Source organism: Bombus flavifrons, chromosome 6 (genome assembly GCF_040668555.2).
Source record: "Bombus flavifrons isolate JBK064 chromosome 6, iyBomFlav1_principal, whole genome shotgun sequence".
Lineage (NCBI taxonomy): Eukaryota > Metazoa > Arthropoda > Insecta > Hymenoptera > Apidae > Bombus > Bombus flavifrons.
Window position 1 is genome coordinate 218,746 of NC_138447.1, and position 243,793 is coordinate 462,538.

At 34.9% G+C, this 243,793-nt stretch overlaps 8 protein-coding genes and 4 long non-coding RNA genes across 31 annotated transcripts; 5 read left to right on the forward strand and 7 right to left on the reverse strand.

The window, feature by feature from the left end:
• Positions 1-81,160: 81,160 nt before the first annotated feature.
• On the reverse strand, positions 81,161-85,137 carry Etf-QO (electron transfer flavoprotein-ubiquinone oxidoreductase). The gene is made up of 8 exons (XM_069115959.1): positions 84,795-85,137; positions 83,747-83,854; positions 83,277-83,625; positions 82,897-83,203; positions 82,578-82,819; positions 82,108-82,502; positions 81,804-82,025; positions 81,161-81,408 (listed from the first exon to the last, which is right to left on the reverse strand). Exons 1-8 carry the CDS (start codon positions 84,826-84,828, stop codon positions 81,245-81,247), a joined length of 1,821 nt encoding a protein of 606 aa, XP_068972060.1. The 5' UTR covers positions 84,829-85,137; the 3' UTR covers positions 81,161-81,244.
• A 1,099-nt stretch (positions 85,138-86,236) lies between these two features.
• Positions 86,237-108,783, reverse strand: Nf1 (neurofibromin 1). 4 transcript variants are annotated; one of them, XM_069115958.1, is made up of 26 exons: positions 108,558-108,780; positions 107,896-108,110; positions 105,063-105,387; positions 104,750-104,968; positions 103,899-104,586; positions 103,352-103,622; positions 102,883-103,260; positions 102,610-102,796; positions 102,130-102,171; positions 101,903-101,976; positions 100,776-101,647; positions 100,072-100,373; positions 99,389-99,950; positions 98,739-99,287; positions 98,441-98,635; positions 96,093-98,181; positions 95,536-95,676; positions 95,203-95,461; positions 95,018-95,133; positions 93,953-94,069; positions 93,216-93,302; positions 92,586-92,788; positions 91,473-91,659; positions 90,862-91,124; positions 89,464-89,634; positions 86,237-89,301 (listed from the first exon to the last, which is right to left on the reverse strand). In XM_069115958.1, the coding sequence occupies exons 3-25, from the start codon at positions 105,349-105,351 to the stop codon at positions 89,547-89,549; spliced, it is 8,178 nt and encodes a 2,725-aa protein (XP_068972059.1). In that variant the 5' UTR covers positions 105,352-105,387; positions 107,896-108,110; positions 108,558-108,780; the 3' UTR covers positions 86,237-89,301; positions 89,464-89,546. The 4 variants fall into 4 exon arrangements, with proteins under 4 accessions (XP_068972059.1, XP_068972056.1, XP_068972055.1 ...); XM_069115955.1 differs by lacking the exon at positions 107,896-108,110 and having other exon boundaries at positions 93,216-93,275; positions 108,558-108,782; XM_069115954.1 differs by lacking the exon at positions 107,896-108,110 and having other exon boundaries at positions 108,558-108,782.
• A 2,155-nt stretch (positions 108,784-110,938) lies between these two features.
• Positions 110,939-190,914, reverse strand: Ipk1 (Inositol phosphate kinase 1). Of its 12 annotated transcripts, none has more exons than XM_069116044.1 (10): positions 190,630-190,914; positions 154,412-154,483; positions 129,543-129,660; positions 125,996-126,203; positions 116,743-116,947; positions 114,009-114,208; positions 113,208-113,630; positions 112,923-113,126; positions 112,244-112,599; positions 110,939-112,072 (listed from the first exon to the last, which is right to left on the reverse strand). In XM_069116044.1, the coding sequence occupies exons 4-10, from the start codon at positions 126,185-126,187 to the stop codon at positions 111,853-111,855; spliced, it is 1,800 nt and encodes a 599-aa protein (XP_068972145.1). In that variant the 5' UTR covers positions 126,188-126,203; positions 129,543-129,660; positions 154,412-154,483; positions 190,630-190,914; the 3' UTR covers positions 110,939-111,852. The 12 variants fall into 12 exon arrangements, with proteins under 12 accessions (XP_068972145.1, XP_068972150.1, XP_068972148.1 ...); XM_069116049.1 differs by lacking the exon at positions 125,996-126,203 and adding an exon at positions 130,563-130,688 and having other exon boundaries at positions 129,543-129,657; XM_069116047.1 differs by lacking the exon at positions 125,996-126,203 and adding an exon at positions 130,563-130,688.
• Positions 124,465-126,254, forward strand: LOC138181305 (uncharacterized). Its single transcript, XR_011173487.1, has 2 exons — positions 124,465-125,723; positions 125,812-126,254. It is a non-coding gene; the product is annotated as an uncharacterized LOC138181305 (long non-coding RNA).
• On the reverse strand, positions 143,028-148,795 carry LOC138181298 (protein BTG2). Its single transcript, XM_069116038.1, has one exon. It carries the CDS (start codon positions 148,007-148,009, stop codon positions 147,491-147,493), a length of 519 nt encoding a protein of 172 aa, XP_068972139.1. The 5' UTR covers positions 148,010-148,795; the 3' UTR covers positions 143,028-147,490.
• LOC138181303 (uncharacterized) lies at positions 175,706-185,069 on the reverse strand. 2 transcript variants are annotated; one of them, XR_011173484.1, is made up of 6 exons: positions 184,623-184,637; positions 178,235-178,480; positions 177,328-177,643; positions 176,939-177,250; positions 176,571-176,741; positions 175,706-176,440 (listed from the first exon to the last, which is right to left on the reverse strand). It is a non-coding gene; the product is annotated as an uncharacterized LOC138181303 (long non-coding RNA). The 2 variants fall into 2 exon arrangements; XR_011173485.1 differs by lacking the exon at positions 178,235-178,480 and having other exon boundaries at positions 175,709-176,440; positions 184,623-185,069.
• LOC138181304 (uncharacterized) lies at positions 185,602-189,643 on the forward strand. The gene is made up of 4 exons (XR_011173486.1): positions 185,602-185,728; positions 185,803-186,851; positions 188,265-188,852; positions 189,085-189,643. It is a non-coding gene; the product is annotated as an uncharacterized LOC138181304 (long non-coding RNA).
• Positions 190,915-192,075: 1,161 nt separating the features above from the next.
• Positions 192,076-196,671, forward strand: Sas-6 (Spindle assembly abnormal 6). Its single transcript, XM_069115612.1, has 4 exons — positions 192,076-192,448; positions 192,558-193,084; positions 193,161-193,909; positions 194,140-196,671. Exons 1-4 carry the CDS (start codon positions 192,257-192,259, stop codon positions 194,688-194,690), a joined length of 2,019 nt encoding a protein of 672 aa, XP_068971713.1. The 5' UTR covers positions 192,076-192,256; the 3' UTR covers positions 194,691-196,671.
• Positions 196,672-197,278: 607 nt separating this feature from the next.
• Plekhm1 (Pleckstrin homology and RUN domain containing M1) lies at positions 197,279-200,136 on the reverse strand. The gene is made up of 2 exons (XM_069115611.1): positions 197,578-200,136; positions 197,279-197,487 (listed from the first exon to the last, which is right to left on the reverse strand). The coding sequence occupies exons 1-2, from the start codon at positions 199,528-199,530 to the stop codon at positions 197,323-197,325; spliced, it is 2,118 nt and encodes a 705-aa protein (XP_068971712.1). The 5' UTR covers positions 199,531-200,136; the 3' UTR covers positions 197,279-197,322.
• A 1,681-nt stretch (positions 200,137-201,817) lies between these two features.
• Positions 201,818-225,996, forward strand: LOC138181066 (serine/threonine-protein kinase PLK1). Of its 4 annotated transcripts, XM_069115607.1 has the most exons (9): positions 201,818-202,357; positions 202,834-203,691; positions 213,254-213,358; positions 214,064-214,180; positions 216,333-216,547; positions 217,650-218,073; positions 218,710-219,143; positions 219,430-219,563; positions 220,354-225,996. In XM_069115607.1, exons 2-9 carry the CDS (start codon positions 202,891-202,893, stop codon positions 220,695-220,697), a joined length of 2,574 nt encoding a protein of 857 aa, XP_068971708.1. In that variant the 5' UTR covers positions 201,818-202,357; positions 202,834-202,890; the 3' UTR covers positions 220,698-225,996. The 4 variants fall into 4 exon arrangements, with proteins under 4 accessions (XP_068971708.1, XP_068971707.1, XP_068971709.1 ...); XM_069115606.1 differs by lacking the exon at positions 201,818-202,357 and having other exon boundaries at positions 202,822-203,691; XM_069115608.1 differs by lacking the exon at positions 201,818-202,357 and having other exon boundaries at positions 202,822-203,691; positions 219,433-219,563.
• Positions 225,997-226,219: 223 nt separating this feature from the next.
• On the reverse strand, positions 226,220-243,588 carry LOC138181064 (fibrillin-2). Of its 2 annotated transcripts, XM_069115604.1 has the most exons (21): positions 243,258-243,588; positions 239,962-240,267; positions 239,269-239,529; positions 238,528-238,675; positions 238,052-238,266; positions 237,432-237,584; positions 234,418-234,570; positions 234,143-234,280; positions 233,871-234,055; positions 233,525-233,589; positions 233,331-233,420; positions 233,055-233,227; positions 232,532-232,848; positions 231,698-232,278; positions 231,251-231,345; positions 230,013-230,350; positions 229,036-229,502; positions 228,573-228,897; positions 228,020-228,272; positions 227,571-227,700; positions 226,220-226,893 (listed from the first exon to the last, which is right to left on the reverse strand). In XM_069115604.1, the coding sequence occupies exons 1-21, from the start codon at positions 243,337-243,339 to the stop codon at positions 226,488-226,490; spliced, it is 4,881 nt and encodes a 1,626-aa protein (XP_068971705.1). In that variant the 5' UTR covers positions 243,340-243,588; the 3' UTR covers positions 226,220-226,487. The 2 variants fall into 2 exon arrangements, with proteins under 2 accessions (XP_068971705.1, XP_068971706.1); XM_069115605.1 differs by lacking the exon at positions 233,871-234,055 and having other exon boundaries at positions 233,331-233,589; positions 243,258-243,587.
• LOC138181070 (uncharacterized) lies at positions 227,589-228,586 on the forward strand. Its single transcript, XR_011173435.1, has 3 exons — positions 227,589-227,710; positions 227,777-227,958; positions 228,502-228,586. It is a non-coding gene; the product is annotated as an uncharacterized LOC138181070 (long non-coding RNA).
• Positions 243,589-243,793: the final 205 nt, after the last annotated feature.

Consider the following 243,793-nt stretch of genomic DNA (forward strand, 5'->3'; position numbering starts at 1 on the left):
GCAAATCTCGATGATTTCGTCGATTTTGACCAAAACTGACCGTCATTTCCTTCCCGCTTGAGATATTTCAACGTTTAAGCGCTCTTTTTACTCCATTTAACGTGCAGAATGTAGTGCATGCCAGTTTCAACGTCTAAACAAGCGGAACAGCTCGCAAATCTCGATGATTTCGTCGATTTTGACCAAAATTAACCGTCATTTCCTTCCCGCTTGAGATATTTCGACGTTTAAGCGCTCTTTTTAGTCCATTTAACGTGCAGAATGTAATGAATGCCAGTTTCAACATCTGAACAAGCGGAACAGCTCGCAAATCTCGATGATTTCGTCGATTTTGACCAAAATTGACCGTCATTTCCTTCCCGCTTGAGATATTTCGACGTTTAAGCGCACTTTTTACGCCATTTAACGTGCAGAATGTAACGCATGCCAGATTCAACGTTTAAACAAGCGGAACAGCTCGCAAATCTCGATGATTTCGTCGATTTTGACCAAAATTGACCGTCATTTCCTTCCCGCTTGAGATATTTCGACGTTTAAGCGCTCTTTTTACTCCATTTAAAGTGCAGAATGCAATGCACGCCAGTTTCAGCTTCGAAACAAGCGGAACAGCTCGCAAATCTCGATGATTTCGTCGATTATGACCAAAACTGACCGTCATTTCCTTCCCGCTTGAGATATTTCGACGTTTAAGCGCTCTTTTTACTCCATTTAACGTGCAGAATGTAGTGCATGCCAGTTTCAACGTCTAAACAAGCGGAACAGCTCGCAAATCTCGATGATTTCGTCGATTTTGACGAGAACTAACAGTCATTTCCTTCCCGTTTGAGATATTTCGACGTTTAAGCGCTCTTTTTACTCCATTTAACGTGCAGAATGTAACGCATGCCAGTTTCAACGTTTAAACAAGCGGAACAGCTCGCAAATCTCGATGATTTCGTCGATTTTGACCAAAATTGACCGTCATTTCCTTCCCGCTTGAGATATTTCGACGTTTAAGCGCTCTTTTTACTCCATTTAACGTGCAGAATGTAATGAATGCCAGTTTCAACGTCTGAACAAGCGGAACAGCTCGCAAATCTCGATGATTTCGTCGATTTTGACCAAAATTGACCGTCATTTCCTTCCCGCTTGAGATATTTCGACGTTTAAGCGCTCTTTTTACGCCATCTAACGTGCAGAATGTAACGCATGCCAGTTTCAACGTTTAAACAAGCGGAACAGCTCGCAAATCTCGATGATTTCGTCGATTTTGACCAAAATTGACCGTCATTTCTTTCCCGCTTGAGATATTTCGACGTTTAAGCGCTCTTTTTACTCCATTTAACGTGCAGAATGTAGTGCATGCCAGTTTCAACGTCTAAACAAGCGGAACAGCTCGCAAATCTCGATGATTTCGTCGATTTTGACGAGAACTAACAGTCATTTCCTTCCCGTTTGAGATATTTCGACGTTTAAGCGCTCTTTTTACTCCATTTAACGTGCAGAATGTAACGCATGCCAGTTTCAACGTTTAAACAAGCGGAACAGCTCGCAAATCTCGATGATTTCGTCGATTTTGACGAGAACTAACAGTCATTTCCTTCCCGTTTGAGATATTTCGACGTTTAAGCGCTCTTTTTACTCCATTTAACGTGCAGAATGTAACGCATGCCAGTTTCAACGTTTAAACAAGCGGAACAGCTCGCAAATCTCGATGATTTCGTCGATTTTGACCAAAATTGACCGTCATTTCCTTCCCGCTTGAGATATTTCGACGTTTAAGCGCTCTTTTTACTCCATTTAACGTGCAGAATGTAATGCACGCCAGTTTCAGCTTCGAAACAAGCGGGACAGCTCGCAAATCTCAATGATTTCGTCGATTTTGACCAAAACTGACCGTCATTTCCTTCCCGTTTGAGATATTTCGACGTTTAAGCGCTCTTTTTACTCCATTTAACGTGCAGAATGTAATGCATGCCAGTTTCAAAGTCTAAACAAGCGGAACAGCTCGCAAATCTCGATGATTTCGTCGATTTTGACGAAAACTAACCGTCATTTCCTTCCCGTTTCAGATATTTCGACGTTTAAGCGCACTTTTCACTCCATTTAACGTGCAGAATGTAATGCATGCCAGTTTCAACGTCTAAACAAGCGGAACAGCTCGCAAATCTCGATGTTTTCTTTTTATTTTGACCAAAACTGACCGTCATTTCCTTCCCGTTTGAGATATTTCGACGTTTAAGCGCTCTTTATACTCCAGTTAACGTGCAGAATGTAATGCATGCCAGTTTCAACGTCTAAACCAGCGGAACAGCTCGCAAATCTCGATGATTTCGTCGATTTTGACCAAAACTGACCGTCATTTCCTTCCCTTTTGAGATATTTCGACGTTTAAGGGCTCTTTTTACGCCATTTAACGTGCAGAATGCAATGCACAACCGTTTAACTGTCGAAACAAGCGGAACAGCTCGCAAATCTCGATGATTTCGTCGATTTTGATGAAAACTGACCGTCATTTCCTTCCCGTTTGAGATTTTTCGACGATTAAGCGCTCTTTTTACTCCATTTAACGTGCAGAATGTAATACACGCCAGTTTCAGCTTCGAAACAAGCGGAGCAGCTCGCAAATCTCGATGATTTCGTCGATTTTGACCAAAACTGACCGTCATTTCCTTCCCGCTTGAGATATTTCGACGTTTAAGCGCTCTTTTTACTCCATTTAACGTGCAGAATGTAGTGCATGCCAGTTTCAACGTCTAAACAAGCGGGACAGCTCGCAAATCTCAATGATTTCGTCGATTTTGACCAAAACTGACCGTCATTTCCTTCCCGTTTGAGATATTTCGACGTTTAAGCGCTCTTTTTACTCCATTTAACGTGCAGAATGTAATGCATGCCAGTTTCAAAGTCTAAACAAGCGGAACAGCTCGCAAATCTCGATGATTTCGTCGATTTTGACGAAAACTAACCGTCATTTCCTTCCCGTTTCAGATATTTCGACGTTTAAGCGCACTTTTCACTCCATTTAACGTGCAGAATGTAATGCATGCCAGTTTCAACGTCTAAACAAGCGGAACAGCTCGCAAATCTCGATGTTTTCTTTTTATTTTGACCAAAACTGACCGTCATTTCCTTCCCGTTTGAGATATTTCGACGTTTAAGCGCTCTTTATACTCCAGTTAACGTGCAGAATGTAATGCATGCCAGTTTCAACGTCTAAACCAGCGGAACAGCTCGCAAATCTCGATGATTTCGTCGATTTTGACCAAAACTGACCGTCATTTCCTTCCCTTTTGAGATATTTCGACGTTTAAGGGCTCTTTTTACGCCATTTAACGTGCAGAATGCAATGCACAACCGTTTAACTGTCGAAACAAGCGGAACAGCTCGCAAATCTCGATGATTTCGTCGATTTTGATGAAAACTGACCGTCATTTCCTTCCCGTTTGAGATTTTTCGACGATTAAGCGCTCTTTTTACTCCATTTAACGTGCAGAATGTAATACACGCCAGTTTCAGCTTCGAAACAAGCGGAGCAGCTCGCAAATCTCGATGATTTCGTCGATTTTGACCAAAACTGACCGTCATTTCCTTCCCGCTTGAGATATTTCGACGTTTAAGCGCTCTTTTTACTCCATTTAACGTGCAGAATGTAGTGCATGCCAGTTTCAACGTCTAAACAAGCGGAACAGCTCGCAAATCTCGATGATTTCGTCGATTTTGACCAAAATTAACCGTCATTTCCTTCCCTTTTGAGATATTTCGACGTTTAAGGGCTCTTTTTACGCCATTTAACGTGCAGAATGCAATGCACAACCGTTTAACTGTCGAAACAAGCGGAACAGCTCGCAAATCTCGATGATTTCGTCGATTTTGATGAAAACTGACCGTCATTTCCTTCCCGTTTGAGATTTTTCGACGATTAAGCGCTCTTTTTACTCCATTTAACGTGCAGAATGTAATACACGCCAGTTTCAGCTTCGAAACAAGCGGAGCAGCTCGCAAATCTCGATGATTTCGTCGATTTTGACCAAAACTGACCGTCATTTCCTTCCCGCTTGAGATATTTCAACGTTTAAGCGCTCTTTTTACTCCATTTAACGTGCAGAATGTAGTGCATGCCAGTTTCAACGTCTAAACAGGCGGAACAGCTCGCAAATCTCGATGATTTCGTCGATTTTGACCAAAATTAACCGTCATTTCCTTCCCGCTTGAGATATTTCGACGTTTAAGCGCTCTTTTTACTCCATTTAACGTGCAGAATGTAGTGCATGCCAGTTTCAACGTCTAAACAAGCGGAACAGCTCGCAAATCTCGATGATTTCGTCGATTTTGACGAGAACTAACAGTCATTTCCTTCCCGTTTGAGATATTTCGACGTTTAAGCGCTCTTTTTACTCCATTTAACGTGCAGAATGTAACGCATGCCAGTTTCAACGTTTAAACAAGCGGAACAGCTCGCAAATCTCGATGATTTCGTCGATTTTGACCAAAATTGACCGTCATTTCCTTCCCGCTTGAGATATTTCGACGTTTAAGCGCTCTTTTTACTCCATTTAACGTGCAGAATGTAATGAATGCCAGTTTCAACGTCTGAACAAGCGGAACAGCTCGCAAATCTCGATGATTTCGTCGATTTTGACCAAAATTGACCGTCATTTCCTTCCCGCTTGAGATATTTCGACGTTTAAGCGCTCTTTTTACGCCATTTAACGTGCAGAATGTAACGCATGCCAGTTTCAACGTTTAAACAAGCGGAACAGCTCGCAAATCTCGATGATTTCGTCGATTTTGACCAAAATTGACCGTCATTTCTTTCCCGCTTGAGATATTTCGACGTTTAAGCGCTCTTTTTACTCCATTTAACGTGCAGAATGTAGTGCATGCCAGTTTCAACGTCTAAACAAGCGGAACAGCTCGCAAATCTCGATGATTTCGTCGATTTTGACGAGAACTAACAGTCATTTCCTTCCCGTTTGAGATATTTCGACGTTTAAGCGCTCTTTTTACTCCATTTAACGTGCAGAATGTAACGCATGCCAGTTTCAACGTTTAAACAAGCGGAACAGCTCGCAAATCTCGATGATTTCGTCGATTTTGACGAGAACTAACAGTCATTTCCTTCCCGTTTGAGATATTTCGACGTTTAAGCGCTCTTTTTACTCCATTTAACGTGCAGAATGTAACGCATGCCAGTTTCAACGTTTAAACAAGCGGAACAGCTCGCAAATCTCGATGATTTCGTCGATTTTGACCAAAATTGACCGTCATTTCCTTCCCGCTTGAGATATTTCGACGTTTAAGCGCTCTTTTTACTCCATTTAACGTGCAGAATGTAATGCACGCCAGTTTCAGCTTCGAAACAAGCGGGACAGCTCGCAAATCTCAATGATTTCGTCGATTTTGACCAAAACTGACCGTCATTTCCTTCCCGTTTGAGATATTTCGACGTTTAAGCGCTCTTTTTACTCCATTTAACGTGCAGAATGTAATGCATGCCAGTTTCAAAGTCTAAACAAGCGGAACAGCTCGCAAATCTCGATGATTTCGTCGATTTTGACGAAAACTAACCGTCATTTCCTTCCCGTTTCAGATATTTCGACGTTTAAGCGCACTTTTCACTCCATTTAACGTGCAGAATGTAATGCATGCCAGTTTCAACGTCTAAACAAGCGGAACAGCTCGCAAATCTCGATGTTTTCTTTTTATTTTGACCAAAACTGACCGTCATTTCCTTCCCGTTTGAGATATTTCGACGTTTAAGCGCTCTTTATACTCCAGTTAACGTGCAGAATGTAATGCATGCCAGTTTCAACGTCTAAACCAGCGGAACAGCTCGCAAATCTCGATGATTTCGTCGATTTTGACCAAAACTGACCGTCATTTCCTTCCCTTTTGAGATATTTCGACGTTTAAGGGCTCTTTTTACGCCATTTAACGTGCAGAATGCAATGCACAACCGTTTAACTGTCGAAACAAGCGGAACAGCTCGCAAATCTCGATGATTTCGTCGATTTTGATGAAAACTGACCGTCATTTCCTTCCCGTTTGAGATTTTTCGACGATTAAGCGCTCTTTTTACTCCATTTAACGTGCAGAATGTAATACACGCCAGTTTCAGCTTCGAAACAAGCGGAGCAGCTCGCAAATCTCGATGATTTCGTCGATTTTGACCAAAACTGACCGTCATTTCCTTCCCGCTTGAGATATTTCAACGTTTAAGCGCTCTTTTTACTCCATTTAACGTGCAGAATGTAGTGCATGCCAGTTTCAACGTCTAAACAGGCGGAACAGCTCGCAAATCTCGATGATTTCGTCGATTTTGACCAAAATTAACCGTCATTTCCTTCCCGCTTGAGATATTTCGACGTTTAAGCGCTCTTTTTACTCCATTTAACGTGCAGAATGTAATGAATGCCAGTTTCAACATCTGAACAAGCGGAACAGCTCGCAAATCTCGATGATTTCGTCGATTTTGACCAAAATTGACCGTCATTTCCTTCCCGCTTGAGATATTTCGACGTTTAAGCGCTCTTTTTACGCCATTTAACGTGCAGAATGTAACGCATGCCAGTTTCAACGTTTAAACAAGCGGAACAGCTCGCAAATCTCGATGATTTCGTCGATTTTGACCAAAATTGACCGTCATTTCCTTCCCGCTTGAGATATTTCGACGTTTAAGCGCTCTTTTTACTCCATTTAAAGTGCAGAATGCAATGCACGCCAGTTTCAGCTTCGAAACAAGCGGAACAGCTCGCAAATCTCGATGATTTCGTCGATTATGACCAAAACTGACCGTCATTTCCTTCCCGCTTGAGATATTTCGACGTTTAAGCGCTCTTTTTACTCCATTTAACGTGCAGAATGTAGTGCATGCCAGTTTCAACGTCTAAACAAGCGGAACAGCTCGCAAATCTCGATGATTTCGTCGATTTTGACGAGAACTAACAGTCATTTCCTTCCCGTTTGAGATATTTCGACGTTTAAGCGCTCTTTTTACTCCATTTAACGTGCAGAATGCAATGCACGCCAGTTTCAATGTCTAAACAAGCGGAACAGCTCGCAAATCTCGATGATTTCGTCGATTATGGCCAAAACTGACCGTCATTTCCTTCCCGTTTGAGATATTTCGACGTTTAAGCGCTCTTTTTACTCCATTTAACGTGCAGAATGTAACGCATGCCAGTTTCAACGTTTAAACAAGCGGAACAGCTCGCAAATCTCGATGATTTCGTCGATTTTGACCAAAATTGACCGTCATTTCCTTCCCGCTTGAGATATTTCGACGTTTAAGCGCTCTTTTTACACCATTTAACGTGCAGAATGTAATGAATGCCAGTTTCAACGTCTGAACAAGCGGAACAGCTCGCAAATCTCGATGATTTCGTCGATTTTGACCAAAATTGACCGTCATTTCCTTCCCGCTTGAGATATTTCGACGTTTAAGCGCTCTTTTTACGCCATTTAACGTGCAGAATGTAACGCATGCCAGTTTCAACGTTTAAACAAGCGTAAGAGCTCGCAAATCTCGATGATTTCGTCGATTTTGACCAAAATTGACCGTCATTTCTTTCCCGCTTGAGATATTTCGACGTTTAAGCGCTCTTTTTACTCCATTTAACGTGCAGAACGCAATGCACGCCAGTTTCAGCTTCGAAACAAGCGGAACAGCTCGCAAATCTCGATGATTTTGTCGATATTGACCAAAACTGACCGTCATTTCCTTCCCGTTTGAGATATTTCGACGTTTAAGCGCTCTTTTTACTCCATTTAACGTGCAGAATGTAATGCACGCCAGTTTCAGCTTCGACACAAGCGGAACAGCTCGCAAATCTCGATGATTTCGTCGATTATGACCAAAACTGACCGTCATTTCCTTCCCGTTTGAGATATTTCGACGTTTAAGCGCTCTTTTTACTCCATTTAACGTGCAGAATGTAGTGCATGCCAGTGTCACGTCCCGTGCTCCGCACGTGCCGTAACGAAAATACAAAGCTACTATACGGAAATCAGCGCGAGTAAAATTTGAATAGACCAAGGAACACACGCTACTGCAAAACAAAATAAAAGATTAACGAATAAGGGCGACTATAGACTAACAATAGGGATGAATATATACGAAACACAAAATATGTAGAATAAAATCAACCAATAAATAAATATATGCACATAACACTAAATAAATCTACCAATAACCGACACGATATTTAAAAACCTATGGTTCAATAAATCAACCAATAAATAAAATATAGGTATATAACATCAAATAAACCTACCAATATCCTATGAATTTGATAACTTGGCAAAGGATAAACCACGATTCGAAAAACTAACCGATAACTATCAGTATAAAATAAAGTCAATTAATAAACTGGACTAGATACGAACCGATCATATAAAACAAGAATAAGTAGGATTATATATGACAAATTCGCAAAGGAGCAACAAGAAGATATACTACAATCAATCAACGAAGACGGAATATGTGAAATACAAAAGAAGAATTTAAATCAGTAAATAAAAATTAATTAATGAATTAAACGAGTGGCGAACCAAACGAGTAAATCAAGAAATAAGAATGACTACAGAAGGGAAATAATTGAAACAGCGGGAATACATTTTTTTTTAATTAACAAAACAAATGATCAAAACAACTAACATCGCAGCAACTTGGAGTATTATACACAAATATATACATATATGTTAAACACATAACAATTTAGTAAATATTAGAAATAAAACTTTCAATACTATGTAACAAATCCAAAATTATCAAATTTCAAATATATATGCATATACGAAATCAAATGATTAACAGTCTAATAAACACCTAACCTAAAATACACAATACTACACTATTAAAAAAAAAAAAAAAAAACTTATATAAAAATCACATTGACGGAAATATGTATATGTGTGCGCATTCTATACTATTAAATCAAATTAACGATCTGGTAAACATAAAATACATAATCAAAACTCGTGCTCATTCTAGTAAAGAACTACATATGAAAACTATACTACGAAACATGCATGTCTATATATATATATATAAAACCTAGATTTTAAACCAAGCTATTAATAATCTAATATAAAAGATATAGAACATACACATAGTACTATTGAAACTAACCAACTAACTACTTGTTAGCAAATCCAGCGATTAAAAATAATTAACACCGCCTCGACTGGGAGAATTGCGTACAGCATAAATATGTAAACCATATCAAACACAAATGTAAAAAAAAAAAATATATATATATATATATATTATAAAAGAAATACAAAATAAAATGTATAACTACACTATCAAACACAAATGTAAAAAAAAAAAAAATATATATATATATATATATTATAAAAGAAATACAAAATAAAATATATAACTACACTATCAAACACAAATGTAAAAAAATATATATATATATATATTATAAAAGAAATACAAAATAAAATATATAAAAGTATACACACGTACTTAACAAACATAAAAAGAAATAAATTATGAAACAAGTATATAAACATATATATATATGTATATATATATATATTTAACATACAACCAAAATAAAAGAAAACCGAAATTGTTAAACGGCGAAACTACAAATACAGAGCAACTATACTAAATCGAAATCAGGACAAGGAGCTCCAGGATAAAGCTCGCTAAACTTACACATACACCAATAACGTACGACAGGGGAAATTCCCCTTTCTCCAGAAGCATGATGGCGAAGATGTGCCTCCAGAACTACTTCAGGGATTTCATCAGGAAAACGCACCTTCGCGCAACGGTCAGTATCAACAACTTCAAATAGAGGAAAATCCCACTCGAGTATGACGGTTTCCGCATCAAAGAAGCTTTCGTCAACAACAGCAGAATTGTCAGAACTCGATTCCAAGGAATCAGCACTGATGTCACGCAACTCCTCCAACAACTTTGGTTCTCGTACTTGGTCACAATACCTCATACGTTTGCTGGGTCCTCCCGAATCACTCATGGATTCTTCGCTATCCCTCTTCCTCTTCCGCTAGAATAATACAAATAGAGCTTAATGGAACAAAACGGGATAAATTAAGCGGACTAAAAACAAGACAAAATACGCACTCGAGAAGCCTGCATAAGAACCTCTGATAAAATTGCCTCCGCAACCATCGTCCAAACGTCAAAGTCCAAATCACCGAAATCTACGTTTATGAAAATAGCAAAAATCGAAAATCAAATTAAATCCCAAAAGCAACCATAACATGGAAATATTCATCAAAACCAAACTTACCCAAGATAAACCAAAAGAAATCCTTGCTGCGGGAGAGTGGCGGATCGCGCGTGTTGCCGGGGCAAGTGTCGATATAATAATGAGACTCTAGCCACCGGCCCTTCTACGCGCCGAAGAACAAAAATTATTCCCACAGTACTAACATAAAGATTCTCAAGAAAAAGACTAGACCAGCATGGAAGGCTCCAAGCCTCCTAGACGCTACCTCAGCAGAAAATAGAACCGATGGGAACTAAGTCGAAATACGGATTTTTGCATTCTCTCACGTACCCGCGATGGGAATCTGGAAGTTAAAAGACAAGATAACGAAGCAAAGGAGACATCAACGATTACAGAATTTGCATTCTCTCACGTACGAGTTCAGGAACCCCAAAACTGCAGCATCCCGATTCCCACGGAAGCGAACCACCAGTTGACCGCCACCCCGTGGGGGATGTTATTATAAATAAGCGCAGGAACATAGAAGATTTTCAATATATTGTCGTCATTCGCGCATTGCACCTCGACGGTCTCTTATTAATTGCTCAGTTTAAGTCACAAATTAAGTTAGAAATCTTTCTAAGTGTTCATTTCATTGGCGAGATTTAAAAAAAAAAACATCCTCATAAATAAATATATTTATACCCGCGACGTTTATCCGAATAAATAAGCCGCAAGCTTATTTAGAGTGTATTTCTAATCAAAAATAAATAAACTACAGTTCTAATAATAATTATACCTGAGTCGAATAACTAAACCAAATAAAAAAAAAAAAAATTTCACCGACGACTATTACGAGCCGATGGCCCCTGACGGAACAAGGTAAGAGTCTCAATTTTTATAAAATTTTCTTCTTCTCTAGTAACTTCGCCACATCCAGGAACCGAATCCGATTTACTTATCATCAATTAATACATTCAATTTCGTTTCAATTTTGAGAATAAACGAAGGGTCATTCGCTGCGTAGGCTTGTGAAAACGGTGTCTTCAATTACTGAAACACTCATTGATCTTCGCATTCCTCCTCCCACTGTTGGCAAAACATTGCCCGTCTTTGGGCAAGGCTTGCGAAATCACACGAGTTTTACGCAGAGAAGACTATCAAATTAGATCTAATTGACCGATATCTTCATTCTTGCCATCGTTGTATACAATTATAAAATAGAATAATTCCCTTCTGAATCTTAACCAAAGGATCATTCGCTGTGTTGGGTTGTGGATAACGGTGTTTCGACTATCGAACCATCTATTGATCTTCGCATTCCTCCTCCCACTGCTGGCAAAATACTGCCCATCTTTGGGCAAGGTTTGCGAAATCACACGAACCCCACACAGAGAGGATCATTGAAATCACTTTCTCGTAAACACTCAATTCGGAAGGCAAGAAGATCGAAACGGTAAAAAAAAAAATCACTCTAACAAATGAACTAAGGTCCAGTTCAATGATAGATTCATTGGCGAAATTAAGAGAGGAGGAGAAGGAAACGTAAAGATAAAATTTGCATCAAACGAAGAAAATTCGAAATCTTAACCAATCCATTAACGCGAACACTCTTGTTTTACCGTCCCTAAAACGCTATATATATATATATATATATATATATATATATATATACATATATATAACAACTTGAATAATTCCATATTCAAATTTAAATAAATTCTATACAACGAAATTGAACCGAACTCTCAAATAATTCCTACATACAGATATATACATACACATATATATATATGTCGGGGTGGGATTGGAATTTTGGGCGCGTGACAATTCTTCACGTGAGTTATCCATTGTTTAACACAACTAAGATTATATTTTCACTTATACACAAGTCTGTTACAAAGATTAACAAATAATAAGTCTAGAGAATAATAAACTTAACAAATAATGAAGTTAGCGAAAAATATATTGAACGAATAATAAACTAAACAAATAATAAAGTTAGTGGATAATAAGTTGAACGGTTAGTAAGTCTAACAGATAATAAAGCTAATGAGTAATACGTTTAACGGATAGTAAGTTCAATGAATAATATGGTTTACAAACAATAAGTTAATAATCGTTATAAACAATAATTTGAGTTCAAACGAATCCACGATCAACGGGATGACTCCTTACTAAGCGCAGACTGATCTTAAGCGCAGAAACACGACGTGTCACTCTCTAAAGCAGCCACAAGACGAATGCCAGTCTCGTGGAGATTTTTCTCCCCGTACGATTGCATTTTGTTTTCTATGCCCGTTTGGAAGCATCGAGAAGGTTCCAAACGCCGTTGCTAGGCACACTCGTTGGAAGCATCGAGAAAGTTCCAAACGCCGTTGCTAGGCAGTTTCTGCCTGGAGTTTTGATTACTAATACAATGTATGTCCCATTGCATCGGCACCTCCGAGGCAACGTCACACGTGGCTAGGCCCGCTCTCGAGGTCGCATGCCGCCACAACCACATTTCTCGGAGAACACATACAACCACTCCAGACCTCCGTTAGATAAAACATCCATCCCGTGACCGTGGCTACGTTCGGCGACCAATTGTCGCCTCGAACCCAATCTTGATATCACAAATCTCTAACAATTACAGCTATGATAAAATCCAGGCTAGACTACTAGAAGATGTTCCCAAAATTTCCAAGGAACGGCTTCGGCTTTCCTTTCATCTCCGACACGGCCATTCTGACTGTCACACGTCCTCGTGTGTAGCTAAAATACAGAGTTTTTTTTTTTAACATTAGACTCGTTGTAACTAATATTATCTACCATTCAGTTAAATGTTCCAAATAAGTCAAGGGTCCAGTTTGACAGCAAGATTCCGTTCGAAGGTTTAACAAACAAAGAAATGAAAGAGAACTCAAATTGGTAGTGTCATAGTTTGTATTTCGAAGTGCTAGTTGCATTCTGTGAGTCACCAGTCAGACCGCAACGACACGACAGATCATTTTCGATTCCGTACACGGGTGAATCTCAGATTGTTGGATCGTGTTACCACATTGGGCGTACTACGAAAGCGCAGAACATCTCACTGGACATATTACAAAAGCGCAGAACATCTCACTGGACGTATTACGAACGCGCAGAGCACCACACTGGGTGTATTACTAAAGCGCAGAGGGTCACAGTGGACGTATTACGAACGCGCAGAGAGTCACAGTGGACGTATTACGAACGCGCAGAGCATCTCACTGGACGTATTACGAACGCGCACAGCACCACACTGGGTGTATTACTAAGGCGCAGAGGGTCACAGTGGACGTATTACGAACGCGCAGAGCATCTCACTGGACGTATTACGAACGCGCACAGCACCACACTGGGTGTATTACTAAGGCGCAGAGGGTCACAGTGGACGCATTACGAACGCGCAGAGCACCACACTGGGTGTACGACCACGACGTGGTATTAATGATCCTCTGAGGTCCGTGCACTCGCATCGTTATTATCACCGTCGCTGTCATCGTCGCAGACGTCCAACTCATCAGGAACGCAACTATTTGGCATTTTTCTTAGTTTGTCATGTCTGTCCTTGTATGTCCGTTTACCGTCTAAGGTCTTTAATGTATATCGGTCCCCTTCCAAAATCTCTGCTATCACGAATGGACCCCTGAATTTCGGGTCCAACTTCGTTTGGTTCCTTTCCTCATTTTTTCGTAACACAAAGTCACCAAGGTTAAACCTAACTATCTTGGCTTTCGTTTTGTCGAACCTGTCTTTATCATAGCTAGCGCAAGTCTCCATGTTCCGTATCGCCTGTTGTCTTACACTGGAGATGTCTACTTCCTTTTCCTCGACACTATCAGACAACGTTAAACCGTAGGGCCTTGCTGCCTTGCCAATTAATAACTCCAGAGGACTTGACTTAGTTACACGATTGGTGGTGCAATTCAAGGCTAACTGTATCTCGCCAATCGCGTCTTGCCACGTTCGCCCGGTCGTTTCTACCGTCGAAAACATATTTTTTAGGGTGCTCATAGTACGCTCTACCTGTCCATTGGCCCTACTAGCACCGGTTGCTATTAAGTGGAGTTTAATGTGCCTATCTTGACAGAAACTTTGGAAATCTTTACCCGCAAAGCATCTCCCCTGGTCCGCTATTACCCGGCAGGGGTTACCGAATAAAAATATAGCGGACTTAAGCGCTTTAATGGTATTTAGGGAGTCTATCTTACGGGTATGGTGCAAATATACGAACTTGGTGAAGGCGTCGACCAGCACAACGACATATTCCTTCGAGTCGCTTTTACCACTTAGTTTTCCCGTGATATCCATGTGAACCGTGTGCCAAGGTATGCTGGTCTTAGGTATGGGATGTAGTTCGGCTTGTGTTTTGCCTGAACTAGCCTTTGAAACTCGACAAGCATGACAGTTCTCGACGAATTTGCGAACGTATTTCGCCATTCCCTCGAACCAATAACACTCGTACAGTTTCTCGAGCGTTTTATCCCATCCTAAGTGCATAATTGACTGGTGCACATGGTTGATCACGGACCACCTAAAGCCTCTTGGGACAATGGGCAAGCAGAGAGTTCTGCCTCTCCTTTGTATCTTACGATACAGGGTGCCGGATCGTAATTCGTACGTGTTCGCAACGTCGTCCGCAAGCTCGTCGTTCCGCAACTTATCGACGATTTCCATAATTTGAGGATCGCGACGTTGCTCCGCCAAGAGCCAATCTTCGGAAATTTCGGCCAGATTGATTTCTTTTTCGGCAATTTTGACGATCGTACGGTGATCCGAGTCTACGGGGTTCCGCGAAAAAAAATCGACGTGAGCCATTCGTCTGCCTTCCCGATACATAATGTCAAAGGTAAAAGTTTGTAGGTAAGCCCACCACCTGTAAATCCTGTCATTCAAATGCGCCTTATTGCTGGATGCCTTCAAGGAATTGCAATCAGTAACGACAAGGAATTCTCGCCCGTGTAGATAGTGGCGAAAATGCTTGACGGCGTTTACGACTGCTAACGTTTCTAATTCGTAGGAATGATATCTAGATTCCGTTGGGCTAGTCTTTTTGCTGTAATACTCTACTACTCTATTTTTACCTTCGACCTTCTGCATTAGGATAGCCCCGTAGCCTTCTGAACTAGCGTCGGTGTGTAGCTCTATTGGGTAATTGGGATCAAATATCATTAGCACCGGTTCATCGGTCAGAATAGAAATTATTTTTTGCCTTATCTTTTCATGTTTATCCGTCCAATTTATGTTCTTGTTACCGGAAGTGAGTGCATACAAAGGTTTCATTACTTGTGAGAATTTTGGAACGAATTTTCGAAAATAAGAAGCTAGACCGATGAACTGCCGAAGCTGTGTAACGGTCGTCGGTGCGGGTAAAGAGCTTAAGGCGTGTATTTTTCCCGGGTTGGGGCGAACTTCTCCGTTACAAATTACATAACCCAAATAGAGTACCGAGGTCGTTAGAAAAGAACATTTTGCAAAGTTAAAAGAGAATCCGGCTTTTACAAGGGTATCTAATACGATGTCCAATCGTTCTAGGGCTTGATCTACCGAGTCAGCGATAATTAAGACGTCATCCAGGTAAACTATGACGTATGAATAAGCAAGGTCGCCTAAGGCTTTGAAAATGGCTCTTTGGAAAACGGCTGGTGCATTTTTCAACCCAAACGGCATCGTTACATATTCGTACTGACCGTCGGGGGTGACGAACGCTGTATATTCAGTGGAGTTAGGGTGAATAGGGATCTGATGAAATCCACTGGCCATGTCCAAGCTAATAAAGTATCTCGCACTCTGCAATCTCACGATTTGATCAGCAATAAGGGGTAAGGGATACCGATCCGCGACCGTGTTTTTATTTAGCGCCCGGAAATCTACACACAATCTGTCCGATCCGTCCTTCTTCTTCACGAGTAACATGGGGCTCGCGAACGGCGAATTACTAGGTTTTACAATTTTTGCCCTAATCAGTTCACTTATCCGCTCGCGCACTATTCTCCGCTCTTCCCCGCTAAGTCTGTAAGGACTTCTCTGTACGGTGACATTAGGGTCAATCAACCGAATTTCTAACTGGCCCGTACTCACACGCGTCCGCGGGAAACCCGTAATAAATGACTCTTTGAATTTTTCAAGGACAGAGATCAATCGATCTTTGTCGTTACCAACTACATCAGTGTTGATCTCGTTAATGTTGACCGCATCTTCCACGACTTTGCTACAGGCGTTAACCATTTTTGTCTTGCAAATATCGACGCTATTTCGTGTAATATTCACGTCAAAACCTTGGCTCAAAATTTCACGACCAATCATGATACCATATTTTAAGTAGCTATCAGCAAGGACATGAAAAGTTATCTCCAGTGTAAAACCGTTAATACATACAGTGGACAAGATCTGAAGTGTACTGTTAACACAAGTATTTCCTATACCTCGCATTACTACTACATCAGTCGTTCGTTTGCCGGAAAATTTCGAAGATATAGATTCTTTAATTAACGAGCATTCAGCTCCGGAATCGAAACAAAATGGGTACGACTCACCCAGATGACTTAAACTACCAGCTGGAGACTCCACCATGCAGGAGTCGACTCGTCGTTCGTTCTTGGAGCCGGTTTTCTTGTGCTGCAGTAGCGGACAATCAGGTGCGATATGGCCCTCCGCCTTACACTTGAAGCAAACCACCTGGGGCGATGTTGCCGGTCGTCTTCCTTCCGGGCGTTGTGTATTTCCTCGCTGCTCTTTCTGCATCCTACTGCGGCACTCCGCTATTCTGTGTCCGTGTTTACCACAGTAGAGGCACTTCACGTGGTGGGCCGACGGCTTGTGTCTTTTGGCTTCAGGGCCCGTGGAGGTGTCGCTCGTCGCAAATACGGGCCTTTTCGCGAAAGCAGTAGCTCTCATTTCGTCTAAAAATTGGTCCTTGGTCTTGATATCCTTCATAGCTGCTATCTCTTCGATGCGCTGATCCCGTGAGCTCAGGTGATAAAGAACGACAGCGTTGATTACTTCAGCCATAGTGGCATTTTGCCACTTCGTCTCCAGGAGGGAACGGAGACGGATGGCGTACGCAGCCATGTTTTCGTCCTCTTGTGGTGGTTCCCTGAGTGTCTTCATTAGCGTCGAGGTTGCCGTATCTTTGCTACCAAAACGTGTAATGAAAAGTTCCCTAAACGTTGGCCAGGTAAGCCCTTCGCCGGTCACTATCTGCGTGAGCCAATGCGCTGCACGACCCTCTAGAGCACTATTTAAAACAGAAACTAATGCACTGTCTTGCAGAGGATTACCCTTCATAAGCAGGTCCACAGTCGAGCACCATGCGGCTGGATCGGCGCCCGCGATCGCGGGGTTAAAACGTGGTAGCACGATGTTTTTAGGTTCCGCACTTGACTTCGGCGCCAGCGTCTGAATTAACTCGCGCATGATGGCCATATGTTCTTGTATTGTCATAGTCGGCACTGATCCCACTTCTGATGTCGGGGAGGGATTGGAATTTTGGGCGCGTGACAATTCTTCACGTGAGTTATCCATTGTTTAACACAACTAAGATTATATTTTCACTTATACACAAGTCTGTTACAAAGATTAACAAATAATAAGTCTAGAGAATAATAAACTTAACAAATAATGAAGTTAGCGAAAAATATATTGAACGAATAATAAACTAAACAAATAATAAAGTTAGTGGATAATAAGTTGAACGGTTAGTAAGTCTAACAGATAATAAAGCTAATGAGTAATACGTTTAACGGATAGTAAGTTCAATGAATAATATGGTTTACAAACAATAAGTTAATAATCGTTATAAACAATAATTTGAGTTCAAACGAATCCACGATCAACGGGATGACTCCTTACTAAGCGCAGACTGATCTTAAGCGCAGAAACACGACGTGTCACTCTCTAAAGCAGCCACAAGACGAATGCCAGTCTCGTGGAGATTTTTCTCCCCGTACGATTGCATTTTGTTTTCTATGCCCGTTTGGAAGCATCGAGAAGGTTCCAAACGCCGTTGCTAGGCACACTCGTTGGAAGCATCGAGAAAGTTCCAAACGCCGTTGCTAGGCAGTTTCTGCCTGGAGTTTTGATTACTAATACAATGTATGTCCCATTGCATCGGCACCTCCGAGGCAACGTCACACGTGGCTAGGCCCGCTCTCGAGGTCGCATGCCGCCACAACCACATTTCTCGGAGAACACATACAACCACTCCAGACCTCCGTTAGATAAAACATCCATCCCGTGACCGTGGCTACGTTCGGCGACCAATTGTCGCCTCGAACCCAATCTTGATATCACAAATCTCTAACAATTACAGCTATGATAAAATCCAGGCTAGACTACTAGAAGATGTTCCCAAAATTTCCAAGGAACGGCTTCGGCTTTCCTTTCATCTCCGACATATATATATATATATATATATATATAATTTTAAATAATTCTATACTGAAGTTTAGATAAATTCCGTGCGAACAAATCGAATACTTATTTTTATCCAACTTTAATCCTCTCCCGTGCGAGTATCCCTGCACATAGCAGGTTAGCCGAAAAACGTGGAAATTATTTTATCAGTAGCCTAACACTAGTCAACGCTATCCATAAGTAATTAATTTATCAATAGAATTATTTCGAAAATAAGTACAAGGAAATTTTTCTATTCGAAACAGTCCTCAGACTGTTTCTGGTGGCAGCAACTACCGTGTGAGAAATATTTCTTATACAGCCAATTAAATTTAAATCTTTCCCTTCAGATTAAATTAAAATCAAAAGTTTGAATTGACTTTAAACGAGTACGTAACAATAAACTTTCAACTTAGAAATAGATTTTAATCGAAAACCTTGATTCAATATCTTAAATATAATTATATCGTGTAAATTTTCCCCTCCTGACGAAACTCAACTAAATCGAACTAAATTAAATTAAATTAAATTAAACAAAACAAAATAAATTAAAACAAACACAAAAAAACTAATTAAAATTAAAACAATAAAAAAAAAAAAAATCTTGCGAATTCAACGGTTTAAAATCAATTCAAACAAACAGGAACGTAACACCAGTTTCAACGTCTAAACAAGCGGAACAGCTCGCAAATCTCGATGATTTCGTCGATTTTGACGAGAACTAACAGTCATTTCCTTCCCGTTTGAGATATTTCGACGTTTAAGCGCTCTTTTTACTCCATTTAACGTGCAGAATGTAACGCATGCCAGTTTCAACGTCTAAACCAGCGGAACAGCTCGCAAATCTCGATGATTTCGTCGATTTTGACCAAAACTGACCGTCATTTCTTTCCCGTTTGAGATATTTCGACGTTTAAGCGCTCTTTGTACTCCATTTAACGTGCAGAATGCAATGGACGCCAGTTTCACCTTCGGAACAAGCGGCACAGCTCGCAAATTTCGTTGATTTCGTCGATTTGGATGAAAACTGACAGTCATATCCTTCCCGTTTGAAATTTTTCGACGTTTTAGCGCTCTTTTTACTCCTTTTTACTTGCAGAATGCAATACACGCCAGTTTGAGCGTCGGAACAAGCGGAACAGCTCGAAAATCTCGATGATTTCGTCGATTTTGATGAAAACTGACCGTCATTTCCTTCCCTTTTGAGATATTTCGACGTTTAAGGGCTCTTTTTACGCCATTTAACGTGCAGAATGCAATGCACAACCGTTTAACTGTCGAAACAAGCGGAACAGCTCGCAAATCTCGATGATTTCGTCGATTTTGATGAAAACTGACCGTCATTTCCTTCCCGTTTGAGATTTTTCGACGTTTAAGCGCTCTTTTTACTCCATTTAACGTGCAGAATGTAATACACGCCAGTTTCAGCTTCGAAACAAGCGGAGCAGCTCGCAAATCTCGATGATTTCGTCGATTTTGACCAAAACTGACCGTCATTTCCTTCCCGCTTGAGATATTTCAACGTTTAAGCGCTCTTTTTACTCCATTTAACGTGCAGAATGTAGTGCATGCCAGTTTCAACGTCTAAACAGGCGGAACAGCTCGCAAATCTCGATGATTTCGTCGATTTTGACCAAAATTAACCGTCATTTCCTTCCCGCTTGAGATATTTCGACGTTTAAGCGCTCTTTTTACTCCATTTAACGTGCAGAATGTAATGAATGCCAGTTTCAACATCTGAACAAGCGGAACAGCTCGCAAATCTCGATGATTTCGTCGATTTTGACCAAAATTGACCGTCATTTCCTTCCCGCTTGAGATATTTCGACGTTTAAGCGCTCTTTTTACGCCATTTAACGTGCAGAATGTAACGCATGCCAGTTTCAACGTTTAAACAAGCGGAACAGCTCGCAAATCTCGATGATTTCGTCGATTTTGACCAAATTGACCGTCATTTCCTTCCCGCTTGAGATATTTCGACGTTTAAGCGCTCTTTTTACTCCATTTAAAGTGCAGAATGCAATGCACGCCAGTTTCAGCTTCGAAACAAGCGGAACAGCTCGCAAATCTCGATGATTTCGTCGATTATGACCAAAACTGACCGTCATTTCCTTCCCGCTTGAGATATTTCGACGTTTAAGCGCTCTTTTTACTCCATTTAACGTGCAGAATGTAGTGCATGCCAGTTTCAACGTCTAAACAAGCGGAACAGCTCGCAAATCTCGATGATTTCGTCGATTTTGACGAGAACTAACAGTCATTTCCTTCCCGTTTGAGATATTTCGACGTTTAAGCGCTCTTTTTACTCCATTTAACGTGCAGAATGCAATGCACGCCAGTTTCAGCTTCGACACAAGCGGAACAGCTCGCAAATCTCGATGATTTCGTCGATTATGACCAAAACTGACCGTCATTTCCTTCCCGTTTGAGATATTTCGACGTTTAAGCGCTCTTTTTACTCCATTTAACGTGCAGAATGTAATGAATGCCAGTTTCAACGTCTGAACAAGCGGAACAGCTCGCAAATCTCGATGATTTCGTCGATTTTGACCAAAATTGACCGTCATTTCCTTCCCGCTTGAGATATTTCGACGTTTAAGCGCTCTTTTTACGCCATTTAACGTGCAGAATGTAACGCATGCCAGTTTCAACGTTTAAACAAGCGGAAGAGCTCGCAAATCTCGATGATTTCGTCGATTTTGACCAAAATTGACCGTCATTTCTTTCCCGCTTGAGATATTTCGACTGTAATATCGTAAAATAGCTTCGATTCGAAATCGGCTGAAACTAGAAAAAACACCGTGTACGTTGTCCTTTGTGGTTTGTTTATATCTAAGAGCGCCTATGCGACTAAAGTGACCTAGTTCTTACAGAGGTATGCGGAAAAACGATAAACAGCGTTAGAACAAAAAAGGACGGTTTCGGGTTCAAGGAGCAATGACCGAGAGGTCAGAGTGTGCAAGTCGAAAAGCGAGTGTGTTGCTAAGATCAGAGTTGATCGAGACGTCGAAGAGTAGAGTCGAGAGAGTTGATCGAGACGTCGAAGAGTAGAGTTGAGAGTTGATCGAGACGTCGAAGAGTAGAGTCGAGAGAGTTGATCGAGACGTCGAAGAGTAGAGTCGAGAGCTAACCGAGTCGTCGAAGAGTAGAGTCGTGAGAGTTGAGCTGTTAGTGTTGTAGAGTTGTTAGAGTTGCTAGAGAGAGAGAGAGAGAGAGAGAGTATTACCAAATAGCTGTCGAGTTATTTGATACAAATACGAGCGTTGAATTTAGTTTTCCTGTTAATCAAACATCGTTTTCTGTCTAATTAATATCTGTAATTTCAATCCATTATTAATAAATTATAATAAATCGGACAAAACTACATCTTCAATACATTCCGATATTACAATTTGGGGGCTCGTCCGGGATTGAATAAGACAGAGAACGACACGATTTAACGGAGCTATTTGTGTGGGAGTAGAAAAAGAATAGAGAAAAATGGCAAACGTTGAGGTTGAACAGAGCGTGCAAGCCTGGTCGATCTACTCCTAAGGATTAGAAGCTGTATACAAGGACGGTCTTGAAGATGAAAGTGATGAAGACGACTTCCTCTGTGATGAAGAAGAAGAAGAAGAAGATGATGACAATGAAGATGACGAACAGGGCGAAGAAGAAGAGTCGTCTCCTGCTCGGGGTAAGAAGCGGAAACATGAAGATGTGGGAGACTCAGGAAACTAGAATTGTAAAGAGCAGGTTTCTGATTCTGTTGAATGAGTGTAAAATTCATATAAATAATAACAATAATTGAGCCGCCGAGTGAACATCTGGGAATCAACCTAATTGACCGACCAATGACAGACTACAGTTAGTGGTGTGAATTTATCAGTAAATCATTGACTGACGAATTGTCTGTGGAACAACAAACGATTACCATTATGGAGAAGAGGAATGTGAATGAAAATGAAAGAGGATAGTGATGAAAATACGAGCAGCGACGATGAACACATCTGAGGGCAGATGTGATTGTCAGGAAAGGCCGATTGTAATATCGTAAAATAGCTTCGATTCGAAATCGGCTGAAACTAGAAAAAACACCGTGTACGTTGTCCTTTGTGGTTTGTTTATATCTAAGAGCGCCTATGCGACTAAAGTGACCTAGTTCTTACAGAGGTATGCGGAAAAACGATAAACAGCGTTAGAACAAAAAAGGACGGTTTCGGGTTCAAGGAGCAATGACCGAGAGGTCAGAGTGTGCAAGTCGAAAAGCGAGTGTGTTGCTAAGATCAGAGTTGATCGAGACGTCGAAGAGTAGAGTCGAGAGAGTTGATCGAGACGTCGAAGAGTAGAGTTGAGAGTTGATCGAGACGTCGAAGAGTAGAGTCGAGAGAGTTGATCGAGACGTCGAAGAGTAGAGTCGAGAGCTAACCGAGTCGTCGAAGAGTAGAGTCGTGAGAGTTGAGCTGTTAGTGTTGTAGAGTTGTTAGAGTTGCTAGAGAGAGAGAGAGAGAGAGAGAGTATTACCAAATAGCTGTCGAGTTATTTGATACAAATACGAGCGTTGAATTTAGTTTTCCTGTTAATCAAACATCGTTTTCTGTCTAATTAATATCTGTAATTTCAATCCATTATTAATAAATTATAATAAATCGGACAAAACTACATCTTCAATACATTCCGATATTACACGACGTTTAAGCGCTCTTTTTACTCCATTTAACGTGCAGAACGCAATGCACGCCAGTTTCAGCTTCGAAACAAGCGGAACAGCTCGCAAATCTCGATGATTTCGTCGATATTGACCAAAACTGACCGTCATTTCCTTCCCGTTTGAGATATTTCGACGTTTAAGCGCTCTTTTTACTCCATTTAACGTGCAGAATGTAATGCACGCCAGTTTCAGCTTCGACACAAGCGGAACAGCTCGCAAATCTCGATGATTTCGTCGATTATGACCAAAACTGACCGTCATTTCCTTCCCGTTTGAGATATTTCGACGTTTAAGCGCTCTTTTTACTCCATTTAACGTGCAGAATGTAACGCATGCCAGTTTCAACGTTTAAACAAGCGGAACAGCTCGCAAATCTCGATGATTTCGTCGATTTTGACCAAAATTGACCGTCATTTCCTTCCCGTTTGAGATATTTCGACGTTTAAGCGCTCTTTTTACTCCATTTAACGTGCAGAATGTAATGAATGCCAGTTTCAACGTCTGAACAAGCAGAACAGCTCGCAAATCTCGATGATTTCGTCGATTTTGACCAAAATTGACCGTCATTTCCTTCCCGCTTGAGATATTTCGACGTTTAAGCGCTCTTTTTACGCCATTTAACGTGCAGAATGTAACGCATGCCAGTTTCAACGTCTGAACAAGCGGAACAGCTCGCAAATCTCGATGATTTCGTCGATTTTGACGAGAACTAACAGTCATTTCCTTCCCGTTTGAGATATTTCGACGTTTAAGCGCTCTTTTTACTCCATTTAACGTGCAGAATGTAGTGCATGCCAGTTTCAACGTCTAAACAAGCGGAAGAGCTCGCAAATCTCGATGATTTCGTCGATTTTGACGAGAACTAACAGTCATTTCCTTCCCGTTTGAGATATTTCGACGTTTAAGCGCTCTTTTTACTCCATTTAACGTGCAGAATGCAATGCACGCCAGTTTCAGCTTCGACACAAGCGGAACAGGTCGCAAATCTCGATGATTTCGTCGATTATGACCAAAACTGACCGTCATTTCCTTCCCGTTTGAAATATTTCGACGTTTAAGCGCTCTTTTTACTCCATTTAACGTGCAGAATGTAATGAATGCCAGTTTCAACGTCTGAACAAGCGGAACAGCTCGCAAATCTCGATGATTTCGTCGATTTTGACCAAAATTGACCGTCATTTCCTTCCCGCTTGAGATATTTCGACGTTTAAGCGCTCTTTTTACGCCATTTAACGTGCAGAATGTAACGCATGCCAGTTTCAACGTTTAAACAAGCGGAACAGCTCGCAAATCTCGATGATTTCGTCGATTTTGACCAAAATTGACCGTCATTTCCTTCCCGCTTGAGATATTTCGACGTTTAAGCGCTCTTTTTACACCATTTAACGTGCAGAATGTAATGAATGCCAGTTTCAACGTCTGAACAAGCGGAACAGCTCGCAAATCTCGATGATTTCGTCGATTTTGACCAAAATTGACCGTCATTTCCTTCCCGCTTGAGATATTTCGACGTTTAAGCGCTCTTTTTACTCCATTTAACGTGCAGAATGTAGTGCATGCCAGTTTCAACGTCTAAACTAGCGGAACAGCTCGCAAATCTCGATGATTTCGTCGATTTTGACGAGAACTAACAGTCATTTCCTTCCCGTTTGAGATATTTCGACGTTCAAGCGCTCTTTTTACTCCATTTAACGTGCAGAATGCAATGCACGCCAGTTTCAGCTTCGACACAAGCGGAACAGGTCGCAAATCTCGATGATTTCGTCGATTTTGACCAAAATTGACCGTCATTTCCTTCCCGCTTGAGATATTTCGACGTTTAAGCGCTCTTTTTACTCCATTTAACGTGCAGAACGCAATGCACGCCACTTTCAGCTTCGAAACAAGCGGAACAGCTCGCAAATCTCGATGATTTCGTCGATTTTGACCAAAACTGACCGTCATTTCCATCCCGCTTGAGATATTTCGACGTTTAAGCGCTCTTTTTACTCCATTTAACGTGCAGAATGCAATGCACGCCAGTTTCAGCTTCGAAACAAGCGGAACAGCTCGCAAATCTCGATGATTTCGTCGATTATGACCAAAACTGACCGTCATTTCCTTCCCGTTTGAGATATTTCGACGTTTAAGCGCTCTTTTTACTCCATTTAACATGCAGAATGCAATGCACGGCAGTTTCAACGTCTAAACAAGCGGAACAGCTCGCAAATCTCGATGATTTCGTCGTTTTTGACGAGAACTAACCGTCATTTCCTTCCCGTTTGAGATATTTCGACGTTTATGCGCTCTTTTTACTCCATTTAACGTGCAGAATGCAATGCACGCCAGTTTCAGCGTCTGAACAAGCGGAACATCTCGCAAATCTCGATGATTTCGTCGATATTGACCAAAACTGACCGTCATTTCCTTCCCGTTTGAGATAATTCGACGTTTAAGCGCTCTTTTTACTCCACTTAACGTGCAGAATGTAATGCATGCCAGTTTCAACGTTTAAACAAGCGGAACAGCTCGCAAATCTCGATGATTTCGTCGATCTTGACCAAAATTGACCGTCATTTCTTTCCCGCTTGAGATATATCGACGTTTAAGCGCGCTTTTTACTCCATTTAACGTGCCGAATACAATGCACGGCAGTTTCAACGTCTAAACAAGCGGAACAGCTCGCAAATCTCGATGATTTCGTCGTTTTTGACGAGAACTAACCGTCATTTCCTTCCCGTTTGAGATATTTCGACGTTTATGCGCTCTTTTTACTCCATTTAACGTGCAGAATGCAATGCACGCCACTTTCAGCTTCGAAACAAGCGGAACAGCTCGCAAATCTCGATGATTTCGTCGATTTTGACCAAAACTGACCGTCATTTCCTTCCCGCTTGAGATATTTCGACGTTTAAGCGCTCTTTTTACTCCATTTAACGTGCAGAATGCAATGCACGCCAGTTTCAGCTTCGAAACAAGCGGAACAGCTCGCAAATCTCGATGATTTCGTCGATTATGACCAAAACTGACCGTCATTTCCTTCCCGTTTGAGATAATTCGACGTTTAAGCGCTCTTTTTACTCCACTTAACGTGCAGAATGTAATGCATGCCAGTTTCAACGTTTAAACAAGCGGAACAGCTCGCAAATCTCGATGATTTCGTCGATCTTGACCAAAATTGACCGTCATTTCTTTCCCGCTTGAGATATATCGACGTTTAAGCGCGCTTTTTACTCCATTTAACGTGCCGAATACAATGCACGGCAGTTTCAACGTCTAAACAAGCGGAACAGCTCGCAAATCTCGATGATTTCGTCGTTTTTGACGAGAACTAACCGTCATTTCCTTCCCGTTTGAGATATTTCGACGTTTATGCGCTCTTTTTACTCCATTTAACGTGCAGAATGCAATGCACGCCAGTTTCAGCGTCTGAACAAGCGGAACATCTCGCAAATCTCGATGATTTCGTCGATATTGACCAAAACTGACCGTCATTTCCTTCCCGTTTGAGATATTTCGACGTTTAAGCGCTCTTTTTACTCCATTTAACGTGCAGAATGCAATGCACGCCAGTTTCAGCGTCTAAACAAGCGGAACAGCTCGCAAATCTCGATGATTTCGTCGATTATGACCAAAACTGACCTTCATTTCCTTCCCGCTTGAGATATTTCGACGTTTAAGCGCTCTTTTTACTCCATTTAACGTGCAGAACGCAATGCACGCCACTTTCAGCTTCGAAACAAGCGGAACAGCTCGCAAATCTCGATGATTTCGTCGATTTTGACCAAAACTGACCGTCATTTCCTTCCCGCTTGAGATATTTCGACGTTTAAGCGCTCTTTTTACTCCATTTAACGTGCAGAATGCAATGCACGCCAGTTTCAGCTTCGAAACAAGCGGAACAGCTCGCAAATCTCGATGATTTCGTCGATTATGACCAAAACTGACCGTCATTTCCTTCCCGTTTGAGATAATTCGACGTTTAAGCGCTCTTTTTACTCCACTTAACGTGCAGAATGTAATGCATGCCAGTTTCAACGTTTAAACAAGCGGAACAGCTCGCAAATCTCGATGATTTCGTCGATCTTGACCAAAATTGACCGTCATTTCTTTCCCGCTTGAGATATATCGACGTTTAAGCGCGCTTTTTACTCCATTTAACGTGCAGAATACAATGCACGCCAGTTTCAACGTCTAAACAAGCGGAACAGCTCGCAAATCTCGATGATTTCGTCGATTATGACCAAAACTGACAGTCATTTCCTTCCCGTTTGAGATATTTCGACGTTTAAGCGCTCTTTTTACTCCATTTAACGTGCAGAATGTAACGCATGCCAGTTTCAACGTTTAAACAAGCGGAACAGCTCGCAAATCTCGATGATTTCGTCGATTTTGACCAAAATTGACCGTCATTTCCTTCCCGCTTGAGATATTTCGACGTTTAAGCGCTCTTTTTACACCATTTAACGTGCAGAATGTAATGAATGCCAGTTTCAACGTCTGAACAAGCGGAACAGCTCGCAAATCTCGATGATTTCGTCGATTTTGACCAAAATTGACCGTCATTTCCTTCCCGCTTGAGATATTTCGACGTTTAAGCGCTCTTTTTACGCCATTTAACGTGCAGAATGTAACGCATGCCAGTTTCAACGTTTAAACAAGCGGAACAGCTCGCAAATCTCGATGATTTCGTCGATTTTGACCAAAATTGACCGTCATTTCTTTCCCGCTTGAGATATTTCGACGTTTAAGCGCTCTTTTTACTCCATTTAACGTGCAGAATGTAATGCATGCCAGTTTCAACGTCTGAACAAGCGGAACAGCTCGCAAATCTCGATGATTTCGTCGATTTTGACGAGAACTAACAGTCATTTCCTTCCCGTTTGAGATATTTCGACGTTTAAGCGCTCTTTTTACTCCATTTAACGTGCAGAATGTAGTGCATGCCAGTTTCAACGTCTAAACTAGCGGAACAGCTCGCAAATCTCGATGATTTCGTCGATTTTGACGAGAACTAACAGTCATTTCCTTCCCGTTTGAGATATTTCGACGTTCAAGCGCTCTTTTTACTCCATTTAACGTGCAGAATGCAATGCACGCCAGTTTCAGCTTCGACACAAGCGGAACAGGTCGCAAATCTCGATGATTTCGTCGATTTTGACCAAAATTGACCGTCATTTCCTTCCCGCCTCAGATATTTCGACGTTTAAGCGCTCTTTTTACGCCATTTAACGTGCAGAATGTAACGCATGCCAGTTTCGACGTTTAAACAAGCGGAACAGCTCGCAAATCTCGATGATTTCGTCGATTTTGACCAAAATTGACCGTCATTTCCTTCCCGCTTGAGATATTTCGACGTTTAAGCGCTCTTTTTACTCCATTTAACGTGCAGAACGCAATGCACGCCACTTTCAGCTTCGAAACAAGCGGAACAGCTCGCAAATCTCGATGATTTCGTCGATTTTGACCAAAACTGACCGTCATTTCCTTCCCGCTTGAGATATTTCGACGTTTAAGCGCTCTTTTTACGCCATTTAACGTGCAGAATGTAGTGCATGCCAGTTTCAACGTCTAAACTAGCGGAACAGCTCGCAAATCTCGATGATTTCGTCGATTTTGACGAGAACTAACAGTCATTTCCTTCCCGTTTGAGATATTTCGACGTTCAAGCGCTCTTTTTACTCCATTTAACGTGCAGAATGCAATGCACGCCAGTTTCAGCTTCGAAACAAGCGGAACAGCTCGCAAATCTCGATGATTTCGTCGTTTTTGACGGGAACTAACCGTCATTTCCTTCCCGTTTGAGATATTTCGACGTTTATGCGCTCTTTTTACTCCATTTAACGTGCAGAATGCAATGCACGCCAGTTTCAGCGTCTGAACAAGCGGAACATCTCGCAAATCTCGATGATTTCGTCGTTATTGACCAAAACTGACCGTCATTTCCTTCCCGTTTGAGATATTTCGACGTTTAAGCGCTCTTTTTACTCCATTTAACGTGCAGAATGCAATGCACGCCAGTTTCAGCGTCTAAACAAGCGGAACAGCTCGCAAATCTTGATGATTTCGTCGATTATGACCAAAACTGACCTTCATTTCCTTCCCGCTTGAGATATTTCGACGTTTAAGCGCTCTTTTTAATCCATTTAACGTGCAGAACGCAATGCACGCCACTTTCAGCTTCGAAACAAGCGGAACAGCTCGCAAATCTCGATGATTTCGTCGATTTTGACCAAAACTGACCGTCATTTCCTTCCCGCTTGAGATATTTCGACGTTTAAGCGCTCTTTTTACTCCATTTAACGTGCAGAATGCAATGCGCGCCAGTTTCAGCTTCGAAACAAGCGGAACAGCTCGCAAATCTCGATGATTTCGTCGATTATGACCAAAACTGACCGTCATTTCCTTCCCGTTTGAGATAATTCGACGTTTAAGCGCTCTTTTTACTCCATTTAACGTGCAGAATGCAATGCACGCCAGTTTCAGCTTCGAAACAAGCGGAACAGCTCGCAAATCTCGATGATTTCGTCGATTTTGACCAAAATTGACCGTCATTTCCTTCCCGCTTGAGATATTTCGACGTTTAAGCGCTCTTTTTACGCCATTTAACGTGCAGAATGTAACGCATGCCAGTTTCAACGTTTAAACAAGCGGAACAGCTCGCAAATCCCGATGATTTCGTCGATTTTGACCAAAATTGACCGTCATTTCTTTCCCCCTTGAGATATTTCGACGTTTAAGCGCTCTTTTTACGCCATTTAACGTGCAGAATGTAACGCATGCCAGTTTCAACGTCTGAACAAGCGGAACAGCTCGCAAATCTCGATGATTTCGTCGATTTTGACGAGAACTAACAGTCATTTCCTTCCCGTTTGAGATATTTCGACGTTTAAGCGCTCTTTTTACTCCATTTAACGTGCAGAATGTAGTGCATGCCAGTTTCAACGTCTAAACTAGCGGAACAGCTCGCAAATCTCGATGATTTCGTCGATTTTGACGAGAACTAACAGTCATTTCCTTCCCGTTTGAGATATTTCGACGTTTAAGCGCTCTTTTTACTCCATTTAACGTGCAGAATGCAATGCACGCCAGTTTCAGCTTCGACACAAGCGGAACAGGTCGCAAATCTCTCTGATTTCGTCGATTTTGACCAAAATTGACCGTCATTTCCTTCCCGCTTGAGATATTTCGACGTTTAAGCGCTCTTTTTACTCCATTTAACGTGCAGAATGCAATGCACGCCAGTTTCAACGTCTAAACAAGCGGAACAGCTCGCAAATCTCGATGATTTCGTCGTTTTTGACGAGAACTAACCGTCATTTCCTTCCCGTTTGAGATATTTCGACGTTTATGCGCTCTTTTTACTCCATTTAACGTGCAGAATGCAATGCACGCCAGTTTCAGCGTCTGAACAAGCGGAACAGCTCGCAAATCTCGATGATTTCGTCGATTTTGACGAGAACTAACAGTCATTTCCTTCCCGTTTGAGATATTTCGACGTTTAAGCGCTCTTTTTACTCCATTTAACGTGCAGAATGTAGTGCATGCCAGTTTCAACGTCTAAACTAGCGGAACAGCTCGCAAATCTCGATGATTTCGTCGATTTTGACGAGAACTAACAGTCATTTCCTTCCCGTTTGAGATATTTCGACGTTCAAGCGCTCTTTTTACTCCATTTAACGTGCAGAATGCAATGCACGCCAGTTTCAGCTTCGACACAAGCGGAACAGGTCGCAAATCTCGATGATTTCGTCGATTTTGACCAAAATTGACCGTCATTTCCTTCCCGCCTCAGATATTTCGACGTTTAAGCGCTCTTTTTACGCCATTTAACGTGCAGAATGTAACGCATGCCAGTTTCGACGTTTAAACAAGCGGAACAGCTCGCAAATCTCGATGATTTCGTCGATTTTGACCAAAATTGACCGTCATTTCCTTCCCGCTTGAGATATTTCGACGTTTAAGCGCTCTTTTTACTCCATTTAACGTGCAGAACGCAATGCACGCCACTTTCAGCTTCGAAACAAGCGGAACAGCTCGCAAATCTCGATGATTTCGTCGATTTTGACCAAAACTGACCGTCATTTCCTTCCCGCTTGAGATATTTCGACGTTTAAGCGCTCTTTTTACTCCATTTAACGTGCAGAATGTAACGCATGCCAGTTTCGACGTTTAAACAAGCGGAACAGCTCGCAAATCTCGATGATTTCGTCGATTTTGACCAAAATTGACCGTCATTTCCTTCCCGCTTGAGATATTTCGACGTTTAAGCGCTCTTTTTACTCCATTTAACGTGCAGAACGCAATGCACGCCACTTTCAGCTTCGAAACAAGCGGAACAGCTCTCAAATCTCGATGATTTCGTCGATTTTGACCAAAACTGACCGTCATTTCCTTCCCGCTTGAGATATTTCGACGTTTAAGCGCTCTTTTTACTCCATTTAACGTGCAGAATGCAATGCACGCCAGTTTCAGCTTCGAAACAAGCGGAACAGATCGCAAATCTCGATGATTTCGTCGATTTTGACCAAAACTGACCGTCATTTCCTACCCGTTTGAGATATTTCGACGTTTAAGCGCTCTTTTTACTCCATTTAACGTGCAGAATGCAATGCACGGCAGTTTCAACGTCTAAACAAGCGGAACAGCTCGCAAATCTCGATGATTTCGTCGTTTTTGACGAGAACTAACCGTCATTTCCTTCCCGTTTGAGATATTTCGACGTTTATGCGCTCTTTTTACTCCATTTAACGTGCAGAATGCAATGCACGCCAGTTTCAGCGTCTGAACAAGCGGAACATCTCGCAAATCTCGATGATTTCGTCGTTATTGACCAAAACTGACCGTCATTTCCTTCCCGTTTGAGATATTTCGACGTTTAAGCGCTCTTTTTACTCCATTTAACGTGCAGAATGCAATGCACGCCAGTTTCAGCGTCTAAACAAGCGGGACAGCTCGCAAATCTTGATGATTTCGTCGATTATGACCAAAACTGACCTTCATTTCCTTCCCGCTTGAGATATTTCGACGTTTAAGCGCTCTTTTTAATCCATTTAACGTGCAGAACGCAATGCACGCCACTTTCAGCTTCGAAACAAGCGGAACAGCTCGCAAATCTCGATGATTTCGTCGATTTTGACCAAAACTGACCGTCATTTCCTTCCCGCTTGAGATATTTCGACGTTTAAGCGCTCTTTTTACTCCATTTAACGTGCAGAATGCAATGCACGCCAGTTTCAGCTTCGAAACAAGCGGAACAGCTCGCAAATCTCGATGATTTCGTCGATTATGACCAAAACTGACCGTCATTTCCTTCCCGTTTGAGATAATTCGACGTTTAAGCGCTCTTTTTACTCCACTTAACGTGCAGAATGTAATGCATGCCAGTTTCAACGTTTAAACAAGCGGAACAGCTCGCAAATCTCGATGATTTCGTCGATCTTGACCAAAATTGACCGTCATTTCTTTCCCGCTTGAGATATATCGACGTTTAAGCGCTCTTTTTACTCCATTTAACGTGCAGAACGCAATGCACGCCACTTTCAGCTTCGAAACAAGCGGAACAGCTCGCAAATCTCGATGATTTCGTCGATTTTGACCAAAACTGACCGTCATTTCCTTCCCGCTTGAGATATTTCGACGTTTAAGCGCTCTTTTTACTCCATTTAACGTGCAGAATGCAATGCACGCCAGTTTCAGCTTCGAAACAAGCGGAACAGCTCGCAAATCTCGATGATTTCGTCGATTATGACCAAAACTGACCGTCATTTCCTTCCCGTTTGAGATAATTCGACGTTTAAGCGCTCTTTTTACTCCACTTAACGTGCAGAATGTAATGCATGTCAGTTTCAACGTTTAAACAAGCGGAACAGCTCGCAAATCTCGATGATTTCGTCGATCTTGTCCAAAATTGACCGTCATTTCTTTCCCGCTTGAGATATATCGACGTTTAAGCGCGCTTTTTACTCCATTTAACGTGCAGAATACAATGCACGCCAGTTTCAACGTCTAAACAAGCGGAACAGCTCGCAAATCTCGATGATTTCGTCGATTATGACCAAAACTGACCGTCATTTCCTTCCCGTTTGAGATATTTCGACGTTTAAGCGCTCTTTTTACTCCACTTAACGTGCAGAATGTAATGCATGTCAGTTTCAACGTTTAAACAAGCGGAACAGCTCGCAAATCTCGATGATTTCGTCGATTTTGACCAAAATTAACCGTCATTTCCTTCCCGCTTGAGATATTTCGACGTTTAAGCGCTCTTTTTACTCCATTTAACGTGCAGAATGCAATGCACGCCAGTTTCAGCTTCGACACAAGCGGAACAGGTCGCAAATCTCGATGATTTCGTCGATTATGACGAAAACTGACCGTCATTTCCTTCCCGTTTGAGATATTTCGACGTTTAAGCGCTCCTTTTACGCCATTTAACGTGCAGAATGTAACGCATGCCAGTTTCAACGTTTAAACAAGCGGAACAGCTCGCAAATCTCGATGATTTCGTCGATTTTGACCAAAACTGACCGTCATTTCCTTCCCGCTTGAGATATTTCAACGTTTAAGCGCTCTTTTTACTCCATTTAACGTGCAGAATGTAGTGCATGCCAGTTTCAATGTCTAAACAAGCGGAACAGCTCGCAAATCTCGATGATTTCGTCGATTTTGACCAAAATTAACCGTCATTTCCTTCCCGCTTGAGATATATCGACGTTCAAGCGCTCTTTTTACTCCATTTAACGTGCAGAATGCAATGCACGCCAGTTTCAGTTTCGAAACAAGCGGAACAGATCGCAAATCTCGATGATTTCGTCGATTTTGACCAAAACTGACGGTCATTTCCTACCCGTTTGAGATATTTCGACGTTTAAGCGCTCTTTTTACTCCATTTAACGTGCAGAATGCAATGCATGCCAGTTTCAACGTTTAAACAAGCGGAACAGCTCGCAAATCTCGATGATTTCGTCGATTATGACCAAAACTGACCGTCATTTCCTTCCCGCTTGAGATATTTCGACGTTTAAGCGCTCTTTTTACTCCATTTAACGTGCAGAATGTAGTGCATGCCAGTTTCAACGTCTAAACAAGCGGAACAGCTCGCAAATCTCGATGATTTCGTCGATTTTGACGAGAACTAACAGTCATTTCCTTCCCGTTTGAGATATTTCGACGTTTAAGCGCTCTTTTTACTCCATTTAACGTGCAGAATGCAATGCACGCCAGTTTCAGCTTCGACACAAGCGGAACAGCTCGCAAATCTCGATGATTTCGTCGATTATGACCAAAACTGACCGTCACTTCCTTCCCGTTTGAGATATTTCGACGTTTAAGCGCTCTTTTTACTCCATTTAACGTGCAGAATGTAACGCATGCCAGTTTCAACGTTTAAACAAGCGGAACAGCTCGCAAATCTCGATGATTTCGTCGATTTTGACCAAAATTGACCGTCATTTCCTTCCCGCTTGAGATATTTCGACGTTTAAGCGCTCTTTTTACGCCATTTAACGTGCAGAATGTAACGCATGCCAGTTTCAACGTTTAAACAAGCGGAACAGCTCGCAAATCTCGATGATTTCGTCGATTTTGACCAAAATTGACCATCATTTCTTTCCCGCTTGAGATATTTCGACGTTTAAGCGCTCTTTTTACTCCATTTAACGTGCAGAATGTAGTGCATGCCAGTTTCAACGTCTAAACTAGCGGAACAGCTCGCAAATCTCGATGATTTCGTCGATTTTGACGAGAACTAACAGTCATTTCCTTCCCGTTTGAGATATTTCGACGTTTAAGCGCTCTTTTTACTCCATTTAACGTGCAGAATGCAATGCACGCCAGTTTCAGCTTCGACACAAGCGGAACAGCTCGCAAATCTCGATGATTTCGTCGATTTTGACCAAAATTGACCGTCATTTCCTTCCCGCTTGAGATATTTCGACGTTTAAGCGCTCTTTTTACACCATTTAACGTGCAGAATGTAATGAATGCCAGTTTCAACATCTGAACAAGCGGAACAGCTCGCAAATCTCGATGATTTCGTCGATTTTGACCAAAATTGACCGTCATTTCCTTCCCGCTTGAGATATTTCGACGTTTAAGCGCTCTTTTTACGCCATTTAACGTGCAGAATGTAACGCATGCCAGTTTCAACGTTTAAACAAGCGGAACAGCTCGCAAATCCCGATGATTTCGTCGATTTTGACCAAAATTGACCGTCATTTCTTTCCCGCTTGAGATATTTCGACGTTTAAGCGCTCTTTTTACTCCATTTAACGTGCAGAATGTAATGCATGCCAGTTTCAACGTCTGAACAAGCGGAACAGCTCGCAAATCTCGATGATTTCGTCGATTTTGACGAGAACTAACAGTCATTTCCTTCCCGTTTGAGATATTTCGACGTTTAAGCGCTCTTTTTACTCCATTTAACGTGCAGAATGTAGTGCATGCCAGTTTCAACGTCTAAACTAGCGGAACAGCTCGCAAATCTCGATGATTTCGTCGATTTTGACGAGAACTAACAGTCATTTCCTTCCCGTTTGAGATATTTCGACGTTTAAGCGCTCTTTTTACTCCATTTAACGTGCAGAATGTAGTGCATGCCAGTTTCAACGTCTAAACTAGCGGAACAGCTCGCAAATCTCGATGATTTCGTCGATTTTGACGAGAACTAACAGTCATTTCCTTCCCGTTTGAGATATTTCGACGTTTAAGCGCTCTTTTTACTCCATTTAACGTGCAGAATGCAATGCACGCCAGTTTCAGCTTCGACACAAGCGGAACAGGTCGCAAATCTCTCTGATTTCGTCGATTTTGACCAAAATTGACCGTCATTTCCTTCCCGCTTGAGATATTTCGACGTTTAAGCGCTCTTTTTACTCCATTTAACGTGCAGAATGCAATGCACGCCAGTTTCAACGTCTAAACAAGCGGAACAGCTCGCAAATCTCGATGATTTCGTCGTTTTTGACGAGAACTAACCGTCATTTCCTTCCCGTTTGAGATATTTCGACGTTTATGCGCTCTTTTTACTCCATTTAACGTGCAGAATGCAATGCACGCCAGTTTCAGCGTCTGAACAAGCGGAACATCTCGCAAATCTCGATGATTCCGTCGAACTTGACCAAAATTGACCGTCATTTCTTTCCCGCTTGAGATATATCGACGTTTAAGCGCTCTTTTTACTCCATTTAACGTGCAGAATGCAATGCACGGCAGTTTCAACGTCTAAACAAGCGGAACAGCTCGCAAATCTCGATGATTTCGTCGTTTTTGACGAGAACTAACCGTCATTTCCTTCCCGTTTGAGATATTTCGACGTTTATGCGCTCTTTTTACTCCATTTAACGTGCAGAATGCAATGCACGCCAGTTTCAGCGTCTGAACAAGCGGAACATCTCGCAAATCTCGATGATTTCGTCGATATTGACCAAAACTGACCGTCATTTCCTTCCCGTTTGAGATATTTCGACGTTTAAGCGCTCTTTTTACTCCATTTAACGTGCAGAATGCAATGCACGCCAGTTTCAGCGTCTAAACAAGCGGAACAGCTCGCAAATCTCGATGATTTCGTCGATTATGACCAAAACTGACCGTCATTTCCTTCCCGTTTGAGATATTTCGACGTTTAAGCGCTCTTTTTACTCCATTTAACGTGCAGAATGCAATGCACGCCAGTTTCAACGTCTAAACACGCGGAACAGCTCGCAAATCTCGATGATTTCGTCGTTTTTGACGAGAACTAACCGTCATTTCCTTCCCGTTTGAGATATTTCGACGTTTATGCGCTCTTTTTACTCCATTTAACGTGCAGAATGCAATGCACGCCAGTTTCAGCTTCGACACAAGCGGAACAGGTCGCAAATCTCGACGATTTCGTCGATTATGACGAAAACTGACCGTCATTTCCTTCCCGTTTGAGATATTTCGACGTTTAAGCGCTCTTTTTACTCCATTTAACGTGCAGAATATAACGCATGCCAGTTTCAACGTTTAAACAAGCGGAACAGCTCGCAAATCTCGATGATTTCGTCGATTTTGAACAAAATTAACCGTCATTTCCTTCCCGCTTGAGATATTTCGACGTTTAAGCGCTCTTTTTACTCCATTTAACGTGCAGAATGTAATGAATGCCAGTTTCAACGTCTGAACAAGCGGAACAGCTCGCAAATCTCGATGATTTCGTCGATTTTGACCAAAATTGACCGTCATTTCCTTCCCGCTTGAGATATTTCGACGTTTAAGCGCTCTTTTTACTCCATTTAACGTGCAGAACGCAATGCACGCCACTTTCAGCTTCGAAACAAGCGGAACAGCTCGCAAATCTCGATGATTTCGTCGATTTTGACCAAAACTGACCGTCATTTCCTTCCCGCTTGAGATATTTCGACGTTTAAGCGCTCTTTTTACTCCATTTAACGTGCAGAATGCAATGCACGCCAGTTTCAGCTTCGAAACAAGCGGAACAGCTCGCAAATCTCGATGATTTCGTCGATTTTGACCAAAACTGACCGTCATTTCCTTCCCGCTTGAGATATTTCGACGTTTAAGCGCTCTTTTTACTCCATTTAACGTGCAGAATGCAATGCACGCCAGTTTCAGCTTCGACACAAGCGGAACAGCTCGCAAATCTCGATGATTTCGTCGATTATGACCAAAACTGACCGTCATTTCCGTCCCGTTTGAGATATTTCGACGTTTAAGCGCTCTTTTTACTCCATTTAACGTGCAGAATGTAACGCATGCCAGTTTCAACGTTTAAACAAGCGGAACAGCTCGCAAATCTCGATGATTTCGTCGATTTTGACCAAAATTGACCGTCATTTCCTTCCCGCTTGAGATATTTCGACGTTTAAGCGCTCTTTTTACTCCATTTAACGTGCAGAATGTAATGAATGCCAGTTTCAACGTCTGAACAAGCGGAACAGCTCGCAAATCTCGATGATCTCGTCGATTTTGACGAGAACTAACAGTCATTTCCTTCCCGTTTGAGATATTTCGACGTTTAAGCGCTCTTTTTACTCCATTTAACGTGCAGAATATAACGCATGCCAGTTTCAACGTTTAAACAAGCGGAACAGCTCGCAAATCTCGATGACTTCGTCGATTTTGACCAAAATTAACCGTCATTTCCTTCCCGTTTGAGATATTTCGACGTTTATGCGCTCTTTTTACTCCATTTAACGTGCAGAATGCAATGCACGCCAGTTTCAGCGTCTGAACAAGCGGAACATCTCGCAAATCTCGATGATTTCGTCGATATTGACCAAAACTGACCGTCATTTCCTTCCCGTTTGAGATATTTCGACGTTTAAGCGCTCTTTTTACTCCATTTAACGTGCAGAATGCAATGCACGCCAGTTTCAGCGTCTAAACAAGCGGAACAGCTCGCAAATCTCGATGATTTCGTCGATTATGACCAAAACTGACCGTCATTTCCTTCCCGCTTGAGATATTTCGACGTTTAAGCGCTCTTTTTACTCCATTTAACGTGCAGAACGCAATGCACGCCACTTTCAGCTTCGAAACAAGCGGAACAGCTCGCAAATCTCGATGATTTCGTCGATTTTGACCAAAACTGACCGTCATTTCCTACCCGTTTGAGATATTTCGACGTTTAAGCGCTCTTTTTACGCCATTTAACGTGCAGAATGTAACGCACGCCAGTTTCAACGTCTAAACACGCGGAACAGCTCGCAAATCTCGATGATTTCGTCGTTTTTGACGAGAACTAACCGTCATTTCCTTCCCGTTTGAGATATTTCGACGTTTATGCGCTCTTTTTACTCCATTTAACGTGCAGAATGCAATGCACGCCAGTTTCAGCTTCGACACAAGCGGAACAGGTCGCAAATCTCGACGATTTCGTCGATTATGACGAAAACTGACCGTCATTTCCTTCCCGTTTGAGATATTTCGACGTTTAAGCGCTCTTTTTACTCCATTTAACGTGCAGAATATAACGCATGCCAGTTTCAACGTTTAAACAAGCGGAACAGCTCGCAAATCTCGATGATTTCGTCGATTTTGAACAAAATTAACCGTCATTTCCTTCCCGCTTGAGATATTTCGACGTTTAAGCGCTCTTTTTACTCCATTTAACGTGCAGAATGTAATGAATGCCAGTTTCAGCTTCGAAACAAGCGGAACAGCTCGCAAATCTCGATGATTTCGTCGATTTTGACCAAAACTGACCGTCATTTCCTTCCCGCTTGAGATATTTCGACGTTTAAGCGCTCTTTTTACTCCATTTAACGTGCAGAATGCAATGCACGCCAGTTTCAACGTTTAAACAAGCGGAACAGCTCGCAAATCTCGATGATTTCGTCGATTTTGACCAAAATTGACCGTCATTTCCTTCCCGCTTGAGATATTTCGACGTTTAAGCGCTCTTTTTACTCCATTTAACGTGCAGAATGTAATGAATGCCAGTTTCAACGTCTGAACAAGCGGAACAGCTCGCAAATCTCGATGATCTCGTCGATTTTGACGAGAACTAACAGTCATTTCCTTCCCGTTTGAGATATTTCGACGTTTAAGCGCTCTTTTTACTCCATTTAACGTGCAGAATGTAATGAATGCCAGTTTCAACGTCTGAACAAGCGGAACAGCTCGCAAATGTCGATGATTTCGTCGATTTTGACCAAAACTGACCGTCATTTCCTTCCCGTTTGAGATAATTCGACGTTTAAGCGCTCTTTTTACTCCACTTAACGTGCAGAATGTAATGCATGCCTGTTTCAACGTTTAAACAAGCGGAACAGCTCGCAAATCTCGATGATTTCGTCGAACTTGACCAAAATTGACCGTCATTTCTTTCCCGCTTGAGATATTTCGACGTTTAAGCGCTCTTTTTACTCCATTTAACGTGCAGAATGCAATGCACGCCAGTTTCAACGTCTAAACAAGCGGAACAGCTCGCAAATCTCGATGATTTCGTCGTTTTTGACGAGAACTAACCGTCATTTCCTTCCCGTTTGAGATATTTCGACGTTTAAGCGCTCTTTTTACTCCATTTAACGTGCAGAATATAACGCATGCCAGTTTCAACGTTTAAACAAGCGGAACAGCTCGCAAATCTCGATGATTTCGTCGATTTTGAACAAAATTAACCGTCATTTCCTTCCCGCTTGAGATATTTCGACGTTTAAGCGCTCTTTTTACTCCATTTAACGTGCAGAATGTAATGAATGCCAGTTTCAACGTCTGAACAAGCGGAACAGCTCGCAAATCTCGATGATTTCGTCGATTTTGACCAAAATTGACCGTCATTTCCTTCCCGCTTGAGATATTTCGACGTTTAAGCGCTCTTTTTACTCCATTTAACGTGCAGAACGCAATGCACGCCACTTTCAGCTTCGAAACAAGCGGAACAGCTCGCAAATCTCGATGATTTCGTCGATTTTGACCAAAATTGACCGTCATTTCCTTCCCGCTTGAGATATTTCGACGTTTAAGCGCTCTTTTTACTCCATTTAACGTGCAGAATGTAATGAATGCCAGTTTCAACGTCTGAACAAGCGGAACAGCTCGCAAATCTCGATGATCTCGTCGATTTTGACGAGAACTAACAGTCATTTCCTTCCCGTTTGAGATATTTCGACGTTTAAGCGCTCTTTTTACTCCATTTAACGTGCAGAATATAACGCATGCCAGTTTCAACGTTTAAACAAGCGGAACAGCTCGCAAATCTCGATGACTTCGTCGATTTTGACCAAAATTAACCGTCATTTGCTTCCCGCTTGAGATATTGCGACGTTTAAGCGCTCTTTTTACTCCATTTAACGTGCAGAATGTAATGAATGCCAGTTTCAACGTCTGAACAAGCGGAACAGCTCGCAAATGTCGATGATTTCGTCGATTTTGACCAAAACTGACCGTCATTTCCTTCCCGTTTGAGATAATTCGACGTTTAAGCGCTCTTTTTACTCCACTTAACGTGCAGAATGTAATGCATGCCTGTTTCAACGTTTAAACAAGCGGAACAGCTCGCAAATCTCGATGATTTCGTCGAACTTGACCAAAATTGACCGTCATTTCTTTCCCGCTTGAGATATTTCGACGTTTAAGCGCTCTTTTTACTCCATTTAACGTGCAGAATGCAATGCACGCCAGTTTCAACGTCTAAACAAGCGGAACAGCTCGCAAATCTCGATGATTTCGTCGTTTTCGACGAGAACTAACCGTCATTTCCTTCCCGTTTGAGATATTTCGACGTTTAAGCGCTCTTTTTACTCCATTTAACGTGCAGAATATAACGCATGCCAGTTTCAACGTTTAAACAAGCGGAACAGCTCGCAAATCTCGATGATTTCGTCGATTTTGAACAAAATTAACCGTCATTTCCTTCCCGCTTGAGATATTTCGACGTTTAAGCGCTCTTTTTACTCCATTTAACGTGCAGAATGTAATGAATGCCAGTTTCAACGTCTGAACAAGCGGAACAGCTCGCAAATCTCGATGATTTCGTCGATTTTGACCAAAATTGACCGTCATTTCCTTCCCGCTTGAGATATTTCGACGTTTAAGCGCTCTTTTTACTCCATTTAACGTGCAGAACGCAATGCACGCCACTTTCAGCTTCGAAACAAGCGGAACAGCTCGCAAATCTCGATGATTTCGTCGATTTTGACCAAAACTGACCGTCATTTCCTTCCCGCTTGAGATATTTCGACGTTTAAGCGCTCTTTTTACTCCATTTAACGTGCAGAATGCAATGCACGCCAGTTTCAGCTTCGAAACAAGCGGAACAGCTCGCAAATCTCGATGATTTCGTCGATTTTGACCAAAACTGACCGTCATTTCCTTCCCGCTTGAGATATTTCGACGTTTAAGCGCTCTTTTTACTCCATTTAACGTGCAGAATGCAATGCACGCCAGTTTCAGCTTCGACACAAGCGGAACAGCTCGCAAATCTCGATGATTTCGTCGATTATGACCAAAACTGACCGTCATTTCCGTCCCGTTTGAGATATTTCGACGTTTAAGCGCTCTTTTTACTCCATTTAACGTGCAGAATGTAACGCATGCCAGTTTCAACGTTTAAACAAGCGGAACAGCTCGCAAATCTCGATGATTTCGTCGATTTTGACCAAAATTGACCGTCATTTCCTTCCCGCTTGAGATATTTCGACGTTTAAGCGCTCTTTTTACTCCATTTAACGTGCAGAATGTAATGAATGCCAGTTTCAACGTCTGAACAAGCGGAACAGCTCGCAAATCTCGATGATCTCGTCGATTTTGACGAGAACTAACAGTCATTTCCTTCCCGTTTGAGATATTTCGACGTTTAAGCGCTCTTTTTACTCCATTTAACGTGCAGAATATAACGCATGCCAGTTTCAACGTTTAAACAAGCGGAACAGCTCGCAAATCTCGATGACTTCGTCGATTTTGACCAAAATTAACCGTCATTTCCTTCCCGTTTGAGATATTTCGACGTTTATGCGCTCTTTTTACTCCATTTAACGTGCAGAATGCAATGCACGCCAGTTTCAGCGTCTGAACAAGCGGAACATCTCGCAAATCTCGATGATTTCGTCGATATTGACCAAAACTGACCGTCATTTCCTTCCCGTTTGAGATATTTCGACGTTTAAGCGCTCTTTTTACTCCATTTAACGTGCAGAATGCAATGCACGCCAGTTTCAGCGTCTAAACAAGCGGAACAGCTCGCAAATCTCGATGATTTCGTCGATTATGACCAAAACTGACCGTCATTTCCTTCCCGCTTGAGATATTTCGACGTTTAAGCGCTCTTTTTACTCCATTTAACGTGCAGAACGCAATGCACGCCACTTTCAGCTTCGAAACAAGCGGAACAGCTCGCAAATCTCGATGATTTCGTCGATTTTGACCAAAACTGACCGTCATTTCCTACCCGTTTGAGATATTTCGACGTTTAAGCGCTCTTTTTACGCCATTTAACGTGCAGAATGTAACGCACGCCAGTTTCAACGTCTAAACACGCGGAACAGCTCGCAAATCTCGATGATTTCGTCGTTTTTGACGAGAACTAACCGTCATTTCCTTCCCGTTTGAGATATTTCGACGTTTATGCGCTCTTTTTACTCCATTTAACGTGCAGAATGCAATGCACGCCAGTTTCAGCTTCGACACAAGCGGAACAGGTCGCAAATCTCGACGATTTCGTCGATTATGACGAAAACTGACCGTCATTTCCTTCCCGTTTGAGATATTTCGACGTTTAAGCGCTCTTTTTACTCCATTTAACGTGCAGAATATAACGCATGCCAGTTTCAACGTTTAAACAAGCGGAACAGCTCGCAAATCTCGATGATTTCGTCGATTTTGAACAAAATTAACCGTCATTTCCTTCCCGCTTGAGATATTTCGACGTTTAAGCGCTCTTTTTACTCCATTTAACGTGCAGAATGTAATGAATGCCAGTTTCAGCTTCGAAACAAGCGGAACAGCTCGCAAATCTCGATGATTTCGTCGATTTTGACCAAAACTGACCGTCATTTCCTTCCCGCTTGAGATATTTCGACGTTTAAGCGCTCTTTTTACTCCATTTAACGTGCAGAATGCAATGCACGCCAGTTTCAGCTTCGACACAAGCGGAACAGCTCGCAAATCTCGATGATTTCGTCGATTATGACCAAAACTGACCGTCATTTCCGTCCCGTTTGAGATATTTCGACGTTTAAGCGCTCTTTTTACTCCATTTAACGTGCAGAATGTAACGCATGCCAGTTTCAACGTTTAAACAAGCGGAACAGCTCGCAAATCTCGATGATTTCGTCGATTTTGACCAAAATTGACCGTCATTTCCTTCCCGCTTGAGATATTTCGACGTTTAAGCGCTCTTTTTACTCCATTTAACGTGCAGAATGTAATGAATGCCAGTTTCAACGTCTGAACAAGCGGAACAGCTCGCAAATCTCGATGATCTCGTCGATTTTGACGAGAACTAACAGTCATTTCCTTCCCGTTTGAGATATTTCGACGTTTAAGCGCTCTTTTTACTCCATTTAACGTGCAGAATATAACGCATGCCAGTTTCAACGTTTAAACAAGCGGAACAGCTCGCAAATCTCGATGACTTCGTCGATTTTGACCAAAATTAACCGTCATTTCCTTCCCGTTTGAGATATTTCGACGTTTATGCGCTCTTTTTACTCCATTTAACGTGCAGAATGCAATGCACGCCAGTTTCAGCGTCTGAACAAGCGGAACATCTCGCAAATCTCGATGATTTCGTCGATATTGACCAAAACTGACCGTCATTTCCTTCCCGTTTGAGATATTTCGACGTTTAAGCGCTCTTTTTACTCCATTTAACGTGCAGAATGCAATGCACGCCAGTTTCAGCGTCTAAACAAGCGGAACAGCTCGCAAATCTCGATGATTTCGTCGATTATGACCAAAACTGACCGTCATTTCCTTCCCGCTTGAGATATTTCGACGTTTAAGCGCTCTTTTTACTCCATTTAACGTGCAGAACGCAATGCACGCCACTTTCAGCTTCGAAACAAGCGGAACAGCTCGCAAATCTCGATGATTTCGTCGATTTTGACCAAAACTGACCGTCATTTCCTACCCGTTTGAGATATTTCGACGTTTAAGCGCTCTTTTTACGCCATTTAACGTGCAGAATGTAACGCACGCCAGTTTCAACGTCTAAACACGCGGAACAGCTCGCAAATCTCGATGATTTCGTCGTTTTTGACGAGAACTAACAGTCATTTCCTTCCCGTTTGAGATATTTCGACGTTTATGCGCTCTTTTTACTCCATTTAACGTGCAGAATGCAATGCACGCCAGTTTCAGCTTCGACACAAGCGGAACAGGTCGCAAATCTCGACGATTTCGTCGATTATGACGAAAACTGACCGTCATTTCCTTCCCGTTTGAGATATTTCGACGTTTAAGCGCTCTTTTTACTCCATTTAACGTGCAGAATATAACGCATGCCAGTTTCAACGTTTAAACAAGCGGAACAGCTCGCAAATCTCGATGATTTCGTCGATTTTGAACAAAATTAACCGTCATTTCCTTCCCGCTTGAGATATTTCGACGTTTAAGCGCTCTTTTTACTCCATTTAACGTGCAGAATGTAATGAATGCCAGTTTCAGCTTCGAAACAAGCGGAACAGCTCGCAAATCTCGATGATTTCGTCGATTTTGACCAAAACTGACCGTCATTTCCTTCCCGCTTGAGATATTTCGACGTTTAAGCGCTCTTTTTACTCCATTTAACGTGCAGAATGCAATGCACGCCAGTTTCAACGTTTAAACAAGCGGAACAGCTCTCAAATCTCGATGATTTCGTCGATTTTGACCAAAATTGACCGTCATTTCCTTCCCGCTTGAGATATTTCGACGTTTAAGCGCTCTTTTTACTCCATTTAACGTGCAGAATGTAATGAATGCCAGTTTCAACGTCTGAACAAGCGGAACAGCTCGCAAATCTCGATGATCTCGTCGATTTTGACGAGAACTAACAGTCATTTCCTTCCCGTTTGAGATATTTCGACGTTTAAGCGCTCTTTTTACTCCATTTAACGTGCAGAATATAACGCATGCCAGTTTCAACGTTTAAACAAGCGGAACAGCTCGCAAATCTCGATGACTTCGTCGATTTTGACCAAAATTAACCGTCATTTGCTTCCCGCTTGAGATATTGCGACGTTTAAGCGCTCTTTTTACTCCATTTAACGTGCAGAATGTAATGAATGCCAGTTTCAACGTCTGAACAAGCGGAACAGCTCGCAAATGTCGATGATTTCGTCGATTTTGACCAAAACTGACCGTCATTTCCTTCCCGTTTGAGATAATTCGACGTTTAAGCGCTCTTTTTACTCCACTTAACGTGCAGAATGTAATGCATGCCTGTTTCAACGTTTAAACAAGCGGAACAGCTCGCAAATCTCGATGATTTCGTCGAACTTGACCAAAATTGACCGTCATTTCTTTCCCGCTTGAGATATTTCGACGTTTAAGCGCTCTTTTTACTCCATTTAACGTGCAGAATGCAATGCACGCCAGTTTCAACGTCTAAACAAGCGGAACAGCTCGCAAATCTCGATGATTTCGTCGTTTTTGACGAGAACTAACCGTCATTTCCTTCCCGTTTGAGATATTTCGAAGTTTATGCGCTCTTTTTACTCCATTTAACGTGCAGAATGCAATCACGCCAGTTTCAGCGTCTGAACAAGCGGAACATCTCGCAAATCTCGATGATTTCGTCGATATTGACCAAAACTGACCGTCATTTCCTTCCCGTTTGAGATATTTCGACGTTTAAGCGCTCTTTTTACTCCATTTAACGTGCAGAATGCAATGCACGCCAGTTTCAACGTCTAAACAAGTGGAACAGCTCGCAAATCTCGATGATTTCGTCGATTTTGACGAGAACTAACAGTCATTTCCTTCCCGTTTGAGATATTTCGACGTTTAAGCGCTCTTTTTACTCCATTTAACGTGCAGAATGCAATGCACGCCAGTTTCAGCTTCGACACAAGCGGAACAGGTCGCAAATCTCGATGATTTCGTCGATTATGACGAAAACTGACCGTCATTTCCTTCCCGTTTGAGATATTTCGACGTTTAAGCGCTCTTTTTACTCCATTTAACGTGCAGAATATAACGCATGCCAGTTTCAACGTTTAAACAAGCGGAACAGCTCGCAAATCTCGATGATTTCGTCGATTTTGACCAAAATTGACCGTCATTTCCTTCCCGCTTGAGATATTTCGACGTTTAAGCGCTCTTTTTACGCCATTTAACGTGCAGAATGTAACGCATGCCAGTTTCAACGTTTAAACAAGCGGAACAGCTCGCAAATCTCGATGATTTCGTCGATTTTGACCAAAATTGACCGTCATTTCCTTCCCGCTTGAGATATTTCGACGTTTAAGCGCTCTTTTTACTCCATTTAACGTGCAGAATGTAATGAATGCCAGTTTCAACGTCTGAACAAGCGGAACAGCTCGCAAATCTCGATGATTTCGTCGATTTTGACGAGAACTAACAGTCATTTCCTTCCCGTTTGAGATATTTCGACGTTTAAGCGCTCTTTTTACTCCATTTAACGTGCAGAATGTAACGCATGCCAGTTTCAACGTTTAAACAAGCGGAACAGCTCGCAAATCTCGATGATTTCGTCGATTTTGACCAAAATTGACCGTCATTTCCTTCCCGCTTGAGATATTTCGACGTTTAAGCGCTCTTTTTACTCCATTTAACGTGCAGAATGTAATGAATGCCAGTTTCAACGTCTGAACAAGCGGAACAGCTCGCAAATCTCGATGATTTCGTCGATTTTGACGAGAACTAACAGTCATTTCCTTCCCGTTTGAGATATTTCGACGTTTAAGCGCTCTTTTTACTCCATTTAACGTGCAGAATATAACGCATGCCAGTTTCAACGTTTAAACAAGCGGAACAGCTCGCAAATCTCGATGATTTCGTCGATTTTGAACAAAATTAACCGTCATTTCCTTCCCGCTTGAGATATTTCGACGTTTAAGCGCTCTTTTTACTCCATTTAACGTGCAGAATGTAATGAATGCCAGTTTCAGCTTCGAAACAAGCGGAACAGCTCGCAAATCTCGATGATTTCGTCGATTTTGACCAAAACTGACCGTCATTTCCTTCCCGCTTGAGATATTTCGACGTTTAAGCGCTCTTTTTACTCCATTTAACGTGCAGAATGCAATGCACGCCAGTTTCAACGTTTAAACAAGCGGAACAGCTCGCAAATCTCGATGATTTCGTCGATTTTGACCAAAATTGACCGTCATTTCCTTCCCGCTTGAGATATTTCGACGTTTAAGCGCTCTTTTTACTCCATTTAACGTGCAGAATGTAATGAATGCCAGTTTCAACGTCTGAACAAGCGGAACAGCTCGCAAATCTCGATGATCTCGTCGATTTTGACGAGAACTAACAGTCATTTCCTTCCCGTTTGAGATATTTCGACGTTTAAGCGCTCTTTTTACTCCATTTAACGTGCAGAATATAACGCATGCCAGTTTCAACGTTTAAACAAGCGGAACAGCTCGCAAATCTCGATGACTTCGTCGATTTTGACCAAAATTAACCGTCATTTGCTTCCCGCTTGAGATATTGCGACGTTTAAGCGCTCTTTTTACTCCATTTAACGTGCAGAATGTAATGAATGCCAGTTTCAACGTCTGAACAAGCGGAACAGCTCGCAAATGTCGATGATTTCGTCGATTTTGACCAAAACTGACCGTCATTTCCTTCCCGTTTGAGATAATTCGACGTTTAAGCGCTCTTTTTACTCCACTTAACGTGCAGAATGTAATGCATGCCTGTTTCAACGTTTAAACAAGCGGAACAGCTCGCAAATCTCGATGATTTCGTCGAACTTGACCAAAATTGACCGTCATTTCTTTCCCGCTTGAGATATTTCGACGTTTAAGCGCTCTTTTTACTCCATTTAACGTGCAGAATGCAATGCACGCCAGTTTCAACGTCTAAACAAGCGGAACAGCTCGCAAATCTCGATGATTTCGTCGTTTTTGACGAGAACTAACCGTCATTTCCTTCCCGTTTGAGATATTTCGACGTTTATGCGCTCTTTTTACTCCATTTAACGTGCAGAATGCAATGCACGCCAGTTTCAGCGTCTGAACAAGCGGAACATCTCGCAAATCTCGATGATTTCGTCGATATTGACCAAAACTGACCGTCATTTCCTTCCCGTTTGAGATATTTCGACGTTTAAGCGCTCTTTTTACTCCATTTAACGTGCAGAATGCAATGCACGCCAGTTTCAACGTCTAAACAAGTGGAACAGCTCGCAAATCTCGATGATTTCGTCGATTTTGACGAGAACTAACAGTCATTTCCTTCCCGTTTGAGATATTTCGACGTTTAAGCGCTCTTTTTACTCCATTTAACGTGCAGAATGCAATGCACGCCAGTTTCAGCTTCGACACAAGCGGAACAGGTCGCAAATCTCGATGATTTCGTCGATTATGACGAAAACTGACCGTCATTTCCTTCCCGTTTGAGATATTTCGACGTTTAAGCGCTCTTTTTACTCCATTTAACGTGCAGAATATAACGCATGCCAGTTTCAACGTTTAAACAAGCGGAACAGCTCGCAAATCTCGATGATTTCGTCGATTTTGACCAAAATTGACCGTCATTTCCTTCCCGCTTGAGATATTTCGACGTTTAAGCGCTCTTTTTACGCCATTTAACGTGCAGAATGTAACGCATGCCAGTTTCAACGTTTAAACAAGCGGAACAGCTCGCAAATCTCGATGATTTCGTCGATTTTGACCAAAATTGACCGTCATTTCCTTCCCGCTTGAGATATTTCGACGTTTAAGCGCTCTTTTTACTCCATTTAACGTGCAGAATGTAATGAATGCCAGTTTCAACGTCTGAACAAGCGGAACAGCTCGCAAATCTCGATGATTTCGTCGATTTTGACGAGAACTAACAGTCATTTCCTTCCCGTTTGAGATATTTCGACGTTTAAGCGCTCTTTTTACTCCATTTAACGTGCAGAATATAACGCATGCCAGTTTCAACGTTTAAACAAGCGGAACAGCTCGCAAATCTCGATGATTTCGTCGATTTTGAACAAAATTAACCGTCATTTCCTTCCCGCTTGAGATATTTCGACGTTTAAGCGCTCTTTTTACTCCATTTAACGTGCAGAATGTAATGAATGCCAGTTTCAACGTCTGAACAAGCGGAACAGCTCGCAAATCTCGATGATTTCGTCGATTTTGACCAAAATTGACCGTCATTTCCTTCCCGCTTGAGATATTTCGACGTTTAAGCGCTCTTTTTACTCCATTTAACGTGCAGAACGCAATGCACGCCACTTTCAGCTTCGAAACAAGCGGAACAGCTCGCAAATCTCGATGATTTCGTCGATTTTGACCAAAACTGACCGTCATTTCCTTCCCGCTTGAGATATTTCGACGTTTAAGCGCTCTTTTTACTCCATTTAACGTGCAGAATGCAATGCACGCCAGTTTCAGCTTCGAAACAAGCGGAACAGCTCGCAAATCTCGATGATTTCGTCGATTTTGACCAAAACTGACCGTCATTTCCTTCCCGCTTGAGATATTTCGACGTTTAAGCGCTCTTTTTACTCCATTTAACGTGCAGAATGCAATGCACGCCAGTTTCAGCTTCGACACAAGCGGAACAGCTCGCAAATCTCGATGATTTCGTCGATTATGACCAAAACTGACCGTCATTTCCGTCCCGTTTGAGATATTTCGACGTTTAAGCGCTCTTTTTACTCCATTTAACGTGCAGAATGTAACGCATGCCAGTTTCAACGTTTAAACAAGCGGAACATCTCGCAAATCTCGATGATTTCGTCGATATTGACCAAAACTGACCGCCATTTCCTTCCCGCTTGAGATATTTCGACGTTTAAGCGCTCTTTTTACTCCATTTAACGTGCAGAATGTAATGAATGCCAGTTTCAACGTCTGAACAAGCGGAACAGCTCGCAAATCTCGATGATCTCGTCGATTTTGACGAGAACTAACAGTCATTTCCTTCCCGTTTGAGATATTTCGACGTTTAAGCGCTCTTTTTACTCCATTTAACGTGCAGAATGCAATGCACGCCAGTTTCAGCTTCGACACAAGCGGAACAGGTCGCAAATCTCGATGATTTCGTCGATTATGACGAAAACTGACCGTCATTTCCTTCCCGTTTGAGATATTTCGACGTTTAAGCGCTCTTTTTACTCCATTTAACGTGCAGAATATAACGCATGCCAGTTTCAACGTTTAAACAAGCGGAACAGCTCGCAAATCTCGATGATTTCGTCGATTTTGACCAAAATTGACCGTCATTTCCTTCCCGCTTGAGATATTTCGACGTTTAAGCGCTCTTTTTACGCCATTTAACGTGCAGAATGTAACGCATGCCAGTTTCAACGTTTAAACAAGCGGAACAGCTCGCAAATCTCGATGATTTCGTCGATTTTGACCAAAATTGACCGTCATTTCCTTCCCGCTTGAGATATTTCGACGTTTAAGCGCTCTTTTTACTCCATTTAACGTGCAGAATGTAATGAATGCCAGTTTCAACGTCTGAACAAGCGGAACAGCTCGCAAATCTCGATGATTTCGTCGATTTTGACGAGAACTAACAGTCATTTCCTTCCCGTTTGAGATATTTCGACGTTTAAGCGCTCTTTTTACTCCATTTAACGTGCAGAATGTAACGCATGCCAGTTTCAACGTTTAAACAAGCGGAACAGCTCGCAAATCTCGATGATTTCGTCGATTTTGACCAAAATTGACCGTCATTTCCTTCCCGCTTGAGATATTTCGACGTTTAAGCGCTCTTTTTACTCCATTTAACGTGCAGAATGTAATGAATGCCAGTTTCAACGTCTGAACAAGCGGAACAGCTCGCAAATCTCGATGATTTCGTCGATTTTGACGAGAACTAACAGTCATTTCCTTCCCGTTTGAGATATTTCGACGTTTAAGCGCTCTTTTTACTCCATTTAACGTGCAGAATATAACGCATGCCAGTTTCAACGTTTAAACAAGCGGAACAGCTCGCAAATCTCGATGATTTCGTCGATTTTGAACAAAATTAACCGTCATTTCCTTCCCGCTTGAGATATTTCGACGTTTAAGCGCTCTTTTTACTCCATTTAACGTGCAGAATGTAATGAATGCCAGTTTCAGCTTCGAAACAAGCGGAACAGCTCGCAAATCTCGATGATTTCGTCGATTTTGACCAAAACTGACCGTCATTTCCTTCCCGCTTGAGATATTTCGACGTTTAAGCGCTCTTTTTACTCCATTTAACGTGCAGAATGCAATGCACGCCAGTTTCAACGTTTAAACAAGCGGAACAGCTCGCAAATCTCGATGATTTCGTCGATTTTGACCAAAATTGACCGTCATTTCCTTCCCGCTTGAGATATTTCGACGTTTAAGCGCTCTTTTTACTCCATTTAACGTGCAGAATGTAATGAATGCCAGTTTCAACGTTTAAACAAGCGGAACAGCTCGCAAATCTCGATGACTTCGTCGATTTTGACCAAAATTAACCGTCATTTGCTTCCCGCTTGAGATATTGCGACGTTTAAGCGCTCTTTTTACTCCATTTAACGTGCAGAATGTAATGAATGCCAGTTTCAACGTCTGAACAAGCGGAACAGCTCGCAAATGTCGATGATTTCGTCGATTTTGACCAAAACTGACCGTCATTTCCTTCCCGTTTGAGATAATTCGACGTTTAAGCGCTCTTTTTACTCCACTTAACGTGCAGAATGTAATGCATGCCTGTTTCAACGTTTAAACAAGCGGAACAGCTCGCAAATCTCGATGATTTCGTCGAACTTGACCAAAATTGACCGTCATTTCTTTCCCGCTTGAGATATTTCGACGTTTAAGCGCTCTTTTTACTCCATTTAACGTGCAGAATGCAATGCACGCCAGTTTCAACGTCTAAACAAGCGGAACAGCTCGCAAATCTCGATGATTTCGTCGTTTTTGACGAGAACTAACCGTCATTTCCTTCCCGTTTGAGATATTTCGACGTTTATGCGCTCTTTTTACTCCATTTAACGTGCAGAATGCAATGCACGCCAGTTTCAGCGTCTGAACAAGCGGAACATCTCGCAAATCTCGATGATTTCGTCGATATTGACCAAAACTGACCGTCATTTCCTTCCCGTTTGAGATATTTCGACGTTTAAGCGCTCTTTTTACTCCATTTAACGTGCAGAATGCAATGCACGCCAGTTTCAACGTCTAAACAAGTGGAACAGCTCGCAAATCTCGATGATTTCGTCGTTTTTGACCAAAATTGACCGTCATTTCCTTCCCGCTTGAGATATTTCGACGTTTAAGCGCTCTTTTTACGCCATTTAACGTGCAGAATGTAACGCACGCCAGTTTCAACGTTTAAACAAGCGGAACAGCTCGCAAATCTCGATGATTTCGTCGATATTGACCAAAACTGACCGTCATTTCCTTCCCGTTTGAGATATTTCGACGTTTAAGCGCTCTTTTTACTCCATTTAACGTGCAGAATGCAATGCACGCCAGTTTCAGCTTCGACACAAGCGGAACAGGTCGCAAATCTCGATGATTTCGTCGATTATGACGAAAACTGACCGTCATTTCCTTCCCGTTTGAGATATTTCGACGTTTAAGCGCTCTTGTTACTCCATTTAACGTGCAGAATATAACGCATGCCAGTTTCAACGTTTAAACAAGCGGAACAGCTCGCAAATCTCGATGATTTCGTCGATTTTGACCAAAATTGACCGTCATTTCCTTCCCGCTTGAGATATTTCGACGTTTAAGCGCTCTTTTTACGCCATTTAACGTGCAGAATGTAACGCATGCCAGTTTCAACGTTTAAACAAGCGGAACAGCTCGCAACTCTCGATGATTTCGTCGATTTTGACCAAAATTGACCGTCATTTCCTTCCCGCTTGAGATATTTCGACGTTTAAGCGCTCTTTTTACTCCATTTAACGTGCAGAATGTAATGAATGCCAGTTTCAACGTCTGAACAAGCGGAACAGCTCGCAAATCTCGATGATTTCGTCGATTTTGACGAGAACTAACAGTCATTTCCTTCCCGTTTGAGATATTTCGACGTTTAAGCGCTCTTTTTACTCCATTTAACGTGCAGAATATAACGCATGCCAGTTTCAACGTTTAAACAAGCGGAACAGCTCGCAAATCTCGATGATTTCGTCGATTTTGAACAAAATTAACCGTCATTTCCTTCCCGCTTGAGATATTTCGACGTTTAAGCGCTCTTTTTACTCCATTTAACGTGCAGAATGTAATGAATGCCAGTTTCAACGTCTGAACAAGCGGAACAGCTCGCAAATCTCGATGATTTCGTCGATTTTGACCAAAATTGACCGTCATTTCCTTCCCGCTTGAGATATTTCGACGTTTAAGCGCTCTTTTTACTCCATTTAACGTGCAGAACGCAATGCACGCCACTTTCAGCTTCGAAACAAGCGGAACAGCTCGCAAATCTCGATGATTTCGTCGATTTTGACCAAAACTGACCGTCATTTCCTTCCCGCTTGAGATATTTCGACGTTTAAGCGCTCTTTTTACTCCATTTAACGTGCAGAATGCAATGCACGCCAGTTTCAGCTTCGAAACAAGCGGAACAGCTCGCAAATCTCGATGATTTCGTCGATTTTGACCAAAACTGACCGTCATTTCCTTCCCGCTTGAGATATTTCGACGTTTAAGCGCTCTTTTTACTCCATTTAACGTGCAGAATGCAATGCACGCCAGTTTCAGCTTCGACACAAGCGGAACAGCTCGCAAATCTCGATGATTTCGTCGATTATGACCAAAACTGACCGTCATTTCCGTCCCGTTTGAGATATTTCGACGTTTAAGCGCTCTTTTTACTCCATTTAACGTGCAGAATGTAACGCATGCCAGTTTCAACGTTTAAACAAGCGGAACATCTCGCAAATCTCGATGATTTCGTCGATATTGACCAAAACTGACCGTCATTTCCTTCCCGCTTGAGATATTTCGACGTTTAAGCGCTCTTTTTACTCCATTTAACGTGCAGAATGTAATGAATGCCAGTTTCAACGTCTGAACAAGCGGAACAGCTCGCAAATCTCGATGATCTCGTCGATTTTGACGAGAACTAACAGTCATTTCCTTCCCGTTTGAGATATTTCGACGTTTAAGCGCTCTTTTTACTCCATTTAACGTGCAGAATGCAATGCACGCCAGTTTCAGCTTCGACACAAGCGGAACAGGTCGCAAATCTCGATGATTTCGTCGATTATGACGAAAACTGACCGTCATTTCCTTCCCGTTTGAGATATTTCGACGTTTAAGCGCTCTTTTTACTCCATTTAACGTGCAGAATATAACGCATGCCAGTTTCAACGTTTAAACAAGCGGAACAGCTCGCAAATCTCGATGATTTCGTCGATTTTGACCAAAATTGACCGTCATTTCCTTCCCGCTTGAGATATTTCGACGTTTAAGCGCTCTTTTTACGCCATTTAACGTGCAGAATGTAACGCATGCCAGTTTCAACGTTTAAACAAGCGGAACAGCTCGCAAATCTCGATGATTTCGTCGATTTTGACCAAAATTGACCGTCATTTCCTTCCCGCTTGAGATATTTCGACGTTTAAGCGCTCTTTTTACTCCATTTAACGTGCAGAATGTAATGAATGCCAGTTTCAACGTCTGAACAAGCGGAACAGCTCGCAAATCTCGATGATTTCGTCGATTTTGACGAGAACTTACAGTCATTTCCTTCCCGTTTGAGATATTTCGACGTTTAAGCGCTCTTTTTACTCCATTTAACGTGCAGAATGTAACGCATGCCAGTTTCAACGTTTAAACAAGCGGAACAGCTCGCAAATCTCGATGATTTCGTCGATTTTGACCAAAATTGACCGTCATTTCCTTCCCGCTTGAGATATTTCGACGTTTAAGCGCTCTTTTTACTCCATTTAACGTGCAGAATGTAATGAATGCCAGTTTCAACGTCTGAACAAGCGGAACAGCTCGCAAATCTCGATGATTTCGTCGATTTTGACGAGAACTAACAGTCATTTCCTTCCCGTTTGAGATATTTCGACGTTTAAGCGCTCTTTTTACTCCATTTAACGTGCAGAATATAACGCATGCCAGTTTCAACGTTTAAACAAGCGGAACAGCTCGCAAATCTCGATGATTTCGTCGATTTTGAACAAAATTAACCGTCATTTCCTTCCCGCTTGAGATATTTCGACGTTTAAGCGCTCTTTTTACTCCATTTAACGTGCAGAATGTAATGAATGCCAGTTTCAGCTTCGAAACAAGCGGAACAGCTCGCAAATCTCGATGATTTCGTCGATTTTGACCAAAACTGACCGTCATTTCCTTCCCGCTTGAGATATTTCGACGTTTAAGCGCTCTTTTTACTCCATTTAACGTGCAGAATGCAATGCACGCCAGTTTCAACGTTTAAACAAGCGGAACAGCTCGCAAATCTCGATGATTTCGTCGATTTTGACCAAAATTGACCGTCATTTCCTTCCCGCTTGAGATATTTCGACGTTTAAGCGCTCTTTTTACTCCATTTAACGTGCAGAATGTAATGAATGCCAGTTTCAACGTTTAAACAAGCGGAACAGCTCGCAAATCTCGATGACTTCGTCGATTTTGACCAAAATTAACCGTCATTTGCTTCCCGCTTGAGATATTGCGACGTTTAAGCGCTCTTTTTACTCCATTTAACGTGCAGAATGTAATGAATGCCAGTTTCAACGTCTGAACAAGCGGAACAGCTCGCAAATGTCGATGATTTCGTCGATTTTGACCAAAACTGACCGTCATTTCCTTCCCGTTTGAGATAATTCGACGTTTAAGCGCTCTTTTTACTCCACTTAACGTGCAGAATGTAATGCATGCCTGTTTCAACGTTTAAACAAGCGGAACAGCTCGCAAATCTCGATGATTTCGTCGAACTTGACCAAAATTGACCGTCATTTCTTTCCCGCTTGAGATATTTCGACGTTTAAGCGCTCTTTTTACTCCATTTAACGTGCAGAATGCAATGCACGCCAGTTTCAACGTCTAAACAAGCGGAACAGCTCGCAAATCTCGATGATTTCGTCGTTTTTGACGAGAACTAACCGTCATTTCCTTCCCGTTTGAGATATTTCGACGTTTATGCGCTCTTTTTACTCCATTTAACGTGCAGAATGCAATGCACGCCAGTTTCAACGTCTGAACAAGCGGAACAGCTCGCAAATCTCGATGATTTCGTCGATTTTGACGAGAACTTACAGTCATTTCCTTCCCGTTTGAGATATTTCGACGTTTAAGCGCTCTTTTTACTCCATTTAACGTGCAGAATGTAACGCATGCCAGTTTCAACGTTTAAACAAGCGGAACAGCTCGCAAATCTCGATGATTTCGTCGATTTTGACCAAAATTGACCGTCATTTCCTTCCCGCTTGAGATATTTCGACGTTTAAGCGCTCTTTTTACTCCATTTAACGTGCAGAATGTAATGAATGCCAGTTTCAACGTCTGAACAAGCGGAACAGCTCGCAAATCTCGATGCTTTCGTCGATTTTGACGAGAACTAACAGTCATTTCCTTCCCGTTTGAGATATTTCGACGTTTAAGCGCTCTTTTTACTCCATTTAACGTGCAGAATATAACGCATGCCAGTTTCAACGTTTAAACAAGCGGAACAGCTCGCAAATCTCGATGATTTCGTCGATTTTGAACAAAATTAACCGTCATTTCCTTCCCGCTTGAGATATTTCGACGTTTAAGCGCTCTTTTTACTCCATTTAACGTGCAGAATGTAATGAATGCCAGTTTCAGCTTCGAAACAAGCGGAACAGCTCGCAAATCTCGATGATTTCGTCGATTTTGACCAAAACTGACCGTCATTTCCTTCCCGCTTGAGATATTTCGACGTTTAAGCGCTCTTTTTACTCCATTTAACGTGCAGAATGCAATGCACGCCAGTTTCAACGTTTAAACAAGCGGAACAGCTCGCAAATCTCGATGATTTCGTCGATTTTGACCAAAATTGACCGTCATTTCCTTCCCGCTTGAGATATTTCGACGTTTAAGCGCTCTTTTTACTCCATTTAACGTGCAGAATGTAATGAATGCCAGTTTCAACGTTTAAACAAGCGGAACAGCTCGCAAATCTCGATGACTTCGTCGATTTTGACCAAAATTAACCGTCATTTGCTTCCCGCTTGAGATATTGCGACGTTTAAGCGCTCTTTTTACTCCATTTAACGTGCAGAATGTAATGAATGCCAGTTTCAACGTCTGAACAAGCGGAACAGCTCGCAAATGTCGATGATTTCGTCGATTTTGACCAAAACTGACCGTCATTTCCTTCCCGTTTGAGATAATTCGACGTTTAAGCGCTCTTTTTACTCCACTTAACGTGCAGAATGTAATGCATGCCTGTTTCAACGTTTAAACAAGCGGAACAGCTCGCAAATCTCGATGATTTCGTCGAACTTGACCAAAATTGACCGTCATTTCTTTCCCGCTTGAGATATTTCGACGTTTAAGCGCTCTTTTTACTCCATTTAACGTGCAGAATGCAATGCACGCCAGTTTCAACGTCTAAACAAGCGGAACAGCTCGCAAATCTCGATGATTTCGTCGTTTTTGACGAGAACTAACCGTCATTTCCTTCCCGTTTGAGATATTTCGACGTTTATGCGCTCTTTTTACTCCATTTAACGTGCAGAATGCAATGCACGCCAGTTTCAGCGTCTGAACAAGCGGAACATCTCGCAAATCTCGATGATTTCGTCGATATTGACCAAAACTGACCGTCATTTCCTTCCCGTTTGAGATATTTCGACGTTTAAGCGCTCTTTTTACTCCATTTAACGTGCAGAATGCAATGCACGCCAGTTTCAACGTCTAAACAAGTGGAACAGCTCGCAAATCTCGATGATTTCGTCGATTTTGACGAGAACTAACAGTCATTTCCTTCCCGTTTGAGATATTTCGACGTTTAAGCGCTCTTTTTACTCCATTTAACGTGCAGAATGCAATGCACGCCAGTTTCAGCTTCGACACAAGCGGAACAGGTCGCAAATCTCGATGATTTCGTCGATTATGACGAAAACTGACCGTCATTTCCTTCCCGTTTGAGATATTTCGACGTTTAAGCGCTCTTTTTACTCCATTTAACGTGCAGAATATAACGCATGCCAGTTTCAACGTTTAAACAAGCGGAACAGCTCGCAAATCTCGATGATTTCGTCGATTTTGACCAAAATTGACCGTCATTTCCTTCCCGCTTGAGATATTTCGACGTTTAAGCGCTCTTTTTACGCCATTTAACGTGCAGAATGTAACGCATGCCAGTTTCAACGTTTAAACAAGCGGAACAGCTCGCAAATCTCGATGATTTCGTCGATTTTGACCAAAATTGACCGTCATTTCCTTCCCGCTTGAGATATTTCGACGTTTAAGCGCTCTTTTTACTCCATTTAACGTGCAGAATGTAATGAATGCCAGTTTCAACGTCTGAACAAGCGGAACAGCTCGCAAATCTCGATGATTTCGTCGATTTTGACGAGAACTAACAGTCATTTCCTTCCCGTTTGAGATATTTCGACGTTTAAGCGCTCTTTTTACTCCATTTAACGTGCAGAATATAACGCATGCCAGTTTCAACGTTTAAACAAGCGGAACAGCTCGCAAATCTCGATGATTTCGTCGATTTTGAACAAAATTAACCGTCATTTCCTTCCCGCTTGAGATATTTCGACGTTTAAGCGCTCTTTTTACTCCATTTAACGTGCAGAATGTAATGAATGCCAGTTTCAGCTTCGAAACAAGCGGAACAGCTCGCAAATCTCGATGATTTCGTCGATTTTGACCAAAACTGACCGTCATTTCCTTCCCGCTTGAGATATTTCGACGTTTAAGCGCTCTTTTTACTCCATTTAACGTGCAGAATGCAATGCACGCCAGTTTCAACGTTTAAACAAGCGGAACAGCTCGCAAATCTCGATGATTTCGTCGATTTTGACCAAAATTGACCGTCATTTCCTTCCCGCTTTAGATATTTCGACGTTTAAGCGCTCTTTTTACTCCATTTAACGTGCAGAATGTAATGAATGCCAGTTTCAACGTCTGAACAAGCGGAACAGCTCGCAAATCTCGATGATCTCGTCGATTTTGACGAGAACTAACAGTCATTTCCTTCCCGTTTGAGATATTTCGACGTTTAAGCGCTCTTTTTACTCCATTTAACGTGCAGAATATAACGCATGCCAGTTTCAACGTTTAAACAAGCGGAACAGCTCGCAAATCTCGATGACTTCGTCGATTTTGACCAAAATTAACCGTCATTTGCTTCCCGCTTGAGATATTGCGACGTTTAAGCGCTCTTTTTACTCCATTTAACGTGCAGAATGTAATGAATGCCAGTTTCAACGTCTGAACAAGCGGAACAGCTCGCAAATGTCGATGATTTCGTCGATTTTGACCAAAACTGACCGTCATTTCCTTCCCGTTTGAGATAATTCGACGTTTAAGCGCTCTTTTTACTCCACTTAACGTGCAGAATGTAATGCATGCCTGTTTCAACGTTTAAACAAGCGGAACAGCTCGCAAATCTCGATGATTTCGTCGAACTTGACCAAAATTGACCGTCATTTCTTTCCCGCTTGAGATATTTCGACGTTTAAGCGCTCTTTTTACTCCATTTAACGTGCAGAATGCAATGCACGCCAGTTTCAACGTCTAAACAAGCGGAACAGCTCGCAAATCTCGATGATTTCGTCGTTTTTGACGAGAACTAACCGTCATTTCCTTCCCGTTTGAGATATTTCGACGTTTATGCGCTCTTTTTACTCCATTTAACGTGCAGAATGCAATGCACGCCAGTTTCAGCGTCTGAACAAGCGGAACATCTCGCAAATCTCGATGATTTCGTCGATATTGACCAAAACTGACCGTCATTTCCTTCCCGTTTGAGATATTTCGACGTTTAAGCGCTCTTTTTACTCCATTTAACGTGCAGAATGCAATGCACGCCAGTTTCAACGTCTAAACAAGTGGAACAGCTCGCAAATCTCGATGATTTCGTCGATTTTGACGAGAACTAACAGTCATTTCCTTCCCGTTTGAGATATTTCGACTTTTAAGCGCTCTTTTTACTCCATTTAACGTGCAGAATGCAATGCACGCCAGTTTCAGCTTCGACACAAGCGGAACAGGTCGCAAATCTCGATGATTTCGTCGATTATGACGAAAACTGACCGTCATTTCCTTCCCGTTTGAGATATTTCGACGTTTAAGCGCTCTTTTTACTCCATTTAACGTGCAGAATATAACGCATGCCAGTTTCAACGTTTAAACAAGCGGAACAGCTCGCAAATCTCGATGATTTCGTCGATTTTGACCAAAATTGACCGTCATTTCCTTCCCGCTTGAGATATTTCGACGTTTAAGCGCTCTTTTTACGCCATTTAACGTGCAGAATGTAACGCATGCCAGTTTCAACGTTTAAGCAAGCGGAACAGCTCGCAAATCTCGATGATTTCGTCGATTTTGACCAAAATTGACCGTCATTTCCTTCCCGCTTGAGATATTTCGACGTTTAAGCGCTCTTTTTACTCCATTTAACGTGCAGAATGTAATGAATGCCAGTTTCAACGTCTGAACAAGCGGAACAGCTCGCAAATCTCGATGATTTCGTCGATTTTGACGAGAACTAACAGTCATTTCCTTCCCGTTTGAGATATTTCGACGTTTAAGCGCTCTTTTTACTCCATTTAACGTGCAGAATGTAACGCATGCCAGTTTCAACGTTTAAACAAGCGGAACAGCTCGCAAATCTCGATGATTTCGTCGATTTTGACCAAAATTGACCGTCATTTCCTTCCCGCTTGAGATATTTCGACGTTTAAGCGCTCTTTTTACTCCATTTAACGTGCAGAATGTAATGAATGCCAGTTTCAACGTCTGAACAAGCGGAACAGCTCGCAAATCTCGATGATTTCGTCGATTTTGACGAGAACTAACAGTCATTTCCTTCCCGTTTGAGATATTTCGACGTTTAAGCGCTCTTTTTACTCCATTTAACGTGCAGAATATAACGCATGCCAGTTTCAACGTTTAAACAAGCGGAACAGCTCGCAAATCTCGATGACTTCGTCGATTTTGACCAAAATTAACCGTCATTTCCTTCCCGCTTGAGATATTGCGACGTTTAAGCGCTCTTTTTACTCCATTTAACGTGCAGAATGTAATGAATGCCAGTTTCAACGTCTGAACAAGCGGAACAGCTCGCAAATGTCGATGATTTCGTCGATTTTGACCAAAACTGACCGTCATTTCCTTCCCGTTTGAGATAATTCAACGTTTAAGCGCTCTTTTTACTCCACTTAACGTGCAGAATGTAATGCATGCCAGTTTCAACGTTTAAACAAGCGGAACAGCTCGCAAATCTCGATGATTTCGTCGAACTTGACCAAAATTGACCGTCATTTCTTTCCCGCTTGAGATATTTCGACGTTTAAGCGCTCTTTTTACTCCATTTAACGTGCAGAATGCAATGCACGCCAGTTTCAACGTCTAAACAAGCGGAACAGCTCGCAAATCTCGATGATTTCGTCGTTTTTGACGAGAACTAACCGTCATTTCCTTCCCGTTTGAGATATTTCGACGTTTATGCGCTCTTTTTACTCCATTTAACGTGCAGAATGCAATGCACGCCAGTTTCAGCGTCTGAACAAGCGGAACATCTCGCAAATCTCGATGATTTCGTCGAAATTGACCAAAACTGACCGTCATTTCCTTCCCGTTTGAGATATTTCGACGTTTAAGCGCTCTTTTTACTCCATTTAACGTGCAGAATGCAATGCACGCCAGTTTCAACGTCTAAACAAGTGGAACAGCTCGCAAATCTCGATGATTTCGTCGATTTTGACGAGAACTAACAGTCATTTCCTTCCCGTTTGAGATATTTCGACGTTTAAGCGCTCTTTTTACTCCATTTAACGTGCAGAATGCAATGCACGCCAGTTTCAGCTTCGACACAAGCGGAACAGGTCGCAAATCTCGATGATTTCGTCGATTATGACGAAAACTGACCGTCATTTCCTTCCCGTTTGAGATATTTCGACGTTTAAGCGCTCTTTTTACTCCATTTAACGTGCAGAATATAACGCATGCCAGTTTCAACGTTTAAACAAGCGGAACAGCTCGCAAATCTCGATGATTTCGTCGATTTTGACCAAAATTGACCGTCATTTCCTTCCCGCTTGAGATATTTCGACGTTTAAGCGCTCTTTTTACTCCATTTAACGTGCAGAACGCAATGCACGCCACTTTCAGCTTCGAAACAAGCGGAACAGCTCGCAAATCTCGATGATTTCGTCGATTTTGACCAAAACTGACCGTCATTTCCTTCCCGCTTGAGATATTTCGACGTTTAAGCGCTCTTTTTACTCCATTTAACGTGCAGAATGCAATGCACGCCAGTTTCAGCTTCGAAACAAGCGGAACAGCTCGCAAATCTCGATGATTTCGTCGATTATGACCAAAACTGACCGTCATTTCCTTCCCGTTTGAGATAATTCGACGTTTAAGCGCTCTTTTTACTCCACTTAACGTGCAGAATGTAATGCATGCCAGTTTCAACGTTTAAACAAGCGGAACAGCTCGCAAATCTCGATGATTTCGTCGAACTTGACCAAAATTGACCGTCATTTCTTTCCCGCTTGAGATATATCGACGTTTAAGCGCTCTTTTTACTCCATTTAACGTGCAGAATGCAATGCACGCCAGTTTCAGCTTCTGAACAAGCGGAACATCTCGCAAATCTCGATGATTTCGTCGATATTGACCAAAACTGACCGTCATTTCCTTCCCGTTTGAGATATTTCGACGTTTAAGCGCTCTTTTTACTCCATTTAACGTGCAGAATGCAATGCACGCCAGTTTCAACGTCTAAACAAGCGGAACAGCTCGCAAATCTCGATGATTTCGTCGATTATGACCAAAACTGACCGTCATTTCCTTCCCGCTTGAGATATTTCGACGTTTAAGCGCTCTTTTTACTCCATTTAACGTGCAGAACGCAATGCACGCCACTTTCAGCTTCGAAACAAGCGGAACAGCTCGCAAATCTCGATGATTTCGTCGATATTGACCAAAACTGACCGTCATTTCCTTCCCGTTTGAGATATTTCGACGTTTAAGCGCTCTTTTTACTTCATTTAACGTGCAGAATGCAATGCACGCCAGTTTCAACGTCTAAACAAGTGGAACAGCTCGCAAATCTCGATGATTTCGTCGATTTTGACGAGAACTAACAGTCATTTCCTTCCCGTTTGAGATATTTCGACATTTAAGCGCTCTTTTTACTCCATTTAACGTGCAGAATGCAATGCACGCCAGTTTCAGCTTCGACACAAGCGGAACAGGTCGCAAATCTCGATGATTTCGTCGATTATGACGAAAACTGACCGTCATTTCCTTCCCGTTTGAGATATTTCGACGTTTAAGCGCTCTTTTTACTCCATTTAACGTGCAGAATATAACGCATGCCAGTTTCAACGTTTAAACAAGCGGAACAGCTCGCAAATCTCGATGATTTCGTCGATTTTGACCAAAATTGACCGTCATTTCCTTCCCGCTTGAGATATTTCGACGTTTAAGCGCTCTTTTTACGCCATTTAACGTGCAGAATGTAACGCATGCCAGTTTCAACGTTTAAACAAGCGGAACAGCTCGCAAATCTCGATGATTTCGTCGATTTTGACCAAAATTGACCGTCATTTCCTTCCCGCTTGAGATATTTCGACGTTTAAGCGCTCTTTTTACTCCATTTAACGTGCAGAACGCAATGCACGCCACTTTCAGCTTCGAAACAAGCGGAACAGCTCGCAAATCTCGATGATTTCGTCGATTTTGACCAAAACTGACCGTCATTTCTTTCCCGCTTGAGATATATCGACGTTTAAGCGCTCTTTTAACTCCATTTAACGTGCAGAATGCAATGCACGCCAGTTTCAGTTTCGAAACAAGCGGAACAGATCGCAAATCTCGATGATTTCGTCGATTTTGACCAAAACTGACGGTCATTTCCTACCCGTTTGAGATATTTCGACGTTTAAGCGCTCTTTTTACTCCATTTAACGTGCAGAATGCAATGCATGCCAGTTTCAACGTTTAAACAAGCGGAACAGCTCGCAAATCTCGATGATTTCGTCGATTTTGACCAAAATTGACCGTCATTTCCTTCCCGCTTGAGATATTTCGACGTTTAAGCGCTCTTTTTACGCCATTTAACGTGCAGAATGTAACGCATGCCAGTTTCAACGTTTAAACAAGCGGAACAGCTCGCAAATCTCGATGATTTCGTCGATTTTGACCAAAATTGACCGTCATTTCCTTCCCGCTTGAGATATTTCGACGTTTAAGCGCTCTTTTTACTCCATTTAACGTGCAGAACGCAATGCACGCCACTTTCAGCTTCGAAACAAGCGGAACAGCTCGCAAATCTCGATGATTTCGTCGATTTTGACCAAAACTGACCGTCATTTCTTTCCCGCTTGAGATATATCGACGTTTAAGCGCTCTTTTTACTCCATTTAACGTGCAGAATGCAATGCACGCCAGTTTCAGTTTCGAAACAAGCGGAACAGATCGCAAATCTCGATGATTTCGTCGATTTTGACCAAAACTGACCGTCATTTCCTTCCCGTTTGAGATATTTCGACGTTTAAGCGCTCTTTTTACTCCATTTAACGTGCAGAATGCAATGCACGCCAGTTTCAGCTTCGGCACAAGCGGAACAGGTCGCAAATCTCGATGATTTCGTCGATTATGACCAAAACTGACCGTCATTTCCTTCCCGTTTGAGATATTTCGACGTTTAAGCGCTCTTTTTACTCCATTTAACGTGCAGAATATAACGCATGCCAGTTTCAACGTTTAAACAAGCGGAACAGCTCGCAAATCTCGATGATTTCGTCGATTTTGACCAAAATTAACCGTCATTTCCTTCCCGCTTGAGATATTTCGACGTTTAAGCGCTCTTTTTACTCCATTTAACGTGCAGAATGTAATGAATGCCAGTTTCAACGTCTGAACAAGCGGAACAGCTCGCAAATCTCGATGATTTCGTCGATTTTGACCAAAATTGACCGTCATTTCCTTCCCGCTTGAGATATTTCGACGTTTAAGCGCTCTTTTTACGCCATTTAACGTGCAGAATGTAACGCATGCCAGTTTCAACGTTTAAACAAGCGGAACAGCTCGCAAATCTCGATGATTTCGTCGATTTTGACCAAAATTGACCGTCATTTCCTTCCCGCTTGAGATATTTCGACGTTTAAGCGCTCTTTTTACTCCATTTAACGTGCAGAACGCAATGCACGCCACTTTCAGCTTCGAAACAAGCGGAACAGCTCGCAAATCTCGATGATTTCGTCGATTTTGACCAAAACTGACCGTCATTTCCTTCCCGCTTGAGATATTTCGACGTTTAAGCGCTCTTTTTACTCCATTTAACGTGCAGAATGCAATGCACGCCAGTTTCAGCTTCGAAACAAGCGGAACAGCTCGCAAATCTCGATGATTTCGTCGATTTTGACCAAAACTGACCGTCATTTCCTTCCCGCTTGAGATATTTCGACGTTTAAGCGCTCTTTTTACTCCATTTAACGTGCAGAATGCAATGCACGCCAGTTTCAGCTTCGACACAAGCGGAACAGCTCGCAAATCTCGATGATTTCGTCGATTATGACCAAAACTGACCGTCATTTCCTTCCCGTTTGAGATATTTCGACGTTTAAGCGCTCTTTTTACTCCATTTAACGTGCAGAATGTAATGAATGCCAGTTTCAACGTCTGAACAAGCGGAACAGCTCGCAAATCTCGATGATTTCGTCGATTTTGACCAAAATTGACCGTCATTTCCTTCCCGCTTGAGATATTTCGACGTTTAAGCGCTCTTTTTACGCCATTTAACGTGCAGAATGTAACGCATGCCAGTTTCAACGTTTAAACAAGCGGAACAGCTCGCAAATCTCGATGATTTCGTCGATTTTGACCAAAATTGACCGTCATTTCTTTCCCGCTTGAGATATTTCGACGTTTAAGCGCTCTTTTTACTCCATTTAACGTGCAGAATGTAATGCATGCCAGTTTCAACGTCTGAACAAGCGGAACAGCTCGCAAATCTCGATGATTTCGTCGATTTTGACGAGAACTAACAGTCATTTCCTTCCCGTTTGAGATATTTCGACGTTTAAGCGCCCTTTTTACTCCATTTAACGTGCAGAATGTAGTGCATGCCAGTTTCAACGTCTAAACAAGCGGAACAGCTCGCAAATCTCGATGATTTCGTCGATTTTGACGAGAACTAACAGTCACTTCCTTCCCGTTTGAGATATTTCGACGTTTAAGCGCTCTTTTTACTCCATTTAACGTGCAGAATGCAATGCACGCCAGTTTCAGCTTCGACACAAGCGGAACAGGTCGCAAATCTCGATGATTTCGTCGATTATGACCAAAACTGACCGTCATTTCCTTCCCGTTTGAGATATTTCGACGTTTAAGCGCTCTTTTTACTCCATTTAACGTGCAGAATGTAATGCATGCCAGTTTCAACGTCTAAACAAGCGGAACAGCTCGCGAATCTCGATGATTTCGTCGATTTTGACCAAAACTGACCGTCATTTCCTTCCCGTTTGAGATATTTCAACGTTTAAGCGCTCTTTTTACTCCATTTAACGTGCAGAATGTAATGCGCGCAAGTTTCAGCGTCGAAACAGGCCCAGCAGCTCGCAAAACGCATTCTTCGTCCAATTTTGACGGAAACTATGCATTTGCTCGTTCCCGTTGAAAATATTTCGACGTTTAATCGCTCCTTTCACCTCATTTTATACGCCAAATGTAGTACGCGCTTCTTTTAGCGTCGAAACATGCCCAGCAGCTAGGTAAACGCTATCTTTCGTCGATTTTGCCGAGAACTAAGCGTTATTTCGTTACGGTTTCAGATATTTCGACGTGTAAGCGCTCCTTTCACCCATTTTACACGCCGAACGTAGTATACGTCTCCTTCAGTGTTGAAACAAGCCCTGCAGGTCACACAATGCATTGCTCCTCCGATATTGCCGAAAACTAAGCGTTATTTCGTTCCTGTCTCAGATATATCGACGTTTAAAAGCTCTTTTCACTCCATTTTACACGCCCAATGTAGTACATGCCTGTTTTAGCTTCGAAACAATCCCAGCAGCTAGATAAACGCAATTATTCGTCGACTTTGTCGAAAACTAAGCGTTATTTCTTTCCCGTTTGAAATATTTCGACGTTTAAACGCTCCTTTCACTCCATTTTACACGCCGAATGTAGTACACATCTCCTTCAGTGACGACAGAAGCCCAGCAGCTTGCAAAACGCAATTATTAGTCGGCTTTGCCGAAAACTAAGCGTTATTTCGTTCTCGTTTCAGATATTTCGACGTCTAAACGCTCTTTTCACTCCATTTTGTTCCCGTTTGAAATATTTCCACGTTTAAAGTCTATTTTCACACCATTTTACACACTGAATGTGTTGCAGGCCTCTTTCAGCATCGAAACCAGCCCAGTGTTTCGTTCTGAATGTATTGCCGTGATTGGTTGAACTTAATGATACGATTTGAAATGTAAGTTTGAAATTCCCGATTGATACGGTAGGTGCTGCCATGAGAAATAGCCTAAGGATTATTTCAAAATATTTGTTTCTTTTTTTTGTGTTAGGAATGCTGATATAATTTGCGACTAGTAGTTGTCGAAATGGCCTCGCCAGAAGCGTTGCGTAATCTCGAGTTAATCCGAAGCGTCGCACTCTCTGTAACAAGTCGAATGAAATCGCAGTCTCGTGTCGCCTATTCGAGGCGCACTCGCGCCTGAAGGATTCCAAATCGTTGTATTTTACGACTGATAGGAGTTAACGGAATTGGCTCGCCAGAAACGCTGCGCGATCTCGAGTTAATCCAAGCGTCGCACGAGAGTTATTACAGAGATGTAATAACTCGAATAAAATCCCAGACTTGTCTCACCTACTCGTAGCGCAGTCCCGCCTGAAGGATTCCAAAGTGTTGTATTCTCTTGATCTTTATTCAATAAGTTATATGTACATGGATAGTGTTAACTAGCGTTTGATGTAACTGGCAAATAGGTTCCACGTTTCAGCTAACCTGCTATGCGCAGGAGTACTGGCACGGGAGAGAATTGTAATTGTTGAAATAAATAATCGGTTTCGATATACAAGATTTATTCAGTTCAAATGGGTTATATTAACAACTATGCAACGATTTATTCCGGTTGATTTGATTATACAGGGTAGTTGGTAACTGGTGGCACAAGCGGAAAAGGGGTGATTCTATGCGAAAAAATAAATCGAAAATATAGAATAAAAATATTTTTTTAATTTTTTTTTTTTTTTTTTAATTTTTCCATCGAGACAACGATCTACAGTGAGATCCGTTATAACGTACCGCACGCGTACCGAGCGATAATTCAAAGTCGATTTTCTCGAAAACAAAGCCTCAAACGAAAAATTTTTATTCTATATTTTCAACTTCTTTTTTCGAGTAGAATCACCCCCTTTCCGCTTGTACCACCAGTTACCAACCACCCTGTATACTCGTATTGTTCGTCAGGGGTAACAAATGCTGTATACTCCGTAGAATTAGGATGAATCGGGATTTGGTGAAACTCGCTGGCCATGTCCAGACTAATAAAGTATCTCGCTTTTGCAATCTCGCGATTTGTATTGATTGATATTCACGATCGTATTTTTATTTATTTCTCAAAAATCTACACATAATCTATCTGAGCCATCTTTCTTCTTCACGAGTAACATAGGGCTCGCGAACGGTGAATTACTAAGTCTTATGATTTTTGCTCTAATTAATTCGCTTGTTCCTTCGTGTACTCTATTCTGCGCGCTTCCTCGCTAATTCTATAAGGACTTCTTTGTACGGTGATACGTACAGTACGTAGGAGACCCGTGACAAATGAATCTTTGAATTTTTCGAGAAGAGAAATTAATCGACTTTTATTATTACCATGTACATCAGTGTCAACCTCATTAATATCGATCTCATTTTCAGCGGTTTTATTGCAGACATCAATTATTTTTGTTTTACACATAGCGAGGCTATTTTGTGTAATATTACGTCAAAACCTTGACTTAAAATTTCACGATTAATCACGATATCATATTTTAAATAACTATCAGCAAGAACATCAAAATTTATCTACTATATAAAACCATTAATACATACAATGGACAAGATTTGAGATGTACGTTTAATACAAATATTTACTATTCCTCGCATCACTACTATATCAGTCGTTCTTTTGCCAGAAAATCTCAAGACTACGGATTCTTTAATTAGTGAACACTCGGCTCCAGAATCGGAGTAAAATGGAAATGACTGACTGACTGACTGACGCGCCGGTGTTAATGATATTTATCCCTAATTATTCGATAGAACTACATACTGACGCTGGTTCGGATGGATAAGGCTATTTTAATGCATTAAGTTGACGGTAAAAACAGAGTAGTAGAATACTATAGTAAGAAAACTAGTCCTACGGAATCCAAATATCATTCGTATGAATGAGAGACGTTGGTAGTTGTAAACGCCGTTAAACGTTTTCGCAACTATTTACCTGGACGAGAATTTCTTGTTGTTATCGACTGTAATTCTTTGTAGGCATCTAGCAATAAAGTGAATTTAAATGACAGGGTTTACAGGTGATAGACTTACTTACGAACTTTCAATTTTGATATTATGTATCGAGAAGGCAAACGAATGGCTCACGTAGATTTCTTCTAGTGGAATCCCATAGACATACATCACAGTATAATTAACAAAGTTACAGATAAAAAATTTCAGAAATCGCTAATAAATTGCAAAACAATGAGCTTGTAGTGTAAAAATTAAAATAAAACAAGAAACTTGTCAATTTCCGAACAGGAGATCGAGTTCTTTATTTTTACTCAATTTGTACAGTATTATTTTCGGTTCGCGATGATACATTTTTGATACTTGGGCTAGTTGAGAATTTTTTCAGACTGACTGGATGATTTTGAAGGGAGCATTTATATTCTTTTATTCGTTGGAGTGGGAGAAGGCTTTGCTCGTACTTATCATATATTTCGGAGAACGGCTAGAGTGATGAAATGCCACCCAGGCGGCTGAGAACGGATGCTGACCGGACGGTCACACGTGATAAGGCGCTCGGAATTTTGGTTTATCATATGGCTGTTCGAATTTCAGCTGTAACAAGCTCGTGGATGATATCGCGAATACATATAAATTACGATCCTGTACCCTTTATCGTAGAATACAAAGAAGGGGCAGAACTCTCTGCTTGCCCATTGTCCCAAGAGGTTTTAGGTGGTCCGTTAGAATTACTTATAAGTAAAAGAGCAAGACCCCACGGTTTATTGCTACCCGACAATGTTGAAGAAAGAGAAGTAGATATCTCCGATGTTAAAGTAGTTAGGTTTAATCTTGGTGATTTTATATTACGCAAAAAAAAGAAAAAATGAGAAAGGAAATCAAACTAAATTAAATCCAAAATTTAAGGGTCCATTTATAATAGCAGAGATTTTGGAAGGAGATGGGAATACTTTAAAAACATTAGATGGTAAACGATCATACAAATACAGTCATGATAGACTAAAAAAATGCAAGACATTTGCATTCCATTACATTGCATTGATGACAAGAACAGTGACCATGACGATATGAGTACTCTGATCTCAGAAGATCAGTAGCACCATGGCCATAACATCTAGCGGGGTGAGTTCGCATGCGCTTCGGGGCGACAATGTAATAAAGCTCGGTGAGACCTTGTAATGCAGTTCACATGCGTTTCGGGGCGACAATGTAACAAAACCCACTGAAACTGTGGAACGAAGCTGTGCGTGTGTGCTCGTGCGATCTAGAAAAACGAGATTCATTTGAGTAGGAAATCGAGAATGGTCCATCATGTCATTACGATCCGACTGATAACCCACAGAATGCAACTAGCACTTTGAATACTAATCATAATGTTACTAATTTTTTCTTTTATTTCTTTTGTTATCAAACCTCCGAATAAAATTTTTGTTGTTGCACTGGACCCTTGGCTTATTTGGACATTTAGTTAAATTGTAAATAACGTTAGTTGCATCGAGTCTAATGTTGGGAAAACCCAATATTTTAGTTACACCTGAGGACGTGTGATAGTCAGGATGGCCGTGTCGGAGATGAAAGGACACCGGAGCCTTCTCTTTGGAACTTTAGGAAAATCTCTTAACACTGTAATCTAGATTCTACCATAGCCGTAATTAAGCAGTTGTCGTCATTCAATCCGATTGTATTTGTTAGAGATTTGTGATAATGAGCTTGGGCTCGAGGCCACAACTAGTAGCCGAACGTAGCCGCAGTCAAGGGACGAACGTTTTGCCTAACAAAGCTATGGAGTAATAGTATAGCTCTCCTTAAAAAGAAATAGTTGTAGCGGCACTCGACAGTAAACATTCCAACGGTTTCTGTTCCGTCGCTCGCCACACGCAGACCCTATTCTTCGGGTAAGATGATTATCAGATATCGACGCATCTCCACAGTACATGTTCAGCTAGCCCGAGGACCCGTTATATAACTTAAGATTTAGTTAACTAAAGCCCTTCAAACAGATAAACAGTCTTTGTTCCAATAACAGGTAATAGATACGGGAAATTTGATTACGCTAGCAACTCTCCCTCAAGAGCGGCTAGCATCCTTCTCTAACCACCAACATGAAAATTGACCAGTTAACAGCAACGTCAATTTCCCTCAGTTTCCGAACGAAGGCTTTTCTCCACGAATCCGATGATCTCGTGCCCTTGGACACACCCCATCATAGTTTTCCTCTACAGCGTCACCGTGACAGAGAGACACTCTCTCTCGTACGATCTCATCAATGAGTTAAGTAACGTCTTTACGATCAGTGATTACTCCACGTTTTAACATAGAATCCAACTTAGACTTACTTGACGAAAAAGTAAATTCGCTATCCCATTGATCGCGGATGCGTTATTGAACCTAGGATCATTGTTGCGTATTATCGACTAAAGAGCAACCGGTCAGGTCAAACCGATCGGTCGATATCGCGTACCTCGAATAGCTTAACATTCAAGGTGGAGGAAATGAATGAACAATCATCGTCATTAGCATCTCGAGTATCTAATTACCACGGTTGCCAAATTCTGTAATAATTATATTTGCACTAGTCAATATCTTATCTATTGCATAACAACAATGCCTAATCCAAACGAAGATTCGTTTCACGCCCATAACCCTAAACATAATGTGAACCCGGCATATATGTCGGAGATGATAGGAAAACCGAATCCGTTCCTTGGAAATTTTGGGAACATCCTCTAGTACTCTAGCCTAGATTTTATCATAGCTGTAATTGTTCGAGATTTGTGATAGCGAGATTGGGTTCGAGGTGACAATTGGTCGCCGAACGTAGCCACGGTCACGGGATGTACGTTTTGCCTAACGGAGGTCTGGAGTGGTTGTATGGGTTTTCCGAGAAATCTGGTTGTGGCGGCATGCGGCCTCGGGAGCGGGCCTAGCCACGTGTGATACAATGGGTCATACATTGTATTACTAATCAAATTCCAGGCAGAAACTGCCTAACAACGGCGTTTGGAACTTTCTCGATGCTTCTAACGAGTCTGCTTAGCAACGGCGTTTGAAACCTTCTCGATGCTTCCAAACGGGTATAGAAAAACAAATGCAATCGTACAGCGAGAAAAATCTCGACGAGGCTGGCATTCTTGCGACTGCTTTGGAGAGTGACACGTCGAGTTTTCAACCATCGTATTTCTGTGCTTAAGATCAGTCTACGCTTAGTAAAGAGTTATCCCGTTGGCCGTGGATTCGTTTGAACTCAAAAATATTGTTAATAGCGTTCATTAAACTTATTGTTCGTAAATCATACTATTCATTGAACTTACTATTCGTTAAACTTATTATTCATTAGACTTATTAATTGTTAGACTTATTATTAGTTCAACTTATTATCCACTAACTTTATTATTTGTTAAGCTTATTATTCACTAGACTTATTATTTGTTAATCTTTGTAGTAGACTTGTATATACGTGTAAATATAATCTCGGCTTTGTAAAACAATGGCTAATTCACGTGAAGAGTTGTTACGCGCCCAAAATTCTAACCATAACCCGACATATATATACACATATCTACAGATAAACAAAATGTTATTGTCAAACAAAAATATACATTTAACTTACCGCAATTCATATAGAACCTCAAAAATATACAAGAAACGAGTCAAGATGCAACTGCTGTAGTCACGCTTAGATTACCGTTGAATTGTCTTCGGAGTTTCCAGCACCAACTAGCTTCTACCGAAATTACAACTGCATACTTCACGGTTACACAGCCAAGGATACATACTCAACTCAGTACAATTTATGTAGAAGTCCAAAGATGAACACCAGACAGGTCAAAATACATCTGCTGCTGTCGTATTTAGCTTATGGCTAAGTTATCTTTGGATTTTCAGGCGTCCACGAGATTCCACTGAATTTGCGGCTCCATTTATCGCGTTTGTACGCCCTGGAATACATGCCTAACCGACCACAAATTCATGTTGAAGGCCAAAAATCCGCATCAAGCACGTCAAAATGCGTCTGAAGTAATCACGTTAAGGTAGTGATTGGTTATGTTTCAATTTTACAGCTCCCGCGATCTCCTATCGGGCTTATAGCTACATTTCTCGCGTCTTCGCGCTCGATAATAAAGCTACCTCCCAACCTACCACAATAGAAATAAAAACGCAAAAATGCACACTAAATTTGTGAAAATGAGTCTGAGGTGATACTGATTAGGTGTAATTAGGTTACATTTGGATTTTCCAGCACTTGCGATTTCTATCGAACTTACTGCTGTATTCTTCGCATCTTGACAGCCGACAGACATGCCAAATGTACCACATCTAGAATCCCACAAATCCATGCCAATGTCACGTAAAATAAAAAAAAGGAAATCGGAGATGAAAAGAAAGATAAAATATAAAAAAAATAAAAAGAAAATTTATTTTTTTAACACTTGGTTTACACTAATTACAATTTGTTTCTGAACTCTAACCATGACTTTCCAAGATTGAAGCTCTTACAATTTGACTTTCGATCGGATCTGTTTCTTTTTCCTTTGTCACCCCTCAATATCCCTACTATCCACGCGTTTGTTAGGCGTCCGCGACCGTTGCCATGCACGCCTTTTTCTCTAACATTCGGCGTAAGGACCGTTGGGATATTGATCTCTCATTAGGCACTTCGGCGATATACATTGTCGCCGAGTACCGCCACATCTTTATCTCCGTCATCAATCCATCGGATTTGAACTGTGCCAGTTGTGACACCAAACTCGTCAAAACACGTCTAAAGTAGTTATGTTTAGGTTACAATTAGGTTACGTTGAGATCTCTCAGCGCTCACGAGCTTCTAGCAAGGTTACAGTTGTATTAGTCGCGTCTATATATCCAATAATACATACCAAACTCACCATAGTTCATCTGAGAGCTCAAATTTCATATCAAACATGCCAAAATACGTCTGAAGTAATTGCGTTTACGTTGCAGTTGGTTTGCGTTTAGATTCCTCAGACCCCACGTGCCTTTACAAAGGTGAAAATTAGAATTTTCGCATCAGGTAACGAAATAGTACGAACGTGACGTGGAAAAGTGATTCTGCAAACCGAAAGATACAAGCATAACCCATGGATATGCGTCTGTAACGATTACATTAGGATTTTGTAATACCCACGTACGTCTGTTATATCCGTATCTTTAAGCTGCCACGTGCGTTTTCAGAGTATATTTTTGAGTTTCCGTGTTTGGAGCAATTAGGTTTGGATTTTTCACCCTTTTACCCTCTAAGTGCAGTTGGAAGAACTTGATTTGAAGTTTTCGACTCCCAAATGGGATTTCATGGGTTAGGTTGAGAATTTTCAACTGCTAAGTGGGTTTTGATTTAAGATTTTTATGCTAAAATTAGTGTTACATCGGGCGACACTCTACCTAGACCAGGCCATACACCGAGGGCCAAACGGGAACCAGATGTCCGCTCATCCTTACTGCGTACCTTCAATAGTCTTAAGGACCCATCATAAATCTCAGTAATTTACTAGCTATGGTCCTTCAGACCGAACAAATATCTTTGTTTCTAAATCATTTTCTAAAGATTTTTGATTACTACGGCTTTTTTTTATTTTTTTTTCTTTTTATTTATTGAAATTTACAATCAATTCTCGCATTGAGAATTTTCAGTGACATGGCTAATTATTTATTATAGTTAATACTTGTCGGAGAAGGTTGGAATTTAGAGTTAGGGGCGTGAAACAAATCTTCGTTTGAATTACACAGTGTCGTTATGCAATAGAGAAGACATTGACTAGTGCAAATATGATTATTATAGGATTGGACAAGTAACCGTGGTAATTAGATACTCGAGAAACTAATGACAATGATCCTAGGTTCAATAACGAATCCGCGGTCAACGGGATGATGGATGAACATGCTCACAAAATCTAAGTCGGACTCTTTGTTAAAACGTGGAATATCCACCGAGCGTGCAGACGCTAAGTAACTCGCTAATACGACCTCACGAGAGAATGACTTTCCGTCGCGATGATGCTGCAGAGGAAAACTATGATGGGGTGTGTCTAAGGACACGAGATCCTTAGATTCGTCGAGGATAGCCTTCGTTTAGAAGGTGAGGGAAATTGGCGTTGCTGCTAATTGGTCAATCTCCATATCAGTGGTTAGAAAAAGATGCCAGCCGCCCTCGAAGGAAAGTTGCTAGTGGGAGACGCCGTTCGTTGAAAAATAGGTCTCTCTTATTTTCCCGTAGCTGGGACAAAGATTGTTTGTCTGTCTGAAGGACTTTAGCCAACTAAATCTTAAGATTTATAACGGGCCCTCAGGCTAGCCGAACATGTACTGCGAAGACGCATCGACATCTGGCAATCATCTTACTCGAAGAATAGGGTCTGCGTGTGGCGAGCCATGGGACAGAAACCGTTGGAATGTTTATTGTCGCGTGCCGTCACAAATATTTCTTCTAAGGAGAACTATAGAATTACGCCCTACCTTTGTTAGACAAAGCGTCCATCCCGTGACCGCGGCTACGTTCGGCGACTGGTTGTCGCCTCGAGCCCAAGCTCATTATCACAAATCTCGAACAAATACAATCAGATCGAATGACGACAATTGTTTAATTACGCCTATAATAGAATCTAGATTACGGTGTTAAGGGATTTTCCCGAAGTTCCAAAGGGAAGGCTCCGATGTCCTTTCATTTCCGACATACTTATTATAGATAAGTATAATTTATAGGTAATTGTTATAAGTAGGTAAATGTTACTTAATAGATAAATAAATATTATTTAGTATAAATATCTAATTAAATCTAGTGTTTAGGTCTAGCGGGTAGTGTCTCTTCAGCCTGCGGATCTGGTCCGTCGTATCAAGTAGTTTCGTGATTAGGGGGTTTCGGTGTTTGTTGACTCTTTTGCTATATCTGTCGCTATATTTTGCTATTTCCTCTTTGACTGTGGGTATCTTGAGGTCGCGATGTATTGTTTCGTTGGTAACATACCAAGGTGCATCTATTAGGGATCTTAGCGTTTTCGATTGGAAGCATTGAAGTATTTCAATGTTAGAGTTACTTGCTGTTCCCCATAGTTGGATTCCGTAGGTCCAGACAGGTTTTATTACGGTCTTGTAGAGGGTAATTTTATTCTGTATGTTTAGTTTGGAGTGTCTGCCCGTGAGCCAATAGAATTTTTTTAGTTTGTTCTTCAGTTGCTTCGTTTTGTCTGTGATGTGGTTTCGCCATGTTAGTCACCTGTCCAGGGTCATGACTAGGTATCTGATTAGATGAGGCAATTACCGGGTCTGCGTGAGAAGTTAATAGCGCCGTGTCGTCAGCAAATGTTGCTATTGTTATCTCAGTTGATATAGGTAAATCGACCGTGTAGATGGAGAACAGCAGGGGTCCAAGGACACTACCTTGGGGTATGCCAGATTCTATTGTTAATGTTGAGGAAGTGGCATCTAAGCATTTGATCATGAATTGTCTATTGGTTAGGTAGGACTTTAGGATGGAGTAGTAGGTGTGTGGTAGGATTTTTTTGAGTTTGTATAGCAGCCCTTCATGCCATACTTTGTCGAATGCCTGTTGAATGTCTAGGAATACCGCTGAGCAATATTTTTTCTTTTCAAGGGTTTGGCTTATCATATGGATTATTCGATGGATTTGCTCTACTGTTGAATGTTGTTTCCGAAAGCCGAATTGATGATCTGGGAGTGTTTTCAGATCCTCTAGGAGTGGAAGGAGTCGATTCGCTAGCATCTTCTCGAATAATTTAGACAGGGTCGGTAAAAGACTGATTGGGCGATAGGAGCTAGTTTCATATATCGGTTTTCCGGGTTTAGGGATGAAGGTAATCATTGAGATTTTCCAGGCCTTAGGAAAGTATTCTAGGCGAAGAATAGCGTTAAAAATCGAGGTGATGAGTGCAATCCCTTTAATGGGAAGTTCCTTGATTGCTTTATTGCCTATTAGGTCATGCCCTGCTGCTTTCTTGGGATTTAGGAGACTGATTGATTCTATAATCTCTGCAGAAGTGAAGTGTTCAATAGGAGGAGACATTTGGAAGGGAGAGTGCAGGAATTCAGTAATGTCCGCGGCAACATTGGAGGAATGGGGTTTAAATACTTTAGACAAGTATTTGGCAAACAGGTTAGCTTTTTTTATAGGGCTACGCGCCCATCCACCTTGCGGACGGCGGATTGGAGGGATTATTTGCGGGGGGCGCGTGAGTTTCCTGGAGGCCTTCCATAGTGAGTAGTTGGAGTCAGCTGTGGGGGACAGATTGGCGAGATACTTCTGAAAACAGTCGTTTTTATAATTTTTTATGATTTTGGTTAACTTTCTAGTTGCGTTGTTTAGTTTGCGTTTGTCATCCGGTGTTCTATGGCTTTGCCATACTCTTCTTAGACTACGTTTTTCTGCTATTTTTTTTTTTTTTTTTTTAGTATGTAATAGGGATATTCGTGTTTGCTGGTGGAAGTCTTAGTAGGTGTGGAGGAGCGGATAGCGTTTATTATGCTCATGTTTAAGTAATTCGTGGCTGCTTCGATATCTTCATTAGTTTTTAGTGCAGTTAGGGCTGAAGTTGAGTGATTAAAGACTTCTCTAAAGAGCTGCCAGTTGGTGAGTTGGTTATGAATAAAGCCATTAGGTGTATTCCTGATAATTGTTGTACTGACTGTTGCTATCACGGGGGAATGATCAGAAGAGAGATCAGCCGAAGAGTTGATTTGAACGTATCTTGGCGAGATATTTTTGGTTACGAAGAAATCAAGTAGGTCGGGTATTTTGTTAGTGTCAGTGGGCCAGTATGTCGGTTCGTATGTGGTGAGGTAACTGAGATTGTTGGTTATTATGCTGTTTAAGAGATTTTTGCCTCTTACTGTAACCAGCCTGTGTTGCCTCTACTGCCCCATTGGGTATGTTTGGCGTTATAGTCTCCTCCAGCTATGAATCTATTGACCAGGGTGCCAAGGAAGTTATCAAAGTCTCCTTTGGCGATGGGGTGTCTGGGAGGGCAGTATACCGCTGAAGTGGTGATTGTTCCCTGGCAGTCTTCTATTGCTACGTACGTTTGTTGCTTGGAGGTAGTCTTCCTGGAATGATGGAAGTTCGTAGTGCTTAATGCTGGATTTGATTATGATTCCGGTGCCGCCGTGGGCCTTTCCACTGGGATGTTGGGTATGGTAGAAATTATAACCATATATTTTTAGGTAGTTTTTGTCGGTGAAGTGGGTTTCAGAGACGAGCATTATGTCGATTTGCTGCTGTTTAAGGAAGAGTTCTAGTTCAAATTTGTGTTGAGCCAGACCGTTGGCATTCCAGAGAGCTATGCGTCTTGTTTTTATTTTGCGTCGGGGCGTATTAGTTTATCCATGATGAGTGTTAATAGTGATAGCAAATTATTTATTTGCTCAGATTGTTTTTCTATTAGCTTTTCAAGTCTAGAGACGTTGTCTGTGTTTTGTGAATTGGGGACACTATTTTGAGAATTGTCCCTGTGATCATACGGGTTATTTTGGATTCCTTGTACTGCTTGGGCATAGGAGGTTGAAGTAGTGGTGAATTTAGGAGGACTGGGTATTTGATTGGTTAAAGAGCTTGAAGTAGTAGTGAATTTAGGAGGACTGGGTATTTAATTGGTTATCTCTTTTGTTCTGAGTTTTGGGTACTTATTTGTGTACAGGGTTTTGTAGGCTGGGCAGCCTTTGTAGTTAGCAGGATGGTCACCTTGACAGTGGATGCACTTCGCTGGGGTTTCCGGTGATTTAGCGCACTGGTCAGTGGGGTGTGTACGTTTACTACGGCTTGACACGGGAAAGTTAGTTTTTCTCACGTACGATGCTTCCCACTAGCAACTTTCTCTCGAGGGCGGCTAAGACCCTTCCTAGTCCACCAACCTTCGTTTATCCAATCAGAGGCAATGTATACTGCCCTCACTTTCCTGACCAAAAATGTCATGAACAAATCCGATGGCCCCGTGCGCTAGACACACCCATCGCTAGCTTTCCTCCGACACAGCATCGTCACTGTACCCTACTTCTTCTACAACGCTAGAATAGTCAACATGTCAGTAACGGGTTCTGTCTTTTCCCTTTTGCTACGTCAACTATAACAAAAGCTCTACGAGCCTTGCTCTATCACCAACGAATATTGTGCCAGTGAAGCGCATCTCTATACGCTAAATCATTGTCGACAATATATATCATAAGCAACGGTGTAACTTAAGTGTTAAAATATATAATTTATAACCCTGTTAATCGCAGTGTTATACCCTCTTAACCACCCGTATAATCTTAACGGAAATCAGGGGATCGATCAACTCGTGGTGTCGATTATTATAATCGTACCGGGAATTTACGACTCGCGTTGACATGTTTCCTCGCGATTGCGTCTCCCCGCGATTGGTCGAAAATACAATTAGATTTACAATTTTTTACTTTAAAGTGCTTTTTCATGGATTAGATTTTGGACTTCTGATTTCCAAGTGTGTTTATAACAGTAATGCTTTGGATTTTTAGCTTCCATGTGTATTTTCTGGGTTCTCTCCCAAATGCCAACTTTCCAAATCTGTACACTACTTATTCTTTTCTTTACAAAACCTGTATCTTCAAATTGTCTAATATTTAGTATCTTTTTGTTTTTCACATATATTTTACATTACTGTTATAAATAAATAAAAGATGATTTTTGTAAATCTTTTATTTCATTATTGTACGTTTATGGTAAGTTATAAACACATTTAAATATATGTACAAAAATATTATCTGTCTGTGTTATGTCACAACGTATTTTAACAAATCATTATTTATATATAAAAATACGATTTTTCTACATTCCATTATAAGCTGGGCCACCTCCACCTTCTGGTACAACCCAGTTAATGTTCTGACTCGGGTCCTTAATATCGCAGGTTTTACAGTGAATGCAGTTCTGAGCATTAATTTGCAACCTCTCTCCTTCTCCAGATTCCAATGGTACAAATTCATAAACACCTAAAATGTATAAATAATAATAATTAAAGCTCTTTTATTATCTTCCTTCGTATATTTTGTTTTGCAAATATTTGTTGTATAGATTGTATTGTATACTATACAATATATTATATACTATTGCGTATATTTAATTTATAAGCTATTTATTACTAATAAGATGTTAGTGATTTACTCCACTGATAGAATATCTACAATATATCAAAGTTTAATATTCGGTAGTCAATATAAATTAATAAATTTATAATCACAAAATTTATCAAGCATGGTTTCCTTATAGTAAAAAATGTGTTAAAGAATTCTCTATAATTCTCAATAGAAGTACCTATTTCATTATTTTAAAAAATAAATATATAATATAATAATGATATTAAATGTGTTTATAAATATGTACTTACCAGCAGGACAAAATCGACCTTCTGGCCCGGCAAATGTCGTTAAATTTCTTTTTACTGGTACAGTATCATCAAGCAAAGTAAGATGTGGTGGCTGATCGGCTTCATGATTTGTACCAGTAAGTGCCACTGAAGATAGTAAATCAAAAGATATTTCATTATCCGGCTGTGGATATTCTATCGGTGTACATTCCGATGCTGATTTCAAACTTTTATAATCCGGACCTAGAAAAAATATTAATAATAATTTCTATCTTTTGTCGATATTTACTACCTTCTTATTTAATTTTGTTATAAATTATTTTACCTCCATGAGACAAAGTCCATGGCTCTCTTCCTCCAATCAACATTGAAAATGCAGAATATAGCAGACCCCCGTAAATACCAAATCGAGTATGAAAACTGGGTCTTATATTCCTTATAGCTTTCAGCTCTTTATAAATCCAACTGTTTTGTATTTTATCAGTATAAGATTTCGGTTCTAAACCTTTTGTTGGCGAAGGATTATTTTCTGCACTAATTATAGCTTCAATTGCACTTTCTGCTGCTAGCATTCCACTCTTCATAGCATTATGTGTTCCTTTAATTTTAGGTACATTAAGAAATCCTGCTGTGCAACCAATAAGACAACCACCAGGGAATTGAAGTTTAGGAATAGATTGAAAACCTCCTTCTACTAAGGCTCTTGCACCATACGCAATTCTAACACAAAATGTAAAATTTAGAATGAATCTTCCTATAAATATAAATATTAATTTATTCATACCGGTATCTTACCTCTTCCCACCTTCAAGTACTGGTCTAATGCTTGGGTGTTGCTTAAATCTTTGAAATTCCTTAAATGGATGTAAATAAGGATTAGAATAATCCAAACCAACAACAAAACCAATAGTAACCAGAGGTGCATCTTCACTAAGATGATATAAGAACGAACCACCATAAGTGTCTTTTTTCAATGGCCAACCAACAGTGTGTTCGACAGTGCCAGGCATATGTTTTTTTGGATCAATTTCCCAAATCTAATAACATTAATATCTATCTTATAGTTTTGAAATTATATTAAAATGCATTAAAATTTATGTTTAATGATAATTACTTCTTTTAATCCTATACCATAAGTTTGTGGTTCACAATCTTTCCTAAGATTTAATTTCTTTGAAATCTGTTTTGTAAGATGACCATGACAACCCTCTGCAAAAATTGTACATTTTGCATGCAATTCCATTCCACGTTCAAAAATATCCTTTGGTGAACCATCTTTATTAATACCAACATCATTTGTAGCTATTCCTTTAACGGATCCATCTTCATGATAAAGAACTTCTGCAGCTGCATATCCAGGATATAATTCTACACCTGCAGCTTCGGCTTGCTCACCAAGCCAGGCTACAACATGACCTAATCTAAAACAAGAAATTAGGTGAAGAATGCTTAGGATACTAACATGACTAACTTTATCATATTATAGTTTATTACCTAACAATGTAGTTTCCATGATTGTACATTGGCATTCCTTTTAAGATAGGTATTGGTAATCTGCCTTTTTCAGTAAGAAATGCAAATTTATCTTTTGTAACAGGGGTATTTAGAGGTGCTCTTAATTCCTTCCAATTTGGAAATAATTCATTTAATGCTATTGGATCTATACAAGCTCCGCTGAGAATATGGCCACCAATAGTAGAAGCCTTTTCAACAAGTGTAACTTTCAATTCTCTTCCATGCTTTCCTGCTAATTTACGTGCTTGAATTGCAGCAGATAATCCAGCTGGTCCACCTCCCACGATTAAAATATCTGTTTCATCTACATATCTTTCCATATTTACACCTGCAAATGATATTTGATGCTTGAATTATCATTCAATAATATATATTAATAATGTAATAATGTATATTATTAATAAAAAGTATTGTTTTTTCATATTCAATTTCATATTTATAAATTATACCTTTCCATCTTGGATCTGATTCTCTGGGTATAATAGTGTAGTGAGTTGTAATTCTTCGAAACTTTTCTTGTGAATAAGCTCTTTGAAACATCCATTGAAATTTCTGTTCTATCAAGAAGTATGATAAAAATAAGATATTAGTAATATTTGGTACAGCTTTTTTTACAGTTGATATCTTAATATTTTATAATATCTTAATTTTATTATAGGAGGTTCACAAATGATAATCACCTTTATATTTTATATTTTTTTTTATTATTATATATAAGTACATGTTAAATATTTATAAAGACCAATAAAAATGTAAGGCACTTGCGCACTACTTTCCTTGCTACGTGTAATTTAACAAGTATAGTCTTGTATAGATCAGTACAAATCAACAGTATCAACAAACAATCAAACCTAACCTAACAGTGAAAGTCTAAGGAGATTTCTCTAACACAGTAATTGTCTAGCATAATACGTTTTTTCTTGTGTCTCTATGTATATTATTAATATATTATATGCATATATTAAAATATGAGATATATGTAATTGGTGTATGAAATAAAACTATATAAAGCTATATGTATATCACAAAAGTAATGTAAGTGCATATGTATATTTTCTATGTATAAATCGTAATTACAAAATAAAATAAGTTTTTATATGTTTTGCAATATCGTAAAAACGTTCTATTTATTTGATAGCGGACATTAATTAAGAATATTTGTTTGTTATCTTAATTTTTATTTAATATAAATTAACTCACAATATGCTCTGTTAGTCACATAAGAAATGTTATAATAATAACAATAAAAAATTTAAAATTAATATATAATAAATAATGTATAATATATAATAATAATGTATATATATATAATGTATAATGTATAATGTATATATATATATATATATATAATGTATTACAATAAATTGCAGTTAATAAAATGAAGATTTGTGCGAGTAATCTAACAGTCACTTGTCAAAATCCAAAATTTTTAAAAATAATAAAAATAAGATAGTAAAATTGTATTATATATCAAGCAAATATTACCAATAAACTTACGATTATTTGATGCAATAAGTATTACTCGAGACATAACTGCATATCACAATGAATGAACTGTGATCTCGATAATAATGTGTGCTACTACTCAGTTATATATACATATGTATATTACAGTATCAACGATCAACTGCTACTACAAATGTATGTCAAAATCAGCCATCAAAATTTAAAACTCGAGACTAAAGTCATGATTTTATCACAAATGATATATGTATATACAAAATAGATTATCACCATCACCACATGCGAGGTAGATGTATACAGTATACAGTACATATGGAGCAGCACAGGCCTATGTACTGTGCGTTGCTGGAAAGATAACTAGCGAGACAGCACAGGCAAGAGAGGTACACTGCTATGTATCGCTCGCCGTCTATTCGTCACCGTCTATTCGTCACCGTCTATACACCGTCAGTCCATTCAAAATAACCAATCGGTCTAGTATTCCTTACGTTAGTCATTTTTGTAGTAACGCACAGTACGTATGTGTGGTACATGATACACTACATATATGTATAATATTCCTATATCTATGATAACATCTTATGGAACTTTATGCCATCACAGACCAGGTACAAATTGGACGTGACACGCAACATATAATGCTTTTTCTAGTTCCACGTATTTAGAATCATCTGAACCCCTTAGCATTTTCGTATCACATGCGACGTTATCGACTCAGTATCATACTTTATTCTTAGTCAATGCTACTAGTTATATTATGTAAAACTAAGAGTTTTCTATGAAATTACAGAATAAAATATGTATCGAATAGGATATCCTATAATCATAACGAAGTATAGAATTTTATACTTCTACAATACTTCAGAAAATATTACTTCATTACACTCTATCACAAAAATCCAATCCATTAAATTTCAGAAATCAATGATAGTCTCGTTAAGAGATTAATAAGTTGCCTAATTAAGTAAAAACATATTCACAGTCGTAGCCAATTAACTCATACTGCTTGCTACATAATACCATAATTGTATCACAGTAGTCAACATTAAAAAGTTAAAAAAATAGTAGCTCTTGTTCAAAATTACTGTTTGAATCAGCTGTTAATTCAACCTGACGCGTGCTACAGAACTCTTTATGTTAGAATTCTTTATCTCGTCTAGAATAGTAATTCGTGACAGATAGATAGATAAATAGATAAATAGAGCTATAAAATATGGAACTTCATTGGCTCGCATTCATCAAAAGGAAATACACTTTAAAAGCGATAAATTTAAAGACATATTGAGAAAGAATGATCTTAACACGTTTAAATGTTTAAATTATTAAATTAAATATATAATATATTTAAGTCTATACAGCATACGATATTATTATATCAATAAATATAAAGGTCAGTGGAAGTGAATTGAAGGAGAAAAAAATTATTCGGAAACATTAAGATAGTATATTTGTCTAGAATATCTGTTGTAAATATACTCTTTTAACACCGATTGGTTTATTTACTCAACTTTGACAAGGAATTCGATAATTCCAATGTTGGAAATGTGAAACCATTAAGAATTATTTTATTTCTGTCCAAGGAATCTCTCGTTTTATAGTCACGAGTACTGCACGAACTAAGTAGATATAACACTTAAACATTTAACTAGATTAACAATGCTTTGTTCGTAGCGCAGTTCGTTCGAGATGCGCCAAAAATATCTAAGTACAAGCATTTAGAAGATTGTATATCTTACATTAACATTCGACGTAAACATACGAATAATCTATAGAACGTATTTCCTAATAATAACATATATTCTCTTATTCGACAATTTTGAAACAATTTCGTTTTCATAAAATTATAAATTTCTAAAATACGTACGTGCTATACAAATATTTATATAGTGTATTTATGTGTTGTATATTGAGAGTATTTCATAAGATATGATATATTTAACATGTGACATTCGTGTTTTAATGAATAAACCAATCGTTACTGTTTTCGATAGACTATTGAATGTTAATTTTTAATTAAAGATACTTAAAAAATAGATACATTAGCTTTCTTACTGTTAGTATTTTCCCTTATATATTTGTGTTCAATACCATAAAAATTAATTAAATTCTGATATAAAATGGCATTTATATTTTTGGTGTAAAATCACAAAAAAGAGAGTATCAGGCAGTAATAGAATTAATATCGACTTCTGAAAGTTGATTCTTTCTAACGTATAAATAAAAAGAGACAAAGCAAATGGAAAACGGACTGCATTTCAATTTTGATTGCATTTTGCACTAAATTTATAGCGAAATAGAAGTATTATTATCTATCGTACAACATGCAAGAAAATGACAGTATTATAATTATTTAGATTCGTTACATGGACAATTTTTTATCTGCTGATTCCTAGAAAATTAATAATCAATAGTCGTATGAAAACATGACAAGCTTGTCATTATTAATTTAAATTAGTATTCTGCAAATGTGGTGTACACATGTATATGTATATGTATACCGTATGAAATACCCTATATATAGAGTATTTCGTAAGCTTTAAGTCTATTACTAAAAGAAAATCGGCACTTTTAAATTTATGCCCTGTAATTAAACTAAATCTTTGCACAAATTATTGAATATTAAAATAAAACCATGCTCAATTATACAATACATGAAAACGTAATTAATAATTTCATTGAATTTTCCGTTAGATATTGTTCGACAACTTACGAAACATCCTGCATATAATATATTTATATACTATGTACAAACGCATTATCGAATTCATTACGGGTACTCTATTGCTGCGATCAACCTATTATGTGTATGTATATTAAATGTATATATTTTTCATATTTTCGTAACTGATATTCGACAGAAAAATCGACACTTGTATCATTACCATTTGTTTCTTTTTCTTTTTTCACTAATTACTAATAAATTGCCTCTCCTACATGCTTTTATGCGCTTCGGGAAAAAATAACGTGTCTTGCTTTGTACTTTAATAAGTGGTAGACAATAGAATCATTGGTGTTTTGTTTTGAGAACTCTAAAAATGACCGATCGTTCGGTTGCTCGAGCATCCTGAGACGAAAAGAGCCTCCAATGCACCGGATGTATGCTGGTCCAGAACGTCTTTGTATTGTCAACTCCTTGCCACTTTTCCTCCGATATCTATAATATATCTTTTGAATATCTGAATATTTTCAATCAATATTCCATTATGAATAAATATCGTTAAATATTATATTAACAGGAAAAGATTCTGAATTAAAGCTTGTTTAAATTCACTAAACATTAACAATATAAAAATATGTGCACATGCCTCATAAATAATGGCCAAGTGCAAGGAGTTGCAATTGTATTATGATATTCGAGAGATGAGTTCCCGACCCTCTCGAAATTCTATTTTGCGCGAATTTTGCAATTGCAATCGCGCAAAACGCACATGTACCCTATTGCTTTTTCGAACAAAATACAATCACACTCAAACAATAAATATATTTATGTAGAAAAGAATATAAGTTCTTCATACATGACTGTGACATACTGTTTAAGGGATTTTGCACTGATCCAGAATCGTATTCTAGTCAAACTGCATTTTTCCTTTGTAGTAAATGTGATAACATGGAACATTCTTAGTTATTTTTATAAATACATTCCTCTCGAGATATTATATCTTTATGCACGTATATCTTTATATTCTTGTACACGAAAGTTCTGTATTTATTTACACAAGCGTTTTGAGTATCTTCATTACTTCATTGCAATTTCAATGGAATTCTTTCATCAAGAATTTGATTTGCTGGTGCCCATAACATAATGTTTTCATTAAACATACATTTTCTTTCTATTCAATTACCGCTTCATTTTATCGCAACATAAAACAACAATCTCGTTATTTGTTTTGTTATCTTAACCTCAAGTCTAAGTGGAACATAATTTCTATCAGAAAATAATATCATTCCTTCCACTAAATATTACCAAGAAATGAACTCATATAGTTGGACTTCTCTGATAAACTATTTATATAATCATTTTATTCTAATAACACGGGACTATATTAAATTTGTTTAGAAATAGGGACAGATGATATAAAAATATTTAGTTGTAAAGGAATGAAAATATCCATGAATATTCAGTTATCGCCATGAAACTATGAAATATTATATATATTGATTAATTACAATTGTCTAATTACAAAAGTTTAAACAATTGTACTTTTAAAAATCGTTATTTATACAAAACATAACTCTGGCGTATTAAAAATCGATGATGGACTCATTGCGAAACTTCTTTTTATATTATCACTATAATATAGAAACAATTAATCGTTGTATTAAACATAAATTTAAGGATAATACAAAACCATCGAAATATGTCACTAATAACAAAATAAGTTATCGACTAATAATAATAATAATCGTAAATAATAATCGACTAACAGATTGCGCTTAATTGTTTCCATTCCAGTGGGTACATTAACATGAAGTGGACGGCATTGGCTTAAACTGATTCGACATGTTGCAGCAATAACACGGAGCCAAAATATTTGCGTTTCTAAATTGAAAACATATGTATATCTTAGTATTATGAAGACGCATTATTTCAATATAGTTATTACTTAAGGCGGTGCTGTTTTCTATTCATCACTAATAAAATGAAGGCATCATCATGCACCGCTACTATGGTTCTCATGCAAGTTTCGGAAACTAAACGTACCTCAATTGTCTTTGCAACTTCCGACCAACTTGCCCTTTTCGCCCATGTTTACCCCACTGTTTCTTAGGTTCACATATTAATCGCTAAGGTTGTGAATTGTTACTACTACTCGTATTTTCTCCTTGACCCACAGAATCCAATGAAACATCTTCTCTGCTATCTATACTGTGACTAAATTTACTACCTTTATTAATACTTTAAATTTTCTTAAAAAGTATTATATTAAGATGTTTTTTTAAAACAATATACGACTGTATTATATGATAAAAATATATTTCCCCAAGTAAATGTTTCGAAAGATGAAACGTATAAACAAATATTCCACACGAAAGCTGTAAGATATTAAGAGAAATGGATCATGCTGGCATTCATTGACTTTATTATAACCTTTATAAGCCTTGTGAAAGTTAACTTCAAGTATTAAAATTAGAATCTATATTTTTTAGTACATGTTCTTGTAATTGCCATCAAAATACTTGTGTAACATTTGTAAGTAAATTACTTATATCTTTTGCACAAGTCATTTTCAAGATATATCGACTTTCGAAGTTAACATGTTGTTAGCATTAGCGACATTTAAGGAACAATATTTCCCAACAATACTCGACGATATGAAACGTAAGCAAATAAAAATTTATCAGTAGCAATATTACAGATTATAAAGAATTCTTTCAAAGGAAAATAAACTTCTCCAAGCAAACGATTAAGCATTTCAACATTTATCTATTAAACTTATCAAGGACATTCACACACAAAATCGGTTCTTTTTAGGGTAACTATGATGTAAGTACAAAGTCCAATCGAGTAATCTTCCCATTGTAAATATCAGATATACAGATATATAAATATCAGATAATGCCAATTTTGAAAATTCTTATTTCGAGAATAACGTATGCAAATCACATGAGTAGGTAATATTTAGAGTGTAGAGTGCCGGCTTTCTGCCCGAAGGTTGTAGATTTGATTCCTCTCAATTGTCACTGACAACTAATAAGCAGCGTGTGATGTGGATCTTACAGTACAACATTGTAGACTGAAAATACAATAACGGAGTCCTATTAACTCCTTCCATGAACTCTAAGCACGGCGCGTGGGAAGCACCATGTATCCTATTGGAAATCCCGAAGATTCTCCGACGGCGTCAAGGCCACTGTATGAGGATTTTAGTCAATAAGAATCCGGCATTGAGTTTAATCTGAAGTTAACCTTCATAGTACTTTTTTCAGGATCATTGCAAGATAGAATAAATGTTAGTATGTTATACATATATGTATGTCCCCTTTCATATTTTACAACCTGTTTCAACATTATCCGTAGTACCTATATACATATATGTATCTTTCGATATATTTACTTGGGACAGCCTCGAATAATAATCAATCGTTACTGTTCACTTACTCTATGTGAATGAAAGAAGATCTACTCCGAGAAGTTTCGTCCATTTTTTCCGAAAAAGCGCGAGAACTCGCCCGATCTCCTCCATGAGTTAAAGATTTGCTTTTTTGTGCGACTTCTGGCTGATGACTATCGGATCGTTTACATTTTTCACTCGAGATTTCATTGCTATTTAAGGCTTCAACTTCATCTACCGGTAAACACGTTTCCACCATGGCTTCCAGGCAATTAACAAATAACTGAGCGCTTTCGGCTGTACAATTGGACTACGACATACATCAATGTAAGCTTATAAATACAGCAATCAAAAAGATTACGTAGAACTTGAATTATTGGGTGATCTCGAGTAAAAAATTAAAAAAGCAAAGAAGTTGTTGTAGTACTTAAGTGACTATCTCGTCAAGTACTATATTATCAATCTGTGTTCATAAAAGCTAGCTCGAACAGCAACAATCGGTAATGACATGACACGGTTGACAGTTCGTGCTCGTTATCACTTGCTGCGTATTACGGGCAAAAGAATTTATATTACATTTTCTACTTGTTTCTTTACGAAAAATTACTCCCTTTTCGGTTGCACTACTATCTTCGTCTCACCCTAGATGGGTACTTACATTTGTGTATGGCCCTGCAAATCTCCATAATCCACCAAAACCACAACTTTGTAAGTAATGTAACTGCTGTTGACTTGTATCCTCGCATGCTATCATATTTTGTATAATTGCTTGTACAGAATTCAATATCCCTTGGTCATGGCAAAAGGATAATACATTGTTGATTTTTGCATCAAGCAAATTATGACTATAAACAGATTTAAATTCATTTAAAAAATATTAAGCATGCGTTTATGGAATTCTGTAACATTAAATGTCTCAGTAAGCATATGCGTTATTTTAAATATCATTTCTCGCAAACCAAATTGTTCATGTTACTGTTTTTCATACTTATTTTATATTTCAACTAAGGCTAAGATACAGCTATGAAACGAAAAAAAGTAGAAACAAATTAATAATAATAAATAATAATAATTTATTTGTACTCTAGGTACAGAGAGTCTATTGCATGGAGGTTTTTGCATTCTTATTCCTAATTTCTTACATTATATCAAATGAATTCTTACATTGGATTCTTGACAGAAACAAATTTTTAAACAAAGTGAAATAATTGTGAATAGCGTATCACATGTAGAAGTGTCCGTTCCAGATGCTGAAGAATTGAAGATTTGAGAATTATAGATATTTTTTCGTATCAATTACTCACTTATCTTCATAGTATTTAATTATAATTGTCTAATAATTATATGTAAATAATTATTAAATAATCATTTTAAACGAGCTCTCTCGACATAAATACAAATTACTAAATGTCTGTAATAGATCTCTTTTTCCGTTCAAAACTATCAGGTATTGCTCGATTTCGTTGGAATCCCTTCAATATACATTTCGAATTTCTTAATGTTATTTATTAACACAGGAACAAATTTATATTATTTCTGTAAACCTCATTTCTATCTTTACGTAAGTAGTGAATTGACCTCTGAAGTCATGTGCCCTCATGTTTTGAATATTTGCAAGGAACAGCGTAATAAACAGTTAAATGCATCTTTATTTTAAAATTATAAAAATCACGCTAACTTACTGTAACACTTAACAACTATTAATGTAATTGCTGTAGATGCTTTCAACGTATATATAATCTGTTTAAAATTTTGAAAGATAAAAACTTACATTACTGGGAAGACTTTTGGAAACACCACTGAGGCTTCCGCAAGATATTCATAAAGAATCCGTTGTTCGTTTTCATCGGTTGAATTTTTAACTAAAGTAACCAGAACAGTTAGAACCAAAGTTTGAGTTGAGAAATCTGTCAGTACTTCTGGATCAAGCAATATATTATTTTCGTTGCTCACGCTTACTCTGGCACTTCGATTCTGTATGAATTATAGAAATTTTACCATTTATACGTATCTTTTTATTTTACTTCGTACGTTCATTTCCTTAATTTTAGTACACATAACAAGGGTCACGCTGTAGATATTTTTAAAACGATTGAAGCAGAAATGTTATAAGGCAAAATTAAATGATATATTGGTATGGATTCTTACTTTATGCAGTTTTATGTCAATGCACGTATAAATGAAAGTTACATGAAAGTTTAATTTTCTCACATTGAACTTATTTAAATTCAATTAATGTCTTGAATTTCTTTCAGCTATTTATCGCTACTACTATAATGGGAATATATTATATGTACATATGTTACGAAATCATACATATGTACATTCGTATTTGTTTAGATGTTAATAAATTTAAGAAAAGATGTTTATGAGGATTATATATATGATGAGTAAATAATACCTTTGGTTCAACCTCCTCATTCGACTTTGCTTCCTTCGCAGTTGGTACAGAAAAGGATCGCTGCGTTTTAAATAAAATCCGTCCAGTCTTGTTAATGACGTATACATCGTCATTATTGTACAAATTGATGGAGCGTGATGTGTATAAGGGACAAGTTACAATGTGTTTTCCAGGCAGACATAAGGTAGACATAGGTAGATGCGAACATAGACATCGAAAGAGTAAACACAGGTTCATTCAAAAATATAAAACAATAAACAATATTACTTAATGTAAAATTGAATTTACACTTTTAAAATATCCTATAAAATATTTAAAACCTTAAATTTGATTATATTTTATAATGCATAAATATTTTGTATCTACTAACTTTTAGACTACTAATATTGTTGTTATTTTGTTTACTTTGGAATAATTCGCAACATAAATTATAAATTTTCAAAACATCATCTTACTGTAACTTACTGCAACTACTGTATCTGCTTATTTTTTAATTCTATTTTCACATTTCAAGTTTCATAAAATTAAGGAATTTAGATGTAGTAAATTATTGAATATAAATAGTAAATAGAATATAAAAAGTAAATTTTCTTGGATGTGATTATCATTATCCTGAACAAACTTTAAATAAAACATAGATACTGTAATACATAATGCATTATAAAATAAATAATGCCTTTATAAATCATTTTTACATGTTTTGTAAAATGTAATCGTACTTAATAAATAAAACATACCTGATGAGTTGAATATTGTTTTTGTTGTCTAGCTTGAGTGAGCGCAGACTGATCAAGAAGATCCCATGATTTTTGCCGGCGATTAGTAGGATTACTTGATGTTGCATTAGACATATCCTGCATCATAATATTTAATTTATCACAATCACTTCTTTAATATTCTGATATTAAATGTTCGATACATGTACACATTTATTTGAAATTTGGAAAAGTTAATGCCATTTTATGAAAAAGATTAGGATATTTCGTATACGGAGTGTCTCAGTTTTAAACGATCAGACTCATTAGTTTCTTCTATAAGTAAAAACAAGAAAAAATTATTATATAAACATAGGTCTGCAAATGTTTTATAAAAGAATTATACAAGGAATATGAAAACTAATCAATTCAGTTAGGTCTTTATGTTTCGAATATCTTTGGGAGATTGAGGTTGTTACTCTCCGAATTTGATGCTTATTTTGCTTCAGATGAATCCGTTTTTCATGATAATATTCATCTATTGCCTTTAGATTTCATATTTCTTGTGTAACACTTTTCTAAAATGTTTGTAGACCTATGTTTATATAATATTCTTTTCTTATTTCTACTCATAAAATAGACTGTGAAGTTTGATCATTTAAAACTTAGACACCCTATATACTTCTATGTATACAGAACAGACAAAACAAATTACGATGTGAAAATAACTTTAAAATTGTAATTAACAACAAACTATGTATAACTGCATTAAATTAACAAAATTCTTGTAAATTCTTTCACAAGCCATTTTTTACGCACAATCTAACAGTAAACAATATAATATTAATAATAAGCAAAAAAAGATTAGAAAAGCAAATTTTCCAATTATCTTTAAATAGCAAGATATCATTTCGTTATACGAGAAATATATAAACTGTTTTTCGTTCTTTTACTTAAATTAAGTTCAAATACGTATTAGTAAAAGTAATTCCGATTAATGCGCAATTAAATGACATTTATGGTCATAAATAATGCATGTCTTGAATACTTTCTATTTAAAATTTAGAATATGGTTTTAATATGAAAAAAATTCTAAGAATAACTTACTGTGCTGTGTGGAAGCAAAATATCAAGGTAATCTGTGCTACCAGATTCTACAGTTTTGGTCACAGCATGTCTAATATGACATCGACTCCGCACTTCCTCAGATACAGATACTAACGCTAATTAGATATAAATATATAATAATTAGTAATTTCAATTCATAAATAGAAAATTTTACATAAACTTACCAGACAAGTATGCCACACTTTCTGGTGTGACTTCAAATTTGTCTCTTCTAAATGGTTTAGCAACAATACCTAACAGCATAGTCAATACTCTGGCTGTTCTTGTAACAGTGGTAGGTGTAGGATGTCTGTATCCTTTTAATAGATGACCAACCAAAGCAAAATGAAAATTTGATTTGAACGAAAGTCCCACAGCATTATCTAATTGTTTAAAGTGCCATTCTAAAGGTTCTCGTGTTGACATCATAACTTGCTTCAAGGTCTGAAGTATTTATGCAATTTATAATAAAGATGAACACATAATATGATTATCTAATACAATACAGAAATCTTTACTTTGTCATCAAAAGTTCCTTGAGAATCCAAAGTGTGTAAATTTTGCTCGAGGAGTGCTAAACCACAGGCATACAAAGAAGCTTCATCTAATTGAAGAATTGATGTTGCAACCCAAAATAAATATCGATGTATGGGAGATTCCTTGAAAATATGGAAATATATAAATATATATTATAATAATATATATTATTAAATATAAATATATATATATATATATATATATATATATATATATATAGATTAGATATTAATATAAATAATTAATTTTTAATTATTTAAAATTCCAACAACTTCACCGTTGTAAAGTTATGAAATCATTATGTTAGTGATACATTAGTAATTATTACCGAACTTTATGATAATAGAATAAACTTTAATTTGTATAATATAAACATAAGATTTAACTCTAATAATATATTAAAGGCACAATTTGCACTAACATCATGTTCCTTGAAATATATTGATACGTAACAATAAACAAATTAATTAATCAATACGTAATTAATAAATAGTTAATAATAAATTAATAATAAATAATAAACTAATACGTAACTTACAGATCTAAGCAAAGGTTGTAATCGAGTCAGGCACATAATAATTGCTTCCAACAAAGTGATATCGTTAAAACTCTCAAGTGCTTTTACTAATATCCTTAATAACTGTTTCATATCTTGATCAGTTATGCTTTTACTAATACATCCGAAAACAATCAAAGCACGAGGTTGAAGAGCGGGATTAAAGCAAAAAGCAAAATTCCTTGCTAAAGAAGTCCAAGTTTTTAACCAATCACAGTGTGGTATGTCCCGCATACAAGCTTCCATAATTTCAAGAAGAGCATCAGTAATAATTTCTAAACTGGTTAGTGAAAGTCTTTCTTTATCGTGTGTTCCTGTAACGCTACGCTCGTTGCTAAACCATTTTTCATTCGAATGTCTATAACTAGATCTAAATGCTGTACCCGCAGCAGATTTCACTTCGCTAATTCCAAAAAGTAAATAAAATTTTGGAAGAGAAAATTCATCTAAACTCATCCGTAATATTCGATAAGTATCTTCTGAAAACGAAGGTGAACTACAGGTGCATAACGAATGAATACTATTAATAACCAAACCATGAGTAGAAGCACGCATACTCAGACTTCCAGAGCAAACTAGAAATGTCACTGTATGAAACAAATATGGTAGATGTTTTCCTACGTCCAAGCAGTTATTAAAAGATAGCATTAATAAATATCTTGCTAGAATAGCAATGTCATTCCATCTTGTATGTCGTTCTAATAACGGTGTTGGAGAAGTACAAGTTTTATCGACAACTCGACAAAGTCTTCCTATTACTTTCTTTGCCACTAATTGAACATTTCCAGAAGCCAAAGCTACGGCGGTATCTGCCATAATTTCAACTGTAGGAGAACCAAGTCCAAAACTGACACTACGTTGAATGAAATTATCCAAGACTGTATCTATTAAGTCGGGTAGTCTTCCGATTGTGCTCCATATTTTAGCTTGTATACTTGGATACATTTCCACTTCCTCAATAGTTAATGTAATTAATTTCTCTAAAATTTTTGTAACTTGTTTCTGACGTTTCCCTCCTTCGTCGTTTGGCTTGTAAAATCGTACAAGATTATTTAACCACGGAGTCATATATTCTAAACAAAGATGTTTTAACTCAATGCTTGACAATCTGAAACCTTGTATACATTCCTCTAAAAACTCCAGTGTAAGATGAGGATCATTTGCAGCCAAGGTTTCACTTAAATGTTTAATAAATATAGTATTATTTGATGGTATGCAAAGTCCAGATGTTTCCAACAGTTGTCCTTCTATTTTTAAATCAAATGTTGCAGTTAAAGCACACAGTTGATTGTATGCTGCTGTTCGTAAATTTGGATCCGAGCTACCAAGATTCAGTAACGCCATGTTTAATAATGTTCCAGGTACGTCTTTAGGTCTTATCTTTGGATGAATAGATACAGATTCCGGCTGTGATAATTCCCATCGATTTCTTATATGAATTATAGCCTGTACGATACTATCACAGTCTTGATGTATAAGAGATAATGGGCCAGTTTCATTTGAAATAGTCAATGTAAATTGATTGTCATCTACTAAACAAACTTCTTCTATTTCAGATGCATAATAAACATCATTTAAGAGAACGGAATGCGACAATACTTTGCATTTCTCCGCCGAGGTAATTTGTATCGCTGTTGGTCCAACTTTTACGGATACCTTAGTATCCCTATGACAAATTTTTAAAACGCTGTTAAAAACCTTTAAATCTTCATCAAGAGATAAAGTAGCTCCAGGCAATTTTTGTTGATCGACATCGATCACATCATTTAAACGACCCGGTCCGTCTATGAAAACTACCTTTCTATTACCTTTTAACGGTGCCAAAATCCTATCGTGAAACTTTATATATTCTCTCACCCAGCTATTACAATTATAAATATATGCGGCATGAATATTTTCATAGGCAACTTTAGGCAATACATAAAACCATTTTTGTAGGAATTCAGCTCTAAATCGATTGTCTGAACATGCGTGAGTGAAATCAACAACCAATTCAAATGGAGAATGGCAGAATGGTTTTAGGGTAAGAATAACATGGTATATTAGCAAATCACCATTCGTATCGCCAATTCTATAAAAAAATACAAACAAAATTACATTAGTACATAGTTATAAATCCAAATATACATACACAACCAAACATTTTTCATCAAGTTTCTCCTTATATGATTTTGTATAATATATAAATACTACATAAAAAATATATATAATATATAAGGTAATAATTTAACGAAATAATAATTCTTAATGTCTAATAAAAAAAGTCCTTATTAATCAAATTAATGCTCATATCTGTAACATATACATTAACAAATTTATAAGGTACATACTTGTAACGTCTAGCAATATAATAAAACACTGGATACCCTTGTTTACTAGTTCCTGCTTGATAGAATATATTTAAATTCTTGATACTCTTAAATTCTTCATTTTCATGCATATTATGTTTTACCATAATTTCCTCAAAATTAGTTGAAGACATATCAATGTTTGACCATCGAGCGTAAGACGATGAAAAAAGTAAGCTATTAAATAAATACACTTAAATATACACATGAAAATTGCATAAATAGCATTCTTAAAAATGATTTGTATAATAAAAGAAATGTATTTAATATTGTTACTTACTGTGAATCTATTGGTTTATGTTCTGGAGGACCAAGATAAGCCAATAATGTAGCCATTTTATCAAAAGGTCTTCTACCTACTGCTTTATGGTCCCGACTGCTACTAAGATAATCGCCAATTCGCTCTTGATGATTCCAAAGCAATCTATGTAATGCTAGAACATTGGCATCCGACACAAACGACATCGGATGATTAGCTTGATCGACCGTTTCACAATCTGATGCTATCTGTATAAAAAATCTTCTTCCAATTTCGAAATGTGCACGTAAGAAGTCATTAAATGGTAACATGTGTTGTTCTTTGCTAAATTCTACATGGTTTGCGATATTTTGAAGAATTTTAGACATTAACATAAGACCTCTCTTAATGTGCGGAGGTACGGGCTTATTTACAATACCCATTTCTTGAGGTGATACAATAGCTGGATTAATAAATCGCAGAAATATTACAGTTCCAACAGCTCCAATATTATTTTGTGGACACTGTGGAAATCTTTTGCTGAGTACCTGATATAAACAATGACACATAGACCGCAATTGTGGTGGAAACCTGTGAAAATACAATGAATCTAATATAATGTCAATTAATAGCTAAATTTCTTTAAGAAATGATTTATATTAATATTAACTATACAATTTCTAATAACTTACCGATCAGCTGATGATACTATAGCATCAAATACTTTTTGAGTTAATGCAATCAAATTACGACCATTCTTTTCTATATCTTCATTAGCATCTATTCTGGCGCTATCAACTTCAAAACCAGTAGTGGGATCATCTAATAGAGGAGTAATTAAAGGTTCTAATAAATTTTGTAAATAACTGGCACCATAAATTTTAAAACAAAATGCCATAATTTTGCTTCCAAGACTGTTTCCACGAAATAATGTTTGCATACAATCAGAAACTTCAACTTCGCGATAAAACATATTCCATAAGAGAGAAGATAACAAGTGCTTAGCATCAAATAATGTCACAAAAACTCGTGCTAATTCGTCCATTTGATTCGTTGTTACTACATTAGCTAAGGCCATTGCGATAGGTAATTCTCCTTTGTCACTAATCATTGTAACAAGTTGAACCAATTGCTCAAACCTATCAGCTAATACTGTTTCTGCTAATGTATCAAATTCCGTTCCTTGTTGAAGAATTTTGGTGAGAACTTCCATAAATGCTGCCCGTGTTTGTAAATCTGGATTGTAACCCAAACCTATAAATATAAAAATTTTAAAATTATAAAAAATTGCAAAAGTCGGTGGAAAATTTAATATAATGTTTAATGTTATATCAATAACATCAATAATATCAATGTCACAAATAATTTTGCTCACTTAGAGAATGCATTAATCCGCTATCAATATTTGCGCTGAGAAGATTACTCATTGCTTGTATAGTAGCATTGCGTAAAGTAGATAATTTGCCACTACTTAAACATGGTTGTTGAGACACTATTTCTTTTTCTTCACCAGTTACTTCGTTGCAGTCGTTTAATAAATTCATGAAGAGAGTAAAATATTTTAAGAACAACTGAGATTTTGCTTCCATTAAATCACCGCGATCGGATTCTTCGGGTTGAAGAGGTAGGCCTCGTAGCAATGCTCCGACCGCTTCCATGCATGCTTGATCTAAATCTCTAAAAAATCAAATAAAACAAACATATTTGATATATACGTATAATTCATTATATTAGACAGAGATTTAATATAATATTATAATACCAATAAGATTATACCAAATACTTTATATAAATTAATACAGATATTTAATTTTTTTAATAAACAATAAAACTGCATTTGCAATAAATTAAATGCACTGAAAATATATGCATGGCTAATTTTTTAATATTAATTCTTAATTAATTATTTGATCATTTCTATATGTTTCAATAATATTGCTTTCTTACTCAACTATAAAGAATCAATAGGTATTTTATCTTCACTGTACATGTGATAATATATAATTAAACAGTTATTAAATTAAGCAAAAAGGAAAATATTTAATATAAATATATTTCATAGAAAAAAGTCATCTATACCGTGTGTAAACAGTCAAGTCTCCACTAGTAGATGGAGTAATTTGATGAGTAGCACCCATCACCCAATCAGTTAAATATTCGACAAGTTTATTTCTAAATTTCATTTCCTGTCGGAATGCCAAGTCATCTCGTCTTTTCATCATTGCTTCGACTAGCAGACACAATTTTGTTTTGATAAGAATAGAATGTTTAGTCATGTCCAAATGTCTAACATATCTGACAATTGCTAACATCATTCCTTCTATGCTAGTCATTCCAAGATATTCAGAAGGTTGATCTGTTTTAGAATCTAGGATATTCTTCATTATGAATATTATATGCTCAATGAATTGCGTATTACCTTCCATTACTATAACTTGTCCTTGTTGATTAAAAAATTTTTCGACTATGCTTTTAATCTGATCAAAAAGAATTGGATATAGTGCAGGACTCATTTCATGCCCAACCAATTCTTTTACATGTTTCTGAATTTGATTGCCAAATTTTTCATTGTTACAAATTAATAGACGTAATAAATTATAAACAAATTGTGTACAATATTGCACTTCCTGACTTGGATTTGATAAACAAGGTGTAGGTTCTTGTTGTTTTACACTCCTTTTTGGTTCTGAATTTGGTGGTATTCCTGACAATGATCTATTTGGAGAACGTTTCTGTAAACATACTCCACCCAAAGCACAAAGAAATCCTGTCATATTAGCCCACTCATTAATTTGTTCCTCTAATTCATGTTCTGAATTTTGGTGTGATGCTCTTCGCTTCCCTGTACTTCGATGAAATGATTCTATCTGACTATCTTCTGTTTTAGATTTGGGATAAGTCACTAACTGCCGCGAAGTTATTTCCCAATTTCTAAATGTTTCTTCCCAAGCCTAACAAGAAGAAGGAAACTTTATGAGTATATTATCTTTTTTCTCATTAAAGGAACATTAAATAAATAAATTTTGTAAAATTATTTATAATAACAAGTTACATTTACATAATGTTATATTATCTTTAAAATAATGTAACTTGCATATTTTTCTTTGAAAAATAATTCTTAAATTAAAATATTACTATTGTTAATATAATAATATATACAGTATATATGTATATATCCATTATATATATTATATGTATATACATACAGGTTGTATGCCATTTACACAGTGTTCTATTTTCCTCAATAAGACCATAATTCTTTCTTGTAAAGCAGCACGTCCTAAAAAAGATATAATATGCTTGTGAAATGCACTAATATTAATCACAAAACAATTATTCTACTATTGCATATAATAATTAGAATAGTAAAGAAAAATAAAACGATCTTAGTCCTGTATACATGTATGCGAATAATATTTTGAATTGCACTTACCATAATTATGATCACGATAGGATAGCTTACTTTCCCCGCTGGCTGTTATGGTAACAAGGTCTTTAATACTCTACTGCAGCCATATAAGGGTTATACTAATCAAAATACAAAGTGAATTCAAAAATTCATGAATGAATGTTTGAATTCAAGTAAAATCATTGTTAGTAGGTACCCGAACCGAAACTAGTTTAAAAAAGATACTATTTTATGTTAATCTCTCTATTTAAAGATTTTTAGTAGAAGTACATATTGGTAGTATGATTTTACATAAAATATATTCATGTAGAAGTAAATAAAATATTATAAAGTAATTTAAAAAATAAAAATATTCCCTTTATATATAAGTATGATAAAACAAAATTAAGATTGTAATGTCGTTTTACACTTATTTCTCGGTTCGAATTTCTACTTCAACTTTGGAATATATGGTATTTAATATGAAGGATAAATTGAAATAATATTTTGGATATTTAAACTCACCAGTGATTAACACAGTAGAAGCTTGTGCCAATTCAAGATATAAATGATAGTTTGGAAGTAAACAAGTTACTGCTACTTCATCACTACCACAACGAATTTCTGCTTCTTCGCAAAGCAATGCAAAACAAGACATTGATACTAAAACTGCTTCCATATTTATACTCCACAAATACATAAAAAATACAACCTGAAAAATAAAAAACAATAAATTAAAAAACAAATATAACAATATTAAAAAGAAAGTTCTGTAATATATTGTAAATCTAAACAAACCTCAAGTTTAATATGTGCTTGCTTACAAACAGCAATCTGACTACCCACATTAGCATAATCCTTATTTTGTGCCAGAAAAGCATTTCTACAAATTAATATTTCTCTAAGCCATTTTAATATACAAGTATAATTAACGATTTGGTGCTGAATCAATTTTTGGGAAATTGAGAACAGAACTTGTGAACTAACATCCCAAAAGGTATTCATTGGTGCTTCTGGATTCCATGCTTTTATTTTATCTGGATGATGTAATACCAATAATGCTTCCATTGCTTCATAAGCAATGTCTGACATTGTTGGTTGATGAACTAGTGAAACTAAACCATTAATTAATTCTAAAGTTGAACTTTGAATTTCATGACCAGCTTTTCCCTGATTCTGTAAAATAAATAACACACATATATGTATAGATACATGTATAAGGATCTTTTTACGAGTTAAAATTGGGATTTTTATATAAAGTATTTACATTCAACAATAACATAGGATCAGCATGAATAAGTTTCACCATCCATAAAAGTAAATTTCTATAACTCGATACTTCCTCTCCACGGTCTCTGTACTTATTTTGTTCTTTACCTTTAAGTGTTAAACTTTGAATCATTCGTAATGGTGTATGTGATATGCAACTCTGTGTGACTTTATTTAAAATATCAATAAACATATTTCTAAGTTCTGCACTACGAGAATACAGAAGATCTATTTGAGGCCACCATGGCAGTCTTGGTTGAGTTACAATTCTAAAATAAAAGTTATTGATACCACATTAATATTATTAAAAAAATTACTTATTTCATTTAAAATAATGATAACAAAATTCTTTTTCAGAACATTACAATTATAAGTCAAAAATTTATCATCACATGTTTAAATTTTTAACTAATAAATTATTCTCTTGAATTTCATGAAGCATATTTTTTGGTTATAACATGTAATGTATAATTTTATATTTGCAACAAAATATGATTATATAGATATATTCAATTATGAATGAACAAAAGTATTTCTTTTCTTACTTGTATAATGAGCTAACCAAGACAAACTGGTACGTCGATGGATAATTCAGATTCAAGCAGACTTTAAGTACTTCGTTGTTATGAGGTTTAATGCGAAAGAAGCTAACAAAACAGTCTATCATTAGATCGATGTCTTGGGCAACGTAGCTTTGACCACGAGAAAATACTTTCCCTGGATTAAAAAGTAGAGCCATCAAATCACTCATAACATGTCGAACAAGTATGAAGATAACATTATTTGAATCCAGATTGTTAATATAAGTAGACGCTTTACAAAGTTTGATACAAGTAACTGCTGCAGCTTCTACTAGTTGCCTACTAGAACTACCATGCATTCCTAGGCCTTTTTTAATACTGTCAATAAATTGCTTTTTCTTCGAATGTCTTGATGAACAGAGAGTACTAAAATCGGCATTAACTATTTCCTCTAAAACTTTTGGTGAAAGTATTAGAAGCATAATTTGTAAAGGCCAGACAGCTGCAGCTCTTCCTTTTTTATTGTCTGCAAATGTATCAAGAATGTCAAACAGTTCTTCACATGCTTTTCCCAGATCTTCATTTGGTTCTTTTTGAAGTTCAGCAAATTCATAAGAATAAGTATCCATCCAATTCCATATTGCTTTCTCCAAAGAATTCATAAGAACTATGTGAGCAGACTTTTTAAGCTGTTTAAATTTTTGAATTGCTTCTGCAATAATAGTGACAGTATGAATAGTTATATATATATATATATATATATATGTAGAATATATTACATAATATATTCTACATAATCTGATAAAAAACATTTCATATATACAATAATATATACAAGTGTATATAATAAATGAATAATAAGTATGATAAACTACCATTTAAAAGTTTTGTTAACCTATATACATCCACATTAATATGCTGAATTAATTCAATATCACTATAGTCAGCAGTTTCGTCTCCACATTTTGCCAATTCTTGAAGTCTGGATGATATTCTGTTAAATACAGCATTAAAGAAATTTAAACTTAGTGCAAACAAAACCTTGCTAGCTAAATTTTTTAAGTGAGCATTTTGTGGATTATCGTTTGGTATATCTAAAAATAATATTGTTATTTACGTTTTTAAATCTCATTATAAGTAATACCTGCACACAAACATTTATGTTAATAATACTGGAAACATAATTACCTATAAATTGACATATCTCTTTAAGCAAAAACTTTACATTCATAGCTTCATCAAATTTAGCTGTATCTTTTGGTTGATTTGCAAGACACTTTTCCAAGGTATCCAAAATAATGGTAATAGATTCATAACACTGCCGATCTTGATCTGTACTATGAAATATACGTTGACCCCCAATAGATGGCACCATTTCATTAACATTCTGAAGTATTTTGGTAAGGCTGGATATTACAAGAGAGAAACGGTATCGAGAAATTTGTATTAGACATTTTTTGTTCCTTTCTTCGTTCATACGAGAGTGGGTGGTCTGACAACTGTGACACGGCAACTATAAACAAAAAGTAAGAAATTTAGTATTAGATTTTAAATATATGACTGTATGTGAAATTATAGAAATTATCAATTTCTATTTATAATAATTTGTTATTTATATATTTTTATTAATTAGAAATTAAATGTATCAGAAATATAATAAATTTGTACACATGTATCATTATATTATACCTTATCTATTAGTTTAAATGACATTACTAGTATAATATATGTACAAAATGTAAAATGCAAATTAGTACATTTAATAACACTCATGAGTTTTAGATATAGAATACTAAAATATAAAATATTGGCATAACTAAATAGTATATAAACCTCCCCTTTTTCTCTTTTCTTCATTTTCTCATGCATACATATGTACATATGTATTTATTTGATAAATCATAAAATTTATTATCATATAAAAAATATGTTTAAAAGATATTTTTTAAAATTATTATCCAAACAAATAATCATTAGCAATGAATAACAAATAATTAATTGCCTTTATTATCTCTAATAAAATTGTACAAATACAGATGAAGTAAAATTGTATGTGATTACTAGTGGTACAGAAAATTTGTCGATATTTATTGATAGAATATTAAATGCAAAATACAAGTATATCTGTACCTATATTAAAAGAACAAGATATTAAACAAGATATAGAAGAATTAGACTTGTTACTACATTTTTATCTCCAGCAAGATAATGGTCTAGGGAATATTGTTGGAATTGTAATACATCTCTCATCTTACATATTTCAGAACCCAAATATTAATCCTATTGAGAGTGTCTGGTATGAGATTAAATAATTGAGAAATAAAGAAAAAAGGTATTACTAAAAAAAAATGATAAATTTTATTGATATAAATATCTCAATAAAATTAATTCATAGTATATAACACGACTTGGAGCTATTATTGTCGCCAAAGATGATCTAAGCAGAAATATTAATGTAAATAAAGTAATATATAACAATAGTAAATAATAATACATATGTACATATATCTATTCAAATATTTTTGTAGGCTGTATTTGAAATAAATACGCTATAAATTTTGTATATGTCGTTGAATCATTTTTTAATTTTACTGATAAAATTTTGAGACCTTTCTCTTGCTATACATATATGTGCATACATACCTTTATACATATACATATAATTATATTAAACACTGTTTAGTGAACATCATTCTGTTCACTATAACATAGATTTCACTTGTTAAAAGGTGCAAATATAAGTGTTGGCATACTTTTGCGAGCCAGTTAAAGTGCGTTGAAGTATACCATAGATTCAAATTTTTCAATAAGCCATGCGCGATGTGAATGCAATTTTCATTCATGTATCCGTGACACGACGGATGCGATGTTGTGTAGGGTATAGGTATAGAGGGGTTACGGGACGAGGAATAAAACTCTATAATCTATAGGGTATCCCTAACTCAATCTTAAACTTCTTTTGCATGAAATATTGAATTTCATTATTTAATAAATTGTTTGCACCATCATAAATAATAAAATTGCTCATGTAAACGGTATACGTAAAATTACATCATATTTATAGAATATAATCTTTCAACTGGTTCAAAAAAGCTAACGAGAGTTAGAAAAAAGAAATAAAATTAATCTCTATTTTGTAAATGTATTTTAGCTTATTAACTTCGAGTGATAGGGATGACCTGAATTTTCATTGTCATCGGATATTGATCCGAACAATTTTCTAAATATTCATAAAATAAAAAATCGATTGTTCCAAAATTGCAAGTATATATATACTTAATATATGATAAATAAATAAATAAATAAATAAATAAATATATATATATATAGCATAGTTCTGCAATTTATTTATTTCGATAATAATAAAATAATAGTCTTAACAAATTATTGAAATATTAGATGAATTTTAGAACACCCTATATGTATCTTAACTGAATGGGGTGGAGAGGAAAGGGAGGAGGGGGCGAAGGTCAAATCGTGGACTCCCCGGCGTGTAGAGGGAGGAGACCGCGAGAAAGCATCTTCCCATGAATGAACGAATCAACGAACAAATGAATGACAATGCATCCAGAAAAATAACGATACCAATCATTAATTATTACTCTAATAATAGGGATAATAATAGCGATTGAAATTTCTATACTAAATGCTACTTTATTTGCCGTGAAATCTGTGAGATTGATTTAGGGTCATTGCGTCATTTAAAATCTATTTTACATTTGTAGCAAATCCTAGAATACCTATGGAAAATGAGGTACAATCGCTACATTTCTAAAGTAGACGCTATCACTAAATAATATTTAAATACTGTGTAGAAAATATCTTTTATACTTTCCCCGCTAATAAAGGAGAAAAAATTAAGGGAAACAGAACAAATACGAAAATACATGCACATAAAAATCATAAACAACACAATTTTTAACTATTCCATTCGAAATTCTACCTAAACAATTGTTGGTCATGACCATTCACTATCGGTGATCCGTAGAAACATTGAATTGTTCTATACATAAATACATACCTTGCCTGGTCACATCGTGTCACGTCGTACAGAATATGGAAAGAATTGAATTTTTCTGGAGAAGCAGATGATTGTCAGAGTGTTGAAAAATGATATTTAGAAAAAATTTACTGATGTAAAAATTGCCGATTCAATATTATTTGTGTCACTCTATGCCTTAACTTTTTCACTCACCAATGAAAATTATGTTTCTTGCATTTGGTTACCAGGAACTGCTACACACAAATCGTGTCAAATTTACATGAGCGATTAGATTGACCGTTGCCAGTCTTTCTAATAATCGTTAATTCAATAATTTCTCCTAATTTTAACTGCCATTTCTTCGATAGAGTTCATGAAAATGAGGAGCGTCAAAAAAGCAATAAAACTAATACTAATTTTTTCTAAATGAATAATCTTCTAATGAAGCGAGAAATAGAAAAGTAAAAGAAAAAAGAAGAAACTAAGAATAAGGACACCATACTAGAAGAGATTAAAAAAGAACACAAAAGTGAAAAGTAAATAGAGGAAGAGAGTGAGAAGCAATAAGAGAAAGCACCGGAAGAGGGTAGATAAGAAAGAGAGGAGCGTTGAAGGGGGAAGGGTGCACGAAGAGGGAAGACGAATAGAAGAAAAAAGGAATGCTAAACAGATTCGTAGTTCGAGTCACAGCTGAGATGTACCTGTTCCTCGAAACGTGTGATCAGCAAATTCGCCCATTCTTCCGGCTTTTGTGTGCCCATCGCCGTCCGATGTTCAGTGACGAGCCGTCATCACGTACGACGATTTACCAGTTCGTTACGTGCATTCGACATCGGTACGTCGCCATTTACGAACGTCGACTGGCAAGGCAGGCAAGAGACGAAAGCACCGCAGCGACTTGCTCTTTCTCTCCCGTTGGAGAGGGGCGCGGCGCGCCATGCGCCATGACTGTGACAGAATCAAAGAATTATAGTGGGGTCTGGGACGAAGATGCTCGTAGATAGAACCGATACCGGCCGAAGTCACCCGACGACACAACATTCTCTTCTAAGCAACCAATCGTGTCACGGTCTTAGGGATGTATGACAAAATTTAAATACCCCCGTTATTCACATATATGAAATAACATATGTATGTATTTCTAAATTACTAACCGTCAATAGAGATGATTGTCCCAATAAGGCTATATTTGTATTTATAAATCTATTTTCTAATATATTAAAGATTATAAAGTATTGTGTATTGATTTTTTAATTGAACTAAAATATTTTTTCTCTTTTACGATTTTAGTTTATGCTCACACTATTTCATATATTTTATAAAATATAACTTTTCTTAGTCCTTACCCATTTGTTTATTGAGTGATAAATTTTTATTTTGATTATTAATAGCAGCTACAATTTGTTATAACACTAAAATTTATAATTTGCTAATCTCGAGTTACTATAAAGGATTTTATTACTAGATTTTTCAAATAGAATTTTCAAATAATTCTTTCAAACGTCTTTTCAGTATACTTTTGAACTATTGCTAATATAGTTACTTCTACTGAATCTTAATTATGTTATTCATAATCTTAGCACGATTTGGTATATGAGGTAATTAATCAGTCAAAAATTTAATCAAATTGTTCATAAAATATTTACACGTTTGTTAAGATAATTAATAAATTAGATAATTTTCTCTTAATTGCCAACATCTGAATGTTCTCTTTTCTCATAATGTCTATTTCTAATTTCATTTTTCTGAAACAAATTTCTAGTGTTAAGAACAACTTCTTCTTTATAGATTTTTCATGGAACTACAATTTAGTTGAAAATGTCTTAATGGTCATTGCAGACTATAATAATGAAATCGTTATTTAATACAACTATTTATATTTATATTACTAATAAAAGTTTTCTCTCTCTTACTCTCTCTTAACGCTGTTAGCTGTATTAGTATATACTTATATTACATAGTTATAAAAAAAGTTTTAGGTATAAGTAAAAGTAAATGTATTGAAGTAAAAAGCAGAATCATTCAAAAGTGACATGTTATTAGGAGTGATTTAAATCATTTAACACAGAGGTACATATGTATGAACGTTTTCGATTAAAGCATTTATTACTTATTAACGTATATTGATATATGTTTTAATGGAAATTGGTACTTACAAATAATTTAAAATGTACTATATAAAATCTTTAGCTTTCAATTTAATACTGGTTAATAATAATAATAGCACACAATGTAAATCATTTTTATTTCGTTAAATATTTATATACTCGCATATAGGTTAGCAATAAAACATGATATGATATACAGTACATTATAAATTTAATGTGATGTCTATGCATTCACGTAATTTATATTAAGTAAACGGTTACAAATATTTTCACGTAATGTACATGCTTTCATTTTATTTTGTTAAATATTAATCTGAAATACAATCTGATTAAGATTGCAAATTGCATATTAAATCTGAAATAAAACTTTAATAGCTACATTTCTATATATGTATATGAAAACTTTTCAAACAATTTATTTGCTCATTTAGATAAATAAAATACAATATTGTCAGTTTTTTTTCAAATAATGTATCATAAATGAGTAATATAAAAAATGTGCAACTTTACTTTTGACATCTATGTAAATATCCTATCGTATATTTTACATATCATTTCTACTTACTTCCTAGAGTATGTTTTATGTTGTTTTGCACAAAATGGTAATTAAATTTAATAATCTGATGATTATCCATGAACAATAATTTATCATTAGATTACTTTTAATTAAACTCGATATTATCATAAGAAATACAAATCTTAATTTAATAATAACTAGATATTATATAAATATCTCCAAATTTTTAAATAAAATGATGATTTGACTGAATGCAAATATTAATATTTAAAATTTGAAACAAAAATACTACCGGGATTATCTAGTGATCATTATATTGATGAAATAATAGTGTAATTATTTTTTTATACGTAGTGGTACATGAATTACGATTTTTGTGCTGATTCCGGCAATCGAACAAATTAATGTTTCAAACAAAAGTTCAGTGGTATCAAACTTTAAAAGTGTAATTTTTTCATAAAAAGCAAGAATCGTTCTTTATATTTCAAATGATACCATATATGTATTTTTTGACCATATTCTTCAGTTACCAAAAAAGACGACTTTAATAACGTTGTTAAATATGTGAACATATATCATTTTAACTAGCTGATACTATAACAATATAATCTGCTTCTTATTTGTAGTATAAGTTGATTTTTAATTACATATAATAATATAATTTATTTGTTTGTATAAAATGTAATTTACAACTTCATCGCTAATTCATTCATTTGTTTAGGAACATCAATATGTATTTACGATCAAGGTGTAGGTACTAATTTAGGAACAAATTAAGTTATTAGGATTAGATAATTAAAATGATACATGTTATTGCATCACTGATTTCGTTTTTTAACATAATGTGTTTAAGAATATGACAGGAAAGATATATGGTGTTATTTAATAGAAATATAAGGATAACCCGCCCCCCCCCTCTGTGTATGTGTTAATGGAAAAATGAAACTTCTTGGAAGCTCTTTTACATCCACAAATTCTTCATCTGATACTGATGAGTTTTTGTTTGAAACACTTTTGTTAAATTATCAGAACAAGCTAAAATATCATGTCGACCGAGGAATGAACCTGCTGATTATGTTAGACGAATATATGAATATATAAAGTATATATTTTAATGAACAATTGTGAATTACAATTAATAAATTGTGAATACTTTACAATATAACTGTAACATAATAATATTATAATTTCTGTATTATACATGTTCTACAAAAACATATCTGTTATACATATGTTCTCTATATTTATAAATATTACATATACCATAGAGATATGTAAAACATACATATATGTATAACATCTATATCTTTAAAAGATGTGAGATACAGGAACGTTACACAGTAAAGTCTTACTTATAGTTGAAGATTACTATTACGGTAATCGTTTTTTAAACAACTCTTGATGTTTTATTATAAATTCTTCTTCTAGAAAGGATATTACTGAATTTAAAACATCGATGTCCCGTTGCCGATGTTTTTCAATGCAATGTAGACTTTTCGGATCTATGTCAGAAATCCTGATGTTACAAACAAAGCTGAGTCCATCCGGAAGTTGTATTATATTTTTATCGAGAATAGGCGATACTGTATTCCTACATATATATATATTAGAGAAAAAAGTATATTAGTATCCAAATTTCCAGAAATTCGATTACTGTTCAAAGCTTAAATAATTGTTTCTTTAACATTTTATTGAAGTATTTTTGTTATAAAATATTATTCAATATTCATTATACACAGAATACAATATTTTCGAAACTTACGGATTTATTTCTCGAAATGACATCAATATCGAACAATCTCTAGCACATGAAAATAAGAGATAATTCTGCAGGCATAGTATACTTTCAGTATTTACATAAAAATATGTTTCTTTTTCGTTACAGTGTACTTTATCTTCGTTACTTAATACGCTAAATTTATTGTACCATAAATTATGTTTTTCAATTGGAATTAAGGTTGGTTTCGATATAAGGATATTTTCACTAGGTTTATTAATACGTTTGTTGCCACAATAATCGTCGTGGTCAAACTTGGATTTTTTTGAAATTGAAGTATCTTTGGCATATGTTTGTATATAAGTGTCTCTTAATGTTTCAGGAATACCTATAATAGTTTTCTGAAAAATAAGAGAATTGTTAAGATATCTCTACTATATTATTAAAAGATATCTTTACTACTATAAAAACTCGTTTCTATAAAACAGATATATGTACGTATATATATATATATATATATATATATATATATATATATATATATAGTTACATATGTTATGATAAATGTTGTAAATGAAATATGTTGTTTCGTAACTTATTATTCCAATGTAGAAGTATTGATATACATGTTAGAAATAGGATTTGAATTATTTGATCACTTACATTGTACGTGGATTAAATATATGTATAATACGTAATATACAATAAGTAAATATTTACTTACTTTTTGTTTGGGATAAGATATTCGATCATCAAGTTTGAACATGTTTATTAAATTAGAATATATAATATCATCAGTTAGCCATGAACGAAACTTTGAATACGTATTATAAACGTATTCTGAGCTAATAAAAGGTAGCCGCTGCATATAAAGTATTCGTTCTAGTACCGAATTATTTGGCAATATTTCCCCCTTTAAGTTGCATGTCTGTAAAAGAGATAAATTTATGTTATATTTAAACTTGACTAAACTAAGCAAATGTCACAAGGATTTAAAGTTAATATCTACCTCTCCAGTAAAATACAAATATTTCTTAGCTCTTGCTATCAGATCCGGATTAATGTATGAGGACGTCTTCGAATCTTGTTCGATAACAGATGTGCTCAATTCATGCGCAGGAAATATATTAGACTTAAATTCTTCCAAAATAAACGGACGTAAAAGAGCAGTACAAATTAAATTACAAAAGTGATCAATGTATTCTATATTTGTAAAATTAATAGAATTGTGAAACCATTCCGTTAAGACACATTCAAGATCACTGCAAGTTGATTCTTGGTCATAAACTATAACGCCATCCCTAAAAATCTTGAGATTATTTTGTGGTGATGTTAGTAGTGCTTTTAGTGCCGATTTCATACGAGTTTCCACTCCCGAGAAGAGATCAAACGGACAATAAGTGCTACGGCATGTAATCATCTTGTTCCTTAACTGAAATTATAAAAAAGCATTAATTAAAAATATTCATTTCATTTAATTTCATCTTCAGAGAAAGATAAAGAGAAAAATAATAACATGTCACATATGGTTCATTTATTGCAACAAAAAATTTTTTAAAATTTGCCGTTTGATTTAAAAGTTGATTTATCGGTATAGGAAGTAGTTCTTATTTATATAAAACATTTAAATATATTTTCTCTAAAATGTTTGCTTTTAAGTTATATCATCGTTGTAGTAGATGAGCGGTATGAGAAATATATGTACATATTTATACATTATGTTTGCATGATATAGCTACAATAAGTATTTATGTATGTATATATATGTATAGGGCGTGCCGTTATTGTAAACATGAAATCATTATATTACCTTATAATATTGTGTCAGACAGTAAGGACATTTTTGAAATTTGCGATCAATATCTTGCAGATAGCCCTGTTTTGGTTTAATTTCAACACAAAATGTTCTGTTAGTTGGAAAGAGATTAGTATCGAATTTTATTGGAAGAAACGTGTAATCCGGAAATGTTGTGGCATATATGTCCATGATTTCCTTATTACGTCGTTTATCTGAAAGAAAGGACAATTTTAGAATATGATTAGTGGATAGAAAGATATATCGAAAGCAACATTTATTTATAAGTACATATGTTTATTAGTATAGTTTCCATGTTATTAGTGGAATATTAGTGGAATAACCTATGTATCTAAAATAGACAAATCGCGTGATCATCGTTGATGACAATAACTAAAATTTGAGTAAAAATTTGTTCAGATTATCGAGATATAATTTATTGGCCAGTAACTAACGCTCGTCTTCTAAAATTGACTACGTATCATGTGGGACATTTGAATTTTGAATACACACGATGCGAGGCGACGCAAACTTAATTGTGTTATCTATCAGTATCGTAATGTATAGCGTATAGTGTATAATGTATAGTATAGTCTGTATGTATAATATCTGTCATAGATATAATGCGCAGTAGTATAACTAATATAACTCTCCCCTGTCATGGCGTGTTTGGGATTAAATTAATTAGATCCTTAAAGGATAAAAGTTAGAAATATTATAATTTTATTATAATTAGATATTAGAGGATTAATTTTCATCTTATTCTATTAATGTAATTGTAAGTAACATATATTATGTAAATCTATGGGTCATTCTTTGAAACATTTCTTCACTTTGAATAAAATATGAAAAAATTATTATTTAATAATTAATATACCTACATATTAGTACATATGTAAGTACATGATATTTCGTTTCAAAGTCTTAAAACATTTAAAATGTTTTTGCAGGTTTAATTTGCCAAAAATGTTTGTTAAATTAATAATATGTTATCTTAAAATTATTTTATAATTATCTATGTCGAGTACAAAGTTCTCGTAAACGATTATACCTTCCAAGATGAAATACTCATAATTAAAATTATGCAATTATCTTCAAACGAATAATTGGTACAGTGGTAAAATTTTGTACTAATTGTATAATTACAAAACATCACCAACATTAAAATAACAACTTCTTTAAGATTTCGTGAAAATTAATGATGTATAAAATAAAGTGTACTGTGCATTACATCGCGAATATCTTATATGATAGATATTCTGACAATTATGGTCTATAACATAGTAAGAATAAACGAAGTGAAAGTTATAGCGTAGTAACTCTATACTATATAGCAATAGGTATTTTAACTTTCCAAACAGTAATGTACATTTGCAAACGAATATAGTTATTAATTATGTCATATTCAACTATGAAATTACCGATTTCGGCACGATTATTGTGAAGCAATTTACAGGACTCACTGTTTATTATGATACATATTATGTGGCAACTCGATAGGTGGCGTTTCAAACATGTAGCAAGCAAAAGGGAAAAGTATCGGAAAGCCTAGTCCAGATGAATATATACATACACAATGTACATACGTACGAAAAGTCATTAAGAGGAAGCTATTCAGATTTCCTGTATAACGTGTTTTCTTCGTAATTCGAGCGGTTTCCATTTTGCGCAAACGGTTTCTCATATCGTTCTAATTTCTTCCTATCAGCTTGTCGCGTTCTCGTCGAAGCAAGTTTTACGCGCACCATGTAAGTTTCAAAATATGGCGCTCATCAAGCAATGAAACTCGTATTATAATAAATTATAATAATTATTATTAAATTAATAATAAAATTTATAAATTGTAGAGGCAAGATCATATCTTGTTATTAAATTCATTTTATTTGTTATTAGATTCGGTATAATAAAATTTGAATACTTTTTTAAGCGACAGAAGCTATGTTGTATTTCATCAGTATCCGACAATATCTTTGAACTTGCGGCAATTATAATAATTCCTAAGGCGGATTCCTAATTCCTAAAACGGAATTTTCAACAAGGATAATGTGAAAAACATGAAGTAATTTAATTGGATGAATTGATTTTTATACATTCCAGAAAATTCATGCAGCCATTGCGACTGTGATCATGGTTTGATTCAATGTCCCACGTACCATTTTTTCACCCTTATTGTTAACTTGAGTTTGAAAAAAATACAAATTTAACAGGCGCAAGTAAAGCCGAGGGACACTGAACACTATCGAATTAAATTTCATTAAATCCCGAAAAGCTTTCAGATAACACATGATTATAGGTATCTTTGAAGCAAGGTTGTACATATTACAATTTCTATTCCACCAAGATACCAAAAAATATATTTAAAAAAATTTCTTACTATAAAAATTAGCTATACATATTACTCATTTGTACTCTTTGATTTTTGATTAATTTCGAATGAAGACTATATTCGATTAACTATTACATTTAAAGTAGTACTAACCAAGTTTAGAGAATAAAGAAGTATATTCGTACATGTAGAATAGACTATAGACGATAACCGTTCTCCTATTCATATCACCATACATAATACATATGTATGTATATATATGATAGCTTTTAAATTTGTAAGTCAAAGTCTATCTAATTTAAAAGTATACTAAAATGATTAAAATAAATAATTTCAATGTATCACGTCATTGTAGTCTATTCTATAGTGTTTCATATAAAATTTGTTATAAGCTAGCCATGTACATAGTTTGAAAATAGTTACCTGATCGTAGAGGTCGAATAGCTTCTGAAAGTTTAGCAATGTCTTTCGCATCGTAACGAAGAATCTCAGGGACCTGCGTGTACGGGCCCAAAAAACAGAAAGCCACAAACCTCACGAATTCCACTTGTCGTTCGGTTCGTTGTTTGCCGCCATCCGGTGAAACATCATCTGGCAGCGATTTCCGAAATCGAATTACTTTCTGCTCCTGAAACATACAGAGATATTAGATTTATACATATAATACGTATATAATACTTGTATATGTTACATTCGAATGATACACATACAATGTATATACGTACTTAATGTCATTACAATGATTTTAAATTTGCGGCAAAATGAAACGGGTAAACCTTTCAATTTCCTTAATTAGTTTAATTTTACATACAGTGAAAGGATATCTGTTTATATAAACATATACTGACTTGTGTATACATTGGTATAAGCTTTTAGATAAAGGAATTTTGTTTTAAAAACGAATAAAATTATACGCACAAATTAAAACAATGTCAACCAGGCAATACTAAACCAGAATAAACTAGAATGCTTTCATTTTTTAATTACATATGTATTTCAATAATTTCGATTAAATTTGAAGACAAAATTACATTATTTAGAATCGTATACTTTTTATTATTTGTTTATATGCACTTACGCTTTAAAAGAAACTGAAGCAAAAATGAAACATCAAATTTCTCTCTCGTTCTCGATAAAAAAGCTATTTATTTAAAATTAAATTCTACATAATTGCAGTTATAAACACTATACTATAATTACTCCTCGGTATTTCATATACTTCTTACAATACTCACTGTTGGGGCTCTCAACAATCGCATATGAAAGACATACAGTGACTCACGAAAGTATTCGAACGCTTACACTTACAAAATTCAATTAATAAAATGAGGTGTACTAAACTAATTTGTTAAAACAATTTGGTATCTATAGTGACGGGAAAGTCTCAAGATTACATCAGTAAAATTTGAAAACGATTCAATAATATAGACAGAAGTTATGATATATTTATTAGAAACATTCATGATGTCTCACAAAAGTATTCTAACGCTGTAACACAGTTGATAGTTTTTCATCTTCCTTTGCACCGAATGTAAACATCATTGCTAAATGAAAATATTGGTACGTTCACTTGATGTTAGGAATATCGTTTCAGTAACAGTAACAGTAACGTAAAAGTGTGCACAATAGTATTTAAAATGAATATCAAAAAGTCTGAAACAAAAAAGTGTGAAAGAGAAATAATATTCCGATTACATGAGGACGGCAAATCATATAACGAGATTGCCGGAATTGTGAACAGAAGTAAGTGTACAATACATTATATCATAAAAAAAAGTCAAAGAATGAGGGAACACTTGCAAACAAAACTCGATCAGGTCGACCAAAGAAATTGACTGAAAGAGAGGAGAAAGTTATCATTCGCGAATGAAAAAAAAAATCCTACTACATCCGCTCCTCAACTCGCAAGTATGGTAGCTGATATGTTTCATAAAGAAGTTCACCCGGAATTATATCGACGAATCTTACGAAACAATAACTTTCATGGCAAAGTACCGCGAATGAAGCTATATATTAATGCGGTAAATCATAAAAAAAGATTGACTTTTGCAAACACCTACATTAATAAAGATAATTCTTTTTGGGGCAAAGTCATCTTATCGGACGAGTCAAAGTTTAACATTTTTGGCTCAGATGGTCAAAGTTATGTGTGAAGAAAAGCAAATACGGAATTGGAAATTCGACATTTACATCAAATAGTGAAAGACGGAGGTGGATCGGTCATGGTGTGGGGGTCCATAGCTGCTAGTGGCAGCGAAAATTTGAAATTTATTGATGGAATACTTGATAAATATAAGTACTTAAATATTTTAAAAAATAACTTTAAAGAAAGTGCCCGTAAATTAGGATTATTGGAAGATTTCCGCTTCCAACATTATAACGATCCTAAGCATACTGCTAGAATTGTGAAAGAATGGATCGTACATAACACATCACACATGTTAATTACTCCATCGCAGAGTCCAGACATAAATCCAATTGAAAATTTATGGGCTGAAATCGGAAAAAGATTAAATAAATTTCAGATAACCTGAAAGCAAGTATTGAAAGTAAAATTATAGAAATATGGAACTCTGTTGAGTGTAGTTTTACAAAATCATTGGTTTACAGTATGGGACGTCGATTGAGACACATTATTGCTGCTAAAGGTGATCCAACAAAATATTAATATTAAATAATTTAATAATATATGTAGCGTTCAAATACTTTTGTGAGTCATTTATAATGCGTGTTTCTAATAAATGTATCATAACTCCTACCTACGTTGTCGAATCCTTTTCAAATTTTATTGACATAATCTTAAGACTTCCATCTTTCTATTGACATCTACTTATCTAAGCAAATTACTTTAATATACATTATTTCGGCTATTCAAGTTTGCATATGTAAGCGTTCGAATACTTTCGTGAGCCACTGTATGTACGTATATCAGTATTAATATCGGTGTCGGTCATCGGTACCGTCAACAATTGAGGCACAGAAGATGGAAAACCGGCTGGATCGGATTGACGGTTTCGCGCTTCTAGCCTAAACCTAAACTTAAACTAAACTAAACAAATATCTGAAGATATGGTAGCCAGTTAAAGTTAAATGGCCGTCCGTCTCTATACGTAGATATGTATCCATACATATACACATTACATTACACATCCATCAAGTCGCGTTGTCTTCAAGCGTCAAGGAACAAGGAATAAGGAACCAGTTGGACTCGCGTACGTGCAAGCGTATGAGAACGAGTACATTCTAATCAATCGTATTCTAGTATTTTAGTTAATATCAGTATCTTCTTTCGACTTTGAACACTTATTGTATTATTTTTCTATTTTTCTTATTGTTATTACCATTATTGAACTCAACACGGTGATGTCATATTCCAGAAATCAAATCGCAGTACACTCTCATTGAAGTCACGAGAATCTAATTAGAAAGACAGAGCAAGTTTCGAAACGGTGCAATGCGATGCGACAAATGAAACTCATCACGAAAATACTTATTGTTGAATAGCATAGAAAATCTGAAAAAATGAGGCCTTTTTCCCGTTACTTTGTACATTGACTTTGTCAGGGAATTGAAATTAGGTCGACAACATTTCATATCGTGGCAAACCACAATTTCCATTGCGTAGCAGGCTTCAATTATTATCAGTGAATTGCTTAAATGACATGGCGTTAATTATTACTGGTGCGTATGTTTGTATGTACATCGCGGTTCATATAGAAAGTAGCCAATATCACTAACGAGATCACATCCTGCCAGATTATCTTCTTGAAAGAAAATAAAAAACGATCATAATCGGTTAGTCAATAATGTTTCCATAATGATCTTTTGAAAGTGTTAGAATTAGAAGCACAGCCATACATGAATAAAACGGGCATATCAATGTGGCTGAGCTAGTAAATGTGTGTAATATAATATAATATAATGTAAAATAATATAATATAATATAATATAACAATATAATTTGTGCGTGGTATCTTAGGTGAAATTAAGTTTTAAGATTTTAAAAAATTATCTATAACCTCGGTGATGACTTCGAGAAAAAGATTTTAGAAAAAAGAAATCGTACATATATGTATGTATGTATTTAGATATGCACATTTTTTAAGTTTATAAAATGTTATCAATGTGTTTCTATCAAGGGAATGAAGAAACGATAGAAGAAACACGCGAATGCAAATTGAGGTAATTGATAAATATGACATTTCAAGTAATTCTTGAATTAATACAAGTATATGCAAAATCTTCATCACACATCTCAATGGATAATATATCGTTTAATGGAAATTAACATGCCTAGGATTCTGAATTCAACACAAGTTGTTCAAAATCGTTGAAGCTACTGGCAGGACTTGGCTTTTAGATCGCTTGGCAACAGTTCAGCGACGACGTGTAATTGGCTCTAATCGAGTGTAATTGAGTGTAATTCAGTGTAATTCAGTGTAATTCAGTGTAATTCAGTGTAATTCTGTGTAATTCAGTGTAATTCAATGAAATTCAATATAATTCAGTGGCGATGAACTTATCATTGACAAACTTGTATTTCTATTTTTGAGAAACAACAAATGGTTAATCGCAATCGAGCTAACAATAAGAAAAAATTTAGCGGTGAGCCGGTTTCGTATTATCGATTAAAAAGAAGTCGATGTATGGTAGGTAAGCGATGTCAATATACAAGCAAATATAAAATCTAGAACATCTGATTTTGCGGTATCCATGTGAACTTGTCAGGTGCTTGTCGCCTTTCATAAACGTCCAATCGATATATGTATGTATGTACATACATATACATATACATATACATATTCATATTCATATTCATATACATATACCTAAGGTTGCCCTTTGGCTGACGTGGCTGTAGGTAAGTTTCTCGTGCGTCACCCACCTTTGTGCCAGCAAAAGTGTGTATTACTGTGTATCTATATATTGTATATATATGTACGTGCTTACTTTCATGACACATACCGTTTTAACACGGTATTTATCAAGGAAAATGTTATAGAAAAAGATACTCTCTCCTATAAAAAAAATTATTTATAGGAGTTTATTCGGTTCTAAACAAGTAAAAAAATTAAACATACATATACCTACATATATCTATATAAGTATGTATCTAATCTATATACCCAATATATACACAATTAATTTATGCATCATACTTTACATCTTATTACCTGTAACATAAAATATTCTTTCTTTTCATTCTCTCGCAACCGCAATATCGTACGATATAGCAGTACTATCCGTAGTACTAATAATATCCGTACTCTTTCAATAAAATGCAGTATCTTTTCTAATATAAATATAATTATAACAAAAACAAAAGTTACAATAGAACAGATAAATGATGCACTGATAAAAAAATGGACAACATGCATGTATATCTTATTTGTTATTATAATATTAATAATAAATCAAGTTTGAAAACTGATAATTGATCAATAATTGAATTTGAGGATGAAGGAATGTAATCTGTTCTTCATAGCATGATGTACTCGTGTATGTATGCATGTATGTACGTCGTTTTGTCATTTATGTACTCACAATCACAATCACAATCACAATCACAATCACGGTATCTTCCATAATTTTGAAACGAAAAACTCATCGATCATTGATGAAATCCCCACTCTAACTCTACAGCTTAGTTTCCCACTACCTAACAATTACCCTTTCCAACGATTACGGAGGTCAACGACCATCGTTTTAATTTTAATCACTCTTCTTTTTTTATCTTTGTTCAGTTACAGATTAGAGTCATGCTTCTCTTTTTCTCACTCACGCATGCGCAGTATGTATGCGCATCGGCACAAAGAGAATGGTAGCTTGTCCTTGTCAGTCGTTCGCTCGTTCCCCGACTGTCACTTGGTCTTTCTTTCATGAATAAGTGTACATATGATGAATATGAATAGTGGTGAGTGACGAATATCAACATATATACATATCATGCATGGAAACTCTTCCTATCATAAAACGGGAAAGCAATTAAACGTTGGCAGATGTGCGTTTTTATTTCAATGATTATTTATCAAACAATGAAAGTATGTATTGACAATGCTAGCTTATATAAGCAGTTTATCTTTATTCATCAGTGTATATTCTATATTCTATCTCGTCTTAAAATGGAAAAATACGTTATACGTATCAATTAATAACCAATCCAAATGTCTAATGGACCTAATAGAAGAAATATGTATAGTGAATTCGAATATATACACGTATGTAATGTTTTCAATTTTGGTACATATTATATTTAACGACATCCTATAAATCCTATAAATGTGTATTATAAGTACCGATCCCTATTTTAATTTATATTCATGTATTGAATTTTTAATTCTATGCTACTTTTCAATTGGTTTCAAAAGTTTAACGATTGCGTCCAATCCATATATGTACGACTGCAAGTATGTAAATAGTATATAGCATAGTCGTATTGCCAAATCTTAAGAAAACGCGTTCAGCCAAGTGACGATTGATTTCTGATTGTAATTACGACTATGATATGTACAATAGTTATATTGGTTTCAAGGAACCAAGCAAGAAGTAAGCTTGCAAAGACAGACAGGAAGTGGAAATAAACGTGATTGCGAGAACGTGAGCGAGTGATTTGTAATTCGTTGCAAGTAAGAAGACGGATGTTTATGTGATGATAGGTGAATGCTGCAAATTATAAAAGGACGTCGAAAGGTGGTTGGGGAATATATAAATCGTTCGTTTGTTCAATGTACTCTTTGCGACAGCTAATTTTTTCAACAATATCAGAGAATATTGAAATCAGTTTCGAAACTCCTTGATCGCTTGAACAATTTACGAATAAATATATGTATATAGATACATGCAAGATAATATTAGGTGAAGTAAAAAGTTCTGAGCGCTTTTTCGCTTTATTTCGACGATGAAATTAACATAGTCAAGATTATTCGATTTAGATTAAATATGCGCCGTTTTGTTCGATTACTTTTGTCCATTTTGAAGGCAATTTCATAATTCCGCGGTTGAAGAAGTCCTCGTCCCTATTGGTAAAAAACTTGACCAGCTCATTTTCACAAGCCTCTCTTGAGGCCAGTTTTGTACCATCAAGAAAATTTTGCAAAAACTTAAAAAGGTGATAATCGCTTGGTGCCAGGTCTGGACTGTACGGCGGATGCGATAGAACCTCCCAGCCAAGCTCTCGGAGCTTCTGACGCGTCGTTAAAGATGTGTGCGGCCTGGCGTTGTCTTGATGGAACACAACACCTTACCTATTGGCCAATTCTGGCCGCTTCTGGTCGATCGCCTGCTTCAGTCTGGTCAGTTGTTGACAATAGAGGTCCGAATTAAGTGTTTGCCCCGATGGGAGCAGCTCATAATGGATGATTCCCTTCCAATCCCACCAAACACACAATAAAACCTTCTTGGCCGTTAATCCACGCTTGGCGATCGTTTGGGCCGGCCCACCGCGATTGGACCACGATCTTTTTCGGCTGTTGTTCTCGTATGTGACCCATTTTTCATCGCCAGTCACCATCCGCTTCAAAAATGGGTCGATTTCGTTACGTCTCAACAAAGAATCGCAGGCATCAATTCGGTCCAAAAGGTTCTTTTGCGTCAATTCATGTGGCACCCATACGTCGAGCTTCTTCTTGAGACCAGCCTTATGCAAATGGTTCCAAACGGTTTTCTGGCTAATCTTCAGTTCCTGGGCAATGGAATAAGTGCTCACATGCCGGTCCGACTCGACGATTTCCATGATTTTATCCACATTTTCGACGATTGGCCTACCAGAGCGTGCCTCATCTTCGACGTCCATATTACCAGAACGGAATCGTTGGAACCACCGCTTTGCTGTTGCATTCGATACTGTACTGGGTCCATAAACAGCACAAATTTTTTTGGCCGCCTGCTCCGCCTTTTCACCTTGGTCGTAGTGGTACTGAAGAATGTATCGAATTTTCTCTTTTTTTATCTCCATTTTCGAACGCTGTAACACACAACTGGCTTCACCGAACACAAAACTGACAAAGAACCTTTTTGATGCGTAATATCACCTTGAAATCGGTGTATACTATGACTCGATGCGATGTGCACATCGTGAGATATGGCTCACTAAAGACATCTAGCGAAAAACGCTCAGAACTTTTTACTTAACCTAATATTACACATATGGACGAATGCAACTTGTAAAAATAGTTGGAAAGACATAGTAAGAGATTACAATGAAACAAGTTGAAGAATGAAAAGTGAAAAATAATTAAAAGATTAGTTTGTATTCAATAATACAGATGTATATGTAAAGGGAATTACAAAATCTCCTTACCTCAGGACATTATTTCGATTCTCCAGATATTCGATGCGATATATTGCAATCTATTAAAACATTTTTATAGGTACATGTATACTATATATTTACATATACATATGTATATTTATATACACATATTTGTTGCCTGAAATAAACAGATTCGAAGGTAACTGTAACAGTGTAATAAAGTGACGATAATAATGTGGCAGTAATGTAAATTTACGCGTCTTACGAGAAACATTCACAAACTATTTTAGAATAGAAAAAGAGACACCGGTGTGTCGTGACACTGTAAAACTGTAAACTGTAACGATATCGCATAGTCATAATGAATAGTGCCGCATGCTAACGCATCGTAACATGCTACTCGTTGCCACCTTAAACGTATTTTACTAGATGATGGATATGTTCTGCTAAAATAACTTCCATAAACCATTATATATACATACAAACTTAATTTCTGACGCAAATAGCAAAGGATCATATACACATGAGACGAATTGAAACAAGTTTATGTCAGCCAACAAAGGCATCTCTTCTCTTTCACATCCATATAGTTGTAAAAATTGTACAACAAGAACACTGCTTTTTCCGTTGAAACAAGCAAATGAAAATGAAATAAAATGAATTTGGCTTATCACTGAATTTCGTCTTCGTGGTTCTTCTACCTTGTGTTTTCTCCGATGGTACTATTAGCCGTCCTCGTTCTTATTATCTTCCACTCAAATAAAGATTTGTCTCGTTGAAACCAGCCTACGCTTTTCGAAAAAGGAAACTTCGAATATCTAATTTGAATGGTTCGCCTTGATGAATTAAATTAATAGAAATACATAATTGCATTGAAATAACTCAAATTAGATTAATCATTGGCTGTTTAACATACAAGGAAATTGGCGAGTTAACAACTTGTTCCATCTTTCAACTTGAACTTTGAAGCAGTCATCTCACCCCTGCAACATTGATCTTAAATCTGTGTGCAGTATGGTATAAAGTATACAATAGACAACATATAGACAGTGCATTTTAGTTCTTACTAGCTAATTTCTTTCTCGCAAACGATAAGTGTAGATACGGAAAAACTTTCACGTTCACGATGTAAAATTTTTCAACCAACACAGCGGTAGGTATAAATACAGGTATACCTACATACATATATTAATTTTTTATATTCATTGTGTTGTTCTCTACATATTATGTATAATTTATAGGTTTTGTGATACCGTGTATGCGATTCGTAAAAATATTACATATATCGAATTTCTCATAAGCCTCTGAAAAACTGATAACACATTTGCGATAGAACACATGAAAAAGAGACATGTAGCGATAAAAGTGAAAATACAGTAGATCAACAAATTGTCTAATTATAAGAAAGAAAGTTTGTCGTCTTACTTGTGGAAGTGCAACTACGATATTCGCATTTCCCTCGCCTCTGTAAACACAATCTCCGATAAAGGACGTTGATGAAAAAGGTGAAAGTTGTGACGTCGTTGTGGAATCATCATCCAAGCTTCCGGTGGAAGTGGTCATCGATTCTGAAGAAAAGGTTGCGGTCGGCACAGGATTTCCTTCGTTGATTGTCATTGTCTTATCTTTATCCCTGTGGAAATAATAAGTAAAGCAAAATAAGCAAAACTTGCTACCTTCACAACTGGCGTTAATTTTGTTTACTTCTTCTTTATTAACTCCATGATAAATTTACAATTTGCTTGTACAAACATTCGGTAAACTGTTTTATCATGCGCCATTGGAGAGTATCTAGTTTGGATTTGTTGCTAGCAATATTAAATTATTGTGTAGTATAAATTTACTGTGTACACTACTGTACAATACTGCTAGCTAGGTTATTTGGGTGACTTTCTAGTCGAGCTTTATATTTGTTTGCAATTTGCGGGTCGTTCTATTTCTTCTTTAACTGTTTTAGTATCTGTTCTATTTCTGAGATTATCGTTCCAAGTATTATCGGCTGCATTGATTTTATTTTTTTAACATGGCTATCAGCAGCTATTCTCCAAAGTTCGATGCCGTATATATAGATGGACTTCACAATAACTTTGTATATTGTTAGTTTGTTTTCAGCTACCAGTGTCTGTCTCTTGTCTCGATATATTCCGAGATATATAGCGCAACTTGACACGGGCATTAATTTGATAAGGCATTGCTATATAACGCAGTGAAGAAGTTGTATTATGTGTATGTAAATATCCTTTTTAAAAAGTATTGTTAATTATCAAATATCGTCTCATATTTATTCAACAGTGGACAATTGGCAATTATGAGATTTTCGCAACTAGATACACACACACACGCGCGCGCGCACGCACGCACGCGCGCGCGCACACACAATAAACTAAAAATTATAATTCAATTTATCTCATCGTAAGTTTAATGAGAAACATTTAACAAGAAACAATTTGCCTATCATTTGCAATCCTTCTATTAGATATGAAACAATTACATATATAACATATTCATTTCCATTTTTCACTTGGTATACTATTAAATTTTCACATTATGCGAAAATTATTAAAATTATTATTATATTGTATTTTCATTATCCTTTAGCTCCCGAATGAAAAACAGGCGATAGGTATACATTACTTTACATTTTATTACAGATTATCTTAAACGCTTATGTAAATATGAAAGTGCATTTAAAACGCAACTAAAAATATGTACATATGTACATATTTCGAAAATAAACTAAATACATAGGTATATACATATTATGAAACATATATAAGTATGTATATTCAATTATATATATGTATTCATATATATGTATATTCAAGTTATCAGATATTTTGAAAAGTAATTTTGTCGTATGTAGATTAATGAGTAAAAGAAACTTAACAGCAACCGGAGAAGTAATTGAATCTCGTTGAATTTCATCTGTATTTTATCTTGTTATAAGTTATAAAGGAACACAGAACCGAACAGCACCGATACTTTTACGTAATCGTTACAAAGGATTTACGTATTATATACGTATGTATGTATATGTCGGAGTCAGGTTGGACTTTCGGGGGCGTTCGATGAACCTTTACTTACTTTATCATCGCGGATGTAGCTAATGTTTATCGGTAGCAATGTGTACACTACAAGAGGCTATGAGGCGATGACGAGTCTCAACGTAATACACGATTAGGCTAACTTTCTCGATAACTCAATCAGCAATTCGTCCAACGACTAACTAACTAACTATCTGCTTAACTAACTTTCTGATCCAAATGAAACTGCCCTTATATATCCCTGTCCCCACTTCTCGGGTCAATCTTTGTTCTTAAGGAGGGCCATATAATCATTTCATACCTCTGTCAGGTACACACGTCCCTCCCGTAACCGTGGCTACGTCTAGTGACCCGCTATGTCTCTTCGAGCCCGAACCCATCGTCATAAAGTCAGATTGGAACATTAAAACTATTTCTTATTTTTATTACTTAAGTGTAGCTATAGTAAAAGTCTGGACTAGGGTATTGGGGTTTTTCCCAACATTCCAAACGGGAAATCCCGCTGTTCTTTCATCTCCGACATATATATGTATTTGGTTCGGGATTACCAAGGTAGTGGATTTCTGGTGACGTAACAGACGAGTTTCGAGCAACGATGGTAATTCGATCAAGATTTTTGCAGCCGTGACATTTCTCTACTTTAAACATTCATTACTATATTGAAATAGATACACATACATACGAGTAAAAAGTTAGTAACGTAACATGGAAATAGTGAAATCGACCGATAAAGATTCAGGTGATCGATTATAGCTGATTAATCGCAATTTTCTTGAAACGGATATGATCGGTCTACCAATTTAGTTTGTCAGCGCGTACTAATTACACATATGGTCGCGTTCCTACCTATCTAATCCTAATGTATCAGCTGTTAATATTGTTGATCGAGTCATCGATTTACAATTTCACATTCTTATTCAGCAGATCAAACTACCATTGACCTATGTCTTTGTCTTTGAATTAACACCATGTCACAATCAAGTATGTATGTATGTATATATTTACATACTGTGCACTCGGATATGATATAACATATAACGCAATATTCACTTTAATACTGTCATTGTCGACATTGTCGAACGTTTGTATGAAAGCCTTCTTATTTTTATTCGCTTAATGTTAATTGTTCGGACGGTGACATGATCGTTGGATCTAAACCCTTGATGGCACCCCACACTTTTACTCATCTTAACCACCCACAGCATACAAGTTGACTTATTGTTACTCGATATGTAACAGGAAGCGTGTGTATATATATGCATAGACTATAAAGATTCTCTTCGCGTTAATTAAATCTTAATAAATTGCTGACGACGACATTGCTTACAACTGATCGATATAGTCAAGCTCTCTATAACATATAACATATAACGGTTAACACGTTAAGCGCTAAACTTTCCGACTTCTATTTTTATCTTCTATTCTTATGCACAAACGCATTTTTTGTATTTATTCTGTATTCTGTATTATTGGCGTTTAACATGATAACTGCACGATTATTATTCGCGTTCAGGCATATTAAGTACATACATTAATATTAGGTAAAGTATAAATTATCGATTAATTTTTAATTTCCGTAAAATTGTATACTTTGGCATGAAATTTTAACTTTTCTTATTTAGATGGATTTTCTCATATCGTAAAAGATAACGATAATATTTTCAGTTCTAATCTTACATGACTCATATTGACGTTACGGAAAGCAGATACTCATGAAGAAAAGAAGTAACATCTCTTTCCCACCTGATTTGTTCAACTGAAGTCTCAAGTGTGATTTAAATTCAAGAAGACACCGATCACCGTTTCGTATCATAATTTACGAGATGACCCTTACATCATGCATATGCATATGTATATGTATATGTAGGTATACATCGGGATCGTGAGCAACGTGCGTGAAACGGTGACGCAGAAATGATAGCACTTACAGCAAATAATAGCACGTTGTATCGCGTCACGTCGGCTCGAGGAGAGTGCAGACCGACTGTAGTCTGCGGACGGGAACACGACCAGTACGTGGCAATCCACATTCGTATCCGTCTCCTGCTGAGAGAAAATTTAACGATAGAACCGAATAGGCAATAATACCGCTTTTAAAACCACGCTAAATAAAACTAGAACGTCGCTTGCTCCACAGATTAAGGATCTTTCTCCGAGGATTGCTGGCATAATGGCTTGCGCCAACTATTTGATATTTTAATCCACGCTTCAGGGAACATTATATAAATTGAAGTTGTTATCCGATATATCTATCGTTTAATGTTAGATGTAACAAAATCATGTCTGTTAAAGTGCATTATCTGAATTAAAGTTAATAATCATGAAACTAGAAAAGAAGACTAGTAACTTGATACAAGTACTGTGAACTACCGTTATTTTACCCAACTCCCGTCTTTATTTTTCAAGAATTTTATCCGTTTTCACCGTAAGTTTTGAAAACAAAGAATCACAGAAAATATGTATACTTTGTGATTATTTTGCGATCCCAGGAAGTCTTGTGTCATTGTGTCTTTCAACTTCAAAGAATGATGTATTTAAATATTAGTAAGTAGATAATACAAGGGAATAATTACTATGTACATATAATTGTATACATATAAAAAGTGATTAAACTCATAAATAACAACAAAATTACAGAAAGCTTATGTAACACATATATAATGTTTCCTTTTAAAAATTATCTATACATTGATAATTTGTTGTTATGATATTTTAAAAACCGGTTAATAAACTTCAAATTTTACTCGCCTATTGTACAGATATAGTCACACGTCTCTTTATCATTTTTACCACATTTATAACAATACCTTTTTCACTTGATAGGAACAAAAAATAAAAATTAAACGTTTCTTCAAAATATTTTCACCTTTTGTATACTGCTATTTTTTTCTCACTTCACTCGTGTAAAGTATGTAAAAGTGAATATAATGGTACAAATGAAAACCTACCTATATTTCGATCTTTTTATTATAAGTAACAGAAGAGATAAATGTGTAAACGTCATAGCCCAGAGTCGTCTCTTTAATATTGATTATTGTATCACACAAAAATTTCCACATCCATCTACAATTTATCTATGGACAAGGGAGAAAAGAATATAATGAATAAGAATAATATGAATTTTAAATTTTATGGGCATAAAATTATGGCTTATATCATCTCCTTTGCGCATATTTCGTAGGTGCAATTATAAAATAATGTACTTTTTTGCAGACATCGAAGACAGGCGACAGGCGACAGGCGACAGGCGACAAGCGACAGGCGACAAGCGACAGGCGACTGGTGACAGACGACAGATAACAGGAAACAGGTAACAAGCAACAGGCAACACTCAAGTTTCCAGTAACGTCCGCGCTTACATCCGTGCCGATGAATGATTCAAGCAGGCAAAGCCGGCCTGCTTTCTCTCGTTATATTTACGAAATGTATTTAAGCAAAAGATTCGTGTCTCTCCGCTAGTACATTCTTGCGTTACCTTACCTCTTGCGTAATACGTAACTTCCGTTTACAAAACTAGATATTTCTCATAATGAAACTACCGCTACACTTTGGTAAGCAATTTCTCGTTTAGTTTTTTTATATTTTGTTCGAAATAACACGAAAGAAACAAAAATATGCATAGAGCTAGACAGAGTTTGTTAGAAGATATTAGAGACGATAATAAATATGTTATTTCTAAATGATCACACGTCGAATAGCACTTTTTGTGTTGTTGTAGGTTGTTAATATAATAATGTCAAATATAATAACAACTATAGAAGCGTAATATGATATACTTTATTATTATTAATACAGTGTATAAATGACTTTAACGGTGTTTTTCATTATTTATTTGTTATTTTTCTTTTTCTATTCGATAATTTCTAATTTTTGAAGGAGAAAAGTGTATGAAAATTGACAAGTTTGATTTAACTTGCCGACTGCTTAAATTAAATTATAGCTACATCATGTTAAAAAAAAACATTATAATAAATTAATTTGCGCGTGAGAAAACTTAAGCGTATAGAGGGATGTTTCAGGTTTTAATGAATAAATTAAGCTTCTGTACATTTAATCTGTGAAAGCTTATTTCTTAAATACTACCATATTTTATATTTCGAAAAATATGAGATTCTTCACTTTTTAATCCCTTTCGAAGAGATGTGCTTCTACTACATATTTACATGCTAAATATAGAGTATGTGTAGTTACGCATTGTAATATATTAACTCATATTATTTAAATTACATTCATTAATCATTTCGTAAACATAGTATGAGAACGATATAAAACATATACGTGTATAATAAACAATATTGTAATCGAACAAAAAATAGGGAAATGGAAATGAAAATTTTGTTGAGATGAAGCAAAAATTTCATATGTAAAGCTTTGCAAACGTTATCACGTGTAATATCTTACAAGCGTAATATAATAACCATAATTATATACCAACAAATAATACATAAGCGTTGTACATACGTTGTTTATGATATTATAATATAGGGTCAATAAGAGGTTTTATCTAAGATCACTCGTTACCTACTGCTTTTATCGGAAAAAGTTTCAAATAAATTATGTTACATTTTAAGGAACTAATCGGATGTAAGTGGATGTAAGTTTATCTTCTTCTATTTTATATTTTCTGAGATCTTAAAGTAACCTCCAGATTTTTAAATGGTATAACAGCAGTCGACCCAGCTAGACATTCTCATACTAAAGATATTAACCTATTTATACCGATAAATCATTAGTTTGGTTTTAGATATTTTAGCTTCAATTTGCCAAACTTATATATGTATAACGTATATATACAACGTATATATGACAACGTATATATGTAAACACAAGGATATTGCTTCGTGTCTTTCCTTATTGTTTTTCATATCATATGTATATACTTATATTGTACATTAAATTTGACATTAAAGTTAAAATATTTGTTAAACTAATGGTTTTTCGGTATACATAGATTAATACTTTTTTGTAGAGAATGTCCAGCTGGATCGACCAACGTTATAAAAAATATACGGTACCATTTAAAAAATTCAAGATAACCTTGATATCTCAGAAAATATAAGATATTAGAAAATAAAATTGCATTCGCTCGATGAATCTCTTGACGAACGCAACATAATTCATCTAGGTAAGATAGTACCTTCTTATTGACTTACTCTGTATATATACGTGCGTATACCTGCATTATAATCTTCCACTAATAAATTTGTCGCATTTTACCACAATCAATCAGATAATTGTCTTTTATTCGAACTAACGAGCAGAAATTATTTGTACCGATTAAACGTGATAAGTTCACGACATAACTGTTCTATAAGGTTAACGTTTCAAGGAGAAATCTCAACCATTTTACATTTCAATAAAACCCGTTATCAAAGTTTCATGCAATTCAACAGAGTTAAACTGGTCGATGAACGAAAATAGAGCACGGACATTAATAATTGCTCAACATGTTTCATGTCATAAGAGTCTTGACGCTTTTTATCAATCTTGACGAATTGATTATTAGATGATTATTTCATTTTCCTAACGTAACAACGATAGACCTCACCGACATATATTATATACATATGCACGCAAGTATATGTATTATAATACATATTTCCATGCGCTAAGACTAGACGGGAAGCGATGATTCATAGAAATGAAGTCATTTGAATAATAAAGAGGGCCGCGTACCATATGCGTCGACTTTCGAAATCTCTAGTGAACGCATGTAAGTATATGTACACATACCATTCTATACTATAATACAGCATTCTATCATACGATACTATACCATACTATATTATACTGTATTATATTATAATGTACTATAATGTACTATACTATACTATTCTATACTACACGTTTATGAGAACCTGTAGTGCAAACAGCGATAGAACATCATGGAAATATTGCTCAAACAGTTTCGGAGAGATATATTCTAAATAATAAGTTATTTGAAATATTATTCAAGGTTGATGAAAATTCTACGTACAGAACACTGAATAATTTTTTTTCAGTAATTTAATGCTTTTCTTTTCTATCCGACCTTTTTTCCCCCGATATCTTTTCTTACAAATTCACAATTTTACAATAAAGAAAGTTAACTATACCAAAATGTTTAATCTACACTTTTTTTATTCGCGAGGAAGAGCATTACGATTACTGATTTTGATTCTGGCGGGAAAAGTAAGAATTAATAACATTTGTTATGGTCGGCAATTACATAATGCAACCACAATGCAACGGTATATATGGTGATAAAATAAAATGATATAAAATGAAATGAAATGAAATGAAATAAAATGAAATAAAATAAAATGAAATGGGATAAAATAAAATGAAATGAAATAGAATAAAATAAAATAAAACAAAATAAAATAAAAGATTGTAGTAATAAATATACAAAATGATACTTGGAATATATAGATTGTACAGATGTGAGTGACTTGCACTTTGCTGTTTTATATGAAAATTCGTTCTTTGACCATAAATTATTAATGATTATCAGAATCAGAAAGAGAAAGCTTGAAATCATTAGAAAATTGTCGAAGAATTAAATTGAAAAAACCTTTATTTCGATGAGAGTTGATGTAACGCGTAAAAGAACATGTATAATGTATTGTATATATTTATATAGGTCCTACGTTGACACTTGCCACCATAGCATAAGTATATATAAGTTCAAAGATTTTTAACGGAGAGCATCGAGAGAATTCAGAAGATAAGTTTGGGACGATCGTTCAAATACTATCGCAATTAAGCTGGTTATGAAGTAAAAAAGTAGCTAGCAATGATAGCCGGATGATAATCTCGTTACAAGTTACAAGACCAGTTATTTCATTATTCACTTCGTTGTGCGACCGAATCTGGAAAATGGAAAGAACATCGCGTGTTTGAAGTAGTACGTCGAACGTGTACAAAGATGATACGAGTTTACTAGACTAAGTAAATTTAATTAGTCATCAAAACATACACAATCGAGAAACAGCAATTATAAACAGCAATTATAAACAGCAACTTTCTTGCATTTGATGTTTCGGAAAGTCGCTTGAAATAAAATGTACCTATGTGTCCGAAAGTCGTGAACAGGTAGCAATCATCGTTACGAAAGATGCAATAAGTAGATATCAAAAAGATGTAGAAAATGAGACATATATAATTAAAATCAGTCTATATATTAACTTGTAAAAAAATAAAAATATTCAACAACAGTTTTACGAAATTATTTCACTCAAATAATTATATATCGTATTAGGTTGCCCCAAAAGTTTCTTTCGTTTTATAAGGAAATAATAGGTGTACAATATTTTTTGTTTTATATTATTTTATTGAATTATGTATGATCCTATTGGATCATCTATTTATTATAATATAATTAGATATTATTTATATTAATATAAATATAATTATATATTATAATTATTTATTAATTATATTATATATGATTGTATTGGCATCTGTTCCAATAGAACAAAATGGATCATACATAATTCAATAAAATAATATAAAACAAAAAATGTTGTGCATCTATTATTGTATTTCCTTATAAAATGAAACAAACTTTTCGGACAATCTGATATATCATGATTTGCAATGTTCTCAGCAACAAAATATTTACTCATGGACAAAAATTTGTTATCAGTAGTCAAGATGAAACCAGAAGCAGTTTGATCGACAGAAGTTTCTCGAAGCTCGTCTGATGCAACGCGACTTACTTTTTCTAATTACGAAGGTACACCGACGAATATTTAACCGGTCGAAACGGAGTTGATTTGTGACGAAAACGAACAATAGAAATGGTTCGTCGGCTGCATTAACGCCAGGAAACACAGAGGAAAAAGGTTTAATCGTACGTTTAAAAGCACTTAGTCGCCGCTTGTTAAACGTTTCGATGTCTACAGAGAACGGCGGCACGGCGGCGTTGCCGTTGCTACAGTCCAACTGTCTTATCCATTTTCGCATAAGGTTAACGACCGATGAGTTTGCGAAACTCAGCGACTTGCAATAAGTACGAGCGTCTCATTGGAACTCGTACGGACGCGACGACGTATTCGTGTAATTTGTAATGGTGGGTTCACACCACGCTACAGACCAAAGCATGAAAAGATGTAAGCGCGGATCGCTTAAAAAAGTTCGGAAATCTCCGTGACTCGAGACTACAGAAACGAACCTGCTTGTACCGTTTTTGATTACGCCACTGCGAATCACAATCCATCCACTGAACGGCTAGATCACATTGTAAAGACCGATGAGTTTGGTGGAACAAGTTGTGCTTACAATGGATAATATTCGCTGCTAACTAGAGAAAAAGAAGAAAAAGAAGAAGAAAAGGAACAGAAGAAAACAAACCCCTTTTATATCGGACACGTGAAACGTGTAAAGTGTAAGGCGCCATATTTTCGCGTGCTCTCCAACACTAGAGACGTGCACAAACGATTCTGCAACGTAAATTACACTGAACCAAAGGGACAATAGACGGCGAAGGGGGAGAATGCATTGAAGAGGCGAGAAGAGGTTGGCAATTCGATGATAACAGCAAGAGCAGAAGAAGAAACGAACATCAAAAAAAGAACAGCTATTTCCTTTTGCAGTGCAATCGATAACATTAATTTATCAGGCTCGGAAAATGAGACCGCTGAAATATATATAACAAACGTTTATGTAATTAATAAATTCTACTACTAGAAATTAGAACCCTTAATCTTATTAAAGAAATCAAAGCTACAATTTCAAGTTTTCAATGGTGCTGTTTCAATGGCAAGGGATTAAACCATTCCAATGTCTAACGTTGATGGAGAAAACAAAAGAGACAAAATTACACGAGGAGAATGATTTAAAGTGCGAACATTAGTCTTTTCAAACAGCCGAGAAGGTTTCAAAACGAGAAAGTATGCCTCCATTGCCCACAGATACATGTTATAAATTTGCGAGAGGTAGACCTATCATTTTTGTAAATGTGTCAAGTTTTCTTTTCCATTTTATCAATTTTTCCATTCCCATCATATAGACAAATCAACAATTATATTCATTAGTTAGGTTCATCTACGAAAATTACCTCATGACTAATGTAATGAATCAATTAATCGAACATTAACATTACATTTTTGACGTTTTACGTTTTACAACAGTTTTAGTAGGATTACATATATAGGTCACTATATGTATATAATACTGCCTGTAATGAAATGTATTATATTACATACATATATACGTATCTGTATGATGAACATAATCTCTAATTTTTATTGTAATAAATGAAAGAATTCAATAGAATATATAAGGTTTTTTATCCAACTCGAGCCCCTTAAATATCTCATCTTAGTCATTTTTACTTAAAAAATTGAAAAACGTTTAAAATTAAATAATCAACGATGAAGATATTAATGAAGGAAAAGAGATATATCAAGACTCAAATCCAAAGTTTATCAACAGTCCCGGGAGTTTTAAGTTACCGATCGCTTCATGTTTGAAGCGGTTTGAATTTTCGTAGTATTCGAAAAGTTGAAATCATTTCGAAATGTCCATCGTTCGCTAATTACATATATATATATATATATATATATATATATATATATATATATATCTAATTCTTGTGTTTCTACTAATTCTACCAACTGTCTTATTTCGTTACATATAAACAAAAATTAAATATAAATAATTGATAACTATGTTCGCGATATTATCCTCGAATTTATCACGGGCAATGATCATTGGACTAGAAACATCGAATTGATTTACACGAAAACCGGATAATTCTATTAACGGAACATCGCATTGAAGAGAAAGTGGCGAAGCAAAGCAGGGATGACAGAAAGGGGTGGAGTTGAAACAAAGAGAAAGGAGGAAGAAAAGAAATTGCGATGGTCTACAGTTTAAAGACTACATCGAATGGAATGGAATCGTGACTATCGTGATTCTAAGGCATAAGGGGGGCAGTAACCGAGCGGATCAAGCAACGTCAGGGGGCCAGGGCAACAACCGAGGCTGACCTCTACGACAACCATCGGTCGCCTTCTCTCTTCTCTTGCTTGCCCCCCCCCCCCCCGCCGGCCAATCCGACATCGTCACTGTGAGTATGTAGTTGTAGATTGTAGTCATCACCGCTGCACCGGTACTGCCATTTCCGCGTCCCTAGCCCCTTTGGTCCCGCACGCTCACCATTCTCCATTCTCACCAGCGCCTTCGTATCAGCCTCTGTATCCTCCTCCCAGACTGTCATCCACGGCGTATCACCTTTTGTGGCTCCTCTTTCTCTATAGCACAATAATTCGTCGCCATTTCGCAGTCCTTCTCTCTTTACGAGAGGCAAAGTGCCTCGTATTCGTATTTGTTCCACATCGTCATGGCCTGTGAACCTCAATGGCGAGAAACCTTAACAACGCTTGGGAACGGGTTTTTGAACTGCGTCTCTGTTCCTTGCAGATAAGATTTAACCTCTTTCGTTATGAAATAATTTCAGCTCGAAGAAGGAAAAAACAATCGTCTCACCCGGTTCCGATGAAATGTTTTCGCCATTTCTATCAAATCGATCTTGTACGACTTTTCTGTTGGGTTTACGCCGCGCCTGAACAGGGTACAACTTCTGTCTCCTTCGTATGGACTTGCCGTTTCCAATCAAACGTTATTTAATCACAATTCCTGCACGTACATCTCTCTGCCGAATATTTGTGATTTGCTTTATTCCGTACATGCATATATTTGTATAAAATGCTGATCTCTTAAATAATTTTAATCCACGTACATGATCGTGAAGTTCCTTCCTTAAAGAAACATTTTATTCTACCTAATGATTATACTATAAAATTCGCATTGCTCCTCACTTCTACGATCTCTACGATTATTTGTAACTTTTAGAATATCAGAAGAATTTCTATTTTTCAAGCTGACAGATCCATGTAAATTTAACGAATTCCGAACAGGAAGATACTATTATAATATCATGTACTTTTCTGTAAACATACTCTGATTAATCTCGTTAACATGAATGTGTTTCTTCGCCCAAATATATGACGTGTACACACCACACCACACACAACACACACGCACACACACACACGCACGCACGCACGCACGCACGCACAGCGTGCAATTGACGCACTCTCTTTTCGAGGTAAATTGCGGCTATCAAAAGTCGAACTTTCAAGTTGAAAGAGTTACGTATCGTATTCCCACGGTAACACACTTCTTCTAACTTTAATTGACATCGCTTATGACGATAAACTCATCGTTCTTGCGAAATTAGTTCAGTCGCTCGATCATTGAACATCGACGATTACCTGGTGTTTGATTCATCGTTTATCCATCATTGTCGCTCCACAACCACGACTCCATACAGACATGCTCTCGTTCTAACACTAAAACGTTGAGTAAAAGCTCGTCATCGATATCGATACTGATATCTTACGCGATATGGAGCCGATTTGTATCGTTAGGAAGTAAAAAGAAAAACGCGCTCGGATTCATTAATTATTCCTCACTATCATTTTGTGGAAAGTGCGCTTTTCTGTGACACGACAAGCTCGCTATGTGATACTTTTGGGAAATTTTTATTCATTTTTCGAAATAGACATTTCAATTTTGTACATATGTGTGCTATCATTTAAACATCTTCGTTTTCCAAATTATTTCGATAAACTGCAATTACAGAAATTAATTTGCTACTAGATATTATACTATTATATTATGTTAAGCTGTAACATTTATATAATATTTGTTGAATTTAGGCAATTGTGAACATACAATATACAGACAGTCAAGAAGTAAAGGAGAATATATGGATGCTACATATCTTTTTATCGAACAAGTAGAAGAGAAATAATTTACAAGTTATTAATGCATTTAAAAATAAATATTATAGGAAACACTTTTATGAGAACAAAGGAAATCATTTTTGTTCAACTGTTTTTCATTTTACCAATAATACCAGTTCAGTGTCATAAGAAATTTTAATTCAAGAAACAAAATTTGTCGACGTCTACGCTTACGTTAATGATTAATCTAATTTCTATCACAGACATAGAATAACTTGTAAACAGATCATGACATCGTATACATTACATATGTGGAAGAAATCTTGGCTATTGCATACAGAGGGGGCAATCAAGTGAACGATAATTTTATATGTATATCTGTATTTGACTATCAAAATTATGAAATTAAAAATTAAAGATAATATGGTTATAACATGTGTAGAATAAAGTTTTTAATTCTGAATGAATGTGAATCGAAGTACAGACACACACAATACAATAATTTTTATCTCATCTACAATGCATGACAATTGCGTGATTTGCAGTAGTCATCCTAAATTGGAAATTATACATGGAATTGTTAACGCTTTTTTTTAATTCTCATCAAAAATTTCGGATATATGCAGTTATATCGTATGTAAGTAATAGAATCACTTCACTTTTAAACTTAATTCTACTATCACAGTATATACCTTGAAAAAATATAGTAAAACAAGCAATTATGATTAAAATATCCTGTTTTATCATGACGCGCAAATTGTTTTAAAATAGCGAAAGAATCTTACTCTATTAACAAATATATTCATATACTGCAATATATATTATAAAAATACACAAATACAAGTATAACTTTTGAAACGAAACTATAATCAAAGCAATAAATGAGATTTTCAGGTACATACACGTGTATGACATATATTTCGATTTGATTCTTATTATATGTACAAATTACTAAAAATCAAGAGAAGAAATAAAAGAAAATATAAATATTTCATCAAGTATCGTATTGTACTTAAGGAGGTATTCTAGCCGAGAGGCATGAATTTCGGGCAGTTTTTGAAGCTCTGTACAAACGAAACAAAAAATATTTTTACTATCCATTTTTTTATTATTTGTTTATTGATATTTTAAGATTATATAAAAAATTAACCGAAAAAAAGAAAGTCAGAAACTTTGAAAAAGAAAATTCAAACGGCCGCCATTTTGTGAAAAAAAATTTTTTTTACTCTTCCGAGGTTCATGCTATAGCGGCATCTATACTAATTAAGAATCCGTTCGGCTTTTTTGTTTCAGATAACCAGAAGGGTTGAAATCATGCACACCAGGACACCCTTTTTTTGTTTTTTGGACCCCCCACTTTGCCAGCTCATAACTTCGTGAATTTTGAGTTTCTTTTTTTCGGTTAATTTTTTATATAATCTTAAAATATCAATAAACAAATGGTAGAAATATTTTTTGTTTCGTTTGTACAGAGCTTCAAAAACTGCCCGAAATTCATGCCTCCAGACTAGAATACCCCTTTAATAATAATTTAGGATTTCGTTATATAATTTGCCAAGATTCTTTCTAGTATATATTGTTGTATAGTTTGTGAACTACTTCATATTGAATATTTATTATATTGAAATAGCGACATTACAAAAAAACTCGACGTTCAAATATGTAAATTTATCGATCTGCGAACTAATACAGAGGAAATTGGTATCTGGGATTTAGGACAAAAATCAATACACTAGACAGCGGTATTTTATATTCATGAAATTTCATAAGCACGAGGCCTTTGTTTTTATTATCTCTGTACAAAAACAGTCGAAAAAATTATAGATTTCTTTTGATAAAGATTTAATTTTTTCGAGCTCACGGCATATGTACAAGCGGGAAATGATAAACATAGTAACCTAAAAACTAAATATAATTATACATTGATATAATAATAGATATATAATAATTATAATTCGTAATAATTAATATTAAACCTACAGTCTACAGATTCGAGAGTGTACGTAACGTGTTCCTCGTGTCTGTTCCATGTATCTCGTCAAAGTGTATTCGTCTACGCGTGTGTGTGTGTGTGTGTATTCGTGCCTGCCACATATGTTTTACATGTGTTTGTTAATGACGGTGTACTATACATACATCGGTAAAGTGAATTTCTTTTATGCAGAGTTCTTCGAACAGATTATTTCGCCCGCAATTATTTCGAAATCATAGTGTGTCGTGTTATATCGTATCGTACGTGTCCAATGTATGTATATGTATAAAAGTTTGTCTATGTATGTCTCTATGTGTCTTACAATTAGCTGTCCTGCCTGTTCTGTACGTTTGTGTATATGTGAACGAATGTTTCTTTTTTACTTGTGCACTGGCCAACAGGGTCGCCGAATTCGGATCTCGATAACCTTGGGTCAGCGTTCTTCCCTTTTGGTTTTCGTCTCAAACGAGAATGCGTAATAAAATCAGTACGAATTTTCCCTAATCAGTACAGTAAATGCGGTATCACAATTATGTTACCACGATGAGACCCACGGCCCACTTTACCCGAGTTGAGCACCCCTGCCAGGCTATACGCTCTCTTAATGTCCAATATCCATTCTCTTTTTTATCCCTCATTATACTCTCAAACCTCACCCTCTCCCTCTCTCGCTCTCTTTCTTCCACGCTTTCTCTCGTTCTCACGTTCGAAAAAAAAAAAAAAAAAAAAAATGCTTCGACTCGGACTAATCGCTTGATCTTCCTTGTTCCTTTTTAAACTATACCCTCTCTTTATACTATATCTCGTGCATTCTCCTTCCTGGTGTCCCAACAAAACAGTTTATTTGACAGAAAAGAAAGACACGCGGCATATATGTAGTTTAATTTCGCGCTTCATATACATGTCAGATTTATGATTTCGACTATTGCCTTTCTCTCTCACACAATCTCAGTTACTCGTTATTTTATGTCACAGAGAAAGCGGAGGGAACACAATGAAAAATACGAACGGAAGACGCATGTATACGCATTTATGTATATAAATCTATCTCGAAACAATCGCAAAATTGCACGTGTTTACGCGAAGCGAGACTGTAATCAATCAATATAATCAATATATATTATAATTTTGAAACCACAACCGTACCACAACTTATAATTAAACTAGCTCTAAAATTTCCGGCTATAGAAAATTAAAATCTATAAACTTAATATTAAAATATATATACATACATAATGTTTGAATTTCCTTTTGAAAAATAAAGAAAATAAAGAAAATAAATTCTCGCTTTCCGTCTCACGCGTCACTTTTGTGAATTCACGATTGAAATACATCGCATTTACATTAATATCGTATTTACAATTCTCGCGAATTTCAAGGGCAATTGTTTGCAACAATCGCGCGTATTTGCATAAAAAAAATTGAAATATTAAATTATTGGGATTTTTTGTACAAGTGTCGCATTAAATATACACGCAATAAATATTTTTTCCATTTGCACTTTGCAATATGTTCTCTTCCCTGCATTTCCCTCTCCTTCCTCCTGCGCAAGCGTTCTTTACATTCGCCCCAACCCTACCATCATCATCGACATCATCATCCCCACCCCTGCCCCTAGCATACGTACACAGTGAACGACAATGTCTTCTCATGCAGAACTTTCTCTTGCTCGTATCTCATGCACGAGCTTCCTCGCAATTCGAATCTTGTTTTTTTTTTTTTTTTATCATTTATCTTGATTTTGTCTCGCTTTATTTAAAAAAATACTGAATTAACCAAGCTAAAATCACAGACTGCTGGTGCCATATCCCAGCGGGTTTGTACAAATTCTTCCTGAAGGACCCTATGTATAGTTACAAGATGTGTGTGTATGTGTGTATATATACATATATATACATGTATGTATATACACATATATATACATATATGTATATACACATATATATACATATAAATATGTATATATAATATATTCGTATATATATGTATATGGATATATAGTAATTACAATTCACTCATGAAACGGTGTTCTGCTTTTCTCTCACTCTCATTCTTGCAATTTGTTTCGCCGAGTTTCCGCTTGTTCTCTCGCTACGCGTGTCATGTCATTCATTTCGTGTATGTGTTCATCTGTTACGTGTGATATAATCTACAACGTGTATAATTCACATAGGCGAATCCAACGGCATATATTAAACGAGTACTCCCTATACGATATTGTGAAAATTTTGTTTTTTCCTGGCTCCAAGCGAAGGGCAAATAAAACGGAAAGGGAATGTCTTTTTCTAGCTGTTGTCTGAAACTGCGCTATGTGATTCTATGGTAAGTACTAGACGGTGCGCGAGATTTTCTACGTCGCCGTTCGACTCTCACACTTTCACTTGTTTCGTCCAACATTACTTTCGACAGATTTCCCAATAGGTCGTTTAGAGAGAATCGGTTTGCATTTCTGATCTTCGAAATGAAAGAGCGAATTCGAATCTCTTTTTTTTCTATTCTTGTAGTTTTACGCGCTCGGTCACAATTTGGGCATGCTTAGCAATTTTAATCGAACGTTCACAATTCACAAATTCGTATTAATGTGTTTATCGACTGCAAATTAACAAAATATGTAAACGTATAGGACCCGTTAAGGGAGAAAAACCAAACTAACCGATAGGAACGATCGAATCTTTTCCAACATAAAGTGCAGCTCGTTTACGTGGATGGAAGGACATGCAAACGAAAAGAAGTGAAATTAATGCGTATAGACAACGTTCATATACGTATATATAATGCACAATCCGCAGTGGTTGATCGCGAACATAATTAATCTATAAATTAAATTCGTTTAAAATTGCCACGCATACTTTTCAATATAAACATATTTATATATTATATACTTTTAGATATTAGTACAATACAGGCACGTGTACTCATGATCTTATTCAGAGACGCATACACGCACCTCTAATTAGGTCGCTCTCGCACACAGAGATTGCTCATATTGTCTCTCTATTTTTAATATAATCACAGACATGGTTTCTATATAATTGCTACATACAAACACTTCTGATTCGACACCGAACGCGACAAGGCTACTCTTTCCATTTCGCTCTATTCTTCACAAACATACTTATCTTTTCTCTCTCCGTTTTTTGTCCTCTATCATACTACACGTGTTCACGATTTCATACTATGATCATTACAAATGAACGACATTCTCTCAAATTCTTGCACACCACGTTTCAATTTATAGCGCGAGTTAATATTACGCGAATATTCCGAACAAGTATTTCCGTCACAGAAGAAAAGAAAGTAGAAACGATATATCATCCGATCATATTATCAGACGATGGTCGTTTTCATATTCTACTTGATAGTTATCAAAATCCCACTAAACTAGATACGCCATCGGAGAACCGATGATGAAACAACTGTGTCTACATATGCATATACATATACGAGAGTATGTACATATATGTATAATCGAACGATTTTATCTCGAAACAATAGAATTGTTATCAAGAAAGCTCCGAGAACCTAGGAAATTTCGTACGTTTTCTTAAAACTTTCTAGCTTTGAACAATGTAGGTGTCAGACCATTTTTTCTTGTTACTTACTTTCTACTTCTTCTGTAAGAAAATAATCTTTGCAAGTCGGCATGTTTCCCCATTTTCCTGTATACATATTTTGAAAGCCGTAATGAGTATAAATAAATTGTTAAAATGAACATTTTTGTGCAATATTTTTGGACTTGAAAAGATTGACAATTTCTAGAATGAGAGTAATACAGTGTGTGTGTGAGAGGGGAATAGGAAAATATACACTAGCTCTAATAGTAGAAGTGAAAAGGAGAGGAAGAAAATTGCCCGATATTTATATGCAAGTCTCCTACAAAGTTACGAAAGTTTAAGGAAAATTTCATGTTTTAAGTTAGCAAAATTTTCTTGTAAGTGAAATTGAAACACACACACATACACTTGCGTGTGTAACACGTAACATACCCATTACGACTTCTATTGCATATATATATATATATAAATGAAACAAGGTTGTTCGATTGTACCAATTTTGCAAAGTAGAAAACTAAAGCGATAAGGAAAAGAGATCGAGCAATACAAAAAAAAAAAAAAAAAAAAACTGAGGTTGCGATGAAAAGGATAAACTTTTGCTCACTCCTTATTCATATCAATATACATACATATATTCTTCATTTGACTCGATTCCTCTGTCACGTTCGAAACACCAGAAAAGATAATTATTCGATATATGCACGAAACATGCCCTCTCTTCGTTCGAAGAAAATCACAGATGTTTGCCTCATGTTTGTTGCTTGCTTTCACGTACACTGTACACGACATTGTTCCTTCCTTTCTTTCTTTCTTTCTTACTCTCATTCATCCTATATGGCAACACACGTACGTAACATAATATGCACGCAACGCACACGGCACACATTCTCACTTTCAATCACGCACTCAGTTTCTTGTGCTCTCTTTTATACATTCATTCCCCCTCGCTCTATACTCGCAAAACAGATACATAATATACAATTTGGCGCAACGTATTCGCGCAAATATGGTTTCCATCGGCTTGCGCAATACGTGCTCTCTACATACATAATACCTATATATATGTACATATAAAACTCACGCATTTTGTTAAAGGTTTGTACGTATGAAGTGTAACATGTATTCTTATTGTGTCAACGATGCCAACGCGTGGATCGAGTTCGAGACTGCTCGACTACTGATGACCAATGAAACAATGGCTATGGCCGATCCAAGAACGATAATGGGCCACTGCTACGATACCAGTGACATCGAGGATAGTTGATAAATATGATTGCCGTTAGCATGCTTGTTAACGCGTGCTGTAAGAGCTCCAGATCAAAGAAGAAAATGGAAAAGTTGACACAGATCGATAATCGTTTATAGTAACAGGTCTCTTCTGTATGTTGGACAAAGTGGCGACGGAAACATATATATGTTGGTTTTTCTTGGTATGTGTTTGGTATACTCGTATGTGTGTGACTCGGTGGTAATTTGCATTGACCGTGCGAGGTTAGAGAGAAAAAAAATCCTTGAAGCTCAACCAGCGTGTTGACCATGCAGATAGAAGAGAGAATGCAGTATATATGTTATTCGTCAATTTTTCACTGGAAAACCAATTGCTTCTTTTGTCATCTTCGTCCTCGATGTTCGTCCTTCGACCTTCATCAGCGGAGGGAAAGCATACCAAGAACATCGGAACACGAGAGGGTTCAGAATAATCAATTAGATTGATAGATGAAAAACGTTCGTGGAAGAAAAGAGATTTGCGACGATAAAAACACATTGTTGAATCCTTTCCAAGAGAGGGGGGAGGGGGGGGAGAGGGGAGAGAAGCTTGTTTCGCTTTTCCTCTCACGAGAACAGAGAGAGGGCCACAGACTGGTTCGTTGTTCCCCCACTCCAGACGTAACTTCTTTTCGAGATAAACGGAAGTACGCGGGAGGTGAGCTGAGATCAATTTGTCGGTCTGAGAGAGACCCTCGGAGCGGAGCTCGCCCATATATTATTTTCTCACATTTGCGGGCGCGATCTCGCTAGCAGTCGGTATTTTCAACAGAAAAAGCTGGAAAAACTGGATTTTCTCGTGAAATACGCCAAAACGTAAGAGGATCACTGGTCTAGTTAGACATCGTCGTTACGCGAACACGCAATATTCTCCTCGAATATTCAAACGATGATGGTGCTCTTCTTGCCATGAATATCCCTCTCTTCCTCTTTCGTATGGTTGACAAAAATTCAGGATGACACATATGTATGTGTACGGTTGGACTAGAGTCGGTCGTGATAACGATCGTTGGGATTCCGACAAAAAGCTCGTCGAACGATACGTATTGGACGAATTTTTTCGGTTAAATCAGCTTTAGCCAAAAAAAACGGTTAAACACTTTTTTTACACGTTTGTTGTCCTTATTTAGGTAGAACAGTGCACACTTCATTTCCTTTGAAACTCGACTTATACAGAGTAAAATTGCGCGTTCGTGTGCACGAGTCAAACATTCACCCGACCGGAGGAACGCCATCACATATCATGAAACCCATGTGCTTTGATCAATCCGAGAGCGTGATGCACGTCCAGTGAAAACGAAACAAGATGCTAATGTTGTTGCATCGATGAATTTACGTAGAAAAACGCTTCAACTGGAAACGAACGCGGCGATCTGCTCGCTAAATTGCGAATGCTCCAATAACAACGAATCCTTGCAACTTTCGAATTGCTGCTGCTGTTGTTGCTGTTGCTGCTGATGGTGTTGATGCTGATGTTGATGCTGATGTTGAGACTCCTCCGGTTCAGGTTCTGTACGTTCGTATAAAACACAAATAGATCCGTTTTCACCGATTCTGTAGGATACTTCCGATGGATCGATCCACATGGTGAGCTCGCTTGGAAACAAGCTATGCAATACCGTTGGCAGTAAACCGACGTTAGCACCTGCCTGTGCAATGACTGGATCCATTTTACCGTTGATACGTATGCAACGGTAACCGGAACCACGATTTGGTCGATCTGGGAACCAGTGATCCCTGTAACGATGACGCAAAACCTCCGTCAAAGAGGATTTGAACATCTCCAGCTGACGTTCAGACAGTTGACCTGTCTGAAGACGCAGTAGATGCACCAAAAAATCCGCCGCTGACACAATTTCCAGTCTCATGGTTGGTATGCAATGCGACCCAGGACGAATGGTCTATGATAGAATTTTGCTGATAGTACGGTACCACTCTTCTTTTTCTTCCACTTCTTCCGTTGTTTTCTCCCCCGATAGAGACGTGAGACGACGCGATCAAAAGAAAGCACTATTCCTTCCGTGATTCGAGAGGTCACGGCTCGAGAGAGGCCGTTGTTGCTCGTGGTTCGCACACAGGAGTCTTCACAAAATGGCGTCGCCGCCACGTCGCACGATCGCGTTTAGTATTCGTTCGTCGACGCTCCAGCGCGAAAAGAAATACTGAGCGCTTTTCGATTGTTCTTTCGCAAATATCGACTAAGATATGACACAATTTGTTTCAATCTTAAAAGTCTCGGCGATAGTCGCGCGTATCTTCTGTTTTAGAATTTTCAAATTTCGTTGGGATGGTCTCCCAAAAGCGACGAAATTAATCTGTCGTAAATCAGAGATGTCGTGACGATCGTAACTTTTTCGATCGTAAACGCGTTCCAACTCGTTTCTCCCAATCGATCTCCGAGATACCACAGAGATTCGTTAAAACGATGAAACGTAAAATTCAAAGAACGCAGCAACAATAACCTTCTTTTCTTCTACGCTTCACTTAGTGCACCTTGTAACCGGGCAAAACTTTCTCGCGAAACTCAATCGACACACTTTTTTCCGACTCACATAACAACCGCACCCACCAACTGCCAACGACTTTCTAGTGGCAGCGACCGTCGACGCGAACGAAGTAGCTTTGTCTCTTTGTTCGCGCAATCTAGAGTGGGGATAGTAGCCGCACTCTAATTGGGTCGTTCCGATTCCCACCATAACTGTCGGTCACGTGACCGCAATCTGCGCGATTTTGGCTGCGCAAATGTTTGCAGCTGCGTCCCGAATACGGATCGTCTGCGCGAATAAAGGTTCTCAATTGGTTTATGTATGCTGTATACTATATACACTACCCACATCAAGCTTGCAATTGATAATTTTCTGTTCTCACAACATTTTTCTGAAATTTCAGTTACCGATACGCATATAAATATACTAGTATACGATGTAAGAAATAAGAAATATTAAAGAAATATTAGTATTTTTCTAGTGTAGATTAATTATACATTATTACTGAAAAATAAAGGATTTAACAAATTGTTTAAACGTTATGTTAACCTTTAGTGGCGATCAAAAGAATTGTACCTAAGCGAAAAATACCGAATCAATTGGTACGATTTGATAAGGTTTGAGGAAAAATCATAAAGAAAAGTAAGAATGATATTTTCAAAATTAAAAAAGGAACATAGTACGAAATAAACGAGAATAAATTAATGCCAATTGTATTTCAATTGGTTGTGGTGAAAATGTGTTGAAAATCATACTAGTAGTACTTATTCAAAATCATTAGGTAAAATGGAACTATCAATTTTCTTTTATAAACAATATTTGCAATTAAGAAGAACCATCGCTTAGTCATAATTTGATGTAGAACACGTAGTATAAAGCATAAATACTGCATTGTCAATTATTTGTAACAAAATTTCTAATATCAAAACAGAAAACAATGATAATCACATGATGCGCAACGAGCGTCAAGAGAATTACTTGCTCCAAAACAAGTGATTAGCGTAGCTAGTATGACATCACTGAAATAACATTCTAATATTATTATAAACATTTATAGTTAATATTATTATAGTGTATTATTGTGTATAGTGTATAATGTGTATTATTTACATATTATTAGTCACACAAATAATTTACATAGGATTAATGGTTACTAATATATACATCCTGTAATCCTTTATTACACAGATTACAAATTGTGCGCGATCTTCGCACCGGCCCACCAAAAATTTTATTCTCGCCCTGTTGATGCAAGATCATTTTGTGAAACATAAGGAGATATTCTGTTACAAGCAGTGTTACCTAAAACCTGTGATTACGATTTCAAGCAAATCTCCCGTGTCGAATTTTTATCTTATGGCAATAGCGTATACGGAGTGTCGGCATCAATCATCGCGAAATGTAACAAAAAGTTAAACTCATAAACAATTTTTTCAATTTGTGGAATATCTCACACAGGGCTTCTGTAGAGAAGTTCAAAGATTTACAACGTTTTATAAATTTATTTTGGCATAAAGTGCTCTGACGATGCGAGTAGTAAGGCGTCCATCGCATACGCAACGATATATAGTCATTGGCACTAAAAGGATTAAATAATATACAAAATTTTTATAATATGTCTAGACATAACATAACATTATACAGGGTGGTTGGTAACTGGTGGTACAAGCGGAAAGGGGGTGATTCTACGCGGAAAAAGATTTTTTTTTCTTCTTTTTTTAAATTTTTTCATCGAGACAACGATCTACAGTGAGATCCGTTATAACGAGACGTGATAAAGCGTACCGAGCGAAAATTCAAAGTCGATTTTCTCAAAAACAAAGCCTCAAACGAAAAATTTTTATTCTATATTTTCGACTTCTTTTTTTCGCGTAAAATCACCCCCTTTCCGCTTGTACCACCAGTTACCAACCACCCTGTATATTATATTATATATCTTATATAATATTATATATTAATACTATACATTATAATATAATATTTAATAAATGTAACCTATCCGATACAAATTACATATTATAAGATATTGTAAAATGTTTCAAATATTTGTCACCTACTTGAAACCGGCTTGTTTTATGATATAATATGTAAATATGAGTTAGATCATTTAAAATATGGTTTGAAAAAATGTATTATGTAGGTATATATTGTAAAATAACATGCAATTACATATATATACTCTTTTAATGGTTAAAGTAAAATTGTAGCAGATTTCTAAAATAATATTATACCTTTATACGTATTTATTACACTTTTAATTCTCGATAAAGTATCCTTATACTTATAAGGTACCTTTACTCTTATTGGAGATTCCGAAACAAGGCATTGATTTTTGTAGTAGCCTAATATATTGTAACATGTAACACGTAATGAATATTACGGTAGTACATGTTAATAATGTTTTCATTGCTCCAAAGTCCTTGAATACATTCAGTCTTACATTTGATGATATAATGTAAAAATGTATATATTATACGTATATTGGATTTGCGCTGATAACTATACCTTTCAAGAAGCACGAATATGTGTCGAGTATGAGTTTTTCATTATATATATAAAACTGCAAGATATATCACGTACCACGTTAATAATAAATTCTTGCACAATTATTCAAGCACGTTTTTTATCTAAAATCCTTATTGTATCAAAATATATCAAAAAGAAAACCGATTCGATAAGATACTTATACCTAACTATAAAATATATATAGATTACTCTAAAGCTATTTGATAGTTACTACATATTTATAAACTGTATTACTAATGCACACTATCAGGGAGAAAAGAGTGAGCCTTATTATACCTATTATTCCTCCACTGTTAAGTTAAGTAAATGGATATCATAATACATATGTACGGATATTCGTTAACTAATATTACATTATATTACATAATTCTACATTTCTGTTCCTCTTTCATCTTACCTGGTTGAGGTTAGATTATCTTTCTTTTCCTCCTTTATCAATATCAATGTAACGCTAATTATACTTAAATCAAAAGACGATAAATTTTTTTATTTCTATTTTTCTTTTTTATTTTTACTGAATTCTATTTTTCTGTTTTATTTTACTTCCGTTTTTTAAAAACTGAATAATACATTTCATAGAATCAATAAAAACAACAATATATAAAGGTGAACGAAGAATTACGAAAGATGACAAATATAGCAATATTTTCTGTTCGGAATATGTACTCGGTGCAAAATATATATTTTATATCAGTCAGATATCAGTCAATACATATATATTATTTCAATTTCTGAAAGCAAAAATTTGTATTTTTGACTTAAGGAAAAAATTCGCTAGTCGTCTCTAGTTTAAAACATTTTGAGGTGGTGTTTATCGAGGTATTTGAAGTGTTGATCGAGTTTTACGACTTTCAGAATAAAGATTAAAACATTTGAAAAAGGAAAGAAGAGAGAATATGACAAAGTTGAAAGTAAAAAGTGAATATTGGATAATAGCAGAAAAAAGTGACATTTTCCTGTTTCTATACAGTGGCACAAAATGGGCTACAATTACAAGCTAGAATTATAAAAATATATATAGTCACATTTACATACATATATATAATATTATATTATATTTCTTTCTTTGCTCGAAATTCGAAAAATTCACTTATATCATATTTATTTATATCGTATTTCATTGAATCAAAAAACGCAGTTTACTGTATCGATTCTCTCACAATTTCCCCTGTCCATTTCGTTCTACCGTCGGCATCGCTGGATTAGTTCCCTCCCTGACCAAGCTTGATAAAAGCATACCTAAAGAACGTACGTAGGTATATACCTGATGGTCGAGGGTGATTCACTATCCATGATCTTACAATAAGCATTACCGACCCCGTACTGTTTAGCTACTTAGACCGAGCCGATCGATCGGACATTAAACCAGTCCCGTCGCATCAGTTTAGAAATGCGTGTCACATATTATAAAATGTAGCCCTGTGACGAGTCTGTCTGTTCTTCATTTAATAACAGCGACTACAAGTCCGATGCCGACAACCGTACGCAACCTTTATACCAAAAAAACCTTCTCAACTGCCCTCTGTTTCCACAAATTCTATCAATAGCGTTTCTACGACTTGGATCAGTAACTGTCAGTCTTTCGAGTTTACAACATATTAAAATATTAACGTAACGTAACGAAATTTTTTCTTATAAATATCGAAATCTACAAATACCATTTAGAATCGCGTAATTTCTACCACTTATTATTTTGAAAAAGAACAAGATATATGGAATAAAATTTGAAAATTATGAAATGTTCATTCCAAATTTTATGCAAATGTCCAATAACTGACTGGGAACCACTGATGGAAGGGTGTTCTGGAAGCCAGAACTACATACGCATACATACATAAATCGTGCAGCTTTGAACGCAATGGACGTTGTTTCCTGCACTCTATACATTATTCCTCGTTTGTTTTTGAATAACCGCGATTACAATTGGAATGATTTAAAATGTACATTGAAGATCCTAAAAAGATCAATTTCAAACTTATGAAAAGAAATGTATGTATGAAAGCAATTTATGCGGGAAACATTTTATTTCATAATTTCAATATAAAAGACAAAAAGTGAGAAACTAAAAATAATAATAATAACGTGTATTAATAATAGCGCGAGAATAATAGCGTGTACTAATTTAATTAATTGACATAAATATTTGTAAATTAATTTATGAATTAGTCGAATGAAATTATGTAATTTAGATCGTCAAGGATTTTCAAAGCTTACAACTAATTGTCACAGTCTCATTACAATTACAAGTAGAACGATTTCAAAGCATTGTTTGTTTGCATGGAACTGTATAGGAGCTTCGCGTAAATGTAACAGACTTAAATTTCCGTTGCACGGATTACGAGAGAGCGCGCAAACAAATTGCCGATATTGTACAACGGTATAATGGCAATGGTATGATCGCGTTCAAGCTTGACTCGCGATTCGTGGTAAAAGTTATCGAGCATTTCCGTCCAGCTTTATCGTATAGTCTTAAGTGCAATTAACGCTCGTCTGTGTGACTCAACGCTCAACAGTGAAGAACTACCTGCACAAACGAGACGATACGATTGTGGTTTCTGTGTGTACTGTGCAATATATATATGTATGTATATTTTCAATATTGTATATGATATTCAGAAACGTGTTTGGACCGCTATACTAGCGCAATCCTCATACATATTATGTATAGTGCGTTGGAAAGTTCCGCAGAGCGACACAAGGGCAATGGAGGTACTTTTCTCTATTCTCTATCGCTCGCCCTCACGCGTTTCTATAATGCCATAATATAATATATATATAGATATTCCTTTATTTGTATAAATGACACTTTCAGTCAGTACGCGTTCTTAATTAAATAACATACTAATTAAAAACAAATAATTCAATATTATTCGCATAGTAATAATATATTATAATATAATGTTGATCGTAATTCATCGTTTTCAGAGAAAATTAGATACTAAATATAAAACATCCGGGAAGGAAGACGAAATTCCGTATACCATATAAAAGGTATATGGCAAGGATCTTGCAAAGGTATGAAAAGCAGGCCTGATTTGCCAACTGTTTCACTATGTAGAACATTTCATTCGTAATTCCGGGAGTTTACCGTTGCCAAGTTGGCAACTAAGAGTCGATCGATAAACTCGGATTATTCTGACTGGCTTCATTCTCTGCGTATATGGACCGGTTTCGAGTAAAGTTTCCATACATATTGAGAAATCGTGTATTGCCGCCGGTTCTGCATTCTTCATTAATTTAGCTAACGTACTTACTTACTTGTTTTTACAAGTTTCCCCTTTTCTCGCCAACCACGACTCGGCGAAAGTGACGCATGTTCTTTAATATCACCTGCAACAGAAAGCTAAACATGAGTGCATAAATATTACTTTCATTTTTCAACTAATTACATATGTACAATTCATTATTTTGTCATTTATTTATAGTCATTTATAGTCATTTATAGTCACCTACAGTAACCTATAGCCATGTTTTTATGTAATTATTGTTCATTGCGATAAATGTTTTTGTGTATCTCTATAAATTGTAATACATCATCGTAACACATATGAGAATAATCCGAAATTTTAAAACTTCATTACTTCTTCACTCGAATACTCTAAATCTGAGTACTTACTCCATTATACACATATATCATATAATAGGTACTAGGCAATAATGTTATTCCGTTATACATATAACCATATATGTCATATTATAACATTTCGTTATGTTAGCTTTTTAACAGACGATTACTATACAAAAGATATTCAAATCATTTCAACGCGAACAAATTTTCTTGTAGCTTCCAAGGTCGCTATCAAAGTTTCAAACACATCTACATCATTGTGATAAACGTTAAACGTTAAATGTTAAACGATTGATGCCTAAATATTCCTTTTAAATAGTTGGCGCACTTTGTAGTCGCCGTTTGTAATCAGCTAACAGTAAATCATCTTAGCGCAGGATACACGAATAGATATAATATTTTAACGAATGACTACTTCTGTTGCTTCGTATTTTACTTATGTTATGTTATGAACGATCGCAGCAAACGAACTACGATAACTACGAAACTCATCCGTATGCACTACTATCGTGAATATCCGAGCCGATCAATCTAAATGTCTACTTCTAAAAGAAACAATTGCAGATAATTAATTTTTGTATGTAAATATTTGATATCCTTTTTGATAAATAAGAAACATCACTATTAACTCTGTGATTAAGTTGTAAGTCGAAAACGAAATGTTGCGAATATATTTTTAGAACTAATATGATTTTAACACGTAAATACAAATATCATGTCTACAATTTGCAGAGTGTAGGTATCGTATATATATATCGTATACATACATATATATATATATATATATATATATATATGCATATAGGGAATAATATGCTTTTATCTGAGGCTGATTACACGGTCGAATAGAAGGATGTGGTAAGTACCGCTATTATTGCTACTACAAAACCGCGTCTCTATCTGACGCAACGCAACACGACGCGCCGTGGAAGAATACCGGCGAATACCGGTAGATTAACGTGACGCGCATGACCACGAGCACTGAACACTAGGCTCGCAAATGTTTGCGAACGTTGACGCATCCTACGGTATATGCACCATTGATGCATCTGTGATAGATACTGATGCTAAAGCAAACAGTTACGTTACCTACTCAAGGAAATATATTATACTTAGTATATAGCATACTATATACGTTTCAATTCGGCAAGTTTAAGATTAAAACAAGATCGCAGAATTAAAAGTTGGATACGACTGCAATGTCTTTTTGCAATTAACCCTTTTACGGCAACGGCATTAAGATTATACAGCCATTATACAACCATTATACATCCATTTACAGATAAACAAACTGTTGCTGTTAAGCATCCGAGCAATAATGCAATAGGATACCGTATAAATTATATTAATTAGTACTTACTGTTATTACCGATTGTTATATACATACATATATGTACTTATAATATTGTTAGTTTTTAATTCATTCGTGTACATAATTATTATTTACTAAAGATAATCGAATTTCGTTTACACTTTACTGATAGAGACGTGATAGTGTAGATGTAGATACTGAAACAATGGTAATTGACGTATTGATACACTTGTGACAATATAATAACTTAAGTGCGTAAACAGAATGATCGAGGGATATAAAGATTGGACACGATTGAACAAATGTATGTTATAATTTATAGAAATATCATTTCTACAAAAATATAAAAAAAAATTAAATATACTGCATGTCGATAAAATAATAGTGGAGCATGTGCGTTTATCGAACCTACAACCATTTATTTTATGTAGTTAAATGGTGAAAGTAATCGACACTATTTAATACATATGCATAATACATATGTAGCTATGTATAGTAATGTATGTACAGGTTATATATACAGGCGACCCAAAAACACGTCAAGCGGATGAGTGACAGTTCTTTGTGAAAAGATAAGAGAGAAGTATAGAGTAAAATTTGTTCGTTCGGGGCTTTGTTTTCGAAAAAATCAAGTTTGAAAATTCATCAGGCATAATTGAACGTGACAAATTCCGGCCTGGACAGAACTAAATAATCGACAGGGGGTCATTCTATGTGCGAAAGTAAGTCGAAAATGTACGATAAAACTTGTTCACAAGAAGCTTTGTTTTCGAGAAAAATAAATTTGAAAATGTATCATACGCGTGGTATATTAAGGCCGATTCTTAACTAAACTCTATTTTCATGAAAATGAAACCTTAAACGGAAAAATGTTATTCTCAATGTTTTACTTATTTTTGCATCTACAATAACATCCTATTGGTCGTTCATACGTACCCAATTGGTAATTAACCAAGTTCGAGTACGTGCAATTGACAAATTTTCAATCTCGAATATTTCGAAAACTAAGTCTCGGAAGAAAAAATTTCATTTTATACTCTTTTTATAGCGTATAATATATAGTATATAGTATCTAAAATCCGTTTTCACAATACAACGATTAAAGGCGGCACACGCCTGGTTACTATCCATAAATCGTACCGAGAATGAAAATTAAAATTTATATTAAAAAAGAAAGGGTTACAAGTATATATCTATGAAACATACATATGTATGTATAGTATACATAGCTTAGTAGATGTAATTTCCACATCTAATCTTACGGTACAACTAAATCTAATATTTCTACCATACAAATATATCAGATTATTCATACGGAAACAAAGAATATTAGTGAATTGAATTGACAAATAATTATAGGTTACAGACTTACATGTATGTTTTTGTAAGTTGTTTGACAGCTTTTATAATTTTACAAATACACGTCAAATACAGTAGACTGAGCTAACTTATCTGCAACTTATAAAATTCCAATTTGTGTTTTATTACCAAATTTATTACTGTCATGCTATTATAAAAGAATTTGGTATTAATTAATAGCATTAGTATTAATACCATAACACTGTTTACAGGTTTGAAAAAAATTGCAGATTTTCAACTTTAAAGATGTTTTGTGCTTCTTACAGTAACAAATATCGAGTTGCGGTTGAGACGACAAAATTCTGTGGACTCTCCCGAATAAAATGATATGTACTGTTACTGCATTCTAAATATTTAAATATGTTAAATGATGATCAAGGTGAAAAAGACACCTAAAACGGACCACTTTTCGCTTACATTTTCCGATTTATTTAAAAAATTAAAGGACTAGGAGAAAATCTAACATTATTACGCGATAGAGCAGACATTTTTGCTAAGGAAAGCATAAAGAGAAACTAGAAAGTCACCTTTTAATTCCAATGAAAAAACGAAGAAGTTTGGCAAAACACGTGGCTGCGGCAATGGTACTCAATGGCGGCGGCTAACGACCGCGCGCATTTAACGGTTCCGGTATGCCGAACGGTAGGCAAAGCATCCGTCAACATTGAGTACCACTGTCGCCGCCCTGTGTTCTATCAAATATGGTATTAAGTTTCGCTTTTGCATTTAAATCAAAAGGTGATTTTCTAGCTTTTCTTAATGCTTTTCTTAATGCTTTCCTTAACATAAATCTGTTCTATCGCGTACTAATATTAGATTTTCTTTTAGACCTTTAGCTTTTGGAATAAATTGGAAAATGTAAATAAAAAACGGTGCATTTAAACACCTATAAATGTTTATAATGCAATAACAGTACATATCATTTTATTCAGGAGAGGTCACAGAATTTTTTCGTTTCAATCGCAACTCGACAATGTTACTGTAAAAGCACACATCTCCAAAGTTGAAAATATGCAATTCTTCTTAAAATTGATTTGTTCGAAAACTGTAGGGTTTAGGAAAAACCGGTTTGCAGATTCGTGTTTAGCTCGCAAATGTCTACAGGAATCACCTACTGAACAATGTAATGAACCGTGTTCTGAAATCGAAATCTCAATGATAATCTTATTATTTATTGTTATAAGTGAATATCCGATAGATAGTTTACTTATCTTTTCTCTTATTTTTTGATCAAATGTTCAAATAAAAAGTTCAGTGTTACTTTCTGTCCTTCGACTATAATTTTTGAACAATTGAAATTTATTAAAATCTAATATGAAGATTTGCTAAGTTTAAAATTTGTTAAATCTTTTCTCTTTTCATTGTCACACTTTTTAATTAAGTATGATGACTTGTAATAACTTTTGAAGCCATAGTGCGCAGATACATACAAACTGAGGAAGCGATAGTTTCATGAACGTTACTGATCTCGTCCAAATGCTTACTTTACTGCATACATATTGTTATTACTAACGTTTGCGAACCTCTTGCAGAGAGCGAAGGATTCGCGGCTTTATCGTTAAAGTGTTTACCAAGAACTGTTCCCCTAACCGTTCCGACTAAAACTGCAGTCATCGAGATCTCAACTATAGCACCTTCGTAGCTTGGCAAACTTCCACGACGAACGAATATCAACGAACAGTCATAGGGTCGATTTAAAAATAGGATGGTGGCTCGTCCTTAGAGCCCACGTTACTTAAATACAGGTTTTCACACAAGAAATCACGCTTCGGGAAAAACATGTTCAGTGTTAAGACTGCTAAGAGTGCTTTTTATAACATACCGTATTTGTTGAAGGTTGAAAGACGAATAAACTTCGAAGAGTAGGTTTTCCTATCTATATCGGTTTTCCTTTCAGAATTATAATAATACACCCTGTATACAAATGTTATATATTATACAAATGCCATACGTTAGTTTTTAAAAATCAATTTTATCATATCGTAATATGGCGCATCCATATGTACCTGCTTATAATCGTGATAATAAAATCAAAGTTTAGTTTTCTAATTAAATTACACGCTATCGAAGATAAGTAAGAGTTCGAATACTTTTGACCGATTGTTTAATAATAAAGCGATATTTTACTAGTAAATACTAATTTTAAATAATATAGTTCTCTTTGTAATATGTATATATACGTGTAAAAAGTATCAGGATATATAAAATAATCACATGTAATATCAAATGCTCTTAAGAAAGTATTATCCCTAATAAGTTTGTACCTAAATACGAAAAACGAAAAAATTGTCAAATGTTTTTCAATGAAAGTAGTATTGCAAAGCAGAAAACGAATTGAATGCCTGAAACCTTACGGCTAGGGGCGACTAGGGTAAAACGAACCATATGGTCGGTCAAATATAGCAAACTCAAAATTCGCCAGCACGAGTATAAACGGGTGCTGTATATTCAAATTATGGAGTGACCCTTCTCGAAAACTTGACGAAGGGGAAAGGAGGAATTACCACGTACAAACCAGCAGGCTTGCTTCTCTAAAAATCAATAGCGCTGCTTCAACCTGGTATACGCTGATTAGTAAAGCTAGCAAAATTCGCTCCAAAAATATTAATTTCCCATTAACTTTTTACTGAACAAATATTACTTCAAGTATCGCTTTTAAATTTTGAGAAAAAGATATCACGAAAGACGCGAGAGATACGGATAATACGTAACGCTACTGCTCCAAAAGTATCCTATTGTAGTATCGTAACTACTTTAATTAGTTTATTAATGATAAGTAGATTGAACAGGTGTCAATTGAACAGAGAATAATGTTTGTTAAACATGAACTAATCGCAGTAAACGTATAATAATTAACACAACTGAATAATTAATCAACGACTCTCATCAACGCAATCCGCACTCTCTGACATCTCAACTCATACTGCTGTTAATTCGTTTATTGTCCCCTAGCAACTCCTTGTCTTTTGTCTTAGCCTCACTACATACACGCTCAGCAACCGCTTGTTTATAATCCGCACAACACCCCCATGCCCCCCATCCACGATGCTACACTATTATTTCTAATGATGCGATACAATTACGTTCGAATGTTTGAAAAGTAATTTGCAACGACAAAATTGTTCGAGTTACTTAATTTCTACACTATGAGGCAGATAAGTACACTACACAGCAAGTAACGATATATAAAGGTGACAAATGTTGATTTCCCATTAATTTATATATGTACACATTTTAGTGATATTCACATACTGTTATTAAAATTTCGAATTCAAATACTTATGTATGCATAACCTATTCCAGAGAAAACAATGGGATTGACACTCTATTATTGAATTATTAATTGAACCTCTTGTTTTACGAATCCCTTTGATAGTAATTGAAGTAAGAGCAGGCTCTAACACCATATCGGCTAAACCATACTTTAACATTGTCGCAATTTGTATTTGATAATGCCCAATTCGAAGAATTCGAGTCAAAGTTAGTGTTTAAACAAAATTTCTCACAAATATAGTTTATTTGCATGTATATCGAGCTGAAATTCTAATCCATACCATGAATTTTCCCGATATTATCTATATTATAAATTATAAGTCAACAGATTGAGTTTAGATAAGTTTTCAAATAAATATTTATTTTATATTTTATATTTTATACTTTCCACCATGCCAAGTATGGTAAAGTGGATTTTACAGTAGCTTTGAATACAATGAAACAAGCTTTACAAGAAATGAGAATTATAGAATATAGGGAGTAGAAATGGATTTCCATGGACAAAAGCAGACTACACGATTGTAAAAATATAAAAAAAGACGCGCAACGATCCGCATATGGAAACCTATAAAAGCGTGCACTTTTTTTATCTGGCCAGAACACAAACGCGTCGCATACGATATCCTGCACGCTGCGCTGGCAAGCTGCCGACAGGTTTGTATCGAAGATCATGCCAAGAAGGACAGTTTTCTTGCGGTTGGTAAGAGTCTGACTCCATACTCGTATCTCTTCTTCTTCTTCTTCTCTTCGTATTTGTTCTTCATCTTCTGCCAGTTTTGCCTCTTCGGTATCGTTTCTTCCTTCCTTTCTCGAGTTTCTGGATACCTCTACGATGCGACGCATAGCCTCGTAAACCGATACACAACAACAATGGACCAATTTCACTTGACTACTTCGGTGTGACTAAGAGATTATCGATTCGTTTAGGGCGGTCAATTTTCCAACCTTCTTCTACGAAGCAGCTAGTTTCCGATTCATTATTACCAACTAAGAAATAAATTTGAAACAGAGTAATGAGAAATTGTTAGATTCAAGCAATGACTATGTCTACGAGTTTCTCGCTACATCTTAGAAAGTGTATAATTTATGTATACCATCAACGTATCTAAGCGTGCATCTAAACATGTCAAGAAGCACGAATGCGGAGTAGAAGCGAGAGACCAGAGATCGACAGTCCGGAGGAAACGAGGATGTCGATCTGTGAAACCGGTCGGGTCGGTTGTGTGGCCCAACTACGTATAATACAACTTATACAACGCAATGTTCAAACAATCTACTGTGCAGAGATGAGAAGATGGCTAAGTAAAGAAGTGCGGATTTAATTCGCTATTTCTGATAGATTCAACACAGACATAAGGATAAGCACGCGTAATGTTCAAAATGGTAAAAAGAAGTGTCACATATACAAGTAACAGCATATAGTGATATAGCGGTATAGCGGTATAGCGGTATAGCAATACAGCGATATAATGATACAGCGATATAACGATATAGCAATATAGCAACGCATGACTACTTCTATTGCGTCCATTTCTGGCTATCAAAACTAACATTTTGACTACTTTTGTAATATCAGATACTTTTACAACTACGAACGTCTCCTTATATTCTATTCTTCCTCCTTTCTTATAACTTTGCACAGTAACACTCTTATTATTTACCTATTTTGTTTACATTATTCGCTATTTATAAAAATTGCTCACATTAGCAATAAAATCAATAGGAGCTTCTGAAATTGATCATAAATATTTAATATTTACGTACCTACACATTGAAATTAGTACGTATAATGGTTCTAATATTAAATATGTTGGAAATTGTAATACATGTTACATGTAGTACATGCACATTATGTATTATGTACTACGTATTGCAAAGAAGATCAAAATTGCGTTAAATTTTGAAGAGTTTAATACAAACTCATTGTAATAAACATTTAAAGCCAGCTAGTATTCAATAAATTATAAATTGTATTCTATAATGCTTCAACGAATAAAAATTACAATCCATAGCTTCGCTTAAACGTTCTAGAAGATATTATTCAAAAGACAATATGTACTAATAAAAGTGTAAGAGTTCCACTATATGTTTCATTAATTATCAATCGTATTATACAAACATTATCAATTTAATGTTTAATTAGTATTTACTGTTCTGTACAGTTTCCATTCGATGTACATAATATCTAACTAAACAAAGATTTTGTTCAATCTGATTTTCATTCTATATATATTTCAGTACATGATCGGTTAAAAAGTATTAAATTAAGCAAAAATTATGAGAACATTACACCTAATTTGTAGTTGAAAATATGTATTGATTTCATTAACATCGTATGTACAACGTAAATATGTACAATGTAGATATGTACAATGTACAATATGTACATATATTTAGCTGCATAAGTAGTTATCGAGGTTGGGATCAATTTTTCTACCTACGATAAAAGAGTGGAAGGAAGTTATGAAAATACGACACGCGAGTCCTACAAGTAGATGAAAAATCGAATATAGCACACGTGTATTGTGTACTGTATATATCAAGACGAAAGGAGGCGTGAAGGCTTGGCGATTTACTAACATCAGGGCCATCTAACTGTTTTGTAGATGCATCCTACTTTTCTTTCGGCGCGCGCGAGGTGCTCAACTCAAACCACGGATTGGTTAGTCATTTGAAATCGGAAGACGGAATCGGAAATCGGAAGAAATCGGAGACGAAAAACATAGATGGTTTTACTTTCGAAACCCGGCTTTATCCCCCCTTTCTCGCCCGGATTTATCTTTTGACAGATTTTTACCTTGTTTTTCGAACAGAATGATAACTTGCATAAACACTTTTATCGTTAAAACTGCAAAGTAGAAACTGGTTTTCGGTTAAATCTACAGAGCTACTCATTTCACAACGATTACGCAAAAATATGAAGCTTCAAATTTTTAGTCGATATTTTTAGTTAATAAAACAACGTCGATCCGAAAACAAAAAGAATAACACTCGATAATTCGACTCAAGATACGATAAACGAACCCTCCATAAAAACGTGTAATCCTATTCTATATTTTCATATTGATCAATTTTCTTCGTGTTACTTTGCGTGCCACAGAATCAATTGTTCGTTTTTCCTACTATTATCCTGGCATGGCAAACAATGAAATAGGTGTGGAACAAGTTAAATAGAGGATAAAAAGAGCGGAAAGCTAACAATAAGAGAGAATGAGATGTTGAACTCTTAAGCTCAAGCGGTCGCAATCGTGCGATTAAAAATGAAGACCGAGACGCGCGCACGCGCGGCCGTGCATGTGTATGGACGCGAACGCGAACGCGAACGCGAACGCGAACGCGAACGCGAACGCGAACGCGAACGCGAACGCGAACGCGAACGCGAACGCGAACGCGAACGCGAACGCGAACGCGAACGCGAACGTGAACGCGAACGCGAACGCGAACGTGAACGCAAATGCGAACGCGAACGCGAACGTGAACGTGAACGCAAACGCGAACGCGAACGCGAACGTGAACGCGAACGTGAACGTGAATGTGAACGTGAGCGCAGTGGTCGAAGTCGAAGAAGCCCATCAGGGCCGGTTAACTTAACTGTTAGGTGGAACCTCCCTCCACTCGAAGAAAACTCTTCGTTCTACTTTTTTTTCTTCCCCTCCTTTCCGATCCTTGCGGTAGATCGGAAGCGGTGCTCAGCCTCCGCCAAATATATCTTACTGCTACTAAAATTCGAAGATTCTCTTATACTTATACACAGGTTTATAATTTAAACGATAGAAGGTAGAAGAAGCGGAAAGAATATTGATAATCTTTACAAAGCGACAAAGTACGTAATCAGAAACAGCTCAAAGCATTGACCGAGATTAACGAGTAGCGTCTCCTGTATTCGGAAAACAGAAACTCGAGTGAGTGACGCTTATGTAAAAAGTAAAAGCTTATTGTTTCGTCTCCGTTGAACAATATTTACGTGTGACATGATGGTCGTGTAATGAAATTTTTATTTCGATCACGGAAGATATGTATGGTACTCGCCGAGAAGGCGTTTCTTGTAACGTTAATACGATTCTTTTTCTTAGTTCTTCATTTATTCACATTATTGAAATATTATTTTATTCTGTTGATAGCGTTTCGCTACTGTAGCCTACGGACGATACTGTATCACATTGCTTCGCGAGAATAATTACATATACAATTTATCGATTAAATATTACATATGTATAATATTATATACAGCAACATATAATTAAACGAATTAGTTAATTCTGTCGTTTATCAGTAATCCTTACGAATGTAACTACATATAACTTTACTTTTACTTTTACTTTTCGTTTTCATTTTATTACGATTGGAAAATCATTTGTAGTGTATTTTGTTTGCAATTGGAAAATTGCGCTAAAAGGTAAATTCAACAAAGATGAAAAATAATGGAGATGATAAAAAGATCACAACTCCGTTTTTAAAAGTTATTTTTACATCAGCTGTCGGAAATTTAGAAAGAGAACCAAAATGTATTCGGGTTACGAACATGTCTTATCAAATGTGTCTTGTACATTCTTCCTTTGACAATGAGTGAAAAATTGAACGAGAATGAATATTATGTATGTAGTATGTATATTGGGAGCCGAATAGTATTACGTATACATAGAGTATAAACATGACTAAAGATTAACACCATGAGAATGCAATTATATTCTCAGAATATGAATGTTCATCGTAAATTACAACAATACGACGCGCGTATAATCTGTATGAATTGTTTGCACGGAATTGACATAAAAGACACGAGAAGTAGATCCGTATTAACAAAAATTCAAGGACTACAATTCTAAAACAAAATTTTGAATATATATAATTGAGTGTTTGATTAAGAGCTGATTAAGAGCTGATGAAGAATCATTATTGCAAACGCGTGTATGTTAATTATACATTGTGTGATGGTGACAATACCTAGTTTATGACTCGTCACTATTATTATTTTCGCCTGCTATTCGAAAAATAAAAAAGCAAACTTTATTGTATATTGAAATTTGAAATGAACTTTTATTCATATTTATTTATGTGATCTATTAATCAAATAATTTTCACGTGTAATTTTGTGATACATAACATACCTTTTTCTTTTAAGTAGACATGTTTAAAAATGGACCACCAATTTGTAATCAGAATAGTGATAGAAAAATAGTGCCAAAAGTAAACAGCAAAATACAATCAAGGAAATTTTAGTATTTCCACGTGACACTGATCACGTAGGACGTAGGACATTACTAGATCGTTACACTGTAGTAAACACCAACAATAATAATTATAATCTACAATTCATATACAGGGTGGTTGGTAACTGGTTGTACAAGCGGAAAGGGGGCGATTCTACGCGAAAAAAGAAGTCGAAAATATAGAATAAAAATTTTTCGTTTGAGGCTTTGTTTTCGAGAAAATCGACTTTGAATTTTCGCTCGGTACGTGTTCGGTACGTTATAACGGATCTCACTGTAGATCGTTGTCTGGATGGAAAAATTAAAAAAAAAATTTTTATTCTATATTTTCGACTTCTTTTTTCGCGTAAAATCATCCCCTTTCCGCTTGTACCACCAGTTACCAACCACCCTGTATAATGTACAGTATCGGAATAAAATAAAATAAGATTCAGGGAAGAATATTTCAACGAATTCGTTTGAAGTGTTAATTTGTTCGAAGGAAACGAATCAAATAAGTAAAATGTATTGAAATTATTTAAAACTGAGATTACAAGATGACCAATAACAGAACAGAAAACAAAACAGTTTTCCAATTTCTGCGTCTGTAGGGAAGGAAGTTTGTGGAAGAGCGTCAGTGTTAATGAACAGAAACCTCCTGTTCGAGCGTTCCCGGGGGAGACTAGGTTAATGGTTATGGTTAATGTTAATACATTGCACAGAGTAGGTCTCATCTCGAGACTTTCTCTCGAGCCGAACCGCCACGCTGCTGTATATTTACTTAAATCAAAATAATGTCGAATAAATTGCCCGGAGCTGTCTATTGCTCTTGGAAAGTTGTTCGTTTTGATTCGTTTCGTTTCTCTATTGCAACCTGCGATAGAAACAATATTGCCGACCATTTTGATGCTCGATCCGAGTTCGAAACTACAAACCTCGACAATTACGATCTCTTGTAGTTTCAGTCGTTGTTACGTCGCGTGAGACAAATCGCACGCCATCCCTCGTCTTTATAACATTAATCTTATAACGTAATCTTTATAACTTAATCTTATTATCTTGCAGGAATCTTTAATCCTGCAAGTATTGTCGGTTTATGGATGGTCCTTAGAACAGTCCTTAGGTTTATTGTGCGCTCTTACAAATTATGGAGAAAGCGGGTAGTGATCTAACGGTAAAAGCGGGTTTTCCCGTGAACAATGTCATACACGAACCACGTTGGTAGAAGGCTTCATCCACCTATTCTCATTCATTAACGTTGGTCAGTTATGATGGGCATTACCCTCACTTTCCTAATGAAAAGTGTGACCAACGAATCCGCTTTCTTCATACAACAAACACGCCGACCCCGAGCTCTCCTCCGTAATAACACGAGAACGAACTTCACTTGTTCTTTGCACTTGAGCTACAACTACAGAACAGTCACCACATCTCTAGACTTGTTCCACAGTAACAGTCAGTAACAAATCGAGTAACAAATCGAGTAACAAATCGAGTAACAAATCGAGTAACAAATCGAGTAACAAATCGAGTAACAAATCGAGTAACAAATCGAGTAACAAATCGAGTAACAACTCGAGTAACAGATCGAGTAACAATCGAGTAACAGTCTGAGTTAGTAAAAAGTCAGTCATCACAGTCGCCAAATCGAAGACAGTCAATCGATAGAAGTCATATCATCACCAACACGAAAAGAGTCTCAGGCCGTACTCACTCGTAGTTTGGCAGTCAACATACACACAATTGCATCCAATATTGAAGTTACTTAATTGTTGGAAATATATATATCATAACCTGTTAAAATCAGCGTTATACTGACTCAGCCTATTATCCTAATGGAAATAGGGGATCGATCTATTTGTGGCGTCAATTATTCAAATCGTAACGGGAATTTACGACTCCCGTTGACGCGCTTCTTCGAGATCGCGTCTCTCCGCAAACGGTCGAAACAGTCGTCTTCGTTACTTTTCCGCAGTCTTGGAATCGTCAACTTGGTAAGTTCAGTTAATGATTTCGACGAAGAGGTTTCGAACTCACAGGCGTAATACCTACATTTTACAATAGAGAAATACGGTAGAGCTTCGTTTCGACTAGTCAAGTACCTAATTCAAATAACTTCACTTGTGTTCGTATAAATTAAGTAGTAATTTAAATTATAGTCAACCGATTGCCAGATTATCGCCTAATTAACAGAAAGTATAAGATGAACTTATTACTCGATTTAACAATACAAATGGATGTGATTTACGAATGAAAAACAAGAATCTCCAAAACAGGAAACAAAGTTGCCGCAGCATTACTTCAATTATATCAGCTATTTAGTTCTTTCTTTCCAAGAGAATAATTTTTGACAAAATTCGCGCTTAAAATTTAAAAGTTATCGGGCAACTTACTACATACATACGTACGTAAAAGTAAAGTGTAGAGAGAGAGAGAGAGAGAGAGAGAGAGAGAAGCTACTCGATAGAAAATCACTTGTCACGTAAAAAACTTTGAACGCGAATAACGCAAACAACAAGATAAAAGTAAAAAGCGAAGCATAAAATAATGATTCTCGTTGTTTCGATAAAGTTTTTACTGACATTTATCGTATCAGAAGCCTAGACTAAAGTCAGTCTAGCTAGAAGACGAAATATCTTTTTGCGTCAGTTACGGCTTCATGTTGACTAAAATATGTTGTATGCCTGTATGTATATGTAATATGAATTAAGATTGTAACTTATGTGTATGTATATTTATATGTACTAGCTGGAAAAATCAATTATTTTTACGATGATATCGAATCACCGTTATGATGTAAACAGTGAGATTAACATAAAAACAGGTAATGTAAAAATAATTAATCTATATAACAATAATGGACTGTTGTTTAAATAAGTATGTACGTAATTGTATTACAAAAGAAAAATATTTCAATTTCCGTATTTCTTTAGATTAGAAATAGAGTAAACATAAAGAGAATAATCTCACATCAATTTATGTTTTACGATAAATATACATTTACCACGTGACTATTGCCAAACATGTAACTTTCCCTGTGCAGAGAAATACGTTGGAAAGATTTGAATAAAATACGAAACAACGCAACGTATCGTGTGCAATTAAAGACGCTATACTAAAAGCACAAAAAAAAGAGAAAGGAGAAAAGAGAAAAAAAGGAAAACGAAAAGAAAGGATACAGAACAACCTTACAGACTTCTAGAACTGACCCAAATCGACAGCCAGTTTCAAAGAATTTCCAGCAAACTTTCTCGTAAACTCGTAAAATTATAACGATTCATTGACGTCACCAGAGAATTTCGTTTGTTTTTGTCTTCAGAAACAGAATAAGAACATGCTACAAGCGGATTTATTTAGCTTATAGTCGCTTTGTCGCGTGCAAACAATCTATATATATATATATATATATATATATATATATATATATATATATATATATAATATGTACAATAATATATATGTGCAAGTATGTATGTATTATACATAATATAAAGAGTGTACAACGCATCTGGTACAAATCATAACATCAAATAAAAGTTAAAGCGGTAGAAGATAAACAAAATTTCGTTAGGGAAAAGTAAATGATGCATCTCAAATCTTGAAAATGGAGGCTTTTTAAAGATTTCAAACGCAACTGTGTTTTTTTAAGTGCAAACACTACGTATTTATCATTTCAATTCAACACTTATAATTTACAATTTATAAAATCACGCTTCAAATATTCTGCCTCCTTGCCGGCACTTTATTTAACTCTTGAACCATTGTACAACATCTTGGTAAAGTCCAACCATTTTCGATGCGATTCTATTAAGCTGCGTTTTCATCGAATTCTGGGATTACGGTAGTATACTGATTATAATTATTCGGATACTGATTGTCCAAAGATGGACTTCTAAGTTGTCGATTATTGGAATACGTAATCAAAAATTCTTCGATTCTTCAGACATGGAAATATTGTTAAAATGTGGTTAAAATAATTGAGCAGATATTACTTGTTATCGATTTCTGAGATCAAATCGACTTTTTTCTGCCGCATGCGACATTCTTGTCCCTTTTTTAGGGAGTCATTACAATTTCGTCGGTGATTTACCAAGCTAAGGGACGTTTGTTCCAGTCAAAATACAACTTATTCGAGAAACCATTGCCTCAGAGAGACAAAGACAGAGACAGAGACAGAGACAGAGAATATTTGGAAGATAGGAAACGGTACTTGAAAAATACCTTTCCAGCACGACCAGACGAAGAGGGAAAATCAATTTCTGTCCTCGTAAAATTTCCTGGAACGTATCCAATTAAAGGAAGGTCACAGAGAATCGGTTGATTTTTCTTAAAGAAAAAGCGCGAATAAAAAGTCGAATCTCTGCGAGTCACCAAACAGAAACATCCGAGAAAACTAAGTCCCGTTATCAGGATGGATAACGGTGACAATAAGCGGCCTTTGTCTGGACATTTCGCAGTCTCACTCCGAGATCTACTCTACCATTTATTAATCTGCCCTACTCAAATCAAATATGTATAAAGTTTCATGTAACGATCAACGGTTACTAGAAGAAACGATTATTGTTTCAACCTTGACTTGGTTTCGTTATTCGAAACCAACTTCAAAGTATACATATGTATAGCAAAGGTATGACGACGATCCCTCAATTGATATCGCACATGCGTACGTATATTTAATTTCCCTTACGCATTTCTTTTTGATGGTGGTAATAAGCATTCCATTATTTGTCACAAATAACTACTACTACTCGTTTACCTACATATCCACGTCACTCCTTACTGTTTTCCGATATTCAAGAAAAAGAATTTCATTAACTACGAGTAATGTAGATATACACCAGCCATCGCTGTTTGTCTTTTATACTGTTTGGTCAAATGTAATTGTACGTCTTTCAAAACAGGTTCTATCCAAAAAATTTGCAGAAAATCTCGCAGTGAAATATTTGTTTTTGCGGATCAACATAAAACGTCATTTTAAAAATAGATCGAAAATTATGCGGTTGTGATCTCAAGAACGGAAACGAATTGGAGAAATTTTAGCTTTGTGAAAATGCATTTTTCTCGGATATACAATATATTATATGTATGTACATATAATATATAGAAAAGCACTTGGCACAAGATTTCAAATTATCCTTTTTCGTGCAGATTAGTTAACAAGAAATTCGATCAAACCGAAAGTAGTAATGTACGACGTTACGTGGCATGGCAGTAGCTAATGACGAATAACATCGCGCAAGATGATAAAGTATAAAGCAGAAAGAAGGAAATCTGGATAAAAGAAAATATTCATTTATCGCCTATTACAATGATCGAAAAACTGTATACTCGAATATTTAAAGTTAGAAAATAGACAAATATTATCTAACGATCGTTTCAACAATTCGATCGCGCAAGTCTTCAAGATTGACTAAAGCTGAAATGAGTTATCGCGTCGTTCGAACGAATTGATTTTTATTATTAATAATTCGCCATTTACACCCCACGTAAGCCCATGACCTATTACGAACCCTTCTTGTCTCTTATTTGCGTCACCTGTCTATTTTACTTTATGTAACCTATGTTACTGCAAAATCGATCTACCGTCAGTTTATTTTTATACAAATAAAGCGACATCTTCTCTGCCCGAAACTAATTATAAGAAGTCCAACTGATATCATATAACTTTATATCATCGGTATTTGTGTCTATATAACATTGTGTCATGGAATTTCTCCTAGAATGCATCGAAAGAATAATTTCTATTTTATTTAATAAATAAATAAATTTTATTTATGCGTACAAGTATATTTATCCTTAATACTGGACATAACTACCATATCATTGTATTTTATCCAATATGATGATACTCAAACGTGATTAGTGATTAGTGATTAGTGATTAGTGATTAGTGATTAGTGATTTTCAAAGGAATCAAACAAGCAAGAATTCCAAAGCTATAAAATAGAAAATAGAACAATCGCAAGTGCAATTGAGAAAATAGAATTTTGCTCAAGTATTATATAAAGGCAGAGGATATTATATTATGTATGTATAAAGAATAGAGAGAACATGGATTTCATTGACGCTCGGTGTACGGTCTCGCGTTTCTCACGCTCTTATTCTTTAGTAACTGTTGTAAGTTGTAATTTGTAACGATTCCGGCATAGCATTGCGAAAGGAGATCCAAGTTGGTTCCTTTCGGCGAGGAAAAAGCAGCATTGAATGTTGTCGATGTAATCGATTGTTAGAGTTGGAAACAACATATACAAAGAGTAACAATAAACGGGTCGACGGGGATTATTTAACTAACGGTAACGGTATGAATGGATCGCCATCGTCATCGCCATCGCCATCGCCAACGCCATCACCATCGCTCGTTCGACGCTATGGTCAAGCTCACCGAACTGGTCTAATTGTCGTGAAAATGTTTACAGGAAATCACGCGATAAAATCTTTCGCTTCACGCTATGTCGCATAGAGTTACTATATGAGTTTCAGATTCTCCATCCCGATCAATTGCGAATGTTCAGTTGAAATAGAAGAATTACGTTATACGATATACTACATTGACTCATTAAGATAATGCAACACCTAACACAGAAAGCTTTCATTGATTTATCATAATTACATTGGTAACATTTGAAACTAATGCAAGAATATATACAAAATGTACACACGGTTCTAAGTTTAAATTATGACTAATAAATATCACTCATTTTTTCATACAACTATTTACTACCCTCTTTCCCAATGTTACAATCGTGCAAGTTTCGTTCAAGCAAACGGATATTATTGAAAAAGAGATTACTTGCAAACGCAAGAAAATATTAACTTTTAGCATAATTTAGCGAAATTATAACGAAAGATAGGTCAAATTATCTCTATAATCTATAACATAAGAAGAAATAGCTAAAGAAGTATTGAATGTGATCAAAACGCTCTGATGACAATGAACATAATCAAAATGCTTGTAATAACAATGAAGTGATTTTGAAGCGGTAATCAGAAAAAAAATTTTACTTCCGTCAATGCTATCAGAAGTCAGAACACACCTGTCGAATCGTGGTGTTTCTTCGAGTCTGTCCAAGTGGAAACAGCAGAAATGCTAAAGGAAAAGGACCAACTACGACAGACGGAAAAATATCAATTTCCTGATTTATGTCGTTGCGTCATCGTATCGGTTCCTCGCAACGTTTGCATTCCCAATTACCTGTGTTCCTCCCTTCTTCTCTTTCCTTTCTCTTCTCCCTCACTCCACTATATATAATATATACATACACAGACTTATTCATCCAATGATTCAACTGGTAATCACCTGCATAACCTACCAAGAATTGAATTAATTCCGAAAGATAACCTGACACGAGTTTCTATCCTCTAACATCTCTTCTCGATCTCAAAATAAAATATCCTGCATATACATACGTAAGTATGTATGTATTGATTAATGGGGAAAAGGTTATATTTGGAATATTTAACATTTCCATTTTCCACATACATTTGGAGGCAAAGCAAACTTTCTTCTCACTTTTTCAAATGCATATATATATATATATATATATATATATATATATATATATATATAAAATTTTTATTCTATATATATATATATATATAATTTTTTTTTTAATTTTTCCATCGAGACAACGATCTACAGTGAGATCCGTTATAACGTACCGAACACGTACCGAGCGAAAATTCAAAGTCGATTTTCTCGAAAACAAAGCCTCAAACGAAAAATTTTTATTCTATATTTTCGACTTCTTTTTTCGCGTAGAATCACCCCCTTTCCGCTTGTACAACCAGTTACCAACCACCCTGTATATACATACATACATTTATTTATACATACATATATATATATACATATATGCATACATACATATATGCTGACTTATAACAGATGTAAATATGTACATACGAGTATAATAACATTGTATCCATCTTTTAGCAGACTATTATTGGGTCATTTGAATTCAAATAATCTTGTATCTGCTATAATTTCCAAACGACATTTTTTCATCCTTGTTATTCCCTCGAAATGTTTCCTTTTGATAAAATCAGTCAACAGTGTAGCACTGTAGCATGCAATTTTAAGTCGTTCTCTTGTATCTACGTAAAGTTAAATATCTTTTTTGCAAACATTTCATCATTTTCCTTATAATAGCCGTGATATATGTATAAAATCGTGATTGATAGTTGTTCCGTTCGCTCCTTTATACACACATATGAAACAAGAAAGTGAGAATATTGACTTGCGCGTGACATTAGATACGAGTCTCTGAAATTTTGTCTGCATAAATAAGGTATGACTTATGAAAGTTATGACAAAAACATATCTTGAAAACTGACACATAATAAATTGGCTTCTTTGAAACCAACACACGTATGTTAAACATGAAGAATATAGAAAATACAGAATATAGTAAATTGTGAGTTTCCAAGTTTTCATTTTGCAAATAGTGTCATTTTCTACTCTATTTTTAACATTATTTACACACTACTTTAAATTCTTACGATTAGTTGAATAAACAAATCTTAACTGAACACTGGTTTCATATAAAAAAGATAAAGGTATTATTTCAGATATCGGTATCAGGTAATTTTTAAAGCACAGTAAAACAGAAAAATAATTTCTCCACGATGCATTGTCTTGAGGTACAGAAAGAGAGAAATAATTGAAAATCACAGTAATGATTATGGTTGGAATTGGAAAGAAGAAGAAAACAAGAACGGTTTAACAAGTTTTATTTCCGAGGGATCTGTGAGAGAGCAGTGTCTTTGATCGTGCCACGAACAAAGGAAAGGACCTGAGATCTGGCAACAAGGGAAACCTTTCGAAAAAGACCATAGTAGCGATGATGGCAGTAGCGCTGAGCGGAACGGCAGCGGTGGCCAAGCACGGTGCCTCCACCCTCCAAAAAACATCTGTCGGGTTGGAGTCGAACACACAGGCACACAGGACACGCCCGCATGAGCGCTCGTTCGAACTTTCTCTACCAGCACCGGCTGTGCCCTGTGCTCCACGAAAAATACCATCGTTTCCTAAATACTAATCACCGAAAAACCTATAGCATTTAGAAAATACAAGTAAACTGGATACGTCATTTTTGTGAATCTCCTACGGCAGAATCCTGCAAAATTACAGGTTCTCTGAAACGACGTGTGATTTCTGTACCGTTATATACAATAATACAAACATTTAGGTACTTCGATATTTCATAGATAAATGATATGAGATCCTGATTCATTTTCTTTTCTCTTTTCTTAGCAGTTTTCTTAGCAAACTAAATAAATCAGCTGCGGATATTTATAGAACTTCAGATTTTCGTAAATAAGATTACAGAAATACAACTTAAATATGGATTCGTTTCATGTACTGAATATTATTATAAGTGGTACATGTCAGATATTTTATGTACTCCTACATAATATATGTATTTATGTACATACATTCGTACATCTTTAAATTTCCTATTAAATTCATGGAAATCTGCAATTTATAAAATGAAATTAATCTTTTTAATCCTGCATACGGAATAAAAGAAAATTACATAATCAGAATAAATTAGGATTCTTAAACAAACGTTTTGTTACGTCCCGTGACCCTACCATATACTATAATCCATCCTTCGGTCAAGATGGCTACCAACTGTTTAAACATATTTACTCGGATCCGCAATAATCTTAACACGTTGGTCGCCACGTCACCCATATCTGGGAGACGGGCATGCTTCCGTGGGGGCCCGTTGCCCAAATATAGGTGACGCTCTTCTTGTTCGAGTTAATTAAATATAGGATATTATATATAGGATATAGAAAATAAAAGGATTAAAAACACATTATACCATACTTTTTATTAATTTATAATCTGGATAAAATATTACATTATGTTATGTCGCATGGTATTTGTTAAAATATTCCAAACACATTTGGGATGATTTCGGACACTTCGAACAATATGTTATAGTTTTTTTTTACATTTTTTCTCACTTCTTGGCGTGCGAAAGTTTGCCTCTTCTTCTCGTAACATAGAGCGCATATCCTTCTTATAAGCTTGCCTTGCTGATTCTTACGAATCTCCAAATGGTGGGACACCTTCTTCGTTTTCTTCCGATGATTGTCGAACACAGTATTTTCTGAGGATACATCGGACCATTCGGAAACGAGAATTTCCCGAAATTTTCCCGTATTTTTCTGTTTGTGGCTGTTTGGTACACAATATGAGCATTTACTATAGTTGTTCCTAAGAGTAAATGTAGTGCTAATTTCCGATACCACTTGATGCTTTTCCGTATCGTAGTGACATATGAGACCATCTGGTCACTTCTGTCGATACTAGTTTTTCCATTATTGTATACAATTACCGCCAAAGGTTTCTCTTTCGGAGGACGTCCGCGATATGTAGAATTCGAACTTGAAATCATAATGGGTGCATGTTTTGTTGATAATATTCTAACATCTCGAACATCTCTCCGTTTGAGCATCACAATACCGTTCTTATCTTCTACCGTGCTATCATTTCACCTTTCTTCAACTGGTACGACATTATGAAATTGGACATATATCTTTTGTTGTACTGTACAGTTCCAACGACATGCGTCCTAAAATTTAAAAATTTGACTGCTAACTGATAGCTCGTATAAAAGTTGTCGACGAACTAAATTCGTCCTTCATTTAGCAATTTATCTGCAAATTCAATGCAGACGTTTTCAGCTGTGCCAACTTGCTTACTTCCAGTGATATCTCGTCCGGAATATACTTTTGCAGACCATGTGTAACCTTCGGTGGAACACAGTTTGAATAGTTTTATACCATACTTATGTGATTTCGTCAGTATGTATTGCCGGAAAGTTAGTCGTCCCCTCCAAGAAACCATTGTCTCGTCGATTACAATATTTTCGCCTGGTGAAAATTTTTTTGGTAATTGTCTATCAATATGTTTATAAGTGGTAAAACTTTTCCAAGTCTATAGTTTCGTTATTTGCAAAATGCAAGTTTGCTAATAGCAATTCAAAACGATTACGGGACATTCTGCTGCGTGGAAATGAAAAGTTGTAAATAGGGTTCGTTGATAAATTATTCTTATATTTTTTTATTACCTTTTAACATAGTTGAATTAGTATAGTTAAAGTCAGTATAGTTTCCATTCCATTAATTTCCTTTTAACGAATTATAGCTCTGAATTTTACTAGAATATACAACTTTCATCGTTTACATAAAATTTTGTTCAACTTGGACAAAACATATTTACAGAAATTAAAATAAAAAGCAAGACTAATTTCTTTGTATTTTTACAGTCCATTTGTCTTCAATAAAGTATTGTCCTACCCTTATATTTTCTATTCTTATATTTACTCAAAGTAAAAAATTTGGGAAATTATAAAAATGTATGATATGTATGTAATAATAATCTGAAAATATGATAGCAAGTATCTTATAAAATTTATAATGTAAATTAAAAAGTCGTATATATATTTGTTTCCCTTACTTTGCATTAGTGCAGAATATTTATCTTGTTTCTTATTGATGGTTATAAGCTTCGCAGTTAACTTCATCGAAGAATTATAGCTGACGTGTGATAAAAAAAGAGAAATAGGAAATAAGCACTATCAAGCAATCGACAGAGGCTGCTAAATGACATGAATATGACAGGAAGTGGTGCCTCCACTCGATTTCTTGTGGGTCAGGAGCGTGGGTAGAAGGTAGAACCAAGTAACTGGAGCGCCCCTCCTACTCCTACAAACCTGCCCCTCCTCATTTCTACTTTCACCCTTCCTTACCGATCCTTCTGCGCTTATCCAGCTCTGTAAATGTAAGATACATAATACTAAAAAACATCTGCTGTACGTTCGTTTATCAAGAGCGAATATCCATACAAAACTATTTATAACTGAACTACATAGGAAAGATTTCTGAAACATCATTAATGTCTATTGGTAAGAATAATATTTTTAAAATAACATTGAAATACCATCACAGCTATGATATAGTGTGCGATTGTACATATAAATGTTAATTATCAAATAGAGAAATAATGAACTTTGCTTGTACTTATATGTTTACTTAGCTTCTAAACTTACTAACTTCACTTGAATTTAATAATGTGAAATTTCCCTTGAAATTTAAATTACCTTAGAAAAAGTATGTGAAAAAATGACATCACAAATAAATAAGAGAATATACAAAAAAAGGAGATTAAACATGTTCTATTACTTTATCCATTATTTAAATAGAATTGCTTGTTTATAAAATTAGATAACAAAATTGTACTCTCTTTTTTAACCTCGACCTCCTTTCCAACAACACATGAAATCGAGTATAAGAATAGAATATAATATCTGTGTAAATTACAAAAGAAAAAGCTTTTGGAAACAATGAAATTTTCGTGCACGAACCTTTGTCCTTTCGTAAATATTTGTAAATAAAAAATCAAGATATTATTGCATCGTTGTGCAATTTGCGTACCATGTAACATGCTGTAACATCTGTCAGGACTTTTCAGATTGTAGATACTCCTACAATATAGCTTCGAACAACGGGACGGACATCCATGTTTCGGACAACATTTGAGCTTTGCCTGCTCAATACACGCTTGCACACATCAGTTTCCATTCAACTTTCCACAGTTTCACCTTTTCATTCTGGTTATTTAAAAAAAAAGAAAACTAATCGAAAAGATTTTACTGATTGTAGGTATGCAATAGTAATATAACTGAGATGTATAATAGGTCGTGATAGGGCCTAGGGCTGGTGTGTGGAGGCCGGCTGAGATAGATAAGGTTCTGCTGCGGGTGCAGATGTCGCTGCTGTTTTTCTTCCACTTTTGATGCGTAGAAGAAAAATCGGAATTCGGGATTCGAAGTTCGAGATTCGAACCCGGCTCCCGTACGTTCGTAACCTAAGGCGCTAACCACTGCTTTTTTTTTTTTTTTTAAAGTTTATTTACCAAGATACAATTTTTAATACATATTGGGTATTCACAATAAACTATGAATTTCGATAAGATGTGTTAGGCAAAAGTACCGATACGCGACGGTACGACGTAGCCATTCTATATTATGTGTCGGCGTTTTACATTTTTTGTATTTTAAATCTATTCTTTGGATTTAAGCCGATGGGAAGCGGAGCTTTTATGTAATTTTGTTTTTGATTGATTTTTTTGTCCTGAAAACTTGGTCGCAAAACAGGACGCTTCGGGCGCTAACCACTGCGCTGCTGTCGTTCGACACTAGCTGGTGTCGAGTGGTGGTATTTGCTGTCAAGTGCCGCCACATAACTTAAACATAATAATATTCTCCTAATCTTTTACAACGCCGTTTTTATGCGTATACCGCATAGTAAACTTTACGTGATTGTTTGAGTAGTTACATTTTTATTTTTATCTCTCACAGTAGTAGTAACGCAAACAAAACCAACCACCACAGGTGATCTACTGTTACATGAATAACCTAGCTTAATCATCTCTTAAATTTTATATTTTTTTGGTGATATGGTAAGAAAACAATATCAGAGGAAAACATTATTTAGTTTCGAAAGACTAAATATTATGGTAAGCATATTTTTTTTAAATGGTAAGTACTACATATTAGTAGCATCATTATATGTATTTCTAATATAGAAATACTTGTAAAATGAAATTCATGGGAATCTCTTATTGAAAAAATCATATCATTTTTATATTTAATGTTTTATTTTTTACGAAATGTAACGCCTATACTCTTTACATAAATTAATTATGTAAGAATATTTTTGAAAAACAAATTTTTTAATAGAAAATTCATAATAATTTCGTAAACTGGATACGTCTATATAAGTAAATCTCATTGACATCGAAAAAATCATATCATTCATCAATTTCCCATTAATTTATACAGTTTTTTAATAAAACTCACTTGTGAAATTCGCTAGAAATTAATCAAAGTGACTTATGATGGTATATATACATGTACGTGTATAAGTAACTTTCAAGTTACTTGGCGATACACGTATGTACATTGTACATACATATATAAATACATAGACGGTTATAAAGACTGAGAATGATATTAAACAGCGCGGACGAAGCATATTTAATAATGACGAGCAACTTCTACAAGTCACCGGTATAATGTAGAGCTTGTTCTACTCCTGTTTTATCTCATTGCAACCGGTTTATGAAGAAATTACGCATGGCATTAGCCATTTACAGAACAAAATGAGAGTGCGCGGCGTCGTACGTACCTATATTCAATCAGCTGCATTCTTCTGTTTCGTAAACTCGAGAAGATACGTTCTATATTTCCTATTCCGATTTCCAATAAATTCTGGGAAATTATTACGTAGTATTTATGTATATTGATAAAGGATTCTATATATTATATATTATATATTATATATATATATATATATATATATATATATATATATATATATACACATATATATGTTGCAATAAGTTGTATTAAAAAGTTTTATATATATACACACACACATATTATGTAGATACTTGAATACTCTGTATATCTACAATATTGATATTTGTCAGAGAAAATTTTCTTTTATTATTTTTATTAACTTTTTCATAAAATAAAGCGAAATAAAACAAATTAGGTGGCAGAAAATTGATAATCAATATACCTATAAACAAATTCTTAATGTATCGAACTCAAATATAACAAGATTATATTACATATAATACTCAATATGTAGATATATGTTCCTCATTTCGTCATTCCAAGCAGATGTTATATTACTATTGTCAAAAATGAATTTTTATGAGTATACATAGTATATAGTGTGCGTTCAGTTACATTCAAATTAAGAGCGGCAGCTGATATCGTTACGAGAGATCGCTTATTGCATTACACGCTCCAGGTGTTTGGTAAAGCTTATCACTATGTTCTAAGAGTCAAAAAATAGGACGCTGTCACATCGATTCTATGTCAGTTTATGAGTTTGTTATTAACCTACTTATTATATACATATTACATCCCTAGTGCACAACTTGAACAAGAAGCACAACCTCGATTCACTTTATGCTACATACCGTAGTAAATAATAAATGTTTATTTTAGAAAACAATTGATGAACAATTTAGAATAATACGCATTATTTATACGAATTTATAATAAGATACACGTTAAATATTACGCATATTCATTCAGCTGGTAGTATCTACATAAACTGGAAAAATTTATTCTTAAATTGATTGTGAGTATATTTAGTTAGCAAACACTAACCTATTAGACGCAATGAGTTCCGTTTCTACTTGAATTTTTCTCGATTTTGTTTTTTCTCTTGGAAACTAAGCAGGAAGAGGTTCTTGATAGCAATGACGATAGAATTTTAATGCTACGGTATTTTAAAGAGATTTGACAACTTCTCCAATTATGAATCGCGCTCGGTATTGATGTGATCCTGCACAAGTAAACAAGATATAATTAAACATCAAAGGCTGGTGGTTATACTAGGCTGATGAGCGACCGGAACAGAAGCGCAAATCTCTTCATATTTATAATAGTATAGGTATACTATACTAGATAGGACGTTTTCTAAGAGCGCACCTTTTGAATAAGTGGTAGAATTACGTGGGACGAGAGTCTCTGTACGCGTGAATGATCGCGGCTCGACTCGACTCGTGGTAAAAAGAGATACGATAAAAAGAGAGACGCGGTGAAGGGACAAGCAGCAGGGAACAAATAAAAGTAGACTGTAGAGTGCAGAGTTGCAGAGACAGCTGGTCGCTAGGGCTCTATCTCCCCAGAGAATAGAAAGAGACATAGCGCACGGCACGGTGACGGCGAACAACAAGCCTATATGACGCACGCACGGATGCACACACAGTCTGAACATGAGCGCGCACATGCGCATCGACTACCACCTACCTTCCTTCCTATATTCTGACTCTGGCCAACTTCGTGACCATCGTTCCATGACACACCAGGAACCAGTACTACTTATATATACCAGCGATCGTGAAAATTCACTGAATTCACTCACTGTCATTCTCATTCAGATCAGTTTTTCTCCGTTGCTCCACCAACCAAACATAGAACTTCATCTTTTCAAAACGCGAACTATTAAGTCAAAATTAAACGAAGATTATAAGATTTCATTACGTAGAGTAAGACTTGGTTATTATCGCTTATATTATAAAGAAATATGCAATATTGTTTCGAAGTAACTAACTACTAACAATACGCATATTAGCATTAAGATAAAATGCGTTCAGTTAGTATTCAAAGGAACTAGTATTCGAAACAATAAAGGATATAGTTCAAATAATAAAGTAAATGTTCACTACAAATAACTTCTAATGTATATGATTCTTATTAATTAGTGCTTTCTCTTGTAAAATAGTATGAAATGTTTAAGTACACGGTACGTGTAGAACATATATTACTCTGCGCATACAAACAGCATACACGACATTGTCATGTATCTCTAATTATATGGCTCTTCGCAACAGGAAAATAATATACAGGGTGGTTGGTAACTGGTGGTACAAGCGGAAGGGGGGTGATTCTACGAGAAAAAAGAAATCGAAAATATAAAATAAAAATTTTTCGTTTGAGGCTTTGTTTTTGAGAAAATCGACTTTGAATTTTCGCTCGGTACGCGTGCGGTACGTTATAACGGATCTCACTGTAGATCGTTGTCTCGATGAAAAAATTTAAAAAAAGAAGAAAAAAAAATCTTTTTTCGCGTAGAATCACCCCCTTTCCGCTTGTACCACCAGTTACCAACCACCCTGTATATATAAACATTTCCTAGTTTTCCATGTATGTTGATTACCCGTTAATTAAAACTAAATATTACAATTCTGTGTTATATATATCATAATATTTCAAGTTTCATAAATCATTATTCGCTAAACATACATAAATCTCCCTTTATTAGATTAAAATCATGCAAAAAAGAATTTTAACGTAACACTTGTTTAGACTTTAGATAGTACAAGCGATAAAATCTAACAACGTAAACAGAAAATATACATCTGTGATTATTTCGTGAGATATAACATAACAATGGTGAAAAATAGTAGCAGCCAAGTTATGCTTTTGCCATAACCATGCTGTAACCATTTTCGTTATAGGACCGGTGGAGCCTACCGTTGTTATATCATCTTGCCATTTTTTTTCTCAATATCATTGACTTCATGGTTCTAAATGCTTTAAGATTTTATATTAATGTGTATGTCTAAACGTTAAACATACTAATTTACACTGCTATCGTATGTCTGGTATTAAAATTAAAACTGTCTAAGTAGTATACGCTATAATAGCATAGTGTATAGACAAACCACTAATACAATAGGTGTCTTAAAAGTAAGTTAGCTTTCGATTGTTGTATGGTTTCCATTTCCATCGCTTTAAGAGCTTAAAACTTAGAATTTAAAATCCATGACGCCTTGAAAATTGAAAAAGTCGTTTAGCAGAATTTTCTTTTCTTTCTTTCCTTTTGTTTGAGCAAGAAACATCAAGAACAACAACAAGAAAAACACGAGAGAGAACGAGGCCGCACACCGCACCACAGGATGAGAAACGGCGTAGTGAAACGAGGTCGAATTGCGAGGTCGAAAGAGCTTCTTTTATCGCCCTTCCTTTGAAAACACATATTATGTACTCTTGCTCGTATACGCACTTTGAGTTCAAGTTGAGTTTAATTTCACGTTCTTCCTATCTTTTATTTATTTTAACTTGGAACCAATTTTACCAAACAAAAATGCTTATAACTATAATCATAATTATAATAATTGTAATAAGTATATAGTTTGTAAAAACTGATTATGCAACTAAATGTAAAAACTGATTTTCGTAAATATCGCCATCAAGGTAGTATTTGAACGAACTACATATGTTACTAATTACGTAGTTGAAAAATAGGATGACTTCGATAAAAGAAGGCATACCAATTGAAAAACAAGTATAATGCGTGTAATTAAAATCTTATATGGGCGCAACGAAAACGAGCATAAACAGTTACAGAGACAGAGAAGCAATTAATCGGATGATAAACACACAATTGAAGGTGATAAAAGTGTGTATATACGCTATCAAAATAAAAATGAGAAATACAAGTCCATTTATGTCCAAGGCTAAGGTTTTATCTGCTAGCCTACGTTCAATACGCAGTATATCTGGAATATCTTAAACTATAAATGGATATGATATAAACGAATTATGTATATTATCGACAATTCTCATATTACCTAAAACCACTCGTTATTCTGTGCTAAAAACACCTACAGTTAATGATAAAATTGTATTATGTGATATTATGACACTTTACCGCGTGCTGCGCCGTAACCGACATGGTAGCGTCATTTCTGAGAATTGAAAACCTACTTTGTTGTCTTAGGTCTTAGCCAATAATAGCGAGGAAACCCCGAACCGAAAGAGATTTATAAATTTATCATATACATGCTACAAACAAACCGGTTCTTCGTATGCACCTACTTACTATCTATTCAAAAGCTCGTTTCAATCAAATCGACCACGAATTTTACCACCGCATTCTAATCCGATCACAGAAACAGGCACTCGAAGCTAGTTACTTCGAGAAAGACACAATAAAGAACCACAGGGATAAACTATTATTTTATTCATATATATATGTAACTCAGTTTGTAAAGTGAAATTTAGATAACATTGCGATTGCGATATGCATATATACTACGGTATATAATGTAAAAATACAATACCGCAGAAATTGTAGGAAAATATAAAACGGTCAAAAAAAAGCAATTTTGTTAAACACATATGCGAGTGTTTTATATGCAGCGTGCAACACATTCTTACTTACGTGTGTATATGAATGTATACATATGTAGAGGGGCGCAGCATGGGAAGGCATGGGAAAATTACATAGAAAGACCAGGGTTCACAGCTGGAGGGGAAACTACAGAGTAGATAGAAGGGAACGTCGCGTCATGTCGAGACGCACGTTGGACGCTCCGTTGAAGCGAAGAGAGGCAAGCAGCAGAGTTGAGAATCGGAGGGTTTCGGAAGATGAGTGGGGCACCGCACCGCAGAGTGAAGGGAAAACCAGAGAGGCGAACAGTGAGGCGGCGAGCCAGACCTGCGCTGCCTCTACCGCTTCAGGCTTGAGGGTTAAGGCCCGTTACGCAACGTAATAAAACAGTGAATTTTTTTTTTTAAACGTCGTCTAGGTACAAACCAGTCGGAAACTCGGTACACACTTGTATAACAAATGAAAATTTTCTTGTCATTTGTTTTACACTTATATTTTATTCAATGTCTATTTCATCTACTTATCATCTACTAGTCATCTACTTATTAACATAAATAAATTCTTCAGCAGCTTCATCATTGTTTCAAAATTCAACGTTCTTCATAGTAAAACAATAGTAAGCAATAGCAATATCGCTCAGAATGTATAGGATGTACAATAGAAAGAAGAAAGCAACATTATGTCTGAATACGCAAACAATAGGTCTACGCAAATAATAAATTGTCATGTTTTCGCTTCATAAAGTAGAGAAATTCTGATAACAGTTAACGGTCGTTATCAACTCACAGCGACTTTAAGTTAAAATATTTCAATTCAATCCGTAGATATGTAGGTACTACTAATTGTAAACAAAACCCAAGTATATATATGTACATCAATGCTTCCCGATACTCTTTGTGTGTGCAAGCGTATATCGTATATACAACGTTGCCGAATTTCTATCAAGCAGAGAAAAATGGCCACAGACCAGGCATGGAGGGAAACGGGGAGTAAAAAAAAGTGAACATAGAGAGGGGAGAAAGGGAGAGATAAGAGAAGAGAGTTGGGAAAAGAGAGAGACAGAAGCCAGTGTGTAAGTAAGAGAGACGCGTGAAAGCCTCTGATACAGTGTGCAAAGGAGGGGACAAGGTGAAGAGGAGGATACTCGATTCAGTAGCGTAACTATCATGAAGCAAATATGTATAAGGTATAAAGCAACAGATATATATAATGGAAACTGGTCAATTTGCAGTTCTTGGTAAAATTACGAGACAATGTATCCAAGAAGAAAACATGGGTATAGTATCAAAGTTTAGAAAAGAGAAATTCGAAAATTTAATACAATTGTAAAAACTATTTTTAATTTATTATTTAATTTAAATGTAAATTTACGTATGAATGTAAAAACTATTGAATATAATATAAGCATGATAAAGCAAGACAAAAAGGAAATTGAAAAAAATGTATGAAAACGAACAAAAATATTTTAATTAAGTATATATGTATTATAGTAAAATATTGTAATTAAGTATGTATGTGTAACGTATATAATTATGTATATTAATATTGTCGTGTATAGGAGACTATCTGTGATTAGTATATCAATGTATGTACAAATATTTCTCGCTGTATGTGTTAAAGTAACAAAAATTATGCATTTTGGCAAATCTATAATTTATAACATTAATTTTTAATAATCTCAAAAATATTTTATCGCTATGTATTCATAAACTGTATTGGTATAAAACTAAATGACGATTACAGTCGATTAATAGTTAATAATATCAGCTTGAATAGCTTTTGCAGTCTTTATGTTGTACTGAACATATTATTCAGAAAAATAAAAGTGTATTACTGAAAAGAAGTTCTCGTTTACCCTGCTGCAGCGGGTATTTTTTGTGAAGGCTTGAGAAGGGAATCGAACGACCGTATTTCCCCTCTCTTGATTACGCCACTGGCTCGACCCAGCGAGGCAGCACGGACAACCGGGTGCGCTGTTGCCAAGCGGAAATCACAGACCTACGGCATTTTCTTCTTCCACGAAAAGGAAGACGAAGACATGTATTCGTTTGCCGTGTTGCCTTCTGCATCAACCAAGCTCAAAAACAACCATCTCCATAATTGTGCGTCAATTTATTAATGTTATTTAACAATACTGTCCTCAATATAAACTACCAGTAGTATCGATCGATGTAGTAAACTATCTGTACATCATCTGCACTACCATCACCATCACTAACGTTAATCAATGTTAAAAAATATTTTTGTCGATTAGTCCATGTCCTTTTCAGACACAGCGAGGTAAATATAGGATTATATATAAATATATATATTAATAAATACCAAACATTTTCTTTTATTCAAGATGAACCTCCTGTTTTAATAAGCCTTTCAATCAAATAAGGACGGTACATACATATATATGTACTATAACGATACAGAAATGCTAAAGATTATTGCACTAATTTGTATTCAAAAATCGATATGTGTAATAAGTGAAATTCTGGAATAACCAGAAAATGATTTTAGCATTTACTTTCACTGTTACTACTACAATATCGATAATCGACACGTTTTATAAAAGTCAGAGAAATTGCAATAGATCGACTGGAATGTCATTTTCCAGTATTTCTGCACTAACAATAACAAGTATTTAAATTATCTATCTTTCAATGCACATAATGATCGTTTGATTATAGCGAACTATTTATATACATTGCTAATTTTAAGAATATACTATACATACATGTACTACTTGAAAGGATTAAATAATCATCAAATCAAAAATAGATAAAATATTACAGTTCTGACATTCTCAAGAAATATTGTTTTATATAATACATATTACAAGAATCCATAATATTTGATATTTCAACAATAGAACATCTATAAATATTGTATTGCTGATTATTATAGATAAATTTTATATTTTCACAGATCAATAATATGTACATAGTACTTGAAATATCAGATCCTAAATTAAAATAACTTTTAACTCGCAAAAGATCATTATTAATTTAATTTTATTTTATTTATTATAAATGCGTAACTTTTGCGAAATCTTTCAATTAAGTTAAAAAAAATGTTTAACAGACGTCCATAAATTTATCAAAAGAATTTATATAAACATCTTTTCCTTTGATCAAGTTTTTTGAGGATAGTGCGTACGGAACAAAGTTTCGCAGGAAGTGATTAGAATTTCAACTGCGTAAAACTACTATTTAGACTTCTTGCTACTCATCATCTGATACAAGCTAAATTTAGTGAGAGTAAGGATTTATTTAATGAAAACAAATTCTAACGAACGAAAAAATCAATATCAACTTATATGAATATAATACAATTTCTGCAAAAATTCATAAAAAAGAAAGGTTTGATGAATTAACATTTTTGAACTAACATACATAATTTATTAAGATCTTACTAACAGTTTACAGAATGCTTTTTAAAAACTTATGCAACCAAGTTACACAAAGTTAAAAGTATGAGGTTAAATACAGGATAAATTACATTTCATTATAAATAAGGATCAGAACTAGTTTACTTATCTTTTAAAGTTCGAAATAAAATAATATTACTAAAAATATTATTATTTTATATGCTTTCTGCTCGCTACTCTTCGCATAGAAGAAATAATTGCAAAGCTAAATTTGAAAGTGTACAGATACAAGATTAAATTATTACATGTATTACGATTATTCCTCGATGTTTCAGATACTGCCTGAGAAGTGAAACGCGTGCCTTTTAAAGTAACAGATTAAATATACGCTTTTGTTTAAAAAAGGAAGTATGTTTTGACGATATCCGACTTAACGACCTCGAAAAAATCACGTAAATCACGGTTTTATAAAATTTCTTCGTGATGATTTTCAAGTAAAGGAAAATTAAAGCACCAATGTAAACTATAAAAAGAAGAGCTTGTACGTGAGTGCTTATTCCCTGTTAATGTCGTTAGCGTATCGAGACAAGAATATCGATGGAGCAATACCACAGTGGTCAGTTTCGACAAATCCATGTTGAAAAAAAAGTCAATATGAAATGGAGGTCGATAGCGTGATGACCTCGAAGCCAATCGGGAATTTTACAATGCCGTGGCCTCTCGCACGAAAGATACATGAACATGGTATATATATAAGGATGCTCTGTTGCCACGTCTTGATTCAGTATAGACTACAAACCAATAAAATAAGTTTTCCTCGTGAATCCTTGGCTTTACGCTGCACTATTGATAAATCTTAAGGCAACGTCAACGATATGAGCATATCTCTTTACGTGAACCACTCGCTTTAGTCCTCTCATGAGGCGATCAAAATTAATATATATTATTGTATGTTTGTTATTATTATATATATTATATACATACTATGTATGTATATTCAATTTGGATTGTCCGCGACCACACCAACTTAATTAATAATTAAACTTGTAACATTAAAAATTGAATAGCTTTGGTAGGAAAAATTAATTACAATTTATTTCATTTAAAGAATTACACAATAAAAATATACTTAACTTAAGAAGATCTTTTTCTTAGGTGTTCTCAATTGCATACATGTGACTTAAGAATTAGAAACTACAACGCGAATAACGACTATCAACAGGTTTAAGGACTGGTGCAAATAAATGCTGCAACATGGTATGGTTACGATTCCGCATTAGTGACACTGTACGTTTTAGAAGACTTATATTTCTAATAAGAGAATCATTCACTTGTTTGTATTGCACCATTCGAAGGATGAATCTTCTTAAAATTGTGACGATGTACACAGATCGGGCATGATATGTGATAGAAATATGACAACCACGCGACAAATGTAAAATCGTTCTAGGATCTGTTTTGACAATTACATTTTCAAGGAAATTAGGAAATCACAAATATATCAAATGTATACGATCAACTTTCTGCGAGGTAGAAGATATTAAGACTATATTGTATCGAAAACGAACGATACAAAGAAGAAACAAATAATATTCCGAATTCCTATAGATAAAAACTCATTGTCAGCAATATGTATGTAGAATCTATTTAGATGTTTTTACTCTTCACTAAACTTTTATAAAGATCATCGTCGATGTTTCATGATCTATATCATATAAACATTAAAATTTTGATTGTTACATTAGATTATATTGTTTTGTATGCACGTATGTAATATTATAATTATAAACGTATATAATGTACGCGCACATTAGAGACTTAATTTTTCCACAATCAAATAATAATCTTAACATAGAAAGGGTAAGTCTAACGTGTGCATACGTATATAAGGACATAGATATATCATAAACATAGATAAGGTAAAATTGAGGAGAATACTCCGCAATTTAATTTGTCACTTTATCTCAAATGGAGTAGGTTTTGTATAATTTGTTCATAAAATAAAGAATAAAATGAAAATAAACTCCAGTTTACATGGAAATCCGAGGAAAATATACCAAACTGTTTCGCATGCAAAAGATTAAATTCAAATGGAAACTTTTAAAAAGATGCTATTTGAATTATATTGAATTAAATGAAATTGTATAAAGAGAAAATTGAATGTTTTTTCTAAACCGTTTTAAATTAAACCGTTATTTGTATAATATGTATATGTACATATGTTTTATATGTATATACATATATAACATGTTTATATTTTTCAATTTTACCAATTTCTGTGATTAAACCATAAAGGAACAAAGCTGCTTACACGATCAGTATCTAACTACTCATATGTTCTATGACTACTTTGCTCATGTGTTTGTATTTTACGTATTTATCGCAAACTTAAATATGTAAATACTTGTTCAATTGTGTACATAAAAATATAAAAATATAAATTTGTATAAATATTCACAATCTATAAATAAATATTAGAAAACTTGCATACGAAATTAAAACATGTACATCTGTTAGAGGGCAGCACAAGATAATCAGTTACAGATCAAAAATGAACAAAATGAGCGCTGCGAGCAAACCGGTCGACGTGTTCTTGATACGAAGGTTTTCATGAAGTACAAATTTTATACTTAATGTTTGTTATAATAAAAATTACTCGAATAATATACAAGTTGTACTTAATACAAAATGAAAGCTTACCTTCTTTTTCTGTTTATATGTTGAATACATAGTGAAATTCAAATTGTAACTGCTGTATCCAACCTCTAACAATATAACCGACAGGGTGAAGACTCGAGATTTTAATTCTCAAAAGAAAGTCACTTGTCGCTTCATAGTAATTATGCACTCACTTTTTCGACACTATCACCCCGTAAATTTTTCTTTTTGAAACAAAAATAATAATTTCACAAACACTTTTTCAACGACATATTCAGGAACGAAATTGTCAATCACGGAACAACCGCATGGCATGGCGACCGCGGTTACAACTCGACGTATATGTACAGTGTTTTAAACGATACGTCACATCCTTAATCCTTGATACTATTGGTTGCTTTCAAAAGAGTCAACCAATCAGTTTTGGAAGTTTCTTATTACGCGGGAAAGTAAAGTAAATTCCGTTAGAAATGTTGAAAATACATTTAAGAAGTCAAGCATATGCTTTTTTCTTGACAAGTTTAGATACATATCAACCTAAAGACAAATGTAACACTTTCCTTAGAAGAATTAAATATAATAGTCAAATAAAAAATTATTATCGTATAAATTATATAAAACAATAATGAACACATATACTTCAATTATATGCAGCCGCCATTGCTCCACTATTTAGATCGGATTCAAATTGTCTATTGCTTTAACTGTATTGTATGTATATTATTTATAACATACTTGCGGAAAGAAAATTAGTTTCACTACTTATATGCACATAAGTATATAGCACTATTTATAGTATATATTGTATAGCTAGCTATATTAATCTATAATATATTAATAATCATATTAATATTAATACATATAGAATAAAATCATATTAATTATTTATGTCAAACTAAAAAAACAATACTAATACAAAATAAAAGTTGGACAAACGAAAAAGTATACATATTCTATATATTTGTTTAATGAAAATAAAAGTGGATTTTAATATATAAAAATATACATATCTTGATATATGCACGTATACATATGTACATATATAAAAATATATTAATTCACATATTTCTATACGTAAATAAATGTCAATGCAAATTAAAAAAAAATGCTGTTTTTAAATATTATTGTTCATACATGCTTACATAAGTACATACATGTGTAAGTATGTATATACATATTTACTACACAGGTATATGTAATGACATTTTTATTAGTAGTTATTAGTATTTACAAAAATAGTATTGCATATGCAATGACATTTTTATTAGCAGTTATTAGTATATACAAAGATAACATTTAAATAAATTTTACTTTGTTAATTATGAACAGTAACAACATACAGCATTTTTAAGAAGCACTAAAACGAAATTAATTTATGTAAGTAAATCAATTATTATATTTATTGTTAGATGTAATAAGTGAAAAAAATTAATTGGAAAATTTGGAGTGAATAGGAGGGGCATTCATAGTAACGCGTAACTTTAAAAGATGGCAGCACCTGAATACGCGTACCTCGGCTTGATATGTAGATTATAGAATTTGAAAGCTTTCATGTAAACTTTTTATAATTTATGAAAAATTAACAAATGAAATGAAAATTAAAACGTCCTTATTATTTGAAATACAGGGTGATCTAGGATTAACAGATGTTTATTAAACCTATAACCAAATGATGAATTATTTAAATAATTCGATAGGTGGTGCAGTGACTGGTGATTCTGGTTTACAATTGAACAATGTAGAAATATTATATACTAAAGTGCAAAGAGTTTATATGAAGCCACAAAATAAAGAAGAACGTCAACGTGAGCTGAGGGTTAATGTGGAAAGCCATGCGGGTATTAGTCCTGTATGTCGCAAGGTAGCATACATTTTAATGTTTGCATTAGCCTATAATTTGTTGATATACTAAAGGATAGTTGGAGATATATTTTTATTATTTAATAATATATTGCGTATTTACATTACAGAGTTTATGTGTTTTGTTAGCAGATGACGATGATCCTTGTTTCCTTTATTCCTTATTCATCACAGAAGACGATTTCAAAATTTTGAAATCTCAACAAGGATTATTAGTAGATTTTGATAATTTTGCGACTCAACTAATATATTTATTAGAGCAATGTCAAATACCTGCTACAAATCTATCAAAATCACCACCAAAGTTTTTGTTGTTATTAGCAGAAGAAGGTGGAGAATGGATGTTAAAATTGGTTGAAACAAATAATTTTAAACATTTATGTCATTTGAGCCTAAATATATCACCTGCGAGTGATTCAGATTTGAAAACGCATATGGCCATGAAAATTAAACAGTTGAAAGAAAATATTTTACAACAAAATAGAGATGCACTTGCACTTGAAACAAGATTGAATGACTTATTAAATAAAGTAGAAACAAAAACTAGGGAATTGGACCAATTGGAACAAAAGTATGTAACAGAAAAAAGTCAAATGCAAATACTTTCATCGGAACAAATAGGCCTTGAAAAAGATAAGTATGTAGCAACATTCATATAATTATGTGTGGTCATATATATGAAATATTTATTAAGGATTTCTAAACTTCGATAGGTTTGCCAAAGCACAGTTAGAGTGGCAGTGCCAAGGTGAAAAACAAAAAATAGAAATAGAACGTAGGCATACAGAAATAATAAAACAGCTTCATACTGAACTGGCAGAATTACGTACACAAAATTCAACGTACAAAGATAAGTTATCTCTTCTTGAAGCAACTAATGTGGAACAACTTAAACAGCTGCAAAATCTTGAAAAAGACCTTAATATTACTCAGAGAGATTTGAATCTACTGAAAAAACAAAATTCTAAATTAGATACAGATTATCATGACAGAGATAAAACGGTAAATAGTTTGAGAACAAAAGTTGCTGTACTTGAACAAGAATTAAAAGATAAAGGTATACTTACTACCAAACATACCGAAATGTTAAAAACTGCCAAAGAACAGAAACAGCACCTTGAAGATCTTCTAACTGAAAAAGAAGGTCAGTTACAACGCAAACAAAATTCTTTACGAAATTTAAGTGATGATTTAGTTAAAGCTAATGAAATATTAACAAAATTACAAAACGAACTTGCTTCAACAAAATCTAAATTAAAATTAAGAACCAGTATAGCACTTGAACAAGAAAGGTTATTAGATACTAAACAAAAAGAAGTTGGTCAATTAGAAAACAAAATGGAAAATTTAGTGAAAGAAACAAAAGATGCAAAAACAGAGATTGAAAATTTGAAAGAACAGCTTAAAACTCAACAGAATCAGTTAGAGGAGAAAGAAAAGATAATAAAGAATAATGATAATGGTAATTGAGTATTTTTAATACACTTTATTATAAAATTTTTGATTAATGATGTATACACAGAATAATAATTTTAAATTATTAAATATTATTAGTTATATTATTTCTATTTCTGTAATATTTAATATTTTTATATTTAATATTATCCAGAAAAATAATATTTAGTATTCTATTTTAGTATCTTAAAAGAGATTGCATTATATATTTAATATTATTCTTTTATATTCTTGCAGTAATAAGTTGGTTAAATCGACGATTAGCAGATAGCCAATCTCCACTACAAAATGCTACTGTAACAGCACCAATTACAGTACCATCTTCAACTCATTTAACATTACCTCGAACGAATAAATTAATTAGTAATAAATATGAAACACGTACATCTGCACCCAATTTAGTACAATCGAATGCATTATCTGGATTACCACTGAGAAATCCCATTGTACAAAATCCAAATATTAATCAAACCACACGTATGACAGCACGATCAATGGGTGTTGGTATTACTGATAATACAATGGGCATATCAACGTTTAATAAAAGTGGTCAAATTTCGAGTACTAGTACACCTATGGAACGTATCAATTCTTTGAACAAGTTATCTGGAAATGTCGCAGGTTCGTCTTTGGTACCAGTCGCTGTAGAAAATAATAATTCATCTATACCACCAAATGGTACAAAGATGAAAAGTACAAGTGTCACACTACAGAGTGGATTAAGAAGGGCAGGTTTATCTGATAAGCCAATTTTACCATCTGCATATTTTCCTAAAACATTACATTGATTAAATATACAACAAAGACTATCAGTAGTAATATACATCAAAGTTATGATGCCATATAAAAACATATCAGAATATAATATTATGTATAGTATAAATGGTTATTATTTCAAGTTTAATGTTGAAAAACAGTACAAAATAGTTATGCAAAGCAAATGATGTTAAAACATTTTGAATTTTATATCTAAAGATATTGTTTTTATAAATTTATATGCATGTATTATGAGGAAATGATAGACATACTCATTTCTTATTATCTTTCCTATCTATGTGATTTAATTCGGTGTTTATTGCTAAAAGATAATAATGTAATAAAAATCATAAGAATCTATATTTTTGCAAGTACGTACTTTGCTTCTATATTCGCTAAAAAAAAAAAGTAAATGTTGGGAAGCATAATCATCTCAGATATGATAACAAATAATATAGAATATTAATTACTAATCATCACATGCACATAATATTTTTTAATAACACTGTGTCAATTCATCACTGTTTTTATATAGCTACTTTATCGTCGATTTCAAATTTTAAATCAACAAAATGCTATATAAGGATTCAATTAACATTTTGTCTCAAAATTAAATACTGCTTGTTATTATAGTTCATAAAATCATAATCTTATTCTTTAAATAGGTACCTGGGAAAGCTTTTATCGTACAGATTAAAGTGTGTATATATTGTAGTTGTTACAAATTTTTTAAGCTATGTTAATCTCTAGTAAACTGAATAAATGTATTGAATGATTGGAATGTCTTATGATACAATTAGATTAGCAGGATTTGTTATAAATTTACATTTAGTAAAATTCATGTAATATTGTCTTAAAATAAATGTATATTTTTTATAACTTTGTAATAATAAAAGCGATTTGTACGTATTTTGTATGAGGTATTTTCAGAAATAGTCGTATTTATCAGATGTAGCATAATATTTTTTCAGTATTTCTAAAATAGATAACGAAAATAAGATGTTAATATAAATAAAATGAACTAGAAGCTTCAACAAATTGTACAATTTTTATAAATACTGGGCGTCCTAAAATATTGGCAACAAACTTTAGGAGCATGTAGTACTCATGAGAACAAACAGGAAAGTCTTAATAAACAGGAGTCGAATAATCATTAGTTTCGGAATTACATGATGTTTTTATCAGTAAGACATTATTACCTTTATGGCATACATATGTTCAATACGTTCTCCGTTAGTTTTAATACACACTTCGACATATTTCCTCATAGAAGCGCGCACATGTTGAAAGATCCCCGGCATTTCTCTTACATATCTCTTGGTAGCAGTTTTCGATTCGTTGTATTACCTCATTTACGAAATAACTGGTTTACTATGCACTATTTTTTGTACGCTAAATATTTCGTAATTCCAAAATTAATGGTTTTTCGACCCATGCTCATTAAGACATTTTTGCTTGTTTTGATGATTATTACGTGCTTCTAAAGTTTGTTCTCAACATTTTAAAACACCCTGTATAACAAAAACTGTAAATATATCAAAAATATGTAAGAATAACAAATTAAAGTAATTGTAACATTTTATTATTCAAGAATCTCTTAATATTTGTTTTTCTATTCAATTTTTTATATGGTTATTTGTACAAATTTTGCTTATATATTTTCTTTCAGACATGAAATATTTCTAGTCTACAAGGTATTTGATACATATATTTCAATTTTTTCAATAATACAATAATGAAATTTCACTAAATTTCATATGCTGGTTATATGTATATATATATATACAAAAAATATAATTGCATGTTTTTATGTATCAAATTTTTATTAATGTTTAAAAACATTATGACGACTAAGTTTTATGAGTACACTTGTAAAATATGTATTTGCTGGGTATAAGCCATACTGAAAGAGATTTGTTACATCATATGGATGGATACATATAATAACAGTATTAAATACAATAAATATAAAATAACTTAATAAATGATTGATACATTTTATTACCTTTGTACATAAAATTTTAATAAAATATATATTACATAAATACATGTACATATTTCTTACATACATTCTAAAATCTATCTCAAAAAATTAATAGAACTTGCAACACACTTTTAACATATTGCAGGTATGGAGATGAGAATTTTAAATATTAAATGTACAGAGTTTTCTCTATTAGTTATTACAAATGTAGTACTGAGAAATTATATAAAATAGAAATAACAATTATTTACAAATATAATGCCAATATACACTATTCTTGATTTAAGTGTACACGCGCTATTAGTATTTCTTTAACTAGTGAAAATACCAAAAAATATTTTGTATGAAAGCTGTTGAATTACATACTCGAAAGTTAATGAAATATATAGACCTGTTTTCAAGTGAAACTATACATTTTTATTACTACTATCACCATCTTCTTTAATATTTCAAAATGAATTCAACGAGTATAACGTGTATATTTGAAGAATAATTTGATGAATATCTAACACTTAAACTGGACTTGTTATATACTTATAAAATATTGAATTATTGAACTTCATAAAAGTAAATTTTAATGAAAATATATTCTATCAATAATTAATTTACAAGGAAGAAAATATTATAAACACTTCGTACATAAAAAATAAAAATACGTGATTTATTAAAAATTCTATTTATTAGTTTATATCAACTGAAAATGTTGGTGCATCACTCAGTGACAATTCTGTACATCCCACATCTAAAAGCGGGAGATCCATTCGTTTGCGTCTCCGTTCACACTTTGGACATGGTTTATAAGCATTTAAACATTCTGTGTGAAATACTGCATTACAGGCTCCACACTAAAATTACATAATATTTAATAACTTATTAAACTAGATTTTATTCATTCTTACTATTTTTATACAATTATAATAAAAATATTTACTCACTCTGTATGTAGATTCCATGTCAAAAGGATAAATAACTTTTGGATTATTGCAAATTTCACATATAAAACCTTTCTGACTACAAAGCCAACAATTTATAACATGATTTCTTGCAAATTCTACTACTTTCTGCAGTTGTTGTGCAAGAATTCCATTGGATATATCATAAAGGTCAGAAACAGAATATTGATGAACATGTTCATACAAGTAATCTCTAGGTGCAACTTTTTTCTGTAAGGACTCGATTATAGGTTCACGACATGTAAATAAATAAGCTCTTAATAAATTTAATTGAATTCTTAATGATTGTAATTGTGCCATACTATCTACAGCCATATAAATTCGTGGATTTATGACTTTAAGATCTAGTAGCGTAGGACAATCTTGTAAATATGCTGCAGCCTTATTGCAAACAGGGTAACATTTTAAATCCCAATTATGAATTACTCGTGATGGAATTAGATATTCATTTTGTGACATACAGTTTAAACAATAATAGTTACCAGAGAAAGAGCAAACATGTGCTTTTGAAAAGGTCATACCAATTGCATGGCCACATTCAAAACAACTATAATCTTGTACATCCAAACCTTCCTCTTTGGGAAGTTTGCCCAGTTGTTCGTCAAAATTTATTGCAGCTTTATTTTCTGATTGAATTTTGATTCCATCATTAGATTGTTGCTTTTTTGGATATTTTTTTAAAAATTCTTGAAGATCTATGACTGATGCATTTCCAACAGTATGATAGCTTTGAATAATTGCATCATACGTAGGTCCATCACCAGGAGTACGAGCTGCATTTGTTCCAGAGTCATGGGATACTGCAGATGAAGTTAACGAAGATTCACAATCTTCAAATGACGTAGACCAACCCAATCTTCCAATTAATGAATTCCCTACTGTAGTTGAAACAATATTTTGCAACGTTTCATGATTCTCTACAATAGGTCCAACCCCCAAATCTTCAATATTGTTGCATATATTAATTTCTGTATTATATTTTGGACTGCCATTATTTGAAATTTTCTTTTCTATTTCTTCTCCTGTTTGTAAATCTTGTTCTTCTTCTTCCTCCTTCAAAGACGGAGTTCCTCTTGAATTATTGGTTAAATGATCTATACCAATGTTATTTGATTTCTTATTAGCTAGTATAATTTTTAAAGCTTCATCTTCTGTGATACAACCTGCATTATTAAGGGCAGACTGTGATGAATTAAATGAACCTAAACTACCAATAGAGCTAGCAGTTTCAACTTCATCAAAATTGTCACCATCTGTTAATTCTGTAGTTATTGTTTTTGCAATATCTACTGCACTAAATATTGGACAAGATTTCATTGGTGGTGACCATATGCCTGCTAATAGAAGAGGAGTATTTGACCAAAAATTTAATAAGCTACTATTACAAGCTAGTTTAAAGCATATATTGTCTAAACTTTCAATTAGTCTCTGTGCAACTTCAACAAGGTCTGTATCTCTAATGAATGCAGATCGATTGTAGTATGGCTTTAAAGCTGAATTATCTCTTTTAATGGAACAAAAATAGCTAGCTAAAAGGCCTTCGTTTAAAGCTAATCGTATCCAAGCTCTGCAATATCCAACTTCTGTCGTAAGCTGACTTAATGTTTGTATTTGATCTATAATTTGTCGATGTGAAAATACCAACAGCGGGCCCCAAAAACTTGGCTGTGGCACTGCGTTGAAATCTGGGCCGCTTAAAACTTCTGTTACTCGATTTAAAAGACTGTCTTTTAATCCATGTAGGAAGATAGCTTCCAAAACGGAGCACAAGGTCATACTTTCGTCGCAATTGCCAACTGTATCGTTTTCCTCCACTCCTGGTGCACTTTGCATTTCCATCACGCTGATATTTAACTGTTTTTGCAACGATTCTCTGATTAATACAATTCTCTTGTTCATCATTGGATTGACTGTTTTCAAAAACGAATTCATCATTTCGAATTTGACGTTTCACAAGAGTAGTAGTTGCGCTATTATAGTTTCCTCTTTCAAGCATCTTTGTGATTATAATAGAAAAAGTTACCTAAATTTTAGAAGGTAACTCGATGAAAGCACTAACTGTGGTAATGAGACGTAGTAGATATTATGTAAATTACATTGGCAGAACTCGTACATTACGCTGATACTAACAAAGGAACAAGGAAGTACGGTCAGAAAAAATACAAATCACAACGTGATAAGAAAAGCACGCGAACTTCGAACCAGTAATAACGCATGACAACGTAATCTCTTGATGAATGTGTGAGAAATAGGTTACATCACACAATAACAAACTATTCAACCGTGTTTACTTTATATTTAACTTAAAAATTTACAAGCATTATCTTAAGATACGAACAACTAAATCAATTTTTAACATAATGATGATTCGTTACTTTCTGACACTTGAAACATTCCTTGGGTATTCTTATACACAGATTATGAATCAGCAGCATTTCCGTCAGCTTCGTACTTTTCTTTGATAGTAATACGTATCAAAGCGATAGATTGCGCTGATATACATCAATGTGTGCTGTATCAGCTAGTGGTGACATTTGACATTGATATATATATTCGAAAATGTTTTTAATACAAGCTAGTAATATTAATTAAGTATCAATAAATGTGCTTTAATATGTTAATAGTAAATACAAATGGTATTGTAGTTATTTGTTTCATTAATTCATTGATCGGTAGATGTAGTAGATGACAATTCATTATTACAGTTTATAGTTAAAATTTTCGTTTTGTTTATAGATCAGTATTTATAATACCAAAATCTTTGAAGCAAAATTATAGCTTTATATTCTTTAAATGATGTTCTTAATTTGAATAATTTGACATCAAAATTTAAATTGTAATAGAAATTAGAAAATAGATATAATAAATAAGAAATGTAAGAAATAATATTATGTAAATGGCATATAATTTGACTATACATATTTCCTTACCGCTAGTAATGTTTTTTTCCTATGCATATTTCTTTTCATATATTATGGAAATCTATTGAATTTTATGTTTGTACACAATTAGCTTCATTGTGCAAGAACGTTACCAAAATTTTATCACTGGAATCAGTTTCTGAAATATCGGACAAGCATTAAACAGTCTTAGAAAAAATTAATTTATCAAATATATGGGAGTTGCTTTAGATTCTATAATCAAGTTTTCGTTGCTACACCGTTCCTATATTTAGATATGCATTTAGCTTAGAGTATCTCAAATGTTGGAACAGGTATATGTACGTACATACACCTTCATACACATACATATGTACGTACGTGAACGACCGAATACCGAATACGCATGATAGGACAATGAGTGTTCTTAAGTGTTCTTAGTTTGACGGCGGTAGAGTTCTGGTATGGTAAAGAAGAGAGACAGAGGAAAGAAGTAAGCAAGTTGAACACGAGGACGGCGAAGCAAATACTAGAATCAGGGCCGTAGCATTCTATTGATTATTATTGCATATGGCCTTATTATTGCATATTTCCAAACTTTTATTCTGAACCTTATTAAGGAAATGAAAGTTCTGAATGTATATAAAGTGAATTGCTTTCGAAATATCAATTGCATTATCAAATGCATTAATACATTTTCCCTATAACATTTTGAGGAAACGTCAAGAAATGTTAAGAAATCTGATAATGTAGGATGTAGAGTATGATAAAAATGTATATACTACATTGTAAATTTAAACAACTTTCTTTCTGCAAATAAAAGAATAGTGCCCCGATGTCGGCATTTCCCTTCTACACATTAGAAATAAGAAACAATACATTTTCTCACGAGTTACCGGTGTATAGGTGAGATGCCTTTATGGTATTTTATTAAGTTACAAAGCTGGCAGAATATAATTTTGGAGCGAAAAATGATTTGCATAGGAGCATATTTATATTTTTGACTTTTCATGAAATATAATGTAATTGAATATATGTAAGAAATTCAAGTGTTTTATTTATTATTGAAAAATAATATTTCGTGTTAATAATAAGAGAAACAAGCGTAGTTGTAGATCAAAAGTTCTATTGTAGTACAAAACGTTGGGGTGTACGGACCACGGGTATAGGAACAAAGAAAAAAAATTTTAAGGATTACGGTATGCAGGCGGAAAATGTCAAAGCAACGTCGTTTTTATTTACGGCACTGACAATGAGAGGTCAGGTGGTGGAAGTAGTGGGGAGGACAGAGACGTAGGGTGTCTGGTCGTTTGGTCGGTGCGCGCTGCGCGCGGAACAGTGATGATTCGTCTGGTCGAGATGTTGGTCTGTGTTGTATATGTAATCGTTACTGGTTGATCGATGATAAGAGAGCGTGTGCGTTTGGTTTCAACCCGTACGCGGTTCCGAATACTGTTTGCCAATTGACATTTGGAAGTTGTATTGGAAACGCTTGATCTTTAAATAACAGATAAGTTGTTTGACAGTGTTTAATGTCGCGACACCGTTATCGAGCGATCTCAGAGTGCTCGTATGTCATGGATGTGAAGAAGTAGGCGTTGTCTGTGTTAAATGCCAAAATCAAATATAACATGACATCCCGCAGAACAACGGAATGTAATATCATAGTGTATAAGTTGGCGGAAAAACGCGTTGCAGCGGTGGCAGTAGCAGCAGCAAAAGAAGAAAAAGAAGAAGAGGAAGGAGGAGGAGGAGGAGGAGAAGGAGGAGGAGGAGCAGAAGAGAATCGTTGTTACGTCGTTCAGGGTGCGCTGAATAATTGATTTCCTGAAGAAAAGTAAAAATATCTTGCTATAGACTATAGACTATAGACTATAGACTAGAGACTAGAGACTAGAGACTACAGACTACAGACTACAGACTACAGACTACAGACAACAGACAACAGACAACAGACAACAGACTACAGACTACAGACTACAGACTACAGACTACAGACTACAGACTACAGACTACAGACTACAGACTACAGACTACAGACTACAGACTACAGACTACAGACTACAGACTACAGACTACAGACTACAGACTACAGACTACAGACTACAGACTACAGACTACAGACTACAGACTACAGACTACAGACTACAGACTACAGACTACAGACTACAGACTACAGACTACAGACTACAGACTACAGACTACAGACTACAGACTACAGACTACAGACTACAGACTACAGACTACAGACTACAGACTACAGACTACAGACTACAGACTACAGACTACAGACTACAGACTACAGACTACAGACTACAGACTACAGACTACAGACTACAGACTACAGACTACAGACTACAGACTACAGACTACAGACTATAGACGCAAGCTCTTCGAAACTGTAGGGTATCGTTAAATGAACGTAGAAGTAGAGATGTTACCTTCGAACACGCTCGAGGTGGAAGTCGGGAGTTCATCGCCTCCGAGAGAATACGAAACGAGCAATAAAAGTCTCCTCTTGGAGACGATCCCTGGCGAGTTGCATACCGAAACAACAGCTTGTCGTTTGTTAGAGGCGGAGGTCGTTGCTCGATGTCAGGAGGAAAGCAACGAGACGGTTAAAACTAAAACTATCCTCGAGTCCGAGTGTTGGAAAAAGAATATCGAATCAGCTGGTAGTAGCAGGTCCGTAAATAATGGATCACGTCAGAGCTTTTCCAAGGTTTCCGCATCCTTGCAGAGCCTCGTTCGTCGAAAGAGTCGGAAATACGGCACGACCTCGTTACCCTTGGACGTAGATCTTTCGACGTACTCTGCACATCCTAGCTGTGTTCTCGAGGCACCGAGGGAAAATGGTGTCGTCGATATTTACAAAAGAAACGGCGAGGAAACCACTTGCATCACCACGCGCACATCGACGCTTATTTATGCTTCTTCCGTGCAACTATATTCCAGAGGTGACAACAACGTGCAAGATGTTTCCTCGTCGACGAATAACGTCGCGATCGTCACTACTACCACCAGTACCAATAACGTAACTTGTTCGGTCAGTGGAAGTCGTCTTGGTAATACCGCCTCGTCTTTGATAAGAACAACCAGCGTGATCACGGCAGGACCTTCCACATCTTCCTGGAACAATTCCGCGGAAGAGGAGTTGGATTACGTTGTCGACCCGGTTCAAGGAAATGCCTATTACAAGGGACAACTTCTTGGCAAGGTAAAAACCTTACACAAATAAAAGGCAAACACCTGTCGACTATCGGTTTTTCTTCCCTATCCTTACCTTAAGTAAGGTTTCCTAATTTTAAAGGTTTAGTCTCTAATTTTTACGTGATTATTCACAACAATTAATTATGTTTAACAACATTGAGAATATGGTGTGTAACGCGCAACATCCGTTTTTGTTGGTTGCTGCTTAAATTGATATACATATTTTGATATTAAGATTACTATTATAGTGATTATTTACGTTTGCTACTTATAATGCTCTATGTTACAATGTCCAATGCTGTCTCTTTGTTACGACATGAAAACATAAATATAAGATAATTTTGAGTATTTCGAAATTCTGGTTTACATTTGGTAATGTAGTATTTAGATTGAAGAGCAAAAAATATATGAAGTGGTCGGTGGTTAATTAGAAACTAGTAAACTAAATTACCTTACTGAGTAATATGATTTACAATCTAAATTAGTTACCAACTGTACCAAGTAAGTATTTACACACATATGTTATTAGTCACTTAACAAGTACACTTAAGATGTTTAGATATGAGAATATTTTGTATGTGTATATACAATACAAAATGTGTATATACAAATGTATATTTGTGCATATATTGCCTGTATGTATACATCGTAGGTACTATGAGGTCACATTGGTAACTCGTCTTAGATCTTTGTTTTTCGTTTACTTGATTGCTAATTTCTCGTGTTGCCAACATCGTAAGCAGTTCATATTTCGTTAAATAGTACTTATCTTTCTATAACACTTTCCATACACTATATACTATAAGTGGTATATAGTACCTACTAATTCGTTATTTTACGAAATTATAATTTCAATTCCTCTTATATGATAATTCTATTTATATATGTATACACAATAAAATATTTTTACTTTGTTTACCGTATCATCTGATTGTAGTTGTATGGGTCTAGTTGTCTCTTAATTGCATTCTATATATCATAGCGAGGATATAACCTTGTGTTTGTTTCCCAATGATTAATTATATTCTGAATGCTGGAAAAACGAAAATCGAAGGAACAAAACGTAAGAACCACTTGGTATCCGTTTTTGCGTATCAAAAATTTTAATGTAAAACGTTTAGAGAACGTTCTGTTACCATAGTGGAACCTATTTATTTCAAAGGAAGCTTATGGTAAACAAAGAATCGTGAGAGAAGCAATGATCTACAATGTCTAAGTCTACACTAATGATAAGTAAATATATAAATTGTAAAGAGTTCAAGGGGAAAACAATCATAATTGAATTGAAATCTTTATCTCGTGTCAATCGAAGCGTATCTCGCATGTATTATATTACGATTACGTGATCTTCTTGATGGTCCTGAATCCTGATAGAGTGATTTTACGACATTTGGCAAGCGAAATCTGATAAAAATTCTAAATATCTGAAGAGCATCGGTGAGGATCGATCGGCATCGGTTCACGTTCACAGCTTGTAGTTGTAAGGAATATTCTTTGTCTCTGGCTGGTGCGGTGCGATCGATCGGTAGCAAGATGCGAGTTTGCGAGGCTTCTCGTCGTTCTTGTCAACGGGAAAGAGGAAAGAGAGAGACAGACGATTTCAGAGGATGTACAATGTATGTATATACTCTCAAACTCAAACTGTGTATCCTCTATGTATCCTCTACTCGAGAAAACCGGTCGTTGTTTCGTCATCCCGATTACTCGGACGTTACTCTGTCTGACTTGCATTTTATGTTAGAAATCAAGCTTTCCGTTATATGTACATAGCTTGCTCTTCGATGATTTCGATGTTTCATCGAAACTTACTTCTGATATTTTCACCTTTCCATGCCTTTCGACCTACATCTATGTAATTTAGTTTGCACCATTACTTTATTATTTTTGACTGGTTGTGAATATGTCAGCAGCTTGTTATGTAGACCGAGTTTAAAAGGAACGAATTCGTGCCTCTTATCCTGGAAACATTTCTGTCGGATACATTTCTGTCTTAGTTGGTAACAAATTATATAAAAGATGTAATAGATTCACATTGATTTTTCATTGAAACACAGGCAAATGAGATGATCTATTATGAGTGCAATATTATCCTTTTTATATATGTACATATGCTTGTGTATTACTTTTTTAAAATTATGAAAATCGCTACTTTTATACAAGAATAACTTTTCAGTCAATAAGCTGTACAATAAGCGATATATAACATTGCCATTAAATTTTATTTAGACATACTAAAGAACATAAAAATACAATAAAAAGCAATATCGAAAATACGTAATAAATTTGAGTATTTGTTGTTGATGATTGTAATTGTTCAAGATAATGCTATATTACATATAAAGGTAAACCTAATGATAAAGTAATTGGTTTAATCACCGCATTTCTGTGTTTGACATAAGACAGAAGGAAAATAACTTGTTATAAGTAATGCTTTACGGATCATCTAACTAATTGTAAGTTGTTTAATTATACTTATTTAGTAATTATTTTCGACTATGCAAAATTTACTTTTGCCTATACGTACACGTCGTATACACGTGTCACTGACATTTGCGCCTTCCACAAATTGTCCGCTACATATGTATGTATGTATGTACGTGGATATATACAATAGATATACAATATATATGTGCATCTTGGCTGTTGGTGTATTTGTGGTGCAACCATGAGGATAAGTTCAACAGATGGGCCTCTTCCTCTCCTTTCTCTGTTCCACCTTACTCGTTCCTTTCTCCTGCAACTGCTTTTTTCTTCATAGGCGTTCACATGCATAAAATATGTACGCAGTTCTCATCATTTCTATGGAAGTTGGAGTTGCTGGTGTCTATTAAATTAATTTCATAGATGGTACTTCCTTGGGAATTTATTTTCTATTTGAAATTGTACAAAGAGTAGGAATGTGCATGATCAAATTAAGTCGTCTGTAATTTGCTATTCATGTTATCTCGAACTGTCATGTCGGCACTCGCTATGCAAGTGTCGTCTTCAACATTCTTTTGAAACTGCTTATTATATATATAAGTAATAGTTTATGTTAATAAAATATTTAGCATCGTTATGCTGTGTGATTAATTTGTTTTCGTTGAACTTTCCTTAAATGAGAAGGAAAAATGTCTGACAACCTACAAATGAAAATTTTCATGTGTGAACGCGATTTTCTTTACATTTAATTTAATTAAATGTCGCATGACTTGTTAACCTTATATTGTAATTTAACATGAACTCTGAACGAGTTTCAAGTAAAAGTTTTTAGTAAGCATACATATATGATATTTATATAGGTCGTAGGTTTATATTTTATCTATCAAAATTTATTATCACAAAAAAATTGTTTTAACAAGTAACTTACAGATTACTTTATAACGGTATACCCATGTGTGTAATTTATATTATCAACTGATAAAACAACCGTGTTGTAAAACAATCACTTCTTATTTACAGAATTTTTTAAATAATTAATATAAATAAAAATATTTGAAGAAATGTATTTCATGTATTTTATGGTTGACAGTTGACAAACTTACATATATAGGTACTTACATCTTCTTTATAATCGTTTACCCGCTGAAAATCTGTTTAGGATCAAATTAACTTAATTCGAGATTATGCAAACTATTAATTTAGAAAGACAAAAGACTATTACTGATTACTAAATACTGAATACTGAAGGGGTTCAGTCATTTTCGAAATGAATGAACGTGATTACGTTTCACGTTTGTTATTTTACAATTGTTTTATTAAGACGACTTTTCTTTCTTCTTAAATAATTAAATATTTATTTATTTGGCAATTTTGGTACTGATTGTCTTTATTAAGTAGTTAGTAACGACTTATTATTAATGATCTTTAGGAAATGATCTCTGGCGTCTGGATTGTTTATCGTGTTTGTTACCTACTGTACTGAAACTAAAAGTGCTTGAAACATTTTAATATTTGTTGCGATTGATCAATTTATACCTATCTATAAAATGTTCCTTACGGTCAATATGTTAGTACCGATGCTTTATTTTTAAAAGTTCTTAAAACGACAAAAATGATCGGGCAAACCTTTCAATTACTGATTAAGTATCGTAGCTGATGCTATAACGTTATGTACACAAATATCTTGTTCTGATTATAGAAACGAGTAATAGAGATAAAAAACTAGTGTAGAATCGATAATTGAAGAACGTTCAGTCTAATATAAATACATACATGCATATGTATGTGTACATAAACGTTTTTCACTTGAAGTTAGTTAGAGGGCTGCGGATATTGTATTATGTCTGACGAAATGCTACGTGTATGGAATTTGTGATAACTCTTACATTGACATTTATTCTGTGCTTTTTTATGAACCTTTTGAAGAAGATAAACAATTTCAGAAAGGAAGGATGTAGATGTAAAAAAATATAAGAATAGAATTTGTTCTTTTGTTACGGATTCTTCGCTAAATTAATTGAATTATATGTAACAATAAAGCGTTTCAAATTATTGACGTAAGTTTGGTTATACAATATGTATATATTTCTATCGGCAATATAATATCTCTATTGATTAATTAAGTCACTATCTTAACTTAACTTAAGTTCTATCAAGTTCTCTGTGAAATGAATAATCAGAAGCCCTTGGATGACAATTCATTCGGTAAAATCAACCGTACGCGATTTAACAGCGACACTATGAGATATACCTACTATGAAACAAACAAGATTGTATGTAATTTCAAATAAAACTTTGTACGACGTTTTATTTCCTTTCATTAGATCATAATATTGCTACAACTTGTTTTTAGATTTCTTTCTGTCATTTTATTTAAATGCAACCAGGAAACCATAATGAATTTAGACGATAAAGTCAGATTGTTCAAGTTTATTAACCTCTAGGAAATTTCACGCAAAATGAAGAAGTATCTTTATTTAAGAAAATATAATATAACAACGTTTTTCAAAGAATATTTTCAATATTTTTATGAAAAAGAAGTACGTCGTATTTTAACCGATATTTTGTTTTTGTAAAAGTTACGACTAAATATTTAAAGGTGTAATATTGAGAATATATGATTAAAAATCTACTGTTAATTTGAATATGTTCAATATATTATTATTAAATACTTAAAAATTCTTTAGTTAAGCAAAATTTGTACGGGTTTAAGTTTGCATTCCAGCTTTCGCATGAATGTAAAAAATGTTTTTCAAAAGCAACTTATACAATGACTAAACTGGCAATGTTGATCTTTTGCATAAAGGGTGGATCTTTTGGTAAAGGGGGGATCAAGCTACGCAGTAGAGGAATGTAACAATTTTTTAAGTAAGTACTATTATTGTAATATCTAATATAATATATCGTATGTATATTATATATATATATATATATATATATATATATACATATATATATATATATAATTAATATACATATGTATATACAGTGCTGCGAATAATTCTAAACACAAAAATATTTTTGCGTTATCATTGTTCATGCCTGAATATGTTAAGAGAGATTATTTTTGTAAAGGCTAAATTGAACACTATAGGATATCAGGAGATGATATATGACGAACTCTGTTGCTTTTCGTATCCGAAATAGAAGATAAAAGGACAATTTTTCAACAAGACATTGCTCCCATTCATAGTCAGCTGCCACTACAAAAAAGTGGTTTCAAGATTTCGGAATTATTATCATAGCCAGCTTTTAGAAACTGTAAGTATTTACTTACTAGCGGATAGTGTACCTAGCAGATTAATGAAAGTAATCAAAAGCAAAGGAGAATCCACTAATTATTAAAACGGAAAGGTAACAAAATTAACATGGAGTTTAACTTCTTTTACCCCTTTATAGCCAAAAACACAATTATAAAGCAAAATTCAATTTTTTCTTCAGCTTTGTTTTACATTATAATATTAAATTATATAAATGATTTTGTTAAACTTCGTATTAATATTATGAAAAATGTAAAAATCGGATTGGGTTTACAATTATTCTTGTCGCTGTACATATATATAGTTTTTCATCGTTACTCGAGTTTCAAGTTTAATTATAATTATCACATGATATTCGTATCACATAAGTACGCTACGTAGAACACATGTATCTATATAGATAGCGTTACGCGAAGGAAAGAGTTGATTTTGTCATATGGAAGCAATTTAGCTTCATGCGTCCGCTTGGGAAGTTTCGTTTGTATCGATGTACGATGGTGTAATTGTAATGTAAAGTGTGAAGTGTAAAGGGGTAGAGATCTTAGATTTAAACGGTCTATATAGGTATGCATCAACTTGAAGGAGAAAATTTGCGCGACCGGTTTCTATGGAATGCACGTAATATAGCTTATTAATTCGATTGTAAAGAAATCATTTTATCTACGTTTCATTCACTTTTTGCGTCTCTTGTTTTTGCCACATGTCCTTATATAGAAGTTCGGACTATCGTAACATCATAACTAACTCCCTTTTTATTGGAAGGATATACAAATAATCTTAAAAAATAAAAATCCTGGATATAAATATTTAAACCGATTACCACAAGATTACACCGAGAGGTTTTTAATAAAAAAAATCAATTGGATATTTTACAAATAATTCGATAGTTCGAGACATTCATTTTTATTATTCAAGTAGTATGTAATTTGGAAGATAGAGTAACATTTCTTCTTCGATAGGTCAAGGTCAATTTAATGAAAAGCTTTTCCCTCCCAAGCATTTTACTTTTTTAACCAAGCATTTTATCTATTGACTATTGAGCGCTCATACATATATAGTACATATATCTATGCATATATAATATATGTATATTCGTTATTATTGATCACTTGGAGTGAGAAAAAGAAGCAATACTTTTATTCAAGTAGAAACTGAAAGATAATTTACATTTTGTAGAGACCGGAATAATCCGGTAAAATTAAAAGTTTAAATTATTTTAAATAGTTGTGTTTGTCTCGTAACTTTCTATTCGATATCGTTATTATCTACTGTTAGTTTCAATATGTTAACAATTTTCAGTCAACTATCAGTGTTATCTGAATAATTATTTTCAATATGTTTAGAAAGTGGTAAGTTGACTTGAAAAGGAAAAGGATAATCTTGAGACGAAAGTGAAGGTGAAAATCGGCATAAGATAAAAGAAAGGTAAAGAAAATATAAAATTCAAACGTTTCTAATATCAAAGGTAGACAGCTAGACGTAGAGTAGATGTAAGATGTAATTCAAATCTTGTGCCCTTCTTATTTAACAGTAAATAGAAACTGTTCTGGCAGTTTGTCAAATTGATACGTATATTTAGATGAGTATGCACGTGAAAATGTCATACCTTATGTCTACACCTTATCTCGAAATAGAAGACATTGATATCATTCGAATAATCTAAGATTTTGTCAAATACATACATGTATACATACGTATATACATATATAGCTAGATTTATGTTAGTGCTAGATCAACTAGGTATTCGACTTGCTTTCTAGTGTTTTCATAAACAGGCCTACGAACACTTGTATAATACACGTTATACATATTTATATCGATATAAAATAAAACTGAATTCTTAATAAAAACCGTGTATTTTCAAAGGGCATTAATATATTATTTCTAGTCGCAAACATAAACATAGCAGCCGTTTTTCTGTACTGTCGAAGCTGCGCGGCAATTTATTTTCAAATTCATGCTGGTCCATTCCGTTAAATGGTTAAACAGAAACGAAAGGCAGTGATTGCTTTTTACCCATGCAGCAACGTAGCTGTATAGACTACAAATATGCATTGGTAATGTATTTTTAGAAGACTACTGAGGATACTTAAAAATAAACGTACCACTGTTATTAAACAAACCATAAATGCTTTAAACCGTACTTACGTGGTTGGCTTAGCTAGTACCTAAAATCTACGATCTATAGTAAATTATTCTTGAAAGTTTAGTTTAGTACCAAGTTATTGATCGAATTGAGGACAAGAACAATATTGTCATAACTGTCATAGCTATAGCAGATTTTCTTCAAATAATATTTTTATAACAGATGAGTTGAGACATTTAAGATATTAATTGTTATTAATATCTTGTACATATAGAGAACATTGCTGGAGAATTTTGATATAAATAAAAATTATTTTTGTATTATCGAAAATTTCTTCATGGAACAAATAAACGCGAAATATTCTTTTTCTTCCTGAAATTTATAAATTTAGCGGAGCGGCAAATGCTATAAACCAAATTTGACCTTCGCTCTTTCATTTGTTTCATTATTTTCCGAACGTTCGTTTTACTCGTTTGCTCCATTTATCATCATCGTATATTATTTTACATGGTATTTTGACGTAAACAAATAAAAAATTCGCGTCGCCAGGCTGGTGCGCGAACGGTTCGTTTTCTGACCCTGAGCAAAGATCAGATGTAAATACGTCAGGGCAGCGGTTATGGTTAGCGGCAAAGATAATTTAAATCGCGTGACGATCGCGGATCACGGATCACAGATCACGGATCACGGATCACGGCCTAGACGCTACAAGAATTTCCCGCTCTGTAGTTTCTCACGTTTTTACTGTTTCTAGGTCTTTGTTCCTGTGCTATTTCAGCGTTACTTTAGTTTTCCTCCTAGTAAACTGCGACTGGGGGGATTCTTAATACCAAACGGTTTAAACTAATTAAAAGTCGTTAATTGTTGTAACAGAAATGTTTAGAAGCTATTGCAATGAAAAGAACGTAGGTAAGAATTACGCATACTGTATCGAAAATAAAAGGTCATTTATTTACATTCGTAAAAGAAAACTGTTAATCATTCTTTTTGATGAAAAGTTAAAAGAAGAGTGGAAAGTCGGTTGTTGCTAAGAATAACGCAATGTTTATATTATTTAGTTGAGGTAAAAGTGTCCCAGAAGGAAGGAAAATGATTTGCAAAAGCTATGAATGCTATGTCGCGTCGCGTCGTGACGGCTGTTTTTACTTTCCTTCTCGCTAAACGTTAAAGCTACCGTAGCAAAGCAATAAAAGATAATTTAAAGATATTCTCGTAGCAGCACGAAAGCAAATGCCCCTAAAAGAGAAAACCTTTCACTGCGAGAAGCTGAAATGGATGTTACAGGTGAAATTGTAGAATCTAACGTGAAGTTGAATTATAAGCTTAAATTTTAAACGCATGACTATTTTCCCCTATGTCTCTTTTTTCTTAAATTTTTTGAATTTCTACCTATTTGAATATTTCCTTTAATTCAGATATATACTCTGATCCTAAAGTCTCTCACGATCGAATTGAGAAACTTAAATTCTTTTTATCGTAGATTGTAAGCAACGCATCCCTCCTTTTCTAGCTCTATAATTTTACTACAAATTTATTTCATACGATCTCATGTGTCTTAGTAAAGAAAAAGAAAAACAAATTCTATCTACCTACTAATTGTTTCTTCACCAGCAAATACGTAATTAATTTAAGTTGAAATCGGATTTATCACAAATCACACATTAGATATGTGATTTATAGTGTACGTTATTACGTAATATAATCTATAGGTATATATAAGTACATGTAATTATGTAATTATACCTATCTCGTCATAAGATATGAAATAAATTATTATCTACGTGTTTTTGTATTATTTTCAGGGTGGATTTGCCAAAGTTTTTCTCATGACCGATGTCAGTAATGGAAATGAATATGCCTGCAAAATTATTCGGAAGAATCGGATGCAAAAAATTCATATGCAGAAGGTTTGTATTCTACATATGTACATACATACTTATATCTCAATTTTTTTTATTTTAATGATTTTTGTAATCAGTATAAAAGTAATTTCTATCTTTATATAACGCTATAATTACACTGTTCGATAGAACTGATCGTGCATTATAACTCGTATATAGTTAATAACATTTATTTAGTATCAAGTTTCTTTCGTGAAATTCAAAATTTTCTGACATCATGAAGGTGACATTCTTTTTAAAGAGTCGGCATGTGCGTAACGGTTATTTGGTTCCGTTCCAAAGCATTTTTGGAATCAATAGGATATTCTTCAATTATGGGACTATTAATAAAATTTTTGTGTTCAAAGAACCACAAATCTCCACCATTCAAGGGTATTATGCAAACATGTCATAATACGTATACATATTTATAATTTTCACTTTTTAGAAAGTACGTATGTAATATGAAGCAAAGTAAGGAAACGTGCAAAGACATTTGTTTATTATAATTTACTTGCTGCTTTTATCTGAAATTAGGTAAAATTTAGATAAAATTTAGATAAAATTTAGATAAGATTTAGATATAATAATAGTAGGCGTGCCTAATTTATAATATATATAAACTACTTTGAAGCATCTAAATTGGGCAAAGACCGTCATTAAGATAATCATTTGAAGTTTTGCAGGTGGTCAGAGATGGTCGCGAGTTTAATAATGATCTATTACTTGTAGATCGCACGCGAGATTATGATCCACAAAGAGCTGAATCACGTGAACGTTGTCCAGCTGCATCACTACTTTGAGGATAACCTTAATGTGTATATGCTTCTAGAAGCCTGTCCTCGAAAGGTACCTATCGTATGTCTTGTATACCTACCTGCCTGTTGTACACTGTACACTGTACACTTTCCTACGACATATTCTTTCTATACGTTTGCAAGAATTTTCCAACCTTCTTGCTTTCGAGTCGAGTCGAGTCGATTTCCGTTGCAAGGCAAGTTCGCTTGCCTGTTATGTTAAACGAAACCTCGCTTTTATGTTAGTCAGAAAGATTACTAGGAGCTCACTCAACACTTGGAGCTTAGGTTTAACCGTGCAACAATTTATAATCCTCAAAAAGAAATAAAATTGTTCCGCTGTTCTTTTCTTTAACGCCTTGTGTAATCTTCATCCTGAAACCTACTATGTACATATTTCTTCTTTCTTGGCTTTTCAGGAAAATTTGTCAACCTTTCCGACAACAGGTACTCGAAAAATAATGTCCAATACTTTGTGTAGATCTTCTCTATAGACTTTGTCTTATAAAATAGTATGCATCTGTTAAAAGTTAATACATTATATGTGTTATTGACACTAAATTCATATCAACATGTAACCGTAAACATTAATTAGAATTTCCTCTTGATAATCTTTGGCAACTTTTATTTTCACTATGCATGTACATATTTCGTTTCGTGCAACGCGTATCATTGTTATATGTATATATATGTTGTACATATATATGTTGGCTAGAGTTAGAATTGTTAGATGAAACCACAAACCACAAGCATCAGATTTTCGTGTGAGCAGGAAAGAGAACTAGCACTTAGTTACACTATCATCCATGACTAATCGTTCACTTGTTTATACCGTTACGTTAGGATGTGCTGGTCCGTTAACTTTAACTTCAACTAATCGCAGATCGATTATCGTTAGCTTCTAAAAAATCGTCAACATTGCTGATATTATAGTAATTTTTTTATCTAAGATAGCATTGAGAAACTGTTCTCTATAATAACAATAACAATAATAACAACAACAACAACAACATACGAATAGTTTAAAACATAAGAACATATTAAGGAGAAAACTGTCGCTGAAATACTAAGAAGATGATCTGCTAAATATTAAATTATCATTCAACAAATATAAAAGACTTAAAAATACAATTAAGACTCGAATTTAGACTAATATTTTGCTTTTCCCTATGCAAAAATTTATTTATTGAATTCATGCCACGATGTTTGAAGCTTGCCTAGATAACTACCGACCCGCACGCGCAGTTTTATATGGCTAAATTACAATCGGAAAGTTTGTCTCTATGTAAAATTCATTTAGATTTTGACTAGAAAGCATAGCGAATTGTCACCCTTTTTCATTCCAGCGAAAGAGAAAATAGCGTTTACGAATAAGTTACTAATTTCGAACAACGTGACAATAACAATTATCCGTAATGTGAGCAACGCGAATGTACGTACATATTATATATACATACGTTTCCATGGGACGTTTCCTTTGCAACGAACTAGCGACCCGTCGCGTCGTAAACTCTCAAAGCTAACTCCAAGCGAAAATCTCCGATTTACACTATGCATCATTAACTATAACACGAAATCGCATACTTTTTCTTCTTTGTGATCACATTTTCTCGAACGTTAATTAGTTGAAATACCGACAATGTGCCACGTCTTCTGTACTTATTTTATCGCCAGAGTGCAATATTTAATATTCGTTAACTTTGTATTTATAATGATATACGATATAGGTACGGCATGATGTAATGTATTTATCCAAATTAAATAAATTAGTAAAATACAAAATAAAATAGGTATTACTGCTATAATTAAGAGTTCAAATAATTTTCCTATAAAAAATAACTTAAAATTGTTTTCATGTTTACCGCCCGACAGATTTCTCGACGCTTTTACTTTCGTAGAAGTTAATTCATTTCGTCAAAGTATTAAACAGAAATATTATTATACCTGTTATATATAGGTATAATATATAGATAAAATATTACACACGTGTGTGTATGCACGCGCGCGTCTGTAACGGGAGTTGCGTTCAGATAAATGAATTCAATTGATATTCAAAATGTTGTGAATTGCGCTGTATTATCAATTATCAGAAATATTTAGAAGACAAGCGTCAAAGATCTCTAAGTGATCCATAATTTATCCCACGTTAAGCCTTTGTGTTAACTGTCAAATTAAGTTAAAACTAAGTCACTTTTGTTTGACAGAGCTTGATGCATGTGCTCAAGTACCGTGGCAAAGTTACGGAGCCGGAAGCACGCTATTACATGAAACAAATGGTAACGGGCGTTGCGTATATTCACTCTCAGAAAGTTGTTCATCGAGATTTGAAGCCAGGTAATATGTTCCTATCGGATCGTATGATTGTCAAGATCGGGGACTTTGGATTGGCGACAAGGCTTGACGGACAGTGCAGACGGGTGTAAGTTATCCTCGATCTTTCTTAATCATTTATTATTATTATTATTATTATTATTATTATTATTATTATTATTATTATTATATATTATTATTATATATTATTATTATTATACCATATCTACGTAGAACTTGGCCCAAAATACGAGAAACTGCATGCACAGTGAATTATTTCGTTTTCCTAAAGATTGTCAAATTTCTCTCTCTTGTTAATTAGTTAAAGCATATTTAATCGACTGCGCATTTAAAAGTAATTAGAACTTTGAGAAACTACCTAAATAATACTAATGATATTAAGTGCTTCGATATGAATAGTTCCCTATGAACAATGAAAAGTTATTGCAATTAAAAAGTTATGAATATTTTGTAAAAGACTTTTATATATATATATATATATATATATATTTATTTATTTATTTATTTATATATGCTGCAAGAAAACAGCTGATTGTCAGTAAGTTGATATCCAAGTATAGGTATAATTCAAGTATAATTCAATATATTATATATATATTGAGAATACAGGAAATAATTAAAAAAAAAAAGTAATACACATACATACTTATATTTATATGTTCCTTACATTTATTATACATATAAATTAAGAGAACCACGTTTAAACATAGGAACTTTCGCTGATTTGTTACGCTGGTAGAATACTAATTTACATTCAACTTAAACTCTTGACCGATATGTATATAATATATACAATAATGCACATATATTACTATAGATATACATATACATAACTATATATATATGTATACATATATAGTTATCTTTTAACCTTAACAGTCTGTATACTTTTCATATTTTCGAATTGACGCAATTTGTATTTTCATGATTTATTTTGTTAATATCTTGCATACGTTACAATGTTTGATGGAACTGGTTGATCGTAAATACGTTTCTGTTATTATGTAATCGAATAAAATAATCTCAAGTAGGCCCATCAGGTAAGTAGTTTCAATTCCGAGTTCCTCTGTAATTCGATTTACACGGCAGCAACGCGAGCGTAACGGAAACACATATGTGTGGCTTGAGAATAACAAGCAGCTTCATAATTAATACGAGTAAAATCGTAATAATTTCTTTTATATGCGCAGGACGATATGCGGAACACCGAATTACATTGCGCCGGAAGTGTTGTATAAGCAAGCATACAGTTACGAGGCGGATGTTTGGGCGCTCGGATGCATACTTTACGCCCTATTGGTAGGGCAACCACCTTTCGACACAGCGTCTCTTAAGGAAACTTACGCTAGAATATGTAACAATCATTATCGAGAGGTTGACGATTCGATAGCGAGCCGAAACGGGCAAGATCTCATCAGGTGGCTACTGCAGCCGAATCCTGAACTCCGGCCGTCTTTGGAAAGAGTGAAGGAACATGCTTATCTTACCAAGGAATATGTACCAACTTCCTTACCTCGCATTTCTTGTTTCCAAATGCCACGTACCTCTATAATCGATTCATCGCCTTCATCCAATTCTATAACGTCTAGGAATCAAAAACTTAATAATACTCAGGTAAACTACCGATTCGTATTACGACATCGTTTTTCATATCTTGAGTTATTAGATCCGATCGCACAGATCCTTCCACACCTACGCCTACAATATTACACATTTTTGGTTTTACTATTGCGTTGTACAAATATATATATATATATATATAATATATATATATATATTTATATACATATATATACACACATATGTATGTATGTATATCGGCTTAGGTAAGAGATTATATGACAAAAGAAACAACTTAACAACGTTTATCTAATATGTATACACGGCATAAAACAAAATTTAAAGAATTTTGTATGTACACATGTAGTTTATTGCTGGATATTTAAACACAACAGTAGACACGTACTAAAAGGCAAAAAGTAAATATTTAGTCGTAATTCCTAAATAGCAAATTATTTTTAGTAATATTTGAATAATTTCCAAACTACAAACTTTCCCAGATGAAGTAAAATTTTTGTTTCGTTTGAATCTATAGTAATTACATTTATAGTGTGATGTTCAATTTAGCAATTAATCAAAAATTAGATGATTTCTAATATTTAATGTTCTAATTTTAATTAGTAAAATATTTTTCATCGTAGGAGAATATTTTTATTTCATTTAATATTTATTTAACTTTTTTTATTGCAGTTACAGGTTCATACTATCCAGCAATCTCAACAGCATCAGGACCAACGGCATACACAACAGCATTATCATCAAACAAATCTTTCCCAGAAAAATTTACGAAAGGGGTCGAAAGTGATCAGTTGGTTAGCCAGAAAATTTCGAAAAGTGCCAAAATTCAGACAAAGATTAAGCAGTGTTCTTTGTCCAGATCATAAGAAAACGGGATACACCGCTCAGAGTATGCAAATGCATCAAGCGTTAGAAAGCTGTGTCACAGAAATTAAATGTAGAAACAAGCTACGTAATCATCCACCTGTAAGGGATGTCGTGCCTCTGTTCATCACTAAATGGATCGATTATTCCAACAAGTATGGCCTAGGCTTCCAGCTCTCCGATAAATCTGTCGGCATTTTATTCAACGATCATACAAAAATTAGTTACACACATGACAGAAGGTCGGTATTTCTTCTTTTAACATTATACCATATATTATATTTTAATTCTTTGAAATAAATTCTATTTCGAAAGAAACTGGATAGAGACACTAAACAATAATTACGACATCCAAGCCTTTCGCTTTTATATTTCATTTAAGAAAAAGTAGTAATTGCAAGAAAAATTGCAAGCAAATCAAATAAATAGCTATTAGTAATATTTAGAAATTTCTATAATACTACAAACGGTTAAACATTTTTTAAACGTGTGCTTAACTTATTCAAAAATGTGGTTCTATTTGCAAAGAAGGGTGGAGTATGTGACAACTGACGATGAAGTAACAAAATATCATAGAGAGGAAGACGTTCCAGCTGCTTTGCAGAAGAAACTTGTACTATTGCAACGTTTTACACAGTACATGGATAAATTTATGACTGAAGGTAAATTATACGTGTTATACCATCTAGTTTCAAATGTGTCATAAATGGCATACAATTTTATATTTTTGTATTTTTCAACATATTAGATTAATATGAGATATTGTTCGTTTACGTTAAACACTTTTCCTAATTAAAAAGTGTTTCGCTAGCATTGTTTTGAAGAGATGAAAAATTTGACGAAAAAAGAAATTTGAAGATGAAAAAATGAACGCTACATGTAGTTTTCAAACAAATAAATTATTAAGTATATATTAATTTACAAATACTATACAAAATGGACTAATCAAATATTTTGCCGTTGAATTGAGATTCATATGTAAAAAAAATGTTACAAAGCAATTACTATTTAAGAGATAGAAGTGCAAAAGTACAGCTAGTATGATTGCATCAATTTAATACTTTAATAATTTGTGTAATAATAAGGTTGCACCTTACGAGTTTTATAAATTCCAAGTTATTATAATTATTAAAAATATTAAAATTATAAGCAGAAAAATTATTGTACATTTTATATAAAAATTTGATGCAAGGAATGTAAAAGAATAGATGTAGGCATCGACAAGTATCGTAAGACAGTAAGTGGAACCTACAAAAATCAATACCTTTTCAATGCAATTTTAGCTCTATGAATATATGACTCATACTTATAATTTTTGCTTCTATTAAACCTCATAATTATTTATAGTGTACATACCTATATTATATACACTATTATTATATATATTATACAGTTGTATTATAGAGTAGGGTGGTGGTAAGAAATAAGAATTATTTGTTCATTGTGTTTAAGGTGGTGAAATTAAAAAACAACGAGTTGCATCAAAACACACAAAAAACATTTGTGTACCGCGAATGAGAAGATGGTTAAGAACTGACAAGACCATTATGATGGAACTGTCAGTACCTCTTTTACAAGTGAATTTCTTCGAGGATCATACAAAATTGGTAGTCTCGCAAGAATCCTCTAACAAAGGACATCTAATCACATATATCGATACCAGTAGACGTACATCTTCATATTGGTTAAACGATATACGAGATTTTGGCTGTACAGCAGACCTCTACGAGCGTTTATATTATGTTTACAAAGTATCTAAAGAATTTGCAGAAATGCATAATAACACAATCGCTTGACTATCAAAGATACATCGGAACGTGTGTTATTCGTTAAACGATTGAAGTTTATACTTTATGCGAAATATTATTGTAGTAAAAATAAATATAAATATTATATATATATATACTTCTTGTTTCGTTAGCTGTGCTCGTTCGATTTTTTATACGGTTCTTTCTTTTTCATGTTTAAAATTTATCCAATATAATTCGTTATAAATAAAATTGAAGAATAGAGAAGTAATAGAAAAACCAAAAAGTCATTCGAACCGAGTTTTTCAAATTAATTATTATTTTTTATTTCTTCTATGTGTAAATTGGGATATGCATAATACATACCTCTGCCAATGTGCCAGACTTATTTAAATTTACATATTTGGACTATACATATTAATTTGTATCAAATTATTACATACATCGATATTATGTATATTGATTATTAATATTTTTGTTTATTTATATTATAAATAAAATTTTAAAGCGCGCATGTACGCACCTATTTAATACTAATTTAATTTTTATAGGAAAAAATATTTATAATGTACAAAATATTTTATTAGTACCTAAAAAATATATTTTTAAGGACACGAGAGTTCGTTACATTAAAACATTCAATTTCACAAAAGTTCTTCTGACTGAATAAAATGTAGTATTAATGGCAAAATTCTTGCTTATTACAAAAAATTTTTAAGATGTTAAAAAGTATCTGACGAACATTAAACGAAGAGTATATGTATACATAATATATACACATAACGCATATTACTACATAATGTTAAGAAAAAAAATGTTTAAAAACAGCGAGTACTAATCTTGCAATGTAATACATATTTTTATATGATAAAATTGATTAAATAAAATAGTTAATAGAACTATAAAATTGAGAAACTGAGAAATGAAAAATAGAATACTATTATGTAGGTTCTTTACTATCATATACAGAAGAAATCTAACAATTATTACAACATTTCACGCATATAATTTTTATCGACGAATTCATTTCTTATGAATTCGATTCATAATTTTATGAAATTCGAAATAGTTCGAGTACAGCTAAACGTAAGCTACGTGATAGGCATAGTTAAGGAAATTGTATGAAGAATGAAGATGAATGTTAGGAGACGTTTGTTTGAGTTCTTCGATCCACAGATATTATCTTGTTTCCTTTCTTTTTTTACAAAATGTAGCAAAGTTGTGATATACATATTACGTTTTGTATAAGGTTAGATAAAATGAATGATGAGATCACAGGGAGACTGACTTAAAAAATGAGGGCAATTTTACCTCGTTTTTCTTCCTTAAAAACCATTTAGACGTAAAGGTTTTCGTAAACTTTTAATTAAAGTATATAAAGCAAAGAATAGAATTCTAAAAACAATACTTGTAATAAAATGTCAAACAATCGCGTATTCATATTTTGTAAAAATCGTATCCGCAGTTATGTCGTTGACGATATACACAATCGTACCAGCCTACAACTAAAATGATTACCAAATACAGTATCACACGCAATACCGTGTGTATACCTACACTTTTGTTAGAATTCGACTGGTTTCAGAAATTTCAATTCATGCTTTGAAACAGATTAATCGTTGACCCAAATCAAATGCGAAGTTTGTTTATACAAAATGGGAAAAAATATTAGTTTTAACATCATTGTTCCATTATATTGTTAGTTTATATATTTTTTTATACGACTATGAATTTTATACATCCGGATTTATAACGCCTTAACGTTTTTAATATTATTTCTTAATATCGATTCAAAGAAATAATCAGTTACCTTTAGACATGATTTGTATCTTACGAATATATCTATTTGTTTGTTTAATTGGAATTAACCCAAAATGTTGGGTATTTGTTTCTTCAAACTAAATACTGCATATATTATTTTTTTAGGTTTATGTTTAAGAAATAGTTTCAAAACAATGTGCAATATGCACATTCATAGTTGTTCTTCATAACTCTTTGATTTTCATAAGATATGTGCATCTTGTCGTCAACAAATGTTCAATTCGTGTGATAACACATGAACACAATCTTATATGTAATTGGTTTTAATTTGGATAGTATAATAATGGAATAAGTATGCTTCCAAAATATTTACGAATTAAGAATATACAAGAGCATTTTTAATGTTTTGCTTTGATATAGATCATATGTATGTATATTATAGTACAAGTACTGTTACCTTTGCAAAACATTAGATCAGGATTGTTCAACTTTGTGTTCTGAACCATTGCTGTTAATTATACAGTAACAATAAATATAAAATAATAACAAGTTATTTTCAACATATAGGGAAATCGAAAGAATAAATGTTTATTTTAATATATTGTTATAATAATAGAATAGTTTGTAATAAAAAAAGTAAACAAAAAAAGATGATACAATTGTATTTAGAAATGGTATATTTATTAAAGAATGCGGTAAAACGTCACACGTTCACATTCTAAGTGCCTACACTGAACAAGAGTCTGTTTACGATATACATTAAGATTTTTTATTAGTGTAATGTAGAGAAGTTTGATTTTTTTTAAAAACATCAGTTAAAATAAAATAAAATAAAATAGAGCACTAGTTGAACAACTCTGGTATAAATTATTTTAAATAGCATCTATCCTTTGATACTAATAGCAGTGAACATGTAAAGTTAAGCGGACCAATTAAATTGGCATACATACATATACATATAACACATATGTAGAATAGCTTTTTTGTTTTGATAAATTTGGTGCCAAACGCTCGTTTGTTAAAATTACTATGTATGTAAATCACACGTTTATTTAATATAATTAGTCCCCGTAAATTTTCACAAAAATTACTTTTTCTTAATTCTTTTAATTGTTTGATCATTTGATCATAGAATAGCATTCTTGCGTTGTTAACGTATAATTTAGTATTTAAATTCCACAAATGAAAAAAAGCAAATAGCTTCACTTCTCTTAATAAATTCATTTACAATTTTTCAACTTTGTCATTAAGGAACGAAAAAGATTCCGAAAAAGATCTCAACGAAAAATAAAAAAAAATAATCTACCCAACACTTTAACTAGCTTGGTATATGGTTTTGATAATAAACTATAGTAAATGTTTTCTGTAAATTACGGGGACTAATTGTAGGGCGATAATATGTTATATAATTTATACAGAAACCGAAACTCGAAGTACGCAGAAAATATACATATGAATTATAATGAATGGCAACATGTAGTAATATGTACGATACATATAAATATATATAAGTAACATTCATACCGTTTCGATATGTTTTTGATACGGTTCGATATACCCAATTATTCGAAATTGACATTCGTTTGACATCTCTGTGATGATAATTACTAACAAATAAGCAAGTGCGAATTAGGTATTAAATTGAAATTAAATCCAAATTCATATAAAAAAAGGTCAGTTTATTATTTACATATAATAATATTTGGCTTTTGGTAGTTTCAGTGCTATATAAATTAAAGATTTTTTTAATGTTAAATTTTCAAAATATAAACGTTGTGCCAAATTCTTTATCTTTCTCTTGAACGAAATTGTTATCTTAAAAACGATTAATTCTTAATGTCAAAAATTATTGGAAAAAGTGGGCTTGACTAATAATTTAAGCAATATGCGACGTATATTAATAAATTGAATTTGGCTGATATTATGATTAAATTATATGTATATTTTGTAATGTTTGACACAAAATAAATTTTCATTTATAAAATAATTTCCATGTTTCAAATATCGATACGTCTTTTATGTTTTAATTGCATTGCTATTAAAATAGTCTGTTAATATGGCTAAAAATTGACTTAAAACTTGGAATTGTTCGCACCTGCTTAATCAAGAGATCTAAGGATCTTTAGTAATCCTAGTCACGCCGATTTTCACGCGGTTTTTCGATAGGATAAGAGTATAAAAGTGAAGAGGATAGGTGAAAGTACATTGTCATCCACATGTTTATGCCACAGCGACGTATTCTTGCTGCTTGCAGGCTGTTATAATTAGATTTATTATCATTATTAGTAGTGCTGGCAGTAGTAATATGTTACTACTAACCCACATATATACCTACCATCATACTACGTACAATATCATGCTATTATATATACATATATTACCACTATACACACACGTTTATACAGACACATACACATATGTTATAAGTTATATCATAAGTATACTTGTTAATAGCTATTGATGTACAACTACTATAAAAGCAGTTTAGGATTACTTTATAAAATCTACCGTTGGATGCTTTCCTTGAAAGTTGGATACTATCGCTTATGTTAGCTTGTTAAAAATATGTATATCAATATTGAATCTTTTTTGTGCGCAAAATAGATAGTAGTATGCATTTATGAAACATAGCGATTTAAAATGCTTTTACTGTAAATGAAATAGCAATTGAAATAAAATGTACATGTACGAGCATTTAAGAGAAGATTAATTTTTAGAAAATATCTTTAAGCACGAAGTCACAACTGAAGCTTGTATATTATAAAAATGTTATGATGAGTTTAAAGAATGGGAAGCATCTATTATCTATTGACATAGAAACTCATTAATACGGATCTCACGTATAATATTATTGCTGATGGAGACTTACGCGTTTATAGGTTATAAATAGAGTTATATCAATTTAGATTGACACGCAATTATGTATATTCTGTTAGCTATATTTTATTTTTTATCGATATTTTCCACCGCTAATCATGCTGTGGCTGTTTTGTGCAACCAGATAGCAGTAAATGCTAAAGATCTCTAATTCGTTAGCATTAGGTTATACATCTTATAAGGGAAAAAGGAATAATCAAACATTTAGGTGTGCAGCAAAAGAATACACGTATATTTACATGCTCGTATTATATCTAAGTATGCAGAATTTTTTAAATTTAATATGGACGATATAATATGTATATACATATGGTATGTGGTATATACCACCATATGTAATTACATATGTACAATTACAATAATTGCGTAAATATTTTAGAAATCTTGTTACTTTTGACATACAATTAGACAATTAGATATAGTGAGTATGATCGGTTCTCTTGAAAATTGCTGTATACGTACATAAAGTATGATCACTAGCGAGATCTATTGTTAAATATAACGAAAAGAAACGTTTCGTTATTGAAACGTGTCATAAAACTGCGATTTTGCTAAGGTACATATTTACAAAGTACAGTAACGTGGAGAAAGTTAATTTAGAACGATTAATGTGATTTTATTTCGCTTTCTTACGTGTTCAAACTCACATATACCCTATGTACATATAAATCGATTTATTTACCGAAAATACAATGTGAAATTATTGTTCCATTCGTTATGATTCATTTTACATTTTCTACAACTATTCCTGCCCGCCTTGGATACTTTTTTTTGCATGTTGGAAATTAAAAGTGAAAAGATACTATTTGAAAATTTCTGTGGAAAGTTGCAATGAAAACACCGCACGGTAGATATAACAAACTAGTAACAAATATGTAATATAATTACTTTGTGACAGTTTAAGAATATGAGAAATACTCTTTTTTTTAAAAAAAAAGAACGTACTATAAAATGATATTAATATATATTTAAATCTTAGTTACATTTACGAATATAATACCTTACTTCCTTAAACTTGGATTAGGAAATTATAATCTAAAATAAGAGTAGAGAAATGAAAATAACTTTAGAGTAATTGAAATAAAATATTAGCAATATAATGAAAGCTGTACCAAAAAAATTTGTCAATACAAATATGAATCGAAATACGCGACAATTTGTCGATAATTACGCACTTGCCTTTTTAAATTCCAAGAGTTGTTAAAATTCGTATTGAGAAACGAAAATTATAATTTTTGCTACTGCACTTCCGGCAAAAATCGTATTATGATAAACTTCCATACTTAAATCGAGTTCGATTTCCTGGGGGCCTTGTATGGTTCGTGTCATTACCAAAACAACCTGTGTTGGTGTAGGCCTTCTCAATGCGAAACATGATTCTGTGGCGCGTTGCACCCCAGGTGGTGCACGCGCTTCCAGGAATGCCATACTGAATTGTATCGTTGAGCTTGGCAGATGATATCCCTTCATTTTAAATAGTTCTTCCGGTCTGTTAGGTGCAATTGGTAACATGCTCACAAGAGTAATGAAATTGTATGAATAATGCGATGGTTGTCTAAGGCAAGGTGAATCGTTGATATGGCACGGCCACGATTTCACGCATCGGCTGAAATTTCAGTAATCTATTATATAATTGGTTTACACAAAAGTTACTTAATTATGTTATATATATAGGTATTATATGTTATTATTTTCATAAATTATCTACATGATATGCATGTACATACGTATTATATACAGGGTGGTTGGTAACTGGTGGTACAAGTGGAAAGGGGGTGATTCTACGCGAAAAAAGATTTTTTTTTCTTTTTTTAAATTTTTTCATCGAGACAACGATCTACAGTGAGATCCGTTATAACGTACCGCACGCGTACCGAGCGAAAATTCAAAGTCGATTTTCTCGAAAAAAAGCCTCGAACGAAAAATTTTTATTCTATATTTTCGACTTCCTTTTTCGCGTAGAATCACCCCCTTTCCGCTTGTACCACCAGTTACCAACCACCCTGTATATGCGGCGGATTCGGGAAGTTAAAACTGATTAATAAATTGAAAAAAGCTAGTAGAATTTAGTAAGAAATATTACATATGTAAATTATGTTTTCACAATCACATTTATTATTGGTTTTTAATGTTTTTATGTATATGGAACTACGCTGCTTACGGAGCAAATCAGTTTGTTTTACTTGACTTATATTCAAAGAAAAGAATACCGTCGTAACAATCACACGTGTCATATATTAGTCGTTGTTATTTTTATGTAGAACAATGTGACATTGAACTTACTTTTTTCTTTCATGATCACGGTGATATCCCACGGGACAGTTTATTTTATTGCAACGATAACCACCTCTAGTGTTGTGACAAATTTCATCTGCTCCTCTACAGACAGGTCCTGCCTGACACTCGTCGATATCTTGGAAAAGGTAACAAAGAATTAAATTTAAATGAAATTACAAGAGTCACGTGTGTTATCAATTTTATCATCAAAGGAAAGTCAAGGACAGACGAAACAACTTGAGATTCAACTAATGGCCCACATTTTCGATGACTAGGTCAAGTACAGATTATAAGTGCATAACAACGAGATAATGGAGGTAGAACACGCTTTAATAAACGACCACAAGTGTTCTCATCGAGCATACAATACGTTTTACTCGTCGAACCTTTAACAGTTAAGGATGAAAATTTTTAAATAATATAATTTAACAATTTGAAGATAACAACAAGCATACCTTCACAAGTACGGCCGTTAAGTCCGAGTTTGTAACCATCTGGACATTTACAAGCATAACTTCCTGGTGTATTTTCACAAATTCCTACACACAGGTTGTTATTTTTGAACTCTGTACATTCATCGACGTCTGTGCAAGAACGATTATCAGCGTTTAACCTGAATCCGGGTTTACAGGCACATCTGTAATTACCCCAGACGTTGAAACACATATGTTGACACAAACCAGGGGTCCTTTGGCACTCGTCAATGTCCTAAAATTTTTAGAGATTTTATCATCTTATTAACAATAATTAATAATGAAAATACTTTCCCTAATAAGTAAGAGGATGAATGAATAAAATTCTATTATCAACATAAAGCAATTATCGTTTTTCAATATATATGATCACATCTTACGAGTAGGTGTAACTTACTGATTCAGTCACGTATTTAAATCATAATTAATTATAAATAATCATTTTAAATGATGAAACATAATAGCCAGGGAAAAGAAACATGTAAAAAGTGAAATTCTTGCAGCATTGGAAATAAAATTAATGTGAATAACTCACTTGACAATTACCGCCAGCAAAACCACCAATATTTTCAAAACCACTTTCGCAGTTACATCGAAAAGAACCGATGGTATTTTCGCATTGACTGTTTGGTCCACATACATTATAAAGACTGCATTCGTCGATATCAACACAGTCTTTATTCGGTCCAGCAACGTGTCCTGGTGGACAAGTGCAAACATAACCACCTACTCTATTTTCACATGTTTGATCCGGAGTACATTCGTGAGTACCATTCGCGCATTCATCTATGTCAACACAATATTGTCCTGATGTTGGATCCAAAGTAAACCCATTACTGCATATTACTTTGAATACACACCTGAAATTTCAATATTAAACAATTATTGGGGAATTGAACTGAAAACTGCAGCACAGTTTCTACGTTCTAAATTGTATATTACGTATTAAAATAATTTGCTAAATTGTAAAAAATAGATCGACCAACGTATTGATGTACCTATAAGATCCAAGAGTGTTCATACATCGCATTGTTCTGCCACAGATGTTCGGATCTTTCTGACATTCGTCTATATCCACGCATTTGCCTCCAGAATCAGCCTCAAATCCATGTAGACAACTATACGTTCCCTTTCCCGGGATAGTTAATGAAGTAGGAGTAACGGCTGCAGATATGGATGTGGATGTGGATGTTGATTTACTGGTCGTGGTTGTCATTAGCGTCGTATCAATACGAGCCTGTGGTCCCGGCATACGTGGGTTACGGTCGCATCGATAAGAGCCAAGTGTGTTCCTGCATTGATAACCCGGTCCGCAGTCGTGTGTACCGAGTAGACACTCGTCGTCGTCTTCGCAGATCTCAGTGGCGGCATTCAGAGTATATCCTGTACCACACGATAGGTATCGAGTGCAAGTGTAGCTACCTATAGTATTATCGCACCTTTGACCTTGCAAACAGCTATCTTCCTATAATACAATTTTCACATCTATTGTCACGTCTATTTAAATCAGATTTTTATCGAATTTTTTCATTTAGAATAATCGCAATTGAAAATAACTATTTTTGTTGACTTCTCTTGATTTTTGACAATAACAATTATCTGTGACACTGCCCAAAGAAAAATGATGAACATACTCCGAAATTTTTCGTCGACTTGTAACATGTGATGAAGCGAGTGAAATGATCATAAAAATTAAAAACACATTGAGAAACACTTCTTTAAGAAACATACTGATAGCTTTTTGATGCAACTTTCTTAACGCAATATCGAATATAAATTGAAGATATCATTAAGCAATTCTTTTTTATCGTGTAAAGAATAAGTTATTGGTATTGAAAGCGAATAAAAACTCGTAAAATGCATATGCTGATGTTGAATATAAGTTTTAGTTCTATAATTCTATAAATCTGCCATAAAACTTATAAGCTTCATTGACATTGCTGGTTAATACAATAGTCGGAAATATGTATTTTACCTGCGTTTGACATTCGTTAATGTCCACACAGGCTTGAGTTAAATTCTCACGCCTAAAACCAATTTTGCATTCGCACATGTAGCTTCCCATGGTATTGATGCAGTCCTCGTTGCTACTACACGCGTCATCTATTTCCCTACATTCGTCGATGTCGACACAACGATTCTTAACGAATTTCGTTCCAGGGATACACTTTTTGCTTGGTGGTGCTGGTAAGGCTGTCGTAGGCGGTTTCCTGATTCTCGGCTTCGGAGGTGTTGCGCAACTATAACCACCCGGTTGATTATAGCAAACTTCACCTACGCAAGAGTCCAAACCTTCCGCGCATTCGTCGATATCTATCAAATATGATAATTTATCTCTCGTCAATAATTTGTTCGAAAGATTCAAAATATTGAACGTTTTTGCAATAAAACTGTCAATGAAGTTGGATAATAATAGTTACTTTTCTATTTGTTTATAATTCTAACACGTCTAATAATAAGTAAGTAGTAAATAATTACTATAACTATACAATATAGTTATTGTTGGACTACGCTGGCATGAAAATAAAGTTTTAATAACAATGATTATTTAAAATAAACTATTTGCAAGTATGTTGTTGTTTACATACGAATCCATGGCAAGTTATATAACGCGACGATTGTTAAAAAATTACTTTTGCTGTAATACCTATTAAGTATATTAAATGACCATTATAATACATGCTACATGCTTTCACTTCATGTTTAGTCAAGAAATTTAACAAATTGATGTTAATTATAAGTAAATAAAATGGAATTGATCATTGATGGAATTTTATAGCAATCTTATAACACTTGCACACATAAAACGAGCAATAACAAAACATATCACGAGTTACTATACTATATTATATTACAAAAATAATATGCACATTATAACAAAAATGAGCTTAAACCTTACACTATGCTTCACATGCAATAAGCGAACAAGGATATTGTTTTAAAATATTTCGTAATATATCAAACTTTCGACGTTCAATTCAAAACTTGTCAATTTCCATTCTGAAAAAAGTTATAAATCATTACAAATTAATTTATAAGTTATTCTATTAATTTCATATGTTTAAAAAAAAGATTAAAATGAAAATTATGTACAAATTAATTTTTGTTTTATGTAGAGAGAGAGAGCGAGAGAGAGAGAGAGAGAATATTATAGTATTTTAACAACAATTTTAAGTAAATTCAATTCGAAAATTAAAACGTAGTAAAATATACCTGTGCACCTTCTTAGTCGAGGATGATATCTGAAGCCGGAAGGACAAGCAGGTTTCTGACGTTGACGCTGCTCAAACGATGTAGGTCTTTCACATCTAAACACATTACGATACGGATACGATTTATTAATTTTATAGAATTATTTAACCACATTATGTGCTTAAATAAATTCCTCGATTACATAACGGTCATATTATATAATAAAATCATGTAAATAACAAAGAAAATTCGCTAAAAATTTTAAAGCACTTCGTAAGATCGTGCGCATTAATATACGTTTGTTAATAGATACATATTATTCACAAAAATTATTTAATTTCTATTAACTGAAAAGCTAGAAAATAATGGTGACTATGTTGTAGATTGAAATACATCTTAATTTCTTTTTCTTTCCAGATGTAATGCTGTAAAACTTAAAATTCAAAATATTAAGTTAATAATGTAGACCTGTAAGTTCCAGGTAGATTGAAGCATTTTTCAAAAAGTCTAGTATCACATTTGTACTGGCCACGAACGCATTCGTCGATATCTTCGCATCGTTTAGTAGTTAAGGAGTATTGATAACCCGATGGGCAAGACGGTAATCTAGTCAAACATTCGAAGCTGCCGTTTTTATTCACACAATACTCATGTAATTCTAATCGACAAGTGTGCAGATTTTCCAAGCACTCATCGATATCGACGCAGCTACCATTGAAAGATCGATTATAACCGCTGCTGCAAGGCGGAATTAACTTGCACAAAAAGGAACCGTTTGTGTTAACGCATTTATGAGTGCCCTGTGGACAATCGTGTCTGCCTAAAAGACACTCGTCGACATCTTGACAACCCTTTGTCGCTGTATTAAAATACCAGCCAGTGGTACATAGTGGCAAACATATAAAACTGCCTGGGCTATTATGACATTGCTCGTAGTCTCGACAACTCAGACTTGTTGCGCACTCATCAATGTCCACACATTCTCCGCTTTTTATATCTCTAGCATATCCGAGTTTACACGGTTCCGAAAATACGTGATCATCCATATTCTACAAAATAAATTACACGGATATTTTTTAAAAGTTTAGATCATTTATAACTGTGAAAGGAAAACGCCATTAGTTATCCAAAAAGTTTAAAGTGTGCAATAGCTTTGTGACAAAGACTGAAGAAGAAAATTCAAAGATGTAAACGAATATACATACATAATGTATTTAAATTTAATATAAAATAAATTTTGAATTTATAATAAAATAGAGAAGCAATATATTTATTTATTTTATTTTATATATTAATCAATACCTGCATTATATGGTTCTTCTTAATATCTAATAGCCTGTTAATTGTTGTTGAACTTGTTGTTGTTGTTGTTGTTGTAAATGCTTCACAGATATAAGAACCGTTCGTATTAACACAAAACTGAGTTGATACATTACAAGAATGTAATCCAAGTGCACACTCGTTTATATCCTGACAAGATTCTTTACTCGGGTAATAACTATTGTTATACAACTGAAAACCAGACGGACATACTGGAGAACATCTATATCCACCTTTGAAATTTATACATTGCTCACCGATTCCACAATTTGATAAACCATTGCTACATTCATCGACATCTGCCGAAAGAAGAATTTATAACAAAGTTAAAAACAATCAATTAAGTTTATTAATATAATATAACATGATATAATATGATATAATATAATATATATAATAGAGATAACACTAATTTTTTGTCGAATGGAACGTTAATTATTTTAATGAAAATGTTCACATGAAAAAAATACATAAATAAATAAACAAAATTTGAATATTCTTATACCGATACAATCTTGACTTCGTCGATCAAATATGAAACCTCTCTCGCAATTCCTTGTTTCATTAACAATTGGAAAGATTGAACTTAGTAATTTATGTCCCCTTTTATACGAATAAGCATGAGTATCTTCAACCTTTCCACGTAAATTCGCATCTTGGTGACTTAATAGTTCGCATCTAATTAAGTGAAATATAATAAAAATATGTACGCATATCGATGATTAATATTATTAATTGTTGCATAAAATTGTTATATGAAACGACCCCTTAAAAAACGTACCTATAACTACCTATGTCATTAACACATTGTTCTGTATTTTCACACGAATGCAATTGTTCTTTACATTCGTCCACATCGATACATGCTTCCCTGGAATCATTTATCGGCTTATATCCCGCAGGACAAATCAATGACTTATCATTTGAAAATGGAGATTCAGAATGATTCAGAGACAAGCATTCGTAACCACCTACCATATTTTTGCAGGTGGTATTTGAACTTGGACAAGGATTATCAGAGCCAGAGCATTCATCCACATCTACAAATGTAATACATATATATATATATATATATATATATATATATAAACAGAATAAATAAAAGGTTGCAATAGTTTATAATAAAAATTATATTTCAATAGTAGTCTTTAATAGAATCATCACGTTTTAATTTTTCGAATAAAATTCCAAAAATTGTATGGGACGGTTATTTCATGTTAGAAATAACGTATCGATTTGCAAAGAGGATTAAGAAGATAAAGAAAATTATCTAAATAAAGAAATGAAAAAGTATTAAACAGGTGTATAAATTCTTACTCACATGCAAGACAGATACATGCTGAATCAACGTAAATTCACGTAATAACGTTTGAGGTAAAATATTTTCAAACATTCGATTAATTAGTGTTAGGATATAAAAGAAAGTTTGTGCATGCACATATCTCATATTTATAGGAGGGCATAAAAATATCAAAGAAGAAACTTCCTGTTGATGTAATAAATAGCCTATCATTAGAAATATCAAACAAGTAAAACATATTCGATTGAATAATAATCACATTAATAAATCATAGAATGCTTGAAAATAGTTACCTATGCAGGTACCCAAATTAACACTGTAAGTAAATCCTTCATCACATTTTACATCACATTCGTAAGCACCATCGATATTACGACATTCTTCTGTACCTTCCAAACAGCTATGAATGCCTTCTACACATTCATTCACATCTATAAAAGAAAACAAGAGTAGGCTGATATCTTTCTTTTTTATTACAAAAAAATCACAAAATGTGTGTATTATTATGATAAGTTTCACCCTTATGTTTTCACCTTTAAGTTAACATTTTAAATTATACAATAAATACCTTCGCATTGCTGTGACAATTTATTGAATTTAAATCCAGCGGGACAAGATTTTATTCCCTTCATTTCTAGACAGCTAAAACTGCCCTGGGTGTTAACACAAAAATTTTTCTTTCCGGAGCATGGTTTCGGTAATACAAGACACTCATCGATATCTGAAAAAAACATTGAAATTAGACAGTATACATCCACAAAATAGTATTTTATATAAAATATCAATTTACAAATGCTAACATAGATATAACATGTTCTTGCCGTAATGAAAAATTGCAAAGATAATCTAAATTCTTATTGATGTAATGTAAGTCAAATTTTTGAAAGTTAATTAATATCGTTACAGATAAATAACATCCGGCCTTCATCTGCATTATTTCAATTCTACGAAACGGAAACAAAGGTATCCTTATCCAAAATTTCTTTTTATCTAAATTTTATCAGAATTTATCTAAACAGTGAGACACAGCCGCGATTATGTTAGGATATCAGTTCTGATAAACATCTGGTGGATACCGTTCTCGGAAATCTATACATTTTCCATATTCGTACAATAAACTCCTTGAACCACCTTGGCCACGTAGAGTTTCCAGATTTTCACAGTATATGTATAAGGGGGCGAAAAATTGTGCTTCCTAGACAGAACGGTTACGAAAAGTGTCATCGTGTTGCTTCACAACACGTTCGTTAAGAGCTAGTATAGTGGAATCGGGTTAAAGTTCTCTTTCGATCAACATTAATCCTTGGGGATCCGTGAGACGGTCTAAATACTCTACTTCTGTGCGGTATTTCTGCAAGCTATTCTTAGTCTTCGCTCATTTATTTGCGACATATCCACTTGTAACGTAACAATCTCTTGAATGCAATACATATACCTATGTTATATAAATTAATGCATAAAATAATTTAACCGAATTATTTAAACCTTAACATTCAAGCCCACAATCCTGTATAGCGTACAATGTACAACATAGTGGAACGTACTTCCATTTTACTAATCAAAGTTACACGAAGCCTTACTAACATTTTCTCCGACTCCCTGATTTTCCATCGGGTTCGTTCACACGTCTCAATACAGAACAAGTTTTTCCAAGCCAGTGGCTCTCCGATTTCCCATCGGATTCGTCAATGAAAACTAAACCTCTCTTGTGATCCCCTGATCTCACATCAGATTCGTTTGCACTTTCTTCAATTTTCTAACACCACCTCGGCTTTGATTTCGCATCGAATTCGTCTGCAACCTCTTTGTCATTAACTCCCCGATTTCGCATTGGGCTCGTTCATAAAATTACACCCTTCTGCCACCCACTGACTTAGCGTCAGGTTTGTCCTCGTAAACAATAATCCTGGCGGCTACCTGAACTCGCGTCAGCTCCGTCTGTACACTTGTTACACTGTAACGGTACTCCCACGAAATACCCTCGCGTTGCTCAAAACCCCGACTCGTAATAATATAATAAAAAGTAAATTATGATCGCAAAACATTAATTGAAAAATGAAAAATCGATAAAATAGATAAAAATTAAATTCTTCGATGTACTGTTATGCACAGTTCGGAAAGATTAGGGACCCAAAAACGACAGAAACACTTCATATCGCAGTATCAGCATCGGCACTTGGACACATTTTTAACCAATGCATTTTAATCAAAGCATTGCGTTAAGTAGCATTACTTATGATACTTGGTAATTGTTTTACAGCAATAAAATGCTTGATCCTCAAATGTTTCAAGTACTTTAAATGTAAGATAAATTAAATAAATTCTAAACAAAAATCTACATACATACTTACTGTAGATCGCCAGCTACAAAGCTTTAAAAAAGGATAGTATCTTCTTACAAACAATTTATAGAGCATTTACTTCTATAATTACCGTCACTAGTAACTGCATAAATACGATTAAGATCCGATATAGACGAAAGACTTCTTTGTGTGTGTATAGAATATCATACTTCATTTATTAATATTATAGTAATAAAGTAAATAAAAAAGAATTCGTCATGTAGTTTGATATTTTAATTTTAAAATGATATGCCAGTAAAAGAACGCTAGGAATAATAACTTATGGCTTGTATTAGCATTATTAAAGCTGCAATGATACTTATTAAGGCAACTTCAAGCACATTTCTATGTATAGAAAATTTTACCACGTACTTTATAAATCTGAGAAGTAGATTATCTTCGCGTATATTACTTTATTAAAACATAAAAAAACATACACACTCATATACAGAAATCACTTATATACATGAAATGTATCCTTTGTAATTCTGAATAGGTTAAATAATATACTTATGTATGCATATATATACACACATACATTATATATATATAATATATAATATATTAATATAATAAATAAATATATATATATATATATATATATATATGCATATATATACACACATACATTATATATATAATATATAATATATTAATATAATAAATATATATATATATTTATTTATTATATTAATATATTATATATTATATATATATAATATATATACATATATATATATATACATATATATAGGGTGTCCCACACAACTGGAACAGGCCGAATCTCCTAAACGTTTAGGGATAGAAGAAGATGTCATAAGTGGAAGTTAAATAGTAACAGACAGTGCATAATATACGACTAATTTTATGCACCTTTGTGCATCAGCGCATCAGAAAAATGCAATTGCACTTTTTTTAAAGAGGAAACTTATATTTTTGAACTGCAATCGACGCAGTTCCTTGTGCTCTACATAAAAGTACCAACATACTTATGCCTTAAACTTATTCATTAGGAAGTTATCGAAGCTAAAAGTTCTCTGAATTATTTCAACCTTGTAATGGAACATAACGTAGATAGTCTGGAACACTTGCCGAGAAACTATATATATAAATTATTTATACGTATATATCCGATCCAAAAGATGTAAATATGTAAATTAGATATATTGAAAATAGACATTATAAAATAAATAATTGAAAATGTGCTCTTAAACAATTAGAAAATTAAGTAGATTCAAACCTGTACAAAAACCTGTAGCGGCTTCCCACTGGTATCCAGGAGGACAAGTATCCTCTTCGTATCCAAGTTTATATTTGGACACGCACGTGTAAGATCCTATATTATTCTCGCAGTGACCAGGACATGCTCCTTTTTCTACACACTCGTTCACGTCTAAGCGGTGGGACACACAATGCCAACAGAAGTAAGCAAGGACACAAGCAAAATTGCAGTGCATCATTACAAAAAGAAAATAAAGCTCATATCATTAAGCAAACATAAAATATGCTTGGAAGTAAATTTAGAACTCATAAAACATTAAGAACTTAATGTCAAAGGATATAAAATGAATTATTACTTACTACAGATTAATTAGATATTCAAATTTAACTTCGAAGAATGTATTACCATATATATATTATATGTATTACATTTATTTACATTGTAATACATATTATATGTATTATATGTATGCACATACAATATATATATATTTATTTATAAATTAACTTATATATATATAAAATAAGTTAATTCATAAAAATAATTCACTGTTAATATGGTTAGTTTAAATTCTCTTTATTGGCATTTGAGAAATATTAATAATAATAGTTTGATTTGAATATCTCTCTCATACTCACCGTCACACACTTGATTGGTAGCATTGTAACGATAACCAGTGGGACAAAGAGATGAAAACTCGTTATCATCCTCAGGAATTGTACTTTTGTTTTCCGATGATTTAGGTAAACAAGAACGTTTATCCTTCGCCAGTACGTAATCGGGATTGCAGCTACACGTAACTGCAACTCCATTGTCCGTGCAGCGTTGTTCACATGGATTGCTCGATTTGCATCTAGATCATATACGATTGCACAGTGACATAGTATAATCGAACAATAAAAATATGTTGTTTTCTTGTAAAATATTCGATAAATGAATTAATAGTAAATTAAATTAAATAGTAAATAGAATAGTAAATTAATTTTATAAATTCAGTAGATATTATATAATAATTTTAACGCTGAATATTTATCAAAATGAACAATATTATAAAATTTGCAGAAGTAAAATATAATATATGTATATATATAAATATCTTATAAAGCTTTTATACCTGTCAGTAGGTAAGTCTTGACTACAAGTTTTTCCATCTTCTAGTAGAGTAAAGCCTTCGTAACATTTGCAATAATAAGATCCTGGCGTAGGGACACAAATGTCAGAACACAATAATCCCTTCATAAGTTGACAGATGTCATCTAATGCTGTAAATTAATGTTATGTCGTTGCATTTCTGTTATGATCGTTGTTATATTAATTTTAAGTTGACTGGCAAGTAATGTCGAATTTTTTATTTATATTTTTATATTTTTATTTCTTTATTTCTCAATCACATATTATTCGTGATTTCATCTAATTGTTTTCCTATGTCGCAAAGATTTGAATATATCTTTCTAAGTGAATCGTTGATTTATCTTCGAGATTGTCATTTCAAAACTTCCACATATGAATACTTGGTATTAATTTTTAATCACACAACAGTTTTCTTGTTACTTCCTTAAAATACTTTTAAAAGATATAGTTATAATAAATTTCTCCGCCACAAGTGACAGCAAAAACAGCAAAACTCTTTTTGTGATACAATCACTCGAGGGACTCTCATTGTAAGGTAATAAAAAATTACCTTGTAAACAAATAAAATATGGACATAGAAGATAAGATATTTTGGGATAGAGATCTTCAGCAGTATTTTTCAATCATTTTAATGATTGATGACGGACTTTGATAATGTAGCAACTAAATATAAAAATATGATCGATTTTGGAGTTTTAGGACTTTATTGAATATTTCTACTTACGAGGCGTAGGTAACGATGGGGAAAAAGATGTCGAAGCCAATGTTTCAGTAGATAATGAAGAAGTCGATGTTAATGGAGATGAAGTTGATTCAATATCGGTAGTCTCACTGAACGACGTTGCCTTTGTAAGATCTGTGGTAGAAGTTGATGTTGTACTCGGTGACGCTTCGTAACAACATTCCAAAAATGCAGGATCCCATGGATTCCCAAATGTAAATTTCTTAAAAGCGCATCCTTGTCCCATAGATCCAGTTAAAATACCTTTGATGGAATTTCAAAATTAATGAAAAATGATTAACGAAGAAAAAGAATGGCAAAATTAAAAAAAACACTGGTTCTAATGTGAATTATTAAATTATAATTTTGACACCGTTATTTAAATTATTAAATTTTTTTATTAATTATAATTATTAATTATGTGATACTGTTTCAATATGGACCAATATACCTAAAGAAAATAATTGTTAGATCTAATAACGATATGATCAAAATAAATATGTAGTCAATAATAATCGCGCATCTGAAGATATGAAATATTAAAATTGAGAAAAAATAAAATCATAGTTGAGAAAATACTTTTCTCTTTACTAAAAGTTTTTGCTGTTATTATTCGTAATATACCTCCTATATGAAGAAGTAAATAAAAAATAAAGAGACATAAATACCAAAAAATTATATGAATATGTAAATTACCCAGTTTACAAGCTTCGCAACAGTCACGGTGATAATCACCCGGCCCTGAACGTTTACTTTTGGTATCAGAAACACACGCTAAACCAGCATGCGCATCGAATTTTCCTTTCTTGCATTGTTCCTCGTGATATGCTCTCACGCAACAGATGTCCACAGCCTCTAAGCAAAGACCTTGTTCGACTGTCGGCACTCCAGATACCGGCCCTGTGAACTTTTCACACCTTAGGCCTTCCAAAGCCCACGAAGTACCAAGCCCACAGCATTTTTCAAATTCTGCTTCCATTCTAGCTTCGCTGAACAACGCCTCTGTTACACAAACAAAATATACTTCTCTTAACAAATCTCTCTAATAACAATTATATCGGTCTTTATAACTTGAACCTTTTTTTCATTTTCCTTGAGAATATAAATTACTTCACCAAATGTTTACATTATATTATATTATAACAACTGTTTCCGTCGATAAAACAATTAAGGCATCGGAAACCTTAATACTTTTAATCTCAAACATTTAACAAATTTTACCTGAAACAACTGAAAATCGGTTTGTCTATTCTTAATTTTATAAAATGCTTAGTGTTAAATATCAAATTATTCCATCGATTTTTATATTTTTAGTAGTTCGTCTCCCTTTTATTGTTCCCGCTTTGATCGTCATTTTTAAAACCATCATGAATGGAAATAAGTGTAAAGTATAAAAATAATTATTTTTGATGATAAACTTATAACGTAAAATTATATCTTATTTGTCTATCGTTTTCACAAACTCTCGACAGAATTTAAGTCTATTGTGAAATCGTAAAATCCTTCCTGACGCTGCCATATGTACAGCGATAAGAAGAACAATTGTAGATAGACAACTATTTCTTACCAACCTTTGTTATTTAATTTTTACCCGTAATTCATTTCGCATGATATATTACATTCAGTTTGTTATGCAAAAAATATACCAACTGATGACATTCCACATCTATTCGTATATACATATGTATAAGTTTTATTTAAAATTTATCTACTAATATTATTTTATACTAAACTAAACTAAAGCTAACCAGGATTCAATTTCACCTATGTGCTTATCATATTCATACAACAACACTTTTGTTTTTAAATAAAAGATTTTAAATGTAAATCTTAAATGATTAGATTGAATAATATGATATGCTTGATATACTCGTAAATAATGTATAATGTATTATAGTGTACTCTCTATTTAACTCTATTGTATCTTTAAACGAATTCAATCATATGAGTCATACGAATTAAGTTTTTCAGATACAATACATGAAATAGGTGAAATAAACATATTGTTGAATGTTTTTTAAAACGTTGCATTATTCTTTATTAACAGTATAATACTGTTAATAAAGAATTAACAATATAATCCTATATAATCCTAATAAACATATTGCTACTAGCTTATTACGATTATAGTTCGAATTTGCTGTCATTAGTACATATTACAGTGACAACACAATTGCACAATTCTAATAAATTTTCTAATATTGAAAATTTCTTAACATTTTCAATGGACGATCAATAGTTTACTGCATTTAATTATCAACTTTCTAGACGTTATACTGTACATATGTATACATATGTATACGAGTATCTGACTTTATACGAAATTTCTTTAATATTAAAATGCGCTGTGAATTTTAACATTTGATATTAGAAAATATCAACAAATACAAAGTAAATACAAGGAAATATTAATTTATCGTTCATTCCTTCGTTCAAAGTAATTAATATTGTTGTAGTATTATCCCTTATCTTCTTATAAGGAGAGATATACCTACATTATTTTCGCTTGGATATATTTTTATATGCTATGCATTACTATACAGTGGTAAAAGCAATTCTTGTTGCAGTGTTTAGCTAGAAGTCTCTATAAATCAATGAAGACCATACATACTGAGTAATAACAAAACCATAATTTGTTTAATGATAAGAATGGAACTAGTGCATACGTTTCCTTGTGCGTATGTTTCCTTGTTATTTCATTGGAAAACTACGTAACCCTTTCTGACTGTCACATCTTTACGATTTTTTTTTTATTATTATTTAATTTGTATTTTACAATTTGTCCAGTTGGACATTCGGTAAATTTTTCTAGCTTAGCGGTATTTGATACTAACTACATAGTTATATAAATTCCGAATTCAATTCAGAAAAATATTCTTATCTTTATTTAAACGTTTTAGAGTTGTTTATATGTATAATATTTATTTCAAATAGAACAAAATATGTTTGAAAACACTCATCTTTCATTTATAAATGTGATAGATTCTAAGCTATGCAAGTAGTTACTATTCGTTTATTATTTACTCTCGAACCCGGAACTACGTGTCCCTCTACTCTTAAGTATTCATTCTATTTAATTTCCCTATCCTTTTTCATCGTTAATACTACCATGAACATCTCTAAACTGTAAACTATCCATCCTAAAAATCTACCGAACGTTACTTTACGCGTGTCAACTTCATATCAATTCACTTATCAATTCTAAGAAAGCGATCTCTCTAACGCGTATTCAGTTTGTCATCTCTCTACGAACAAGGAATCTAATATTTAAATAAATAGAATTTACTTAATTTCCTTTTCCATAATTGACAATTAGCCGAATTAAAACATACTTATTAGGCATATTAAATAACTCAAAGATTAATATTCTTCAAGATTAAGATATTGTTTTAATCAGAATATCAGGCTGAACATTTTGATGAACATACATCATAGTCATGACCCATTTTATCCCATTATGTATTTATCATAGTCATCTAGTAAAATTGGAAGATTTGTCTTTATTCTCCGTTATCGATGAAAGAAGGCGTGTTCCACGAAATTTCTTTCCTTTTTATAAAATTAATAAAATAAATAGAAAATAGCATCTGCCTGAATGATAAACAAGCCTCTAAGTTCTTCGTTTCTTCCTTTCTAGCTACAAATCATTAAAAGTATCGTTAAAAACATGATTCGAAGGAAAAATGTATGATGAATAGATTTAGATTATCTAATCGTTTACGTTTTTAACAACGTAAGGTATATTCTCCTCTTCATTTTAAATAAAACAGAAACCACATAGCAGATTGAAGAAAATGCATTGTTTATGCTAGTAGTAAATGGAGCGAAAAAAAGATCCAAGTCTAGATAAAAAATTTACATTTGAATACAGGCTCTACGCTATCAATTATTTCGAGATGTATCATCCAAAAACAAATCCATAATTAATACAATAAAATCGATTTTAGGAATAAAAACTCATTTTCCAATAAAATTCTTAACATGAAAGATACCTCGCTTTTGTAGAGAAAATTGCTCCAACCGAATGACCAGAAGTAGAAAGAAAATCGCACATAGATCGACGAATCGGATCATCTTCTTAAAATTCCCATAAAACGAACTGGTTTTCGCGTACAAATATCACAATCTTTCAAACTGTCACGATCTTTTTCTTAATTTTTCTGTTTGTCGTTGCCAGTTTGAGTTTGAGTCGGAATCGTTGACTTGAAAGTGAAATATCGTTCTTCTTTGTCGTCGGATGCGTTCCGAGCAAACGCTCGACATGCATTAAAGCGTTCAGTTTGCCGGTAGCACGGTTTTCTCCTCTGCACCTTTCTATGTGCATCTCATTTCTTGAATTATCCCACTCTATCTTACGATACGATTCCTTTTCCCGTCTGCACTCTGTCCCTGTTTCGTGTGCGCGCGCATAAATATCAGACTGATTTCGTCGTTAGTAATGGCGCCGATTGAGAACTTGCTCAAAATTTCGCCCTAACAAGATCCTTCGATTGTTTCCTCTTTTATTTTTTTTTTTTTTTTTTTCTTA

Bases quoted from the DNA above. Each gene is read 5' to 3' on its own strand.
- Etf-QO (XM_069115959.1), bottom strand. From the start codon at position 84,828: ATGTCTCGAGTAATACTTATTGCATCAAATAATC. The intron at 82,026-82,107 runs GTAAAATAATTT...TATTTTTTCTAG, and splicing joins ATGGACTTTGTCTCATGGAG to GTCCGGATTATAAAAGTTTG. The intron at 81,409-81,803 runs GTAAGTACATAT...TATACATTTTAG, and splicing joins AGGTCGATTTTGTCCTGCTG to GTGTTTATGAATTTGTACCA.
- Nf1 (XM_069115954.1), bottom strand. From the start codon at position 108,617: ATGGGCACACAAAAGCCGGAAGAATGGGCGAATTTGCTGATCACACGT. The intron at 102,172-102,609 runs GTGAGTTTAAAT...TTACCATAACAG, and splicing joins TTCTACTGTGTTAATCACTG to CCAGCGGGGAAAGTAAGCTA. The intron at 95,462-95,535 runs GTAAAGATTTCT...TAAATACTTCAG, and splicing joins AAGGAACTTTTGATGACAAA to ACCTTGAAGCAAGTTATGAT.
- LOC138181298 (XM_069116038.1), bottom strand. From the start codon at position 148,009: ATGAGACTGGAAATTGTGTCAGCGGCGGATTTTTTGGTGCATCTACTG.
- Ipk1 (XM_069116040.1), bottom strand. From the start codon at position 190,659: ATGTATTCAACATATAAACAGAAAAAGAAG. The intron at 126,204-154,407 runs GTAAGTACGTTA...TTATTTCCACAG, and splicing joins AAACTTGTAAAAACAAGTAA to GGATAAAGATAAGACAATGA. The intron at 112,600-112,922 runs GTAAGTAAATAT...CTTATTTTTCAG, and splicing joins TATCTTATCCCAAACAAAAA to AAAACTATTATAGGTATTCC.
- Sas-6 (XM_069115612.1), top strand. From the start codon at position 192,257: ATGATGAATTATTTAAATAATTCGATAGGTGGTGCAGTGACTGGTGAT. The intron at 192,449-192,557 runs GTAGCATACATT...TTTACATTACAG, and splicing joins TTAGTCCTGTATGTCGCAAG to AGTTTATGTGTTTTGTTAGC. The intron at 193,910-194,139 runs GTAATTGAGTAT...ATATTCTTGCAG, and splicing joins AATAAAGAATAATGATAATG to TAATAAGTTGGTTAAATCGA.
- Plekhm1 (XM_069115611.1), bottom strand. From the start codon at position 199,530: ATGATGAATTCGTTTTTGAAAACAGTCAATCCAATGATGAACAAGAGA. The intron at 197,488-197,577 runs GTGAGTAAATAT...ATGTAATTTTAG, and splicing joins ACATGGAATCTACATACAGA to TGTGGAGCCTGTAATGCAGT.
- LOC138181066 (XM_069115607.1), top strand. From the start codon at position 202,891: ATGAACGTAGAAGTAGAGATGTTACCTTCGAACACGCTCGAGGTGGAA. The intron at 214,181-216,332 runs GTACCTATCGTA...TTTGTTTGACAG, and splicing joins TAGAAGCCTGTCCTCGAAAG to AGCTTGATGCATGTGCTCAA. The intron at 216,548-217,649 runs GTAAGTTATCCT...TTATATGCGCAG, and splicing joins GACGGACAGTGCAGACGGGT to GACGATATGCGGAACACCGA.
- LOC138181064 (XM_069115604.1), bottom strand. From the start codon at position 243,339: ATGATCCGATTCGTCGATCTATGTGCGATTTTCTTTCTACTTCTGGTC. The intron at 230,351-231,250 runs GTATATTTTACT...CATATTTGATAG, and splicing joins TCGACTAAGAAGGTGCACAG to ATATCGACGAATGCGCGGAA. The intron at 226,894-227,570 runs GTAAGTTCAATG...CTGAAATTTCAG, and splicing joins CGTGATCATGAAAGAAAAAA to CCGATGCGTGAAATCGTGGC.